Source organism: Pezoporus occidentalis, unplaced genomic scaffold (assembly GCF_034315485.1).
Source record: "Pezoporus occidentalis ecotype Australia unplaced genomic scaffold, CSIRO_AGI_Poc_V1 ctg296, whole genome shotgun sequence".
NCBI classification, from domain to species: Eukaryota; Metazoa; Chordata; class Aves; order Psittaciformes; family Psittacidae; genus Pezoporus; species Pezoporus occidentalis.
In genome coordinates this window covers 9,037-297,394 of record NW_026914896.1, presented here as the reverse complement: position 1 = coordinate 297,394, position 288,358 = coordinate 9,037, and the positions used below count along the sequence as shown (strand labels likewise).

The 288,358-nt window shown below is 42.6% G+C and overlaps 5 protein-coding genes across 11 annotated transcripts in view; 4 read left to right on the top strand and 1 right to left on the bottom strand.

Annotated features, from left to right (window-relative positions):
* The window catches only part of LOC134167729 (phospholipase A2 inhibitor gamma subunit B-like), a 140,241-nt gene extending 71,554 nt beyond the window's left edge, over positions 1–68,687 (top strand). Inside the window, exons 2-6 of the mRNA XM_062626662.1 lie at positions 64,076–64,174; positions 65,112–65,228; positions 66,370–66,519; positions 66,657–66,797; positions 68,315–68,687. Coding sequence (XP_062482646.1) covers positions 64,076–64,174; positions 65,112–65,228; positions 66,370–66,519; positions 66,657–66,797; positions 68,315–68,538 — 731 coding nt within the window. The 3' untranslated portion in view covers positions 68,539–68,687. The remainder of the gene's footprint in view (positions 1–64,075; positions 64,175–65,111; positions 65,229–66,369; positions 66,520–66,656; positions 66,798–68,314) is intronic.
* On the top strand, positions 17,451–30,634 carry AQP3 (aquaporin 3 (Gill blood group)). Its single transcript, XM_062626660.1, has 6 exons — positions 17,451–17,656; positions 25,912–26,038; positions 26,208–26,345; positions 27,345–27,460; positions 28,191–28,408; positions 29,061–30,634. The coding sequence occupies exons 1-6, from the start codon at positions 17,549–17,551 to the stop codon at positions 29,227–29,229; spliced, it is 876 nt and encodes a 291-aa protein (XP_062482644.1). The 5' UTR covers positions 17,451–17,548; the 3' UTR covers positions 29,230–30,634.
* Positions 68,688–89,910: 21,223 nt separating the features above from the next.
* Positions 89,911–103,953, top strand: LOC134167728 (aquaporin-7-like). Its single transcript, XM_062626661.1, has 7 exons — positions 89,911–90,062; positions 94,134–94,260; positions 97,804–97,930; positions 99,894–100,031; positions 100,735–100,853; positions 102,522–102,739; positions 103,610–103,953. Exons 2-7 carry the CDS (start codon positions 94,171–94,173, stop codon positions 103,767–103,769), a joined length of 852 nt encoding a protein of 283 aa, XP_062482645.1. The 5' UTR covers positions 89,911–90,062; positions 94,134–94,170; the 3' UTR covers positions 103,770–103,953.
* Positions 103,954–108,460: 4,507 nt separating this feature from the next.
* TPGS2 (tubulin polyglutamylase complex subunit 2) lies at positions 108,461–129,354 on the bottom strand. Of its 4 annotated transcripts, none has more exons than XM_062626656.1 (7): positions 129,190–129,337; positions 124,709–124,788; positions 115,987–116,074; positions 114,202–114,351; positions 112,461–112,574; positions 110,837–110,997; positions 108,461–108,845 (listed from the first exon to the last, which is right to left on the bottom strand). In XM_062626656.1, exons 1-7 carry the CDS (start codon positions 129,260–129,262, stop codon positions 108,618–108,620), a joined length of 894 nt encoding a protein of 297 aa, XP_062482640.1. In that variant the 5' UTR covers positions 129,263–129,337; the 3' UTR covers positions 108,461–108,617. The 4 variants fall into 4 exon arrangements, with proteins under 4 accessions (XP_062482640.1, XP_062482641.1, XP_062482642.1 ...); XM_062626657.1 differs by having other exon boundaries at positions 114,220–114,351; positions 129,190–129,336; XM_062626658.1 differs by lacking the exons at positions 124,709–124,788; positions 129,190–129,337 and adding an exon at positions 122,849–122,935.
* On the top strand, positions 129,133–277,527 carry KIAA1328 (KIAA1328 ortholog). Of its 4 annotated transcripts, XM_062626652.1 has the most exons (11): positions 129,476–129,602; positions 133,576–133,611; positions 134,801–134,940; positions 139,838–139,932; positions 148,799–148,914; positions 198,956–199,083; positions 243,722–244,407; positions 247,494–247,589; positions 265,738–265,919; positions 272,787–272,874; positions 274,834–277,525. In XM_062626652.1, the coding sequence occupies exons 1-11, from the start codon at positions 129,476–129,478 to the stop codon at positions 274,865–274,867; spliced, it is 1,728 nt and encodes a 575-aa protein (XP_062482636.1). In that variant the 3' UTR covers positions 274,868–277,525. The 4 variants fall into 4 exon arrangements, with proteins under 4 accessions (XP_062482639.1, XP_062482636.1, XP_062482638.1 ...); XM_062626655.1 differs by lacking the exons at positions 129,476–129,602; positions 133,576–133,611 and adding an exon at positions 129,133–129,226 and having other exon boundaries at positions 274,834–277,527; XM_062626654.1 differs by lacking the exon at positions 133,576–133,611 and having other exon boundaries at positions 274,834–277,526.
* The last annotated feature ends 10,831 nt before the right edge of the window (positions 277,528–288,358 follow it).

The following is a 288,358-nucleotide window of genomic DNA, read 5'->3' as shown; positions in this document are numbered from 1 at the left end:
CTGACCTGCACAGAAAGTCACCAAGGCTCAGAGGTACCTGGTGCTCTGCAAGTGGCCCAGCAGGAGCCACAGCCCCAGGCTTCCAGGTTGCTCTTTCAAGCCCTCATAGGGAAGGTAGTTTTCCATGTCAGTATAAATCTTAGGTTGCAGTTTGAGGTGTTTAAGGTCGCTAGAATGCCTAAGGGATTTGGTAGGTCCTCTGAGGTCAAATGGTAATTCGGAGGCACCTGTAAATGCCTGAAAACCTTTGTAATGTAAACCTCTTCATCATCCGTGGCATGCATTTCCCAAAGCCAACCTCTTCTTTCCTCCACGAATCTCTAGGACACAGCCCATCTTTCTCCCAAAACTATGCTCCTACATATTTTCTCCTTCTCCCTTCCCCGGTACCTCTTGCAAATCCCAACTCTTCTTGATCCAGCAGTGTGAGCCCTTCACCCCTACTCTGAGATGGGTGCTGAGTGCCCTTCAGTGCCCCTCATCCCTCTTCAGGTCCTTCCTAAATCGGTCCACTACAGTTTGCCTGGAATCATCTCTTTTCCAGTAGAGTTGATCTGTTTAGCTCAATCAGCATGGGCAGCCCTAAACACCTATCCTATTAATCAGAGGATATCACCCATGTGGTCCTTGTTTGTGGAATACCCACCTTGCTCCAGTTCTCTGATCACCAGCTGGCTCAAAGTCCAACCTAAAACTCATTCCCACCATACTGCAAGAACTTGACAGAATATGACAAAATACTAAGCTCAGGTTCCTCTCAATCTGTCTGCAAAGTAAGTCCTCTAGTCCTGGATGTTCTCCCTGCCTTTTTCTCTCCTGCCCCTCATGTGTCCTTTGTTACTTTTGACAATGAGGTTTTCGCAGACACACTGAAGATGGATGGTGCTTGCAACAACTTTTTAGTCATTCTCAGCCTGGCAAAGATGAGGTTTTGCTCATCTCCATGGACTTCTGTTTACATGACTTTGACATGAGTATGGCCTAATTCGGCCTTGGCCCTACCGTGTCAGGTGCCTTTGCACATGCACATACACACACATACACATACACATACACGTGTATCACTGTACAGGATTAACTGGACTCTACACCTCTATCTTTATCAGCCATCATCCTCCTTCTGAGTCATGGCTGAGGAAGATAAGCAGCTGGTTGTGCTATTGGCTTCATGATAATAAGTAAACAGTAATTAATATTTTGCAATCATATAGCTCCTAGAATTGGATGATCTGAAAGCACTTAATTAACATTAATTAGTCATCACTGCATAGCCCACATGAGGTAGATAAGGTTTTATTGTGCAGAAGGGGAAACTGAGGCAGAAAGGAATACCAGGATTGGGCAGGTTGAACTTTTGTTGGAAGGGTTTGCAGAGCCTTGGTACTTCTTGAAGCTTGCTGTGGCCCCATTTTGAAGACACCAAAGGCAAAATGAGGGCTAAAATCCAGAGGACAAAATCCTGCCTCCTCAGTGTTCAGGACAGACCCTCACAGGGTTAATTGAGACCTCAGTTCCTGCCATGTTGTGCCTGTCCATTGTCATGGTTCTTCCTACTTTTGATGCTCTTTGATACTTTACAAATCACAAAGACTCTAATGCAGCAGGTGAGATGGGCATCTAACAGAGTCAAAACAGTGGGGTGGGTCTAGACCTTGGCTGGATCTGGTCTGATATCTTAAAGACATTCCTTTTATGTAGATATAATGTTTGCCAAACCATCCCAATGACTTAGGAATCAAAGTCCTTGCAGAAGTGTGTAACGGCCAGCTGAACGGCCAGATATAGATCAAAGTGTTTGGGTAAAGGAAGATATGTCTAGACATTGAGTGGGATTTACAAACTCACACCAATGTCTCACATATGGGGCTTGATTCAGTTGCCTAAAAGTAGATGTTCAATGTTCTTTGAGATGACCTGGGTGCCCTTCCTGACCTCTGGCTGCTCTTTGGAAGTACAAGGCTCTCCTGAAGGCCCCAGGTCAAATCTGCCAATCAGTTTAGATACCTCAGGCCACTCAGAGACACATAAGATAACTGAATTGTGCCCCAGATGTCCACCTTAATGGCCTATGTTGTCAGCGCATGTCCAGCATGTGTTTCACAACATCTGAGTCCGTTTCTCTAGGGACATAGCTCTATCTCAAATACTGACTAAAGTGATGTGAGCACCCTCTGGAAAGTCTTTGAAGTTCTCTGGGTTAGAAGTCTAAGTACTTTGTTGGGCCAGTTCCTGTATTTACCTCCCACTTCTGGGACTGGAAAAGATCTCTGCCTGCTGGTACTACAACTGTGCACTAGGAACAGGGTCGCTTCAAGACCTACTGTTCCATCCCGCAGCTCTCAGTCCCCCGGTTGTCATCCCTAGGGCCCACTGCACACTGGGTGTCTCCTCCAGTATCCTTTTCACACCAATGTTGGCTCTGTTGAAACCAGGAGGTTTAAAACCAAGTCAGACACTGGTCCCCCAGGGTTGTCAGTTGTGGTCCTGGTTTCCTCTAACACCAACCGATTGGACTTCATTACTTGCTTGTGTATGTGTCTTGCCCTGTTCTAGAAGGTCTGCATGCCAATGGTATGAGAAGACCAAGGACAGCTGAGTGTCTCCATACTTCATAGCTGAGTGCACACAATAACTGAGTAGATCTGCTTTCTTCTCCATGAACCCTTGAGCACCTTGGCAATCTCAGTCAGAGAGAGGCATACACCAGGGAACCTGCATGCTATGGGTACATCATCTTTTCCAAGAATTAACCTTGCTCACTAATGATTAATGTGACTGACCTCTTCTGAGAGGGTTAAATTGACAACAGTTTGTATTTATGGTCTTACTGTCAGTATACAATGCTGGTTTTCAGTGTGAGCTGGCCTTGATTGTACAGTACTGGGTCTTCTGATTCAATGGACCTGGGGAGCATCAAACTGGGACCTACAAGACTTTATTCTGTGGTCAGCTGAAGAAGGGGTAATGCCTCCTTCCCATGCTCCCATCACAAGGAGTGAAAGGACCTGGATGAACAGCTTCTACTGGAGGGTGATGACTGACCTGAGAAAGCCAAGGTCATGATGGTCCTTTAGAGTGGAGTTGAACTGTTTGAAGACGCGTGAAGGGCAGCAAGAGGAAAAGAGAAGATGCAAGAGATGCTCATTTGTTGAGTACTGCCTGTTGCACACCCCAGAGGAGGGAAATATAGTGGGGACTGTATTGTCATGTGTAAACTCAGAGAGGTTTTTTTAAACCAAGGCTGTGTGGGTGAACTTCAGTCTGGCTTTTTTGGATGGAAACCTGGACTTGAAAGCCTTAACAACCTTCTTTTAATGCATGCATATGGAGCAATTCTCTATGGTTAAAAATCCCACCCAACCAATCAAAACACAGGTCTTACTCAGTCCTTATGATTCATTACACCCCCTCCCCTTCCACTGGAGCAGAAGCCCAGGATAACTGATCAGAGGGAGGTCCTGATCTTTTCATGATGTGGGGCTGAAACGTGTTTTGCCTGAAGGTCTTAATGAGTATTTGCTGACAGCGGGGAACAGGGTGAGACTCATGCCTCTCTTGGGATTCAGTGCCAGAGCCTGTTGTGGTTGATACGTGCTCATTTTCCCAAATCAGTTCCTCTCTGGAGCATCTCCTCCTTCCCACCCCAGTCTTTTTGCCCTCCTCCATGTGCTCCTGTCCAGTCCAGGGCTCCCAGCCCATTAAACCCTGAATTAGTGCCTGCTCCCTGACTCTTTGCTCTTCTGCAAGAACAGTACCCATCTCCCTTTCTTAATGGCAGACCCTTTACCTGCTGAGTCTCACCTCCCAGTTTTAGCTCTTGGTTTAAAATGCCTTCATGCACAGCCTGCTGGTCCCAGGCCCTCTGCTGCTGAGTCCCTTATCAGCAGCACACACGCCTCCTCCCTGGCCCCTGCTGTACATGCTGTGTCACCAAGGCCACCTCTCTCTGCAGCCCTCCCATCTGCCTCCTGTCCCTTCCCATGTCCTCCACAGGCTGGCAGTCCCTGTCAACGGTCCAGCCACCACTGAGTTCTTCCCCATTCTTGTCTGTCTTTGTTTCTTTTTGGGGAACCATGAGGTGGTCTCTCCAAGAAAGGCTTTCCATGGCATCACACTCCAAAACCCATCGTAATCCCTATCCCTTTCCTTTCTGTCTCCTTGCCTTGTCTCTGCTCTAAATCCAAGAGCTTCCCTTGACTTTCCCCATGCCATTGTCAACAGTGTTCATTTCATGGTGTACTTGTCCCTCAACCCCAGTCTGGGTTTGCTGCCTCTCAGATAATCCTCTTTCCTCCTAGACACCATCTCACAGAGAAGAGCATGGTCAGGGAAGGCTGGCTGTCCCTGGTTTTCATTGCTGAAGCCCACCTTCTGCCATGGGGCCGTCAGGAGCCTGGGGGAACAGACCCATTGTTTCTATGGGGATGGTGTGGTGACCGTTCTTGTCCTCTATAGGAGCTTCAGGAATTTTCAATAAAAAGGTGGATGAATTTCATGATCTCAGGGTTGTCTCATGAGCAAAAATCTGCCAAATCTCTGCTGAGGTCACCTGAGCAGCACCTGGATCGCACTGGTGTGGATTTTCAGCAGTGGGCAAAAGCGCTTACCTACATCTCTGCCTCCTGACCATGTCTCAGTCCCAGATCCAAGGCAGGGACACCAGAACTTTAACAATTACAGTTTTAAGACAGGCAAAAGCATAGGTGTGTTAGAAGCCTACATCTGGGAGAGCTTGAAGTTGTCAGAGACAGCATATATATGGTTGAGGTGAACAAACAAGACAGAAAAGGTTCAGCCTCAGCAGTGCTTGTTTGGCAATGCTATGGGCAAGCTTGTGATCTGAACAACAGGCTGTGCTGGCAGCTGTGCTGATAAGGCACTGCAGAAGCACTTGTGAAGGCAGAAGTTTGGGCCACACAGACGAAAACAACCTTGGACTCTTTCCCCAGAAATGCTTGCTCTGTGACAGGTCCCTCTGCTGTCCATGCCAGGTGGGCCCTTGAGCACCTAGTGCATCCCAATCACATCCTTGCAGTGCAGGTATAGCTTGGAAGCCACCTCTCCCTGCCCTGCCCTGGGCATTTCTCCGGCCATACCCCCAATCTAAGTGGGCAGGGGGACCAGTATCCATGCCTCCTAATGTGAGCAGCCTGGGCATGTCCGAGGGAACACATATGGTGCGAAGGGAAGGTGGGTGGAAGATGACTGTAGGAGCCTGCAGTGGAGGGGATAAGGAGAAAAATCAGCCAGACCTGCTGGGTTGGTTGAAATTCTTGTTTGGGGCTTGACGGGGTGTTTAAGCATATTTTTCATCTCCTTTTGGGATCAGAGAAGTGTCTCTCATCTCAGTGCATGACCTTAAAAAGGCATGCTGTCCTTTGCACAGGGGGAAATAGGGTGCCCATGCTCTGTGCTGGGGCAGTGAGTGTCCCTGTCTTGAGGGTTAGCTCAGTGCCATGCAGCTCTGCAGTCAGCAAGAGATGACTCTCCCCCCAGGGACTGCCATTATGTAAGGGAGGGGAGGCAGGTTTCCCAGTCATAAAGGTGTTGCACAATTAATTATTCTGGCTTGGCTCTGGATCCCTGGAGCTCAAGGATGCCACACAACATGAGTAGTGCAGCACAGTCTCAGCCCGGTTGAGCCTCAGGCTAGCAAATCACTTCTGCTAGCGTCTCCCTCTTTCCACTGATGTGTATGCTCTTTTCAAAGGGGGATGTGACGAAGCATGCTCTGGAGCAGCATCATCCACAATCAGTGGGCAGCTAGAAGGATCTTCCAGCTCTTTGCACTGATGTCTTCCCTTTATCCAAAAGACACCCCCCTGCCGAGCCCACCTTGCCCCTGGGTAGCCTGCACTTGTGCTGGGGAAGTGTGAATCCCCAAGCCTGGGCTTCTCATTTGTATTTGTCTGGCTAAAGGCTAAAAGCCATTCGGCCTGCCATGCCTTTCTCCTGGAAATTAAAAAGCTGGTATCTTTCTCTCCACAGTGGTATTTGTACCCTGTAATCGTGCTGCCTCTCCATCTTCCCTCTGAAAGGCTGAACATGATGAACTCTCAGTTTCTCCCTGCAAAGGCTATTTGCTTTACCCTCAGGTGAATTTCCTGGTGCTGTCTTCACTGCCTTTAACTTTTTAACATGCTTTAAAAAGCAAAAAAACCTGAAAGCCCAGAGCCCTGCACTTGTCTTGGCTGGGTGCAGATACTCGTTCATCTGCCATCATGCAAGGTCCCCTTTCCCTCCTCTCCATGCTCTCCAGCAAACCTCCAACTAGTGGATATCTACTACATAAGCAATTTCAGCGAGAAGGTGGGACGTGGCAATGCAGCCTTTTCATTGCCATGGCCTTTCTAAAGCTGGTCCAGGTGGCCAGAGAAGCCTCAGGACAGGAGAGGTCTGTGCTGGCTGTTCAGCTCTTGCAATTACATGCCGATTGCATTCACAGTCCTGCGATGGGGATACAGAACCAAAACATCATTATTATTGGAAATTCCAGCACTAAGAAGTGCATTGCATGTCCACGCAGATTTCTGAGCAGGGCTCTTTGAACTTTATTGCAGCTAAAATTTTTGTAGCCAGCAAAAGTTGGCTTTGGTACATGAGTAGTCTCTGCTTTTCTCCTCCTTCTTTCCCATGAAAGAAGGCAATACCTAAAGTATAATCCTAGGCAGTGACCAGAGCTCTTAGACATGCTAGAGCAGAACCCAGACATGTCTAAACCACTTGCAGTGCTGCTCACAAGCCAATGGTGCAGAGCACAAGCTGGGGAGCATCCCGGAAGCCAGGGCAACGAAGTTTTAGGAGCCCAGTTCTCTACTGCAGAAAGGTGAAGACACACCAGTTTACACACACAGATGATTTAGCCCAGGATTCCTTATTATATAAGTTAACAATAACCTTAAGGTGTTGGTTGGGAGCACATTCGTTGAGTGATGCATTGTCCCAGACACAAGAATGGAAAGTTGCCTGTTTACTAAGTGGCAAAACCGATAGTGATGAAAGAGAAAGTTGAGTTGAACAGCTCCAGCAGCTGGAGGTAATAATGACAGATGTGATCATTTACTGTGGAGGTCCATGAACTGGTTTAGAGTTTCACAGCCCAGAGTCATCCTCAGGGCACTGCACATTCCAGAAACATCTCCAAAGCACCTTACGGTAAATGGTATCACACAGAAGGCAATCAGGGCTGGAGTCAAGGGTGCAGCATTCCCCCCTGGCCTCTGACTAAACTCCATTTCAGTAAGCAAATATTAATTCCTTTCTCGAAATGGGGCCTCAGGAAGAGTTGCTAGCAATCTGCCCTGGCTCCTGGGATGCTGTCAACAGGCCTTTGGTGTGGTCCAACTTGAAGCAGCCCACCAAGATGTTTAACCTGAGTTTAGCTTCCTGGGACACTGGTAGTGTGCAGTCCTGGTGCCACCTCTGGGACATGGGTCTTTATGAAAGATATGTCCAATCTGAGGGGTACCTTGTGTCTCCAGTCTGGTTATCATAGAATCATAGAATAGTTAGGGTTGGAAAGGACCTTAAGATCATCCAGTTCCAACCCCCCTGCCATGGGCAGGAACACCTCACCCTAAACCATGTCACCCAAGGCTTTGTCCAGCCCAGCCTTGAACACTGCCAGGGATGGAGCATTCACAACCTCCCTGGGCAACCCATTCCGGTGCCTCACCACCCTTACAGTAAAGAACTTCTTTCGTATATCCAATCTAAACTTCCCCTGTTTAAGTTTGAACCCGTTACCCCTTGTCCTATCGCTACAGTCCCTAATGAAGAGTCCCTCCCCAGCATCCCTATAGGACTTACCATGGGCTACAATCCATGGGTACACACTGCTGCAGACCTATTGTCTCTTGGCTGGACAGAGTTCAGAGTCTGAACAAATAGTCTTGGCCCATTTCTGAATGGGCTGCTGTGGCCACACTTGGGAACGATGTTAGAAACAGGTCCCAGCACCACCAAGGTGATTCCCTCTGCTACAGCTTTGCCTTCTCACATGTCCTGGGCCTGGATCCCTGTGCTCTGCTCATTGCCTGTGGCCCTTGGCTGAAAATCCAGCAGTTTGCTGGCTCTTCACATGAGCTGGCTCCAGACAGCCAGTGCCTGAAGGCCTGCTGATCTCAGCCACCACCCTTACACCTTGGTGCTGTGTCCACAAGGCATTAGGGATGCACACTGGAAGAGCTGCAGAGTGCCCTGCTTCATGCTGCAAAGCCGCCTGTTCCACTGGGGGACATATAGATGACATAGCTCCTGCCTCTTGGGGATCTCAGAAGCGCTGGAATGGCAGACCCCACCTGAGGAAGACTGCTGCCTCTCCTCCCCCTCACACACATTTGGAGAAACAAGGCAGGAAGTTTGCTATAGAGGTTAATAATAGGCTTGAGTTGTGATTTCCCGTGATTTCTTTGGCAGCAGCACGGGCCAAGTCTTCCTGGCACATTCCTTGTAGAAACCTTCCACAAATGAGTGGCATGTCTTAGTCCTCCACAGTGGTCTGCACTGGAGCATCCATCCCACCAGGTCTTCTCTGCCCCTGCACCCTTCCCTTTTCATTGCTGATGTGCCAGGCAGAGGGATGAATGAATAACACAGCGGCCATGCCAAGCCTCACTCCCTTCCTTCCACTCACCGTCATTTCTGACAGCTGAGTGTATTCATTGTGGGAGGGGTGGGAGAGCATGTGTGGAGGCAAGGCTGGTGCCTCTTCATAAGGGTTTGCAAGGCTAAGTGGATGCCCTAGATGGGTGCCTGCAATACATACTCCCCAAGCCACAAACGGCATGAGTGTAAGTGATGTTATCTTGCCTTTCAATAATAGGCATCCAATTTGCTGACTCCAGTTGCCCAACCCAAGTCTGATTCAGGTCTCCGTGGGCTTCCTGCAGGATGTGGTGGCAGGAGGGGTGGGTGCAACGTCTGAGCGGCTGGCTTGGGAAGCAGGGGTAGACATCAAAGACCCATCACCAGCATTTCCCAGCAGGGGCCAGGGGGGTTTCACAACCCAAGCCTGGAGCAGAAGAATTGGTACATCAGTGGAAGGTTAACAGGCAAAGAAGGAGAAGTAAGGGAGAAGTTCTTTGCTGTGAGGGTGATGAGGCACTGGCACAGGTTGCCGAGAGAAGCTCCATCCCTGGCAGTGTTCAAGGCCAGGTTGGACAGAGAGTTGGATGATGTGGCCTAGTGGAAGGTGTCCCTGCCCATGGCATTGGGGTGGAACTAGGTGATCTTAAAGTCCTTTCCAACCCAAACCATTCTATATTCTATGATTCTGTGAAATGCTCCCTGTCCCCAGAGGATACAGAGCACCTACGTGGGAAGCCCCAGCCACACACAACAGACTTCCATTGACAGATTTTGTTGGGAAATGATTTCCCAAGCAGAGCATGTGGCAAACTACCTTGCTACAGGGTGGGCATTTTTGCACCTTAGCAGCATTATCCTGCTCTTACCACCCCACAGAGCAAGTGGTGCAGTAAAGTGCCTGTGATGGGGAGACTCAAGGATGCTGTCAGCCTCAGGAGGGGCAACCTCTCCTTTCTGTGTTTTTTGACCACCATTGCTGCTCTTGGCACCTTCCTGTTACTCCTTCTTCTCCAGACTGGAAGTGAACAAGAGCTGTGGTGCGCATGGGACTCCACCACTGGGATTTGCTGTGAGGACTGGATGTGGCAGATGTGGGGCTGCAAGAACCATGGGATCCATCGCCTCTGCATCCCAGGAGGAGAGGGATGCAAGCGTTCTCCATGGGTGGAGGGAGAGGACCGCTTGTTCATCCCTTTGGGACACTCCATTCTTCCCTTCACCCTGTGCTGCTCTCAGGTCTTATCCTGCTCTCACTGGCAGGGCTAGGGTTTTCCTTGCCTAAGGGAAAAGGGGTGTCTGACCCCAGGAGGAAGTGATTGGAATTGGGGGATGCTGCCTATGCTATCTAAAAGTGTATTGGCAACTCATAGGAAAGCATCTATTCTTGTCTGCCTGCCTGCCTGATTCCTGGACCTCATCCTGTGCCAGGGAAGGCAGCTCCTGTGGCTTCTTGCCTGGCTGTTCTCAAGATCCATCCCTGCCTTCAGATGTTAGGGGTACAGGATGACTAGAGAGGTCTGAGTGGGGCTGCATGTTGTCAGAGGGATTGTCCCTGCCATGTCCTCCCCTCCCCTTCCACAAAACACTTTTATTCGATAGTGGGTTTCTCAAGATAAAACCCACCCATGTCTTTGGTCATGAAGCAAACTGGGGCTTGGATTTCCTGTGTCCACACATGTGAACTAATAAATATGTTGCTGGGAACAAGATTATCCCCATTTCAGTGGTCCTAGTTTAGGACTGAAATACTGAATATCTCCTACATCCTATTTGGCATCTACTTTGATGACTCTTTCAGTATGGAAATATCTACTATTGTTCCTTCTGGGCAGGCAAAGAAAAGAAGCCAGGTCATTTTTCTAAGGAAGTGTTGGCTCTTTTCCCATGGGACATTCCAGGTCAGCTGCAGGGTCAGTAAACTAATACAGCTCTATTGAAGGGAAGAGAGAAGACAGTGGCTCTCATCGCAACAGCATTCAAGTTCTTTGATTTTCTCCAGTGAGATCAAGCTTTCATTGAAGCCTTCAGAGCAGTATAAATACTGTTCATACAATCATAGAATAGTTAGGGTTGGAAAGGGCCTTAGGATCACACAGTTCCAACCCCCCTGCCATGGGCAAGGACACCTCACACTAAACCATCTCACCCAAGGCCTCGTCCAACCTGGCCTTGAACACTGCCAGGGATGGAGCATTCACACTTCCCTGGGCAACCCATTCCAGTGCCTCACCACCCTCACAGTAAAGAACTTCCTCCTTATATCCAATCTAAACTTCCTCTGTTTAAGTTTTAACCCATTATCCCTTGTCCTGTCACTACAGTCCCTAATGAAGAGTCCCTCTCCAGCATCCCTATAGGCCCCCTTCAGATACTGGAAGGCTGCTATGAGGTCTCCATGCAGCCTTCTCTTCTCCAGGCTGAACAGCCCCAACTTTCTCAGCCTGTCTTCATACAGGAGGTGCTCCAGTCCCCTGATCATCCTCGTGGCCTCCTCTGGACTTGTTCCAACAGTTCCATGTCCTTTTTATGTTGAGGACACCAGAACTGCACACAATACTCCAAGTGAGGTCTCAGGAGAGCAGAGTAGAGGGGCAGGATCACCTCCTTCGACCTGCTGGTCATGCTCCAGGCTAGCTCATGTCCCATGCTTACTGATGTCTCTGCAGGAGCTATCAGGTAAAGGACACTGTCCCTCTCTGGGGAGGGACACTCATGGCGAATTGAGTGGTGGATGCTCATGTCTGTTCAGATGTTGGGTGTTGCATCCACTGCACAGCCCAGCCCTCTTGTTTACAGCTCTGTTATCTTCACAGCCGCTGGCACTTGTCTCAGGTAGCTTGTCCATGCCAAATCCCTGTTGCATTATGGAATCTCAGAAATGCCCATTACTATGCAGTTCCTTAATGCCTGTTTGCTTAGGGATGATGTTTAATACTTAAACTACCCAGGAGAAAAAAATAAAAGTAGGCCAGCATGGAAATTCCCTCAGGATTCAGGTTGGTTTAATATAAGTTGAAGGAACAAATGTCCCAAAGAGGACAGCAGACTCTGTTGTCATTTACAGCAAGTATAGGCAAGCTTATTTTGCATTTGCAGAGGTGGATTTAGGGAGAGTCCAGATGAACTGGTAAAGTCCTTTGGCAGCCCTGAAGTCACAAGAGGTGAAGAGTCTATTTTGGTCTAAAGGTGCTTTTACAGTTCAGGAGCCCAATTCTCCTCTCTGAGGGTGCAGGTTAGTAGGAATCCCCTTACAGAGACCATATGAAGGCATTGCAAGACTTGGGGGTACAGAATTCGGCCAGGGTACAGAAATTGGGGGAAAAGAGTTAACTGCTTCAGGGAACTCTATGCCTCTTTTCAGATTTAAGCTCGTATACTTTCTGCCTTTGCATCTCCTTGGAAAGGAAAGCATCTTCCTGGAAAATATCTACAGGACGTCTATGTTCTTATGGTTTCTACGCTCCATCCTAAACTTGTCCATGTTTGGTTTACCTCTAGTTGCACTTGTGCCAACATAAGCAGTTCTTTTGCTTCCTGCTGTAGTTATTGACAGTGGTGTGTTCAAAATGGGCCTTGGCTTCAATCTATTACCTTATTTGAGCACTTTTGGCCCATACTGGAAGGAAGAGACTCCATTCACCTGCTTGTCCTTCTGATATTTCTTTGCACCTCTTCTTCTTTCAGTTTGTCTTTCTTGAGCATGGATGATCTGAAATTCATGTGGTATTGCAGTGAGAGCCCCTGCTGTAAATTGTGGAACAGTATTGAGACTTCCCTGCTCCTACTGCAAATACCTTACCCCATCTACGGAACAAACACCTTTGCATTTTGCAGGTCTGCACCTCCTTAGAGACTGGGGGCTGGTTACACTGACTATGTGTGTCTCTCTCCACATGGGCTAGTTGTTTTAGGATTCCATTACAGCCAACAAAGAGACACTGCTAAAGTCATCACATGGAGTAGACACCTAAAATGACATCTAAGTGCTTTTTTTCTTAAAGTGATTGTTTCTCTGCCGAGGGACCTCTGTGATGAGACTACCTGTGTTTAGGTGGAGAACAGGCACACTTTCCATTTCTGGACACATCCTCACCTGGTAGGGAAAGTTCTTGTCATTGCTCCTGACTCACACTGTGGGCTGGTGAAGTTTCACCCCATTTCTGTGTCTTTTACCTTCAGGGTCTTTGAACTCTCCTGCTGTAGCGTGCAGCAGCAGCAATATCTCCAAGTCAGGACTGGCTCTGCAGCTCTCAGAAGATCAACTGTCACACAGAGCAGTTTACGGGACAAGCTCCTGCCCAAACTCTATTTCAGGAGAGCTGTTTATAATAGCTTTCCTTTCAGACGTGTTATTAAGAAGCTTTCTTCTGGAGCAATTGGTTCTTTTCCAGTGTACAGTAGTTATTCTGGTATGCAACTGCTTAAACTGGAAAATGGCTTCTCTACAGGAATGGCATGTGATGAACGATGTTTATTCCTGTAAACTGGGAGCAGCTTTAGGTTGAGGAGGAAATCAGACATGACAAGGAACTGCCAGTGGGAACGGGCTGTGGGCCCATGCTCCAGTGTAACACTGGGTTGTGTCCCTATGAAATACTTCTGAATGGTATGAGGTATAGACTCAGCTCAGGGTCACCCTTTCCTCCACTTGGTCCTAACCAGTGGATTTCATGAAGAGCTGTTTTCAGGGATTATACATATCATTCCCATTACTGTATTGTAATTCAAGTCCAAACCCAGTTTGCCAACTTCCAGAATTCTCAGAAGACTTAGATGTCTGAGGAACCTAAATTAGGCTTGCAGTTTTACCTTAAGTTTTTCCAAACACAGATGCCACCAACGACCCTTTGCTGTGTAGACCACCACAGGTCCCTGGAGGAATTTCTCCATTTCTCTAACTCAAGGTGCAGGACTAAGCACGGGACCCAGACATGAAATGACATCTGGCTATGTAAATCTGGAGAATGAAGGCAGGATGTTGAAATCACTACACTCAACCCTCCAGCTAGAATGGTTTAGAAAGCATTTAAACTTCCTACCCACTCACTTCCTACCCTGCCTTGCTAGGCAAGCTATAATTTTTATATTTAATGAAATCCTCTGAACAAGTCATTGTATTTCTCTGTTGAGTAGATCATGGGAAGGGGATGGTCAGAGGTATCTTCCAAAGGGATATTGCACAAGGATGAATCCCATCATGCTTTGACCCAGTGACCTCTCTTGGCATAACGGCTTTCGCACCAGGTGACCCAGCCACCAAGTGCAATGAGTGACTCATTACAGACTGGTGTAATTCACGCTTTTCTCCTTATTGGATTGCACCATCCATCCTGGGATAGGTGACTCAATTTGGCTTGGATAAGATATGGAACCTATCTGTCCAGGTTTATCTATTTGGCTGCTTGAGAAGAAGTCTGGCAGCTTTGTTAAACTTGGTTTTTAATGGGAAAAGTTATGTTGCTGGAGCCTCTTAAACTCCTCCTGCAGAAGCCAAGGAGTTTATGAGCCTGAGTTTATTTTGCTTCACAAGAGCTGTTAGGAAAACAGCTGAAGGGGAGCAGCCAAGGATCAGTTCTTCCTTTAAGGTTTCACCTGTGTCTTTCCGCTGGAGTGGAGTGACAAGGGAGGGAGCCAAGTGGCAAGGCTGAAACGCAAACAGCAAACTTGGAACCTGGGTGTTAGTTTTGGAGCTAGTCTAGAAATAACAGTGTGAGCACAGTGAGGTTCTTGTGGCACGTTGCACGGTTCTGCAGGAGAGAAAGGAAAGGAACAAAAAAGTGAAAAACATTACAGACGAGTGCTCTGTTGGACCAGGGTCAGAGGGTATGGGTTCAAGTCTTGGTTTATTCTAGGTATTTCCATATTTGTTGGTCTCAGAAGATACTGGAAGAAAAGGTAGAGATCTATGGAAGGAGCACAACAGACCAATGTCTCTGACTTCCCTGCTGAGCTGATCTTCCTTTCCAATTTGAGTTTCTTCTGTGTAATCATGAGTTTCCATAAATTAAAGTATTACATTGCCCCCCTCAAAGTCTTGCTTTTTTGGCACTGTATGGACTGAGAACTGTAGTTCACCCTGGGCACTTTTGACACCTGATGTCTGAATCATGCCATGGTTGACAACAGAAGCCCCTTGTTTGAGCTTCAATAGCTTTGGCATGATCACCAAGAGGTGAGGCATGGGTTCTTGGGACAAGAGTTTTGGAAATGTCCTTTCTTTGAGCCTTTGTGCTGTGAAAGAGCATCTTTGAATGTCCATGCAACACTAAGGGCAGGGATGCCTTGCTGTGTCCACCCAGCACTAAGACAGTCCAAAAGCTCTGAGGGCCCACCTTGTTAATTTTACTTGGTTTAATTTTCCTTGTTTGCTTCTACTGACCCGTGCACACCTTCTAACCATCAGGACGGGTACCAGTACTCTGCGCACCAGTTACTGCAGGCCATGGGCTTGCTTGGAAACCTATTGCTGCTGACACACACCTTTAAATGTTTTATGCTTAGATCATGAGCCCTTGGAGTCCAGCTGCATGGTGTGACCAGGCAATCCCTGCCTCAGCACAGAGAAGCTCCAGCACTGGGGGCTTTCAGCCCTCACCCGCACTTTGATTAGTTATTGCTTCTGAAAAAAATCTTCCGCTTCTTCTAGTGTTGCACCACTGTCCCTTCCCCAAGCTCCTTCCTAGATAATAATACGGCTGTCTGTTGGGAAAGCAATTGCATAAGTCTCTATTGCTCATTTTAAATCACTGGATCTTGGGCTGCAGTGATTCACCCTCACAACGCCCCAAGAAGGGAATCCGGTGTCACTCTCTCCAATATTCTGATGGAGAAGCTGAGGTGTGGAAAGGTGAAGGATTTGCTCAGGGTCAGGCAGTGAGTCAGTTGCAAAGCCGGTATCGGAGCACCCACCCCACCCTGGCTCCTTGGGCTTGCGTCTGTCTAGACTTCTCCAAGCACCAGCTTTGATGCTGGCGTTACCACCATCTTCTACCATCAACCTGGGAGCCTAGACATCTCCTCTCCCTTCACCAGTCGAGAGGAAATGTCTGTATCCTCAGCTCGTAGCCAGAGGGGCTCAGATGCTGCAGACAGGAAAAATATACCTACCTGGAGAACATCACACCTCTCCATGCCTCTTGCTCCTCACCTGTCTCTGTCTGGTCTCATGGCCCTTTCCTCACCAGGAGGGGAAGAACAGGATCCAAGAACCCAATCTAAATAAGTCTGAATAAAACTACACCACATAACACAGCATTTGTACACTGGTGGTTCAGCAAGTGGCAAAACAGCCCACAGACCTTAGCTGAGGAGCTGCCAAATGGGATAAAACCAGCACACAGCTTCACTTCTATCTGTGGGGTGAAAAGGATGGAGTAGACTATAAAGGAAAGGTGAATGCATGAGGAGGAGGAGGCTGTGGATCCTACACTGTCTGGGTGATGTACAGCAAGAGGCTGAGGGGAGAGGTATGGAAATAAGACGAAACATCGGTGTCCTGAGTACTGGTTTGCACCAGCCACAGCAAGCACACATGGGGCTGATGGAGTGATTGCTAGTTCAGAAGACCCCACTGATGATGGCTACAGCAGTCTGGATTTGAGCATAAAGAAATGAGGAAAGTTTCCTGTTCCTGTAATTGTGTTTGAACCTGAGTGTTTCCCTGCATTTGATTCCTCACACATTATTGCTTTCTTACTGGCATTCCTGACTCTGCTTCTTGGGCTGGCTGCAGTTTCTGTGTGAAATAAAGGTTCATTCACTGCTGCACCAAAAATCCCTGCCTTTTCAACAGGAAAGTTGATGGTTAAATAAGGGGAAGAAGAAAAGCCAGCCGTCTGTGGCTTTGCAGAGGAGGCAGGGGAGCAAATCCAGGAAAGGGGTCTCCTTCAATGCTCCAAATTCTGCTCTGCTGCTCTGTGTCAAGACCTGGTGAGTCAAGGAGCTCAGGGAATTTTTACTGCTCACTTAACAGAAACCAGATGCCACCAGTGGCACGCATCCTGCTAGCAGCCCTTACCCCAGATGGTACTGACTGGGACAGCTTTCGTTCAGGCCCTCCCATAGAATTGTCCCAGGGTGACATGGGATGTTACTGAGGATGAAAAGGCAGGAAGGTTTCGTTGCTGATGACGCTCAGTGAGCCTGTGGGCTCCTTGTCAAGGTCCTGTGACGGGAACTGGCTCTGCACTGGGGATCTCTCATGGCTTTTCTTCGCAGTTTTCATGGGGACTGGGCTGCAAATGCTCTCTCAAAGCCCTGGGAGATGGAGACAATCTGTCAACACACAAGAGTCTGGATCCAGAGGCAGATTTTCATGGAGGGAGGTCTGGCCTGGCTTCTTGGTAGCAGTTTCAACTGGGTAATTCCTGGAGTTAGGAGGTGCCTTGATGTCAGCTGGCAGGACAAGTATGGGGGATCAAACCCTCCTGCCCCACTCCTGCAAAAGCCCCTGCAGCCTCTGAACCAGCACTAGAGTGCTCTTCACTTTGACGTCCTGCAGCAGCTTAGGAGGGAAAGCATGCCAAAAGCAGGGCACTGTGCTCACACAAGCGGGCTAAGGCACTGCTCAGTCTATGCATTTGGCTTTTATCTCTCCAGCTGAAGTGGTGAGGAGCAGATGTGGCCCCATGCGTTAGGTGTCCAGTGATGAAAACAGCAGGGGCTTGAGCAGGACATCTCTGCCATGTTAAATCTGTCCTTCCTTTGAAACTCCTGCACCTTTTCCTCACCTATGCGAGCAACAAAGAGGAAAACCACCCGCTCTGCCTCATGCTGAAAAGGAGGGGGGGATAAAACAAAGTTGGGTTTGAAGAGAGGTGGAGGGGGTGTGGTTACCCAGGAGGTGTGTCAGGCACCACTCACTTATAAGCAAAGGCGCTGTACTGGGCAAGAAACCTTGCTGAGGCTTCATCAGCTGCTCGCTTTCCTCTGACCCGGCTTGACCGGCACCTCTGCTGCGATGGGGAGGCAAAAGGACATCCTTTCTACTATTGAGGAGCGCCTCAGGATCAGAAACAAGCTAGTGCGGCAAGCGCTGGCTGAATGCCTGGGGACCCTGATCCTGGTGGTGAGTCTGTGCAATGCTCTCCGACCCTGGGTTTAAGGGGAAATTGTCCCGATGAAGGGGATAAAGTACTGCCAGTTTGCACTTAGGGATGAGCCCAGTTCCAGTGCAACCTGTTGTGACAGAGCTACAGGAGAAACCCCTGCCTGTCAGAGAAGTGTCCATGCAAGTGGCTTCAGGGTGAACTTTGGGGTTGCTGGCAAAGGGTGGGCTCTGCAGAGCTTGTTGGGTGTTTGGGGGCTTTGGTGTATCTGTGAAGTGCAGGGAGAAAAATGCCTCTGTGTAAGCAGCAAGTGGTTTGTGAGAGAGTATGCAAAACTTCCTTTCTCTCTGCCCTGGAATAACTTCTTGGCAATGGAATACTGCAAGTGTTATCACCCGGGGAAGTGAAAGCTCTTTCCTCGCCTCACTTTGTTTTTCTTGTGCATCCTATGGAGAAGAAGTAGCCAGAATTTAAACTGCTGCAGTGTGTTTTTTTTTTTGCTGTGGGTTCCTCAGGGTCTTATCAGCAGGGCTGCATGACACCACAGCAGCCTGTGCTGGCCACTGATGGGGACCTTGTGCTCACCATGTATGTGACAGTATGTGACAATGCCAAAGTTGATGTGTTCTTAGGTGGTGAATGGTAGCAAAACTCTCCTGCCTGTTTTACTGCTTGGCTTCCAAAAGAAAGGGATGTAAGGGATAAAGCAGGGTAGGTAAATGTATAGTACCTTAGTCTATGGATGTTTTGAGCTGCCCTGGCTTGCTCTGAAGTCAGAAGCAGACGTGAACAGTTGGGACACTTGTGTGTGAGGCGTGGTGGGGAGAATACCCATGTAGCAAAACTTTGACAAAGATATCTAGTTTTGGGCATCCATATCAAAAAGCACAGGACTGCCCAATGGGCCACAGGTTTTGTGCATTGGTGTTGCAGCAGGAGTGAGCTGGTGTACCTACAGTGAATACCTGCAGGCAAAAGCACCTCTGAAGTGGTGTAGATCCAGACCAATCCTACAGGTTTCAGTAGAGGGAGTGTGGTTTTTACACCTTTTTGTTAATGGATGGCAGGACTGTTTGGGGAGAAATCGAATGGTTGGAGGAGCTGAAAGCTGAGGAAGGCTGAATGAAGCTACACGTGTGCTTGGGGAAGAACGAAGAAAGGCTGACATATGCCTTCATTAATAAGATTGTTTTGGTGAGGAAGTGGGCTATTGACTCTTCTGGGGGAGGACAGGGGACTCTGTGAAGACCCTGTAAAATTTCACCATTCTTAAGAGAGCTGCTTCACACCATGCATTGGCTTTACTGTCAGAGTGACCCAGCTTTGGTGATATGCAAACAAGTCCTGTTGATTTTTCAGAGAAGGGGTATTTGAAATTGAGGTAGATAGAAGATGATAGGAAATCAGTTAAGAGGTATAAAGTTGCTGTCTGTGAATCACTGATGTTGCTGCAGTTAGTCTCAGGACTGAAGTAGGGTAAGACTTGTAAGGTGAAATAATGTCTCCTGCTAGCCAAGTTAATACTTCTGAGAAACGAGGGAACTCTTTAGCTATGTGTATCTGAGCTTTTGGAAGAGCTCATGATTCAGAAGTTCTCCTGACAGTATTAGCTGGCACAACAGAGACTACTTTTCCCTACAGCCTTGCCGCTCCAAGGCAGAGAGGAGTTGAGATGTGCTCTGAGCCTGAGGAAGAGTTTGGTCCAAAATCATAAGGAGCTTCCAAAATGAGGGTGGTAATGGGCACCCATCAGCCAGGCTGGATGCTGCACTGGTAAAAGTGAGCAGCACATGCCTTGTCCTCAGGGGCACCACACCTGATACGTTTTAAAGTGTATGTACAAGCAGATTCCTTGTTCAGGAATTCCTGAGTGTTCCTGGGCAATGAGTATGCTGGATTTAGTGACACACTCAATTCTGTTTCGTAGGTCTTGTAAAAGTCACCTAGGATCTGCTGCAGCAGTTCTGCAGTGGATGGAGGGCTGTGGGCACTCTGAATGTGTGGGAGAAGATGGGGTGGGCTGGTGGGAGAAATGAGAAAGTCCCAAACATGGTGAATGCTCCTAGGTTGTCAGTCAAAAATGGGGTATGCAGAGAGGGAAGTGGGTTCCAGGACAGCAAGCCTGCAATACCCGAGGAAAGACCTGGGATCCACAAAACCATCTTCAAGGGAGATGGAGCTGACGGATCACAAATATGTCTAGAATGGATTTAATGTTTGATATTGTTCACACTGAAATCAACTTCCTGAGCTCCGAGGGAGGGAAGCTGTTGAAAGTTTGCAGCTTACTTTAAATTTCACTGTGGAATGTAAAACTTGTCCCACCGTGGATATTGGCACGGATTCAGCTTCTTCCCTCCTTCCTCTCACTTGTGTAACAACCACAGTGTGCTCAAACCTTTCTACAGCAAAGCCATTTTGGACCCCTGCAAAGTCTCTTTCCCAGCAAGAATTAACCTAGGACCCTTTAATTTTCTAAGGAGGTTGTAAAGTTAGAGAACGTTAACACAGAACAGTGCTCTTTTTCTAAGATAAGATAAGAAAAATAATCCAATTGAGGCAGCCAAGACCCGAGCGGCATGAAGGCAAGGTGCTCTCTACTTGCAAGCTGCTTTGTCTCTGTACAGCACCTTGCACAATGTGGTTTTAGTCTATGGGCAGTGTCCTTACTGTTACTAAAATAGTAATGCTGATTCTACCTTCCCTTTGATAATTAGGATGACTATTTCCAGTGTTCAGAGTTCATGTTCCAAGTGGCTGAAAGCACTGCTTGCTGGCAGTAGTTAAGCAATGCAAATGCTGAAGGCATTTTCCAAGTTGCTTGCTGTTTGTGTTATTACTGTAGCAACTCACCAAAGCCAGGTTTCCAGTAGCATGTCTCTGTGCCTCTCTTAAAGGCTCGATCTGTTAGCCTTGCTCTGCTGGCTATAAATACCAAAGCGCTCTCTGTTCGGTTTTTGCATCTGCAGGACAAGTAATTGCTGTTTGTAATTGATTTCCAAATCGGACTAAATGATTCACTGCTGTTGAGGCACAAAGAAAGAACAAAACAATTCCTAATTGCTTTCCAATGAGGGCTGCCTTGATTTTGTAGTTGGGTGGGAGCTGTTTGGGGTATGAGTGTGCAGCAGACCACAGAAACCAGAATAGCAAAGTGGTTGGGATGATCAAGGCGAAGGGAGCCTCATTTAACTGTTGGCAATGCAGAGCTTGATGTTGCCGCTCATCCCCAGGGAGGCACAGCAGTTCCCACAGCCACTGTTCAGTTTGTGAAGACTTTCCTGCTTGTGGCATTGAGAGATTGTGATTTTTATTATATTTTTAATTTTTGAAATGTATTTTGTCTGTTAATGCTTTTTGAGGCTTTAAAAAGGGCTGGAAGGCTTTGCTGATTCTTCCCTACAAAGGATCTGTAGTGCAGCGCTGTAAGCATGAGATACTATGTGTGGCACAACTTTCCTCAGACACTCTTATCTCTTGAGTCCTGCAGCCCTGCCTGGCTCTGGGACAACGTGTGGTGCAGAAAGAGCTGTAACATGACAGACCATCTGCTGCTGCCCTTCCCCGTAAGACTGCTTCTGTCCAAGCTGGCTTCAGCCATACTGGGCAGAAACATGGACTGTGGAGGTCTAGTGATTTTCCTTGCTTTGCAAATAGTAAATAATGACCACTCTGGTTGCTGGAGACGTGCTCTGGGGAAAGGCAAAAATGACAGAGCTCCTTGCACTGTCTTCGTGGCTGGTCATCCCAGTCACACGGGCCGTGGAGCAGAGGAAGATCTCTGCATGCTGCTTGAGCAGAAACATTAATGGCAATGGATGTGTCTTCAGACCTACCCAGACCTGGGTTCTGCTCCTTGGGGAGGGCAGCAAGAGGCCATACGGAGGCTCACAGTGTTTTTAACCCCCTCTTGCTTTGGGTTGCAGAGGAGGACTTGGGAGGTTGTTTTGAAGTCACTGTGAAGTGATAGCTCTCTGTTCCTTCCCTCTCAGCCTCCCCTTGAGGGGACTGTAGGGTAGTCCTAAGTTTCACCCTGATATGAAGAGCGATGCTCCCTTGTGTGTCTGATGCTTAAAGTCTTCCATCAATATCTTGGAGTCTCTCCCTTCAAGGGCCTGCAACCTTCAGAGCAGACTCAGGGTTTGACTGCCCTTCTGGCATCTTCCCCACTAACTAGAGGGCAACAAGAGCCTTTCCCATTCACCAATGTGATTAGGGTAGATTTACAGCAGGCTTCTTGCCTAATCTCTGCTTTATTTGCTGGCTGAAGAGGAAAGATGTAATTCAGGTAATAACACTCCTCCTGGGCTATGCCAACAAAACTTTTCCAGCTTGATTCACAGATCAGTTTGTCTGAAGTCTGAGAGCAAGTGCACCCAGGCCTTTTGTGTTGCACCCGAAGGTGTGAAAAAGCACTGGCAAAGAAAAGAGAATGCAAGAAAGAGAAGAAACCTGGCTGAGCACTATATTCCTCTTGAGCTGCTTTCTGCAAGGTCTGCCTATAAGTTCAGATGGCCTCTCTTCTTCATTAGCTTTTTTGATTTCTTTGTGCTCCAAGGTCTTTTCCTGACTGGCTCTGGGTCTTTCTCATGTCCAGTCTTTGATTCAGGGTGTTTTTACCTTGGTGACAACTCCAAATGGCAGTTCTCCAAACATGCCCTGGACAAAGGGATTTTAAAGCTTCCCACAGTATGAAGTTTAACCAGCGACCTGCTACCTCTTCCTGGTTTTGCTGCTTCTGGCTGTCCCCTCCCTTGTACTAGGCAGTACTGCACCCCTCTGATGTTTGTCAGCCCCTTCACCTTGACTCAGTTCAGCTCATGGATCCTGCAGAACATGGATTTTGTTGTTTTTTTTGTAGTATGGGAAGTTGGATCAGCTCATGAGGAGTGAGAAGCTTTCCTGTTGGTAGGGAAGGCATTAGATGTGCTAGAGCCAGTAAGATGAAATTAGGGAGCAAGCTTCCATTAACCTGGTTAATGGATGCATTGACCTCAATTCCTATGAGAGTAGTTTTAAGACATCAGAGTGTTTTGTTGCAGTCATTTTCTTAGCACTTTAAAAGTGCTTTTGAACTTGGCTAGTGTATCACAGGAGTATAACAGGTGACTGCCATGAGAGGTGCTAACCTGGGTTTCTCTTGGGGATATTCTTCCAGTAATGTGTTCGGTCTTCTATTTCATTTTCTTTGTAGCAGTGTTGGAGGCAGACTATTAAAATCAAGAGAATGAGAAAACTGAGCAAATGAGTCACCTCCCCTTGGGTGTGCACCACTGTCCCTGAGCATAGTGGTATAATATTGCCTAGGACTTTTCCATCCATTGCATGCACTTAAAAGCCACTGGGATGAACACTGAAGTGCTTTTATATGGCCTTCCTTGCTTTTACCCTCAAGCAGCTCATAAATGCTTCTCTGCAAGCACTGGTGAAGGAAGACTTAAGAAATGCATGCTGAGGGTCTCCTGTCCCTCTCTGCTGAAGGAAAAGGAACTGAAAACTAACAAACAACAGAAGTGGAAATAGTGTGGTTAAAAATTGGAATAATCACTACCACGAAAAAGCTTCGTAATGTCAAGCCACTTGCCACAAAAGCAGGGGTGAGCATGATTTGACATGGTTCTTAAAAGTCAAATACCACGGGTGGATGTCATACATTAGAATATATGTTCATGCTGAGTGGACGTCACTGGTGTAAGATGGAATTGCAGACCTACATGTCAAGGTTCAAACCTGTTCCTAAATATCGCCTTAAACTTTTTATCTGCTGAGGGTCAAGTTTTCTACTGTTACACTGAATTAAGCCAAATAGTGCTCAGGGCTCATCTGATAAATAATTGTAATGCTCCTGTGGAGCAGCTCCGGGGTGTTTTTGCACGGCCCATAGACTCTCTTCTGCAGAAAAGCTGGAGAGCTATTGCTGGGTGCAGAATGGGGGAGAGGAGAATGGAGAATAACCCCTCAAGAAATGGCAGAGCTGGCATCCCTCCAGGTTAAGGGAAGACCTTTGTGGGTGAACAGGGAAGTGAAGGGGGGGAAAAACTCTACTTCATGGTTTCTGCAACCAAAAGGTATGTGGCTAATGAGCCAACCACCATCCACTTGCAGAACTGCCAGTTCTTTTAGAGTGAATAGCACAAATACCTTCATCACTAGGAAGAGCCTGGGGTCAACCCTGTTGAACTCTGATGTCCACTGCAGCTTTTTGTGAACCTGCACCCCTCCATGGTCAGGCTGATGTGTTGTGTGACCTTACAGGGGCAAACACCATGGCCAAATACTCTCTCAAAACCTGTCTAAAGCATGCTGAGGCCCATACGTATTAAGAGAAGGAATGGATGTCATTGGCCAGTATTTATTTGCTCAGTTGGAGCTATTATGCTTCCTTTGGTGGCTGGGTATAGCTGGGAATGATGGCTCCATTTGCTGCACAACAAGACTCATCCTTTCTGCCTTTGGGCTGTCTTCTCTGCCATGGTTTCCCAGCTGGGCAGCTCAGGGTTAGGACACTGAAGAGCCTGTTTTGACTGCACCCTTTATAAGGCAATGCTGGCCATTCTTCTCATTAACTAACAAGTTCTACAGGTTCCTTTGTCCTTTCCATGTCAGGTCCTGTGCTGGGGACCTGGCCTCCTGTCAAGAGGCACCTGTGTACAGTGTCCACCTTGTGAGTCAACCTGCAGCCTACCCGGCTGCTCCTTCCCCTGTAGGCTGTGTGCAGTGTTTGCTTTGTTACTAATTCATCTGTTGTCAAGGGAATGGGAGGGGAATAGTTAGGTGTGCTTTGGCTTTGCCCCTGATCTGGGTTGTGTGTTGCTCAATGGTTATGCTCAGTATTGGCAGGAGAGGTGAAGACAGCTACCCCTGCTGCCTTCGTGCTTATTCGGTGGCTTGTCCCCTAAGAACAGATACTGCCTCTGTGGCAACGGAGTAATTCTGAGATGATGGAGTTCACGGGAGCAGAAAGTCTTGTGGGTGTATAGGTATATTTATGCAGTTAGAAGATTTAAGTTAAGCCTTGACCCCTAGTTTTGAGGATCTCTGGAAAAAGCTGTAATTCCTGTTCTAGTTTAAGGATGCTCTCAGTACCTGCTTATGTGATAATCCCTGGTGAAGTGAACACCACAAATGAGTTCAGGTGGAGTCACTGGAAGACACAAGCATAGAGATTTTTAGGATTAGGGCTCCTTAAATTACAAGATGGGTTTTGGTAAGACTTGACAAGGCAGCAGGCCTTCAGCTGGATGAGTGATGAACTGAGCTGCCAGGGAAAACTGGTTTGGATTCTTAAGATTCTAGTTTGGATTGAAGCATAGGAAGATAGTGTTTGGACGTGGTTGGGAAGAGAAGGTTCACCTGTTTGGAGCAAATGCCTTTCAGCAAGAGCACATGCCTCCATTAGCTACTATAACACCCTTTATCACCCCAAAAAAACAGCTTTTGTTCCCCAGAGTGCTTGGTACACACCAGCTCTTGGACAGAAGGCCAAGCCTCTGATTGTGCTGCTGGTGGTTTCTCTGGAAAATGGACTTTTCTTGATAGTGTCTGTGCCATGTTGGTGCTGCTCAGGCCAGCTGTGTTGCCTTGATCATCTGTTACATGACTTTGCCATAGGAAGGATATGGGTGATGTGGAATGTGCTCATAGGGATGCTGTTGGCTGTGCTCAGAGTGGCCACAGCAGAGTGTACCTCGGGGCTGGGACAAATGTGAGCACCTCAGCTCTAGCAGGCAGCTCCAGTCCCTCACTGTCAGATGGTGCCACCTGAAAGAAGACTCCATGAATATCAGGCTGAATATGTCCTTCCACCATGTCTGTATTTCCAGGCATTAGCAAAATTATCCCCTGCCAATCTGTCTGTGAAACCATTGTTAGCCTTTTTTAACAATAAGGTACCCAGACCCCTCATATGAACACTTGCACTGTAAATACCTCAGTCCAGGATGCTCTCTGGCTCATTCTTCTCACCTACCATCTTAAAATTAGATGGTTGGACAAAGACCTCCAGCTTCGTTGTCCAATCTTGCTTTTGAATTTTGCCCTGGTTTTGGTTCCCCCTGACAGGAGATAGGCTTGTGCTGTGTCCTTTCTCCTTCCCTGCTGTCCCTAGAGGTAACACCTAGATACTCTGACCAAAGATTGAAGCTTTGAAGGCTTTGAGTCATGCGTGGCCTGTAATGGTACTTGCAGGTCTAAGTGGAGCTGTTGCAGCCATTGGTCAGCAACTTGTCCTGATGTGAAACGGAGAGGGTAATTTCAACCCCTTTTTCTCTCCTAGCTGTTTGGCTGTGGCTCCGTGGCGCAGATGTTCCTCAGCAGAGGGTCTCATGGAGGCTTCCTGACTGTCAACCTGGCATTTGGCTTTGCTGTAACGCTCGGCATTCTGATCGCAGGGCAGGTATCAGGTACGTTGTGTTCCATGTGGGCTGGATTTCACTTGTCACAATTGCTGTGTAGACGTAGATGGCTGTACCTTTCCTATTTGGCACTGGTATGGAAAACAGTGTCCCTTGGCTCGTCCCTGGGATCCAAATTCTGCCTGTAAAAGTACACTAATAACCAACCTCTCTGCAGGTGGGCACCTGAACCCAGCTGTCACCTTTGCCATGTGCTTCTTGGCCCGGGAGCCCTGGATCAAGCTACCAATTTATGCCTTAGCTCAAACCCTGGGGGCTTTCCTTGGAGCTGGCATAGTCTTTGGGCTCTACCATGGTAAGTGAAGAAACCTTGTGTGTTTATTGGGGTGAGACTATTGCTCTTCATGACTCATGGCAAAGAGGCTTGTTTGCAGAACAGAGAGAGGTGTTTTCCTGCAGAGCAGATAGGACAAACCTCCTTACCATGTTTCGGGGGGGTGAGGGGTGGGCTGAGGTGTATTGTTCCTATTTTCATGATGCTGGGTTCAAACCTCCTCCAATCAATCTGGAGGCCAACCAGCATTGTCAATGTGGAAGTCTTTGTCCTTGCGTAATGACCAATGGGCCTTTGGATGGCCCTTTTTGTATCTAGTGTATGGACTAGAACAGATCTTTCGGAAAAGCCAATGAAACATTAATAGTGATTGAGACTTTATATCTGTGCACCTTGGAAAGCATAGTAGAAATCCAGTTCCTCATGCATCTGGTCCTCCTGACTGATGTTCCTGAGAAAACTGCCACCCAAGCAATAGCACCAACTGGTTTTCACCTTGGAAACCTAGGTTAGTTAGCCATCTTCCACGTAATGGTAGGCAAGGAGCTGACTGCTCTACAAAACAATCCCAAGAGGTGAACCTAATTGCATATTGGTTTAAAAGAAACTGCATAATTGGCCCCAATTCCTATTTGCTGCAGATCATATTTCCATCAGTACCTCATGTCTTGGTACCAAGACTCATACTACAGGCATTTTGAGTAATTGGAGTAATTTTAGTGTTTACTTTTTGGCCCTAACTCTTCTTTGGTGTATGATAAACAAGAAATATTAGAATCAGGGACTTAAGCCATCTGCACCTGAGCCTGACTGGTAAAATGCTGTGGTGGATCGCATCCTAAATTTTCCAAATGAGTGTTTGCTCTACAGCAGATGATTTTGCAACACAGAATACTTGGGGAATTCTATCTCAATATTCATGGCTCTGTGGAGCTTACACTGTAGTGTTTTCCAAGCAGGGTCCTCTCTCTGAGGCGTGTTGGAAAATGACTGACCTATCTTTCTTCCCATCCATCCCAGATGCCATCTGGGATTTTGATAAGACTGAACTGACTGTAGGAGTGAATGGCACGGCTGGAATCTTTGCTACCTACCCATCTCCACATCTGAACCTTGTGAATGGATTCTTTGACCAGGTAAGAGGGAGATGGGAGGATGCAGGTACATTGGAAGAGAGGTCATTTGGGTTGGCTATGGGCCTCTCCTTTAGTTAGAGAATGAATTGCAATTTAAAGAGAAGATATCCAAAAAGGTTTTTAGAACAGGCACATGTATCTCACTAGCTCACAGGAAGAGCAAAGCCAGAAAGGACCCTTGCAGCCAGAAGGTTTGTGTTAAGGGGATTAAGTGATATTACACTGCCCAGGATACCAGTGAAAAGGATATCACTTGCTCCCAGGCTCTGAAGAGCCATAGTATGAGAAAAAATGGTTCTTTTTCTCTCCCACTATATTGTTGCGGTTGTTGCACAGCCCAGAGGTCAACTGGGTGTGGAGTGATGGTTGGTATTGGAGATGACTGTCTCCTTCTCAAAGTTGCCATCCATCACAAAGAGACAGCAGCCTCCCAGCCATGGCAGGTTGAAAGCAGGTTCAAGAAGAGGCTGCTCAGTTATTCATAGCTCCTCCATGGGTAGGGAAAAAGGTGTGGGCTTGATTGAGCCTGTGGGCTGCCAGGAGAGCACGTTTCACTCTCCAATTCCCATAGGTGCTCTATTTACTGTGGTCTGATAATGCCATGGAATGACTTAGTGAAGATATCCCAGTTTAGAGAGTAAGTCCTAAATGAATGGACTTCAGAGCAGTTAAATAACCTGATTAAAATACTAATGTGGATTGAATTCTTTTTCTTTCCTGCCCTCCTCAGTTTATTGGCACTGCCGCCCTGATTGTTTGTGTCTTGGCTATTGTCGATCCCTACAACAACCCTGTCCCCACTGGGCTGGAGGCTTTCACAGTTGGCTTTGTTGTCCTCGTTATTGGAACCTCCATGGGCTTCAACTCTGGCTATGCTGTCAACCCTGCCAGGGACTTTGGGCCTCGTCTCTTCACAGCCATTGCTGGCTGGGGCACTAAAGTGTTTTGGTAAGTGCTTGGCAGTAAAAACCTTGTGCAGCAAGGGGTCCAAATAGGTGGTAGCTCTGGCAAAATAAAGGGTGTCAGCACTCATGAGGTATCTTTGGTTCATATAAAATCTTTAAAAAGGCAATTGCTTCGCTCCAACTACTTAAGAAATTGCAGAAGCTGGGCAGTTTCCAGTGGTGAGAGTAAATGACTCAACTTTGTTATCAAGTCTGGGAGCATCCCTGAGAAGTGCTGGTACACCTTGAACATAAGCCTATCATCATACTTTAGGTGGTAGGAAATGGAGCGTGCTTCTTATACTTGGATTTTATTGTTGCTGGAGACAGTTGAGAGCAAAACAGTGTGTTATTAAAGGCTGTTTTTCCTGCAAGCAGTAGGAGGGAAATGAATGTGCATAGGTCAAGCACTACAAATGCTTCTCTTTCTTGTGGAGAGACAGTATTAAAAGTCCTGGAAGTAGCTGTTCTGAATAGCTTGTCACCTTGAGAAGCAGAGGGGACAATATCTGCCTTGGAAATTGCTATGCACATGCAGATAGTATTGTCTTTTGCAAGTCAATGGTGATGTTTAGAGATTTTTCATTGTTCCAGAACCAAACATAAATATCCGAAGTCTTAAGCTCTTACCTTATTCACTTTTTCTTGTTTTCCAGGACTGGTCATCAGTGGTGGTGGGTTCCAATTGTTGCTCCTTTCCTTGGGGCTATTGCAGGAGTGACTGTCTACCAGCTGATGATTGGATGTCATGATGAGCCTTCTCCACCTGCCTGTGAGCAGGAAACAGTCAAGCTGTCTAACGTAAAGCACAAGGAAAGGGTCTGAGGAAGCTGCCATCCAGATCTGGCAGACATTCATTACTCAGGACTGCAGCTGGCAAAGAGGAAGGAGTTAAGAAGAGCTTCAAGAACAACAGGAAGACCTATTTTTCCTGTCTTGAGATATTTTAGCCTTTTTTGTGTATATCCCCAGTGCATTTTCTTTAGGCATTTTCCTGTGAGTGTTTCCCCAAATGCAGTACCATGTAATCTTTCCCTAGTAGAAGGGGGTGGAGGACTGTAGGAGTCAGACAAGTGGGCAATACTGCCCAGCACCTGCAACATGGACCAGGTACTCAGGAATCTGGAGCTCTTTTAGTCTGTGTTGCTGACCTTGCCTGTGAACCTGGAAAACTGCTTTTCCCTGTAGAGTAGGGATCACGCAAAACTTAAATTGTTCTGCTAGCATGGAATGGAAACTCCTACATCCTTGAAAAGAATCTGCCTGTAAGTCTATTGTGGATCAAATTCATGCTTGGTGTTGCTCTAAAGTCAATAACTTGGCACCAGGAATGAACTTGTCTGAAGGATTTCTATTGGCCAAACTGTCTATATCTCCCATGAATTCCTAGAACATCATATCAATCAGCTGATCCATAGTATCAGAGCAGAGAGTGAGAATGCTCTGGGTTTTAATTTAATATTAAGATAAAGTGTTTACAAACCACTGCACCCTGGTGTTCTAATCAGAATTGTTAACATTGCCAACTCCTAGAAGATAGCATTGGATATCTGAAATCATTGTTCTAGCCAGAGGCTAACCTGGAAAGAAAGCTTGGCTCCCTGTAGCAGCCTTTCTAATTAATCAGCTTTGTATATAAACTGCAAGCAGCTAATAACCAAGTTCCACTGGAAACATGGTGTTGCTACAGTGGTGTGTGTTCATGTGAATTTTACAGTAGTGTTTTGGTATTTTTTTTAATAGATTTATATAAATACACTCCTTAAAGCTGTTACTAAATATCAGGGTTGGGATGAGCTCATTTAAAGATGCGTGGGAACTGCCTAGTTTCTGACAGCTTTGAGATACTGTTGATTTTCTTGGGGTGGCCTTAGATTGTGGCATTATGTTGCTGGAGAGCCTCTTTTTCTACCTATAGGAGTTACTGGGGTATCCCTGGTACTCATGGCTGAGAGACTGAGGTCAGGCACCTCCTGTACTAGCAGTGCTGGCATCTTAGGGGATTTCTGGCTCTCCCAATACTATATTACTACAGAGTATTTGAAAAAAGCAGCATCGGTTGTGAAAGAATTTATAAGTCCCATGCATTAAGGAAACTCTTCCAAAGCCTGTTTCTTTAATGTGTGAATTCCTTGTAACTTTGTGCACATTTCCGGTCGCTAAAATTATGTATTCTTTTTTGTTTTTTTTCCTTTTTAAAAAATAAAATATCAATACTCACACTGCAAAATTTTAGTGTTGGTTGTATTATTAAGCAGCTGCCAGTAAACTTCACTCTTTCCCTCTTCAGTCCATAGGAGGAAAATGGAATTAACCCTTTCAGGCAATACATATACATGTGGCTGCCCCATCCCTGGCAGTGTTCAAAGCCAGGTTGAACAGGGCTTGGAGCAACCTGGATTAGTGAAAGGGGGTTTGAATCAGATGATCTTTAAGGCCCCTTCTAATCCAAACCTTTGTGTGATTCTATGTTCCATTTGTATTTTATTCATTTCCCTTTTTGGCTTGGCTTTAGAGGCAGGTGGGAGGAGATGGGATGGCTGTGCACAGTATGAAGGTATTTTGCCAGGTGTCTCTTTCTGAAAGGCAGAAGAGCCAAGAGGTCAGTAGTTGTCCCTTGCTTTTTGTACTGTTTATTCTCCTACTACCCTCTCACTTAACACAGTTGTGAGTATGCAGTCCTAATCTTCATTCAGCATCACCCAGCATGTTTCACTTGTCACTTTTATTAGCTGTGCCACGCAAGGAAAGATATTACAGACCTGAACAAGGGCTCACAGAATTACACAAACAGCTTTCTTCTAGCCTGTGTCCTCGTAAACTGTTATTGTTGCTCTTTGGCTGATTTGTGTATTGCTGTATTTTTCCTGTATTAATTGTACTCCCTTAAACTAACTCGTAACTTCCCATATGGTGCCACACTGAACAATTTGGTGATGTCTGGATGAATGTAGTTTCCTGCAATTCACCAACTAGAAATCAGATGGCTTTTTCTGAGAAAATTGTGAAGTTTGATACTCTACCTGCAGCCAGCATGCTGCTTTACTACATCTTTATCTTGAAAGTTTATCCCTCAAAATTTGTGTGTGTAAGTCAAGTCTTGCATAGTACTGTGTTCAACTAACATAGCTGCAGGTCAACTAACAATTCCCATTTCCCTTCAGGACTGTTAGTCCTTTTTCTAATCTTCTACCATGTTACATCTTTAATGACTTGATCAGATATTGAAATTCTTACTACAGACCTTAAGACTTTTTATTTGAGGCGTTTTTTTGTTTGGTTTGGTTTTATCTGTGTGTGTGTGTTGGTGTTTTTTCCTTTGGCACATTACCTACCACATTCCTTCTGTTTCCACCTGGCATGTAGTAATTGCCTTTCTCTATACTTTTGCCTTACTTATGCCTCAATGGTATATGCTATTACCCGTATTAAAACTGCAATGAAATACCATGCCAGTTTCAGCTTACATTTTTGTGTCTTAACCATATCCCCCTTGTGCAAAGCTTTGGCTTTTCTGTGATCTGTTGGAGAAGTGCCAAGCACTGCTGAGTAAATCCATTGCCATTTGGAAAGGACACAGCCTGCTTCATCAAATAGGAAACTGGAGAAGTTAGCCTGACCTCCCAGAAGGGTCTGTCTCATCTGGGGCATGATTTGGGCAGCTCTTTGCTAACTGTGTAAGGAAGGTGATGCAGAGAATAGTTTGATATACACGTTTCAAGAGATCTAAAAGTGTTATTAAAGTGTGGGGAGGAAAAGATGGAGTTAACTGCAGATGGCATTTTCCCTGGCAGCAGGCGCCTTTACATTGCTGCAAGTTGGGGTTCTGTTTGTTTTCAACTTAGCTGCCTTGAGAGAGCTCCTGGGCATTATTCACCTGGCAGGCCCATGCAAACTCAAAGTTATTTTTCCATCATACCTGAATTTCAAAGGCAATGAATCATCTTGTAGTTAATGCCTTGCTTTCAAGTCACTGGAGAGGTAAGACACATCTGGCCAAATATAATCATACGGGTGTTAGGTCAGATTAACTCCAGCTGTCAAGCTATTGAAATATATTTACTTTGTAGGAAGAAATAAATCTACAATTTAAACTATTCACGCTTGGCAGGGAGAGCAATTTGTCACTGGAACAAAATGCTGAAAGTTGTTGCGCATTTTCTGTTGTGTGAAGTTTTTGGATTAAGACTGGCTGTCTTGCAACAAGGTCTCCCAGTTAAACCGCAAAGCCCAATCTTGAGAGCAAGTCCCGCTGGAGGAAATTCCCAGACCTCTGTGTTACAGGAGGTCAAACTGACAGGAATTGTCCCTTCTGACTTTAAAACCTATGAAATTTATAAGGACAGTTGGCCAAATATTCAGTTCCTCTTGGTTCCCAGCTGGCCTAAGTTCTTTGCTGCAAACGCTGTAATGCTGTGTCGTATCAGTTATGGCTGGCAAAACCTACTTTTAGTTCCCCATTCCCTTGAGATGCATGCCTCAGCAGGCTCTTCCAGGTCTGTTTCCTTTGTCTATCCATGAAATGGCAGCAGCAGTGCCTGTCTCTTCCAGACCCTGCTCTGTTTCACCTTGTGGGAGCAAGGGTTGATGGTGCTGGGCACTAAGCTGTGGATGAGAGGGTAACACAGGCTCCCTTTGTGCAGGAGTTCTATCTCAAAGGGATTTTCAGCTCATTATGAGAAACCCTGAAGCTGTTGCAAGGGACTTAACCAAGAACAGGCCAAAGAAATGAAGGACGGGTTTTTGCCTGCCTTCCTAAGAAGAAGATGAGGGATGGGGTCTGTAGAGGAGCAACACTGTCAAAGACTGGGCCATGAAGGCTGTTGTATTCTTTGCTGCCTCCTGTAAGGCTTTGGTAGTTCTGCATGCTCAGGTCATGTTGTAATCCCAGCTCTCCTGTGCAGGCAGGGATTTTGTCCTTACCCAGTATCTTGAGGCAGAAAGAAGTCCTAGCCCACCAGCCAATTCCAGCATGCCTGCAGTCCTGATGTGCACAGGGCCTCTGAGTTTGTGGGCATTTGACTTTTGAGGAGCCTCTGTAGCCTTGTTCCAGCTTCGGACACATGTTTTATTAAACCACTTTGTTTATTATTTACTCTGTAAAGAATAACCAAAACCCATCCTGGCACCACAAGCTCCTTGTTCAGCAAGAGGTTCCTTCTCATTGTTCCCCATTCAAGAGAACAATGTCCCTCAAGAGATTTCTTTGGTGCAGAACCTGCACATGAGTAACTCCAGGCAAAAGTGTCTGCAACCCAGCTGCTGTCAGGAGGCTTGTCACTGGGGCAAAATATTGATCTGAATGGAGAAGTGAGCACAACCACCTCACTCCTGTGGGCTGTAAATGATTATACAGCCAAATGAGCTTATCAGATTAAAAGTATTTTTGTATCTAGCCATATAGTAGTAACAAAAAAGCCACACTGAAAAAAGGGAAGTTCAATACCATAAAGGTGTGAAAGCCACAGAGAGAAAGACTCAGCCATTTTAAGGGGCAACATTTTTATTTGTGAAGCAGCTGAAATATTCTGCCATCAAAGTTTTGTGGTGTGGTTTGTATTTATCATTATCCGAGTGCAAAGGTGGGTTCAAACTGCAGTCAATAAAGTTTTCAAGATATTCTTTTATTTGCAGAACTGGGGTGACTATTTAAGGTTTCACCCCAACCCTCAAATGACAGTCTGAAGAAAGAATGAAAATTAGAGTATCATTGCTGAACTGGGTGTTCAGTTTAAGGCCAAAAGGTTGGTTTTGATCTGTTGCTCCTGAAGTTTCTAAAGAATTAAAAAGGATCAGCTCCCAGTCTCCATTAACCCATCTTGATATCAAATCATCTTATTTGCTGAAAGCAGCACATCTCCACTAACATCAAAGCCCTCCTTGTGCAAGTGAAACAGCATAGGATAGCTCAAACAGCACGGATAGCTCAAAGTCTGCATTCACATTTGGATAGATCTGTGCAGATATGCTACCGAAAGACGTGAGCCAAGAGCTGCTGTTCTGCTGAATGAAACCCTTGATCCCCTATTTACCATAGCTTCAGGCAGCCCTGCAATACCTGTGTCCCTTGAGTATGGGGGTTTATTTTGTTTGTTTGTTTGTTTGTTTGGGTTCTTTTTTACAAGTGGTAGGTGTTCAGAGGGGTCTGGTATTTCGTAGGTAAAACCAGCTTCACAGAGCAGGTATTGAATGAGGTATCCAGACAACCAAAGATATTTACGACGTGGAATTATGCAAATTATGAAATCCAACATAAACAACACTTAATAAAAACTGTTCCACCAACACGAATGAGAAGACAGAGCCAAATTTGGATCATTTCCCTTACCAGGAAGGGTGCCCAGTGGTAAGTTGGCAATACCTGTGGGGAAGTGGAGAACATCACCAGATTTCTGCATCTGTGGACACCATGGGAGTGTGACTGTGTCCATTTGGATGTGCTTGCACATCCCACAGAGTGGGTGCCTGCACTCACACAGGGTACGCTGGTAAACCTGGATGCAAGTGATGGGGGAGTCTAAGTTCTTGTGGGGTTTCCTCTAATTCCCCCATCATTCATTGATCACACTGGGAATTGCAGGTGCCTTCTTAAAAGTGTCCTTCTTGCAGGGGACCCTGCCTTGGAGACCACCCCCTCAACATCCCCATTCCTACATGGGAGGAAGTGTCTGCCCTTCATCTGCTTAGTTTCTCCCCTCTCATGCTCAGTTTTACCCCTTGGTTCCTGAGCTGCCTGTGCTTGCTGGCTGCAGCTCCATCTTGCTAACCTCCTCATCACTGTCTGTGGGTTTGGAGGATGTGGCCAGGACATAAAGTCTGATCCCCATCTCCTGCAGCCTGGTGTATCACAGTGAGCCACTGCTCCCAGGTCCTGCTGCTGAGGTGGAAAAGCCTAGGAGGTAGGACTAGCATGGTGCGATCTCTCCTTTGATTGTACTTCCTCCATCACTGGTGACTGCATGACAGGGACTTTCTTAGCTAAAGGTTGTGTCAAGAACATGGAAATTAGTAACCGCCCTTGAATACCTTTGTCCTGGGGTCTTTTTTTGATCCATTCTTACCTTTTACTCTGGAGACACTCTGTGGCAATAAGCATGAGCATTTTATTAGGGCCCGCTACCTGAACTGCTCCTTTTGGTGAGAGGGGGCAGCCCTCTCTCTGCCTTGCCAGTGCTCTTCTCCATGCTCACTGTGGGGACCCTTCTCAAGATGGGACATTGCTTAATGCCCTGGGAGGAGGACAACAGGGAGAGCAAGTTCTCAGGCTATATATTAAATATTAAATTAAATATTTTATTTAAAGCACCAAGACACAGCTTAACTGTACTTGTCCATGAGTCTAGCCCACGTCATGTATGGCTAAGTAAGTGATGCCAGGCTTTGTAGCTGGTGGCACACGAGGGAACAGGCATCCTTTTAATGCAGCTAACCATAATGACCCAAGGGTAGAGGAGGATAGTTCTTGCCTGGATTCTGGGATGGGACCTTCCTCCTGCCTCCAGGACAGATAAGGGCTCATTACCTGCTGCCCCTGCTTGTCCATGGGTGCCCACATGCAGTTATGTGGGTATTGTGGGGTGATTTGGTGCCCTTCATGTATTACTCTGGTGCATCTGAAAAGCTGTAATCCAGAATAAATAAAAACAAACTATAAGTCATGAGATAAAAGAACGGCCAGTGTGCTCCTACCTACCATCACCAAGAAGGAAAATGTGTCTTTGAGTCCTCTGATCCTCATCATATGCAGTATGGTTGTAATGGAGATGAATGGGGTGGGGTAGCGAGATAGATAGGGGACTGGTGAGGTGTTTTAGTCCTAAAATCCCTTCTGCTCCAGGAGAAGTACTGAATGTAGAGTAGGTATATATTTGTGGACAGGTTTACCCAAGGTATATGTTTGCGGACAGATTTACCCTTTTTTAATGTGGGACGTTCAGCATTTACCTACTTTTCAGTGCCTGGAACACCACTAACTATTTAAATGCATCACTCTCCCTGGTGGAAAGGCAAGATAACTGAGTCTCCTCTATCTCTGAGCAACAGGGACATGAATTGACGTGTTACCAAACATCTCATGCTGTCTCCCAGTGCTAAGCAGACGTCAGGGCAGTGCTGAGCACAGCCCTGTGCCTACCCAGATGGACAACCAAGCTTCAAAAACACACTGAAGTGATGAGTGCTCCTGATACTGGGATGATATTTGTCCCTCCAGACACAAGATGAAGACAATGGTGTCTTAAGCCTCCAGGCTTGAATGCTGAAACACCTAGAAGACCTCTGCCTTCAGGGACTGGAGTGTGGAGGGATGAATGTGTAAAAGTATTTGAAAATCTATCACAGGGGCAAAAGGTGGTCATATCTGAGCCCAGCAGTCCATGAGACAAGGGTAATGCAAGAGGGACAAATAGCAGCTGAGGGAAGTCTGGGATCCCATGACTCTGATCAGAGTAGGAAGAGCTTCCACTGAGTCCATCTTTAAAGGAGAACTAAATTACTTCATTGAATGTACTGACTATGGGTTCAATCCAGATTCTTAAGTAGGGTCTGGAATCATGTGAGATGCCCTGTGGAGTCCTGCCTGGCTCTAGAAGGGCTGAGGTCTCCTGTGGGCCGTAGCTCCAAACCCCATGTAGATACCTCTGAGTGTCCTATGTATGTGCAACTGGGCCTGGACAGAGGCAAAAACTCTACAGATCTCTCTATTTCTACTTCCTTTGTAGTAGGCTGCCCATTTCCACAAAGGCTTAAGAATGGCACAGGGAACAGATGAAATGTCTGCCTGCCCCCGTGCCCTGCCTCCAGCAACAGCCACTTACACCTCCCTACCCTCTTTAGGAATGGTGCAACAAAGGGCAATAAAAAACGTGGATGAGGTGTCTTTTGAGCTCCCAAACACTCTTCTTGGTTTGGCTTGAGTTGTGACAGAGTTGGTTGAAACCAGCTCTCTTGAGGAGCTGGAGTAACACTGCATTTACATGCCAACTGAAAGGAATTCGTTGGTTTATACTGGGAGGGGCAACCACATTCACTGTCCCAGGGAGAAACACTGATGTTGTCTCATAATTAACACTTTTACTTCTTTAATTTTCACACTGGGAGACAACTTCCCTGCCAGGCAGGCTTGGCTTGTCCAAGGAGATCTTCAACTGTTCGAAGTCGTACTTCAGGATATAGCTGCCCCTTTCTGGACAACCTTGCAGGGAAACATAGAACCATAGAACACCCCAGATGCTGGAGTTTCTGGCTCCCATCTCGGAGAAATGGCCCGAGGTGAACGTTCCCTGCCAGAGGCAGCAGCTAAGGCTCGGCCTGGGCTATCAGAGCTGAAAGAGATGTTGTTGGAGTCAAGTAGGCTGGTTTCCCTGTCCTATCTGAACAGAGCACACTCAGGCGTCAGTCTTGCAAACATGTCATTTCACATATCAGGCTTTTATTGCGATCGTGCCCTGTCCCTGGCCAGGAGCCTCAACCCCAGAAGTAACTCAGATGGCTAATATCTGATCAACACTCACCTCTCAGGGATGAGTCACTGAGGCAACTTGTAATAGTTAATTTTGTGCCATTGCTGGCATCAGCTCAGTCCCTGGAACAATTACATTTTCACTTAAACCTCCTGGGCTCACTCACAGCCTCTAAACTCCACCCAGCACAGAACAGCAAAGCTGCTGTTGCCCTTTAACTTTGCTTTCCCTTTCTCACTGCATTGCTTTAGGTAAACTCCAGCCAAATTGTTGCGTGTCTGAGTCCTTTCCTCTCATTTACCTTGTGCGCACTCAGGAAATGTTTACAGCTGTATTGGCCTTTCAGGAGGGAAGAAGCCGATCGTAGAGGAGAAACCATGCTGATAAGCCTCCCCTGAGCCAGCGCAACAGAAGCACTAGCATCTGGTCCATAGGATGCCCACAATTCAATAAATTCCTACTCCTTGACTTGTTGCTGCTTGACTTGTTGCTCCAGCACATCGGGAGTATCTCTAGCTGGAAGAAGCTGGCTTCCATACCAGTCTTGCTGAGATTCATAAGCTAAGTGGTCTTGTGAAAGGCTGTGTGATTCCTACTTGCTTTGTGTGCAAGAGTCTTGTCTGCGTGATGTGGTCTCCCACTTCCCCTCCTTTTGAGGCTGGGCTTACTGGAAGAACAGAAAGTATCAAAGCAAGGAAGACCCTGGGCCTGAGGGTGAGAGGGCAGCAATCATTCTGCTTGATTTTAGCTCACTGGCTTTAAAGCTTTGAGTTAAATAAAATAGAGAAAAACCAGGGTTCTTGGGTCTCTCCTGAACTGCAGAACCAAGGCAAATATTTATGTTTTGTGTCTATAAACAAGGGGAGGATAGCACAAGATGGAAAGTCTCTGGGACCACCCTTGGTTTCAAGAGATGGGAGCTGGTTTTGGGAGGGGTGGATCTCCCTGCTAATGCTACAGGCACAAGTGTCTCTCCTGCGGCGTGCATGCCAGGTGCCTGGAAGTGAGGAGTGGCGACACAGAGCTTTCCCACGCCTGAGACCCTTTGCTGGTCTGGGCACAAGCCTTTGTGTGCCTTTAAAATCAAACGAGCAACAACACCCTGCCCCTGGGCAGGCAGGGAGAAGGTGTACGCTGAAGACAGTGCTGTGCTCCGATGGAGACAGCCTGTACACAGCATTTGCTCTTCAATCATCTTGGTTAAGTGGCTCAGTATTTTCGCTTCCCATGACCTCTTCTCCACTCAGCCCCTTTATGCACCTCTTCCGCGTTTCAGCGTCTCTGAGATTAATTTGTCTTCCAGGTTTTGTCCTGTTCCTCTCTTTCATTAATGCACTCTTCCTCTTCCTCCTCTTCAGTGTTTTCCCCTCTACTCTCCTCCCCCCCTCATCCTAGTAGACCCCATGAGCTGCATTTATACCTGTGGGTCATGGAGGTGGGAAGGGAGGGCCAGCCCCTATAAGACAGGTTGGGAATCCTGGGGCATGGGGGATGTGGGAACTCTTGCTCCTGGCTAATGTCCAGACACGTTTCTCTGAGGAGCTCTCATGAAATATTCCCAGCATTTTATCAAAGAGGTGATGCTGTCATGGGTTTGTTTATTATTTCCCTTCAGGGCTTGGTCTCTTCACGGCTTCTTCCTTTCATTTTTGAGAAGGAAACGCTTGCAGCTCAGTCAGCCCCTGGGAGGAAAGCAAGCTACAAAGGGAACAGGGGTAATGAGAGACCTTTCCTGAGCCAAGGTAACTCAGCTTTATGGTCACCTATGCCCTAAACATGTGGGGAACTGAGCTCAGCCCCCAAGGACGCTGAGGAAACAGCAATGGCAGCAGATCAGTGACAAAGGCTATGTGCTGTCCCATAGACCTTCTGGGCTCTGTTCCTCCACATGTTTCTCTCTCTCCGAGGTCTCTGGCCCTGACCAGGCTTCTCCTCCTACCATGCCCAAACCTCTCTCCCTGCAGGGGTCCTCACGGTCTCCTCATTTCCCACCCAGTGGACCACTTGGCCGTTTCAGCTGAGCTTTGAGCAAATCTGTCTAAATCCTTCCCCTTCCTCTACTGTTGAAGCCTGGCTCAGTGATGATTTCACCAGGTAGACAGCAGGAGGAACTTCTCCATGGTGGAGGCAGATGAAGGGACAGATGCAGGTGAGCTCCTGACTGCTGGTGCCTTTGTCCCATGCACCCATGGCATGGTGTTGCCTGGGGCATCATGTGAGCCTGAGAACAGAGCTTCCTCACCCCATGCCTTCAGGATGGTTTTTCTCCACCCTTGGTGTGCAGTCACTTCGCACCCTCCCAGTGTTTTCAAAGGAGCTGCTGCACTTGTGCTATTGTCTTTATTTCCTAACACATTTCCCACATTCCCTCAAAACCCAGGCCATCTTCTAACTCATTTTTTCCTGCTGAAGATCTGTCTTCCCATCACCATGTCTGCAAGTACTGAATGCGTATAAGCACAGCAGCAGGAGGCTCTCAGGGTCCTTTGAGAGGACTTGCAGGTTGGACAGCCTCTGTTATTTTCTCCTGCGTCATCTCTTTTCCTTTCCTTACTTTCTTTCCCTTGTGTGCATTTGGGAACATCATGAAACACAACACTGAGAAACTCCACTTCAAAGACAGGAGAAAGCCTGAACAAAGAAATGAATGAGAAGAGGGAACAGGGAGGAACTTCTTCCATGATGTATGCCCTTTCTAGTAGTTTTGGTCTCCTATTTTCCTCCTTCCTGGCAGTACAAATGCCCCATGTCAAAGGGAGCAGAGAGGTGTCTCTGGGAGAAGGTATTTGGGTTGCAGATGAGCTCTTGGCTATACCTTGTAGTATCAGCTGCAGACCAGGTAGATAGGCAGACATTTCTCAGCAATTTTTCCTATGAGGTTTGGTTTAGGTTCTTCAAAGGAAACCCAGGAAAATCTTCTAGCGTGATCTGTGTGTGAACAAGCTGGAGGCTTCAAAACAAGCTTCATGTCTACCTTCGGTCTGGAACTCACACAGTACTCCTCATCTCATGTTTTTAGCATATAAGGTCTCTGCAGGTAGGAAAACCTACGCACACAAGAAGGGTTCTCTCCTGCGGGGGATAATTTACTCTTGGAGACATAGAATGAGGAGATGATTATCCGCTTGTCTGGCTTCCCCTGGAGACCAGGCCTATGTGATCATGCAGTTTCAGTGTGCGAGAGGGTGAGTGTATGCAATTTTTGGCTCCGCTGCCACCTCTGAACCACTTGACCCATTATAGGCAAACATGGAGCAGTGGCGGATGCAGTAGGAGTGAAGCATTCCTGGACAGAGGACTGAGATGGCGTTATTGACCCCACTGAGGGAGATATTACTAAGCATTACATTTATTGGATGACAGAGAGTCCACATGCATGCAAGCCATGAGAAAACAGGTCACTGCCATGCACAGGAAAGCTCATTTTCGGTCAGGGACACTGGATCTCCTAAAGTGATGGAGAACTGGCAAGACCAAGTAATCACATCACACTTGTGTAAGTCTCCTAGGATGGTATTGCGAAGCAGTCACCTGTGTTAACAGGATCCTAGAGTTATGAAAGATACATATATTTATTGAATACAAACTTGGATTTCAAAGCTTCCTCTGTTTAAAACTGAATTGGCAAAAAGGTGACTGGGCTTTTCAAAGAGAAAAGCCTGTTTTGGCTAAGCATGATGGTCTTGCATAGAGCTCACACCTGGATAGACATGTCTGGTTAGGCACAATCCTCTCCATATTCAGCAGCTGGGTGCTGAAGCTCAGTTCTCGCTTATTTTACCCTATGTGGAAATACACCTATTTAAAAAGAAAAAAGAAAAAGGAAAAAAGAAAAGAGAGGCGATAGTTATGGGGGTGGGGGAAAGGAAAACAAAATTATGATGACAGCTTCTTAGCAGCTCTGCAAATGAAAACTGCTGGCTGACTTCTATTCATTTTAGTAGTTAAGGACTTTATTTTACTTTTAGCCATGAAAGCAGGGGTCTGTGCTGACTAGCCTGCCCTCTGCTCTGCCCCAGATCAGGGGTCAAACCCCTCTATACCCAGAGCCTTCTGGCTGTTTTGAGGCATTATTTTTCCCTTTGGGCAAACCAGGCCCTAACACCAAACCTTGAATCACTGCTCTAAGTCAGCTCATATAGTGTCTGTCATTCTGTGGTGTTACTCATTCCTGAGTAGGAGAAGGCAATTGTGTTGGTCTTTCTGGTTTTGAAGGAATATGTGCACTGTTCCAGGGTATAGAATTGACTTATGGAAGATGCTGGTGTAAGATGAAGGCATAGCATTGCAGCTGCCTGCCCACTACCCAGTGCTGTTTGATGATGTATCCTTGGCACTTGGTAACCATGGAGCAGACTTGTGTCTGTTTGTCAGTCATCTTCATTATTTTCTCTCTCATGAGAGAACAAAAATGAGCAGTGAGGACAAGGATCAAAGCTTCGAGGCCCTGGAGGCACTGTGGGTGAATCATATGGATCCTCTCCGGATGTTAGCAAACATGATCATGTCATCAGGGTGCTGCAGATATCATGCAGGGAAGGAGCCAGCTCTCTGGTGAGGCTGAAGTGAAACAAAGCCCCAGAATACAGAAGGAAAGTGATTTTCTTGCTGCTGCTTCCTAATCTGAGCCCTGCTGCAATGCTCACCTGAGGCACTTGGAGCTGTGGAGTTGGTGGGGCACTCTTCTGGGCTTGTTGTCCAAAGCTTTTGAGTGCAGCTGGGGTAATGCAAACCTTTAATTTAGTATTTAGGCTAATGCATGGGTAGTTTTAGAGCACTGTAGTCATAGAATCATAGAATGGTTTGTGTTGGAAACGACCTTAAGATCATCTAGTTCTGACCTCCCCCCTGCCATGGGCAGGGACTCCTCACCCTAGACCATGTCTCCAAGGTATAAAAGCCATTAGTATAAACCATATCCATTTCTCAGCTAAATTTATAGCAGAAAAAGACTTTTCTTGGGGAAGTGGTATGTGCTTATTCCACGCTTTTTTCCCATTACTGGATGCCTCAGCCCATGCTCTGCAGAGCTGCAGCTCCAGGGTGTTCAGTCTTTCTGCCCAAGGTACAAAACCTGTGGCCTCCTGCTCCAGGGGTTTGAGCAACACCCTCAGGTGTGTGTCCCCCTCCCGCCACAGCTCAAGGGGTAATTTGGCCAAAAGGCCTTCTTAGGTCTGTAACAAGGAGCATATGTGGGAAAACATAGTGATGCCTATGGTTAGTTACCGGCTGACAGCTGTGGCTGTGGTTCAGTAAGGATGGGGAGCTCTGGTTTTACTGCATTATTTAAAGAATAATGCAGTCATCAGGCACAGTTGACACTGGTTTACAAAGGGAGAGTCCTGTTTAACTAATCTGATATCTTTCTACAATAAGTTCACCTGCATGGTAGATGAAGGGAAGGTGCTGGATGTAGTGTTTTTCTGGACTTTAGTAAGGCTTTTGATACTGTCCCTCAGTTCTGGACACGTTGACCAGCTGTTGGATTAGTGGGTTCATGGTGGGTGAAGAACTAGCTGAAGTGCAGACCTCAAAAGTGTTTTAATGTATAGGGTTACATCTGGCTGGAAACCAGTCACCTGTGGTGTTCCTCACGGCTCAGTTCCAGGACTGTTGATACACTTATCAATGATCTGGGTGTAGGAGTTCAATATTCCATGAGCAAGTTAGCTGATGATACCAAACTGGGAGGTGCTGTTGACTCTCTTGAGGGAAAATAGCCCTTGTAGAGGGATCTTGATAGGTTGGAACATTTGACTATGATTAATGCGATGAAATTTAATAAGTCCAAATGCCAGGTTCTGCATCTAGGACAGGGTAATGATGGGCACAAGTATAAACTAGGACAGGAGTGTCTGGAGAGCAGCCCTGAAGAAGGGGACCTGCGGATGCTGTCTGACAGCAGGCTCAATGTGAGTCAGCAGTGCGCCCTGGCAACTAAACGGCAAACGCCATCCTGGGGTGCCTCAGACACAGCGTGACAGCTGGTCAGAAAAGTTGATTATCCCTCTGTATTCAGCAATTGTGTGTCCTTACCTTGAACACTGTGCAGTTCTGGGCCTCACAATGTAAGAAGGATGGATAGATCCTTGATGGATGGATCCTGCGTCAGGGGGCAACAAAGCTGGTGAAAGGGCTGAAAGACGTGTGCAAGGATGAATGGTTGAGGACTCCGGGTTTGGAGTTTGGAGAAAAGAAGGCTGAAGAGCGACCTCATTGCTCTCCTTAGCTTCCTGAGGAGGGGAAGTGGAGAAGAGGGTGCTGAGCTCTTCTCCCTGGTGTCCAGTGACAGGACACATGGGAATGGTTCAAAGTTGCACCAAGGAAGGTTTAGACTGGACGCCAGGAAGCATTTCTTTGCAGAGAAGTTGTTCACTAAACAGGCTTCCTAGAGAGTCAGTCTCTGCACCAAGCATGTCAGAGTTTAGGTGGCATTTAGATGTGCCTCTTAATGACATGGTTTAACTTGGTCAGCCCTGAATTCATCAAGTACTTGGACTAGATGAACATTGTAGGTCACTTCCAACTGAATAGTCTATTTTATATTTCTGGTGTAAGGTAGCATCTACTACTTTGTGCTCCCCCCTCCTTCCCTTCACTCTCTGTTTTTTCACCTCCTCAGCTGATCACTTTTCTTATTCTTTGTCTTTGGGGCCGCACAGGTCTCCCATTGGAGCAGGTCAATACATTTCTTGAGCAACTTTGATCTATCAGCTGCTACAGTTCTGTGTCTTGCAGAAAATGAATGTGCCTTATAGAGCCTTGACTAGAGACAGCTATGAGATGACCTACATTGTTTCTTCCAGCCTTGTCTGTGTCTGAAGCAGTGCTTCACATGCCCATTTCACAGCGATTATAGCCAATGTCAGACAAGAATCAGGATCTAGGTGAAAACCAGTGGGGTAGAAGAAGGGAGTAAGACCCTAAGGATTAGCCTGACTAATGGTGGTTTGAACACAGAGCAGTGGCAGAAGGTGAGGGGCAGGGGGTGTGAGCCTTTCAGTGGTTGTCTTTGAAGAAATTCCCTCAGGAATTAGGAGCATAGGATAAAAGATAAATTGACATGTTCGAAAACCAGCAGGCAATGACACAGCTACCTGAATTACCCAGGGCTGGGAGCCTTGTGGTGATCACTGGTGGCTTCCCACATGGGATTTGACCAGATGGAGGAAGTGATTGCACATGCTGGTGACTGCAATAGCTCCCCATTGCCACAGTGTCTGATAGATCCTTCCACCTCTGTGTTTAGTGCTTGGAATGATAGTTGTCAAGGTCCTTGAAAGTGCAGCCAGAATGTGAGAAGGTTTTGCTGAACTTCTATGGCACCATTCATTCACCACTGGCTTTTGCTCTTCCAGCCCTTCACACCTTTGCTGCTATGGAATCTAGCTTGGAAAACTCAGGGCAACCTGATCTAGTTGAAAATGTCCCTGCTCATTGCAGGGGGGTTGGACTAGACAACCTTTGATGTCCCTGCCAACCCAAACTATTCTATGGTTCAGTGATTTCTTCAGCAGTTATTAACACCGTATAGTGCATCTCTGTTGACGTTGGCTCGTGCTTTTAGTCTGATAGCGAATGTGGGATGTGATAAGGATCCTGATTTCCTGATTTTTCTTTCCCCTCTTTACTCAGCGGACTATGGGCACGTGAACAGTAGCAACAAAGGTATTACAGCTTAAAAAGTTGTGTGGAGTTGCAGCAACTGTGTGGCCCTAGTCTGTCCCATCTGTCAAGGCATCATTTGTCACCATCTCCTTGGTGATGAACTCTATTGAACTCACAATACCTACAAATGATCCACTATTCCAGGTTAGGCAATGCTCTAATTCAAAAGGAGGAAAAAAGAGGAGCAATTGGTTTAATCTGGGGAATGGTGTGAGACCGGAAACCCACATTTTGTATCTTGATGCTGTTCAGATGGAGCCAGAGCTACTGCAGCTACTATAAGACTCACAGTACAGCCTTCCTGAGGGGCCTCAGAAGCTCTCACCACTGTACTGCAGCACTGCACTGAGCTTTCCTAGCTAACACATCATCTTCAGATCCTCCGCATTATCTACCCCGTCATGTAGTCCATGCAGGTGGGTGAAGTACAGCCTATCACCATTTAGTCTCCTGGGGTATTGTAGTACCAAGGGCAGGAGGGAGTGTTATCACACCCATTGGCATGGTCTTGGAACTGCAATTACTTCAGCAAGAACTGAGATGACAACCAAACTAAAGAAAAGTAAACAGAGAATTTGTCTATGAAAGCAAAACAAACAGAAGAGTTTAATACGCTGGAAGAACAGATGAGTAAGACAAAACCACACTTTGTACTAGTAGTCCTAAGGCTGGCCTGCATAAGCAGTCTTGTTGTATATCATACAGCTAGCCCAAGACCCTTTCCTCTACCTGTCCTGTTGTGCTTTTCTTACGCAAACTCTGCAGCCTTGAATTGTCCTTCATGGGAGCAAATGCACATTTCAATATTTATCTTCCTTTTGTAATCAAACTTAATGTGAAGTTCTGTTCAGATTCAAACCTCACTTCCCACAAACGACCTCTGTCATTACTGGCTTGATTAGGAGGCAGTCTTTTCCCTGCAAAATTACTTACTCTGTATTGTTATTGTGCAGTGAGGTGGGACTCTTGTTCTCCTACATGTACTCACACACATGGCACATTTTGAGCTCTGGATTGAGACTGACAAATAGTAGGTCAAGGACGATTTAGGTGAAGGAGGCTGATCTTTAACCTAAGTTTTAAGGGCTGCTGTCCTTTCATATTCTACATGGACATGAGACTGCTTCAGTTAGGAAGATGCTGAGCTGTGTTAGTCCCAGCTTCTCTGAGATAGATGCTACCTTAGATTACCAATGGTCCCATACACATTTTGTTGGCAATGGTGGCAACTTGGAGACCACTCACCTCTGTTCCTGGGCTCTCATGGGAACTCTTAGAATGGATCTGCCTGAAATAAGCAATCATTTTCTGGCTCCTGTTTCAGCTAAAGCAGTTCATCGACTCCCTGTTTGGCCACACAGGAAGCTGGCAAAGCTGATGGGAGGGCTGTATCACAGGATCTTTGGTCTGAAGAGGTATCTAGAGACCTGCTCTTCTCTGACTAGCTGGGCTATCCCAAATGCTTCATCAGGCTGGATGTGGCTTTATATACCTGGGTCCTGAAAGCTCTAAGGAAGGAGACAATCTGTGACCAGACCTAGGGCAGGTCCTCTCAGCTACAAAGCTTATGTCCAGCCTGAACCTCACAAACTCCAGTTTATTGCCCTTTTTTATATCACCTGCCCTTTGACGAGAAGAGATGGGCTGCACTATCCCTGTAGTTACCCTTCAACTAGTTGTTGTCTGCTATTACGTCTCCTCTTCACCAGACCAAACTTTCCCAGCTCCTTCCATCTCTGTTGCTGGGACACATGCTTTGCCTCCTGATCTTGGTAGACCTCTCCTCTCCTCCAGTTTCGTTGAAAGCCACCTTGAACAGGGACCCCAACAATGAAGGCAGTAACTCCCTCAGCCTGCTTGCCACAACTGTCCTAATGTAGCCCAGCATATGGTTTGCCCAGTTTGCAATGGGAGCGATTCTTTGGCTCGTAATCAGTCTGGCATTAACAATATGGTACGATATCATAGCTGTGCAGGAATATTCTTCACCAGTACCTGCACTGATGGTGGACCCTTCCCCACAGACTCCACAGTGTGGTGTCCTGGGTGCTCAGTTTGCACACACAACATGGCTCATGCCAGAGGGCTGCTTTCCAGCCTCCTGTGAATAAAAAGTCACAGCAGAAGACCTGCACTCAAAGGGATCTCAAAGAAAATCCCAGTTGTTGATGAAGAGGGTGTGATTTAACTCTTCCCTCTGATTTGTTCTGGCGCAGCGTCCCAAAAGCATACTAAGGAACAGTGTGGGAATGATGCCTGTGTTGCTTGTGGTCTGTAAGGATCTCATCAGGTATTGCTGAGGATGTTAGCTCTGATACCCTGGGAAAGTTCCAGCTCAGATAATTGCCTCCTGCCTAATTCAATTCACATCTAATAGAGTGGCAACACTCAAGTGAATGCCCCCAGGGTAGATGAGCAGTGGGAATCAAGAGTACACAGAAAGAAGATTAAGAAGCAGAGATGGAAATCCATTGAGAATCAATGCTTGAGGAAAAGCCCTCCTCCCCTGCCCCAGGAAGTCCTGAGCCAGTTTCCTGCTTCAAGCTGTGCCAGCCTGAATGTGTAGAAAGAAACCTTGGGTTGTGTTTCTTCTAGAAGGGTGGTGTCATGAAGGATTACATTGTGGATGGTGCTGTCAACTATGCCACAATCTGTTCTGCAAAACCCTTCACAAACCTCATGAATGAGATCCCCGTGTTCTCTCCAGATCTTGTTGGCAGGTGTTCTATGGACCATTGACTTTTGTTTCCATGTGCTTGCTGTCCCTTCTAGGGAAAAATGGAGTGCAGCAATAATGTGAGCATACAGATCTTTTGTTATGGGGTTATTGGTGCAGACTGAGTACAGAGCTGACAACATTAACATCCTCTGTCCATCTTAAAGTATCCAAACACGTTATCTGCAAAGGAAAATGGAAATACTGCTTGAATAGCTGGAGACAGGCTTGTCAGAGAGACAAAAAGATCTGCCCTGTCTTAGACATGGCTAAGCTGACACTTCCTCCTGTATTGCATATTCCTGTAGAGTCCTTCCTCCCCGCACATTAAGCGAACTGAAATGGGTTGGTTTTCCTGAAGATTTCCCTTGCACTGCAGAAGGAAAAGTCCCTGCCCTGGCAGGGCCTTGTGCTCTCTGCTCTGCATTCTTTGAGATTACATCTACTATTCTTATTATTTTTCTTAACACATTTGCAGCCTTCCTGGGTTCCAAGTTCCTCTGTGCCAGGAGCTGCACGTGCATTTAATGAAAGACTTGTCAGAGATCCTACAACCCCACATAGGACAAGGCAAGACAAGACGATAATGGTAGCTGCTCCATGCTGGCTTCCCATGTTTGCTTTCAGCCACTTTGGGTGCTGCATGGGGACACAGATAAGTGCATCTTACCTCCCCTAACCGCTGGTGTGAAGAACTGTACCACTACAATTCCTCTCCTGAATAAAAAGCTGGAGATCTCCTCAGCTTTCTTGCAGGGCTGTCACGCTCCTGTTTTGTCCTCTGGGAGCCACCTGTTGGCCATTCCTTTCCCCTATTGACAGGACCCCCTCTCCTTTCCATAACCATGTCTAAGCTGTGCCTTGGAACTATTCCCAACCTTACATCTTACAGTCAAGTACTCCATGTCTGAGCATCATCCCACTGCAAAACAGCCCTTCAGATCAGCTCCCAAGCAGAGCTACTTCCTTTCCACTCGTGCAGCCCTGGGGTTCCCTCTCCCAGGTCTCTGTTACCATCAAGAGAATAGCTGCTTGTGAATATCAGGTAGCGACCCTGAGCCAGAAAACCTCTGCAGGAAAGTTACCACAGAGCCTTCAACTCATCTCTGGGCCCAAGAATGGACCTGCTGCAATCTGTGCAAGTACAGGAGAGAGAAACTAAGAATAGGACCCAACTAGATTTTTCCATTTCAATCCAAATTTAATCAATTACTCATCCAACTGTGCTTGCCTTGTTATACACCTAAGGGATATTCTCACTTAAGACATTTCTGAGCCAGAGTCTTATTTGGAGGGTGTGTTATAATTCAGCTAGCAAGCTACGGCAGCTCTTGCTGGCAAGCTGGAGGTACTGAAAGGATCTTGGCTTCAGTAGATGAAGATAATTGGGGGGATTGAATGAAGGAGAAAGAAGAGAGGGGAGAGAACTGATTTCATCCAGTTATGCATACAGAATGTTAAGTAATCACATAACTGGTAGTAATGATTCATGTTGGTGATGCCTTGTTAAAGTTCTGGGCTAGCTGAGTCTTGCACCCAGGCTCTAGGCTGAAATGGGGACAAAAGCATCTCTAGCTTTGAGGGCTTGTTAAATATTGCATAAGGGACTCAGAGCCCTTCTCTAATGCAAGCAGGGGCTAACTCTGGAGGGGTCAGTGTGCTGAGCTGGTGCTCTCCAAACAGCAGGAACAGCCTGCTGGTGGTGGAAGGTACCTCTGAAATATAAGGAGAGACCTCATCTAGGCTGTGGAAAACAATGGGGCTTTGCCAGCAGGCTGCTCTTGGGAAACTGTACTCTTGTCAACTGTAACCTTGGCAGAGAGCAAGTATGACCAATCCTCATGACTTCCTTCTAGTGACATTAATTAGACAGTCATTTTCTTTGGGACCAAAGGCAGTTTGGATCAGTAGGCAATGGCCTGTTGTCCACAATTTCTCTGTTTTAATTCTGGTTTTGATTTTATGTAGACTTTCTTCATTCTTCCTCTTGGAAACCAGTTCAAGCTCCTGATTCAAACCAGTTTCCAGCTCCTGGAAACAATGTTCTTTGGTATGACACTATGGATTCATAGTGGAGAGCAAAAGGAGAAGGAACAGCCTTTTCCTTCTTGGTGTCAACATCAGCACAGCCAGCCCAGCAGAAGGGGGGATCCTACGTTACAGGCATGTTGTGTTATTGGTGACAAGCTTAAGTATTGTGTACTTAGCTTTGAATCTATAGGAAGCCAAACCCTGGACAGCCTGGGGCATAGGAAGGTCTAGGAAATTGGAATCACCAGTTCATTCCTGGAATGGGGATGTCATAAGAGTTATATAGTGTATTTGAGTTTTCAAATACTGAGTGACTTCAGTGTAGCCCCATGTGATGAAGAATTAATTCCTTAGGTTCACTTGCAGGAGGGCCACTGAGTTGTTCTTTCCATGATGGAGACATGCCCACATCCCAAAGGATGAACCTGGACCCTGCAAGAGGTCCCAGCAAAAAAGCCAGGGACTGCAGAAATGATAGAGATGGGTTGTGCTTCCACAGTCCTCATTTCCAGGTCTGTGCGCTGCTGGGTCATGTCACAACACAGATTTGAAACAAAACAGGTTTGAATCCTGAATAAACTTAAATTCAGTCAGCCAGGATGCATAATACAGACCTGAGGCAGCAGGTGTGCTTTCGTATGTGCCCGACCCAGCACATGCTCTGCCAAAGACGGGGTTAGTATGTCCCTGCCAATGTCAGCCAAGCCAAATGTGCACTGCTGCCACCTTGTCCTCTCTGTCCCTGCCAGCTTGGACACATGGCCTGACCATATTGCCCTCTTCGTTGCTGGGTGAGTGATTGATAGATGGATCTGCTCCCTGAGCTGCCTTGCTAGGGGAGCACAAGAGCATTGGCATGGTGGTGCAAGGGAGAAGAAGGAGAAGGAAGGAGAAGGAAAAGGACAAAGACGTAGGGAGCAGATAATATGGAAGAAGGAAGTGGTGATCCTGGCTTAACTCCCACAATGTGATACCATATGAGCTTAATGCAGTCAGATGACGTCTGATTTGAGCTAAAAACGGCATAGTACAAACCGTGCTGGTTCTGATCGAGAACAAAGCCTGTCAAGTTAGACGTAAGCACTGGAATTAGCTTCTGTTTTCTGGTACTAAGAGCCCTCTTGAATCCTTGGATGCGTATGGAGAGGGCAATAGCTTTATACTTACACACCTCCATCCTCAAGGACAACTCAGCTCTGACAGGCCAGTATGGCAGGAAGTATCTATTCCTTATTACGGACAAAAGGCAGGTCAAGAGCTGTGCTCCCACAGCTATTTTCTGCCTGGTTTATAAATAGCAGGCCTTGATGGAAGCAAACCTGTGCGAAACACAAAAGCTATTCCCTTAGCAACAGTGGTATAACAAGAGATGTGTTTGGAGCAGAGCAGCTGGAACAACCCTAGTGAGATGCTGTGTATCTTGCCTCACCTGTGCATTGATTTCTGAGCAACAGAGGCTTGTTGCTGTCTCTAACCCTGTCACATGGGGTTGTCACTGCAATGGGATTGTCATGGGGGCTGAGAGACGTAAGTACAGGCAGCAGAGCCTTTCCAAGATCACTTTTGGCAGGGCACTTACGCTGTCTGTAAGACCATGGGCAAGTCACTTAGTTTTCTGTGTTCAGATCTCTTTGCTAAAACATTTAAGACCTGTTGTTGCCTCATCCTATGCCTTCATACAGTGCTGGCATAGCTAGATCTTGTACTTATATTTCCCTAGAGATTGTATAAGGCAAAACACTTGTGAATCTGTGGGTTTAATAACTTTGGATCACCTGATATGAGCAATGCTGTAGGGCCTCCAGGGATAATGCAATGCACACGCTCCTCAGATGGGATTCAGCTTGCAGGCTAAGGCTCATGCATTAGATGTCATTGGAAATGCCCTACGGGATCTGGAAAGTCCTCATGTCACTCTCAGACCTGACACAGGAACTACAGCAAGCCCGTATCAGCAGCTTAGCATAGCATCTAGAAAGGAGCGCTCAGCAGATTTGAGCCCTGTCTCAACAGCTCTGCTCAGGTTCCCATCTCTGCTACTGTGCTGCCCCAAAATTAAGCACCTACCTTGATCTTCAGCCACAAAACTGACAGGGAAGTCCAGATCCCACTGCTGGGGTGTGCAGAGTCCATGCTTTATCCCATTTGGTCTTGGGATGTCTGATAGGAAGAGTGTGTAAGTCTTTTCAAAGCCCCAGCTTCATCTTTGCTTTCAAGACTATTTGCATCCTCTTTTGCCTCTGCACATGGAGCTGCATGTGCAGATTTCTCACCACTGATGTCACGCTCTTTTCTAAGGATGCAGCTGTATTCAGACTGCTCCTTAAAGTGCAGATGCGTCCATAATTAACAGATCGTAAAGCAGTGGTGCTTCATGCCAGCGTTTTCTGAGCCTATTGCCCACTTGTTTTACACTGAACTCCTCTGCCTGAGTCAGGCAGGAGAGTAGGAAGGAGGGAAGCAGCATTTCTGTGTTCTCGGTCTCATTGGAGACAACTCCTCAGAAGTTCCTCCCTGGCCACATGGCCTGAGCTGTGCCTCACAGCACAAGCTCAGCTACTGGACTATTGGATGTGCAGTGTTGGACACTCGATGGCCTGCCTTTGGTTGGCTGGTAGGCACGGATCCTGCTCCCGATCTGCCTGGCAAGAGGGTCATGGTGATAATTTCTGACACCCTGTTCACGGCCACAGCTCCTGAAGTGCTATCATCTCATGAGGCCGTGTGCAACTGACCCATTGAGGCCCATTTTTCCCTCCAGTGAACATTTGCTTTTGCTCCCTTTGCCCCATACATGCAATTTGTTTCCCTTGACTGCCTGTGACCACAGGCTGGAGGCAGAAGATGAACCCCCTTCATGATTTTTTTCCTCATTTGCCTTTACTCTACACACTTACAGGGTTGGCTACATGACCTTAGTGAATGGACCTGTATGGGGTCTGTCTTTCCACCAAGGGGGCTCAGGGGCCTTCTTCAGAAGCTATTAAAATACTGATATATTCTGCTTTTCAAAGCACTTGCTCAGAGCTCCCCACTGCTTGCTGCAGACTTCCCAGTACATGAGTTGTCATGGGCATCAGATAAAAGTCCCAGGGGAGAAATGTGTTTTTCATTCATGAAGAAGTGTTAAAACACTTCTTCGAAGTGAAACTGAATCTCTCTCTAGATCCAAAAGACACTGCTTTCTATTTTCATCAGTTTGGTTAATGAAGTGAAAGAGTGGAAAGATCAGTCTTTTCACTAGTTGCACTACTGGCTTGTTCTTAACCAGGCATAACCCAAGAGACATCAGATACCTGCGCATTGTCAACAGGTATTCCTTAGGATCATGACTTTGAGAAGGCCCTGTCATAGAGAGGAGGAATATTGCCTCACCAAGGTCCTTCCTGGCACTACATCCCCTCTTGTAGCCCCCACATCTGCCCTAGTGCCTTTCCAGGAGGCAGCACCAGTGTGACCAAGGTTTTTGTTTTGTATCACCCTCACGCTGAGGTTTTCAATGTAAACAGTGAATGTAATTCTGGCTTTCCTCAAACTGAGATACCTGAAAGACTCATTAAGGAAACACAGAGATACAGATCCCAGTTGTATTCCTCAATCTTTCACCCTATGTTCATGCAATAGTTCAAATATAAAGATGACAAAAACTTTCTTGAAAAAAGTTATGCTATGGAGGACTTTTTGGCCTAACAGGGAGTGACCCTAGTCTTTTAATAATCTTACAATCCCTGTTTTATGTATCTGCCTTTCTTCTTTCACATTTGTTTTTATTTTCATTCTGCACCCACCTAATTATCATTTCCATACATTTCTTACCACTAGCACTGGAATTTCCCATGTCTTATCTGTATGATATTATTTTTTTAATTTACTCATTATACTTCATAATTAAGCTGTTAAGTAAAATTCTTTTAATCTGTTTCCATAAAACCTAATGTTTCTGGGGCAGGCTCATTGAAACCTTGTGGTTTCCCAGATGATCCCTTGAGGTCTAAAAGACATACAAACCCTGCCTATTTATCAGTATATCACTCCTATCAGGTATATTTATAATATCCCAGGTTTGAAGATGTGAGGCAAACCTGTTAGAGACTGTGTTGGGGGGAATTTTGTTTGCATCTATGCCACTGATAGATATGTTAATAAACTTTTTATTGCCACATATTCTTGTTGTAAACCTGGTTTCATATAAACAAACACTTTGCAAAGGACCTCAAGATGTCTGTAGCTTAGTCTCCTGACTTCCTGAAACCAGTCACTTTTTGGTTATAGTAGCAGAGCCTATGTGTGAAAATACATTTATTATCATACATTACCCTGGAGAGAGCTCCGTGCCAGAATGGTTTTATCTCCACAACCAGGGTGTATTTTAGGGAGGGAAAACTCTGGTTCACATCCTTTTTGGGCTGAGTAGGTATCATGCTTTAACCCCAGCTGGCAGCTAATACCACACCGCTGCTCTCTCACTCCAGCCCCCCAGCACTGGTGGGATGTGGAGGGGAATTGGACAAAGGTAAAACTCATGGGTTGAGGTAAGAACAGACTAATAATAGAAATAAATCAAAATGTAATAGTCAAAGTAATACTAATATTAATACTAGTGAAAAGGAGAGGAAGAGTGTGAGGGATAAGGAGAGGGACTGAGGGAGGGAGGTGGAGGAGTAAACCCCAAGAAACACAAGTGATGCACACGCAGTGCTGTTGCTCAACACCCACAAACTGATGCCCAGCTTACCCTGAGCAGCAATTGATGGTTCCTGGCCATCTCCCCCAGTTTATATACTAAGCATGATGTTCTATGAAATACCCTTTGTATAGTTCAGGTAAGCCGACCTGGCTGTGCTCTCTCCTGGCTTCTTGTGCCCCTCCTCACTGTCAGACCATGAGAATGAAAAGTCCTTGATTTAGAATAAGCTCTACTTCACAACAACTGAAACACCACTGTGTTACCAGCATTACTCTCAGACTAAAGTCGAAAACACAGCACTATGCTAGCTTCTGTGAAAAAAACTAACCCTATCCCAGCTGAAACCAGGGCAGTAGGCAGCAGTTTGTCTGTCCCTTGCAAGGCTGTTCATCTTTTTCTGCTCAAAACTTCTGCTGGCTCTTTCCAATCGGCCCAGCTGAGGACAAGCAATGTCAAAGCCATTTATCTCGTTGCATACACAGCCCTGCTTATTGACCAGCAACTCTGCCACTGGTTTCTGACCCCCAGTCACCAGTACAACCAGGTGGGAGGATGCTGTGTGAGCAGCTTCTATTGTTCTAGGTCCTGGATGGTCAGCATGGCACCTCAACACCCAGCTGCTTCCAGGACCTGAGCTGGTGTCTCCACACAGAGTTGTGCTATGAGCTGCACCAGCTCACGCTGAGCTACCACAGATGTCTCCACACTGAGCTCTGTGGAGGTTTGCTTGGGCCTTTTTCCCTGACATGCATTGTTTGCTGTTTCTGGGTATTTGCTGGATGTTTGCTGTAATATTTGCACATCCCACAGTATTACAACTTATCAAGCAGTTGTTCTGCCTCGGGGTTTAACCCTGCATTGGGCAATGGATGCATTTCCTTATCAATGTGTGAGAAAATACAATAAAAACCATGTCTTTTTCAGCTCTTAAAAACAAGGGGTGGAAAGAGGAGGCTGAAGCTGGCATTGATAAGCACACAACACCTGGGCTCATTAGGAATGACGTGTGCTTTGCACACCCAGGAAAATACAACAGAAATCAATGGTATCAATGGAGTGAGGTCACACATCTCAGAGATGGGATGCCAAAAATTGTTATGAGGGCTCAGTGAGTTACAGATCACTAACTTAAGAAAACGTGGTAAATAAGGTTGTCTGGAACTTCTGGTATAAACACAGCCACTGCATCCGTGTGATGGTGCAAAGAAATACCTGCATGCAAATGCTTCCCACCACGAGGAGAGTTTGTAGCCACAGCTTAGCTTTTTGTCTTGGGCCTATTGGTAGAACATTTATTTTTGTTTCGTTTTCAGTTATTTGGCTGCATCTGCCCATTTCCAAGGCGGGTCTTACTCAGCCATGACTTACCATTTTCATGATAAGATCTTGTTTCCTGCCAGTGGGACTTGGTTAGCAATTGACTGGATGGGAAGAGAGGGTGGGAAAGTGATAAAGTCATGTTTTTAAGAATAAAAGCAATCAAGGGCAGAAATTAATCCCTTTACTCATTACACATTTCCTGTTTCCAAGTAGCATGCCATCTGTTTTAGGGAGGCTTCCCATGCCAGAGGTACCCAGATGGGACGAGTGCATAGCCGGAGGAAAGGAGCAGGTGAGTAAAGGACTGAATGAATCCTTGTTCTCCAATATCACCCAGATCAGCCCAGCACCTGCAATCCATGGGTGCCTCATCTACAGGTTGGCTTGGGCTGGCTCCATTTTTGCCCACAAAAAAAAAAAGGCTTTTAAATGTAGTTTATAAATTTCAGTTCTCTTCATTGTTTCTTTCACAAATTCCAGCATGCTGCAAAAGGAATCACTTGTGCTTCCCAGGACTTGGGGCCTTCATCACCAACCCCAAGCTTCAGCTGTATGGAAGGGGAGGGTCTTTTTTTTATAGAAAGCAGCAAGCAAGGAAGCCATTTAGAAGATGCAGAGACTTTCAGGAACATTGAGTCAAGTTGCAGAGATGGGGTCAGGCCAGTTTTCCAAGGCACAAGAGCAGACACAAATTGCCTGAGTGACCACTTAGAAGTGACGCCTGAAATGCTGAATTTCTATTTGATTTTGAGGTTCCTAACTACTGCCAGTAAGTAAAAAGTGTAGGCATTAACATTATATTAAAAGACTTCCCCTCCTCTTATACATTCATTGTCTATTGACACCAGCCCATGGCAGCATTAGCTTTATCTTAATGGACCAGTAAAAGTGGTAAACTGGTCTGCCCCAGCTACCAGCCTGGAACTATCCTAGCAAACAAACTCTGCTGTTGGCAAATGCTAACTGTGTCACATATTGAAGCAACTCACAGAAGAGGAGGTTGGAATATGAATGTCTAATAAGGACTATATGTAATAAGGACTTACTTTTCACATCATCCACTGGTGGGTTAGATAGTTGCTATTGTCTTGATTGCTTGAAGATGACATTGCTGATCACTCATGCCAGAACAGAAACCTCGTTGAACATGCTAATGTGCATGCAAATTTATCTTCATTCCACAGTGCCTGAAAAGCAGCTGGATTCCATGGCAATTATTTCAATTGAAAAGGTAATTACTTGCTAAGGTACAAAAAAATCATCAGAATTAATGCCATTGTTGCCATAAATGGTGTAGGATCAAAGGTAAAATGAAGCGTCCCTTGTACTCCTTTAAGCATCTTGATCTCTTGAAAAACAAAGTTATATGATTTGATGATATTCAGTAATTTGTGTGTATTTTCACAAGCCTGTTGTTGCACATGTGCAACCGAATGTTAAATACCATCTTTTTTAGCCTCAGAAGAGAGCATTTAAGCAGCAGTTTTACATTATTACTTTCATATTATTTCCATCCTTCAACTTCACCTTGGTTCACAAACCCTCTGCCAACAGGAGCTCTTCCCTCAGGGGATTGACCTGGCTGGAAACCAACCCCTTAGGGGTGTTTTCTGGGTGGGGACAGGAGCAAGGACAGAGCAGGCCCCTTGAAGCCAATGGTGGCACCAGGATGTTGAAGACCCCCTTTACCCCATTCCTGATGCAGCTCCCCATAGGTCTCTGCATGAGCTCCATTTTGGAGTGTGATTTCCCCTTGCCATGTTGCTCGTGCTCCATTAGTAACAGCAGCATCACTTTCAAAGTGTGTACATGTCTGTGTATGGAGGAATCCTCATGGGGAAATTAACACCTGCCGATTAGCACCTTGCTGCAGCCACACGGCTCTTCCATGCACACACTGACTTCCTTACTTACAGACCCTTGCGACTGTGAGCACTCATGTAGGCATCATTTGATCCTCTGAACCACAGTCATGAAGCACTGGGGGGAACACAGCAGAGGGGTTGCCTTGTGGGCTGTTGGAAAGATCCTGATCAGGAGTGGAAATCAAATTTATATTGATCTTTCACTGCCTGCCTGGATTATTAATTTGTTCAACCATAGCTGAAACAAATGACTGCCAAAATCTTCTTCAGCCTGCAGCCAGCAAGCAAACAGTGGCACTCTTGCTGTTCTCACCTTCTGGGACAGGCATACTTATCCCTGTATATTTTAGGCTTGCTGTTTTATGTTTCCATGCCTGGTTAACCAGACCAGCAGGTTTTGCCAGTCACTGTTCTAGAGAACAAGGAATTGGCTCAGAAAATGGGTGGGCTTGAGTCTTCTTCCACAGCTCTTTTTATGTGTTGCAGTTGACTTCACTGTTGAAATGTCCCAACAAGTTGTCCTCCTGCGCTGCACGTAAAGGGGGGTAAGATCTTTGCTCTATTGCTCTCATAGAAGCTGTCCATTGGCTTTGGGGACACTGTTAAACTTGTTCTCTCCTGCTGATGGTGTTAGAGCTGTTGGGAGTGTACACTGTGGGTCCTGCAGGCACAGATAGCCCTGTATTAGTGTAGCGTTAGCCTAACTGGGCTTAAGAGTCAGGACTGTCCTCTAGCAGAAGAAGAAGAAGCAGATTATGGTTAAAAGTGGCTACTATGGGCATGATGGCTACTCCATCCTGGTGCTGGAGCTGTGTCCTGGTAATGTGGGGACAGTAGTGCTGGCTACCACCAGCCTGGGTTAGCCTCTGGCCCCAGCTGAGCATCCAAGCCATGCAAGGACCCTGTATACAGGGCTTCAACTTGACATGGTGACATGCATCTGAATATATCATCCATGACCTGGAGCATGCACATGACCATACTCTTCCTCAAGGTCTCTGCTTTGATTTGAGCATCACCTGCTCCCTGTCTCTATTCAGCTACAAACAGTGGCAGCAGGTGCAACGAGAGCTGCTCTGCTCCTCTGCAGCCAGCCCAACCCCATCAAGCTGCTGCTGGTGTGTGGCTGACCCTCATCCAAGAGATGCTCCTCTGGAGAGCTGGATTCAGGGTGCAACACCCATGCTCTGCTGGGGATAGGAGCCTGGCAAATAGAATCATAGAATCATAGAATAGTTAGGGTTGGAAAGGACCTTAAGATCATCCAGTTCCAACCCACCCCGCCATGGGCAGGGACACCTCACACTAAACCATGTCACCCAAGGCCTCGTCCAACCTGGTCTTGAACTCTGCCAGGGATGGAGCATTCACAACTTCCCTGGGCAACCCATTCCAGTGCCTCACCACCCTTACAGTAAAGAACTTCTTCCTTATATCCAATCTAAACTTCCCCTGTTTAAGTTTAAACCCATTACTCCTTGTCCCATTGCTGCAGTTCCTAATGAAGAGTCACTTCCCAGTATCCTTATTGGCCCCCTTCAGATGCTGGAAGGCTGCTATGAGGTCTTCACACTGCCTCCTCTTCTCCAGGCTGAACAGCCCCAACTTTCTCAAGCCTATCTTCATACAGGAGGTGCTCCAGTCCCCTGATCATCCTCGTGGCCTCCTCTGGACTTGTTCCAACAGTTCCATGTCGTTTTTATGTTGAGGACACCAGAACTGCACACAATACTCCAAGTGAGGTCTCATGAGAGCAGAGTACAACGGTAGGAAATCCTCAAAATCAGCAAAAAAAAAACATCCCCAACAACAACAGAACAGTGGATGTAAGCAGAGCTCTAAACAGCAGAGCAAACATCTAAGAAAGTCCTGTCTCTGTACTACTCTGCCAGCCTCAGCTACTGCAGTGCTGGGACTTCCTGAATCAGATGTGAATCCCAGTGAATCCCAAGTACATCTGAGCTGTTCCTCAAACGATTTCTGCAGACCAGGATAGCTGCAAATGAGGTTTTAGATTGCCAGTGTGAGCTGCCCCTCGGAGCTGACCAGTCGCATTGCCAGTGGCTCTGCCTGGGTTCTCGTTTTTGCCTGCTGTTGCAAAAAGTGCTTTGCTGGCTTCCTAGGGGCTGGGAGGAGAAGTTTGGTCATGGTGTTCCCAGCCGTCAGGGCCCCAGCTGCTGTGCGGGATGAGGGCTGCAGCCAGTTGCCTGGTCCAGGGCTGTGTCAGCTTCACCCTCAACCCGGGGACATCCTGTCCTCCTGGGTCGTTCTCAAGTATTTCACCACAGGAGCAGGCTGCTCAGCCCAGCCCCCTCTGATCTGACCATCAGATCAGCCTTAGCTTGGATCTCACTGCTTCTTTCCTAAAACCATCATCGTCATTCTCCTTTTGAGCATCTCCTTCCATTTCAACCCCAGTTAGGTCGGTAAAAGGCTTTTCCCCAGTATAAAATCACAGAATGGTTTGGATTGGAAGGGACCTTAAAGCTCATCCAGTTCCAGCCCCCTGCCATGGGCAGGGACACGTTCCACTGGAGCAGGTTGCTCCAAGCCCTGTCCAACCTGGCCTTGAACACTGCCAGGGATGGGGCAGCCACAGCTTCTCTGGGCAACCTGTGCCAGAGCCTCAGCAGCCTCACAGGGAAGAATTTCTGCCTAAAATCTCATCTTGATCTCTCCTGCATCAGTTCAAAGCCATTCCCCCTTGTGCTGTCACTACATGCCCATGGAAAAAGCCCCTCTACAGATTTCCTGTAGACCCTTCAGATTTCTTGTAGTCCTGCAAAGCTATGCACCCCCATCCCTTTCTGTATTTTCTTTTATTTGTTGCACCTTTGCCACTTCCCTTCCTTTTTCCAGAGCTTTCTGATCCGGGTTTGATGATGTATCTTTACGTTTGTATTCTTATAATGAGAGCAAATGGCCTCAAGGTGTGCAAGGGGAGGTTTAAACTGGACATTAGGAAATATTTCTTCACCAAAAGGGTTGTCAAGCATTGAAACAGGCTGCCTAGATTATCAGTGGAACCACCATCCCTGGAGGTATTTAAAAGACATGTATATGGTGCTTAAGGACATGGTTTAGTGGTGGACTTGTCAGTGTTTAGTTAATGATTGGACTTGATGATCTTTTCCAACATAAATGATTCTATGATTCTTTAAAATCATAGATTTCCACCATCATTTTCTGCCATGAACTTGCATGACAAATTCATGCATGACTTTCATCCAAGCTCTAGCCTAGATGGGCATCTTTCTTTTGCTGGACGTCTTTCTCTTCAACATACCCCTTCTTCTCAGTCAGTGCAGTTTTCAGGACTGGATTTCTGACTTCTCACCTCACAGATTTTTCTGACCTCCCCAGCCTCTGCCTCACTTCCCTGTGCGTGTGATGGTCCTTGTCACCCTTCTCTGCTTCTGGAAACATGGACATGCAGCAGAAGACAGGGGCTTCATGAGCACTGTGAAGTTAAAGAATAAGAACCAATTTAGAAAGGATCTTGAGAGAGAACATCTAGTCCATCTCTGAGCCCTGGAGCAGGATCCTATCAGCTTAAATAATTTCCTAATGCTTATGTCTAGCCTGTTTTTCCAAGCCACCCAGGAAGGAGGATCCACACCTTCCCAGGCAATAAGCTTCACTATTGACACTTAGAAAATTCTCTCAATTCCCAGTGTAAGCCCTCTGTGGTAGTTTTTCTTATCCAGCTCTTGTTTCTACAGATACAAATATGACTGGGTGACACCTTTATTGTCTCTGCCTTCTCTCCTAACTCTTATTTTCCAGGTCTCTTATTGCTGCAGATTGTGGCTCCTCCTTGTTATGCTTGATTTCATCTCTAAAAATGCACATGAAAAGGCTGCAGCTTCACACCCTCCCTCCACGAGAGGTGGGAAACAGGTGAGTTGAATATAATTCATTGGGACTAGTGCAGTCATGTTATTCAGGGAAGATCCCCCAGGCACTTCAGTAATCATCTTAAATGAAAAGGCATGAAAATAAAATCACCAAAGACAGCCACATCTCCCTGTCTGTGTCTGCAGACCCACATGTAGTTAAATGGCGCAATCACCCCCATCTGACTATCCCAGCCTGCCTGTTGATAGGGTTTTATTCAGTTTGAGGTTTAAGACAAAAAAGGAACAAATTTTAACCCCAGACCGGCTGAAGTTTGACTTCATTCTAACATATCGACTGGGGTATGAGACCATTTCTGAGTGGAAAAAGAAATCCAAGGTGATGATATCATTCTCTCTTGTCTTCTTGTGGTACCAGCTTTGTGGACTTTGAGGGACTCAGACTTTTATCCAGTGTGACTGCGCTGATCTCCATTCTCATAGTGCTGTGGGCTTAGCTTAGGCTACTCAATGTATTTGTAAATGTCACAAGATAACTTTTCCCCTGAAGAGGTTAGTCCAAAATGGGAGAAGCAGATAGTAAGGTGGGAGAGAGAAACAGAAAATCAAAGCAAAGGAGTGGAAACAGTGAGATCTGTGATTTTCCTCTATGGCTTTGCAGGAAGTCTTTGGTAGAACCAGAAACAGCAATGAGCTCATTTGCACATCAATAGGAATCTTCAGCAGAGAAAATACCTCTGCTTTTTACATAGCACTTAGCCCTGCCAGGCTCAAGGTGAGACTCCCTTCCCACCAGACTGGATTTCCCTGCTATATGATGTATCCCCACAGGCAGCCTTTGTCCTGGGAAGCAGGATGGACCAGATGAGTCTTGGAAGATCCTTGAACCTTGTATTTGTGATTCATTACCCCTCTGCTTCTGTGGTGCTCATGCCCCTGCTGTGGAGGACTCATTTGTGTTTCTCTTGTATCTGGAGGCCACATGAACCTAGCGCCCTGCTGTGCTACACAGCAAAAAGCAGCATCTTGCACAAAGAGCTCATACTGCAGTTGCAAGAGGGTACAAGGGATTTCAGTTCTTCTTTGCTGTCAGTACAAAAAGTCCCCGAGGACCATAAACTAACTGGCTGTGTCCGATTTGGTACACAAGAGGAGTTTAGAAGATACCTTCAGTATAAGGAATAGTTTCAGTGAGGCAGCACATCCCGATAAAACCTGCACATGGAGCAGGGAACCTTTGGGCCAGCATCAAGTTGGTCACTGCTGCTTGTCATTAGGTCATCATGAGATCTCAGGACTTTGAAAACCTGCTATGACATTACCTAGACTGTGACCAGGCTGTCTCACAGCCACATCGATGCTTTCTCCGTGCTGGCTGGTTTGATTTAGAGCCCAGAGGTACAATAGGAGACTTTCTTATCAACTTCCAAGTAGTTTATATCAAAAACTCCACCCTGGAGGACCCACTTTGCAGCTCTGACGTATTCAACCCTGGGAACCCTTGACTGTGCCTGCTCCAAGGTGTGCATTGGCAGTCATTTTGCAAACAGAAGCTGCACGCCAGCTTGGAGATGAAGCTCACTGCTTTGCCACTGTCTGCTTTGCTGCCGTACTTGGGGTATGAGAGCTCCTGACTGTCTGATGGGAAGGGAGATGGGAAACCAGCCAGAAAAACTCAGCCATGAGGAAGATTCCTGGCTGACTCTTATTGCACTTTGCGTCTTTGGGCCTAACAGTGAGAGCACAACAGGGCTGTTCAAATGGTTTCTTCTCCATCATTCATATGTATGGCAGAGGCTGTATGCTTAAACAAAGAGTGCACCAGAGAAATACCTGATAGACCCCAGACAAGCCAGCCTTTCCCCACAGGCTGCGTACTCTAGACTGGGGAAAGACAAACTGCAACGCTGATGTGGAGGAAAAGGCAGAACTTCCACTTTAAATGAAAAAAAACAAACACTGGTTGTGTTTCTGCAGTGTGTATATTCTTCAGAGCATTTCCTCAATACCACTTCTGCAACACCAACAAAACCCTTTCTCTTTCTGGCACGCTTAGTGGCACACAGTGCGGTGTTCAGCAAGACTTGGCAGCTGCCTTTGCTTACATCCCACCAGCATGAAAGCATCCATTGTCTTCAGCTTCTTCCTGGCTTTCCTGGACCCAGGTGAGTTTTCCACTGGGACCTGTGGGGCTATGAGACATGGAAGGGGTCTGGGAATGGGCGCTCTGTGCATGGATCTGTTCTTCCTTTTGAGCCATGTGAACTCCTCATCTGGGGGGATTTGCACTGCAGAGAGGTGGCCATGGTCTCATTAATCCATGCCTTGGGTTGTGTCACATTTTAGACACTGTATGTCCTTCAGCTCTGCTCCAGAAGAGCACTGATGTCTTGGAAGTCTTGTGTCGTACCTGCCACCCCATGTAGATATCACAGTCACTGCAAGGTACCTGGGTTTATGGAACTGACACATGCCTTTGGGTCCCACTAAGTGTGAGTCAGGGAAGACATGCTGTTGTTTTCTTTGATAAACACTTTATTCCTTTCTAAGTTGTTTTTGCCTGATATTCTGGTCTGCTTAAGATGCTCCAGGAGGCAGATGATAAACTGGTCTCCCCTAACGCCTACAAAACATATGTCATTCCCCACTTTGAAAATATAGAATAAGTACCCCCTGGCAGCCTCTTGATCCCCAGACCTTTGGGTGTCCCTGCTCACAGCAAAGAGAGGATCTGGGGCCCTGGAATCCAGGGACACCTGAATGCCTGCAATGGCAGAGGGTGGGGATGCTCTCCTTAGCAACCCCAGGAAAACCAAGCAAACATCATTGTACAGCAGACAAGGGAGGCTGGATTGGTACTGGTGGTTAATGTAAATAACCCAAAATGGCCTTCTTCACTTGCCTGAATTCAAGTTCATGCTAGAATAAGTGATAATATTAATCATAAAAAGAGAACCTACAAATTGAGCAATGGAACAGAGGAAATAAGGGAAGAGGAATATGAAAAGTGCTGATTAAATGCTGAAGCAAAGCAATCTGATGAAAGGGGGAGTGAGATCCCTCATGACTGCCACCAGAAATGTGTCCTCTTTCTTTCCCCAGGGACTTCCCTTCAGTGTGAGGTTTGTCACAGCATAGGAAAAAGCTGCTTTGGCCCTATGAAAACCTGCAATGGTGGTGAAGATACCTGCGGCATCATTCTGCACGAGGTCATGATAGGTAGGTGGGACATCCACTGTGGCTGTGTGCCAGTGAAGCTTTTGGAGTTGGGATGGGAGATGAGTGTCTCTCCCCACCTCTGTAATTGGCTTTATAGTGAGTCTTTGGATAAGCTGCTCATTTTCCTTTTCAGTGACAGAGGACCCAGGGATTGTGATGGTCTGGGATGGAAAAAGCTCTCTATTCCTCTATCTTAAGCAGCAGTTTCCTACTGGGTTCTTAGTTGTGGAGGGGAGGACCTAGGCAGCATACTGAGAGGAGACATGGGTTTTTAGCTCTGGCGAAGCTAAATGGTTGGGTTGACAGTCTGGACCATGAGGGACATGAGGCTGCTGGCATCTAGCATTGAGGGTGCACTGGCCATGGGTGGAGGAATAAACTGCACTGCATCTGGCTCCCTTCCTTGAACAGGGAAGGGGACACCAGGCAGTTATCTGGCACCACCAGGGCTGAGCTATCATTTTGTCCCCATGGTTGATAAGCCAAGGATGAGTGCTGAGCACTGAGATAACTGCACAATTGGTTATGTTAGTGGCACAGTTCTAGTCATTGCCCATCGTCAGTGATGTGACTGGGTGTTTAGACTAGAAGTTGGCTCCTATCCTACCAGCTTTGGTGCTGGCAGCTTCAGTGCATATCTTCCTTCTGCTTGTGCAAAGCCACCCTTCATCCTTGAACTGTTCTACTGCCCATTACACTTTTTGGGTTTGGTTGGTGGGGAGGACTAGATTTGCCTGTGTCAGGATGCTTGTAGCTATGATGGACTGTGTGCTCCTGTCCATGAAGAAGCACGGGTCAGAGGCATATGTGTCACCCCATAAGCTCTGTGGCTAGGACATCCTGGCTGAGGTGAACATCTGTGACAAGGCCACCTGTGAGGAGTCATGCTCTCCTCCTGACTTTAAGCCCAATGTGGAGAAGGAGAAATTCCTCACTAGCGTCTCAGATGCGATGGCACCCTCGTTCCTCTGAGGGGATCACCAAAGCCACCAGTGCTGGTTTTGGGGGAAGCTCTGCTGTCCACAGACACCTCTCAGGCCCCAGGCCAGCTGCCTAGCAGTTGCTGCTGGAGGAGATAATGGGTGAGGAGGCGAGTTACCTTGTGGTTAATGTCTTATTGCTGCCTGCCTCTTCGTTACAGGGGGGATGGCAATCCCGTCATCCATCAAGTCCTGCCTGCCATCCAGCATGTGCCACCTTGGCCCTATCACCATGAACTATGGGAAGGTAAAAGCAAGGAGCCACTTGGCTTGCTGCACAGGTGATGACTGTCGAACAATCTCTGTCTCATGTAAGCTTTTTCCTTATACTCTGTCCCCTCTCTGTCTGCCCTAGCCTGAGGTGAGGCCTTCCAAGCTAAGCCATCACCGGGTCTGTTCCTCTTGTTGTCTCACTAAAACCAGTTACAGTCCACCTCTTTCCTTCCAGTGCCACCAGAGGACAATGTGCCCAATGGATACCAGTGTCCTGCCTGCTACAGCGTGGACTCCTTTCAGTGTGGTAATGAAATCGTGAACTGCACCGGATCTGAAACCCAGTGTGTTGACCTTGCTGGGTTAATGAATTCTGGTAACTACCTTTTTTTTTTTTGGGGGGGTTGTCCTTTTTGGTTAAATGGGTGAAACCAGCCTACTGGGATGAAGCATCACAGAGAAATAAAAATGGGCAAAAAGTGTGAAGGAAAAAACATAGGACGAGGTACAGAACTGACACAGAACATTCTTAAAGCTGATAGAAGGGCAGGGGTGCTTTTCTCTTCCTCCTTCATCATGCATGGATAGCTGTTGGGATTCCTCATAGCATGGCATAACTGACGTCAAGGGCAGCATTGGACTCTGGAAACAATCTGATATACTGGTATGTGATAAATCTGACCAACACCCTTAACCTGCTGGCCCTAGCTGAGATGCATGAGGATGAATCTGGATCTCAGCCTGCTGCCTACTTAGTGGAGGTTCAGGTGAATCTAATACAGAGGCTTTGGCTTTCTCATGAGGTGACACTGGCCACTGGGGCCAAGACACTGTTATAGTGGTGCCTGTGCTCCTAGAGAGCCCGGGACAAGTGCCTCCCCATGAATGCTGCATGGGGTACCCAAAGATCCTGCAAGGGAGCTCCAGCCTTTGAACAACTGGGGTCAGCAGCAGCACATAACGCTGTCCTTCAGAAATACTTTTCCTGCCTCAGGAGCTGTAATTAGAGAGGAAAGTAGACAGCAAGTTCCAGGTTTAACTCCCCCTTCTACAGATAAAATATTTCATGTCAGTCCCACCATGCTCCAGCAAGCAGGAAAAATAACATGGAAATGAAGAGCAGTGGCAGCTGCTGTAGGAACAGACTGGAAAAAATGATCTTGTGCATGGTTGACAATATTGCTAGGTGATGATATGATGCCTGAAGGTCTTTGCTATGCACTTTATAGATGTGCTGTCCAAACCCTGAATTAGAAGGTGTTTCACCGAGACAACATGAAGGAAAACAATAATTTTCTTAGTCACAGCCATGGAAATAGAGTGGTGTAATTAATTCAGTGTACCACTGAAATAAAACATGCTCCTAACTTGCCTTGACTTGATTGATCGGCCGCTGTGAATAGAGGAGACGTGTGCGGTGTGATTAGCTGTGCAGAGGAAGCAGCAGCATAGGGAAGCAAAGGAAGGTGAGGATCTAATGAAGCACCCTTATACATTAGTTGTATTTGAGATTAAAATGTCCATCAGAATATTCCAAACTTCCATATCCTCTGCAGCAGAGAAACATGAGCAGTGTGAGAAAAAGCTAGCAACGGAAGCAAGGAAATCTGGATGGGAAGTTAAGCAACCACCACCTTCTCAGGTCTTTCTTTCAGGCAGATGTTCCAGTGTTGGTAAAGGATAAGCTGAGGTTTCAGTCACTCCCTCAGAGGACATGTGAGCAGCGCTTCTCCATTGGTTTGGCACAGACAAGAATGGGTTGGTGGGTTTGGAGCCAACTGGACATAAAGAATGGGCAGTTCTTGGAGTGGAAATGGGGACCTCATTGGTCAGGGATGGAATAACTATGGAAACTGGTTCCCCTAATGCATGGTATGTACTTCTCGTGTGCAGGTGGCCTGTCTCTGAAAGCTGCCATGAAGGGCTGCACCACCATTTCTGAATGCAGTATTGTAGGAGATGGAAAAAACAATCTGGGGATGATGGACATAAAGTTAAGGCGGTTCCAATGCAAACAAGCTGCTGTTTTGGCCAGAGTGAGTTCTGGGTTTGCCCCTTCAGGCTGCCTCTTCCTTCCTGTCCTGTCAGGGTTCATCCTGGAGAAGGTACTTTTCTGACTCTTACCGGTACTGGGCTAAGCAAAGCCCGTGACAGACTCCAGCAGCGATGTGCACAGAGTCCTGTTTGTGGCTTCACCTGCGTGGGGTGTTCATTTTCAGATTAGCTCTTCCATAATTTCACAGAATAAAGACAGTGCTTACATTTCTTTTGTTTCCTCATTGATTTAGTCTGAATGAAATCTTCATAGGTTGTGGTTGGCTTCATGTTGCCTTCTCTGGGCGCTTTGTCCACACACTGTATGGGGTGCCCGTACGCTGCACAGGCAATGGGAGCTCTCAAGGCAGCCTTAGAGTCTGCATCCTCTATCTCATGGTAAATGGTAAGTTTCAAAGCCACTTTTCCAAGCTCTGAAAAGGGTTGGAGGCTTCTTCCTGAGAGATTCATTCTGGTTAGAGAGAAAGCTAGCCCCTTTTTTCCTTCCTTGTATCCTATTTGTCCATGGTAGGAGGAGTCCCTCAGGTCAGAGGGATGGCTGTGGCCTCTGAGCAGCCCTTACGTAGTCTCTATTTCAGAGAAGAGTCAGTGACCCTTTGTTACAAGCAGACAGGCTGAGAAAGTTGGGGCTGTTCAGCCTGGAGAAGAGAAGCTGCGTGGAGACCTCATAGCAGCCTTCCAGTATCTGAAGGAGGCCTATAGGGATGCTGGGGAGGAACTTTCATTAGGGACTGTAGTGACAGGACAAGGGGTAATGGGTTAAAACTTAAACAGGGGAAGTTTAGATTGGATATAAGGAGGAAGTTCTTTACTGTAAGGGTGGTGAGGCACTGGAATGGGTTGTCCAGGGAAGTTGTGAACGCTGCAGCCCTGGCAGTGTTCAAAGCCAGGTTGGACAAAGCCTGGGGTAACATGACTTAGTGTGAGGTGTCCCTGCCCATGGCGGGGTGGGTTGGAACTGGGTGATCTTAAGGTCCTTTCCAACCCTGACTATTCTGTGATTCTATGATTCTATGACTGCTCCTGGCAACAACCTTTCTTCTTGTGATTGTTCTTGCCTTACCAGACACTCTTCCATTCTACCTATAGCTTTCATGATTACCTAGAATAAACGCTTACCTTAGGGAGGCTTAATTTCATACAACAAGCAGTTCTGTATGGTTACAGCCTGTTGGGAGTCCAAGTAACAGAAAGCTTTACACCAATGCCTATTTCCCTTCTGTAGGCCAAACTACACCCATGGCTGGTGTAGCCTTTCCTCTTCTACATTCACCACAACCTGGCTATTATGCTTCAGCCATCACTCACCCAAATGGGTCTCCTTAGGTTGGTCCCACACAAAGGTACTGAAGAGAAACACCACATCTCTGTATCTTGGAGGTAGTACGGGCTGTGGGCAAAACAATGAAGCAGTAGGAGCTCTGGGAGATGCTGGGGTGTATGCTGTGGGAGAGGTGTTAGCTAACTTCAGTGTTTCACTATACATCTATCCTCAAATGAGTGGCCCACTTTTGGAGCAGACTAAAGGATTATTAAGTAAATTTCATGATCGTGTCTGTTCTTCACAGACCTGGATCACAGTGCAAGTATGAAGTGCTTTGGACATGGAGGTACAGTGATCAAGCAACACAATTTTACCTCCTAGTTCAATGCTGTGGCAGAAAGCACTATGGAAAGCCTTGTCTGCTTAAAGCAGACCATAAAACCATCATCAGTGGTGAGATGACTACACCTACACATGTATGTGTGAATATATATGTGATCAGATTTTAACTTCCAGCATAGAGACTGAATATTCTTGTAATTTCTGTCTCCCCCAGACATTCTCTTCTTCCCAAACAGACTGAAACTTTTTTTTCACCTCTTATTCCCACCAAATTATTTGGGAAAGGATTTCACATTGTCTGTTATAATAAAGGGGTGTGGGTCTGAGAAAGAAGGTTAATTTTCAGGGTGGGGAGTGAACTGATAATACAGATTTAATGCAGGGAAAAGAGTCTTGTTAGGCTCAGTTAATTATTTGCAAAGGCTGTGCAATTACAGCTAGAGAGGGAATACAGCTCCCCCTTCATGGTGTAGCAATGGACTGATACTGCAGTGACCCACTCATTCAGCATTTTTCCAGATCTGATAACACCCTGGAATTAAAAAAATCCTCTATCTGTGCAAGTACATTATCCCTGAACACATCTCCTGCACGCTCATGCAGAACATTACATTACTGTCAGTGGCACCCCCATGGCAGATCTCGATCCGCTTCGATAGCTCAACCCTTCACTTTCTGTTTGTTCCACTTTGACCTGTGATGTTATCGGGACGGAAAAGCTAAATGGGTTTGTTCAACCTAGTCAAGACTTGGGTGAGACATACCCAGAGAGCCATGCTGCTGGGATGGTGTTTAGGGGAGGACAAGGAGAGCAGACAGCAATGTTTCTGTCAGTTTTGTGGCAAGGAACTCAGTTTTGACCTCTCACTCAACGTTGTGGCAAACAAAGCTGTTTCAATCTGTGTTTGTGTAAATGGAGGAGTGATGAGTGGAAGCAACATTGCATCTTTACTACTGATACACTGCTGCTTGATCCTGTTCCATCATCCATATCTTTAAAGGCTGTTAAAAATGGAAATTGTGAAGTAAAATGCCTTACAGTGAAAGTCTTCAGAGCATAAACCTGTGATCTTACTGAAAGGAAGACAGTGAGGTGGCTTGTTTACAGGCTATAAACACACTTCCATGGAAATTATTAGATCTTAAAGGACTCTTTCATCCATGAGAATGCAGCAGAAAATGACAAATTCAAAGGAGAAGTGACACTATCACTGTGCACAGACTGCAGCCATGAGAGCAAAGTGGTCACCAGCTTTTGATGTCTATGTTAGCATGAAGGGCTCTCAGAAGTGGATAGCTGCAGACAGGTTATAGGCAGTTCAGGCAGAGATGATAGAAACATGATAGACTGGGATATGGAGGAAGGTGAGGAGCTGGTGAGCACTTCTGATCTCAGATCTGCCTGCTGGGGAGGAGAGATGATGCTGGAGTGTGCTGAGATAAAAGCAACACTGAAGATAGAATAAAACCCGGTGGTGCCAATTTACAAACACAAATCAAACAATGGGAACTTGGTGTCTTGAGCAAGGAGTGATGAATGAGCAACACTTGCCTCTAAGTATCTGCAGGGTGTGGACACCACAGGAGGGTCATCTGCAGTGATTCCCTGAGGTGAACATGGGATGTCCCACTGCATGCAGGGTTTAGATGAGGATAAGCCACAGGGAGCAGCCCTTAGGCTGTGGGCATGTTGGGGAGGAGCAAGGAGACATGCGGCCAAAACTCATCACAGTAAGGGGAGGGAATTCTGCTGATTTTAATGAACTGTGAACCAGGCCTTAGACATCAAACTAGGTTGTTTCAATCTGCAGTTTCTCCTTACAATATATACAAACACTACTCCCACACAGACGCACACACACAGACATGTAAATACCAGATCCTCCCTTAGATCTTGCAGATACTTCAGCTACCAGGCATGTGAGATACAGATGCTCGCAGCCCTTGATGGCTGGATGCTGACTTCCTTACCCACAATACCCACCATGTTAGCAGCAGCTTTGATCTCTCCCAATGCATAGCAATGAGGACTCAGACCACTGTCTTCTCTCCCCAGACAGTGGGGAATTAGCCCTTTCCTGCCATCCCCTCTCTCTCCTCTGAAGTTTCGGTTCATTCCCAAAATGCAGGAGGCCAAAATCTGTTGTTGATGCCAGGCAGGGAGATGGACGTGCAGGAATTTTGACCAGCAGGCTGGTGACTTTGTAGGGTGGAGGGAAAGTGAGGATTTGAGCTGTCATTTGGTGGACACAGCCCTTCGGTTGGACTGGGGAGCAGCAGAACAGGAGAAGCTGGGGAGAAGGGGCTGTGTCTTGAGCAGCCACACACCATGCAAGGCAAATCTTATCAGATATTAAGACCCCTTGGCTCCTGAGCTTCCCAGTGTACCTGGTGTGAGGAATGGTTTTCCGTCTACTTCTCAGGAAGCATTGCAGCCCCCACCACTTTCACACCAGGATTTTGGAACACTGGGACACAGTTTATCTGGCCAGAGCATGGCCTGGTCTTGTACTTACAAAGGAATGCAAAGATCTTGCTGTGTTTCTTTTATAGAAACCTCTATAAAAGACCAGGGCTTTTATAAGAAAGTTTATCCAGCACCCTGGGCCACCAGGTCTAGTAGGTATTTTGGGGATTATACTTCTTCAAAGGCAAAACAAAGACAACAGAAGGATTGCAAGAAGCAGTGCTTCTTGCAGACAGGAAGAATATACGTCCTGCTTCATAGCAGACCACTTCTTTCAGGAAAGGACAGCAGGACAGGGGCCATCTGCCTCAATGTGGGATTCTGCAGGGGGTAGGTGTCTCCATCCAAGCATGTCGTCAAACTCCTGGGGTGACTGAGTCAGTATAGTCCCTGGAGGGCTGGTTCTCTGGTTCTAATCACTCTGCAGGTTCCCATTTGTACTGGGAGGCCCACCACTGACAGAGGCATCTCCACTCTCGGCACACAATATTAGGCAGAGAGGATCCCATCCCAGGGTCCTGTCTTTCCCTTTGGAGAAGGAAAAGCTAAGGAGCGCAGTCAGCAAATGCACCACTGCACTAAGGATTAAGCTAACCTTGTGTCAAAAGCTGCATGGTCTCATCTTTAACTCCTTGGATATCTCTACTGGATGAAAGCCTGCTTTCCCCAAATCTGCATGCATATTTGCCCTTCCCTGGACTGCATATTGTGCATTTGGTTCCCATTTCTATTGCCACATGGAACAAACGTTTCTCACCCCCATACATATCCAGGCTGTGGTAGACCATCTTCTTGGGACTCATCAGAGCTGTCATGCAGATGAGTGAATGAAAATAAAAGTCACCTCTGCACCTATTTTGGAATCACCTAACAAGTCACTCCAATCAAACCATACCTTTATCAGTTACTAAGACCAGAGCTGATGTGCAAGTCAGTGCTGGGACTGGCTGATAATTGGTTGCTGCCACTCTGGACAGAGTTTTTCTGTGTATAGGATATTGCAGATCACACGGAGGGAAAGTTTCCTTCCATGGTTCACTGCCTTCCTTCCACAGTCACACCTCATGTGTGAGTCCACCTCCAGGGAGCAAGCTCTAGGGCCTCCTGCCCAGTGCTGTTGCAGTGATGAATTCAGATTTTTCTGCTCCAGAAGAATCAAGTAGGAAATACCAGATCATGGCACACGTTTTCCAAGTAGGTTTACGCTGGAGACCTCTTCGGACGGTGTGGCCTGTGTTATTGCTGCTCCCTATTCCCTCCCCACAAGCCTAAGGCAGAGCTGAGCACAGTATATGATGTATGCCCTGTGGTGCTGCTGCCTGCTGGCAGAAGATCACTTCTATCCTGGCTAACAAAGCAGTGCAAGTACAGTCAGAGAATACATGAAAACAATTGGCAACTGATTTCCAAAGGATTAGGTATTGGGCACTACGCAGGTTGAAAGGAGCTGAGAGGCTACAGCTCTAGGAAACCACAAAGCCTGTTATGGCCCCCAGATGAGGACCCATCTTGTAGGGTTTGTTGGATCCAAATTTTGGAAGTACCTTCTCCCAGCCTATGCAAAATGTCTGTCTGGAAGCTTTGATTCAGTGGGGGAGCTTGCTCAAGTTGTAGGCACTGATTCCCCTCTGGAGAGGTGGGAGCTTTAGCAGGTAGTGTTGCAGAATGCTGAGCTATAGTATCAGTGTGAGGTTCAGGTTATGCTTAGGAAGTCAGGCTTTTAATACGTGCTGAAGTTCCCTTACAATGTGTCTGTAAAATGATGGATTAAAGATGTTTTAATTGATCCATTTACCCCTTCCCTTTTCTTTACTGTGTTGCTGGGTCCATGGCTGAGTACTCACACACAGTGACAGTGGTCTGACGCGCAGTGCTGCTGGCCAGAAGTTTCTGAGAACTGTGACTCAGTTGGTCTCCTTGGTCTAAGACTGTCTCTGTGGTTTGATTTATCTGCCTTGTGGTCTCAAGTCTTTATGGTTCATTCAAGAAATCTGCAGACATGAGAGTGGGAAACTCTTCTTCCCCCGCAATGAGAGCTGAGGTCCTCAATATTCACATGATGGCAAGAGGAATGCTGTAAGAAATTCATTATGGTGTTATGAGATTCATCAGACTGTGGGAACTGACCATATTGGAAATTGCACACCAGGGTAGCTATAAGCTGCCAAAACTACCAACGTGTACCACATGCCATGAATGGTCCCAGGCTGAATGCACATGGTGCTCATGACATTAATGACATGCAGTAAATGCAAAAGATATGTACCGTAGGAGTAGACCTGGCCATTAACCAACATCTTTCCTGATTTCCAGCTTCCCTTCCCTCCAGTTTTGTGTAGAAACTCCTGCCTGTGGGCTCTGTTTACATTGCCTGGTGGGAAAGGTTAAAAGGTAAGCTGTGACAGATAGCTGTGCAAGCTCCTGGCTTGCATCTAGATGGCTGCAGCTCAGTCTCTGTATAAAACCCAGCCAGTCTGGACCAGACACAAATTGTGCATCTTCATACATCTTTCTCACTAATTTTTCATGAAGAATTATTCTGCTGTTTTGTGTCTGGGGAAGCAACAAGTATGGTGACCCGCACTGTCCCTTTCTGTTCAGAATAGTCCCTAGCAGAAAAGGGGAAGGACTGACAGGGGATCAGAAGTTACTGGGCTCTGTGAGGCACATTCCTGGCACATACCCATCCTCTCCCTGGCCTCCACCCATGCTGACACACTGGTTGTGGCAGTTCCTCTCTCCGCAGCCCATCTGGGCCACATGAGGAACTGCTCAGCGCTCCATTGTCTATAGTTTACAAGAAGACGGAGTGTGCCTGGTGGTCTGCGGGGCCTGCTGGAGCACTGTGGCTATTTCTAGCACAGGCTCTTCCTTCCCTTACATCTACAGATCCTGCTGCTTTTCTTTTCTCCCAGCTCTGGAGCAAACCTACTGAGGTTGAGAGGCACTGCTGCAAAACCAGCAAACCCACATCAGCTCAGCTTGTCAGCTCTCTGCTGCCTCACCACAACCCGTGGGAAAGAGCCAGAGCAAGGAAGGATGATTTAAAACCCAGGCAGTTATGCTGGCATAGGGCTTCTAATTGAAACCAACCCCATCTATTCTATGATTCTATGAAATGGGAGCTGACAGGCAGCTCAAGATGGGGAAAAAATGGGCAGAACACCTCTAAGAAAAACAGGGAAAAGTAGATTATTTTCTTTTCTCTCTGAGAAGATGCAATTCTTTTGTTATTGTTGGCAACTCTTTGGGAAGGTTCATCCCTCTGTTTCTCGTCCTGTTTTGTATCAGCACCTCCCTACCTATGTGTTTTTTAGCTGACCGCAACCAGGAGTACAGCTTTCTCAAGGAGAATTCTCTTGGAGGACACCAGTTGGCACCAGATTCACCTTTTCCTTTTGTGCTTTGGCTTTTGGGTTTCAAAAATAGCTGGAGTTCTTCACTGAGACATGAGGCCCACAGGGAATCTCAAAGAAAGAAACTGAACTTAGATGCCTTGAACTGGAGCATCCTCCTCCTAGCTATTATGTAGCTAGGCCTTATTTACGAAGTGAAAATGATTAAAATAACTGAAATGAATTTCACTGTCAGAGGCAAAGGCATGACATAAATCTGGAAAAAAGTCAAAATTTCAAACGAAAAATAAAATCAGCCTGACATCTACAATATTTTCTGATGTGGACTAAGCAGTTGGCAGACCTTGGTGCCGCATGCTAAGGGTGCTAAAGGTCTCACCCCTGTTCTTCTGCTTTTTCTTACTGTGCCCTGGATTAACACAGTAAAAGACTGTAATGGTAGCTGCAGAAGATGCAGAAGGAGTACCTTTCTAACATCAGTTTGGCTATCTCCTCTTCCAGCGGTTCAGAGTTGCTTTTCAAATGACAAGTGTTGAACATCTTCAGAAAAACACATAAAAACAGAGATGGGGGAACCTCACTCATCATCAGAAATCGCAGCCTTTTGCAGTGCTGCAAGCTGCAGTTCCTCTGGATTTACTGTTTTTCTCTGGAGCTTCTCTAGAGAGCCACCAGCCATGGAAAACAGAGTTTCTAGGGAATCAAGTGGGCTCCCAAACAGGGTCACACAGCACCTCCACCTCTCTTGGACCCCCATGAAGACAAATACCCCAGCCCAGCACCAACTCAATTACTCACGAGCAAGGTGTTTGCCATTTCTCTCAGCCACGTCCTTTCCTGCTTAGGAGCACACGCTATTTAGCAGCTTTTCAGCCTATATTTTATTATTGTGCTTCTTTTCTCTTTCTCCCTGTCCCTCTTTGGGTAATTACTCACACTTGGTTAAAGCTAGCTTGAAAGAGACTTTAATGGGCCGAACAGATTTTTTACAGGTTTCAGAAAGCATGACATCGCACATCCACTGTATCCTGAATGGATTCCTATTGAATCTGCTCACTACACTGTGATAAATTAGTGTGTGAAATACATTGTAGTGCTATTTGCCAGTATTTCAAAACCTAATTACCCAGGGAAACAAAGCTTTGCATTTACTCTTTCTCCTCTGGTTGTCTCCCATTTCCCCCCCTGTGTCAACAGAAAGCTTTTGAACCCATAGTTTTCATCTGGTAAGACAACTCAAGATTTGAATTTGCTCACAGTTTTGTGCAAACTGGCAGCTGGATAGAGCAGGAAGATCCACATTAATGCTGCTCCCTGCTCCCTCCCCACAAGCCAAAGGCAGAGCTCAGCACAATATATGATGTATATACCCTGTGGAGCTGCTGCCTGTTGGCCAAGGAGCACTTAAATCCTGGCTAACAAAGCAATGTAAACATAGCTCCAAGCAAGCCAACCATAGCACAGGACCTAGATCTCCAGCTGTACTGGTAGCTGAGACTATCATGGTGGAGGAGACTGGAAAGGGAACTGTAAGAAAACTTCATCAGTTACAGAATAACTATTTTTAATAGTGTCTTTTTCCCCACAAGGCCGGGAGTATTTTCCTTTTTTTCTCCATTTCTAGATGTAATTCTCATGTTTTTAATAGCTCCATCAGCTCTGAATTCTTGGACACTGCATTCGATGCGTGCATCATGGTGCCAGAAGCAATCATAGGCTGCAGAGAAAAGCTGTGAAAGTGGAGAAGCTGCTGCTTGACATGAGCTGTAATTAATATATATATGAGGAGTGGAGGCAGGGGGAGAAGCTGGCTTCTACAGAGGTGCTATAAATGTCCCCTCCGTTACTGGAGCTTATCCCCGCTTCCTTTTGCTGTTGTTTCTGGCTCCCATTGGAATCACTGCTTATCCACAGCAAAGCGGGAGATGGGCAGAAAACCAGAGGATTAGCAAGAGGACAGTGGAAATGAAAGGATAACATTGTGACCCTCCTTGGCATTGGATGCTGAGCTACTTCGAATAACTGCTTGCCAAACTGAATGGCAATCGATCAGTTCGGGAAATCTGCTCCAGCCCCTCATGCTTGGGCAGCTGGGAAATGATTTTCCTTTATTTGGGAAGGAAATAATTACTTGCACACCTCTGGGAGATTACACTTATTTCCTGTTGAGGGCATGCTACCTAGGTCTAAACTGATAGCCAGAGAAGTGATGGGGTAGGAGTGTGTGTGTGGGCACAAGCTGGGAACAGGTGATACATTTGTTTAGGGTGAGCCTCGAAAAGGGCCTGCAGGAACATCTTGAATAGCTGCAGCTCTGCATCTCTTTATAGGTTGTGCACTGGAAGTTTGGCTCCTGATTAGCAACAGGTATCTGGAGGCTGGTAGCTGTTGTGGGGTAACAGTTGTTCTATTCATCCTCAAACAGGTAAACCAAGCAGGATCATAAAATCACAGAACAGTTAGGGTTGGAAAGGACCTTGAGATCATCCAGTTCCAACCCCCATGCCATGGGCAGGGACACCTCATGCTAAACCATGCCACCCAAGGCTCTGTCCAACCTTGCCTTGAACACTGCCAGGGATGGAGCATTCACAACCTCCCTGGGCAACCCATTCCAGTGCCTCACCACCCTTACAGTAAAGAACTTCTTCCTCATATTCAAGCTAAACTTCCCCTGTTTCAGTTTTAACCCATTACCCCTTGTCCTGTCACTACAGTCTCTAATGAAGAGTCCCTCTCCAGCATCCCTATAGGCCCCCTTCAGATACTGGAAGGCTGCTCTGAGGTCTCCACGCAGCCTTCTCTTCTCCAGGCTGAACAGCCCCAACTCCCTCAGCCTGTCTTCATACGGGAGGTGCTCCAGTCCCCTGATCATCCTCGTGGCCTCCTCTGGACTTGTTCCAACAGTTCCATGTCCAGATGAGGTCTCACGAGAGCAGAGTGGAGGGGCAGGATCACCTCCTTTGACCTCTTGATCACACTCCTTTTGCTGCAGTCCAGGATATGGTTGGCTTTGTGGGCTGCGAGCGCACACTGAAGCCGGCTCATGTTCATTTTCTCATCCGCCAACACCCCAAAGTCCCTCTCCGCAGGACTGCTCTGAATCTCTTCTCTGCCCAACCTGTAGCTGTGCCTGGGATTGCTCCGACCCAGCTGTAGGACCTTGCACTTGGCATGGTTAAACTTCATGAGGTTGGCATCAGCCCACCTCACAAGCGTGTCAAGGTCCCTCTGGATGGCATTCCTTCCCTCCAGGGTATCAACCGAACCACACAAATTGGTGTCATCGGCAAACTTGCTGAGGGCGCACTCAATCCCACTGTCCATGTCAGCGATGAAGATGTTGAACAAGACCGGTCCCAACACCGATCCCTGAGGGACACCACTCGTTACTGATCTCCAGCCGGACACTGAGCCATTGACCACAACTCTGTGTGCAGCCATCCAGCCAGTTCTTGTGTAGGGCTCACCCAGGTCTTTGAAGTCACTGTCTGGAGAGGTTTTCTCAGCTATGAGAGGGCCTGAAAATGAATCTTGGATTTCTGACAGCTTCTCTTGTGCTACACTTGAAACTCTGTTTTAAGTGCTCCCCCGTCCAGCGGCGCAATGGGGTCATGTCACTCATGACTTGCACATCATTGCTAATTTTCTCAGGTGAAAGTCTCACCACTGCAGGGTTGTACTGGGAACTGGTGGGATTTCTTTTACCAGGATATAAGGGGTTTTTGCCTATTCCTGGTTCTCTTCATTATCTTTTCCCCCCATCCCTTGTTTGGTCTGTTGAGGTTGTACTGTCTTTGGGACAGGGACTATATTCTTTATTCCTTCTTCTTTCTCTGACACACATTTCTGGCTTTGTCTGTGACACTTAGTCTCAGAGATGTCTGGGGAAAGTCAATGTAACTGATATTGCTGCAAGGGTTTTTATAATGATCAATGCTTGCAGGCTTCCCCTTGGGAATGATGGGCATAGACTCAGGGGTCTTCTCAGTCCCAGAAAGAGTTTTCCCTCTCTGTTAACATGGAAAAATAAGCCAGATGCAATTTAATTTTTTTCTAAATGCACTTTTCCTGTGCTTGTGTACAGTACTAGGCCTACTGCAACTGGTGGCTCAGCTTGGAGGCGCTGAGGATCTCTGAGTGGGTCAGTGTGTACAAGCATTTCCCCATGGTGTCAGTCCTGTTCCAAGGGCAGCAGAGGATGCCAGTCCCACACTGAGGTGGTTTCCCGAAGGCAGGAGTGCTGCTGCCACCTCTTGGAGCTTGGAGCAAGGGATGAGCCCAGCCTGAGGGGCATCATGGTGCACTGGAAGAGGCCAGTGTGCGGGAAGCACAGCATGGTCACCCCTTCATTTTGCTCATGCTTTTCCCCTTGGTAAACTGTGCTGTGGTAAAAGCCAAGGATCTGAAATAAGTGTGATTTATCCAGTCTCATTCAGACCCTCAACCAGCACAGGATCCATAGCAACATTTGGTTTCCAAAGGGTACTTTTTCAAGTCAATTTTTAAAGGGTGTGTGTGCTGTGTCTCTCTCCAGTTTCTGGAGGTGGCTGTACTGCAGTGCCATGAATGTCGCCTTTCTGAAGCTTTTACTGCCTCTAAAATGCTATTAAAATGCTTCACTACTATATGCATTACTGTAAATGCTGTGATAAATGGAGGGATGGAAGCCAGGTTGTTTTAAAGTCACTCTGAGTTCTGACCTGTTCTCCGCACAATTAACATCATTACTTCTCTTCCTCCCTTTTGCTATCTCAGTTCTTAAGTGGTGCTTATCAGCATAATATCAATGTGCTATCTAGGAATGCATTAAGCAACAGCTGTTACATGTTTAGTTCTCAGCCTGTTCATGGGTGAGAATATGTATAATTAAATAGTTTTATTTGAAATCTTCATTGCACCGAATAAGTCCCTCCCTTGGTTTTTCACAGAAACACACACGTAGAGCTATCCTGCACTCATGGAGGAACATCAAGAGGTAGAGAGGCTGACAATGGCTTTTAGCTCTGGGGAAATTTTGCTCCACAATGTGCCGCTGGCCCCACACAGACTCTTCCTCTGAAACAGAAGGACAGAGGGAGGGTACCATGGTCAAACTTGTCCCTGCAGGCGTAGAGTATCTGAAGGGGACCTACAAGGGTGCCAGAGAGGGACTCTTCATCGGGGACTGTAGTGATAGGACAAGGGATAATGAGTTTAAACTTAAACAAGGTAAGTTCAGGTTAGATATAACAAGGAAGTTCTTTACTGTGAGGGTGGTGAGGCACTGGAATGGGTTGCCCAAGGAAGTTGTGAATGCTCCATCCCTGGTGGTGTTCAAGGCCAGATTGGATAGAGTCTTGAGCAACATGGTCTAGTGTGAGATGTCCCTGCCCATGGCAGGGGGTTAGAACTACATGATCTTAAGGTCTTTTCCAACCCAAATCAATCTTTGATTTTATGAACTATGCCTCTACTCATTTAGTCATTTTGAGAGTAATGGCTCAGACTGGGGAAGGGAAGACTCCTTCCCTCACCAGCGCATAGCCTGGCCCAATTGGGAGCAGCAGCAAATGTTAGTTGCAGTTTCTGAATTGGGAAGAGCAAAGGTTGGATTTGGAGGTGTTGGGCTCATACCCTACAAGGAGTGCAGTGACCTTCTAGCTGCTCAAGTTAATCCTTGATTCTTTGTGATCTGTTCAGCAACAGGAGTTGATGCTTCGCTGCAATATGTAGCTGTTGGTGGTAGTCTGACAACAGCCGAACTGACAAAAGCAGCAGACCACCCTGAAGAGCTGCTGAAGACAGCTCGGGGTGCACAGCAGCAAGTACAATAGGCAAGAGGAGCTCTCCAGGGTGATCCGCTCTCCTGGTCATCAAGAGGGGTGTCTGACTGACTCAGACCAGAGCCAGGAGTTGGTGTCCAAATCTCTCTCCAGTACCCTTTGTACTGTGTGTCTCTCCTTGGCCAGCTAGGGGAGGCTCTTTATAGTTCCTGTTTGGTCACCACCATCTGTGAAGTTCATGGAGTTTTCATATGTCTTTAAGTCCACACTCGAACGAGATATTTCATTCCATCCTAAACAGATTATTCACATGAGCTCAGGAACATCTCATGATACTCAGGAATGGCCTGTAAACATACATACCTGTGATACTCATTTAGAGGAAATGCTGGTGAATAAGGTATACGTGATCTGACTTTCACTGCAACAAAATAGGACTGAAATTTAGCAACATGGGTCCTGGCTCAGTTTGTGAGTCATGTCTACATGCACTCAACTGGGCTGGACAGGTAGAGAAGGTCCTGGTACATCTGAGTCTCCAACTGCTCTAAGGGTTAAAGCAGGGGCGGCAGGACAGAGTGCTGCAGGACCCCAGCATGGATTCATTTCTTGGACAATCCCACATGTGGTGTTGTTCTGCCTTTCCTAATCATAAACAGGCTAGTGCAAACACAAAGTGTGGTGAGTGGCACTGCTCATCAGCTGTGCAAGGCTTGGAGCTGGCAGTGCATGTGGCATGCTTAGATTCACGAGTGCCCAAAGCTGATTTCAGCTGGGCTTAGTGAGAACTAAGCTGGCACTTGACTAGAGCCTGAAGACCACACTTGGTGGGAATCATCTGGTGGGATCTTGCAGCAGCACTTGGAGGGGAAATAACATGCCAGTAGGATGAGGCACATGTGGGTCTTCCTCCAGCATCCAAAGCCACAGCAGCAAAACATGTTTCCTAGGGTGTACTGTGGCTCTTCTAGCGTGCTAAACACAGAACCTATGGATTGCATACTCACCCATTTATAACAGATGCAAAAATCTCTTTGTACATCCTCCCCGCTACAATTCACATTGGCACAGATGGCTATTGCAGCAGTACCTCCAGGCCGTGCCTGAGTGTGCCAGACCTACACACATGCATTAAGAGAACTGGTCCTTGTTCCAGAGAGCTTATTAATACCAATTTGTGATACAGAGATAGAAGGCGGATCCTCTGACAAGACATAAATTCTCCATCAACTGAATTTACAATAGTAAAGAATGAAGGACGTGTTTATTAATCAGGCAGGTAAAGGTATCCCAGTCATGAAAATTGCTCCTTCACTGCCCTGTGTTTTTGTGTGTAAACACGTAAGCTTTGCATATTTCTTTTTGTGGCTCAGGCTCAAATGCAAAATATGCAGGAAATCTGTGCAAATAACATCAAGGTGCTTTCCAGCCAAACTTGTCTAAATGTTTCCTAGCGCCAGCAGACCAGTTCTGCCTTGCAAACAGTGAGGCAGCCTTTGCAGCTGACTTGTGTATGTGAAATCTTGCTCCCATCTCTGCCTCTGGGCATGGTCTGGTTTCCCAGTCCATGTCAGATGAACGTGATGCAGATCCTGGCTGGGAGGCTGCCTTGACACAGGGCTACCACAGTGTGATCTGGGCTGATTAGCAGTAAGGTATGGATGGTCAGGGTGACTGAGTGAGTGGCCAAGTTGACACGGTGCAAGAGCTAGGGCTAGACAGGTTGGCATTTAGAACGCCCATGTCCACATTTGCATGGGAAACTTGTTGCCACACAGTCATTTAAAGCCATCTGAGCAGCTGCCTGATAAAAAATCAGAGTGCGAAGGCATGCTGACTCCAAATACTCCTCTCTGGAGTCATGAAGAGGGTCCTGGAGCCAGGAGATTGGCCAGAAGCTGGTCTTCACAGCTACATTGGCCAGAAGACCTTGTGGAGGAGTGCACCTCCACTTTTGTGAGACATTGCTGCATGCAGAATGGAGAACAGACCTTGCCCTTCTGCCTCTCCCACCGTGGGACACAGGCATGGAAGGACTGTATGGGCCTGCGGGAGGGCGATCTTTCTCCTGGACCCCCTCCAGAGTCAAGCTGTAATGGTGGGAACAGTAATTCTGGGCTCTGAGGGGCAGCATAAGAGGTATCACCTGACCTATGCCACCCAAAGTGGTGGCAGACTCAGGCAGCATCTCACCCTGTTGATCCCCCCACCCATCCTCCTGTGGGACTCAAAGCAAAAGCATTCTGGTGCAACTTAGAGCTCCCAGCACAGAGCACTGGGTCTGGAAGCCACCGTCTGTGGCCATGTTCTTCTGCCTCCCATCGTGCTGCTGCACAAGTGGTACCAAATTGAGCCTGGGCATGAGGATCTCCTGCTTTCCAGCCTTTCCTCAGACAGACCCTCTTGGATCACCTTTTGTTTTCATCACAGTCTCATTTTATTGACCTGTGCTTATCTGGGGTGGCTGACACAGGAGCTGGGCCAGAAGCTGCCCTTCTGTGAAGGTCCTTGCCTATCTGAGGACACCCCAGGGCAGAGCTCAGAGGAGGGACCAATCCTGCAGCAGAAAGGCAGCCGAGACCTGTGTGTTGGGCTGCTGCATGCACAGTGGATGATACCAGTGCTGTGGGATCTCTGCAATCTCGCTGTCTGCTTCTAGCTGGCGCTGAAAGCACCATCTCTGATGTACAAGCTCTTTGTGCCCCAGGACCTGTTGGTGGCAGCAGGACTCCAGACTTGATCTGCTGCGCTTTGAAGCTGAGCAGGTCCTAAATGCTGGGGAGCTGAGTGACTCTGCTCCGGCTCCTGAAGGAACAGGGCACCTATAAACTTGCTGGGTCAGTCACATTTGGTGTCCCTGCTTGGATGCTCCATGACCTGGCAGGTTGGTTGGAGAGCAGGTGAGGAAGGAACATGCAAGATATTTTCCAAAGGGCCTTCATTTGCTCCCCAATGCTGAGAAATACGTTTCATTAAAACACATTTTATTAAAAGAAAGGAGGGTGTGAGAAGGGATTGGGCCGGAGCAGGGCAGTGGGACAGATAACCACAGTGCAATGAAGGAGCCCATGGCACATTATAGTAAATCATTTATGGAAACCATAAAATGATACTGTATGAACGCTGGAGAGGGAATAAAACAGCCAGCTTTGTGGCATTTTCTGTACACGGCCACTGACTGATGCTCCAGTGACTCACTGACATGGCGTTTTTCCAGATCTGATAACAGATCTGAGCAGCTCTCCTAGCTATACAGATTAATACTTTTTTTCTTCTCAGGCATATTTCACGCACCTTTGTGCATAACATAGCATTGCTGTGTGTGTAATTCCTATTCTAGATCTCTATCCGCTGTTTCTATCCTTTGCTTACGTTTGCCTTGTCTTATGATCCTATCAGGTGCTGAAAGCTGAGCAGGACTGATCCGGCAGGACGGGTCAGTGCCTGAAAGGGAAACCTGTGATTAAAACTGAGAGCTACAGCAAGTGGTGACAGCATCTGGGGAGGGATGCACTGGTTTTAGACAGAGCTGGTTGGCTGGGATGCTGGGCACGGGTGAACCATTTTCATTACGCATTTGTGGCTATCGAAGTCAATCACAAGGTGACATTGTAGGACTCTTCCATGGGATTTGCAGTTTTCTTCCGGGTTGTGCGTTGTCAGCAGGCAGGGAGAATTCATGGGCAGCAGGACTGCTTTCACCAAAGGATATATCCTCATTTGAAGAGTTAGATGAGTACAGAGTTAGCTAGTACGGACATATAGACAGAATACTCGGACCCTGGGTTACAGACTAAGGTCAGCCTGTTGAGAACTTAGGTGGTTATGATTTACGAACCTTGCTTTCTCTGTGTTGATCAATCTTGTTGTCTTGTTAGCAACAAATGCAAATTACGGGCATGTTTTTTTCCTCAGTGCCAACAATCTAGAGCAAAACATGTTTTTGTCACTGCTGGCTCATATCTTGCTCTGTGCACATGCCCATCAGGGTAGAATGTATTCCATCAGGCTGTTGCCTACTTGTACTATTTGTAATGGATTATTTTGGCAGTGCTTCCAAACAAGTCAGAGTCCAAAAACACACGGGGTAATTGTATTGAAGAAATAACAAACAAGCAGAACTAAAGCTCCTGAAGAAACAGATGCTTTGCAGTCCAAGAAGATTGTTATGAAGCTAGGCATCTCTTCCCCCATAGCACCCTGTGACGACATACAACAAACATGCTGCATCCCACAAAATCACTGTGATTAGCGTCACATAAGATTTCCCCTTTGCTGCTTCTAAGGTGGTTGCTGATGCGGGCTTAAAAGAGATCTTGAAAGTTCAGAGGATTTTGTTCATGTCCTGAATTTAGAGACACCACCAGCATAAGGGAATGGGTGGCTGGATGGGACATGGTAAACCCCACAGCACGTGCAAGGGAGTGGAGACCCTGCTCCGAGGCTCCTTTTTCACAGACCACAGCTCCCACATGGACCAGGAGGAAGACTAAGCAGGAGGAAGGTGTGAGCCCTCACCCTGAGGAGGGTGCCTGTTGGGGGTCCTGCAGTGCTCCCATGGCTCTGGCACTGCTTTTTCTCCCCCAGGCCCTTGCTGATAGAGATGTGTGACTGCGTGTGTTGGTGCCACATCCAAAGCTGCTGTCTCATGGTGCTGTGCAGAACAGAAAGCACCAGAGGAGAGATGGTGCTTGCGCTGGGGTGGGGGCAGGCTCCACTATCTCCTATATCCACATATCTCCTTCTTTGAAAGCTTTTATTCTATCTAAAATGCCGTTGAATTGCGGCACAGCTGCAGGCACTACAGTGAGTGATCTGCGAAGCTGAGGGGGCTGTTCTTCTGGCTCGACCTGCTGTGTGTGTGTGAAGGATGCCCCTACCTGCTCTTCTGACCGCTGGCCTCACCAGTGAAGTGGAAGCCCTTGGCTGTCCTGGGACTGGAAAAGGTCACTACCTGCACTGCACAGAGGAGAGAGCAATGGGGAGGTGGATAACTTAGCATGGCCCAGGATCTGATGGCACCTCCAGCACTAAGCAGGGGCAGGAGTTTCAGCAAAGATCGCACAGCACACTGAGCAGTTGCAAATGTCTCCTCTGCCTACCCCAAGCTGTTGCTGAACAAGGTGTCTTTATCACCCCCTGGAGATGGGAAATGTGCAGGGAGGAGGAATGGATGCTGGGGACTCACACTGGTGAGCAGTAGACTGGTAATATGTTTTGAGTATTGTCATGTCATCTCAGGACAACTGAGCAGTGCAAGAACATGCGAGTCTTCTGTTCCTGTAGCTGAAGTGGTGGACATCCACTGGACATCACAGTGGTCATTGAGATGGGTTGGACCCATGGAGTTGATCCTAGGTCTGATGGGAGACTAGTGTGTGAACAAAACAAATTAGGGGTTTGGAACAGAACAATTTGGTCTGAAGAGAACAATTGGGATATTGGGGGCTGGAACTAGATGATCTTCAAGGTCCCTTCTAACCCAAACCATTCTGTGACTCTATGATTCTACTCTACAAGCTCCAACAAGTCACAGCTTGGGGGTCATTTGTGATAGTGTCCATGTTTAACAGCTATTGGTGGATTTTCGCCTGCATGAATTTGTCTAACTATTTTTAGATCCCTTTTTAGCACCCACAGCATCTTGTGTCAAAAACCTCTACATACCCTAGTATGAAGAATGAAAAGCAGTTTGAGCTTATTGTGAGGGTGAGCAGCGAAAGCCACCTCAAAACAACGTATTTTCAAGTAGACTTTGTGAATCGGAACTGCTGTTCCTGTAAGGGAGAGCTCCAGCCAGGCACTTGATTTGCCTAATGCTGCAGTTTAACGTATGAATGAACATTTCAGATGCACAAATCAGTGTCTGTAGCTTCACAGACCTGCTGTGTTTTGTGTATATGTTGATTTTGTGGCAAGAGAGGGGACACTGTGTTGTGATCAGAGGCCCATTTCATCAGGTCCTGTGCAAACAGATCCTGAGGTGGTTCTGGAGAGCTCTAACTGGTTCACATCAGGAGTAACAGACCTTCTGCCAGTCTCATGAGCTTATAAACTGATATTTTGACCCAAGGATGTTCCTGTGAAGTCCAAATTGAGAAGGTGGGTTACAACAGTTACTTCTTCACTAGGAAATGGCTGATATGGATGTGTGGGGGGCCAATAAAGACCAGTGACAATATTTAGTATTTGCCATGGGTTAGAAACATCTTCACTGCAGATAATGATTGATATGTGCTGCCCTGTGCTTGGGGAAATGCATGTTGGTGCTCTGCTTAATGTGGGCCCATTTGAATGTCATCTTCGCAAATGACCTTCACTTCTGTCATGCAGGACTTGTGCTGGAAACTATGTGAGCAATGGAAACGGACTGTTGTTCAGGTGACACCAACAGATGGGTTTTCAGCTTCTGTGGGTCTTTCTGTGTCAATGACTTTTCACATAGGAACTGACAGGCTGGGAATGACCAGGGAGCCACCCAGATAAACCCAGCCCCTCAAGAGGCCAAAGGGGCTTGGGAGGAAGGATGAGGGTGATGGGGTCTGGCAGATGCTGGAGCAAACCTCCACCCCCACTCAAATGCCTGTGGAGCTCCTGGGCAGTGTCCGAGGGGATCTGTGCTGGTATCTGCAAGGAATCTGCGGCATCTCCTCCCTGCCATGATAGTGGGAGCTTATCAGGGGTTTCCTTTGGATGCCTTCACGTCCGCAACAGCAGCAGCCCTCTGGGCTAAAGTGGGTAGTCCCTGAGAAAGCCAACCCCATTGCCTGCATCCTGGTCTTTCTCTACCCTGTTAGCAATGACTAATCTCATGTGGCAGACATTGCTCACCGTTCACTGCTGGTCTTTGGACACCCCATGGCAGGTATGGCATGGGAGAACACGGCTGAGTGATTGGAACTGGTTATATATATGGGCAGTGATTAGTGTCACCAGTTGGCTCCTCACTCCACAAAATACCTGTATCGGAGCTATCAGTGAAGAAGGTCTGCCTATGGGTTTAGCATCATCTCTTGAAGGGTTTAAGGCAAGTGGCATGTATGGATGCAGCCCACCCTTAAACAGCTCCTGGCTGTGAAAGGACTGTGTTGACCATTGTCTCAGCCTCACTCAAGCAGTGCAGAGGAAACAGGGATGGCTATGTTCCTGTCATCAGCCCCTGCCCTGGTTTTGCTCTTCGGGAGAGTTAACACAGCTTGTACCTTTTTGGGGCTCCTTAAAGAGATTGGGTCCTGGTCTGGAGCACCCTGGGGAGGGATGAGGCAGAGGAAACATCATGAGATGAAGCACAAGAGGTTTTCTGAGTGGCACCATTTAGTAAGACCTAATTCATTGCATTCTGAGGGGAGGACAAAGCCATGTTGTGCTGTCTCTGGGGTACACTCAGAGGCAGGGAAACATGCAGATCAGCATACTGACTCTACCAGGGTCTGCAGCATCAGGGCCTCATCCAGCTCATGCAGTGTCTCCCACCCAGCCTGCATCTTTTCCCTTTTAATCTCTTCTTTCAGAGCATGGGTGCTCACACTCCTCCAAGACAAAGCCTGGCTGACTCCCCTTATCTCCAGGGTGACGATGTCTTGTGAGCCCTGTGGGTTTCCTGGATTTTGCCTTATCTGTGGACTGAAAGCAGACCTAAGAAGGCATCTCAAAGCTTGGTGGGAGTATTTACACCCACAGAGCCTGCTGCTCTCTATCAGGGTCTGGGGGAGCCCACCAGGATGGGCAAAGGGGATGCTCCCACACACAGGGCTGTGGTAGGAGCATGTCAGAACAAGATGCTCACAGGGCAGGCAGTGGGGTATGACAGCAGGTGAGGAGCTGGCAGCACCTTAGTGGAAACCTCACAGGTACACCAAGTTTCCTGTGGGACCTGAGGTGCTTCTGTGACTCTGTTTCTCTGTTATGTGCTCTGTATCCACGCATAGAGGAGACTCCTCAGGGCTTTGCCCATGCCAAAGCTTTTGGGGTGCCTCAAAACCTGTCACATATAAAACAGACCAATTCTGCTTGGTAAGCAGGTTAGGGCTGGACAGGCGGATGTGTCTCAGCCAGGGAGCCCAGGCTGTGTTATCCAGCAATGGAGCCAGAGCTGCCCAGGGGGGCACCCCTACTTGGGCAGCGCTTCTCTCCCCATAATGACCAATCAAAGCCATGTAATTCCCCTCCTGCTGAAACCATCACCTCGAAGATTACCTCAGCTGAGTGAGCTTTAGCAGTCTTGTGGGGCGGGGGGAGGCATCATTACACAGAGAAGGAAAGCAGAGGGCTGCAAACGGGAGTAGGATCCTGCCATCGCTGCTTACACATCCCTTTGCTGGTCCCACCAGTTCCTGCTTCCATCTGGCACTGAGAAAGCTACCCCAGATTCACTGGAAAAGAACACATACAGGTGATGCACCTTGGGCCGGCTTCAGGGCAAGGGGTGATGGTGTGCTGGGTGAGAGATGGTGTGCTGGGAATGGGGAGCTGGGTAACAGTATGGGGAGCAAAGCCATGTGGGGTGTCTGTGACTAACTCTGTGCCTACCATCCATAGGAAAGAAGGAGATAGACCATAAGCATTAAATGCAAGACCACAAGGTGCAGGTGCTCTAGGGTATGTCGAGTGGAGTCTGTTTTGGACAGCTAGGGTCATAGCACTGTATTGGTCTTTCTGACCTGGCCTTGTTTCCTAAAGGGGATTGGAGCTGTCTTGGTGCCACATTCATTTGGCCTGATGGAGGAGCAAGCTGTCCTCATCCATGGTGAGGAGGTCCTTTGCTGTGCTGTCTGCTCATGTTCCTCTCAGCCTCTGGGAAGAAGTTAATGATCCACCAGCAGGGCTGAAGCTAATGGAGTGGTGATGTTCCAGCTGCTGATTAGCACAATTAAGAGATAAATGAGGTTGTGGGTGCAGACGAAACGTGTGCACAGTCAGTTGAGTCAGAGAAGCTATTCCTTGCAGAAGCGCGACTGCCCTGAAGTCCCTGGGTGCTCATCCTTTGCAGGTTGCTCCCCCAGCTCTTCACTACCATGGGTATCAACACCAGCACAGTAAGTGGGCCTTGACTGTGCCAAAATATTCTTCTCCAACCAGAGGCATTTATTACTGGTGCTGAAGGCACACCTGCCTTAGGGAAGAAAACGGCTTTGGTTTAGCAGGTGGTTGCTTAATGTGCAGTGGAAAACATGGTAAAATAATTGCAGGGTCAATGTTGAGTGAAGTTTCAATCTGTGAGCAAGTCCAGGTAAACATCAGGAGGTGGTGCGAGCTAAGCACGAGCAACTCATGCTCTTCTACCAAACCTCATAGGAAAACTTAATGGGATATCACCTGTAGGAGACATTAACTCATGACAGTGATTGGCTATGGCTAACACTGGCTTTGAGAATTCTGCTGAAAATTAGAAGAAAGTCTCTAATTTTGAGAGCAGCAAGTTCTGGTAACAGGCTTTCAGCAGGAGGAATTAAGATAAAAAGCACTTATCCCTAGAATGGAGTCATGAAAGGGAAGGTGCGGTGTGGCTGCCCATGTTAATAGGGGACTGTATTTGGTGACCCAGAGATCCTGGTCAGCCCTGCAGGTAAATGAAACCATGCAGGTACAAACATGTCGTGTTGAGCAACTGTTAGATCTGTGCTTCAGCCCTTGGCTGGCTCACATGATTGGTTGTGCTCAGGATCTTGATCCTTGCTCCAGGATCACCACTTCTGGATGCAGGGAGGATGGGCAGTCCAGCTCGCCCAGCAGTAGATGCCTCCACACGGGTGTTCACGTTGGAGCTCCAACCCCATTGCAGACACTGGAGGGAAAGTGCCAGCATCCAGCGTGACTCATAAATCTGGCCTCAGAGGCTTATTTCAGGTGGGGATGAACTGCCCTTTGGAGCTGCTCCACTTTACAAGGAGCAGTTTTCTCTGCCAATTATAAAGAGGAGGGTGACAGGCGCAGGCTTACACACTTCCGTTGTGTGTGCTGCCAGGCTGGAGGTGTGCTGCCCTACAGGACCTATAGAAACAAAGGTGTTGTTGTTGTTCAACGTCTTGAACAGCGGCAGATCACTTTGATGTCTAAAAACGCCCAGAGGAACCCTAAAACTAGTGTGTGTACTCACTTTAAGCAGCCGACAGAGGAACTCTTCTGAACACTTTTCAGAGAGAAATCAGTGTCTCAGTGCCACCTTGTGGAACGATCTGTGTAAAAGAACAAGCAGTGGCAAGAGACGTGTCCATTACGCCATCCTAGAAGCATGCTGGAGTTTCAGGGAAATTAGTGGTAATATTGGGGATTATGCTGCAAATACTATAACCAAACCAAAGGTTTCTATTGCAAACTGGGATTGCCTTTTTCCCTGAGAAAACTGCAAGTCCATGGGAGCCGTTTCCATTTATCAACCCAAATGAGAATATGGACATGCCTATAGATAATGTTTGAATGCAGGAGACAAAACGTTTTAGAAACACAGCAGCTTGTGTGCCCACAAGGGAGGAATCCACTTGTAAGGCTCCCTGAGATCTAGGAGTGAGAAACAAAGTTGTAGGTCCAGCTGTGGGGAATATTGACCCACTCACACCTCATCCATGTGAGGAAGGCTGTGAGATCTCCAATACGAGCTGATGCCAGGACCAGAGCTTTACATGTCAGCTGGAAATTACCATGTGCAGAAGAAACTTGAGGCTCTTGTCACCACCCCAGTCTGGTTCTCCAGGGACCATGTTTCTGTAATAACCAACCAATAAACACTAATATGGCAGAGAAAGAAAAGACGTGGAAAGATTCACTGGACACTTTTTCTGTGCCACAGCATGCTCACGGACTCAAAGCACAGAAAACCCTTCCCACCTTGAAACATGCTGTAGGAACACCCTTTAGAGGGTGAGATTATCACCCGTCATGATTAAATGGACCTTAGTGGGAGAGACAGACTGAGTAAATTACTGCATGTTTAGCCTAGTGTTCATTAAGGTCAAGAGCTGATCTGTCACTGGAAGAGGGCTTACCCCAGTCCATAAAACCCTCCCCTGCCATAAAATAGACAGTCATCTATCTGAAAGGGGCCTACAAGGATGCTGGAGAGGGACTCTTCATCAGGGACTACAGCAATAGGACAAGGGGTAATGGGTTTAAACTTAAACAGGGGAAGTTTAGATTGGGTATAAGGAAGAAGTTCTTTACTGTGAGGGTGGTGAGGCACTGGAATGGGTTGCCCAAGGAAGTTGTGAATGCTCCATCCCTGGTGGTGTTCAAGGCAAGGTTGGACAGAGCCTTGGGTGACATGGTTTAGTGTGAGGTGTCCCTGCCCATGGCAGGGGGTTGGAACTAGATAATCTTAAGGTCCTTTGCAACCCAAACCATTCTATGATTGTATGACTCTATGGGGCGGAGAGGAGAATCAGCTTCCCAGGTTCTTCCATACATCTGCTCAGTGTCCTGTGGGGGGAAGGAAAGTTCATGAACATTTGCAATGTGTTAATGCAGAGGGAGACAACCCCAGGGGCAGAAGGAGCAGAGCACTGCATTCCCATCGGGGAAGCTGCTTCTAACTCCTCCAGAGCTGTGCATCGTGTCCTCTCCAGGGCCACACTGAGAAGCTGCAGTGGGTTGAGAGGAAGGTGAATAAAAGCAGCAAGGAACCAGACAAGGCTTGCAGGAAGAGGTCTTGAGTGTTCATGGGTTTAACTTTTCAGTGATTAAGCAAAGGTATTAAAACCTCTTCACAGTGGAGGGGTAAGAGCACATGGTGAGCAGGGAGATAAGCAGAGGGAATCAGGAGATGGAGGATTAATCAGGGCAATGAGGGCTCTGCTCTGGCAGACAGACGTAATTGAAGGTCGCTGGGACAATTGCTGAGAAGGGTGTTTCCTTGCCCCAGATGAAAGGACAGACCGGGGAGGGGCAGCAGGGAGGCTCTGCACTAGTGTGACTGGACACAGGTACATTTAGCAAAATGCTCAACCTGGAGCAACACTCAAGGCATTATGCTCTTCCCAACTGTGGATAGTGGTGCACATCAGCTCCAGGGAGAGCATCCTTCCCGAAGGCTGGGCATCCAAATATCCTGCAAAGCACAAGCAAATACTCCTAATCTCACCTGTTATAACAAAAAATGGTACCAAACCACCAGCCAGGGGGTTACAATGCAGAGCAGAGCCAAAATTCCTGCTCAGTACCTGTGGGAAAGGCTACAGAGAAAGACAGGCTTTAGGAACACACCAAGGCTATTTACAGCTCCACTGCCCTGGAGATAGGCTGCTCCTGGGCAGGGGCCCAGTGTTTGCAAAGTCTGGTAGCAGAAGTATTGCATCCTCACCATATAGATTTAGAAGGATGGCATTTGTGTGTGGGAAGACTTTGAAGCTATCTGCTTGTTTATTGGCTTGTTCATCGTTAACTAAATGAACGAAGGTGTCTGGGGGTGAAGGGAGGGTGCCAAGTTTCAAAGGGTACTTGGCTCAGAGCAGTAAGTGTACTGTCACAACAGGAGCTGCTGTGGCTGCAGGCTGGAGCCAGAGAGCAAGATGATGGAGAAGATTCAGAAGGCGCTCACGATTCGAAGTGTCACCATCAGGGAGATGCTGGCAGAAGCACTGGGGATGTACATCCTCATGGTAAGGAAAGGATGGGCCCAGATATGCACGTGCATGCATGTGTGTGTGCAGGGAGGGTGAGAGGGTAAGTGTTTAGCAGCTGTAAGGTCAATGGTGTCCTATCACATCATCAGCCTCTGGTTGCTAATGCTCACCCTTCTGCTCTGGTGGGGTGCAGCTTCCTACCAGGAAGACGTGCCTAAACCTTATGGAGGAAGAAAGCAGTGTGGAGGCTGGGAGGTTGTCACTGGGAGTCTGTGAAGTAACTGGGGATAGAATCATAGAATTGCTTGGAAATAGATTGGAAAAGACCTTTAAGATCATTGAGCCCAACTATTAACTCGGCACTACCAAGACTACCACTAAACCGTATCACCAAGGGCATCTGCACATCTTGTAAATGGGATGGTGATTCCAACACTTCCCTGGGCAGCCTGCTCCAATGCTTGACAACCCTTTCAGTGAAGAAATTTTCCTTAATATCCAGTCCAAACCTCCCCTGGCACAGCTTGAGGCCATTTCCTGTTATCCTACCACTTGTTACCTGAGAGAAGAACCCCACCTCAGTCCATCCTCCTTTCAGGCAGTTGTAGATAGCGATAAGGTCCCCCCTGAGCCTTCTCTTCTCCACACCACCACCACCCCCCCCCCCCCCCAGGTCCCTCAGCCATTCCCCATCACACTTGTGCTCCAGACCCTTCACCAGCTCTGTTGCCCTTCTCTGGCCACTCCATTGTTTCAGTTCTCTGAAAACAGTTCTCTGAATAAAAGGAGGGAAAGTCTGGGAATGAGACCAAAGAGCAGAGCCTGGTCAGATGGGGCAACACAATGCTTGTGCCAGCCCCCTGAGAGATCCCATGCAGTGAACTGAGGCTTTTCTACCTGCTGTGCCATAGGCGATGGTGTGGTTGGGGGGTCCTGCACAGGTCTGGGGAGCAGACCCCAACTCCTCTACCACTGACAGCCTCTGTGAAATGAGAGCAGCATTCATCTGTCTTCCTCTTGGGGTTGCCAAGGTAATGAATACCTGTGATACTCTCTGGAGCCACAACCCACCATTACAGCATGCTTTACAGCTGTAATTACCAGCTTTAAAGCATGCTAGGATTTCACTTTTGGTTTTCGTATGGGGCAGATGGATAGTGTTTATCCATATCGTACAGAAACTCATCCCTTGCCTGAAGGATCTATTTCATGCAGAGAAAGAGACATGGTTTCGAGCTCTTGAGCTGCTTTGTAGGTGTTTGGGGAGTAGGTGAGGAAAGCTTTGCAGTCAGAATTGACCCCTGGCTGAGGTTCAGTGCCCACCACGACCAGAGCCTTCATGTGTTGGACCAACACATACAGATGGCATCCTCCCTCTGAAAAGCTCCAGAAGCTGTCTGTGCTAATTTACTATACCTGGGCTTAGCCTGGGCTGAGACACTTAGGACTGGACAGAGGCAGCAAGAAAGGGCTGGGGATAGCCCCAAAAACTTGTACTTGGAGATTTGCACAGGTGGAAGATAAGGTTTCTGTGACCATGGGCACCTTCTGACACTGCTGACAGTTAAAGGTGCTTGTTTTCACGGGCAACGACTGCACATGCAAAGGATACTTGCATTTTATCACATATTATTGCACATCCAGCTACCTGAAGTTCAGCCCTACTACACAGGTAGCTTTGCACCCATTGGAACTCAGAGCACAGATGTCTGTGGCTTCTCAGGAGGAGCTGAGCAAATCATTTTCCTTTCCATCCCCTTTTGCTTTTTGGTGGTGGAAGTTCCAGGTGACAAGGAACTAGTTCAGAGGTGTCCTGCTTGAGCTGCCTTGAGAAAGAAGCATGAGGAGGAGTCTTTCCCCTGTACTCTTGACAACCAAAGGCAGATTTTGTAGCCTTGTTCACTGATCCCTGCAAGGGAATAAAGTAGGAGGAGGAACACTACACATGGACCCTTATCATGGGCTGGCAACAAATAGCATCCAGCATTCAGGTGTAGCATCCAGCAGCCCCAGGGCCCTCAGGGCAGCCAGGAATGTGCTGGATGCATCTCCATGATGCCTGGATGTGTGTTATTTGGAGAACAGTGCCCAGCCCAGGCTTCTTACTTTAATGGACAGGCAGTGATCACAAAGGAGGGAACCAGGCAGCAGTAAACAGCAGCAGAAGTAGGGAGATAGGGAAATAAACAGGGTATTTTGGAAATGTGAGAATAGAGAAAGAGATCAGAGGCTTGGATCTGTGCTGAAATACACTTATTTCAGGATACTGGTGTTCAGCCATGTCTCCTGCCCCAAGTCCCTCTCTCTGCACCTCCGTGCTGTCCTACAAAACCTACAAATGCATTATGCATTTGGCTTCTCTTGGATGTGGCTTTGGAAAGTCAGAGATGAGTAGGCAGAGTTTTTGTAAGGCTTTTGCAGATCCCAAACAGTGTTTTTTTGGGGCTTTGGTGCTTTTTGCTGAGGCAGACTGACAGAGGCTCACACAGAGAGTGGGCTTCATGTATATGAGAGAATTAAGAATAGCGTCTCTGGGGAGCAGGGGTGATGTCTGAAAGGGAAGAGGGAGAGTGGATTATGAGATGAACTCGATCCAGGCAGAGTAGACAGGAAAGATCACAGTCAGAACGGACAGAGCACAAGTTTAGATGCTGGAGAACATGTTGACATTTTTGTCTCGGAGGGACATGCCACCCTGGATAAACAGGAGTGTAGTCCGAGAAGCAGGATACATTCTTCAATTGCCAAGTGGTTTGTGAGGCAGAGACCTCAAGAGAATCTTTGTCCTTCTCTGGATTTCAGTGTAAGAGCTGTGCAAAGAACTGATTTTTCCACCCTCTGACCACATTTAAAAAGTGAAATAGAATTTAATTTCAGGCCAGAGCAATTTCTTGAATATGCCTTTTCCTGCTGGAAAGTGTTTACTTTGCTGCTTATTTTTTTTTTTTTCCTGGTTCCCCTTTAGTCACTAAAAAAAATATTGAAACTTTGGCTGTTTTCAAACTGAATGTGTATGCATTGAAAGGAAAAGTCAAAACGGAATTTCCTTCCTTGTTTTTTTTTCTGGGGTAAGTTACAAAATTAGAGTTGGGTTTGGCGAATAGCTGTGCGCTGCCCAAACCACGTTCTTAGTGAACAAATTGCACACCAGGGAAAGAAAGACAAAAAGAATTTGCCCACTGTCCTTCCACCCATCATGGGTACTGTCTCCTGATGGTCAATGGTGATGCTCCCCTGGCTCATGTCCCTGGTTTCAGGCACAGGCGCAATACCGTGGCTGTATGAGTGACCCCTTTTGAGCCCTGGATCTCGATGTGTGGGTTTGGGGTTTGTCTCCCCACAGCCAATGATGACTAGAGTGCCTGTTTCAGTGTGATGGGCACCAGTGAGGAATAACCCATCTACTGCTTCAGTCTGTGCAGGGGAGGCGCATTCTTCATCTCCTGACAATGGGCACCTTAGAGTCTTCCTGTCTTGAGTTTATTAAAATTGCAGAAAAAGTAGCAAAGAAGCTCAGTCCACCACAGCAATGAAGGTACTTTTAACACTCCTTTCTCTCTTTCTTTTTCCATGCTCTAGGTCTTTGGCTTGTCTTCTGTGGCACAAGTGGTATTAGGGAGACAAAACTTCGGGCAGTATCTGAACATCAATTTGGCATTTGGCATTGGTGTTACCTTGGGCATCCATGCAGCTGGAGGAATCTCTGGTGAGCAGGACACTCGAGCTTGGGACATCTCTGTGTCCCATAAAGGCCACGTGCATCAGGGGCAGCAGGAGTGGGACGTGGAAGGGTGGGTAATGGCATGGTCAGTTGACACAGTGCCCTCACCTGAAGGAAGGTCAGTCCTAGGGTCCCCAAGCAAGAAGAGCAGAGCAAGTTTGGTGACCATAACCAGGGTCAGCCTCACGACCCAGTGACCACAGCCAAGTCCGCAGTGGGGAGACAGGTCCAAGCTCAAGCCAAGGTGTCCCAGTGGTGCAGCAAGGTTAGAAGCAGGGAACAAGGCAGGCACAGCATAGCGACAGAATGCTGTCCCCAAACCTGTGTCCTGAGCTGATTAGACCAGGGCAAGTAGGACAGGGATAGTGGTGGGTGTTCAGCCATTCCCTCCTGCTGTAGTCAGCAGAGCCTGGTTTCAGCAGTGCCCCCGTTAGTCACATTGGGATATAGCATCACAGCCCAAGAAGACAAGGAGGTCTGAAAGCACGCTGGCGGTGTGACCCATGGGGAAGTAAATAATTTATTGCAAAGGAGAGCTTACTGCTGATGTTGCAACAAGGAATGGCATGCAAATTTTCTCCTTATCATACACATCCACGTGCACACACCCTTCAAGAGCTCAGGAGGTGGTGTTTTGGGGCCATGGGGTGGTAACTCTCACATGACAAGAGCATTACCTTTGCCTTGTGGAATTTCTGCATTTATTTGCACCAAGAGAAGAGATTAAAGGCTCTAGAGGCCAGATGATTAAAGCAAGTCCTTGCTCTTGAACTGTTGGAGCAGACAGATGTCCAAGGCTGGGGCTTGGTGGAGAGAATTGGTCCATGCAGTCAGCCCATGGTCTCCCTGTCCTTTTGGAGCAGGTGGTGACATCCTGGGGAAAGGGGACTGAGGAAAGCAGGTCCCTACAGTTCCAGCTGACATTTGAAATGGAAGGATTGGAGGTGGAAGAAAGGGTCTCGGATCAGCCAGCAAGTCTGGTTCCAAAGCCAGCTTCAGGGCTTCCTGTCACTGTAATATGGCATCATTTATGTCACCAGATGCTTCTTGTGATCTCTGAAATAGCTGGTCATGCTGGCAAAGGATCAAAGAAAAAGGGACCTCCCCCCATGTCAGTGGTGGCAGTACATGCACTTTTACTTCACTCTGTTGAGGTGCTGTGTGTCTGGATGTTACCCCTTTCTGAGTCTAGAGTTGGAGATGGCCACTAAGACTGGAACATCTATTGACCCACAGAGTTTACACCTACCAGGTAGGAAAAGCAAATACTTCCTTTGGACTCATGGAGAGATGAGGCCCAGAGAACAAACGTAGCTTGCACTGAGGGCACCACTGAATACCAACCTGCTGCGTAGAAAGTGCCCTCTCTAAACACGGATGCAAAGAAATACAGTCAAAGATTACAAACTCTGCAAGGGAAGGACAGGGTCTGCTTCACATTAGTGGGAGCAACCATGGTCTGGGCAGGGTTGACTATCCTTGTAACCCTCTTCTCAACGCAGTGATATCTAACAGCTAACCTGAGTCCCTCCAGCTCCCATCAGCTGGAGTGCTCAGCTTTGCCAGGATGAGGCCCTCTCTTGCAATTGTTTGGAATAAGATTTATCTTATCTACCTGCAGCTGTATAAAAGATGGGTGATGAGTCTAAGTTTTGGGCTCCCCTTAAGCTGAACAGGGTGAAACCTATATAGAGAGGTGTCTCTGAGGTGAGATGAGCCACTCTGAAAGCAGCCTGTGGTCTACAGAGCTTTTAGAAGACTAAAGCTAATAGCTCTCCGTCCTGCATCATTCAGTTGCCCAGGGAAGACAGGTCAGTTTTGAGGGACCCTGCCCTGACAGTCTTGGTGTCCTGGATCAACATCTGAGTGCTTGCTGTGGGGTTCTGGGACATGCTCCAAAACGGCTGCATCAGGGTTGAAGCCAGTTTCTTTTGCTGTGACTTTGCAGGAGCTCATCTGAATGCTGCCATCACCATCACACACTGCATTCTAGGAAACCTGCCTTGGATAAAGCTCCCAGTTTATGTGATCGGCCAGTTTCTGGGCTCCTTTACAGCAGCAGCCACTGTCTTTGGCATCTACTATGGTACGGTTGTGTGTTTTATCTCAGGCTTTGCTGTGGGCACCATTTCAGTCTTCCTTTTGCAGTACCCAGCATGATGTCTGAGTGAGAAGGGTCTGCTCCTGGCATGTGGGACAGACCTTCACAGCTCCAGGCCAGAGCAGGGCCCAGATATCTGTGGGAAGGATGAGAAGTTCTTGGACAGCACAGCTCCTTTTTGCTCACGGTATTCCCAGTACCAAAACCTGTCCTCAGCTCAAGGCCAGGAGCTGCATTTTGTTTCCAAGAGTCTGCAAGGGCTGAAGTTAAATGGAACTACCATGTATTAGGCACAGATGGAGCTCTGGGGGACTCTGCTGGTCCGTGTATAACAGTACAGCAGACATCTGTGATTTTGAGTTGAGAGGGACACACCACTCACTGGCTCCAGCATGTCCCATCCTCTAAGAGGCAGGGGATGGAGGCATCCAGTGCATCCAGAGCATCCAGCCTACCTCAGGCTCCCAGCGCAGGGGCATGGAGCCGGTAGGTTTAAGGAAGCAATTGCAGACCAAAGGCTGCAGGTGACAGGTGTCAGTGAGATCATGCCCTGCTTGGGGTGTGTCACCTCCACTGTATCTCCCATTGCCTCTGTTCCTCTTGGTGTCCACGCTGGCTGCAATGCATGGACTCACGTATGTGCCGTGATGAATTCTGCTAACTCCTCTAACTCCCATTTCTCCTTAAGATGCTCTGTACGACTACTCCAAGGGGAACTTCACAGTGACAGGACCAACTGCCACAGCGTCCATCTTCTCCACTTACCCTGCTCCCTATATGTCCTTGCCTGGGAGTTTCTTCACAGAGGTCAGTGGGGACTGCTGGGATGTGCTGGGCAAGGCAGGTGGTAACACTGTGAGTGCCAGAGAGAGTGTGCAGAGACAATCACAACCTCTTCTCCAAGGAGCCCACCATTCAGAGCAGGTGCCTGGCAGGTAGGATGAAAGGCATCTTGGTGGCTGAGCAAGCCTAAAAGGTAATGCCTGCAGGCTTGGTCACAGTGCCCTCCAAACACCTTTCCTGCATGCAGCCCAGGCAATGGGAAGCTGAGCTGTATCAGGAAGCATCTCCTTCAGGCTCTGTGCAATTCTCTGAACTGCTCTTCCCCTTTCTGGATCCTACACATGCCCTGTTCTCCTGGGCAGCTCTGCCCGCTGCCCCTCACCAGTACAGAGCACCCAGGGCTGCCTTCACATAGAATCACAGAATGGCTACGGTTGCACAGGACCTTAAGATCATACAGTTCCAACCCCCTGCCCTGGGCAGGGATGTCTCACACTAGGCCATGTTGCCCAAGGCTCTGCCCAACCTGGCCTTGAACACTGCAGGGGGTGGAGCATTTACCACTTCTTTGGGCAACCCATTCCAGTGCCTCACCACCCTCACAACAATGAACTTCTCCCTTATATTTAACCTGAACTTCCCCTGTTTTAGTTTAAACCCATCACTCCTTGCCCTATCACTATAGTCCCTGACAAAGAGTCCCTCTCCAGCAACCTTGTAGGTCCCCTTCAGACCACAGGCTGTCTGGATTGTTCTCTGGGGTTTGAACAGTCCAATTCAGGCCACGAACAGTTGATTCCCAGCGCACAACACAATGTCCAGATGCCCAGAAATAGGAAGGGGATGCTTCAGTGGACATGGAGCACTGGAGCACTGGAGAAGGAAGATTCAGTCCCAATTCAAATCTAAGGAAGCCTGTGCTTGTCTCTGACAAAATTCTTCCCTGGGTATGATGAGGATGGCAGTGAGAGTCGGATAGCTTACAGGTGGGGACCTGATGACTCAGCCTCCCATAGAGCATGCAGTGTCCTTGCTACACAAGAAAGCAAATGACAGTGACAGCGTATTGCCAAGAGCTGCAGAGTTTCTACTTTTGCTGGCAACTCTGCAAGCAGTCCCAGGCTCTCCAGCTGCACGTTCTGAAGCAGAAAAAGACAGGAATCACCTGCATTCAAACAACAGTTCCTGACATCTTGGGCATCACAGATCTACAACTTCTCGCTATGTACTGTCACAAAAGGGAGATTCAGTGTCCCAGAGGAGAATCTAGTATCTGCTTTTAGTCCTGAAAAGGCTGATGCAACAGGCTATATAAAACATCACTCCCTCTAGGGAGGAACAGATTTGTCTTCTTAGCAGTCTGTTATGGGTCTGCCTCTGTCAGATGAAATGTACTTACAATAACATATGTCTCTAACTTGAAAGGTGGAGGGAGAGGACAGTGCTGAGAAGTTTCTGTCAGTCCTAGGGCATTTCTGGTGATGACATGGAGTTATTGCTGCTGGGAAATCAGTCCAGAATTTTCTCCCATCCACCTGTGAGGCGGGAATAAGAACAAGGTCCTCCCTGCCTTGATCAGAGCATGAATGTTACCTGCTCTTCCAATCTGTGAAATCTCTTCCTCTCTGCCGAGGATGATCCTGCATTCCCCCTTCTCCCTCCTGACCTGCTGTCCCTTTTGTGCTCCTGCAGTTTCTAGCAACAGTGATGCTTCACCTGGGCATTCTGATCATCCACGATGAGAAAAACAACAGGGCCCTGAGAGGCACAGAGGCCCTGCTCACGGGTATCCTTGTCCTGGGCATTGGCATGGGGATGGGGATGAACACAGGTTATGCCATAAACCCCTCCCGAGACCTGCCCCCCAGGATCTTCACGGCAATTGCTGGCTGGGGAACCGATGTCTTCACGTGAGTGACCCTCTTTGCTTTTACACTGCTCAGCTTGCAATGAGAGCAGATAAACCCAAGATAGAATAGCCACAAAGACTTTTTCTCTGGGTCAAGTGATGATGGTATCAGTGCAGAGCGCATCCTACATTCTCAGACAGCAAAAGTTGTGCATAGAGGAGGCTGGTGCATTATGCGCACAAAAATTGGGGCACACTAATTCTCCAGCATGGGATTCATCTTGAAATTTGGACACCTCAATTTGGGCAGCAAACTGGCCACCTCTTAGCTGGAGGTCTAGGTGGTTATATCACAGTGAATGGAAAGCCAAAGACTGATTCAGCTCACATGAAAGCAGGTACTTATAGATGGATTACTGAATAGCTCTCTTAAATTTAGATGTCTGAATCTGGAGATGAAACCCTGCCTTCCCCTGCTTAGCAATGGTGCCACACTATGGCCTTTCCCATGGTTGAGGGCATTAGCAGAATCTCCTGCCCATTAGTTTAATTAAATTTCCAGAAAATAAGTGAGAGCTTGGTAAAGGAGGTGCCGATGTTACTGGAAACGGGGAGTGAAAAGAGGTGTGTGTGTCTTTCTGTCTGATAGTCATGCTCATCAGGATCACACAGACCATTTCTGTAGGTAGGACAGCAAGAAACCTGCAGACAGTGCAGCAACACCTTCTGAGGTTGATGGGGAAAATGACCCTCCCTCCAGCAGTTATGCTGGTGGGTAGGGAATGTGTCTAAGCCAGCTGTAGGGCCCAGTATGTGAAGTGTGACTAGACACCCCTTCTCACACAGCTCACTCCTGCCCTTGCAGCCACTCAGTGGCAGGGCAGTGGTTCCAATGTGGCTCACTGGCTGCCTCTCCTCTGTTTCATTTTAGGGCTGGACACCACTGGTGGTGGGTCCCAGTCACAGCACCAATTCTGGGAAGCCTGACTGGTGTCTTCATCCACAAAATCTTCATTGATTTTCACAACCCACCTGTCACGGGATGTGGGAATGAGAAAGGACAGAGAGCAGTGGAGGTTTCTACACTGTGATGGCCACGTGCTCCAAGGAAAGGACTTCACATCAAAGCCTATGTGGACATACGGACTGACAGTCAAAGGGTAAACAAGTGGGTAAGGGCATGTGCAATAATGCTGCCGGAGCACACCAGTTCTTTACCCTGCTGGTGGAGAAATGTGGGACTGGTCTTCAATAAACTCTGCCTGAGCAGACAAACTGGGTCTCTAATACACTGGGCAGACCTGGGCAGGGCTAGACCTGTCTGTGACCTGAGGGAATTATTCAGTCTCCCTGTGTAAACATCTACCAAAGATAAAATCATCACATTCTGGAGAAAAGCAAAGCAGAGCTGCAAGACTCCAGATACCTATGCATTCATAGAATCATAGAATGGTTTGGGTTAGAAGGGACCTTAAAGATCATCTAGTTTCAACCCCCGGACATGGGCAGGGACACTTTCCACTAGATCAAAATACATTATATAAAATCAGCAGAAAAAGCTTAATTAACTTAAAGAAATTTTCATCTGGAATATTCTTTGGTAAGAAGTAAATACTGATGGATCAGGGACTTAAGCTTGCTTCCATTTGATAAACCCTAACAAACACCTGTTTTGGCAGAGCACAAAGAGCAAGGATAGTCTGAAATACAGACCTGAACTTGATTTTTTTTTGCTTGTTTTTGGTTTTTCCTTTTTGATCTGAACATTCAGGAAGCACCAAAAAATCAGTAAACTAAACCACAAAGTTTCCTGATTTCTGGCACCACTCTACTGGAACATGTTGGTGTCATGGAATTATGTGTGCTACCAATAGGCTGGAGTTTTAACTACCACCATAAAAGGATTGAGACTCAAATGCTCAATTAAACAAAAACCAAAATTGAAGCCCTTTTCCCCACTGTGAATGCATAAGAAATGTGGGAAGAGGCTGCCCTGTTCCTGAAGGAATTCTGCCACCTCCGTCTGAATAAGGAAGTGGACCTGCAAGAGCCTTCCACGACTGAGGTATCAGAATAAAAGTTAAATAGTATCAGAAGCTTACTGTCACCAGTGGGGTAACAAGAGTCTTAACTTTCCTAGGCAATGCTTAAGCAAGTATGGTATATATGTCAAGCACATGACTGCGGTCCTAGGGTGCCATGAACACAAAATACGGGGATCTCCATAAGTAGGAAGTGACAGAACATCACTACTGCACAGAATTCCAGAAAACGGCATTTACTGGCTTTAATGATCATTCACATCTCGCTACTAATATAGTAGGACCAGACAGGTCTATAATAAGATAGACTATAATAGGTTGGACCAGATGATCCTTGAGGTCCTTTCCAACCTGGTATTGTATAATTCTATTAAAAGGACCACTAATGTGGCGTGGGGTGGGGTGATAGGTACTGACATCTCTGCTTTCTTTTTGAGCTGACCTTATGTTAGTAGAGCAGCTACAACAGATCTTTACCTAGCACAAGATGCATGTCAGCTTCAGAGGGCTGAGGAGCATTAGAAAATTTCCTCTCACATGGGGGTGGCAGAGGGCAGCCCTCAGCAAGGCAATGCAGAAACTGCACTTGGACAGTGCTGGAAACCAAGCAAAGCGTGCAAGAGCTGGGGCTGATGGCATCAGAGACTTTGAACACTGAGTGCAGGACAGAGGTGTGCTGAACAGCTGTCAAACAGCTGAGTCTTTTGGTCTATGTGAACTAAACTGGGAACTTCAGAGTAGCTCACAATGCGATTAGCTAAAAAGACACTGTAATCCAACCCTTCTCAGTGAGATTGTCCACTCCATTAGAAAAAACCCAACAAACCAATCCAGCCTGTGCCCTGCTTTTACCATACATCCTGGTACATGTGCTCCCCAAAGCAACTTTAAATACCCAGTCACTCTGGAGGAAAATATTAAATTCTTTATTAAAATACTACTAAGCACTTACAGGCTTCCTCTTTTTGAAGGCCATACAAATACTTGTCCTCACGTCCCTGTGAGGTAGGTTTGTATTATGTAATTATATGACTGTTTCACAAATAAAAGATGATACTGTTTAAGTAATTGATGCTTACTTAGAGATGGTGACTTTGGATTTCCCTGCTTAGGCACAAAATGTGTGGGTGGCTACCATGTGTTTCCAGCACACCTAAGAAGACAGAATAGCACAGAAAAGTAATGGAAACCTTCAGGTATAAATAAAAACCAGCACTGGATGGGTTAAAGTGCGGTTCTAACCTGACAACTTAGACTATTAAAACAGCATCAGGAGCTTCTAAGGCTGTAGGATCTCAGTGTGCCCAGGTCAGATCCTGCCCAGTTGAAAAGTGACAAAGGCTGTTTGAATGGTCAACTTTGCAAATGAATGCATGACAAACCAAGGGGTCCTCCTGGCTTATGGGACTCTCAACATCACTGACCCAGTGTTTCAGCAATTCCTACAGGAGGAGAAATCAGAGGCAGTGAGGGATCTTGCAGCTTCTGGCTACCTTTGGGTGTATTGGGAAGGACATCACACAGACTTGACTATCTGAAAAGACAAGGCACAAAGGCCAAAAAGGAAAAGCATTTCCAAAAAGGAAATGCTGCCTTTGCCTCAGTCTTTAGTAGTCACACCAGCCACTCTCAGGGTACTCAGATCCCCGAGCTGCATGTCAGAGATGAGAAGCTGATTGAAGTCCCCATAATTCAGGAAGAAATGGCTAGCAACCTCCTGTTCCACTTATATGTACACATCAATGGGGCTGGACGGGTGACACCCAAGAATGACGAAGCAGCTGGCAGAGGAGTTTGCCAAGCCACTCTCCATCATGTATCAGCAGTCCTGGTCTAGTCTAGCAATCTGGTCTCTAGCAGTCCTCTGGGCAGGTCCCAGAGGATTGGAGGCTGGCCAACATGACACCTCTCTACAAAAAGAGCAGGATGGAAGACCCTGGAAATTCCAGCTATGTCAGCCTGAGCTCAGTACCGGGGAAGGTCACAGAGCAGGCGATCCTAAGTGAGACCATAAAGCACGTGCAGCAAAATGGAGCAACCAGGCCCAGTCAGCATGGGCTAACGAAGGGCAGGTCCTGCTTTACCAACCTGATCTCCTTCCACAATAAGGTGACCAGCCTGGCTGATGAGGGAAAGGCTGTGAACATTGTCAATTTGGATTTAGTAAAGCATTCAACACTGTCCGCCACAGCATTCTCCTGGAGAAACTATCGGCTCATGGCCTGGATAGGTGAATTCTTTGCTGGGTTGGAAACTGGCTGGATGGCTGAGCCCAAAAGAACGGTGGTAAATGGTGTCACATCTAGTTGGTAACTGCTCACTAGTGGTGTCCCTCAGGGCTCGGTGTTAGGGCCAGTGTTAATATCTTCATTGATGATCTGGATGAGGGGATTGAGTGCACCCTCAGTAAATTTGCAGATGACACCTATTTGGGTGAGAGTGTTGATCTGCTGGAGGATAAGATGCTCTGCACAGGGATCTGGACAGGCTGGATCCATGGGCTGTGGTCAATAGTATGAGGTTCAACAAGGCAAAGTGCTGGCCCATGCACTTGGGCCACAACAACCCCATGTACTGCCCCAGGCTTGCGGCAGAGTGACTGGAAAGCTGCTCAGTGGAAAAGAACCTCAGGCTGCTGATTGATGGAACTGAAGATGAGCAGCTTGTGCTCAGACAGCCAAGAAGACAAACAGCATCCTGGCCTGTATCAGCAATAGTGTGGTAGCAGGGCCAGGGCAGTGATCATCCCCCTGCACTGGGAACTGATGAGGATGCACCTCGAATCCTGTGTTCAGTGCTGGGACCCTCACTACAGCAGAGACATTGAGGTGCTGGAGCGGGGCCGGAGAAGGGCAATGGAGCTGGTGAAGGGTCTGGAGCACAAGTGTGATGGGGAACGGCTGAGGGACCTGGGGGGTTTAGTCTGGAGAAGAGAAGGCTCAGGGGGGACCTTATCGCTATCTACAACTGCCTGAAAGGAGGATGGACTGAGGTGGACATCAATCTCTTCTCCCAGGTAACAAGTGATAGGACAAGATGAAACAGCCTCAAGCTGTGCCAGGGAAGGTTTAGGTTGGATATTAGGAACAATATCTTCACCGAGAGGGTGCTCAGGCAGTGGAACAGGCTGCGCAGGGCAGTGGTGGAGTCACCATTCCTGAAAGCGTTCAAAAACCATGTAGATGAGACCCTCAGTGACACGGTTTAGAGGTGGTCTTAGCAGTCCTGAGGTTAACGGTTGGACTTGATTTTAAAAGTCTTTTCCAACCTAGTTGAGTCTATGATTCTAAGTGGTCTGGGCTGTAGAGCAAGCAACTAGGCCAGTGCAGAGACATGGAAGCCCAAGGTCTCTTTGAACCATGACTCTGAGGGCAGAAACTGGAAGGAGCATGGGGAAGTGCAGAGTTTGATTCTATTAGAAGCAGAAGATATTTCTTTGTTCAGTGGGTTCCAGCCTAATCCATAGCATGCAAGGTCAGGACAAGTTTCTTTCAAAGGAGATGGCAGAAAATATCTTCATACACTGTGTTTCAGCATAGGTCTATTAAAGTAATGGTGACTTACATCTGCTTTCATTTCACTGCTGTAGTTGTACAAGAACAAAAGCTTCCCAATACAGCAGTGACATCAACGGCTTCTTCATGCCCTCTGGAAAGTACATACTGCAAGTAGCAGAAGGAAATTAAATCAGTGTCTCAAGTTTTTTTCTCCCAGTCTCAAGGAACTACATCCCTCCCATGTCAAAGTACATTGTGGCTTTATTTCATGCAAATGCTGCAACGTGTTTTCCATGGGCACATCTATTAATGCACAAGGAACTCCATCTGAACCATTGGCTCTGCATCAGAGAACATCAAAGCTTGTTGAAAATACTGTTCAGGGTCAGATCTGGGGGTCTCACTTCCTTGAAGAATTCCCAGCTAGCGAGGATGTCTTGGAGGAGGTCATGCTCGTGTGACTCTTTTGGGAGCCTGACGGCTGGGAAGGTTGTTTCTTTTTGATCACTGGTGTTTTGTTCTTGCTTTTAAATACTTTATTGGGGTCCAACTTGTTCACGAAGGAATCAGCTTCTTCAGAGAGGAGAGATGTGTTGATGGTTATGGGTTTATACATGTTAAACCATTGCTGAAAGGCAGGATGGTGGGGAAGGAAGAGGTTAAAATCAAACTGCACTTAGACATTTACACCCTCTTCGCCCTCCCTCCTGAGACTTGATTTTGATCACACACCACTTATCAGTTTGCAATTTACAGGACTGCAAAGAGTGCCTTTTGATAAGGATACATAAGGCACAGCTACAGTCCTGGAACTGCCCCACATTCCAGACATGGAAGAGGAGAACCAGACATAAACCTAAAACTAACTTTCCTGCAGTGTAACTCCTATCAGGAGCAACTCTTGATTTAAACAACAGGAAGAAAAGCAAAAGGATGGGTTGAAACTAAACCACACTTACTTAGATTCACACAAGAAGAAAAGATTTAAAATCCTTGGAATTTAAATGTACTTATAAATTGGAACCAAACTAGTTGAACTCTCAAGATACAGTCTCCCTCCCTCTCTTCACACATTCAATAATGCAGGATTTTTAACTCTTTACACAAAGAATTTTGTGTTTGTTTCTCTTCAGTTAGATTTCACATCTAGAAGTGACCACAATAAGTCATATTTTTCTTTTTGGTTCCCAGACGCCACCACAGTGCATTCCTCATCTTTGATGTTTTTCCTATCAGTTTTCCATTGACAAAGTCAGGAAATGAAACTGTGGGCATTATGGTATTACAAATCCCACTGAAACCGTGAGCAAAATGTTGAACAAGATGAACAAAAGATCAATATGAAAATGTAGATGGCAATCTCTTCATGTACGGCTTAATGGAAAACAGCTTTAATACGCCACCCTTGCAGACCTTTAAAAATGATAATGGTTAACACACTAGGAGGATTTTAACTAGCAGAGGCTGCAAATGATTAGGGAATACATGAATGATTTCACTAAGGTTTGTGAATATACTGAACATAACAAAATATTCTAGTAGGAAAATTAGAGAAAGGCAGAGCACAGACATATGTTAAGGGGACCACGCACACAGCCTCCACCGACAAAGAGCACAGTGTAACAGGGAAGACACTAGAAATACAAAGAACAAAATTCTACAGCCACTCATAGATGGAAAGTTGGCAGTGATCTTAGTGAGTAGTTCTGATGCACACAGAGATCAAGGCAGGACCAAGGAACGTCATGCTGGTGAGACAGCTGGCATGTCTGGATGAAGTGCAGGACACTCACCAAGACCTGCCTGGGCTTGCCAGCATGCAGAGACATTGTATTCGCTTATGTGCTGTGTTCAGAAGTATTATCAGTTCCATTCCTCAACCTCTCACAAGGTTGAATCAGGGTTTGACAGGCTTAGGGCCCAGTCAGACACTGCGGAATGGCAGGTGCTTCCAATAGCAGGGTCCTGGCAGACCAGAATAGCAATTTTAATAATAATGAAGGGCTGGAATGGTCACAAGGCTGTACCTGAAGCTCTCCTACAACTACTTCTAGGACTGCTGGCATTTAAATTACCCTTTTTTTTGGCATCATTTTTATCAAGGCATCCCTTCATGACTGAGGAGGATGCAAAGGAATTGGTATTCTTGGCAAGGCTCAAGCCCATAGTCTTCTCTGGGTTCCTATCTAATTTGTACCTGGGCTTTCCTCTTCACCCAGAGAGCAGCAGGCTCTTCCTCAGTGCTACGCCCAGAGACAATCTTACGTAGCTGTGGGGATGAATGGCTTTGCATCTCCTCATTTGCCAGCGGTCACGGAAGTGAAGGCTTGCTTCAAAGTCAACAGAGCAAAGAAATAATTGGAGCTTCACTACCTGCTATTAAAGGTCAAAGGTAGAGTCCAACTCAGGTGAAGAAAGCAGGGTTAACACAAAATGTTATTGAATTTACTAACAAAAATGAATGACTGCTAACATGCTACAGGATATGAAAGACTCATGGCCTGATCCACAGCTCCTTAAGGAGGCCCACTCAAGCCTACAGACTGCTTGTCAAAAGGTGAGATGTTTTTACATCTATGCTTATGCAAAATACTGATGAGCTGGATCCTGCTGTCCTACCTTGGCCTGGGGGCTGACCCCATAGCTGGTGAAGGCGTACTGCCACTGTGGAAGACCCAGGTGGGTAATGAGCAGGCGGTAGTAGGCTGTGAAGGTTTTGGTGAGGAAGTGCCAATACAGAGCTCTGTCCAGGAACCATATCTCTGTGTCTGGGGAGACAACTAGAACAACACAAACACAAATTACACTGTTGTTTTGCAGTGGTAAGATCAATTGCTGGCCATTGTCAGGTGGGAGACACAACATACTTATCAGAAAGGCTGCAGCTTCTAAAATGCAGCATCCCTGACTAACACAGATGGTTATCCAGAGGAATGTGGCTTACTGGTTAGAGCATGGGGACTGAAAAAGATGTAGTTCTGCTCCTGGCTTTACCAAAAATTCTTGTGCAACAGCCATTACACTGACTTTCCCCACCATACAATGGATGCAGCGCTGTTCCTGCCCAACCTGGCGCTGGTACACTGCATGGAACATGCTTGGACATCAGCAACTTTCTGGTGTTAAGTTCAAAGTACAATTATGGCAAACATTTATCTGCTCCACAAAGTAAAAACAACTAACTCAATTGTCAGTCATCTGGATTACTAAATAGAGTTCAGAGTCTGGAAGTCTTAGAACCGTGTGCTGCCAACAAAAACACATTTTGCAAAATCTTTCCACAGTGATCAAGTATTTCTCTGGTGGCTACATCCTTTGTAACATAAAAAGACGTGATTTTACTTGTGAAATTGAAACGCTGAACACTGCTAATTAAACACACTGCCCCCTGCATTGACAGCAACACTGGGAAACAGCACTCCCTTCCCTTGCCCAGGTTAGCCACTGCATGTGCTGAAATCACTAATGCTGCAAGGCAAGAGGTCAGGTAAGTTTCTGCCTTGGGAGCTGCAGTCATGCCCAATGAACACAAGAGATAACAACCACAGAGTTTTGTTAAGGACAGGTATATAACAATTGCACACCCCTACACAGTAAACACACATGTATGCATGTACACCTAGTGACCTGTGCATTGTGTCTGATGAGAACTGCTTTACCAGTGCCTCAGGTGTTTCAGTAATTGTTGCTAACGGTTTTCTCTGTATCTGTCAGAAGAAACAGCCCAGCTCACATCTTTCACCCTGCTGTCCAACCCTTACTACCAAATTTTGGTCTAGTTAGCATCTGGAGGCTCTGCATCCATGCACAGGGTGGAAGAACTAGTCTAAGGCTGTCTCTATCAAGACCTTCTTTAGCATCTACCCATTGCTTCTAAGAACAGCTCCAGGCTTTCTCATCAAAATAGAAGGGAACTGTTTCCAGACATGTAAGTAACCAGAGATATGTTAGTGGCGCTCTGTATTATTTCAACATGGCTGTCTGTAGGTCATATGTGAATGCTTTCTTGTTTGTATGCATGCAGAAATCATAATGCAGAGTCCCAACATTAAAAGGGGGGAAAACATTAGCTCTAGTAAAGTCTCTATGAGGTTTAGCCCCTGACTTCAATGGAGACAGAACACCCCAGTAAATGTTCATCTACAAATTGCAAAGATGATCAGAAATACAAGATGATTCTACACGTGGCCTGCAGATACAATCCACAATGAAAGATGGCTAACTTTGCTCTTTTCAGTCTTACCTGGTTTAGCATGCTTATAAACAAGGCAAACTTTCCCATTCCCATTGCATGGGTCTAATTCAAAGATGAGACTACGAGAATCAAAGTGTGGCTTCTCTGGTTTGTCTCCATGGCCTGAAAACAGGAAAAAACTTGATGAAACATATTTGGAAAACTGACTGTGACTCAGCTGCCAAAAGGCAATTTATTTGATACTTATTAATAAATCAGCCAAGGAACAACTAAATCTATATTTATACTTCTTGACTAAGTTCCCTGTGTTGAAAAAATAAAAGAACTAAACCAAAAAGTGAGAAAAATGTTAACCTCTGTTATGAAAACAAACCAGAGTCAAAATCAGTTGACTGAAAAAAGATATCAAGACGCTCTCTAGTCCTTCCCTGGCATAAAGCAAGATCAGCTTTACAGATGTCACTCCTGAGAGGTGTTTGCTTACTCTTTTCTTACAGTTCTCCAGTGTTGGAGATGCCACAATCTCCCAACAGTCAACTCAAATCCATTGTTATCAATTAGAAGTGTTTCTCAGGTGGATCCTAAATCTTCCTTGCTCCAGCTGAAGTCCATTATTTCCGTCCTATCCACCCTCCCTTTCTTGCCGCACTTTATTCTTTTCTAAGGAGGACAGGGAGAACAGTTTATTCTTTTTCTCTGACAGAAGTCTTTGATGACCTTGGAAACAAATATATTTCTTCATACATTCCAGTGTGACATCAGTGTCCTCAAAAGCCACACTGACTCATATTCAACTCGCGGCCCACAAGCACCACAAAGCATTTCTACAGGACCATTCTGGGATGTGTAGCTGCAAGTTTTTGCAGGACATCAGTTTGAATTTCAAAGCTCCTCAAGACATAAGAGCTGTACTCTTCAGACGAATTTCCTGTGGGAGTCAGCATACGATCTCTTGTGGGGATGTAACTTTTTCTCAGTGTACCTTGTAAGTGCATCAGTGGAAGTTTGAGTGGCTAAATGGAAGCAGAATTTGGCCCATTTCATTACAATGGCTAGAAGATCAAGACTGCAGCCAAGCTGGAATGTGCAAAAGGAATCTTCCAGCCATATTTAGCAGTTACAAGAGCTATAGAGATTCAGAGACAAAACTTAAATCAAATAGCTATTTGTTAAGGAGTCAGCATGACACCTGGCTCTGTTCTCACCTTCTTTATTCTTCCAGTCTTGTTAGACTGTAAGAGGTCTAAGAAAAGGAGTGGGCTTTTCTTTTTCTTTTTCTCTCTAAACTGCAGCATGCCCAGCATTTTTAGGTGGTCTGGAAACACACATTTTCCAGTGTCACCTCACACTGACATGTATTCACCAGAGTTATTTTTCCAATTCCAAAGAGCACATCCTGCTGCCTTTTTATTACCAAGACATAAACTGTTATCTTTTGTTCGTGTGACACTACAAGGACACAAAGACTTTAGAAGGTGAATCACTGGAGGAAGCCTCAGTTAAAAAAATAAATAGGGAAAAGGCAGAATAGGAGCCTGCCACGCTGTCAAAAAGAAGATGCAAGTAATACTGGCAACTGGCAGCATTAACAATCCTCATGAGATTCTCAGCATACAGACCTACCTCTAAAGGCCATAGGGGACTAACAGGAATATATAGTAGATCCAGCTCAGGAGACAAAGAAAACCCCATCTACTTGGGAATGACCTTTGCTGTTGCAATATCCATGTGCTATATCCTAACATCATCCTAACAGAGCAAAAGCGATGAGACAGAGAACATTTTCTACCTGTTAATAGGATGTTACCTTCCTCGCCTGTGTCATCTTCCAGGTCAGCAAGAGTTGGTGCATTAGGCAGAGTGTACATAGAAGAATCTCCAAGCCGACATAGCTTCGAGACACTATTAATCACCATGGAGCCCAGGGGCATTGGTGTATCTGCAATAAGAGTGACCATTAATCACATATAGTGTCAGGAGGTATTTCTTTTCCTCCACGCATCAACTCAACCTCTTTGAAAACAAAGATGGGGAGAAGAGGTGTGAATACCCAGCAGGGCTGGACGCTTAACCAAGTCAGGCTCCAGAGGAACAAATATTAGGCTTTTTCATACATAGAATCGCACTCACAGGTGATGTGACACCAGTGCAGGTATGAGAATTACACTGCTGGCTAAGCCTCTGCTGCAGCTGTTAGCCTAGTCCTGTGAAATCGTCTATTAAAAATCCTGCGAGCTAAAACCACCTCCTCAAAACTCTTTCTTGCTGCTGTCCTTCCTACCAGAAACCACTCCACCCATTCAGACCGTATTGGGTAGCTCACCCTCTTCCACCCCATATACCTGTTCAGGGTGCATTCCCTTGTTTCCCACTCCAACTGTGTTGTCAACATGTGGGTGCTGCTGAATGAATGCTTATCACTTGTCTCTATTGAGGACTAGTACTGTTACCAGACATTGATCACCCTGTTCCACCACGTGCCAGTGTGAAAGGCCTCTGTAGGCGGTACTGGATGCTTGCTCAAACAAGGCAGTAATGTGAGCTGCACTGGTCTCTTTGTAGTTGTGTGCCCTGAAAACAAGAGTCTTCAGAGTCACAACACACTAAATCCCACTTGAAACATGATGGGACTCAGTGCAGGTGCTAGAGCCCTGATTTCAGCTTGTTTCTTGAAATGAAATTTCACTTCCTGAGGAAAACCCCTGTATTTCACACCCATTTGTGGAAGTAAGCAGTGTCCACAGCCCAATTTGACAACCTCACTTGAAGGCAACAAGAGGTAGGATAATAGTTGCAGGCCTCCAGAGAAGGAACTGCCTAATTCTTGCCAAACAAGGACAATAAAGCTTGATCCTGTACTTAGTTCCACCACAGACTCCAGAAATTGCTCCAGTGAATGGACTTGAGCTGGTGGAAAGCAGAATCGTGCTCTAGCATATACATATACGTTTTAATGAGAAAGAGGCATTATCAGAGGGTAACTCTTCCTATTGCTTTTTGATAGGATAATATGCTAGAGCTGCTTCTCTCTCCAAGAACTATAGAGGCAGTGTAGGTACAAGATTTAAACTAGATACCTAAATCTGAGTGTCAATAGCTGGCCAGTGTATTAAAGAATGGTATTTATTTGTTTGGTTTCTAGCCAGTGTTCAGGATACATGTCTCTTTTGTGCAAGTCCAGCACATGTAAGCAACATGCTTCCTTTTGCACCAGGAAGGGATCCTTGATGTGCAGGCATAATCTTTTCTTCACATCTTTAATATAGTCTACTATCCCACACAGGACTACACTCACTTACTAATTCAGAGGTCAGTTTTCTGTAGTCACTGATGAAGCTGCCTAGCAGAAACAAACTACTTCTTGTTTGGCTTTTTTCTTGTTTTTGAAAGTTAAGGAATGGTGCTATTTTTCATTCAAAATTACTTGCCGCATGTGCTTTTGCTCAGACTAAGGCAGGATGCTGACAGATGTGTACTGACTGTGCAGAAAGTAAGGTTGAAATTAAAGAGATCCTGAAAAGCAAAGACTGGCTGCAGGGAAATGAGGGTATTCGTGCATGATACATTGACTTGCCATCGGTCTTCACACTCCAGGTCATCTGAAAGCCATCGGTCATTAGATAGAAGTTCTTTAAATCCTCTGGCAATATGCAGGAATTTTTCTGCAAACAACAATCAGAATGTTATGGGAAAATGCAGAATGTGCCCCAAACCCAAAGTACAACTGAATATTGAATCACATAATAGAACCATGGAACCATAGTATAGCAGGTTGGAAAGGACCTCAAGGATCATCTGGTCCAACCTTTCTTGGCAAAAACACAAGAAAGACACGATACAAGCCCAGCACCCTGTCCAGCTGAATCTTAAAAGCGTCCAACATTAGGGAATCCACCACTTCCCTTGAGAGATTATTCCAATGGATGAATGTTCTCATTGTGAACAATTTTTCTTGTGTCCAGCCAAAATCTCCCCAGCAGTAACTCGTGCCCGTTACCCCTTGTCTTTTCATATGACTCCTTGTAAAATGGGAGTCTCCATTTTCTTTGTAGCCATGCTATAAGTACCGGAACATGGTGAGAAGGTCTCCCCTGAGCCTTCTTTTCTCATGGCTGAACAAACCCAACTGTCTTAGCCTTTCCTTACATGGAAGGCTGCCCAGTCCTTTGATCACTGGAGGTTGGACTAGATGATCTCCAGAGGTCCCTTCCAACCCTAATGATTCTGTGGTTCTGAGATCAGCTTTGTGTTCCTTCTCTGCACCCTTTGCAGCCTGTCCACATCTTTTTTCTATAGTGGGAACCAAAATTAGTGACAGGTCTCAGCTGTAAAAGGGGCTGCTCATCACCACCCTCTGGGTGCAGCCAGTCAGCCAGTTCCCCACCCACCACACAGACCACTTGTCTGGGCTGTGACGTGTCAGTTTTTCTATGAGGAGGCTGTGGGAAAACATACTGAAAACCTTTGAGAAATCCAGGACAATGTCCACCACTCGCCCCACATCAAACAAGCAGGTTACTTTTTGTAGAGGTGATCAGGTTTGTCAAACACAATTTGCCCTTGGTGAATCTGTGCTTAACTTGACTTGTGATAGGCCCCAGGAAGATTTGTTAAGTTTCCTGGGGACTGAAGTAACACACATGTGTGGGTCCTTTAAGACGTTCTGGTAGATGGAGATGATATTTTCCTTTTTCCAGTCTTCTGGGACATGTCATATATCCAAGACTTCTCATAAGATTATGGAGAGTGGCCTTGCAATGACGTCAGCCAGCTCTCTTAATACCCTTGAGTGGATATTGTCAGGGCCCATTGATTAGCAGGGGTCAAGCCTCTGTAACAGTTCACGTACCAACTCTTCCTTCACTGATGGTTGGTCTGTGTTTGCATCAACCTGGATTTTTGTTCCCAAGGCCTGCAGCCTAAAAGTGCTGATAAAGACAGGGAAAGAAAGTGAAGAGAACCTCTGCCTTTTCAGTGTTATTGGTGACTTATTCCCCTATGCTGCTTATCAGTGGGCCCATATTTTTCTTCTGTTTCTGCTTGTTGTTCACATACCTGAAGAACTCTCTTGTACTTTTGACATCTCTGGCCAATTGAAATTCGAGCTGAGCTTTTGCTTTTCCATGTCTCTGCACACCCTGGCAATGCCCTTGAAGTCCTCAACAGGTATTCATCTGCTTTTCCATCTCTGGTATGTTTATCTTCTGTGTTTGAGCAGACTCAGAAGTTCACAGTTAAGACAAGGGGGTCCCTTGCTCTGTCTACTTCCCTTATCTTTAAATGCAATGAATTGGTTTTGTGCTTCCAAGGGAGTGCTCTTGAGAATCTCACAGCACTCGTTAGCTCCTTTATCCTTCATGGAAGCTTCCCTGGAATCCCTCCCAACAGAACTCTGAGCAAGCTGAAGTTTGCTGCTGTAAAATCTAAAAGCTTTGTCTTAGTGCTAAACTTCAGTATGCTCAACTGATCACAAACTCTGCAATATAGTGATCCCTGCAGCCAAGGCCATCACTGAGATATTACAAAGCAGGTCTTCTTGGTTTGTGAGTAGCACACAGTTCAGCAGTGCCTCATTCCTGGTTTGACCAATGTCATCTAACATCTGTATGAAGAAGCAGTCCTCTACGCAGTCCAGGAACTTGATGAATGTGAGTTGCATTATTTCCAGCAAATGTCTGAGTAGCTGAACTCCCCCACAAGAACCAGGCTCTGTTGACCTGAAGCTTGCTTAAGTAACCCAAATACAGCTTTGCTGGCCTTACTGTCTTGGTTTGGAGGTAGGCAGCAGATGCCTATTATAAGGTACCCCTTGGAGACAATATATTTCCAATATTGTGCCTCTGCTGGGACAACTTCCCCACAGCTACTATAAAATGTAACATTCAAAGTCTCATAAAATAAATGAAGAATATTCTGGTAACCAGTAGCTAAGGAAAAGAAACATGCACATGCTGCTCATGTAGATTTATTTAGGGACACGAATTTGTAATATCTCAGGAGATGTTGATCAGATTCTTCTCCATGTCTGCCGCTTATACACGTCCAGTTATCTGCCCTAATGTTGCCTCAATGCATCTATCAGTGGGACCTACGTGCCAGCTGTGCATCCAAATGCAGTGCTGGCCTTCAGTCACCAGTGACTGGCACAAGCAAAGAAAGGTGCTGGCCTCCTCCTGTCTACATCCCTTACTACCTCCTAGGACCAGGGCAGCCCTTCTGCCTGTTAAATCTTTATCCTCAGTCACTTTCTTTGAGTTGCTACAGTCCCTGTCCCCCAAGCTGTGGTGTATCCGCTGTGCAGAACCCTCTAACACACCCACAACCTCTACTCCTGCATGTTTACTCTCTAAGCAAATCCATTTATGCCAGTAGACTGCTACTGACAAGTCCCAGATACTAATGGCTTTGCAGCTTGCAGTAGGCCAGGTCACTTGAGTTAACCCATCAGCAGCCTGGTTGCTAGTACAGTGCTTTTCTAAGCCAGGCAGGGAAAATCTGCAGATACAACAGCTATTAAAGCAGGGAATCTGATACTGTAGAAACTTTGTATTAAGGAGAATTTACTGTCTTTTGATAACAGTCTGCTGATGCCTGAGGCCCTGGTGGTAAGTTTCAGGAGATTACTAAGCCACATGTACATATCTGAAGTTCTTCAGATGCCTTCAACAAACACGCCTTCTTCTGTGGGTTCTTCTCAGTCCTAAATATTTACAATTTCATGCTGCGCTTTCACCACTTCCAATTTCAAGATGCTGTTGTAAGCACAGTGACTAGGTTTAAAACTATGAAGAAAGAAAATAAGACAGACCTCAGAGGGCCTGTCAAAGCCTCAGAAGAGTACACATGTTTACGCAACACTTTCAGTCCATTTCAAGCCCTGCAGTTTTAACTAATCTATCCCACCAGTAAAAATATACATGCAAACAGCTCTCTTGACTTCAGTAGCTGTTCTCAATCCCCTGGGATGACAAAATCTAAGTTTTTAAAACTTCCACTGAGGTATCCAGTTAAATACTACTACAAACCAGGCACAGGTCAATTTAACAAACATAGCTGATTAGGACATGGAAAAATCATATCTGAACAGGTCTTCTGCTCTGAACCTCCCTTTCTGGATGGAAAGATTAATATGTGCATGTTTCTTCAAATGGCTGTGTTCCCCACTTTGTTTTAGGATTCTCCTAACCATGTCACTTTGCCTGACTCCCCAAATTATGGTGCAAAATACATGGGTGGAAAACGCTGTACCAGAGCACATCTGGGGTCTATAGCAAAAGAACTCTCGACAGAAAGCTTCACTAATAGCCATCTCTCAGAAAGGTTTCATTGATCTGTTATGTTACGCTCAGCCACATGACCCTATGGCGTCAAAACAGTGATCTTGTGACAGCAGAGAAACAAGCTACTACTAGATACTAAAAATGGCTTCTCAAGCTTAAAAATGGCTCCTAAAGCTCTGTGCTCCTCCAGCTCCATAAAATACAATATTCCTAATAACGTGCCAGAAGTGGCTTAACCACAGACCTGGCAAGCAGCTGTTTTCACTACAGTCATCTGGTTACACTCATCAGCTCATAAAATGAAATATCCCAAGTGTCCAATATGGTGTGTGAGGTCTACTGCTTTTGTTTATTGTCTGTAACATCCCCAAATATTATGTCTCCCAAGACTCCCAAGAAAGCACAGTCCACTGAGGATAAAGAAGAGTATTGGAACCAGATTATTTTTGCTGCCAAGACCTCATCAACACTGGATCCACAGCTAAAACACTGACATATGGCAATTCACTTAAAGCACTGCTGAAACAAGGCTTCCCAAGCTAATATCCTAAAGGAATGAACAACAGTCAAAGCTTATAGCTTGAGAGAGACTTCTTTTAAAAGCTTAATGAGTTTTATCCAACTTCTGGGGAGAGAAGGAAGGGATTTATGTCACTTCTCGGGCCTTATAAGTACTACAGTACATCAGCAGCCTCCTTTCTCTCTCCCTTATGTTTAATGTCTGGTCTGCCCTAGCTGCCAGTGAATGCAGTACTGAGATGTTCTTGCTGCACTTTTTATAAATCTGACTGGGGAGGCTCCCAGGAGAACACGGTGCTTGGATTTCCTGCCCTGAAAGGCAAGGGGTTGGGGTAGACCTATCTCTAATCAGAATATTATGAAGCCTCACAGGAGAGGAACACTGCATCAGAAATATTATCTACCTCCCAACAGTTCTCCAGAATCTCCTCAGTTATGGGGCTTGAAGAAATATACCTTTCCTCTTGCACTGGTTCTGCTGGGTTCACTTCCCCACCTCTCTCATGGTCAGGGCCACAAGGCAGGCTCAAGATGGGCAGATCCTGTGCTTCTGGAAATCAAGGATGGAAGGCCTCCTAATGCTGAGGGAGAACATTACAAGGAGGGCAGCAAGAAGGACCCTTATGGATGTGCATACTTTTGGGTCAAAAAGCGATATGGTAGAAGCAACAAGGAAGACTTCTAGAACAGCCAGGGACAACCACCACAATTTCCACTGAGATCTGCATGCAGAGAGAGTTTTCAAATTGTCTGGCAGCCTAAGACAGTTGACAACAGGAAAGCACCAGGCTGCTTGAGAGCTTTTTAATGGTTTTATTACAGAAAAATACATCTTTGTCCACAAAGTGCCTAAGGAGAAACAACATATTTCCCTTGTAGAGTTGTAGAACATCAAAGCTCCAGCAACATGATGGGCAGGGATTGCTTACAGCCAGCCAGGGGCAGTTCAGACCCTGCTAATAAGCTAATAAGAGTACAATGACCCCCTTCATTTTCCTTGGCCTGCTGTGGTGCTGAGCACTGTGGTGCTCCAGCTACTCCTAACAGAATGCAATTTTCTGATTTTGAAAATCAAAACAAGGATGTGAGTGACTTACTTGTCTTCTGGTTGAAGCAGAAAAGAAAATGCGGTTCAGACACAGACACAGCTGATACCAGAATGCCTCCTTATCACTATTCTAGTGTAACACTGACTTTTAAAAACTGCACATGGAAGGGAGCAGGGCAGTTGCCAGCCTAATTTTAGGAGTAGGAATGGGTTCATAGGACAATGTAGTTATTAGCACTGGCATTCCAGTGACCTGGAAACTCTGTCTTTATCCCCCTTCTGTTGCATGTCTTACTTTCCTGAGGAAAAGATATCATCTTGCTAGGCCTAAATTTTTATTTAAATATTTTGAACTGCTTTAAAGTTTTGGGGAAATGATGTATATATGTAACAATTATATACTTTACGTATCTTAGTGAGTGTGCTGATTTCCAATAAAATATTGATGATTGATTTCAAATTCCATTTCCTGAGCAGCTCTTTCTGCCTCTACACAAAGCCTGAGAAAAAAAACTCTTCAGCTCTCTTACTGTCATACTGCTTTGTCTCCTGTCATGAAGCCCACCTTCCTCTGCAAAGCCTCAGAGCAGCTAACAGACATTCAACAAGCTGATCTAGGATTTTAGAACTTCCATCACAGCATTCACTTAAATACTAGCACAAATCAAGCACAGCCCAATTTAACAAGCACAGCTGACAGAGGCAAAAAATTTGCACACTGCAAGCACTATCAGAACATGATTTTAATCATAGAATGGTTAGGGTTGGAAAGATTAAGATTCATAATTTAAAGAAATGTTGACTTTCTTTTAAGAATTCCTGAATACCATGTATTTTCTCTTAGCAGCAATACTGCTCCATTTCAAAACTGAAGTAGGACTGGAAAAACTGCTTCTAGAAAAAAAAAAAAAAAGTGGAGCTTTTATTCGCTGTCAATGAAACCACTTTCCCCTACATCATACAAAAACCCCTTCAAATACTTGCATAACCAAAACCGTAGAGGTGAGTTACAAATACAGGCTGTGGCAAGTGTGTGCATAAGTATTGCCACCTAGTGGCTATGAAAAAAAACAGTGATAAAAGTGAAAACTAGATACACTCAAACTTGTATTCACATTCAAGCAGGATGAATTTGAGGAAAAGTGGGGTACAAGTTTATCCTAGAAGGACCTTGGGAGGTGCTGAATGCTTTGCCCTTAATCATCACTGCAGGACGTACTGCAATTGCATGGACTGTGTTAGATATCAGACTTCATGTCCAAAGCTCAAGAAAAAAATATGAAAAAAAAAAGTTACCTGTTAATTCAAGAAGTACATTTGAGGTTTTGTCAAAGCAAATGGGAGCAAACGCAAAGAAACAGATTCCAAAGTCCTTCACCATTAGCAGTCTACTCAACTGATCTACTTAATCTTCACCATTTACTTTCACAATGAATTTAGTCCATCACTGGTGGGTTGGGGATGGAGCTGAAGTTTTGTTTTGACATCTCTGGAGCCAAGTGATTTGGCTACAGCATTTCAGAGTTTGGCTTTACAAGAACAGCTCAATTTTGAAACAAGCCCAGTTTAGTTCAGAGGAGTAGAAGCACCTGATATGAGAGCAGTACTGTGCTCAGGAGAAGCAGTCCCCTCCACTCAACAGAAGAACGAACAAACATCATTCTTGTTGCCACCAGGCCTGACCTGGCTCACAGTCAGAGGCCTCAGACTTTCCAGACCAGTTAATCTGACACTTGAACAACAGTTACAGGAGGAGATCAGGAAACAATTCACATGAACCTGAAAAACCGGACACTTCTGCCTGAGCACAGTTGCTGGCTACTGTACAAGTTTCAGTAAATACCATAGGTTTATATCATATACATTCTGACCGGTTTATAAAATCTTGATATATATCACTAATGGGATAGGGCTTTACCAAAACTAGTGCAAGATTCTTTGCTACTGTTTAAGAAAAACTGTAAAGGGCAAGGTGTCATCAAAGGGGAAGTTATTTTAAGCAGTGGTAACATGTGCAGTCCATGAGAGCATGTGCACTAGTGCATAGCCAGGGCTGGAGGAGGAGGAGGATGTTTTGCTTATCTCCATCCTCTGCCACGCAAAGGCCAGCGAGCTTCTCAGCTGTACCTTCACTACATCTGAGTAACACCATGAAAGTATTTATTCCACCGTACTGGTTATCCCAGCTGAAATTTTATTCCTAATAGCTTGTACAGTGCTGTATTTGGCTTTTGCCTTAAAACAATGTTAACAAAACACCCGTGTTTTAGTTGTTGCTAAGTAGCACTTACTCTGATCAAAGACTTTTCAGTCTCTCATGCTCTGCCAGTGAGAAGGAGCACAAGACGCCCGGAGGGCGCAGACCTGAATTAGCCAAAGGGATATTCTATCCCATAGCTTGCATTGTGCATTACTTGGTTGTTGTATTTTGTTGTTTGTTGTTTTTTTTTGGGGGGTGGGGGGTTAGAAAGAGGGTGTAGAGGGAACAGCGTTTATTCGTTCCTCTATTTCCTTAAGGAAAAATATTATTACTACTATTATTGTTGTTGTATTATTATATTGTACTTTTATTTCAATTATTAAACTATTCTTACCTCAACCCACAGGTTTTTACCTTTTTTTCTGATTCTCCTCCCAGTCCCACTGCAGAGGAAGGGGAGTGAGTGAGCAGCTGCATGGTACTTAGTTGATGGCTGGAGTTAAACCACGACATCCACCATGGTCATGGGATTGATAAGCATACGTATATTTTAAAAAAGGACCAAAAATGCCATCGCTGCCCAGCAGAGTCACAGAACAGTATTCAGGAGCCCTCTGGTCACACCTTTGGATGCAGGGAAGTCAGCTAATGTGAAGGTAGCATGTGTCTTTCACAGTCTTCTAGAACAGGCAATGGGACATGCTTTGGACAAAAGATAGGGTTGGTTAGATGGAGAGGAGCTGGAAGAAAGGGCTGTGAGAAATGGAGGTGAACAGTTGAGACTGAAAAGAGAAAAGATAACTGGAATGAACTGAGTGGCTCAGTCGTATTTTCCAACTTGAGGACTTTACCTTTAATGGCCATGAATAATGAAAAGCTGCTCCATTTTGTTTGAAAGGGAGTAAGAAAATGGTTTCAGACCTGAGTCAGAACAATGTTTGTGCTTCACTGAGTCACCACTGTTGCTGCCTACTACAGCTATGTCATTTCTTTTTAGAGTTGCCATTCTGAATATACCCACACTGCAGAAGTTTTTCTAACAGATTCTGCATATGCAATAGCCTAAAAGACTATTGGTAATACCTCATGAAAACAAACAAACAATATCTCTTTAGGTTCCTCTGTTCCTCAAATTTGGTAGCAGGCTGTATCACAATAAAAGAAAGGGCAGCCATTGCATTTGATATTCTCCATGGGCTGCTGTACATTCAGACAGACCTCACGGCAATATTACCACAAAAATACTCACTTGCTCCCATGAAATGATTGTGTGGCGTTCAGCTGGCTCCTTTTCCACAAACTTCACCTCAGCAACTCCTGGAGAAGTCTCTAAAAGGAAAAGAAGAGCATGTTTGCAGCTGGCACTGTGAGCCAGACAATTTCGCAAGTTATTGTGACTGACAGCTGAGGAAAAGGCATTAATGACTGCAAGCATTGTGCTAGTGACTGAGCAGTCACTTTCTTTTGTCTGTAACTGTACTTGGCAAGTCTTGGCATAAGGATGCCTAGGGCTGCACAAGGTGTCATCCTTTGATGTTTTTTATAGACATATATATACACACACATACACATAGTTCATATTCAAGGCGTAATCTTTTGCAGAGGGTTCATGGGAAAATAAACCATGGGCTCCTAGCAAACTGCAACTCTTTCTTTGTAAGCGTGCCCTGCAGTTTCAGTTGGGTCCGATATTCTTAGTTTCACACAAGATGTAGAAGCGTTGCTGTGAATTGCTAACAACCGTATTCCACAAAGATGGCGCGCTTCAGCACTGGATTCAGTGGGCTTGAACAGATGCAGAGTCTGATCCTGCTGAGGGGATCTGCATGAGCAAACATCAGCTTACGCAGATCCCAGCTGGACATGCGTGAATTTGTTACAAGCACCAAGCTCAATTTATAAAAGTCATCTGAATATTTTATGGGAAAGAATGATATGTAAATGTAGATACTAACCTACATGGTGCTAGCCTTGCGTGTGTGTGTGGCAGTACAGTCTCCCTTGCACTTATTATTTTATGATGTTTTACTTCATCTACAGCCAACTGACAGAGTTCCCACTGACTTTATTCACTTTGGATCAGGTCCAGAAAGACTACTAACTTCTTGTTGTGGGAAGTGCAAGCCCAGCACACAGGGCCGCCGTGAAACAGAAGTGATCCCTATGCAGGGCTTTCAAGACCAGCTCTGCTGTGAAAGTATTAGCTTCCCAAAGCAGTCACATGTATTATAATTGCTTTCTGGTAAAACATACACAGCGCACTAGACAGGAAAGGCAGGCACTAGAGAGCTTTGGTTTGTTTTTTATCTCTAGTGCTGGGCTTTTAATTCTAGCAGTAGTGTTGTCCTTCTGTGTTGTCTGTTCTGTTGGTGGAGGAGCAGCACTTTTCAGGAAATCTAAACTTCACTTAATTGGAAGTATTGATGGGTATGTTGTCAGACAATTTAGAAGACAAAACATGGTACTAGAAAACAAACTCCAAGTTGAAGACAGAAAAAAAAGAAAAAGAAGAAAAATCACAGTGAGTCACCTAGGTAATCTGTCTGTCCAAGGGTTGTCTCAACATACAGAAGATTCTGATGTTTGGCCAAGTGTGACTTCCAATAGGTGGGTGCAATGCGGGGGAATCTGTCTCTTGCTCAAGTATAAGCCACCCATGTGTATTCTGCTTCTAAAGAAGTATTCTGCTTCTGAAGAACCCTAACTGGTCTCTCCCATTTAAGGTATGCAAGCTAATTACTGTAATAGAGCAATTGTTATTTCTGTGATCAAAGAAAACAGTAAGGATGTTTAATTCATCATGCACAACAGCTTGGCTGGGATGATGGAAAATTATGTATCATATCAGTCAAAGAAGATGTCTAGGAATGCGAAAACTGTGACTTCTGAAGAGGCCTGATCCAAATCCAAGATCAAAAGAAAGATAAATTCAGTCTTAAAAGCCTGAATGTTATATTAAAAATATCCATCCTGTGGGTAAACTGATGACCATGTTTAACAGATATGTGTAGGTATGGATGAGAGCTCCGTTAAACATTAATAATGAGGAAAATAAGCCTGCCATGAGCTTCTTTTTCTTTCAGACGGAAGAAATAAAGAAGTCACTTAGGTTAGACAAAAGGATGAAGCTTAAGTAGTTCAGGTGACTCCTCCCTGTAACTATCCTGAATCAAGATCACAGTAAACTCTGTGCTACTTTTAGGACATTTCCTATGGAAGCTCTCAAAAATGCTCTGCAGTGCTAATTACAAAGAGTTGATGTAATGGTATGACACAAAGCTGAAGGGCAAATCATCATAGTATTATTAGTCCTTAACAGTACTGCTAATACTGTCTGTAAGTTGGATAAACTCTCAGCATCTTTTAAAAAATGTGTAAATAGTTGCATTTTTATTTAATAAAGACTTTAAATAGTGAAGCATGGTCCTGCTCTGGGCAGCCCAGAACAGCTAAGACCTACTGTTCAGATTTAGTTGTGAGCAATCAATGTTTCTGAAGTTTGCTGTTACTCACAGAACATCAGGAACATTAATCCTACTGGCAACAGGAAAGATGCCTCTCTTTTCTCCTCAAATTAGAACCTCCATAATGCTTGTGAGAAAACAGTCACTTTGTAGGGCCTTTCACAGGGACTAGAAGTTAAAAAGAACAAAACAACCTCCTTCCCCCACAACCTCATATATGGAATTTGCTTAAAGGAGGGTTTTTGAAATGGTGCCATGAACATTTGTTTATAAAGGTACTGGAAAATGGGGCTTCAAGCTCCCATATACCACACATGCAAAATTTTCTTGCTTAAGAGGAGTATATTGAGTTTCATTACATACTTAATTCTATTTCCTGATAAAAAAGTTCCACAACAGAGTTAAAAGCTTATTACTGCTTTTATGCTGTATCAGGTAGAAAAGTATCTACTGGCTTCATGAGAGTTCCCAAAAGAAGATTTAAAATAAGATAGTTTCTAGTGCCACAAACTACCAAGTAAGGCATCTTTCTGAATGAAACACCCTTTGTAATTTGAAAGAAGCAAACACTGAACAGATGGGTAATGCTTCCCAATTAGCTCAGTAATTCTAATTAATAGGGTGGTACAATTTACATGCTTTGGACTACTTCACTGGGAAAAAATGTGCAAAATTCCCTGAGGGAGTGAACAGACAGAGAAAAGAAGCAGAGTAAAACATCACTGCAACGGACTGGGGTGTGCATTGCTATATTGCACAATACAAGCAATCAGAGATATAGACAGAAAGTCGAAGAAAAAACAAACACAAACCAGGAAACACCTTCCATGTGAAAGGAATGTTACAGGAGTTTCAGAGTCCAGCTGGCACTGCCAAGCCTTGCTGGTGTAAATAACACACCTACCCAAAACAGTTTATATGGCGACATTACATTTGAACATAGATAACATCACGTAGACTGCATACTTCTGAGCCTGGGTGGTGAAAATGTGGGCAGGGCTAGTAAGTTTTCAAAAAGAGATACTTCAAAGAAAAATGTGCTATGATGGCTCATCAGAAGTAGTTTCACCTTTTTAATGCTCACACAGAGTAGATTGACACTGTGAGCTCCCAATTGGAAAACAAGAAAAAACAAACAAGGACCCCCAAGATGTCCAATAGTAAGTCAGTAAGAGAACGCTTAACAGATACTGAGGATGAAATCCTGTTCTCATTGAAGCCCACAGGAAGAATTTTCCTTTAATCTTTTAATCTTGTCTGTTTTAGCAGCTATCTATATGCAAATAGCAATACTCTTCGGTTACCAAATGAAACTCACTGTCCTGCAATACAGCAGATGGGTGAGGGCATTACAGCAGTCACTTCTGGCTTTAAAATTCATAGGAAGAAGTTCTGGAACTGCAATCTGTAATGCTGTCATACCCTACAACACTAGGATTGGCAGAGATGTATAGCTTTCCAGCCATACAAACATGACAGCTCTGTGCCTCGAGCTGCTGATAGATGAAAGGTCTGATGCTAAAATCCTTTACACATGCAAATCCTTTCACCAGCTCTTGTGATTCTACTGCCACGAGCAAAGTTTTGCCTGAGCAGCTTTCCGTTAGGTGTTGAACGCCTTGTAGTCCAGCTGAACTTCAAAGCGAACCGCAGGGATGCAAGAAGCCTCGAGATCTGAGCAAAACCCGGAGACAGCAAGCAGGGCATGCTCTGGAGAAAGTGCCATGGTACGGGAATAGCTACAGAGTGACTATTTATGGGGAGTTGGTCCTGAGCAGATCCACAGATTAACCTACCAGAGCTGTGCACTAGGCTGAACTCCCTTCCATTCGGCGCGCTACCTGCTCACCACACACTGCAACAGAAACTAAGAATTATGCATGATTTTGAACAAAACACCACTTTCTGTGCTTTCTCTGACACTGCGGGGCTCTCTTTAAGTACCAGGACTTCTGCTGCTGATTCAAATAATAGAAACAGGAAGGATGCGTGTGCATGTGGTCCCAGAGGAGGGCCCCAGCCATCCCTGTGCCCGGGGTCCCACCAACAGCCGCCCAGCGCTCACACCCCGCGGTTCTCGGGGCTCGGGCACACACGGCCCGGGACGGGGCGTGGACCGCGGGCCCATGGCGGGGCGGCGCTGAGGGAGGCGCCCTTCCCGCCCGCGGGCGGTTTCTGTGGCAACCAAGTGACCACCACACCACACCACACCCCGCCCCGCCCGCCCCTGGCCTACCTCAGGCCGCTCCCGCCCGCCGCCACTCACCTAGTATCCGTGTGACCCCCAGGGTGAGCTTGTCCAGGTAGGGCTTAACGCTGGCGGACGGCTTCTCCTCCATCCTCCCGGATGGACCTGGCTGCCTTCACCGCCAGCAGCCCGGCACACAGCGGACACCGATGGGGGCGTGTGCGACCAGGAACCTTTTTGTCCTTCCTCGCACCCCTTAGCCACGGCGGCGCTGCGCGGTGCACCGGAAGCTGTAGTCCTGTCAGCTGAAGCTCGCCCGCCCTAATGGCAGACCAAACCTGCCACTAGGACTACAACTCCCGGCATGCTCCGCTACACCGGCACGGGCAGCCAATGGGGGGGTGACGGGGGGCACTCTGGGAGTGGCGGTTGTTTCAAGATGGCGGAGGCGGGCGGTGGGCTCGGCGGTGCTGTTTACTGGAGTCAGGGCAGTATCCTTCTGCGGGCCGGGGAGGGCGCGACGGGGCTGTGACTTGCTGGGAGGCTGGCTGGGGGCGGGGGCTGCGTGGAGGGGAGCGGGAAGGACTGTGGTTGTGGGGAGCCCTGTAAGCTGTGTGGGGCAGGCGATGGGGGTGTCTGCGTTGGGGCTTTGGTGTGGGAAGGGCTGTGACTGTGGGGCGGCTAGGGTATGGTGGCTGTGGTACAGGGCGTCTGGGGGACCCGCCTGTGAGCGTGGGGAGGTCGGCCCGTGGAGAGGGGCTGGGTGTGAACCTGTGTGAAGGGAGGGTTACGTAGGATTTGAAAGCAAAAGTGGCCTCCAAGAGCAGGGAAGATTGCGTGTCCACTGCCTCTGTGGCCTAGCTGTAAGGTCCTGGGGGAGGTACATACGTAGGAAATGAGGAAACTGGGTTCAGCTTATGGAAACTTGCAAGGGAGTTGAGAGAAACTGAGGCTGGAGACTGAACAGGCAGCAAGAAAAAAATTTGTCTTTTGTGACGGGTGTCAAAAGTTGACTGAAAGCATGACATTGGGTATAAGGAAGAAGTTCTTTACTGTGAGGGTGGTGAGGCAGTGGAATGAGTTGCCCAAGGAAGTCACGAATGCTCCATCCCTGGCGGTGTTCAAGGCCAGATTGGACAGAGCCTTGAGTTACATGGTTTAGTCGTAGGTGTCCATGTCCATGGCAGGGGGTTGGAACTGGATGATCTTAAGGTCCTTTCCAACCCTAACTATTCTGTGATTCTATGATTTAGGGTGACTCTGGGGGGAACATGAAGGCTGGGGAGTTCTGTCTCATCTAGTTGAAGATGTCCCTGCTCATTACAGCGTGGCTGGGCTAGGTGCTCTGTGAAGGTCCCTTCTAACCCAAACTATTTTATGAATCTGTGATTCTGTCTGTGAGGGGCAAGTGAGAAGTTGCGGTGGCTTCGTCTGCAGATGTGCAAGCTCCAGTTGTGAGACACGATGTGGGGCTGGACACGTAAATTGAGTAGGTGGTGGTTTGGTGGTGGTGGGGATTCAGCCTGTAAAAGCCTTGCTATAGAGATGTGTTTGCATTGTTCAGAGAACCAGGAGGAGTTGGCATTGATGTTTAGGATCATGTGGCTGAGTTAGAGGCTCAGCTACTTGAAGACATTAGGGTGGTAGTCCAGCCATTGGCCAGGCTAATGGTTGGACTTGATGATCTTAAAGGTCTTTTCCAGTCTAGAGGAGTCTAATGGGTGGAACTGGCAGGCTTATAAATCAATATAAGGACAGGGAGAGATCACTCACCAGTTACCATCACAGGCAAAACAGATTCAACTCGGGGAATTCAGTTTAATTTATTACCAACTGAGTCAGAATAGGAAAATGAGAAGTAAACTCAAACCTTAAAAAAAACTTCCCCTCACCCACCCCTTCTTCCCAGGCTTAACTTTACTCCAGATTTCTCTACCTCCTCCACCAGTGTGGCACAGGGGGATGAGGAATGTGTGTCCCGCTCAGTTCATCACATGTTTCTGCTGCTCCTTCCTTCTCAGGAGAGAACTCCTAACACTTCCCCTGCTTCAGTGTGGGGTCACTCCCATGGGAGACAGTCCTCCATGAACTTCTCCAGTGTGAGTTCTTCTCACAGACTGCAGTTTTTCATGAACTGCTCCCTTCCATGGGTGCAGTCCTTCAGGAACAGACTGCTCCAGCTTGGGTGCCTTCCATGGGGTACATCCTTCCGGAACAGACTGCTCCAGTGTGGGTCCCTTCCACAGGGTGCATCCTTCAGGAACAGGCTGCTCCAGCGTGGGTCCCTTCTGTGGGGTCACAGCTCCTTCAGCAAACCCGCTCCAGTATGGGCTCCTCTCTCCATGAGCCACAGATCCTGCCAGGAGCCTGTTCCTGGGGGAAGTATGGGCTTCCCATGGGGTCACAGCCTCCTTCAGGCATCCCCCTGCTCCAGTGTAGGCTCCTCCATGAGCTGCAGGTACATATCTGCTCTACCATGGACCTCCATGGGCTGCAGAGGCACAGCCTGCCTCACCCTGGTCTGCATCACAGGCTGCAGAGGAATCTCTGCTCCAGTGCCTGGAGCCTCTCTTCTGTTCCTTCATCACTGATCTTGGTGTATGAAGGGATGTTGCTCTCACATATTCTCACTCTGTTCAGCTGCAGTTGCTGTTGCACAGCAACTTTTTAGCTGTCTTAGACCATGTTATCCAGAGGTGCCACCACCATTGCTGATAGGCTTGGCTTTAGCCAGTATTGTGTCTGTCTTGGAGCTGGCTGACCTTGGTTCCACTGGACAAAAGGGAAGCTTCTAGCAGCTTCTCACAGAAACCACCCCTATGGCTCCCCTGCTATCAAAACATTGGCATGCAAACTTAATACAGTTATTTAGGCAAATCTGTTTTATTTCCTACATAACATTGTGTTGGCACACAGGTTAACCGTACGTCAGTTGACAATGCAATCGCGTGTGCTGAAGTTTGTTATCTGTAGGATGAGTTGAAGATAGTCTCCTCAGTGTCCTGGAGATTGCTGTTGCAGTTGTGCTCTTAACAGCTGTTTGGACTGGGCTGTGATCCAGACTTGGACTTTTGATTTACCTTGGTATTTTTGGAAAGAGGGAAAGTAGTGCTTTACTTTCAAAATTTATTTAGCTCTTCACCTGGTTCATCGCATGATAAAAACAAAAGTGCTTTCAGCATTTGTAGAGAGAGAGAGAGATGACTGCCAGTGGTACTAAGTGAACATATTCTCAAACTGGTGTGAGACTGATGAGTGATAATTGTTTACAAGTGATAAAGTGGATCAACAAGATCACAAGGGAGCCTGTGATCAGTGCCAAGACAGTGGCTATTGATTTCGAAGTTGCTGTCCACAGAAGGAAATATCTAGGCTGTTGCTAATTTTCTGCACCATGCGGTAATTTATTAAATCAAGTTTTTGAAATTGTACTATCAAAATCAAATTTTAGTTATGGTTATAATTTGTTTAGGTTAATTAAAATATTTCCACAATTTGACTTTCTTGTATGAAGACAGCTGCAACTTAAATACATTTAAGGGTAAATGTACTGGAATCAGGTAATTGAGTTAACTTGCCAATCTTAGCAGGTTGAGGAAAGTGAAGGGGTTTAAAGATATTTTGTGCCCTGTCTTTTTGTTTTCCACTTTAGTATAATGTTAATTACTTATGTGGGAATAAAAATCTTTATGTTCAGCTAAATGAAACTGTTGCTTGAAGGAAAATGCTGTAGTTTACACTCTTCCCTGAATTGTGTCAAGTCCTACTTTTAGTGACTTCTAGGAGGCGAGGATTCAAGTTCAGTAACTGTTAACAGCACAAATAATATGGTGCCCAGTCCTTTGTGATTTATTTATTATTTTTTTTTTTAGTGCTTTCTGCAGTCAAGTAATGTAACAGTTAAAGCTCTGGGTTATTTGAAAGTTCCTGAAACTTCATAAAGACAAACAGTCCTAAAGCTTTCATCTGTTACTCACCATGTGATGGTCAGATGAGAATGACCAACTTCCTTTGAAACCTTTTGTATTTTTCCTTGTTTATGTTTCTTAGTATATATAGTACAAAGTGTATTTCATTGCAGTATGAATATACACTATTTCAGAATTTGTCTTCCCTACATATCAAGAAGTTCCTGCTTAATTTAAATAAATAGTATTACTTCATTATCTTATTAGTTGCACTTGTAACTGGGCCTGGTCCCTGGGATCTTTTGTGAAGGTGACCTCTAAGATTACAGACTGAAAGTTAATGCACAGTGAAGAAAGAATAATGCTTTTTGTTTTAGCCATCTCTGTTGTTTTCTCCTGTCAAGTTTTGTTTGCTTTTGGTGCTCCCAGTGTGTTGCCAGTTTGTTTTCTTATCAACAGCCTTTTAAAATTAAGACAAAATACTTACTTTTGTAGTTCCCTTTTATGGGCCAAGCTTGCTGTCTTTGTTTATTACCTTTAACAAAGCCACATGCAGTTTCTGATGGAAAACAGCCAATGGTGTCTGTTTCAGGTATGACCTGCTAATCATAAACAAAAGGTTTTTCCTGTGAATGCTAAACTTTGCAAAGTCTTTTCAGGTACCTGGTTTGTGTACCTAAGTATTTAAAGTACAGAGAGTACCTTAGAGTCATCACAACTTGTAACGGGACATACAGGACTACAGTAGAAGATTTATACTCTGCTGCTTAGATAAGCATACAGTATAAGATGAACAGTTTCAGGGGAGTTGTTTCTATTGCAGGTACAGCATAGTTTTATCCAGTCTACAAGGTAAGCTGAATTTTTAATGTGGTCTCTAAAGAATGTTGAAGCATTGTAGATGTTCAGGTCTTTTGGAGATTTTTGAAGAGGTCAATTAAAATGAAGATTTATTGTATAAAGAAAGAATTTTATTTTTTTTAATTCGTTCTCTTGACCTTGATTTACTGAGTGCATGCTTACGCACATCTCTGGGGAAAAGATGGGTGTTACTAGTCCCCTTTAAGAATTTCCTAATTGTTTTCAAACACAGCTTTTGCAGTGATACCAGGTCCTGAAACATAATGTGGGATGATTAGTAAAATGGTGTATGTGTCCTCACTATGTCTAGCAATTATAATTTTAAGGAATTCAGCGCTCTAGGTTTGGAGTAGCATGTTTACTCTTCAAAATTACTGGCCAAACAGTTCTATTAAAAAAATCTCTGCCTGTGTTTTGTAGGTAGCATAGTTCAAGCCAGGCAATGTCAGATCGTTATGCTGTGTCCTGTAAAGAAAGCAGTGATACTAAATGATGGAAATGAAAATTCATTCTGGGAGATATTCTTCCACTTTCATGGAAGAGGCTTTCAGAAATGTTATTCTCCCTTGTGTATGAACATGGGGATGTTAAAGCCTATAAGCAGAAGCTCAAATTTATGCTTTTGCATCTTAAACACAGGTTTTAGCACTGAAGGTCAGTCAGAGACAACATGTGTGTTTCAGAATTTACTTTGCTATTCATGTGGCTGAGTGCACTTCAGTGCTGTGCTCATATATTCATCTTAATGAAATTTTGTGTGGAGTGAAGGGCTGGGGAGTATTGCAAACATACACCTGAAATGCTTATTCTTTTGAAAAAATGCTGCTAAAAGCACAGATGCCTTTGTGGAAGTCCTGTTGTTAGAGGCAAGACCCTTTTGACTTTCTAATTTCTGTGTTCTGCTTGTCTTTCATCTTCAGGAGCGGCTACGGAAGGAAATTTAAGAACAAGGTGTTTGCCAAAAAATCAGAAAAGTGAAACTGAACTAAAGGTGCCTGCAGCTCCTGCTTCCATTCCCATGGATCCTGTTAGAAGCACAGGAGATCTGACAGGGCAGCAGGTCAGTAAAGGCAAATTTTTCTGCCTCTTAAGAGTGTGCATAGTAGAAAAATGGCAGAAAATCTTTAGATTGAAAAACAGTTTTCATGTGCTATTATTTTTAGAATCTCTCACACTTTTCGCCTACCTACATGGTGGCTTGCTGGCAAAAATTACTTTTCCACTGAAATCGCTTGCCCACCTAAAGAGAACAAAAGCTGAATGCGCAAATTTATGTAAGTGGTACATAACTGGGGCTATGTAAGGCAGATAATATATATCTCTCTATGTGTGCATATGTACAGAGAGTGTAGCTTTGAGTAGCCCCATATCTATCTATATGTTACTGGCCAAACAAACGAGGTTGTTTCAGTCTATTCAGTTTCATTGCACTAATCATATTGCTTAGAAACAAGACTTGCAAGATTCCTTTTAGAGACCATTTTGGTGTGTCTGCTCATGTTAGGCGTATAAAATCACTTTCTGTTTTTGATAGTAAAATTTAAAAATAACTCTGAGTAGTAGAAATAGCTTTGAATTTTCTGGTATACTCCTGCAGTAGGTGATGCTTTTTCTACTGTTTATTGCATTAGAAGTTTCAGAGCAGTGGGTTTCCTTTGGAAGGCTGTTCTGTATTGTGATACTCATAAATCTGTGGAGAGGTGCCATTTTTCTAACCTGATTTGTATAGTACAGGGCCTATGTAAGTCATTTGAGCACTGTTAATTCCCTTGCATTGTAGTCATCTTGGGCAAGTCTGTTACTCACTAGGGTTTGGTATGCTTTCACTTAACAGGCTGGATGTAAAACTTCTGACTGCTTCTGAATCACTGTTGTATTATCATGCAGTTAAATCTTGATTTTTGGGCTAAGATGTCCTTGTTTGTGTCCTATGTGTGCTTGAGTAAATGCTATGTGCCTTACATGTGCGTTCAAAACTCTGATGTGAAGACAGATCATTCAGCTGTCATTGCTTTGACAGTGTCACTGCCCTTCGCATCCTTTAGCATGACATCCTTATAACTGTTACTCATTTTTAGGGTCATTCTTGGACTTACCTGTTTTCATTTCTGTGTTTATCAGTACTTGCTTTTAGTAGACTGGTATATAGACCCACTTTGCAAATTAGGCTGTTAAGTAACATGCAGAGGAATTTCACAAATAGCCCCCATTATGCAGTATCTTTCTGTAGAAGTATCTCTTCCTACTAGGTATCTACAAGTCAGATGCCTTCATATGTCACGTTAAAATCTGTTTTGTTGTATGGTGTGTTGATTGCATTGTTTAGAGAATTTTACTCCCCTTTCTCTGAGAGCTGTTAGGACAGAAATGGTCTTTGTGTTTTCTTTCTTTTTTATTAATTTTTTTTTTTAATAGAATGCCTCATATGTGAAATCTTGATTGGAGATTCAAACATGTTTTTATATTTTTGATAATAAAATGTGTTTGAAGCTTTCTCTTTTCCATTTCTTTTAACCTTCTGTTGTTTTTTTTTTTTTTTTGTTTATCTTGCCAAATCCTCCAGGAACCTTTGTGTTCTGACTTTGAAGATAAGCTCTGAATTACTTGAAACAAACAAAGCAAGTACATTTTACCTATTGTGGAAGAAGAATGTTTCACAAAATTCTTTTTGCAAGGAGTTCTCATTAGCACAGAACTAATTCTCTTAAAGGTGTTGTGTGTTTGTGTCTAGGGAGAGCTGATTGCTTTACTTTTAACACACTTTACACTGTTGTACTGGTAGGTAGCTCAGTGTTAATGGTTTACCAGAATCCTCTTTTGAAGAGAATGGATTGAGTTTTACTTTAGTATGAATCTTGGCAGAACTGATTTACCGTTTCTTCATTCAGGTGGACTTGAGTACCAGAAAGGTGAATTAGAATTTTGGAGAAGATTTCAAAAAAGTCTTGTTAGCTATGGAGCTTCTCTGGTGATTTTAATGAATTAGTGGCTTGCTGTACTGGTCTTGACCAAAATTTCCCATCTTTCTACTTCCTTTTGACAGAAGTTGTCTGCTTCTTTCATGCAAATTGTGATCTTCCAAGGCATGGTTTATAAAGTGAGAGAATCTCCCATTTATGAAACTAAGTTCTACCCTGAGCTGTGTAGAAAGGACAGAAATCCGGAAGGAGACAATAGTCTTGGTCTCTATCATTTTTCATCTTATTTTGATGGTGGAGTTGTTGCTGTGTGTAATTCCACAGCTTCATTTTGACATGTGTTATGGTACAAGCCTGCCTTTTTAGATTTTAATTTTCATACCACTGATGTTTGTCTGACAGTATGTACATAGGTTTGAGTAATAGCTTTGAGTACCTTCTGTTTAAAACTCCTTCACTAATGTGATCAAGCTTGTGCCTATTTTGTGAGTGAAAAATGTCCTGTTACTTCTGATTTTTCTTAAAGAAGTTCCATTATCAGGCTGCTAAAAATAAAAATAAATCAGATATTTTTAGCATGGGAAATGCAGATTCTTCAACCTTATGTTTAGTTGAATTCAGTTAACTTTAAAATATTATCTCTTCATTTGTATGACTGTAAATAGCATGTGTTTTGGAAGGAAACTGTGAAATCAAATGTCCTCAAGAAAAGCCCTGAAATATAATTTGACTTAATAAAATCCAGTCTTTTACTTTACCACTCCCCATCCCTTTGGGAAATCCACTTAAGTTAAAATAAGAGTGTACTGAAGAGTCAGGTGGGTGTAACATGAATCTGTATAAAATCAAAATCTCTTTCAGAAGTGATGTGGTTCTTCCATTATTTCAAACTATTGTTCAGGAAGCAATTAGCAAAGAATGGAAGGGGGTACTTCCTTCCTGATGTGTGTAGATCAGCTGCCATTACTGCTAATGAGGGGAGAGCAACCCAGTGTTTGCTTTGTATGCTCAGAGGTGGTTCAGTGGTGTATTGTGTTAACTTGTGTTAGCTATTCTCTTCTCTTGTTATTTCCCATATCATTATTATTATTGGTGGTAGCAGTGGTGGGTTTGTGTTATACCTTAGTTACTGGACTGTGTCTTTGGAAGTAAAGAGAAGGGAACATCATGCCAGAGCTTGAAAACCACTCACTGAAAATGGCAGGGTGTTACCAGCCTCAAAAACTTGCAAAGATGGTAAAAGATGAGCAGAATGTAATCACCTTGGATTTAAAGGAGCTGAATCCACATGGACCTTTGCAGCACCTATCTCCAGGTTCCCAAGACTCCCAGTGCGTGTGGCCAGCGCATTGGTGAGATCTTGTTTTTGGAGCCTGGACATCTCTGTTTTGCTTTGCTTAGTTGCGCACGTACTCGGCCTATGGCCACACCACCCTGAAAACGCCCGATCTCGTCTGATCTGGGAAGCTGTGCAGGGTCAGGCGCGGTGGCCAAGTGGTAAAGCATCTGTCTCGTAAAGCAAAGATCGCGGGTTTGAATCCTGTCCATGCCTGCAGAGGCAGAGCGCTATGCTGGCAGCCCCACCGCGAGGAGGGTGTGAAGGAATGTCTTCTTCATAGGCTGACCACTTGAGGAGGGAAGAAAAGATATGTAATTGCTAAACACTTCCATTATATACCTCCCAAAGTATAGAGGTGATGACCACACTGGGAACAAATACTAGCCCAGATTCATGATCAGTGAGTCTATTGTATTACAAGTCATTGCTATGAAGTACAGTGAAACAAGATCCTTAGCCCAGGTCCGACCCCCAGCCGATAAACACTAAACCAGCAAATACTGCCTGTAAGTAAGGTAGGACATGCTGAAACTGTGAGATCAAGAGCAACAACTTTGAGAGCCAATAAATCAGCATTTTGATGACTGACTATTAAAGAAATTGTGGGCCAGGTGACTGAGTAGACACCGAAGAATACCAGCCAGAGCAGTATGCTTCCCTAATTGCAGCATGTTTCACAGTCGTGAATAACCTGGGCAATAACCTACAAGGCATTTGGTAGCATTCTTGGATCTCATGTTAAGTGCAGTATGCCTTCGGGAAGGTTTGTACTATTTGAAGATTTGTAAAAATCTAAACTGAGAATAAGTAAATCAGATTAAGTGGAAATACTTTTGGACAGAATAGCAGTTTTTACTGCAGCTTTCACGTTGGGATTTTTGTTAGCACTAGCGCTGGAGAACCGTGTCACTGATGTCTAAAGTGTTTGATAAAGAAAAACAGTTTAGAGTTTAGAACTGTTTCTGTTTGGAAACGCGAAGTAGATAACGTCGGTAACCTCGGTAATGCGAGGAGCTGCTGCAAACACGAACAGTAGTTTGCCCTCTGGTGGACATTGATAGCAAATACCAGTGTGATAAAGGAATGTATTAAAAGAGCTGAAGTACTGGAATCTGTTAAAGGTTCTGTTTGAGAAGTAGTGGGTACGAAGGTAGCAAATAAGTGATTAAAAAAAAAAAAGGATGTAAAAAAGCATGTATTAAAAAATCTTTCCAAATAAGGACTTATACAATCTACTAATGATACATTGTATATCTTTTTTGCTGTTTTTAATGTTTTGGTTGTAAATGCTAAGGCAGATTTTTTTTTTTTAATTAAAAAAAAAACTTTTTAAATTTTTTTAGGCTCCTAATAAAGTGTGAACTCAGATCTGGATATCGCTGCACTAGATTTCCAAGTCATGAGAACTTACTGCCCTTTTTCTAGTATGAACCAGTGGGTAGTGTATGTCTTAAAACTTTACCCAAATGTTTAATAGTAAAGTTAGCAGCTTGCATTTGAATTACAAGTTTATTAAAAGAAGTCTTCACAATTTGGTTATTTGTTTTACTGAACTGTACTTACATTTAAAAAAATCATGGTTTATTTCCAGTTGGAATTTGTCTGCTTCTAGTTACTAGGTTTTGAAATGCTTTAATATCTTATGAAATATTTGTTCTCTTTTAAAGAATACTTTCTAAAATGTCACTTTAAATTTTCAGGTCACTAATGAAGGAGGAATGAAGAGTGCTTCTTTAAAGGATTTGTGTCCTGAGGACAAGAGGCGCATTGCGAACTTAATTAGAGAACTTGCCAGGTAAGAATAAGCATCACCTGAAAATGCATTATGTTTAAGGAGAGTCATTCCTCTAATTAACATCAAGCAATGTAGAACTGCTTTATGGAACTGAATATTTGCATAAGGTAATTTTTCTCGCTGGAAGAGATATGAGTAATGAAGCAGCCTGATCCGTTTTTCTTTGCTTCTTGACTCAGCCCCCCTCTAAATGCATGGAGTACAAAAGCCAAAGTTTTATGACCTGCAGTAGTTCATCCATAAAAAACATGTCACAGGGCTAGGGTTTTGTTTGCTGCTGTATCATGTGCTTTAAATAAACACATATTGTCTTTTGGAAATGACAGGCTTTGTTGATATGAAAATTTGTAGTGCTTATTTATCAGGGTAACCTCTTACATGGCATGCCATGTTAAAGGTGGATTGGTGATCTTGTGGGTGAGACATGTTGATCAGTATTTGAAGTGCTTGCACGTGTAGAGCAATAAAGAGTGAAGTATAATTTTAATTCATCTAGCCAAATTTTCTTTTGCTTTGATTAATTTATTAAAGTTCTCTGTATAACGTGAGAGTCTGAAACAGTGCAAATTTCACGGCTTTAGCAAACATTTTTTTGACGTTTTATTCCAGTGCTAGTTGCATTCATGAAAATAAATGATGTGAAAGACAGATTGAATTTGAGAGAGGAGATTTTTGCCTCTCCTTCTGTGCCCCTAACACTTAAGAATTTGTGGAAATCTGCTTTTTACGTAGGGGCCGTAAGGAGCGCTTCTCAGTTTTTAGCAGGGACTTTAGCAGGCCCTCACACATTAGGGGGCAGTGTCTTGTGAGATGATCTTGGGTCCTTTGGTCTTAAAGTTAGTGTCCATACTAAGAATTTATAAAGAATGCTGCAAACTTATAAAGGCACAGTTTTTCTAGAACAAAATGTAGGTTCTCAGATATTAATGAAATGCATTTTGCCATAGATTTCATGTCTGCAATAATTGGCAAGCATTACTGTCCTTTTTATATTGGAAAATTTGGGCAGTGAAATTAAGTTACTTGCTCAAGGTCATGCAATAAGTCTTGGGTGCAGCTAGGAATATTTTCTCTCTGATTATCCTCATCCAGTGGACCATTTTGCCTGCTAATAATTTTTACCAATATAGGATTTCTTGCTATACAGTATTTTAGTAATTTCTGAAGTTCTTCATGCTTGCAACGCTATTTTATCCTACCTTATGTGTTAGAAAATGTCTAGTTAAGGCTGTCATAAAGAGTAGATTGCTGGGAAGGCTGGTTACAAATTGTCAGATGTTGGAGCTATTCGGACACTGTTGCCACTGTTGATATATAGAGGTATATTCTAATATTAAAAAAAGCCTTTTATTACATTGTTCCTCATAATACACTGCTCCCTGGTGAATAGTAGTACACTAACTCATTTGAGCATGGGATTCTTCTTAAATCTCAGATGCTGTGATTTTTCCCCGAGGACAGTTTGATATTTCTGCCTGACATTTCTTCGAAGAAAAATAGAAAGTGCAGCAACATTAATTTTGAAAAGTAAAATTAGTGGAACACTATTATTTTATACTTAGTTCTCTTTTATTTTTAAACTTAATCTTATTTTTATTGGATGTTATTAAAAGTCCTTTGCAGAGTAATAGGGAAGTTGAACTTTAATTCCGCTCACCTCGTCACTTTTTTAAAACTCTCCATAATTTTCATCCCTAGTTGTGCAATGATGGAGGGTTTTTACATGCAGTAAAACATTCTTTGCTGTTTTGGAGAAGAAAAGGAACCAGCAGGCTGCTGAAAGTTTTCCAGGAAGACTGTCCTGCAGTAAATACTTGGAATAATAAAGACCTCTCTTGACCAGAGCTATACTTCACTCTTCCTGAAGTTGTTAACTTTTATGATGAAAATGAGGGTAGTTCTGACTAATTCCAGCATGTTTGTTGTGGGATGCTGGACAGAAATAGATTGGTCAGTAACTGCCTGCTTGAAGACAGTTGTAAAATTCTGTGGAAACCAGTAGCAAAATACGATTAACCCCTTGCTTGAGCAGCTCAGGATATTGGTCTTCCTTCTGCCTTCTGTGACTGCTGAAGGAGACCTAATGTAATTTCTCTCCCTTTTTCTTCTTCTCTTCTTCCAACTCTCATTCCTGTTATACTTTTGAACATTGGGAAGGTGTGTGCCTGTGCATTACCTAATATGCTGCTGTGTTAGATTTTGTCTTGATGTGAGTGAATTACAATACTGGCTATATTATTAACCTTTCCCTTGGGAAAAAAAAATCCGTTAATGCTCCGTAATGCTCTGGTGTGGCTTCTGGTAGCTGACATCAATGTTAGCCGTTAGGGACTTCATGAAATTCAGTTTTGAGACAGGGTTGAAAGAATGAACTCAACTGATCCTTTCTAATCCTCCTGTCTAGGCTAAATAATCTTAGTTTTTGCTCTATGCTGCCACCTGTAAATGTAACTATTATTTTGCCTTTCTTTGAACAGGAGGAGGGGTGGTGGTTTTACACTAGAAGAGGGGAGATTCAGGCTGCATGTGTGGAAGAGATTTTTTACAATGAGGGTGGTAAAATCCTGGCACAGGCTGCCCAGAGAGGTAGTGGATGCTCCATCCCTGAAGACATTCAAGCCAAGTTGGATGTGGTTCTGGGTAACCTGATCTAATTGAAGGTGTCACTGCTGATTGCAGGGGGGTTGGACTAGATGACCTGTGGTGGTCCCTTACAACCCAAAGTATTCTATGATTCTATATACAGTTTATCTTCCTTTATGTGAAAAGAGAGACAGACTGGGTCCGAACTGTAAAAGACTTGAATGTTGTAAATTTGAACTTTGTGTTAGCAGATTCCTTCTGAATTGTTTTTTTAGATGAATTTCTGAGTAGAACGAGCCAGGCCTATGAGTGCCAAAGTGCTTTGTGGTAAATGGGAAATTCTCTAGTGTGATAAGCTGTTACTGTCAAAAACAACTGGCATGGCACCTTTGTGTTTTCAGCAAGGTGCTGCTGGCATGGTGGTGAAAGTGGCAGGCATGGTAAGGCCAAATTTTAGCTCTTCCTACAAGCAGAATCCTTTTAAGAGGCAAAAAAATACTTTCTCTGAGCTTTTATTACTGCAGGCTACTCCTGAAGCAGTCATTAGCTTATTTAATGAAATGAGCAGTGACATGGTGAAGACGCTGAAGGAATTCTGCCCTTGTAGTCTGCACCAGTGTCAGCACACATTAGCCTCTTCCAAGAGGGAGCGGCACAAGGTCCTCTGAGACCCAGCCATTTGGCTCTTAAGCATTAAGGACTTGCTAGACACCATACCAGGAATGGGTACGAAGTATTGTGGAATGAAATATTTGAAGTGATATGCAGATGTTGAGAGCGCTCTCTATCATAGCATTTGGCTGAATGGAGAGGGTCATAACTTCCTTTGCAGAGAGAGTGAATGTGTGCATGCTTGCAAGCATTCACTTCACTCCTGACTGATATACAGCCATAGTACTCTGATTTTCTAGCTCCCACTATGACATGTACATCATAAATACTTCTTCCCTGCTGCACAGTTCACATGTGCCTGTACTGCTCACATCTTCAGTTTGCTTTTGAATGAACAGAGGCATTGACTAGGTGAGGTAGAATGGTTCATGAAATTTTAATTTTTGTTTTTAGTGGTGAGGATTGGTATCTATCTACTTTGTATTCTTTCTTTCTTCAGATAAGATAAACACAGAGAAAGCTGGCTCCCTGTTGTCTTTGCAAACAAATCTTTGAAAGCAGTTTAGGTAGAAAGGTATCATAATGCCCTTATCCACCCAAGGGAGGGAGTGATTGCCCTTTTCAAATGAGATACAAGGTGGTTTTTGCTGTCAGATTAGTGTCTTTCTGGCAAAGACCACTGGCATGCCCAGAATGACTTGCACCCCCAGCAGTTGTTAAACAGCCTTCAGATAGCCCTGTGTCCCTTGCAGAGAAAATGCTTCCTCCTTCCCAAGTCCTTGGATTCCTAAACCCTTTGTAGGGTGCTGGCAGTCTGGGATGCTAGCCTTTTTTTACCAGCATTGCTTTTCTTCCTGATATGAAGATGAAATTGACCAACTGCAATTGAATTTTTTTCAGCAAAAGGTGAAAATAGGAATCAAAACAGAAGGTTAATTTGGTTACAGAACTGGAAAGCATTACAAAGGAGGACAGTAAAACTACTGTAGCGTATATCTGCTGTTTAAGTGTTTTTCTTTCAGCAGTTAGGATCTTTGAAGGACAACTTGCCTCTGGAAGCCCGTATTACAGATCTGCTGTGTGTAGCCTCTTGAGTTACCTTCTCTCCTGGGTTACACTACCTTGTATTTAACCTGGCTTTAACTTCAATGTCAAGATCTTTTATTCTTTTTTGCTTTGTCTGTGCTACTTTAGGAGCAATATTGTGCAATAATTGGTCAGGCAGTGAGACTGCAAATGAGATATCCCTAAGCTTGTCTGGAAATTGCTTCTTGTTGGTAGGGAAAGCATGCCTTGGATTATTGTATCACCAATCACACTTACCTTTTGTGCTTAAAAAGTCATTTGTGGCTATAAATTCATGCTGTGAGATCTAGTTTTGTATTTTGCAAGTTGCATATCCTAAGATTTATCCATTCTGTAGCAATTTTAATTATGTCTTTGAATCGTTAGGGGTTTTGTTATTTTATTTTTTTAATTTATACAAAGTGCCCATGATACTTGGGTGAAATATATCAGATTTGTGAAGTGTCCTTAGAGAAAAGTTCTGCCATTATTTCTTCCTGCAGTGCTTGTATTAAAAGTCACTTGGTGCTCACTTCTCCCAGAGGCACGTTGTGATCAACTCTGGCATGAAACTTCTTGTTTCATCTTTCTGGAGTGCATCTTCCCCTTGGAATACCTGATTTCATTCCATGATTTCCGTGTGTGCTGGGCTTTGGATGATGCTCTTATCTTAGTCCTTGCTCCATCTTTCCTTCCCCTGTGGCCTTGCCTGTTCCAGTTGCCATTCTTTGCTTGGAATTTAAAATTTCTGTTTTTTGAGAATGGTCACCAAAAGTTTTCCATCTTTGCTAGCTAGTTGGCAGACTAATACCAGGTGAATATTGCCTAAAAAGTAAATGTTCCCAACAACTCTAGGACTGATAGTGAACTTCCCAGTGTAGTGTGTCTGCTTTTTATTTATACTGTCTTCTCTCTTGATTTGCTCTTTTGCAGCTCTTAATGCATTTAGACTTCTCTTTGTAGAAGCTCAATTTTTTCTAACACTTTTAAAAAATAGGAAACACTATTTTTAATTTGTCTTTTCAGCTCCTTTTGTAAAGATTGTAAGAGCCTTCAGTCAGGAAGAGTTCTCTTGAGTTTTGTCCCTAGCGTAGTGTTGATGTGTTATGGCTCTTTCTTGTGCATGCCAGTTATTCAATAGACAAGTGAAACTTTAATCGTTGTTGACCTGTGCAGTACTTAAAAATTCCACCCTGATAGCATCAATCCTGCCTTACTCAGTGGAATGAATCAGTGTCATCAGCAAGGTTGTTGATCAATTCCTTCTTCAGATAACACAGAACTACTAGTATCAGGAGTGGACTTGGGAGCACACCGTAATAGTTGGAACTGGTGAATTAGGAATTAATTTGAAACCTAAAGCTGATGCCCTAGCAGGATTTTTTTTTGTCAAAATCCCTGCATTATGATTTTTTATTTCCTACAGAGGAGTTTTTTTTTCTGTAAAATAAAAATAATATCTTTATTTTAATGTCTAGAATTATGTAAGCTTTGAAGTGTTGAGTTTAGAACAAATCTCAAACAAATTTGGTGTGTATCCTATGACATAAGATAGGTGCATGTAAATTGCAAGTAAGAAAATGGTGCTAGAATAATTCTGAACAGCTGGAATAATTCTACTGATTTGTCATCTTTGCTTCTGCTATTGGTCCTCTATTTGTTCCTGCAAACAACGGTAATGGAGCTAGACACCAGTGTGTTGCCCAGGGGAGCAGCTGTGCCCTTTGTAATTGTAGTGTCTTTATTCTTTCACTGCTGTTTGCTGACCACGGGCAGATGAAAAGCAAGTAAAAATCCTTTTAAGGAGCCTTGTAATATTTCTGTTTGGCATCAGTGAAGTTTTTCCTAATTCTGCTAAAAATCTTTTTTTTTTTTTCTGCCAGAAGGCAAAGAAATAAGTATATAAAAAAAGTCTCACTGAGCTATGTATAGGATGTGTCATAAATCCAACATAATCTGATGACATTCTTGTATTCCTTTTCTCTAACTTCCTTTTGCCACCTCCTGTGAGTAACTGTCTTCTGTATCTTGCCTGCCCTTTATGGGCTGTCTCCTGCTTTGTGATACATAAACACATACTGCCACATTTCTCCTAAGATCACTTACTGTTCTCAGTCATTTACTGCATAAGATATGTGGCACAATATATTCATGTGTCTGGGAGTATGACAGCTTGCTGTGATCTGTGTTAAATACAAACACAGCACGTGCATGTGATGCAGACTGATACAAGGCGCATCGGAGAATGTGGAGATGGGTAAAATCTGCTAGGTTTAGTCTAATTTCTCTAGTGCTCTGTTCTTTCTTACCTTATTTTAGACCAGGCTAGATGGGGCTTTGAGCAAACTGGTCTAGTGGAAGGTGTCGCTGCCCATGGCAGGGGTATTGGAACTATATGAGCTTTAAGGTCCCTTCACATTCAAACTATTCTGTGATTTTCTTGTACTGTTGTTGGATTTTAATATTCTTTGATGCCTGGTGTTTCAGTTGTCTCTTTTTATAGTGCAGCATCACTCCAGCAGTTAGGAAGCGAGTTTCCTTCCTTATGTAGTGTCCTCGAGGTGGTGCTTGTTCTGCCTTTCCTTTCTGATTTTATTTTCCACTGTTCTTGTTTCCTTCCTGTCTCATCTTACATGGTCATTGCTGTCTTCATTGTCTTCTCCAATTGGTGTGGTTTATTCTCTGTTCTCTACTTTTTTTCTTTATTTTTTTATTTTTTTTATTTTTTTTTTACCCTAAGAAACAGAAGACATTCTTTCATCTTTCACTGGTTACATGAAAGAAAGTCATATATGCTATAGCCACTTATATGATTGCTGTAGATTCAGAGAAAACAAACTGGTTGTGGTTAGATGCAAAAGCCTGAGCCTGCAGCATGTGGCATATGTACTGTTGTAAATGCATCAGGGAGCACGGATGGATAATAGATAGTCTTCAGAAGTTTATTGCCTGCTTAACTAAGGAGTACATAGGTGTTAGGATGGATCCAGAGTTAATACATCTGGTTCCCTTTTTGTTGTTTTTCTGGTGTGTCCACATCACTTTTGACAACCTTTGAGTAAAGGGAAAGGGGCTTAAGAATGAGTTGATTTATACTTCCAGGGGCAGGATTGTAAATGAGACCACGGGCACATGAACAGTGTAATGTTTTTATGTTAAATCCGTGTCTCTTTTTATGTAATTTAGAAACTTTCCAATTAATAGTTTGTTCCAAACTTTCAAACTGCCCTAATTTACAGAATTTGATTATATGCTCTATGTTACTTTTCTGCCTCCAGGGTTGTAGAGAAAAGGTGTGAGTTTTAGCATTATTAATTATTTGCAACTTCATGCAGTCTGCTTCAACTGTTGTGGGAAGGGCTGTGAGTTGATCTTAGAGCTGGGGAATACTGCCTGTCTGTAGTTCACCCCCAGAGGGGTGACTCAATCGTGGTATTTATGGCTTTTCTACTGGATTATCAAAACAAATCTGTGCCCTCCTAAGGGAAATGTCATGATGTCAAATGGATGGCTCACTCTTTGAATGGAAGTTCTCTGTTAAGAATGTTAATGAATCTAATGAGTGAGTGGAAGGCTTAGTATATATGTATTATATAGATATGTATTATACTTCCCCTCCCTTACTCTTCCTATAGGATTATTCCACTTAAAGTTAAAGTTGAAGTTTGCTAAAAGTTGTACTAGTTTGGTCTCATGTCACCTGTGTTGTAGCAAGCTGTTTCATCATCATAAGAGACTGAACTTTAAGAGCCTTCAGCAACAGAAATTGGCTAAGTGCAGAGCAATAATATTTATTAGTCTAAGCTCATTACTTAATGTTTTTGTAGAGGTTTTATAGAACCGTGATTTCTAAGCCTTGTTTTTTAGCATAGTTACAGGATCATTTGTGCATAATGGTCGTTGCCTATGTGATACCAGAATAATTATTTTTGCAGCCTGCTCTTGAGGTGCAGAATAAATGATCATTGTAAACCTTTCTCACATTGTCATCTTTTAATCTTGATCCAATTACTTACACTGAGCAGCAAGATACAGGGTGCCATGGCCCAGAGAGAAGGAAAAATTTACTCTTGCAGCCTGATATTTTAAAATTCTCAGAAGAGGACAGACTTTTTCTTTTGTAGAAAGCTAAAAAAAATAATTATTCTTTTTCTGGACTTATATTTGACCAGTAAATATGAAAGAATTAGTTTATGCACTAAGAAATGGAAGAGTTTTCCAGTTTTCTTCCTGTCTTGGTAGCTGAACTCTCCCATTTGGCTTGCCTACCTACGTGCCCTAGGCTTGCAAAGATCCCAGTGTTTATTCATTATGCTGCAGCGAACCAAATTGCACAAATCTTATTGTGGGTTTAGGTCCTTACTTTGCTGTTCCATGCAGCCCATTAATGTGCATGTACTCTAGTGAGACCAGTGTCTTTGGGAAAATAATGCATTGTATAAAGTCATATGCATCTTCCAATGTCATACAATAAAATAAACATTATGAGGAGCTCACCTGTTTAAAGGTGGAGAGGGTGATATCCATTTACCTGGGAAGCAGAGGAGTTGTAACTCAGGCACTGTGGTTATGGGCATATATTTTATTTTTCTCATATTCTTTTCAGGGTAAGTGAAGAAAAGGAGGTGACAGAAGAACGGCTGAAAGCTGAACAGGAGTCATTCGAGAAGAAGATCAGACAGCTAGAGGAACAGAATGAACTTATCATCAAGGAAAGGGAAGATATCCTTTAAAAATATGTGCGGGGGCTCACTGTCTGAAATAAAAAGTGAACTGCAGAGAAATAATTGTTCTAATTTACGGCAGAGAATAAATCTGCATGTGCTGCCATTCAAAAGCAATCAGAGAGATGACTTGTCAGCCTGTGATGCTGGTTCATTTGAGCTTAAAACTGCCATCCAGCTGTTCCTGTGATGTTGTTTTGCTATGAAATAGATATTTTTCAACTAAAACTGACAATAAGTAATTTGTGCATTAAAATGTGGTTATAGATTTATTTATTAATTAATCCTGTTAAGTTGTTGTGATTGAGTTCTAAAACTTGCATGGTATTCTAGTGTTCTCCATGTCCACAGAAAGATAACTTACATGAAAACTTATAAACTGTATACATATACTAAGGAATTTAGCCAGTTCAGACTTTTTTTGGTGTAGTTTTTGTTTGGTGTTTTTTTTTTTTATATAAAGTTAGGCAAGTATAGTTTCTTGCAGGCTGTGACTTCCATTTTTATTAAGCTGCATACGCTTAGTCCCAATCCTGGAATATCACATGAAGTCAGTGTGGCAGGAACTGCAATTTTCCCTCAGTGTGGTGTGATAGACCTTTGGAAAATCCTCCTGTTCACTTTTCTTCTACATCTTTGATGTTGATGCTTCTTTGCTTAATCCCTCATAAGGCTAATGGTTGACTACAGTGCGATGTGGAAGAGCCAGTGCTGCAAATAGTATGTGGTTCATCAGTAATTGTGTTTCAAGTAAGGAAGATACTAATGCCATTTTAAAAAGCATTGATGAAACCTAGTGTTAATAACATTTTCAGTCCTGAGTAATTCCTTGTTCAAGTAAAAAATGAAGTTAGTGAGAACAGTTGTGGAGAAGGGTACATAAGATGGTGAAAGCCTGGCGAAGCTATTTTATGAGAAGACACTTAAGTGTGTTTGTATGTGTGCTTATGAGTAGTGACTGGCCATATAGAAGTAAGTTGAGATTGTGGCAAGGTGAATAGGGGGAGAGACAACACTGAGACAAACAGGGACTGTTCAAGGTATAGGCCTGGCTTAAAACAGAAATATATATGGAGATAAATGGTCCACAAACCATGAAGTTAGAGGAGGGTTCTTGAAAATTTGGGCAATCATATTTCACAGTCAACACATGAAGACTTAACACAGAAACAGCTTTTATGATGGAACTTGGTTGGCTTATGAAAGGAATTCAGTGATATTTTGTCTTGCCCTTGATGACCCAGAAGATCTCTTATAGCACAGTGGCACTTACATTGATGGAAAGAATTTGGTCTGTTTGTACTAAATAATATACACATCAGCAAGCTTAGCCAGCCATGGAACAGTTCCTGGAAAATACTAAATCTGATGTATTTAAGAGCCATTAAATGTGGCTACAGCTCTTTTACACTGATTTCACTAAAGCCAGTGTTTTGTCGTATATTACATCTTGTGCATTCGGTCAGCTCATGAATGTGGGTGGGATGTATGTTCCAGATTAATATTTTTTAATATATGCACATAAAGCTTTCAGTAATTCATCTGAGGTTTATTTGGCTAGTGGAAAGTAGGCATGCTTGCTTGGTTTTTTGCATGTTTTTTTTTGTCGTCCCCCCCCCCCTTTTTCCCCATTTTACTAGAAATAGATTGCATAAGCATGAGTACTTTTTCAGAAGTCTCGTAGACATGGCAGAAGGTTAATGCATGCAATTTTACACTTCATAAAACTGCAAACCTAGAAATATAAAACAAGGTTATAATTTTAAACAATATAATTTTAACTACTGCAATACTTGCCTATCATACATGGGTGATTCAAGATCCTCAGTGGACCTCCGATCAGTTAATTTTTTATCTTAGAGCTTGTTGCAGAGATAAGAAATGGTAAAAATGACTTGCCAAAGTTGAATACAGATTCTGGTTATTTTCAAGTACAGCAACTTGAAGTTCTTCAAGTTCTTCTGAAATGTAGAGTTCACTTACAAATAAGATAGCAGGAATATAATGCCACAAGAATGGTAAAATTGATTTTACCTACTTCCTCCCCTCCCCCCGCCCCTTTCCCAAAGCTAATTTATTCTCTGTAAAATTACTTTATCTAGACCCGTGTTTAAAATTATCCTACAATAATAAATTGGTGCTTCTGATATAACAGCAGCTATCTGGTGAAGTGTAGTTTCAGCTTGGCAAAGGTTTAAATTGAATAGCACAGGGAATGGGGGTTGTTTTTTTTCCCTCAGCAACGTGAGTTTTGTTGTTTGATTTTCTTTGTATTGAGAATCTTGCAGTGAAGATACGCTTCGTGTACTTGAATTCCCTGCTTTAACGACAGATTTCCTTCATTTTGTTGTGTTTGGTGGTTTTTGGTTTTTTTTTTTTTTTTCCTTTTAAGAAGCTATGTGGACCCATCTATTTGAATTAATTGCTGATGGACTATGACAAAAGCACTGGGGAGTAAGGGGGTTGGTAAGGTGATCTCACTGTAATAACTTAATAATATTGATAAAACTGTCTGCAGCCTAAGCTTGCATTTGCTTTGGGATTGATCAGTGCTGTCTGGATATAGAAAAACTCAAATTTCATGCAAACTTGAAAATCAGTTCTATCTTTCCATTGCATTTGAGTAGTTCTTACTAGGGTGTGCAGTTAATGGAAGACAACCCTGATGAGCACACTGCGACTCATAAATAGGCCAGCTTGTTGTCAGGGTTGCCCAATATTTGGTATCAGAGAATTAAAGAAAATTAGGGATTTAAAGGAGTTGTCTGGCCTTTTCCTTGACTCAGTTACATCTGTCATTCTCTTATAATTTGGCCAGAGGTAAATATTTTGATGGAGCTTGGTTGGCTTATGAAAGCCAGCCTTAGTTGGCTTAGCTTTTTATAGGGCCTTCCTGTTTGAAGCCTGTTTGAACTTCTTTCAAAAGAAACATGATCTGAAGTGTTTCAAACAGTTCCAAACCCAAAGAAGATCAAATCTTTATTTTGCTTATATAAAACTCTTGTAGCCTTTTCTCCAAAAAAATTCTAGTGCTGCTGTTTGTTGGAGATGTGATGCTTAGTGGTTTAAGGTGTGCATGCTGTGATGACATCCTTGGCTGTTCTTATTAAAATTTACCCAATTGGTCAGAACAGGAAAATCCAGTAACAGGTGCTCCCATTCTTTTGGTACTCTCCACAATGAAAGCATCTTAGCTGTAAGTATGAGAATATGGGGGGTAGATTTAATCTTCTGAAAGGGAAGATTAAACATGAAGTAGAGGGGAAAACATATGGAAGCTATACTGGGGAAGTGAGAACTAGAACCTGGCCAGAAGGAGAGACTTGGAAAAGGAGGTTGGGCTGGGCATGGCTGATGTCAGTCACAGGCTTTACTCCTTTCACGAGTTAAGCAGACAAGGTTAAGGAAGATCCAGGATAAAGGCAGGTGGACTGTGATCAGTCAGATGATTGTGAGACACCTGATGAAAGCAGGGATGTGTCTGCTCAGTGTATTCAAGCACCCTCCAAACCTTGAAGCAGAATGTGGAGCTATGCTCAGTGTCTCCAGAGAAGGCTCGCTATATGTAACCTACCTCTGTGTCTTCCTCAGCATCCACTCTTAGTATTTGCCTTCTCTTTGCTTCTGTATTCCCAGATCATGATGGATACACACTGGGTGATGGAGCTATGCTTCTAGCAGCAATCTGAATTCTGGCAGTGCCTTTGGAGTGTTTGACTTGCAACTTCAATGTTCTTAGTTTTGTTGTTCCATTTGCGTTTTCAGAATAAGGAATGAGCAGCGTGTACCACATTATGCTCATAGGCTGCATGCGCTGCCCCTTCCTCCACTTCTGCTGGGAGCTGTTAAGAGAAAAGCTTCTGGCTTTCCTTTTTCCCTGGCATAGTTTCAACCACCTATTATTAATTTAGGTCCCAAATATGATTTAATTTAAGAAACAGGAAAATAGCTTTTGTAAGATGCCCCAGTACTGTTATGATAAATGTCTTAGGAAAAAAAAATGATAATAATGAGATTATTAAGAAACAAATACTACTGTTATTTCAGAGCCCAAAGAAACTATGTTATGGTCTTTAGCTTTTCTTGTTATCACCATTAGGGATTTTTTTTTAATGTAAGTTTGATGATGTTGCGTAAATGAAGAGGCAAAAGCAGCCTTAACATTTCTGTGAAGATTTATTAAGTGAGGGAGAGGAAATTTCTTGTGAAAAAAATTATAAAAGGTGGTTACTGAATTCTAAGCTATGCTGAAATTGTAATTTTGAACACGGAGAATGGGGAGGTAAAGGGAAGAAGAGATTCTGTTCATTGCAAACTTTTTTGTCTTTAAATTTAAACTCATCAGCCCTACTAAAGAGCTGTTTTTGTTTGTGTTAACAATGTACCTGCATTACTTATTTTTTTGTTGGAATTATTTTCTGACTGTACGCAATCTGTTGATTTGAAGACCCTGTCATGTTCATACAACAAATCCCATCTGATTTACTTGGCTAGTCTTAAAATTGATCACAGACTCTGTTTACATATGCTTCTAATATTGTAACTTAGGACTAGTCAATTAGTTGATTTTGCATGCAGTTAACATGAATATTAATTTAACTAAAACAGTTCATTTGCTGATAGTAAGAGTATTAATTTGCTGGAAGAATAATGGGCTTTTTATAAGCAGTATCTAGAGTCTTTAATAAAATGCTTTTAGTTTTGCCATAGTACTGTTCATTACATTACACTTGCATATACTCATAAATTAGTGCTATTTATGTATTTTCTCCTTTTCCTATCTTTCTGTGTTGGTAGAATGTAGAATTAGTATTTTTCAGAAGTAAAATAGTTGTTGACTTGCTTAATACTAAAGAACAAACTGATACAAAGCAGGTATTGGAGTACAGAATATACCTTTTTGTTCTGTCATACTTTTCTCTATAGTGTTGAATTTTCTTTTCTGAAACTGGGGAGAGAAATAGGCACTTCATCCATTTCCTCTCTTTTTTTAATCTGACTCACCCCCGAGTTGTTGATATACGTGAAGACACAAACCAAAAGGCTGCATAGAAAGCCTTTGGCAATGTACTTAGTTCAATGTGTGGTCTTTGTGTCCTGCTTAAGATAGGGGTGTGTGTGTACCCCCCAGGGCTGCCCTTTGCAAAAGGGCAGTTAGCCTGAACTCAGAATGACAACATGGAGTGTCTTAGGAAAATGGAGTATGGAAATTAACAGTATAGATAATCATGTATGTATGAAAGTTGGATCCCTGCCTTGTTGTCCCTGTCCCTGAAATTAATAAAAGGCAAGAAAAAAATTCCTGTAGAGGGACAGAAATTGCCATTTGCAGCAAACTCATGCCTAGTACTTTTGAAGATCAGGCTATTTATTTAAAACTCAGTATCAATTTTAGGTCTAACTTGGGCTAAGTCTGAGGGTGATTTCTGCTTTTCTTTCGGTTTCTGAAGTGTGGTTCCTGGTAGTATAGTTTCTGAGAAGTTACAAACTGAGGGACTGGAATGACCATAATTGTTTTTCTTTTTCTTTCTCAACTTGGCTCCCTCAGCTTATTGTTTTAATATTTTCCCTTCCCCTTTTTCGTATGTAAATGCATACTATATATCTTTCTCTGCATCATAATTTGCTTGAATGCATGTGAGGAGAATAAAAAATGAGTATTTGGCTCTTTTTTTTTCCAATTTATCCAACTGCTTTACTCTTTGAAGGTGTTTCCCTTACTGTTTTTATAGGTATCCTACTGGTAAATGTTTCTAAGCAACCATTATGGCTGATTGAATAAAAGCTGAACTTATTAAAAAGTCTCTGAATATTTATATGCTATTCTGTAATGGCAGTATTGGCTAAATAATGTATGTATTTAAGAACTTCTTAAATGTAGAAGAATCAGTCAAGGACTATTGGTTAAATAAGATATTTTGAATTTTTTATGAACTTTTAAACTAAAACAAGGTGAAACATATCGTAGTGTTGAGTGTTCAAATGGATCAATGACTGGAGATTCATTTAAAGCTCAGCTTTCTGTGTTTTTTCCTAGCTTGTGCCTTTAGAGCACAAGCTAGCATTTTTGTCCATGTTATGAAATTATCCAGAATCAACAGGCAGCATCTGAACAGTCAACCAGCCTCTATAGAATGTGATCTAGGTAGGCTTTTTGCCCTACAGGTTCACATTAAGTGGTGCAGGATTGTCTATGAGATGGTACTGTCAATACAGAAGTATAGCTGTGGGGTCAGAGAAGCAGAGCTGCTTTGTAATTTATACTGTAAAGTGTAGAATGAAGTTGTTCTGCATGTGGCTGACTGAAGAGGAGAAGGCTTTCCCACCCAGCATCTCTGGTGTAGAATTTTGGAGGCTCATTGAGTTGCATGTTGAGGGCTAGTAGAATTCTCCTCTCTGTTTCATGAAATTGTTGTGCTGCAGTCATCTCTTCATGGTACTAATGACTTCATGTTTCTGAGCTGCAGTCTAGCTAAAGAGCTATGATTTGCCAGGTTATTGATAGCTGTTGATAGGTATGTGCTTTACAGACAGCCTCTCTTCTGTCTCTGGAGGAGGAATGGTATCTTAATCACAGACATGATATTCTCTATACTAACTGGTGTTGATCTCAGAACCAGATATGATGATGAGCTGCCCCTCTCTGAATCTAATGGGAGAGACCTATCATTAGAAACGCAGCTTCAGCCATGACAATCTTATATATTGACACTGGGGGGGGAAAAACTGAAGCAGGTCAGGTGAAAGGTATTTCTCTGTAGAAATCAGGCTGGTGAAAAGGAAATGTCTCACATGTGAAAGGCAGATCTTTTTTCAGGCACTTAGACTGACCAGGCTAGGTACCTGACTGAATCTAGCCTGTGGTTTTCTGGCAATTGCTGAAGCATTTGGCTTTAGACATGTGAGCTTTCAAAGTGATGTTTTGAGTTAAATTTTCCTTTATGACATTTGGCTCATTTGGAAACAAAGACTGAGGTCTCTTAAAAGGAGGCACAAATGGGAAAATGAGATCATTAATTGTTGAAGCTGGTACTGTAACAAATTGACTAGAAATGTGGATTCAGAGAAATTGATGTACTTTATCCTTCCAAAATAAATGAATTCTCCATCTGCTTCAGCTTCTCAACTGTAATGAGGACGTTGGGCTGACTATGCTATTGGTTTTTCTGTCTTCCTGAACTATTTTGGAAAGTTTAAACATTTCTCGTATGATTAAATACACTTTCAATAAATCAATCTCATAATAATTGTTGTTCAGGAGAGTTCATTATTCAGTTTAGTCTTTTAAATTACTGTTCTTCTTTAAAGGATTCTTCTGACGTAATGGCTTCTGCTAAATCCATTTGCCATGCTCTGGCTTGTAATTACTTTAGATTTGAGGAATAAAATGAATGGCTTTATTATTAATCAGTAGCAAATTTGTCTTACTGTTTTTAACCTTAGAGTGGCCTTCGCTCATGAAATAATTTTAATGGTTTAGATAGCAAAACACTTCATACCTCTCTTTCAGCAGAGATTAGTGAAAGCAATCAGATAGTTTTGTGTTCTTCCTCTTCTACCACCCCTCTCTCCATCAAACGTTTGTCATGGTGACTGCCATCATGTGTTTGCTGTTGTATGCTGTCAGCCACTGGCCCTCTGAAAGGCTAGCTTTACTACCTGCTTTTAGACTGTAATTTTTTTTCACATTGGGATAGCCTTTATTTTTGCATTATGCTGTGGAAAGTACATGGTGCTTAAACATAGCATTAATTTAATACTGGCTATTACGCTGGTAATTGGTCTATTTGAACTATGTCACTGTTCATGCATGTTGAAAATTTTAAACTATTTATTCCTTTCTATTGTTACAAGGTTTCATAGTTTTTATTGACAATGCTTTTGTTGCCAGATGAGTTCCAAGTCTATGCTGTGACTTCTAGTAGCAGAATACCATCCTGAACTGAAGTTTTACAGCAGCTGAGGCTGAACAGATAACTATCCTATGTGAATCTTCTCCATTTGGCATCAGTTCTTTGTCTGTAGTTTCTCGTAAGGCAGTTCAAACCTACCCTTAATTTTAAACTGCCAGTCAAACACAAACTAATAAAAAAGTATTTTCAGCCTTGCTAAACTTCCTAGGATCTAGTAGATGTTACATATCTTATTTCAGAGACTTCTTAGAAAATGAAAGTGGGTAACTTGTAGAGCTATAGACATTCAATAAATCTCATCTTTTAATTTCTTAAGGGATTCATTGCTATAACAGTGCTGTGTTGGTTTTGCTTCTTCTATCAATTGTGATGTTTAACCGGGGCTAAGAATTTTTCAAGTAATGCTTAGGAATTGGAGAAAACATCCAAAGGGGAATGAATAGCATCCTTGAAGTCTTAATTCTACGGCTTTCTAGGAGGTCATTAAAAATGTAAGCGTGAGATTGGATGGAATTTATCCAGATACAACATCATCATAGAAGACTTCCACCTGTACCTTTTATCCTTAGTTCTATGTGCATTACACCTCCCTGCTCTAGTTTCAGGAATTGTAGCTTTTCATTTCACATCTGTATTATTCAGTTCATGTCCTAATATGTTTATTTAAATGCATTTTTAATTGTGAAAAAGCGAAGTTTTTATTGATGGCACTTTATTATGGTCACTTCCGTCAAGTATGTGTCAAGAGCTTTATGTACAGGCTAGCCCCTTCTTTGGACAAAAAATATCCTGGGGTTATAGCACAGGGAGTGCAGTTGTAGTAATAAAGATTATGTTGCTGATAAGTTCCCCTCAAGGCCCCATGATGGTAATACCCCTATATTTTGTCTTTAAAGAAAACTGCTGAGAGGCAATAATTTTTTTTTTTTTTGTATGTGTCCCATTTTCATTAATGCATGGTAATTGATGGAGTTGCAGTGACTTGTAACAGTAATGAGTTCTAAACATAAGAATGCACTCCTTTCTAATAAGTGAGCACTGCTGGGGTTTAAAAGCGTACTAAATCAGTTGCTTTAGTATGAATTTATTAGTTTTTTTCAGCATTAGCTTTAATAGTAGTTATTTACATAAGCGTACATCCCATTAACCGCCATCAGGGCTGGAAAACATGCTGAACTGTTCATATTTTCATATAATTATTGAACATAATGGTTTCATTTGCATTTCTAAACAGTGATGTTTCTGTCAGGCTTGGAAATAGTGTCTTTACGCAGTCCCTATTTCACATCCACTTATTTGACATCGTTAAATTTTATGCTAATGTGCTTCCCTAGAATGTCATCAGTAGGACAGATGCTTGCACTTTAATATACAAATCAGAGATGCTTTTCCCTCCCCCCCTCCTCTGAACTGCAAAAGAAATAAAAAAGCATATCTGCACTTTTTAGATATAGTTTCTTTCATTCTGAAGAATCTGTAAGAAATGAAACTTGGCTTTCACCCCTATTAGTTGCTTCCAAATGTCGTAACAGATACCTTCTTTATGAAGGGTGGGGGACTATCCTTGGCATGGAATAGAAAGTGTCTTCTAAAGTTCAAGGTAATTATGTGTTAAAATAAAGATTGTAACCTTGAGTTTGCCTCATATGTGAGGCATGGTGCCTTATACAGCAAGTTGCAGATCTAGTGAGTGGTTCATGGGCTGGCTTTCCTGGCAGCGGATCATTGCTGTGGAGAAGGCTCAGGACGGGAGCAGTTTCAGCTGCTAGACTCACTGCTTGTCAGCAGAAGTGCATTTGGAATTGTACGTTGTCAGGTTTTAAGTTTCACGTTTAAAGTGGAATTTTTTTGTTTTGTAGTTCTGCAAGCAGAAGTATGTGAGCTCTTGCTAAGTGGGGATGGTGGTTGTTGTTATGATCAGTGTTGCTTTGATTCTTTATGTGTATGTAAGAGCTTTGATACTTGTACTGAAGTTAACAGTGGAAGCAGAGCATCAAAAACCTGAGAGATAGTGCCAGTAATTGCAGTTTCGAGTGTGGAAATAACAAAATAAATAAGTAAAACCAGCGCCGCGACCAAAACCACACTGCTTTTCTTTTATTTCAAAATGAGTATGTCACATCTTGTTCTGTATGAACTTTATCTTAGGATGACTTGCTTACAGGTGTAAGCGGAGTGCCAAAGGCAGAGCTGAGGGGTGCAATCTGTGGTATACAGTGGTGGCCACAGGAACAAGTCAATATCAAGGCATATAATATGTTGTTTACTAGCCACACATCACCCACGTGAATGAGCGTGGAAGCCCAGAGAATCTCCAGCTCAGTTCTGTGATTTTACTGACTTAATGTATGTGGCATAGGACAACTGCTGTCTTCTCTCCAACTTGCCTATATAAAATTTTGGGGTACTGCTTGTGGGCCTTTGTGTGACATGAAAGGTTAAATGTATGCATTTTGCTTAGTTATGGCATTTCACAGGCACCCTCATCCTCGAGCATTGCAAACATGGTATATCCTGAAAGTCTTAAATAAAACCAAAAATGTTAGGGTCAAGCAAAAGGCTGAAAGAAGTATGTCACACAGATTTGTCATTTTCATTGTGTTTTATACATAAAAATAAATGTTTAAAAATGCCTCTCTTCTTGGGCATGTCTTTGAAGAAGGTTTGAAGGAGGCACCCAAATGGAAAAGGGTACTTGGTCTGAAATGAAAAAGCATATTTTATGCATAAAGGGCCATGTGAGCAAACTGGAGATATACTCTGATGGGTTCTGGGCTTATGGTGTCTTTAATTATAGATGATTAACAATTTGCTGGTTGGTTTGCAGACAAGTATAGAGACAAAAATCCCTGCTGGGAAATGCTTGCAGTCTAAGACCTCATTCTGGTGGTGTGTGTGGAGCTATATTTTAAGTCATGAGGAGTAGCAATATTAAAACAACAACAAAAAAATTGCTTTCGTTATCTCGGAGAGAACCATTGGCTTTTTAAAGTGTTTCTATTATAGTTTTGAGGTTACAATAGTGCATGCAATTGCTTTATAGGAAACAATTTGGAGCAAGGTGCTTTTTGGTAAACGTTTTACTCAGGATTAAAATAGGATGCACCGAAGTGGGGTAGCAATTAGTGGTAGTGCTAATTTCATCAGTGAAGAACTGGGAAATTTAAAGAGCACCTCTGGTGTACAGATCAGACTGTTGTACTGAAGAGATTCTGAGCTGACCTCTTGTCAAATTCTCATTTAACTCCTGAAAAGAAGGCTCTAGGTAATGGGCAAGTATCCCTATTTTAATATGCAGCCATAAAAGGGTAAAGTATGATGATTTTCAACATCAGAAGATTAACATTTTACCTTTAAATAAAATATGATTAACTGGTACAGAATTAAAAGTAATAGAACTGAAATATTCAAACTATGACTCTGCAGTGTCAGATTATGCATCAAGTGTGACAGTTTAAGTACTGAAGTGATTTAAAAATGAGCCAGCTGAAGGATGTATATCCCAAATATCGAGAATAAAATGGAATAAAACAATCCTGTCTGTCAAAACTTTCTCAAAGTATCCTGGCTGAAGGCACCAGGAAATCAAAAAGTAACGTTGTTTACAGTGGCTGCATCTTGCCTGGTGCCAGTGCAGGTGCAGCAAGGGAGTAGTCATCATGCTGTGGTGGCATCCTAAACTATGATTTTAAGCCTGCCAGATAATGATTATGTTTAAATTTAGTTTCCAGGCCAAATGCATTGCTTGTGGATTCATCAACCTCCAGCAAAGGTTCAAGTATGATTGATATAGCAATGTGTCTTTCAGCAGTTTGGAGTCAGCCAGGCTTCTTAATATCCCTGTACAGTTTCATTTCTGGTAGATTGGCACGTTTTGATACATGAAACCACATATTTACCATCTGAACTACTTAGTGTTACATTTTGGAAATCTGCAAATGCCATTGTGAAAGGTTTGTCATTTAACTTCTGCATATTTTAAGTCCTTTTGAGTAAAAATTATTTTTTTTCCCCCCCACCTTTTATTTCTATAAACTCTGCTTGGAATTTGACAGTAAAATGGCACCTTGCTGTCTTCTGAAGTCCTGTAAATGAACTTTTTGAGTGCAATTTGGGCATTTAATAATCCTCGTAAAACATTGTTTTAAGCAGCTTTGTGCACATTAAGCTATGACACCCTGAAATTGTTTATGAAGCATCAAGAGGAGGAGTGGAATATGGCTGATGTTCCAAAATGCAAAAATAAAAGAAGTGGTAAATAAAATGTACTGTAGTCATAATAATTGGCAGGTCTAATTTTGTTTACATCCAGGAACAGGATACTGAAGTAAGAGGGTGTTGCTTTCATGTAGTTTCTTCAGAGAGTAGAACTTTAGTAATTATGTCAAAATGCGAGCAAAGCACTCAACAGCCTTTGTAGTCCATGAACTCTTCCAGTTATGCTCCTCACATGCTTGTGTGGATTTCTTTGTATTTCATTATCTTCAGGGGGGAGTTTTTGGTTTATGAATAGTTAGCCACATTGATGAAAGATCCTTAGATGCTTTTCAAGATGTTACTCATCATCAGTGCAAAATAAGGCTAAAGTGAGTACAGCTCTTAACATCCAACTATCTCTTCAGGTAACTGGACAAGTCCTTTGAGGCCTTACTCCTTTGTTTTAATGCAAATAACCATATTTAACTTTCTAATGCTTTAACCTCTTAATAGATCTTCTGAATAAAAATTGTCCTATGAATAGAGCAAAATTAAAAATCTTAAATACTTCTGATTTTCATCAGAGAGAAGTTATGGAAGCAAGTAATTTAAGCTTCATGGCAGAGTTTGATTGTGGAAGGGGTTGCACGTTCTGGTAGTGTCAGACTAGATGTAGTTACCCTGAAAAACATCTTGGTTTCCCTAGAAAGCCACCGTGGTGCACTTTTAGGTACATATGTTGTGATGTCTGGGAATCTGCGCACAGCTCATGAACCCTAGCTGATTTTAATGAACTGTTTATATTGAACTTCTCATGTTGGCAAAGTTCATGTTGTATATTACACTCCTCTTTCTGGAAACTGCCAAAGATAGTCCAAAGAATTTAACAACACTATAATTGTATTGTTCTGACTGAATGGTGAATGCATCAGAGATTCTCCTGGCCTAGCTGCAGGAGGCAGATGCCCATCAAGAATGTTGTGTCTGTCTCAAACAATCCTCATAACATATTTCTGTTCATGAAGCTTTAACTCTGCCTTGGTTCACTTATTATTTCTGTTCACTGTGACATTTTTTGAAGGATTGGTGTTTTACAAGATCGTCTAATGTTTTTTTGACACCTTTTAATTTTCAAGCTAGGCACAGTCACAGCTAGCTTAAACATGCTTGTTCTTGTGCCAGCATTTTGCTTAAATAGATCTTCCTTCTACTTAATGTTTACACGGAAAGGATTAGAGCAATAGACGTTCCCCATCTCAAAGGGAGAAGAGAGGACCAGGTGAGAGAAATTTCTCTTTTTGCTTGGATGCATGTTGTATGAATGATGGGAGCTACTTGACTTCTAGATTAGAACAGGCTAGAAATCCTGGTGAAGTGGTACAAAATTGAAAGGAATTGTATGACTGAAAGGTCAGAACAATAACGTGTACTAATTGCATTTTGTTTATTTCTTGCATATGGAAGTTGTCTCAATCAAGTTCATCTTTGCAAAGCTACATAGGAAAACTTCGTGTTGATATTATGAGAAGTTGCCAAAGGTCAAGCATAAATGCGTGTATATGTTACAATTCTAGAGATTGGTCCATTTAAGTTACTGAGCATGCAAATTGTGGCGTGACTTCAGATGGGCCTCTCAACTTCTACCATAACAAAGGTGTCTAGTCAGTTCTTCCTGTTAGGAATCATGTTCAGTCCTTCTTTCTCATCCAGGGAGGATATGGGGCACCACTGCAGGCTTTCTTTTCATAGTTGTTCAAGGACATCAAGCTGTTGTGAAGGGTTTGAATTTGGAGAGAAAAAGCAGCATGTAGCTGGATCTGCATTAGCTATGTAGCTACTGGCTTCTCAAATCTATTAATGGTGCTGCCTACAGCAAAATCAGGATTTATTACCCATCATCATGTTTTTTTGCTTTTAAATACTAATAATAAAGTAGTCGAAAGTCTGGGATCTTGATCTGCAACAGATTTGTATTTCATCTAAAACATCAAGTGAGTCATATATTTGCTTTTCATATTTTGAGTTTTCTGCAGTGTGCATGAGGAAATGAATGTGGCTGAAACCATTCTGAAAGAAAATACAGGAAAATTGGCTATTAATTCAAAGTTGGTAAATGCTCTCCTTGGGTGTTGGACTCTGTCTACATCTGTCTCTCTTGGGGATGATTTGCAATCCTTTTCCATTGGCATGCTTTTTTCTCTTTGTAGCCACTGAAATAGATTCTTAGCTAATATTTAATTAAAAACATATGAAAGTTCTGCAATTTATATCTCATTGAAAGAGTCACTATTTGCTGCTGCTGCGTGAAAATAGATGAGCTATGAGTAACTCTTGTATTGCGGGAGCTTTGCTTTATAGTGTACAATTTTGACATAAAATTATTGCAGGCATGCTGAATCAGTGATATTTTGTTTCTAGTAAATGTTTTGCCCTCGAGAGCAACCCAGAATGGGTTTGTGAGCTGTTATAAAGGATAGTTAAGTCTCTCCTCCTCTTTTTATAATATTGCATTGCTTAAGGTATTCTACTTTCTTTCAATGTCAAGAATTTTGTTTTAATAGGACTTGTGGATTTTGGAGACTTATGGAAGATTAGTAAATCTGGCAGAAGTTTATAAGACTCATGAAGAATATATGAGATTATGCATAAAGTTAAACTCTTAACTCTTTGGATATGTTTGCTATGTAATATGAAATTTTATTCTCTAGGAAAGGGGTATTCTGTTCAGGAAGATGACATGGTAGGCATATTCTGTGATTTTTCCTGGAAGATAGTCTAACCATCTTAGAACTGTATTGCCTAATGTGACTCTATATTTCCATACTAGATGTTTGTTTGTGTATTTGCTATAGGTTGTTTCAGCAAGGTGAATGTGTAAATCCCTATAGTTGTGTCACCTGTATTTTGGAACTTATTATCTGGTTTATTAAAGTTGAGTGCTTGTCATTGGGGTGAAGAAGTTTTTTAGTCAGAAGAAATATGGGTGTAGGAGGGTGTACAAGGTTTCAAGACACTTTTTTGAAGCCACTTAATGGCTTTTCCTGTCATCTCTGAAGCCTGCAGGAGGAGTTCTTTGCAAGACTTCCTAGAGTTTCTTTGAGTAACTGCATGGATGAGGATAAGATGTCCTCTCCTTTGCAGGCTGCAATTATGCTGTTATGTCACAGGAAGAGAACTAGAGGTGACCTCTTAAGAGTTTCTACTTTAGACATTCTGTCAACATTATTTCTCTGGACATACATCTTTGGGACTTTCTGCTATCCCTGTTTAATAGTACAGAGAAGCCATGATCTGTCTACTGTCTCTGCTGTCTAAGCTGTGCTGAAGTCATTGGAGAGATGAGATGGGGCCTCATTCACTCATTCTTCCCCTTTGCGCTGCTTGCCTTGGCCAGCTTGATCCCAGCCATGTCTGTGATGCTGTGCTATGGAGGGACTGTCTTTGCTGATGTGTTCAGAGAATGCCTTCTGTGCCTCTAATGTAGAGATGTCCAGAAAGCAGTGCAGTAACCAATCACAGTACAAATCATGAATGCAGCACATGGAATCATTCTTCTTTATTGAGGAGACTCATCTATGAATCAATGTGAATATACACGATATTACTTCTTTCCTGATTATTTCCCACTTTTTGTCAATTACATAGTGTTGAATATGCAAAGAATTGAGAAACTAGGACTAGTGTAGAGAATAGTTGTATGTCCCACAGAATTTATTAAAGTTTTTGTTCCCCTTTAGGATTTGGGTTTTTGCATCTCAGTTTTATCCGAAGCAGAGTGAGGCTTCTAAAGTTTTTCTTCCATCACTAAAGTAGTTCATCACCAAAACAGACCAGTCAGTCTCACCTCCGTGCCTGGCAAAATCTTGGAGCAGATTGTCCTGGAAATCATGGTATGGCACATGAAAAACAACAAGGTGCTTGGTGACAGCCAGCATGGCTTCACTAAGGGGAAATCCTGCCTGACCAATTTGGTGGCCTTCTGTGATGGGGCTACAGAACTGATGGACAGGGGTAAAGCAGTTGATGTCATCTACCTGGACTTGTGCAAAGTGTTCGACACTGTCCCACATGACATCCTTGTCTCTAAATTGGAGAGACATCAATTTGATAGGTGGAGCATTCAGTGGATAAAGGACTGGCTGGATGGCTGCACACAAAGAGTTGTGGTCAATGGCTCAATGTCTGGCTGGAGATCAGTAACGAGTGGTGTCCCTCAGGGATCGGTGTTGGGACCGGTCTTGTTCAACACCTTTGTCACTGACATGGACAGTGGGATTGAGTGCGCCCTCAGCAAGTTTGCCGATGACACCAAGCTGTGTGCTTCAGTTGATACCCTGGAGGGAAGGAATGCCATCCAGAGGGACCTTGACATGCTTGCGAGGTGGGCTGATGCCAACCTTATGGAGTTTAACCATGCCAAGTGCAAGGTCCTACACCTGAGTCAGAGCAATCCCAGGCACAGCTACAGGTTGGGCAGAGAAGAGATTCAGAGCAGTCCTGCGGAGAAGGATCTGGGGGTGTTGGTTGATGAGAAAATGAACATGAGCCGGCTTCAGTGTGCGCTTGCAGCCCAGAAAGCCAACCGTATCCTGGGCTGCATCAAAAGGAGCGTGACCAGCAGGTTGAAGGAGGTGATCCTGCCCCTCTACTCTGCTCTCGTGAGGCCTCACCTGGAGTATTGTGTGCAGTTCTGGTGTCCTCAACATAAAAAGGACATGAAACTGTTGGAACAAATCCAGAGGAGGGCCACGAGGATGATCAGGGGACTGGAGCACCTCCTGTATGAAGACAGGCTGAGGGAGTTGGGGCTGTTCATCCTGGAGAAGAGAAGGCTGCGTGGAGACCTCATAGCAGCCTTCCAGTATCTGAAGGGGGCCTATAAGGATGCTGGGGATGGACTATTCATTAGGGACTGTAGGGACAGGACAAGGGGTAGTTGGTTAAAACTTAGACAAGGGAAGTTTAGATTGGATATAAGAAAGAAGTTCTTTACTGTAAGGGTGGTGAGGCACTGGAATGGGTTGCCCGAGGAAGTTATGAATGTTCCATCGCTGGCAGTGTTCAAGGCCAGGTTGGACAGAGCCTTGGGTGACATGGTTTAGTGTGAGGTGTCCCTGCCCATGGCAGGGGGGTTGGAACTAGATGATCTTAAGGTCCTTTACAACCCTAACTATTCTGTGATTCTGAGTCTAAAACTTTCTTTTTTTTTTTTTTTAAAGAGTACGTGAGTTTCATGTGTACGAAGCCAATTTGAGAATCAATTACAATATCAAGACTAGTGTGCAGATAAGTCTATTATAACAGCAGAGTAATTCAATCTAACATTTTCATACATTAAGCTGCACTAGATGTACATTATTAACACAGAGAGGGTGGCGTTACACTGGAAGATGTTTGTCTGGGTGTTTTCATTGGCCTGACAGAGCTGCAGTATGAAAGGTACAGAGTTTGGACAGGCTCTGTAATGAACTTGCATACCAAATCATCTGTCAGAACCCTGGTCAGCTGGGAACAGGCTTGCTGACAGACATGAGACTCCTAGTATAACCATGTGGTGCTTTATCTTTTATTTAAAACTCAGTTGGCTTCTTGTTCTGTAAGTTTAATAGAGATGTAGTCTCCATTGCCACAATGTCAGTTCTGCTAGAGTTTTATCATGAGTGCTCTGCAGTGCTCTCCTTCTGTGAAAAGGATGCAGTAGAAGTCTTGGAAAACTCAGCAATGCTAAACCCCCAAATTTTGATTGAGGTTCATTTACAGTAGGAGTTTCCTACAGTTTTTATGGTCTTTAACCAACAATGTTTTGGTGAAATAAACTAATATGTAGAAATTACAACAAAATTTATAATGGTTAGGCAGTTCTGGTACAGTGCTAGGAAATTGCTGTTAATTGATTCTGACATTGTGTTATGATGCATCTTGAGCAGTCAAAGAAAGGAACTTCTTATAGATTGTATTCTTTGACTTTCAGTTATTTCATAGATCAGGACTAGAAATCTGTAGCCTTTTTGATTATGTGGTGCTTCTTGAGCAGCCAATGAAAATCAAATCAAGGCAAGCAACTATTTTTTCATTTAGAGCTGATCAAAAGTTTTAAGTTTCTATTTTTCGGGGATTGTTAATACTTTAAAATTCATTTTTGTTTGACTAAAATGTATTTCAAACAAATTCAAAGACTGTGATGCCATGTTTTGGTTTTATGTTCTTTCATGACAGTGAGAGATGTGTGTTGTGATCCTGCTATCCTGATAATCGTGCTTTAACATAATGGAAGTGATCTATTTATGTTTATAAAAAGTGTGTCAGTCTTTCATTACAACATACATGGTATATCAATACTGAACGTCAGTCATCCTTTTAGTCTTCCAGCTACTGCCATATCATTATGACTTTTTTATAATGAGCAAAACATGACAATTTTTATATGTGGTGATACAAAATCTCAGCAAGCAACTGAACATCTGATGCAAAGTGAAAATAACCTCTTCTTTAAAATAGGGAGGATTTTCTTACATTTCAGCAGTGTTTTTCTGCTTTGTTTTGTTTCCGCCCACCTTTTTCTGGTGGAAAAGTAGTTTTGGCAAAAGGTCAGTATCATGTTAGAAGCAGAAGTGTTGAAAAACAGACCTGAAAGAGATCCTAGGCAATCTTTTCTTTCCTAACAGAGAATGAATCACAGCCTGCCTTTCTCTCTGGCTTCTAGTTCTTTGCCCAGATAACATGAATTTGAAGTTTAGATTTTCACTCCAATTTGGAGGCTTTGCCATAGCTGTAAGCCTTTCACAAGCCTAGGAGTTTAAATTCTTTCTCACTCAACAGATTAAGCTCTGCAGTGTCCACTGCTGATAAGCCTTCCAACCTGTCACTGATTTGCTCTGTCCTCACTCGCGCTTTGTGAAAGGTGTGGCAGTTTGGGTATCCATCCCACAGATTCCTGGCAGAGTTCTCAGAAATGGTGAAGTTGGTCAGATTTCAAAGGGCCATGAGTATATTATGGGAAAAGTGGTGTGTAGGCTGTTTGATCAGCTTGAGCTACAATGCCAGTAAACCTTTAGCTTAGCTGGCATTAATGCAGCCTGACTGAAATATCATTTAGAGTTAATGAAACTACTTTTAACAGTATCTGCAATGCTTTCTGTGTGTGAACGTGTGACATTTTACAAGTGCATTGTAAAGACTAAATTGATTCTTAGTAGAATACATTTCTCTAGTCTAGACAAGACCTAATAGATCTTTTTCCTAGATAGCAGACTTAACTTTTTCTTAATTTTCTCTCTTGATTAAAATCCTGAATGGGGTGAGGTTTCTACTAAATGTCTACTCAAAACAAGCTTAGAGAAAATGGAATGTCAGCCTTAAAAATGTCACTTTAATATGGTTTGACGTGATAAGGTCCTAAAAGTCTCCTAATGATGTATGTGCAAGTATGGAGTATGTCTGCTTGCTGTATTTGGAATCAGTGTGTGATGAATGTATATTCACAAAATATTGATGACACTATGCTGGATGGTGGATGAAAGGTGACTGAATATTCAATACGGAAGGTTAAAAACAAGTACCGTAATGCTGGGACAAATTTAGATATTATAGGGAGTAGTGCAATTCCAAAGTATATTTATGCTTTTAGGTGTGAAATGGAAACAGTTTCCTTTGTGCTTCTGTGTATTTGCACAAGCACTTAACATTGTTCAAATATTTTTTTCATAGTGCTGATGATGTTTTTAATACAGAAGATATTCTAGTTTTGGTAACTTCATTTTTGACTTTCCATAAAATTCTGCTGACTTCTCTTTTGTGTCTAAATACTTGACTGATTATTGAATTCTATTCATTTATGAGTATATCAGAAGTCTTATTTAACATTAGCTGCTGGAACATCAAGGAAAGGCGAATGTCATGCATGTGCCACGTATTTAAATCGCACTTTATAAAAGCCATCTGTTAAGCACTTCGTTTTAGGGCATTCTTTATTCTACAGAGAATGTACCCATTAATAAGGAGGGTTCAAAACCAACCTGTTTATTGTACCTATTAGGCAAGGTGTTAATTTCCTATATGTGTGTATGTGTGTGTCTGTGTCTGTGTATTACCAGCTGCCTGGATTTTCAAAATACGGGCAATTTAACGTAAGGTCCTAAGGGTGACATTTTGCAGAAGCAGAGTCTAGACAAAGACAATAGAGCTTCATATTGAGCTGTGGACAGTAACCACTCATAAAACTTACAATTTTTATTTGTGATTGTTTTTCTGCTCTTATATAACTTGAAATTGGTAAAAGTTCTTTGGGATAACCTATAACCTGTTATGTGCTTTAATAATACAAGGTTTTTCAGTATTGTCTTAAAGTTTTTGAAATTTTTTATTTTTTTTTTTGTTCAGAGCAGGCACATTACAATTGTACTTTGCTTATCTGAAACAGTTATCTAAACCAAGGTTATGGCAACCACTTATTCTGTGTTTAAGTGGGTAAATTCCCCAGACCATATAAACTTGTTTAATATCCCCTTGTAGTGTTTGGACAATGGACTGATGTTATTACAAACTATGAATCAAAGTTAAATTGAGGGTATAAATCATGTTTAAAGCACAGAACAAACTCATGTTGATGTGAAAGTGCAATGAAGTAGAGGAAACCGTGGAATAAAAGAATTGCTGATTCTTAAAGTAGGTTAGACTAGTTAAATCTTTCATGATGAATGTAAGGCTTGTGCAGATGATGACTACCATATGTTAAAGGTACCTATTTTGTATTTGACTGCATTGATCAAGTGAAGCTAGGCTTGGTGACTCCATGTTCTGGTTGACAGCTTGGCAGGTAGCTGAACCAGCATTGTTAGGGTCTTTTGCTCTTGCTTCAGACCTGAAAGAGAAGTAGAGGTCTTGCAAATAGTCAAATTATTTCTACCAGGAGATGAACTCTCTAGATGCAGTTTAGTGCTGCTGAAACCAGGACACCCCTTCTGGTAGTGTATGGTCTCCTTTGCTGCTGTCTGTACCAGAAGACACTTGAGAAGATGTTACAGATAGGTTTAGGGGTTTGCACAAGAAGCAGTGACTTCTGTTTGTTACGTCAAAACACAAAAAGGGTTTAATGAAATTGAATTTATGTTACTAAGACTTCTGTGAATTTGGTAAGTGGAGCTCGGGTTAGAACAGAAAAAATTCTACCTTAAACCTTAGAAATGTCTGTGTTTGCTTTCCTTCCAGGATAGAGTAGATGATGTAGAAGCATTTCTGAATGAGCCCCGTTGCTTTTCCTGGAACACGCTTACTGTGTTTTCTGCAGCTGTGGAATATTTTTGTGTTCTGTTGGCTACTAATAAGAAATGTCTGGGTTCCTGCTCGTACTAGACTCTCTTTATTTTTAGCGTTCTACCGCCTTGCTTGTTTTAATCAGTCCGAGCCTAGCTAAACTTGAAAATGTGCACATATCTGAATATGCACAAGAACACATTAAAATACTTAGCTAGCAGTCCCAGAGCAGTGGGATATATATATTTCTGCATCCTCTTGGATAAATCTGTATCTGCATGCAGTTATGGATGCCCAAAGTAGATGCATATTGGTGTAATGAGATGTTTCTGGACAGCACAGTCCAGGTCCAAACTTACCAATTTCTTCTATCTGACTGCCACTAAACAGTGTGGGAAATGTTTAATGCAAAAGCATGGGATTCTGCCTGGTAAAATATTAAATCCAAGAAGTGCAAGGAAGAGTAATGAGAAATTTTAAGATAAGGATGCTGAGTGTAATTCAAAGCCACATATCTCTTAAAACAATAAAACTTCCCTTGCACAACCTGTGTGTTACTGGATTTTGTGATTTCCAGTTGAACTCTTGATGCATGTGTGCTGACCTCTATGCAGAATCTTCTTAGTAATCCATATTGTTATCACTGCATTGATTTAAAAATCTTAACTCTCTGCACACTCTTTTCTGCACCCTGAGCAACTGGAGGGTAAACAAGCCTTGTTACTTATCTTTACCTTAGACTTTATGTGCAAACTTTAATACCTTATTCATATAAGGCGTGACCTTTTCTACAGTTGCAAGCAAGCCTGCAAATAAACCTTGAATTATTAAACTACCCTTTATGTGAATGTAATACAGTTCTTACACTATTTTATATTTCTCTAGCTTCCATTCCTGTCTTACAGAAATTTATCCAAATGGCAAACCTATCCTTCAAAGCAAAGTAGCTTTATCTTTTACTAATTAGGCAAAAAAGGAAAATCAGAGCCTAAGGCCTTTGTTTGAACAGAACCGAGATCCTGTAATAAACATTGTGGGCACAGAAAAAACTTCCATTCGCTTGTGAATAGGCATACAAGGATCTGTTTTAAGTCATGTTGCAGGACTACCACTGTAATAAAAATTGGGGATTGTCTTCTAAAATAGTAACATCAGTCTTACGACAGAAGCTCATGCTGTAGTAACTGCTGTTTCTGTTTAATTGTGTGCATGTGTGAACCAAATACAGTCGGGTTGCAGCAGTGTGAGTATTGTTATTTGCATTGTATTAGCAATTTGTGATAGCAAGGTGAAGCCAACAGTCTTGGGTTGAGGATCTCTTATGCCAAGCATAACTTTATCTTTCTTGAAAGGCTCTAGGCTGGTACTCAGCCTCATGAATTCCAAGCCTGAACTTCTCCTGATCACAAATGTGAGGTTGAGTTTTCAGGGAGAAGGAGAGGAACTGTGGATGTTAGTTAAGTGGTAGCAAATATGTGAGGATAGGCACACATGTTCTGTCTTAAAAGATAAACTTGCTAGAATTTTTCTCAGAAAACTGGTTGGGGAAAAAGCAAAGCCACATTTCAACTTGTCGTTTTAAATTTGCCCTTAAATGCTGGTCTGAAACATATTTGCAACTGTTTCTGTTGAATAGTGCAAGGGTTTGACTTATATTGCTTTCAATGGCATTCGAAAGATTTCATTCTGAAAGTGTGCTGCATTTGTTTGTGGCTGTGGCATATGTACAGCAATGGAGAATGCCTTCATCTATACTGCTTCGCTGCATGTGTCTCCTTGCTTGAGTCAAGGTACCCAATTTAAGAATTCAGCCAATCTCCTGAATATAAACGCACACAGGGTGGCAGAAAAAATTGTGGCTAAGGTTTCCCAGATTGCCATGACTTTTGTTGGAAGCCATAGGAGTTGGGATGCTCAGTTCCTTTTCAGGGAACTTTTGAAAGCTTGGGACAGGGTACATGACTTAGGGAGATGTTAGCTACAGCTAATAATAGATGTGCAGTGGAGCATGAGTAGTTGGTTGTGTATCTCATTCTGGAGTAACATGAAGTGAAATGCCCCAAGTGCGTGTGTGTGTGTGAATGTTAGTGGAACCATTCCAGGAATTTTATGCCTGTTTATGGCCAACTTTTTTTTTGCTAGTAGTGTTAATACATTTATTGTATTTTTTTGGATGTGTTTCCTTTTTCAGTTATACATTAATCTATTGTTTTTAGTGAATTATATGTTGTAAAACATACAGAATATATGGCATGACTGGAGTAATATTTGCCCTGAAATCTGTATTTTTGTGTTCCCCACTCCTTGTTACTTTCTAATAGTTAATCTTAACTGCAATTTTTTTTTTTTTTGCATTTATTTTGCCTTAGGTTTTTATGTATTTCAGTGAAGTTGACAACCTTTACATTATTGCCGTAAGAGCCACAGAAAAAGTATTCAGTGTCTTGAAAGAGACCACTTTAGTGTATCTCACTGAAATGCTTGAGAATATCCAAGAATTTATATTCTAAAACTATAATTCTAAGCTTGTCATTATTGCTTGTCTAGGCAATAATTCTAGGCTTGTCATCATAGAAAGGCACCTTCACACATCTTTAATTTCTGTAACTAGTTTTAATAATTTCCCTGGGACCATCCTGAAAATAGACCTTTTCTCAGTTATATCCTGGTTATGCAGGTCAAATTGATTTATTTTTTGCTATCCCTTTTTTTGTGATCTGGATAAGCATACATAAACATGAAATTGTGGATATTAAACCGTACCTAGCATTTTATGTTCTTTCCCATGCAACTTCCTCCTTTTTTAGAGGACGAACCATAAAATCAACCTGATGCGTAATTTTACTTTCTGGACATAGTCAGCACTATGCAATTTAGCTTGTGAGTACAGAAACTTTGGTAATTCTCAGAATTGTTCAGCTTGTAATAGTGTTCTGTAGAACTTTCCATGAACTGGGAAATTACCGTGTGTGTTGTAAAGTGCAAAATTACACCTAGTTTTCTGTGGAAGAGGGGTAGTGTTGTTAAGGAGATGGGAAATCTCTGTTTTTTTTTTTTTTTGTAGTCTGCAGTTGATGAAAAAAGTATGAAATTTTGTGCACATTGTGGTTTTTCCTCTCAGTGATTATAAAATCAGAGTGGTGATGTGTGTATCTCTATATAAATGCTTCATGCTTTATAACAACATACAGGATTACTGAATTAAAATAATGTAGTTGAATCTTCATTGGATGGTAAGCTTCTTTTGGAATACAATTAGGAATGCAGTAATTTCTGTCTTCTGTGTGCCAACAGAAAATGTGTGTATGGAGCCAATGGGTCTGTATCTGTACAAAACTTTGTATACTGCTTTATTCAACCTTTTGACTTTATTTGAATCATCTCCTAATTTCTACTTTCTTATAACTAGTTTACGTAATGCTGCTGCTCACTTAAAATCAGATCATTCTAAGGGCTAATATAATGTGTTGTGCTAATTTAGGTCCTTCCGTTCAAGGAGATCAGAGTGGTTTGCAAATGCTCATGATTCTGTCCTCATTCTGTAGGTTAAAATGTATTGCTGTCATCTCATCTTCATTAAAAATGAAGAAAATGAAGTAGAAATTAAAGAATTTGTTCAACATAAAGGAAGGCCATAGCAGAGCTGTGTTTAAAACTCTGATATCTTTGTTCTGGCACTTGTGTTTTCATTTGCTTTTTGCCTATTTTCTAAGCTTGCTCAATAAGGACTGTGGGTGAAAACTGCCTTTACCGAAGGCGAAAGGACCAAGACTTAATTGAAAAACATCGGAAGATGAGTTTTATTGCCAATTAGGGCAACCTGCAGTAGACACACAAAAAAAAATGTTTTGTTCACAGAAAGAGTGAACTTCAGATTCCCCAGTATTTTTTTTTTTTTTTCCAAGTCCCTAAGATCTAAAAATGCTTTGGTTGTATTAAACCTGCTTGTGTCAAACCATATCTTTTTGCTACTTGCAAGAACCTATCTGAGAAAGGTTCTTGCAAGTTGCTACTGTTTTTGTCTTCCTATATTTTCATTTCAGGCTTGGCCTTAATCTCCTTGTGGAACATTTAGGCATTTCTGTTTGTCTGCACATAGGCATTAATTCTTTAGACAGCTTTAGGGTTCCTACAAAATCAAATGGTGAAAAGTGAAGCAGTGTCTTTTGCCATTTCCATGTTAAGTATCTGTTTGGATGTGTGGATGTTGATAATTTATCTTGTTCTTGAACAACTTTATATTGCAAACTTGATTTGTTATCTAGCTGAGATACAGTAAGTGCAATATGCTATCTGTCACCTTTGGCAACATGGCCTGTCTGAGTAGGTGTAGGAATTTACATCAGAGAAAATGTCTTCATACCTGTATGTTGAAACTTTCCTTTCCCAGGAAGAGAGTTATTTTAAATTGTGGAGGAAGCTGAGGGACGTCTTTTCTGGTTTCTGTCTAGCCATCCTTTGTAACTTTCCTTAAAGGAAGTTACTTCAGAGTGTTCAGGACCATGTTTACAAGAATCAGCCTTCGTTTTGCTTTAATAATTACACTTTTTTGTTCCCTTTGGTAAGGTGTTGTTTTTTTGTTTTTGACTGCTTGCACTCTGTATTATGAAGCTTACATGCAAGCTGTGCCCAGGACTCTTGTGAAACGGTGTATCTGTTCTTAAAATTCCTGTCAATTCAGAAAACCCCTACTTTTGCTGTTGGGAGAATGGTTGGCGTGTTACCAGTGATGACAGCTGCTCTGTTGAGTAGCCCCTCTACCTTCCGTCTTCCAAATATTTTCACTATGTTTTTGTAATTTTTCCTTGTATCCTTGCAGTGATTAAGAAGCATTACTTCCTTCCCTTGGCAGAAGGGAAGGAAGCAAAGACTTGAGTGCCAGCAGAGCTCTTTATGACCCCAACCTACTAGTTTGGTGAGAGGTGCATGATTTTCTGTTGGAGCTGTAATTATGTAGTGGGAAAATTGACCAAGTGGATAATGCTAGGGCACTTTTCCTTACTGGTGTCTCAGAGGGGAGCTACCACTGGCAGGCAGATTTGGGTGAGATCCAGACCTAACAGAAGACCTGAATTGTAGGGGTCTAATGGAGCACTTCTAAAATGCAAAAGTCCCAGTTTGTTAGGTGGAGAGATATATTTTGGGGTACGTAGGCAGTGAAAGGTATGGAAAATGTGAATTCTCTTTTAAAATTGGAAAAAACCCTCTCAGCAGCATTTCTTCACAATATCAAAACTTAGGAATTATTAAGTTGGCCTGGCCCTCATGTGAGCAAGGTGCCAGTTGTGGATAAAAAGTAATCTGAAAAGTAGTCCTCTTTCCTAGACATCAGGGAAGGGCTTTCTTTTCTTCTGGTTATTAAAGCTTGTTTATGTGGAGAATGCAAATAAATTCCTCTTTGTGTTTGCTTAAATCCATGAGGGTGAAATTTCTGGCACAGAATTGGAGCTTTTGGGGATGTTTCAAATGAAAACATGCTTTAATTCTTTTTCTAGCAGTTCATCTGTTCAAATGCTGAGGACAGTGACATCCAACAGACTCCTTTCATGTAAAGGCATCCCTCTGTTTTTTAATGCTGTATCTAGCTACTGAAGACTTTGGAGTTGCTAAAGTCCCAACCTCCTGTTTTGGAAGGGGGAGAGACCCATAAATATGCACAGGGTGATAATGATGAGAATGAAAGGGAACAGTGAGAGATGCAGCAGAGTAGGTAGTCACTGTGTCCTCAGCCTTTCCTATAGAAACCATAAAACGCCAGAAGTAAGAGATTTCTGCAGGGGGAGGAGGGGAGGAGAAGAATGTCATATTATATTCTAGGGCCTGGATGTTCTGTTCAAAGGGGCTGGTTTTGTTTTCTTTAAAGTAGTTATGCTGAAATACTAGTTTTGAGGCTAATACAGAAGATGTAAGCTGTCTTGTGGTACATACTGAGAATAAGCATCAAATGAATACTGGAGGTGAAATCTAGGGGCTGAAATGTGACAAAAAAGCCCAAGCTGGGTAATAAGTTTTATGATAGATCTTGTTAATTCTGTGTTTGAATGAATACTTTTGGTGATGTTTATCTTCCTGGCTAACATAAGTGTTGCAGAACTCTCAGGGGAAATCTGTATTTTAAGAGCAACTTGAAATGGGATGGCTGTCCTTTAAAAAAAGGGAGATGTGCTTAACAAAGTGCATGAAGATACTCATTTGAAATGGACTGCAAGCTATAAAGGAGTAATGCTGGAGTATGTGGGATACATTAGTCATTAATCTTGGTAATTGACTAAGCTGAGAATGTGTTACTGCAAGTAAGAGCAGATTTTTGGGGCTTCAAGGAAGTACTCTGTTTATGGTTTGAGAACGTGGTCCTGTCTGTTGGTTTATGGCAAAATCTGGAAAAGATTACATTATTTTTAGCCCCAAAGTTTGCGCTTGTTGGTAGCAAACATATAAAACAAGCAAGGAACAGGATAGAGAGGAGATGGACTGACAAACACAGCAGGACAAGTAGGCGTTTTTATCCTGTCAGGATAGCAATTACAGCTCTATGGGCTGTTGTTGGTTTGCAATTTACTGTATGCATTGAGGGAGAAGAGAATTTCTGATCTTTATAATTTAGAATCATGATGGTGATTAGCCACAGAAGAAATCAATACGTTTCATGTTCAAATTGAGTTTACCAACTTGATTATTACACCCCCTACTTGAGATTTATTTTGAAAGCCAATTGGAATATTCTGCTAGAGCACTGCTTGCTGCTTATTGTAGCAATGTGAGCTATATTGAGCATGGCACACTGGAGATCTCTGATCTACTGCCTTTTTTCATCTGAAATACAGTTCGAAGTACTGGTGCTTTACTTTTGCAGCTTTATATTTTCTGGTTCAAATGTGACTTGCTTGGAATTATATTCCTGTTTTTGTGTTGTGCGTGCTTACAGTGTTTTACAAGTACATTTGCTGTCCAAAGATCTTGCAAATCAAGATAATTAAAAATGGCAACTTAATAGATGAGATAGTAGAGTAAGCATTAATGAAGAGGGCAAGCTGATGTTAATCCCTATGCAGAATGTCTTTGACAGCAGATGTAGGTTCTCTTTAAGGTCCAAAGATCAATGGCAGTAAAGGCTGGAAACAATGTGGGTAGCAAAGCACTGAAGGAATAGGAAGGGGTGGAGAAGCCAAGAAGTGACAGCCGAGACAGACACAATCAAGGTTGAACATCAGACTGAACTAAGAGAGTGGATTCATTTACATGACTTAATTTGGGATACGATTGAATCTTCTTCAGAAAAAATACAAACTTGAGTAGTTGTCTTCATGATGAGAGGAACAAGGTGGAGAGTTTACGGCAAAGCTTACATTCAACTGTAGGTTATTTGCTGCAAGTATGATCTTTCCATTTAGTGTCTGAATTTCTAAGGTGCTTAGGCAGTGGTACATGCAGTGAACAGTGATGAAAGTTTACTTGAGTCTGACTGTAGTAGAAGAGTGGATAGGATGGTAGAAATATGAGCTTAGTGATTGTGACAAAAAAACCCCACAGGGTTGAAAACAGTTGCGTCAAGCTGGCAGACCCTATGGAGTAAAGCGCTCAATAACAAGACTGTAGTGGTACAGGGTCTCCAAGAGTTACAGAAATGGGAGAACAATTGCTTGTCTTGCGGTTCCAATTAAAAACTTACAAATTGAAGAGGACATTACAGATTTAAAACAATGGAAAACACAGCAAGCTCAATGTGCTACAGAGACCTGCTGAGGGAGAAGTGATTTGATTTTGATTGTCCTCCTGACTTGTGACATTTTTGGAAACAAATGGGCATCAGGAGGAGGGTACAGGGACTGTGTGCTGTGTTGAAGGATGCAGTGAGTTCGTGAGGAAAAAGTGTTCTGTTTCACTTAACTGAAGCAAGGATTTTGGTGACCAAGGTCAGCCTATTTTTGGAGACTTAGAAAAAGAAATAACTGAATCTGCTCAGTGATATTTACTAGTCATAAGAAACAGAAATCAAAATTAGAAAGGCCTGTATTGCACCAGTATGGCCTTTCATATCTGTGGTATTTAAATTACATAGAAAAATCTTCATGTGCTTTACAAAGTCATTCCCTTTATACAGTTATAGAAGTAAGCCTGGAGTAAGTGATCTTGTATTTTTTGAAGCTGGAGCTAAATCACACGGTCTCCATTTTTATTATTTTTTATTTATTTTTTTATTTAAAGTGCTTCAGGCTTGCTAGGCCTTTTCACTTAAAATTGCAATACAGAGGAGTAGAAACTTAAAAGCGATAGTTGCTTGGAGCCAAGCTTCGAAGAGGATTTTGTGGCTTCAAAGCTTTGTCATTCCTGACAATCTTTGTGGCTGTGAAACTGACTGCACCAGTAATTTTTTTAATTTGATACTTCAGGTATGGTATTGTTATTACTACTTTCTTCTTCTGACTTTTGTTCTAAAGTGTTACGCTGTTGGCCAAAAGGATTTTTAAGCAACAGGCTTTATAACTGTTATATTTGACATGAAAAGGTGTTGTGTGGTAAGTGGGAAGCTGGATCTAAGCATCGTCTAGAGAATAGGCCCGGGATGCTACTTGGCTGTCTTTTAGATAAGTCCTTATTTCACAGCAAGCCTGTAGTACACTTTCCTAAAAGTTAACAAGCTGTGGGTTTTGTGGGCCTTTTGTTTTTCATTTCTGTGAGCAGGAGTATGGATGCTGTGAATCTGGGAGGGTAGCATGCCAGAGCTGTGGAATCAAGAGGAGTGCTCCAGCTTTTCAGAAATGCCTCTGCTTGGGGAAGGGGATCCTACTGGTGTTTGGGGAGATGTGGTGAAGAGCGAGTATGTTATTCAGGTTAGGAGCACAGGAGCATGAGGTAGGAAAGCACATTGATGTGGCTAGTGAAATTCCTTTGGGAGGCTGATGAAATGCAAAATAGTGTAATGTTCAGTTAAGTGTGATGTGGCTAATACCTCTGAGCCTGCACTTAAGCTAAGACTTCCAGGTAGGAGCTGGGCTATAGGGCTGACCAGTCAACAGAATGGCTATATCTAACCTTTCTTACAGGTCGGTTGAGTGTTGCTATTCTTAGATTTACAGATTAAAGGTTGGAACCTGGCTCCTGGCTTCTCTTTGTTCTGAGGTGGCACTCAGATGTACACAGCTCTCTGTTCTCAATGTACAATTCTTCTTGGGTACGATCTGTCCTATCCCCAAAGAAGTATCTATTTCCCCTGCTTATTTTACACAGAAGAATTTCTTAAGGTATGAAGCCCTTTCTGTTAATTTGAATGGTTGTTTCATCTTGTTAAATTTCATGTGACTTGGTAGGTAAAGGCTTGTGTGTTTGTGTATGTTCTCCTTAAATAGCTAGAAATTATACCAAAATTCCTTGGTAGGTACTTGGATAAGCTTCTCTTTGTTCAGTGGTATTGCCTGTGACTTGGAGGCATTTCTGTTAATTGGTCTTGAAGCAGGCTCAGTGGCTTTAGTTTGAATTAATTTTAAAATCGCTTTCTATCTACTCCCTAAAAATCACGTGTGCAGCCTTTTATTCTGTTGAACGTGGCTTGGTTGGTTTGTTTATTTGTTGGTTCGTTTTTTTTTTCCTTAGTAGAAACAGTTCATTTAAAACACTCTGGTACATCTATTTGTAGGGATTGTGGAAAGCCATAAATATAAATTGAAAAGGAACCGGAGAGGTTTTGTTTTGTTTTTTTCAAAACGTGATCCAGGAGATACTGGTTGTGGAAGGGAACAGCTTGGATAATACTCCTGAAAATTGTTTTTTACAGCTAGAGCTGCATTGCTAGTCTGTGTAGACAGCAGATGGCAGCATTGGACAACGTGTGCTTTGTCCAGGTACCAGAAATCGAATGGTTGCTTTTGGGGTTTCTTTTGTTCTCCCCTTTTCCCTTTTTTCTTTTATTTCTTTGTTATACAAAGTAACTGGGAGCTCCAAATTTCTACAAACTACCGGTTTCATCCTTCTCTTAAAAAATTAATTTGTGAGAGGATCTGTAATTCATGCATGGTGTGGTGTGCTATGAAATCATTCTCTAGAGTGAAAATGAAATTACTTTGCAGAAGGGTGCAGAGTGAGGGGAGACGCTGCTATTTCACTTGACTCAGGCGGTTCTGGCTTATCCCAAATCACATATATCTGTCCTTCCTCTACCTACTTACAGTACAAAATGTCATCTGGAAAAAAAAAAAGAATTAGTCATAATGTAGCGGCAAAACTGTTGCCTGGAGAGTGTGCCTGCTGAGAGCCAGACGCAATTTGGAAACAGTAATAAGTTTCCCTTGATAGGATTATTTTCACTCTGCTTTAAGGGGGAGAGAGGATGGAGAAGTGTTTGTTCCTAATGGGAATGCCCTTGAAAGAACAAGTAGGCGCAATCAAGAGAGAAATATACATATTGTGCAGTTAAGATTGCAGTTCTTCTACAGACTAGAATAGATTCTAGTTAAATTAGAAGAGGTGGATTATGCGCCTAAGTTCAGTGCGGCCGTACTACCCCTGCAGCAAATGTCAGCGTCTCGGCTGTGATGAGCGGTGTGTGGTGTTTGTGGCATGAGATTATTTTAGGATGGTTAGTCAGTGTTGTCATTAATGTAGCAAGAAATGCAGGACACTTTTACCAAACGTAAACTACCCTCAGTGCAAGGAATGCATTAAGCACCTTTTTTTTTTCTTCCAGTACTGCTTCTTACGAGTAAGACCCATCATTATTTTTTGAGAGCAAGATGAAAAATGAACCTATGTAGCATTACCCTCACTGGATGTTGAAAGCTGTCTTTTAGTTTTGCAGCCTTCCCTGGCACTAACCCATCCCTCCTGCCTTACGGAAGCTGAATAAAATGCTATTGTCCATTTGTGGCAATCTAAATAAGGTTGCTGCGAAGTATGAGAAAAATCTGTTGATGTCCTAAATTGTGTAGTTAATGCTATTTTTTTTAGAGTGGTTGGCATAGTTCCTTTTGTACTTTGGATATGTATATCAGGACCAAACTGGTAGGCTTTAAAAATGGCTTAGAAGATGTGAAAGATCAATTTCTCCCTTCAAAAAAGTACAGGTAGATTTGAAGGGGGGTTAATACTGCAAGTGTGAGTGATCCTGCCCCAAGCCAGTGGAAGAAAACAAGAAATTGGAGCTAAACAGAGTGATTTTTAAATGTTTAGTACTTGTTCACAATATAAATTCCCAATGCTGTAGCTGTGACACTGTCAGTATTCTACTGGGCCTGGTGCTAATGAATGTTGTAACATCTTTGCTTTTTTTTTTTGTCATTTTATATCTTTTTTACTTTAAATAATTTCTGATGATAGCATCCTTGGTAAATCAGGGCTGCGTGTTCCAAGTTGCCTATTTCATTAGTTCAAGTCTGATGTATTATTCAAGCAAATCAGTAATAAAAGATTTAAGCCTTTGTCGGTTAGCTGTAATGACTTCCAGCCAAATTTCGAACTGCAGTTCACCCAGTGATGTGCTGAATCTGTCTTGTCCCTTCCTCTAATTTATGGAAGGGTTTTCCCATGAAAAAGAAAATGAGAGGAATGTGTTCTCTGAACTGTTAGGAAGGTGGCAGCAGTAATCTGGAGGGGTTTGTACTGGTTGTTATTGTCCAAAAGAAAAGGAAGTTGTGGTTTTCAAACTTTGAATTTGTGGTATGAGGCACTAGGTGGCAATTTGTGATGCATTCTAGTCTTCATTAGCTGATGTATGGAGGATGGCACTTTTTTACTTTCGTTTTCTGTGGTGCAGTAGTGTGCAGTCGCCCCAGACTTTCCTGTCAAAAGCCAGATGAAGATGTGCTCTAAATAGCTAGTTTGGATCACTCCCTTTTTGGGGCCAAGGTTGAGAAATCTGCCCTGAAAAGCACTTATTTTGTGTCTGCAATGCATTTTCTTTTAGTTGCAGGTTGCCCAGCTCTTACTTGTTGGATAGGACCACTCTTAGCTCTGTCATTGCCTGTCTGTGTTTCTGCACACAAGGTTTTTAGCATTTGCACATTAAAAACAGTATGAGAGAGAGAACTATCCGATATCAGTGTCTGGTTGAGCAAATTGGCACAGGTTAAATTGTATATTGCTGGTATACACTGGATTTTAAGAATAGCATATTTTTTTGGTGGCATTTTCTTTCTGTTTTATTACAGGCTACAAGAAGCAAAGAATAATCTTTAAAAAACTTTCTCAACCAAGGTCAATCTTTGGTCAGTCAGGATATTCTTTTATGGGTTTTGTTCTGTGTTTATGGCTTTATTGTTTGTGAATCTGTTATCTTGACTCCTGCTAGGAAAGAAAATATTATTACTAGTTCTTGACTCTGGCTAGGGAAGAAAAGATTATTGCTAGGTCTGTGTTTGGGCTCTGACTTTCAAAAAATGGGATCATCTTTTTATGAGGATGGGGGATTTATGGAGAACTGTAAGGAGAATTACTTCAGATATCCAGAAAAGCATTTCTCGTTTAAATAAGAACATACAGATTTCTTGGATTTGAGTGTGATTTGATGAATTTGGCTTCTGGGTTGCATGTTACACGAGAAAAGCTGCAAGGACTGACATACTATTGACATCAGAAAAGCTGGGCAAACATGTTAAAAAAAACCCTAAAACCCTAAATACTAATACTTTCCCAGTGCAGTGGTATACAGACTTACCAGTGTCAATGAATATTGTTCTGCTAGTATATTTCTTATTTCATGCTTCATTTTCTCTTCTCCCAGAGCTAGAAGTGTCATAAAGTGTTTTGCATTATAAGTACTAGGGATATTGTGTAGAGACAGTATTTGCCATGTTCTAAGAAATAGAAGGTGCACAGAAATCTAAGAAATTGAATAGACAGTTCCACCTCTACCATTTTCCAGAAGAAATTGGCAAGAAGTAAACACATGGAAGAAACTGTGTCTGTATGCCTATGTCTTCCCTCTGACTCTTCTGTTTCCTTTCTGTTTTTCTTTTTTTTTCCCCTATGCAGCAAAACTGATAGATGCTCTTGCTATGGAAAGGTCTGAACACAGGCTTTGCGTATTAGTGTTCACAGCAGTTAATGATACTTAGGTTCAGAGGCAGGGAAAGGAAAAAAACATACATGAAGTAGTGGCTCAGCTTCTCTCAAATGGGTTTTAATTGAGCTTTTCATGATGAAAAGCTAACGCTATCTGTTTCCTAGAGATGACTAATTCTGTGTTCCAGTTGTAAACTGAGGAGATAGGACTGTAGTCGGAGGAACCTTGTAACAAAATACGGTAGCAGGCATTTGGTTGTTGACTAAATGTTTTAAATACATTAATTTATGCTGGGAGGGAGGAAAAAGCTACCTATTTTTGTTACAAGTTGTACACTTAAGGGTAACAAATAGGAACTATGTGGCTGGTGCCAGACAAATATTTTTAACAGGGCTGTTTCCTGCTGCAGTTCTTGGAACAGGAAGTAAACATCTGTATCAGACAAGATTTGCTGTTGCCACTGATAATTGCAATGATTCTCTTCTATGAAAGCTACTTAACTCCAACAGCATATTTAACTACATATTTTAACATATTTGTATGGCGTGCATACAAATAAGTTCTATTTTCAGTAGCATTCCATACCTCTTTTCTGCATTGATCAGCTGTAATACATTCTGAGTACTTCTGTATATCATTGAAATGAAAGACTGTACTGCATTTTAAGAATGAATGTTTATGCTTCCAGCTTCTTACGTATTTTTTTTCTTTCCCAAGGTTTCCTTGATGTAGATATGGTGAGGTGGAGAAACAAGATAGTCCCAGAGACAAATGGTATTCAAAATACCCCTGTCTGAAAATGTTGCCTCAGATTGGTAAATTTATTCAAGCAGAACAAATGAGAACCGAAAATGCAGATTCTATCAGTAAGTCTGCACTTCATGTCTCACTGAAGCAGGGAACATTAATAGATCTCCTCATGTTGCTCTGTCTGATTAGCTGTATCTGGGAAAAATGAGTCTTTTCTGCTGATGTGTTAGAGGTATGTGCTTTGACAGTGACAAAGGAAATGTGAAGAAGTTGGGAAGTGCTTTCTAGCCATTCCAGTTGTTTATATCCTTATCTGAGTACATTTAAAAACGGTTGTAATGTTTATTTGTGAGTACCTTGTTTTTAGAGCTGGGGATTTCTCTTCTCACAAGGGTTCAAGGGTAGGAAGTGGTAATACTGGCAGTAGAGCTACATTTGTTCTTATGCTTCGAGCTGGAAAACACTTACTTCCTAGAACACTACTTAAACTTGATTGTGTTTCTCCTGCTTCAGTTTACAGCCTTGGAAACTCTGTCAGACTGATGGGCTCAAAACAGTTGCACCTTATTCAGTGTAGTGTAAACAGTAGTGACTCTGGTAGTGAAAAAGAAAACACAAGAAAATCTTTGTATTGGTTCCTATGTGGCTGAGTCTGTAGTGAGCTTCAAAGGTCTTGCACCTGAGGAACGTGATGACATGAGGAAAGTATTCAGTGTGGAAGATCATGTAGAGATCAAGAGAATTGAAAACGAACTCAGCAAAGTAACGTTTCTAAGGAAAAACTTGTATAAGAGAAAATAGAAGATAAGTTGGAAGCTATGTCTAATATTAAGGTTTTAGAAACAGAAGGCATGAAGGTGAAAGCTCAAGGAGGAACCAAAAGGAGCAGTTAAGACCATAAATATGTGATGATGACAGTAGCAGGATATGAAGTAAAAAAAGAAGCTGAATTTTGTAGGACTGAGTGAGGAGTGGATCGTGAATTTCTGTGTAAGGTACTGGGATGAGAAGCATTACATCAGTGACTAGATGAGGCACTTATGAAATCTGAGGGCATGTGTTTACACTGGGGGCAGTTCTGCTTTTACATTTAACATTTCTTATAGGGGTGTGTGTGTGATTTGCTGCTGATTTCAGTCAAAGCTGCTTTTCTAAGAGAAAGTCGGCATCATCAGTCTTGCTGTAAGAACCAAGCCTCTCTAATACATCTATTTCTGGCTCTTCTAGTCGTGAAGAAGGTGGCCCTTCCTCTCTCAATCAGTATGCTGCTAAGCTGCATGGCCTATGGCTGTGCAGACTGCAAAAATATTGAAGAAGTCTAAACTTCAGCCTTCATCTTTAAGAGGCGACTAGACTTCCTTGCCTCTGTCCATCCATTTCAACATCAGAACTTCCACTGAAAATGAAATTTTAAACATAATTCAGGGCCTCATAATAAAACATGTCATGTGGTTAACCTTTAATACAACGTAACATTTAAAGAATAGTTTGCATCTTTTGCTGGTAAATTACTACATAAATATTTAGATTAGGTGGGAATAAGAATGTGGCATTATTTATGGATCCATATTTCTCTGGCATTTCGGATGCATAGTTGTTTTGCTTTTTAATAAATGCAGACATTAAAAGAACAAGCACACACAAAGTGCTAATTTTAAAGCTTTGAGCTCAGGGGAGAAAAATCTCCACATTTTTGCTAGAACTGCTTGTCGTATCCTGTAGCATGATAGAAATCATTTAAAACACTTGCAGTTGCATTAAGCTCCTTTACTTCTGATACTTGTCATGGAGTGACATGTCTCACCTGCTAGTGCAGATTGGTAGCAGAGCAACCTGTCAGATCTGAAGATGTTTTGGTGTTGTCTGTTCCTTTTCACTTCAGAAGCAGATGTGTTATGGTACAGTTACTGCTTTAATTTTTGCCCCTATCTTGCTTCAGTTCTCTCTCACCTTAATCCTTGGAAGGGAAAGGCAAGAATATATGAAATGTCTTACTGGTGAAAACTGTCAAAAAAAAAGAGGAGAGTACAGGTTCCTTTTTTTCTGGTTTAGCTGGAGATCAGACTGTTAAGGAGACTGACCACAAAGCTGCATTGCCAATACAGGGCACAGCAATTCAGAAAATGGTCCTGAAATAACAGCATTGCAAGCTGTTGTGGAAGCAATCTGAGATCGAAGACCGCATGAATTCTGTTACTTGTGCTGCCCAGACTTCTGTGAAGTTATGTAAATCACATACCTTCTCTGTAGCTCGCCTCCCCCTTTATGAAATGTGACCTTCTCTGTAGATTGAACATACAAGGGTGATGACAATAAAGTCCATTGATGCCTGTAAGCTGTTGAGATACTGCAGTGATGAAGCCTCCTAGCTGTTAGCACAGGAGTAAGTTTCCATTTGAATTAGAAGAAATATGTGTGTTACCTTAATCTGTTGAAATTAAGCAGAGGTGCAGAGCAGCTGTGCTCCAGTCTCTGCTTCTAAATTAATCCTGCACTTCAAAAGTTAATTCTTTGAGGACTATAACTCCTCCATGGTCTCCACAATGTTTAGCAGTGAGAACACCTCACTGAACGTTCATGCTTTTGTGCCTTGGGCTTGGCAGAAGTATCACTTGAGACCTGTAGGATTTTGTATTCCGGTTCACTGAACTGTTCACTGAACAGTCTCCTGTCTTGTGTTTTGAACTTCTGTAAGGAAAGTAGCTCTCTAGATTCCTTTCTCTATTTTTGTATGTAGTCCTTTTTTTGAAAGCCAGTCACTTCTAGCTTAGGGTCTTTGCAAGGGGTTCACATACACTAATTTTACTTTCCTGCACCTTGGCATGAAACAGGCATTCCCATATAGCCTGGTGTGCAGGTTACCTTCATGTTGTGTCGGTCTGGAAAATAACCCTAATTTCCATGATTTTTGTAGGTCCCTGTTGTTGAAAAGCTTTTAGGGTTGAATATTTTCTCCTTATTTCCTTTGAGGGTCTTTGGTTTGATGGCTTGAAAATTTATTATAATCACAGGAATGTATTTTACAAGACGGCCTTTTCAGTACCTGACTTGGCTAAGCTCTTCTAAGCATGCGTGGTAAGCCCTGCATTATCTGCATACCCCCTGGATCACAGATTTTTCTGGTTCTGTTTTTACAGAGTGGCTGTATGCATGGAGGCGTCTGACTGCAGTTCTGACTGTATTGCTATAAGTAAAGAATTTGCTGAAGAACTGTTTACTTACTCAAATATTAATCCTGTGAGAGAAGGATATCCGAAAGTATCATTTTCTTGCTGCCAGTAACTGTCTTTCTGCAAACTCTTTTCTGCTGTTTTTTTCTTCTGATGAGCACTTCTGAGATTAGATTTTGGAATTCCTGTCTTCTGGAGTAACGGCCCTCCAGTGCTGATATCCTCAAGGCTAACACCTACCAGTTTTTCTCTGAAAGGAATATAGAACTATAAAGGGGAAAAAAGCATCATAGCTATGGAGAAGAGATTCCCTTTCTTCTTCACCAATGCATTACACTTCCTTAGATTTTGTATATCCAGCCAGATGTCTTGGTATGCTCCATGTAGGAAGCTAAGAAGACCTCCAGAATGCTGTCTATTCTTCTTTGGTAATAAATGTGAGAATGTAGGGATGAGTGTTTTTCTTGCAGCAGATAGCACTTCCAGTCTCATGAAACTTGTTTTTACCTGAAGGCATGAAAACTTCCAAAAAGACAAAAGTGTGAGTCATTGTCACTTTGGGAATAGGCCTGTCCTGATGAGACCCTTTTTCTAAAAACTAAGTGACCAAAGTGAGCACCTTTATCTTCAAAAACAGTAAAAAAAATCCCAGGAGCTGTATGTTTGGCTCCTGGAATTCAAGTCTTTGCTATCAGTACTCCTCATTAGAATCATTCCAGGTCATTTGTTTTCCTCCTCTTTGTTAAATATTAGCGATTTGATTAGGAATTTTTTCTGTTTGCTAAATCCTGTATTTACCTGGCTCATAACAGTTCTCCTGTTTGAGAAAGAATAAGGGCTGTCCTGGTCATTTTGGTTTACTGAGACTCTAAAAATGTGTATTTTTCCTTATCTGATATCCTCCCCTTCATATGATATTAAGGTACATTGTTCTGGTCAGTCCTGATATGCCTATGGACACAAAAGTATATCATCTGGGACGCTGTTGTACTGTTTGTCCCATACGGCTTCCTTTTCTTCTCTAGTGATCCAGATCTGAAGAATTTTAAAGTCCCTGTTAATTCCAGGAGCTGTGGTTCTCTTACCTGCTTCTACACCTCAAATTGTCAGGAGGAAAGCATATAATGACTCATTAGTTTCAAAAGGTAGACGTTTCCTGTCTTACAATCTGTGGATGTTTCACCTTTCGGTCTGGGTATGAGGGAACCGAAGTCAAGAAATGAAATCCAGATGGAAATCCAATGAAACCATCCATTTGGTTGCAAACCAATGATTTTTATTTGTAATTTGTCTCAGTTTTAAGTAGTCCTGTTAATTTTGCCTGTTTTGAGCTGTGCGGTTTATTTTTGACTACTGTTACTGCAAAAAGAGGCTACCACTGGGAAGAGCAGCAGGACACACCCTGTTTTATGTAATGCTATGTGAGACCTTAGTGCTGTAAACGATGTAGAAATGTGCATGTATTAATGAGGGGTATAATAGTTTTCAGTGAAAGTGGGAGATAAGATGTGTTAATCTTTTATATTAGGTAGTCTTACAACAATGAACCTTATAATGAGGCTGTTAGTAAATCTTTTCTTCAGTGGCTTCAGTGAAACCAGTGCCTCACAGTTTGGCACGTTTAAGACCAGTTTTGTACAAGGACTAACTTTCTGGGCCTTTGAAGTCATTCTGAAATACTTATCTAATTAGATCTGTGTTCAGCACGTGATGGAAACGAAAATCTTTGAGCACTCTGACATGGAATACTTTCCTTTTTGGGTTTGGGGACGCCGCCTTTAAAATTAGTATTGGTGTGCTTGTATGGAGTTTGGTTTGACCTCAGCTGCCTTTTAGGAAAAGGAGTGTTGCTTTTCTCTCATCAGCAGCGTGCAAACAGATTGTGTTCTAACAAGGTTAGAAAGACTGTCAAAATAGCAATAGTTTTAAAAGAAAAAAATAAATTATCTAGAATGATCTGCAATTTATACATTCTGTGCTGTTCCAACTATAACACTGAAGGCAGTTCCTTAAGAAGGGCAAGATTTCTTGGCTCACTGCTGTTTATTTTTTTTACTATTTTGGTCCAGCAGCATTTACAGATTTTCATCTTGCCACTTGCACCATTTGCCAATAGATTAAAATCTTTGTGCTCCTTTCTGAGTATGTTCTCGTGTAAAGGAGGGGAGAAAAGTAAGTTGAAATGCCCAAGCCTGATGCTGACTGTGCAAAATACAGAGAGGCACCCACGTGAGGAAGCAGCAAACAAAAGAATTCCCTGTAATGGCCAGGTTTCCTTTCCAGTATGGACCCAAGCAAGGATTCTTTCTTTCCAAGAGTGGTGGAAGCTTAGCTGAAGGAGAGTTTGCTTTTCTCTGGCAGCATTATTCCCATTTGAGGGCTGTAAGAAAAAGGTTCAGTTTGAGACATCAAGTATATAAAATTAAAAATGATGATTGATTGTTTCCTGCGAGGAAACAACAAGGCAGACACCACTGTGTATTCTCAGGTGATCCGCATTCTGATACTAATGTAGACCAAACCTGATTAGCTTTGTTACAAAATGAGTTGATGTTTTGTGATCTTACATTCTCATTCCCTGCAAAGCAGGCACCTTTCTGATTTACTATGTACGTTCTTTAATTGAGATGGAGGTGCTGTAGCTCTGCTCTCAGTACATTCAGGTTTTGCATTCTATTTCTCTTTTGCTTCTTCATCCCCTTTCCTCCTTGCATCTGACTCTGAGGTCACATTTATCCTGTTAAGTAACTCCTCTTACTGTGCCTAAACATAACAGGCTGATCATCCTTTCTCAGATACCTCAATTCCCATATAGGCTAAAAGCACTTTATCTCTCCTCGGGCTTCTGCCAGGAGCACCATTGTCAAATTAAAGAACACGACTGTTTTAATATCGAGTAGTACTGATATGACAAATGGCTTTGTGTAAACAGTAATGGTGACTACTATGAAAGATGTTTTAATTTCTCACAAAGGTCTGCAACTGATACGGCAAGTACTTCCAGTGATGTGTATTTTATGTAAAGCTGTGACTACCTGTGTGGATGGAGGGGAGTGTAATTTGAGGAAGAACGGTAGCAGGAGGATCGCACGGCGGGTTTTCGTGTCTCAAAGTGATGCGTTATATCCCCCTCTCTAACAAAATTAACCTCAGAATGTGACAAGCGCTCCGTGCAAGTTAGGAGAGGTGTAATATCCATCACGGTCACTAGGTGGAGCAACAGGTCCATTTTTCGTGCCGCAGGGGCTGACCAGTGCTTTTGTCGGCTTTGCAGATGCACATATGGTAGAATATTATCATTTTATGGTTACAATTATGAGCAATTTGATAGAAAATGAAAGCTAAATTATGCAGTGTTCCTTTTATTTGTTTAATTTTGCACTCTAAATATGTAAAAGGAAAAAAATAGCACTCTTTTTTTGTGTGGATGGTGATAGGTGCAATACCTTTTTTTGGCTTCATATTTTCACACAGCACAGGTTGAGATCATTTTCTTTTGTATGTGATGAAATGTGTTGTGGTGTTCTTTGATGCTGGGACTGTTTTGCACAGAAATTGTAGATGGTTGAATCTCCAGGCTCCCTTTTTCCATAAAAAAAGGATCGTACATTTGGTGTCTGATAGACAAATAAATAAGTAACAAGTTCCTTAACAGTTTCCAGTGGAAGAGGCTGGGTAGCTGTGCCATCTAAACAAATGCCAAAGGAAATCTTTAAATCTTAAAAGTTGCTACAGACGTTGGCAGAGCTCCCCCGAAGGGAGCGGGTGTGTTCTGAACAAACTCTTTCTTGCCAGGGAGGAAAATCTCTTGCGACTGAAGTTCTTAAGCCAAAAGTAAGAATTTTTATGGCCCAGCAGGACGGGTAGCTTGTTACAATGATCAGGGGACTGTGTTTTGTTTATTCAGGTTCGCAGTTTCTCTGTCATCAGATTTCTTATGTTCATTATTATGAAAACACATGGGTTTGGCAGTGTGTGTAGCAGCATAACTTTCCTTTTGTGTGTTAAATTCTTCCTTCCTTTTCACTAGAAGAAAGTTGTTAGCCCATCCAAGCTGCAGAATAAACCTTAATTTTCTTTTTTAATTTGCTTGTAAGTATCCTTTTGTTTGTATTAATGAAGATAAGGCTGGAGATGTGTTTTCCATTTGGAATGGAAAATGCAAGCTCTGAGATGGTATTTGCATTTATTGATCCAGGCACATCTGCTGGCACATGATGGTGTGTGGTATTTTTGTCCTTACCCACCTTTGAACTGGAGCACATGGCAGATAAGCTGCCCAGTTTGATTGGCATATCCTGTGGAAAAGATGTTCAATATATAGGATCAAATCTGGTACCCTAAACTGCCTGGGCATTTTGGAAGTATGATAGAGGCTTCTCTGAGTTCACGTCATGAGTTTATGAGTTGAGAATTGGTTTTAGCTTTAAATGCTTTCCTTGCTCTCTTCAAATCATACTGGCTATCTTTTTGTTTGGCCAATTTTAGATGCACTATATTTATATTGTGCATCCCAATGTTTTTCAGTATCTTTAAAGCAAACTTGGGAATTTCATCCTCTGAGTGGAACAGAACATGTTGGTAGATGTTATAAAACTCAGGCTGTCTATAAAAGAAATAAAAGAGAAATTACAAGTACTAGGAATAAATCATACTGGTGCATTTAAACAGGGTAGGAAATCTCACATCTTTTATTGCTGTTTTTAGGATCAATTTTAACAATTGCCCTACAGGTGGTATGGGTGGAGATGGAAAGATTGTTTTTTGAAAACAACCCATCCAGCTGTTTAGGAAACTGCGGTTTTTATTTCTGCTCCCACCTGACATCAGTGAGTCCAGAGACTTGGATTTGAATTTGATGTTTTACATATGCTTCCTGAAAGCTCTGAAGGGCTGCCCTGGCTTTGTCCGTAACTTTCTTTTTTAACTCGGTAGCTTTTCTTCAGGTAGGCAACCGTAACTTAACTAATTTATATGCACCGTATGCAGTCCTCGCTCACTTCAAAGTGTAATCAAGTCATGAACTAATTACAATACCATATTCCCAAAGAATGTAAATTTAATTTCCCTTCAAACAGAATGGGAATGTATTAAGCCATTCCTTTATATGAGAGCTGTGGCATTCAACAACAAATGCTGATGCTTCAAACAGAAGTGAAGTTCTTAACTTCTGTGGACCTTGTGACCTTTTCCCCTATGCATCTCCCCTTCTTATTCCTGCATCTTGAGTTAATTTACTGACTGGATAACAACATTAAAATATTCAAGTGTAAATTGAAATGTAACTGTTGGGCTTCAGATTGGAGATCACTCTATCTTACTGTATGTTACTTGCTTCTTTATGGTGTTTTCAGAAATGTGCTTCCCGAGGATTTTGGATCATAAGGAGATTGTGTTTTGAATTGAAGGCTCATAAGGTACAGGCCCACACCAGATGATTTATTTAATACATTGAAAAGTGGATGTGCAGAAAGTTCCCTACAGGTTCTTAGCATCACTGTGCCAAGGAGCCCACATAAACTCAGTTATATAAGAACGAGCAAAGTGAAGTTGTTCATAAAACATTTTATTACCTTCAGTCTTTGCAGCATCTTCAGAGTTTAGATAATAAACCTTCATAGAAGTTACTAGTCTTTACCCTTTCACAGAACAATGATTCACATAGGTTCAAGCCACTTATTTTATTTCTCTTAATTTTAAAGGCAGAAGAAAGTGTTGGCTTTGTGATCTGTGCTTGGAGAGTCTGATTTCCTAAATGCAGTCCTGTTGTTGCTCATCTCTGAGATGAGATTGTCAAAGTGCAGGACTGTATAGGTATTAAACACAAGTTGTAGTATAAAAGTAAATGTGGGTCAGCTTCCAGTGGAGTATGTAATTGTTAAATGCTAAAGGAAAGAGCTTAGAATATCTTAGTTTATATTTTAAAGTGTTCCTTTTAGATGTTAATTCATTAATGCCAGCAGTTTATTTTTATTCATATGACTTTTCATATGTAAGTAGTTGAAGCTGCATTATTTTAATCCTTTCTTTGGTTAGGAAGAAAAGAGCCTGCAGGTGGAAATCAGAATGACATACATATTGCTTCTTTCCCAAAAGACATGGTATCTTTCTGCTGTGGATATGCTAAATATTAAGGTAGAAAATAAGCCTCATTGCCTCATGCGTCAAAATACTGAGAAATATATGCTGGGTGATGCATGGAAAAATATGGTCCCTCTTAAAACTGAGCGCACTTGAAGTGGAATTTGCCATGAGGCTGTTGCGGGCCTTTGGGGCCCTGCAGACTCTGCAAATTCTGTTCACTTGTATTATGAGCATTTAAATATAGCTGGAGTCTTAGTTGTAGGTACAGGGATAGCAGTCCTCGGAGACCCAGCTATGTTGGTCTTAGGCTTTTCTTGAGTTTAGTGAAATGCTTTCTTACTCTTCCAGCATTTTAAGGCATTTTTAGGCTACTGAGTAACACTGCAGTGCCAAAGTTATAGATGCAGTATGTCTGTTAAACAGATGCGAGCTTGCTTTGACATCACTCAAGCTGCCAGACACAATCCAGCCACATACTGGAAATGGTGGTGTGCTGGTGTTAGATCAGGCTTGATGCTGTGCTACTGTGGCTGTGCATGGCTCCTTGAATAGGTCTGGTTCATATATACCTGGTTGGAGAGCAGACAGGCAAGCTCAGGTCTGCCTGCAACTTATCCGAGTAGATTTCTCTTTAGAGATGAAAGACCTCTCTTTCAGTGCTCAGCCTAGCTTAATCAGCCTAGTGTGAGTGGCACCTCCTCAGCATCTTCGTGTCAGTCTATCTTTTTCACAGCCTTTGTCTTGAAGGAACTACCTGAAGCAGTGAAGGGAGTTTGGTCTTTGATGAAATTGCAAATATGATTATAACTAGTCGTCTTTCTAGATGCTTGTCCTTAAGCAGGGATTAAAAGGTAGTGTTTTGTGGTTAATAGATCATGATTGCAGATGTCAAAAAGCCCTCTTCATTAGGCGCTGAAATAATATCACTGGAGGTTTCTCGTATCTCTACCATGAAGAGTAAGTTATTGCTATCTTAATTTTAAATCTGACTTCTGCCTGTTTGACTTTTTACTTCCTTTGCTTGCTCTATTCATTTTTGCATATTTCTGTAACAGCTGTGATTCTCTAGTGAATCCTCCATTGGACATAGGGGCTGATGGGACTGGAGAATCTTGCTGCTGAAGATGGAGATTTAGCTCTTGTGTTCCCTTCTGGGTATGGATCGGGGTATGCAGCCTTGAATGAAAGGAGAGTTCAAGTTGGACTTACAGTCAGGGACTGTAGTAATCAGTCATCCTTGGGCATCTTGTGTGGTGCTTGAGAAGTCTATTAGGGCTTGTCTGCATGGATGTGAATACAGGCAAGCTTGCACTCTGAGTGCATTGGGAGTAAGGTGAATCTGATCTGTTAGTGCTGTGTTTGAGCTGTGATAACTTACCCTACAGCTGCAAGGCTTGTGTCCTGGAGCTGGCTTGTGGAGCATAGGGTTGCTGGGTTGCACCAGACTGCACAGACATGCGTGAAGACTCCCTGTGCTGCAGTTTTTCCATGTGTAAAAACAAAACATTAGAGCTTATGCCTGTCCCCACAAATGCTTGTGATGAGCCGTGGAGGAAGGGCATCTCTAGGTGAGGGGTTCTTACAAACACTCTGAAAATTTGGAAGGGCCTTTGTTATTAGGTTGATTGCAAAAAATCTCATTAGTAGAGTTCTTTTTCTGTACTGATAGGTTCTAGAAAACTTTTTTCCAGCCCCAGATATCCATGATTGGAGGGTGCTCTAATTTTCTTTAAAATAAAGTGAAGTAAAACTAAACATTTATCTTGAATGACACAGGCTAAAACTCCCTTTTTCTAAAGATAAGGTCCTCTGCCTTATTTATTTTCTTTTCCTCTTAGAAAAAGTGATTTAAGAAAGGCAGAATTTCAGTAAATAACCCTCATGGGTTATTTGCTGAAACCTGGTATTGGCTTAATTTGAAAACCTTGACTATAGTTGAAGAGACCGGTGGTGTTTGAACCGCTTTAGCATGAGCATTGCTCACAGAAGGATGTGGAAAAGCTTTCTAGGAAGTTGCTGAATGCTCTAAACCAAAACACTTCAGATTTTAAGCTTATAGTCAAGAGACAATGGGAACAATGCAGGAGGTCAGTGGGTGTGCTAGAGATTGGCACTTGGCTTCACCCCCCTTGTTTCTGGAGAAGCAAGGAACTGTAGTTGTTTGTGAGAGGGTTAAAACCATTTCAGCAAGGAGTAAGCTGTGAGTAGTTGCTGTAGTCATAGAGCAGACCTGATAGCCTAAGGCTGAAGAGTGGAACTGGAGAAAGAGACTTTGCTAAGGTGGATGGACACTACCAGGCAGGTTGCTGCTGTTCAGGAGGTGTCCTCCTCTCCCAGCTGCGTGTTCCCTCTGCTTGCTTTTTACCAGGGCTTGTGCTTGGTGGACCCTTTGCCTTGCTGGGCCAGTTTGCTGAGCCCTTGGAGTGAGGAGTCTGGGAGAGCTGGTGCAGCTGGAGTGAGTGAGACTGAGGGGCTGAGCAGGGGTATGTTTTTAGCAGCAGCTGAACATTAGGTTGACTGTGCCTTCTCATGAAGCTTCACCCTTAAGAACAAGCTTTGTTCCCTGCTTAACGTCCTTCTTCCTGGAAATCTGTTCCTGGTTTCCATAAGCATGCCACTGCTACATGCTAGCAGTCCCTCTTCTCAAAGCCAACTCTATCTCCGCTGAGGTTATTATCTCTTAAGAGCCATAAATGAACTCTTAATTCTTTGACTTTCATTCAGTGATGAAATTAACTAATTTATTCTATAAAGTATATAGTACTTGTAAGTATGACATGTAAATGTAGCTGTTGAAATCTTAACATTTGCATTTCTGAATTTATTTTTTTTGTCCCCCCTCTTAATGCTTTACTAATAAATGACATGAAATGCATTACTTGGATACATTCAAATGCATATTTCTTGGACATAAAACTACCGTTCAGTGAAATGCCAAGTACCACTTCTCTCAGGTAACTAACATCTTGTAAATCCATTATTTGTGCTCCTGAGCACATGAAGAAATATCTGATGTGAGCATTTAGGCACATTACTTTTTCTGTGGAACGCGATTCTGCAGGACTTGTTGTCATGTAGGTTTGTGGTTTTTTTTTTTTTTCATCTTTACCTTATTTTTTTTTTAAGCAGATTATAAAAATATTTAGCATTACCCATGTATTTGTCTAGAGAATGTAGTGCCACAGTATGTGTGCACCCTTGTTATATCTGAGTGACATAAATATTTTTGTGGCAGTGTTGTATATTGCCTGGCTAATTTGTAGGGGGAAAAAAAGAAATCATCTTGCTGCTTTTAGCAAAAATTCAATAGAATGGAAGAGTAAGATCTAATATTAAGCACTTTTTTTTTTTTTCCTAAGAACATATTCAGCAGTAAATGTACCAGCACATTATGGAGAATTGCCATACTTACAGCTATTCTGCATGTATCTTAAACAAATGAACATTTCTTTTCCCTCTCCTATTTGAAGCTTCATGTTTACTGACTTGGTAAGCAAAGCAGGGCTTTGGACTCTCAGACTATGGTGGTTGTAACAATCCTTTGCTTAATGTAGTGTGATTGCGTGAATGAACAAGGTTTTAATCTTCTAATACAGGAAGCTTTAACAGCTACAGTGCTGACCGAATCTTACAACTTCAGGGACAGCTCAGCTGCCGTTTAGGCTCATGTTAACTATTGCCCTTCCCACTCATGATCACGTAACTGACCCTTGGACAACCAGGATTTGCTTCCATGCTTTCCTTATGTTAATTTTGCATGTCAAGTTTTAAGCTGTATTTCAAATCTGGCAGCTGCAAGCAAGAGGTGGTGACCTCAGGTGCACAGCAAGGGTTCTGCAGTCTGTAAAACACAATTTGGGCATCTTTTTTATGGTACATTTGCACCATGTATGTGCTAAGCTTGGGAGCGAGGGCAGTCTTGCCTAGCTTTCCAGCGGGACTTACACTAACACTGTGCAGGAGTGAGGGTAGGTGCATGGCCATCTGTAATGTGCCATAAGGCTGTTTAGGGTACTCGTTCCTTGTGCCAGCAGTGCTAGCTGGTGGGAGAAGAGGGTAAAATCTGTTTTGTGGGGAAGGGGCTGCTGGAAGCAGAGTGAAATAAGAGAGCTGTAAAAAATTGATAAAGATAGGGCTGTCTGTTTTTATATTCTGCCACATAACATGGGTTTAAATGAATTTCCCTATAATTTGTCTTCAAATACCGACATTTAACTCTTAGACTGTATAAATGAACTGGCTTTTTCTAGAGTAAAATTCATGCCCTGCGTCCAGGCTAATATGTTCACCTACTATCAACATTACTGCCTATGGTTACAACCGGAATAAAAAATTCTTTTTATATACATCATAGCTGGCAGAGACTCCTGAGACCACCACAAATCACTTCAGCCTTTTGGTGTGCTCTCTGACGAAATGAACTGAAATGTAAAACAGCTCAGGCTTCAGGCAGGCTGGCTCTGGAAAGCAATTAGCTTGTTTAGACCATTGTTTGTGCCATCCTGTGTTTCCAGGTGCTGAGCAAAAGTGTTCTAGGAGCTCTCCTGATCGATTTAAACATTGGGGCTTAATAACCTCCCATTCTGTCCTGAAATGTTTGCTTATTCTCTGTGTAGCCTTTTTTTATTTTTTTTTCATGGAAAAAAAAACAAACAAGAAAACCTGGCAAGCCCCCCCCCCCCCCCAAAGAACAAGAAATAGAAGGAAAAGAAAAAAAATCAGGGTCATAATGGGGAATAACAAAGCAGTAAGTTATTTATGCAGCCATGATTGGCAAAAAGGATTGCAACATTATTTTGCCCAGAAGCAATGATTAGATCATAAAAATGTTAAGGAAATCTGTAACTCAACACCATTTTATAGATTGAAGAAGTTTTTGTTCCCTACCTTAATTGCAGTGACTTGTTATTAAAGTATTTATTCAGAGTAATCTCTTTGGACAGCGAGCCCTTATCCCATCTGCATGCATAATTAAAAGTGAGGGGGGAGAGAGGGGAGCATAAATGGTTTACCATGCTACATGAGCAAGGGAGGGAATTACACAATGACAGGTGAAGAGCAGATTTGTCTCCTATTGGAATTTCAATGCTGCAAGCAAGGCAGGACACTGTTGCTTGTTAATATCCTTGCAAACACCACAGTTACTGCTTCTCCACATCACTGTCCAAAAATCACTGCTAGTCTCTAAAAGGCCTGTAGCACTGTGTCTTGGCTGTGGGGTTTGGAGCCGTTGGTGCTCAAGCAAAGAGATTGGATTTGGGTATATGGGCCTGTGAATCCATTTCTGTGCTTAAAAATGGACAATTTACTTATTTGGCTGGCTTTTTATTTATTTATAAATAAACATTGGTAGTAGCTGGCTTTGCTGAATACGAATCAGAGGCTGTAATTGTTCCAACTGAAACAGTGTCATCACCTGCCTCCTGCCTGTCCCTTTTCCAATGATAAAAGAATTTGGTGTAATTCTTCTTTTTCCACTGTCTGAGTAGAAAGAAAGTTGTGCTTGAACATTCATCTCTAGGCAGATTTATCATCATTAGGCAGTACTCAAACACACACTATCTGTTTTTAAATTGAGCTGTTATGGATCCAAATCGGATTTACACAGAGTAAGTTGGTATATATTTGATTCTAACTGTTCGCTAAAGAGTATTTTTCCCTTAACTTCTGATGTCTTACCTCTGCAGCAGCAGTACAGAGAATGCCAGGAACTTCTGAGCCTTTATCAGAAGTACCTAGCTGAGCAGCAGGAAAAACTATCCCTCTCCCTTTCTGAACTCAGTGCTGCCAAGGAAAAGGAGCAGAAGGTAAGCTCTTTTTTCCCCATCTCCTTTTTTAACAACATCTTTTAAACATCTTTTGTCCTTTGCTAGAACTTTGGGTGCGTTGTCTTGCATTATGCAGCAGTGAGCACTGTTTTGTGATTGGCTTCCCAGGGCTCCTTCCCTTAATACATGGATTTCAGGGAAATGAACAAAAAGACCCCTCACGTTTTGGGTCAATAAAGTGTATGAAGTTAACTGTCCATGTGGTAGTGCAGTAGGAATCATAGGAACCCATGCCTTTCCTAAGGAAAAAGTTGAGATGCTGTTCTGTTTTCTGTCCTGTTTCTTAAATGGTAAAATAATTGCAGTCACTATAGATACAGCCTTTCAGAGTTTCACTGTGGCTTTTGATGATTGAAAAGGACATTACAGATGATGTATGTGGTCAGTAAGAGCTTTCTCAAGTCTGTAAGGCAGCCCATCTGATTCGAGCTGTTTATAGAAGACCTATAATTATATATGCAGTTTAAAAACAGAAAATGTTGACTAGAGCTACAGTATGTTAAATTAAGTGGTAAAATGTTTCTCAGATGAATGCGCCCCAAGCCTTGAAAACATGGTTGCCTGAGATTGATTTTTGTTTTTTTTTTTTCCTGATAGCTAGGTACTTGATTTGCATCCCTGCTGATAACAGATTATACCCTGGAAATGAAGGCTACTTATGCAAGTGCTGTACCTGATGTTCTTACTTGCTGTTCTCTTCCAGTAATTTCCATCTGCAGATCTCCAGAATCTATCCTACTTAAGGCTATGCGTTTTCTCATAGGCTGGGTCCTTGATCCTTTGTTTTGCTGGAAGAGTCTTAAAGGCTTGTAAATGGCTAGAAGCGCAGTGTCCAAAAGGTGGCCTCATTTAGGCCTCCCTACTGACAGAATTACACACACAGATCCTACTTCTCAGGAGTCCTGTGAAGGAATGAGTAATCTTTAATTCTGTTCAGGAAGCAGGTTACAATACTTATGACTTCATCAGCATCAGGAAGTGCTTTTTATTCTGCTGATGGTATTTTTTGGTAAAATATGTTGTTGGACATTGAGCTGTTTGTCAGGCCTTTAGCCTTTATAAACATTTCATTTCCACTCTATTGTATTTTTGTCTGCCATCCATTTTGTGATGATGTTGAGTTCAAAACAAGAACCTCTTTCTCTGAGAATGGATGATTCCTGTGTTCTTGTCTGTGATATGCAACTTGCAGGCTATCTCCATAGGAAACAGTCCAGAAGAGACCATGCAGTCCAGCAGCACCACAGGAGCTGTGTTTTCCCTCAGGTTTTGCTGCGCTTACCTGCACTGTTAGCCTTTCAGCTTTAAATACACCTATCTTGTACTAGGTTAGCGCCTAGTGTAAAGTTATCTGGTGTAATCACATCTACAATGCAAAAGTATAGAAGCAGATAATAGGAAACCTTCAGCACATTAACTGTCAAATCAGCAGCTGACAGTACAGCAATCCACATTCATCTCCTCTTGTTCTTCTGTTTTCTGAATTACTCCATCAATATATGTATTCTCTGAACTTGTTTTCTGATTTCATGGGCAAACTTCTATGAAGCTTGTCTTTGATCCATCCCATTATTTCTTTTTTTCTACTTTTGTCCACAAACACAAATTCATATTGTATTGAGGTTTGCCTTGACATTTCAGTTATGGTTACCTAGTCTACAGCTCCAGCCTACCAGGTCTGAAATTACCCTAGCCCTCTTGCCCTGTGCAGAGCTTTCTAGCTGTAGACAAAGAGATGTCAAAGCATGTTTCAATTGTTTTTTTTCCTTAGACCTTGCAAAGTATTTCTATTTCTGAAGTATTTTTAGTCTTCCTCTTCAATTTTCTTTCAGTGCAGTCCTGGTATTTATGAGCTCTTTATATCTTGAATGCTTTTGGCTTTATAAGTTGTTACCTTTTTTTTCCCAAACAAGCAGTTCTTGCTATGTTTTTCCTCACAGCTCAGAAACTATGGAAAGATTTACAGGACTGTCTCATTGTGTTGGTTCTTTCCCTAACATGCTCCTTCACGTGATAGCTATCAAGAGTCACTGGGCTGCTTCTTGTTGGGCTATTGTGTTATTTTAACACACTTTTTTTGTTGTTGTCTTTTTGTCTCTTGTCTTAATAACTGAACTGTGAGCTCTTAGGGTCGTGATCAGTCTCTTTTTGTTCTGTTTTCGTGTTGTCTTAACACAGTAGTTGAGGCAGGCATAGGGCTTGCATTCTGGTGTCTGCCTTGATGGGGGAATGCCACTGGGGAATGCAGCAGGGAAGGTTTTTTGGGAGGTAATAACTGTGTGGGGGGACAGATCCAGAAGACTTTCCTCCTGCTCTAATACTGCCCGCACCAGGTCTTTCTGCCCTGCGGAAGTTCTGGTATTCTCCCACCTTTTGTTTTAACCCATGTTTTAAGCCACCTTGCTGAAATACTAGGCTAAAGGAAGTCTTCGTGAGTTTTGTTTGAATCCCAGTCCTTTGGGAGTCTTTTTCCTATTGTTTGTTTTGGCTGGGTTAAGAAAATCCTGGGTAGGCTTTAAATCAATAGATGCTAGCTTGCTACCTGGTTTTCGCTTCTTTGAACTGTCTAGGAGTGGTAATCAGTGTTTCCTATTTCAAGTAACTGCCGATGTTACCAGGGCATCTGTGCTTCAGTGTACGATGTCAGTCTGATTTTCCTGTGTCTTGCAGAAACGTGGGGCTATACAGTTATACACTGTACTGAAATGCCTCTTTGTTCTGTCTGTTAGGAGATGGGTTTGGTTTTTTTTGCTTGTTTTTTTTCACTTTCCCCTCATTTCCTTACTTGATTGTTTTGATTTATTTCTATTGCTACACCTATATCCTAACATCCCCTGCTTTTCACCTGTCTGGCTTCCCATTGTTACTGTACAATAATGCTGACCATGAGCTGCCACTTTCCTTTGGGCTTCAATAAGTATTTGAAAGCATCTCCTTTCAGTGGTTAAATGTTGGGCTTTGTGTTAGAATATGACAATTAACAGGTCAAGAGAACTGCAGCAAACATCTCTGGCATTGTTGCAAAAAGAGGTGGAGTTGTATGAGAGGCGAAAGACTGCAGTAGCTGTATGCATGTGGCTGAAAGGTAGGTATATTGCAGCTAAATTGAACAATGCGAACACTGGTCCGGTATTAACTTTTTGGGGGGCCTGTTTTATCATCCCCTAAAGGTAGCAATATTCTGAAACCATGCTTTCTTCTTACCTAATATTGCTTCTTTAAAACAAAAGTCAGCCCTCAAAATTTAAAGAAGCATTCTGGTAGCAGTGAAATAAAATTGCTGGAAAATGGTGCTGAGATGATTTAAGACTGAGCTCTCATGGAGTCAATAATCAGTAACTGGAACATGGAGCTTCCTTTTTTTGTGAGATAAAGTTAATTCCATTTGAAAAGATACTTAAGGTGACATGAATTGAATTATTCAAACTGGCCTTCTCAGCATTAACTCTAGGTTAATATCTCATGATGCTTCTAGTTTCATTATAGGAGTTTTAAGTACATAACTTTTTATAATAAATTCAATACCTAGAAGCCGAACTGAAATTGGTTTACCTTCTACCAACCCATAAAAAGAAGCATTAATTGTAAAGTGAATATTAAAGTGGTCACTAAAGTTGACTCAGACAGATTCAGAGAGATAGCTCGTGTGTAAAGGAAGTGGAGAGCTCTGCTGAACAATAGGCTCCTGCCCTGATAGTAATAGAAAATACCATCTGTATTAAAATGTAGTTAAACCTCTTCTATCAGAAATGATTCTTGGATGTTCTGTCTGCAGCTCCCAGATTTTCAGTCTTTGCCATTTTGACGCTTTATGCAGAGATATAAAGAAAATTGCCCTTGTTTTAGGTGATCAGGTCCGACCTAGTTACAGAGTCAGTACTTCACTGCCATCTCTAATAGCGGCAAGAATCCAGTTTATGCTGGCAAGTCTCTGGCTGATGAATCCATAGATGTTCTGCAGCGTAAGGTGGGACTTGAGTCACAGAAGTTGGATGGGTGGCTGAGTTTCTTCAGGACTGGGATTCCTGAGCTACTTCACCTAAAGAACAATGATACCTGTAGTCTCAGCATTGCCTATTTACGTTAATCTTTGAATTTACAAGTACATATGGTAGCTTTTGCTTCTTATTTGTGGAAGATGACCAATGCATCTGCTAATTCCCTTGATTTACATAGATTCTTGTTTGTCTCTGTGTGTGTGTGTGTGTGTGTGTGTGTTTTAAGCTTTGGTTCTCCCTCCCTGTGTAAAAATGGCACAGGTATGGGGTGGGATTTTAGACATAAAGAAATACCAAGAATTTATTTCCAGCAGGATATCTGATTTGTCCTCTTCTTGAGTATTATGTTGTCTGCCTCCTGTTTGGTGTTTTATATTTCAGTAACGCCAGAGGCCCTCATCAGGAACAAGGTACTGTTGTGTACTGAACACCGTGCAAGCATACCAAGAGACATGGTCTGCTTTGGGAAGATTGTAAAATCTTAAGAAGATTAACATTTGGGAGAGGCTATTTTTATTTTTTATTTTTGTTTACTTTTTCTTCTACTATTTCTCTTGAATCTCTTGTTTGTCTTAAAAATCATTGACACAGTTGTGGTGTCATTTCACAAGAAAAGTCCAAAGGAAGCCTTCTCCTGCAAGGACTATCAAGCCTTGCTTTCTTTCCATGTCCGTGACTAAAATTCTTGTCCATATCATTGTAATTTTTTTGTTGCTGTAAGGGTGATTACATGCTAAGTCTTCAAACATTGGTCATTTGTTTTGTTTTTTCTTGTTTCTTTGATGAGGATATTGAAACAAGTCAATATTCAGAAATATTTCTCTTCTGATTGTCCCCAACCTTTCCTAGTCCTCTTTTGTTTTTTTTTTCTGCACAGATCACCTTTAAATACATTCTTATTTGCTTAAAGAAGAAAGAGAAAATCCCATGTATGCAAAGGGTTTTGAATGCTGTAAGGTAAACCTGCATGATAGAATTGACTATGTCTGTTTACCCAGCTGTAGGGGAACAATGGATGAGCCCATCTGAAAGATACTTGAGAAGTGGGATAATAAATAACTAATTTGGCTGGGGACCCAAGGGTATTGGAATAATTTTACAAGGCCAGACAGAGACAGAGTTTTAGCATGCGTAAATACCGGGAATAGCCTTTCCTTACCAGTGTTGCATTCAGCAAATCCTCTGATCTCTCTCTGTGCTTCTCTTATCTGTAAAAAGAAGATAATGTTTTTGTCCTTATTCTTCCTGTTTTCTGCTGAGAATGTCAAGTTTTGGGTGCTGATTAGCAATAATATTTCAAACTTAGGGTTGACTGAAGTAGACTATCTTGTAATAGGATAAAAAAAAATATTGTTTTTTCCTTTCACCTCAAGGTTACTAAGTCATAGTTAATTTACCTGTCTTTTCTAAAAAATGCTAACACCAAACATCAGTGCAGATGATCATAAATATTTAAACGAAAAGGAAACATCAGTACTGAAATATCTGCGTATTGCTAGCATTCACAGCAGAATTCCACCTGCACTCACTCCCCTGGAAGTGTGTGACATAGTAGACCCGAATAGAAGCCCCTCTACTTTCACGCTGTGGATGATGCTGTGTATTCGTGGTGACAAGCACTTCACTCTCAGCTCACTGCTTAAGCGAGGTCTGAGCAGTTCACTGCTTAACTGAGATCTGTGCCGGTTCACCGTCTCTTTGTTCTGTTGTTTTTAATCAGCCTTGTCTCTAGTCTCTTTAGGATCTTTTGATTTTCTTTTTCTTTTCTCTGAAGATGCCTCTTTTGGTTTATTCCACTTAGTTTTGAAAACTTTCCCTCCTGTGGAAATCTTTTCTTTAGATGGACACTCATCTCTGGTATATAATTTCCTTTGGAGGATAAATCTGGAGAGGCAGTGCCTCATTTCCTGCAAAACATTGTCGTGGCTTTGTAGACTTGATGATACTGTTACTATTGTGAAATGGGTTTTTATGAGAATTTAAGAAATTCGTAGCAGGACTGCCTGTCCTTGAGAAGCACTTTACAAACTCAGATCAGATATTGCAATTTCTTCAGTATAACCCTTGTAGTGGCCCTTGAAACGCAGAGCATTGTGACCACTCACTAGCATTCTCTCAGTCTCCCTTTGAAGGGAGAGTAAGGCTTCTTCAGTGAATGCAAGGCTTCATAAGACTGCAATTGCAGTCAAAGGTTTTATATTATGCTTGAGAAAGAAAAGTTCAGTCTTACCCTTTGCTTTGTCGCATTACCTGTTTACCTGACAGCCGTTAAGAGTGCAAACATCCCAGCTGCCTACCCATACACTGGCGCTTTTGCTTGTATAGTCCATTTGACTTGTGCATATGCCCTTTGCTTCTGCTGTCTTTGGCCTTTTTCAAAAGCTGAGACTCTGGAAAATGAGTTTCTTATGAACTTCTAGCCTCCGTAATTCACCACTTCCTGGTAATGGACCTCTTAAATTCCTTTAAGTGGGACAGGTCCTGTATGTTGGGATCACGATTACATTCCTCAAGTTCCTGACTTGTTGAAAACCAGTGTTTTAAAGCTTAACTGAACAAGTGACCCAGTGTAACTTGGAAGGTGGCCTTGGCTTGGTGAGTTTTGGACCAGATAACTAGCAGAGTCCCTTTTCAACCTAAATTTTTCTGTGACTGTGTTTTGTATTCTTTCGCCAACCCCTTTAAGAGAGTGGTCATCTTGTGACAACCTGTTTTGGTAAAAAGTGAAAACGCTTCTCAGTCAGTAGCAATAGTCCATTTATTTAAATGGAAATGATTAGCGTTGCTATTTCTTGCTATTGAAACTAATAGGGGATGTAGACTAATCTAGGACTTCAGAACCTGCATATCTTATCTATCAGTTTAAATTCCATGTAGTGTGATATTCGTGATTATTATTTTGAAAGATTAATTGGTTACCATCTCTTGCCTACAAAGCATACATTTTTGTGTTGATTAGGTTGTTTAATTAGAAGTATTTTTATTTATGAAAGCCAGGTGATTATCAGTTCAGGGCACTATAGGTTGGTCTTTGTATGGCAGAAAGATTTTTCATGAGAGCCAGGGCTGTAATTTTCTTTCAGCTGTGAAGGTGGGAATTTGTTATCTGTCTGTACCAGGATGATTGCCTGCAGAAATATCTCTTCCAGTTAGTTCTGAATACCCTAATATTTAGCTTGAGTTTTTCATTCTGATCTGCAAGAAGTTAAAAGTTAAAGTTTTTCTGATGCACAGTTTGCCATTTGAAGTTTATAAGGGCTCTCCTCCTGGGTTTTTTATCCACCATAGGACAGACACAGCTGGACTAATTTCCCTGTATAAGCAGATTATATCTTGTGGGGTGGCGTAAGCACAGACTGTGTACCTATGGCAATTATTGCAAGACTGCATACATGTTGCGTGTAATTATAGTTTAGAACAGCCTGGTTACTTCTCTCTGATCCACTGAATGCATTAAATGTCATTGCCTAACAATTTTTGATTGCCATGTATTCACAGAAGCTGCTAGAAAATGTTTGTAATGTCCCACTTTCACATGTATAGTAATACATATGTCACTTCATTTTTGAAATACACTCTTCTGATTGGGTAGAAACAGGCCATGCAGACAGTCAGGACCCTTATGTGCCAACAATGATTCATAATACCATCAACGCAAACAGGGGTACCTGAGTTTTTCTTGTCTATGCAAGAAAACTGTCCATCTGAAGCCAAAGTAGTCAAAGCTAACCATGCAGTTACATGGTTTCTCAGGCTGGCTGAACTACTTCCCAAGATCTAGAGCAGGGGAAAGCAAGTGATGTCTCCTGACCTGTTTTGGAAGTCTGGATTACCTTGAGGTTGGTCTCTGCTTTGAAATAAAGTAATTTCTAGTGACAGAAATGTAATAGTTGCATTTGGTTCCTTGTGACATCTTTCCCCATCTGTTCTATTCTCTATAAGTGACAGCAGTCCTGCAGACTGGAACAGGCCAAACAAATTTCTTCTGTTGTCCAGAGTGTAACTTCAAAAACTCTTATTTTCTGGAGCTAGGTCATGAACATAAGTACTTTAGTTGAAGACTCAGTTTACAGTGCATCTGATGAATACCTCAGCTGTAGAATTTCAGACAGAGGACTTCTCACAAAGAAGTAAAGGTTTTGGCACCTTCTATGGCTAGGTCAAGGACCCACTCTTGCAGGCTGATACCACTTTTAAGCCTCAGCAGGAAAGCTTTTGCTCACAGTCATATCAATAATGGCATTTGAGTCAGGAGCCATTTAAGTTCATGGTTACAGAAAACAAGAGTGAAAATTTTAATAGAGAACTTGTCTCATTAAATGAGCACATAAGGCTGCAAAGACTGAACAACCTGAGAGCAACTGAGGTCGCTCTTCTGGATTTCAAGTGACAGCTGTGGAGATGACTTCTTTTCCTGAGATGCGTACATTCATCACATAAAGCACAGCATTTCACTGTTAATGCAGCTTCTTGGCACAAAGTCTTCCTTTTGGACTCTTATCCTTCAGTGCTCATTCAGTTAGGCATTCCTGGACTCCTGGTGATTCATGATTGTGGGGTATTTAAGTGTCCCTTGTAATGAGTGTATACGTTTAGGCATGGGATTGAAGGAGACAGAACAGGAACCTTTGGTTGAGGTGTGGGTACGCTGCCTTGGAGTCCTGAGAGATTTTGAGACCAAGAAGGGCAGAGGATCCAGGATGCTCCGGTAGCAGCATGCATGTCCATGTATGTGGAGGGTCTTGCTTCTGAGCAGCCCTGCTAATGCAAAAGTCTTTCTGTTCTGTGTGACTGGATGCATGTGCAACCATCCTGTGGATATATAAACAGATTGACTTGTCAGTAACTTCTTGTTTTTCATACCAATATGTTGCACCTGGTGAAGATGCAAACCAATGGCTGGAGTAGCAGCTCAAGTTCAGGATTCTCACTCAACCTGATACACTTGTAAACAAGCTTTCAATATAATGCTGTCTCTTGTTGTGAAGCTGTTTTCTCCTTTTTCTAAATCTGAACACAGAAATAAGAGCCAGTTGTTTTTTGTTTTGGTTTTGTTATAAATTGTTTTATTTTTTAACTTGAACATACTAGTTAGTCAACAGATGTCAGGCTCTTGAAACATTATCTTAGGTCCTTTGTGTGGGTTCTTGAGGTAAAATTAGAGTATGTCTGGAGGAAGTCCTGTTTACTTGAGGAAACAAGAGTTCAGACACATATGCAGAAAGGTCTTTAAATATTTAGGCCTTAGTCTTTCATTTTATCCATGGGAATATTGTTAAAGGGACATGAGACGTTTTGGTTAATATTTGTCATTACTTGTGCTGACCCTGAGAATTCTGCATACAAGTGTGCTACTGGGACTATTGCTGTGGTTTACCAGGTAGGTGAGGGCTGGCTAGCAGATTAATTGGGATCTAATTCTGTTCTGTTACTGTCTTGCATCAAATTATCTTATTGCTTTCTGGCTTAGTTTTTTGCTCTTTAAATAGCGGATGATACCCACTGTTTATTAGAGCATGTAAAGTCAGTGAATTTGAAACTCTGTATAAACGTAAAGATTAATTGTTCATCTAGTTAAGAGTATAAGATACTCTAAGGAGAGCTCAGTTGGTCTGAGACTTCTCCATACATGAGTTAATTCATGTAAAAAGGTAGTCTTTTTGTCTGTTTTGGGTTAAAAGAAGTCCTCAACGTGGCAAAAAACCTTTTGATGTTGTGTGACATAAGTCAGATACACAAGTTATTTGATTCAGTTCATGGCTGTGTTTATGCATCAGAGGTGAAACGGATCACATTGTCTGAAATGAAGAGCCTGCACTTCTGTGAGTAAAACACAGGAAGAAAACACTAGAGTCCTCTGTTAGCTGCAAACACCCCTATGCATTCTTATTGTCTTTTTCTTTAAGCATTAATTCTAAAAGTTTTTCAAAATACTGTAATTGTAACATACTTTAAGAAAAGTAAATGTAGATGATTACATATTTGCGTTTAAAAAAGTATTTCAAAACTTGTAGATTTTTTTTTTAGCACGTTGTCAGTGAGGCTGTGTAGCTCAGTGATTGCTAGCATATTAGAAAGTTACTCCCTAATTGTTTCTTCCTAACAACGTGTGTGACAGGAGCCTCAGTCACTCTTGGGTCTCTCTGTAGAAAGTAGCAGTGAAAAGTACAAGGCACCTTCAGCAGATGACTCAGTTTAGAAGAACCTGGGCATCTTCTTTCTGAAATCCTTATTATGTCATTGAATAGCAAGATGCTCCTTTTACTTTTTTTTGTTAGTGATTAGATGGCATCATCACGAAGATGATTAATGCTCAACACAAAGTGTACAATCCTAAGTAATAAGACCATGATTTTTTTTGTGTGGCTTGTTGATTTTCATACATATTGTTAATGCTGCATACATGCTGAACTAATCCCTTGTGCTAAAATTACTAAATATTGTAAGTATTCCTTTTAACTTGTTGTCAGACCTTTGGACCTATGAGTCTAAACTTGTGTGTGGGAGCATATTCCATGTGGCAGGCTGCCAGACAGACCTGGCAAAACTAGGGATGTTCATTATGCCCTTTTAACTTTTTTTTTCCCTAATAGGAGAAAGTAGGTAGATTGAAGTAAGAGACAAATACTTCTGTTATAATAAATTAGTAGGAAAGAGTTTTAAGGATATTATAAAAATGTTTTGAAAATCTCAGAAATACTGTAAAATGTGGGGCTGGCTGTTTTTAAACCAACAAAAGCCCAGGAGAAAAATCTCTCCTTGTCTAATGAAGGTGGTAGTGAAATCACCAGGGTTTTTTTTTTCTCTGTGTTAGTGAAGGTATCTTTCAATATCATGGTTTGACTTGAGACACAAGTGAGAGCTAAAGTGGGACTATACAGCCATCATGATAGATGAGTGGTTTCACGCTGGTAAGGGGAGAAAAAACTGCGTTTTACTGTCTTCTGTCAGCAAATGTTATTTGGGTGGCAGATGCTGCCTAAAGTAGGAAGCATCTCACTATTTGTGCTAGCAAATGTGAGCCAGTGTAATACTAGAAAGTTGCTGGTACATTTGATAACCCCTTTAGGGCCAGAGACCACTGTGCTCTTGGTGCCTGCAGGAAACCTGCCACAGAGTTGTGTTGGGAGCTGCTGCCACCAACACTACTGTCACCTCTGTGGGATGACAAAATTCCCCTTCTGTGATGGCCATATTCAAGTAATGAAGATGTAGACACCCCTAAAAGAAAGATGTTCCTCCCAGAAACTGGTCTTCACAGTTACAGTTTTTACATGTAGTTATCTTTTTTCACAAAGGAGCAATTAAACTCCCATGTCTGCCAAATTTAATACATTCTGTCTACCTAAGTATTTCCTGTCATTTCAGTTGAATGTGGCATTTTCCGGTTCTTTTTATCTTGCTACTGCTTAACTGTCACACGTTCTCTCTGAGCTGCCTAAATGTCGAGGGTGGAATAAATCATTACTCAGATACTGTTATTTGTACAACTGGAGTGTTTGGGTTAGGGACCAATACCATCCTGTGCTACGTAGGCATCTGAATCTAAATCTGAACGATGGCCACTGATCCAGAGAAGTCATGATGTTGAAGTGTTGAAGCGTTTTTTTTCCAAGACCAGCTGGAGATGAAAGCTGCTTTAAAGATAGATGTAGGATGATTATATTAAATGCTGCTTACTGATATATTTCTTGCATGAATTTGATTTTCTATTTACATTGCTTCCTGAAAATGCCATTGTTAAAAAAGAGTTCTGACATCCTATTTCCCTTATTGCTGTCTCAGTAGCATTTTATTTCTGATGCTTTAATAACTCAGTGTAGACTGAAAAGATAAAACTGAGGGAATTGACTGAACTAATTAGACCCTGGTTTGTCTGGCTGTCCACTGTCTGACAAACATGTCTTTGACATTAACAGAATAAAACATTTTTACCATTAGCCACTTACAAATAGCTATTTTGGCAGAGCTTTGAAACTATTGAATTCTCGGGGTATGTTGTGCTGGGTGAGGCACCAATTCAGGGTTTTTCTTTTGCCATTGTGACTCCTCCTTCCTGTCTGCGTTGATGTAGAGACATATTTAGTCGCTTCACAAAAACTTTAAGGCAGTTAGCGCAGTTATCACCCTAACAAACTGGGTATTTCTGAGAAAGTGGAAATGTTCCCATTTCAATTTCTGGTTAATGACACACTGGAGTATGGGATCTGAAATGTCAGTCTTTGTATTTTCAAACCTGTAGAAACTTGAATAAAGCTTATACATAAGAGCAATCAACTCTGATAGCAGTAGGCTAAAGACCAGTTTCTGAAAATAAATTTTATATGAATCTATTCTCCAGACAATTTGACTTTTAAATGTTTTAAAATGTGGTGTCTTTATATAAGTGAATACAGATTGAGGCAGGAGCTATAAAAACTTGAGATTTCCGTGCATCACCTGCTTTTCACTATCACCTGTTAAACAGCACTACTAGATACACTGCAGGCTTTACTACTTTCCATTGCAATAATTTACTGCCCTTCTGACCTATAAACAGATAACCATTAGCATGACTTGATACTGTTAGAAGTTTGGATACATTCTGGAAGGTAATTCATGGTTTTAAATATTGTATGTGTGAAAGGTTTTACAACCCGGCATTTGGGAAACGGCAGCGTTGAATATCCTTGAGCAGTGTTCTGGGAATAATGATTTGTCACTGCAGCCCTGTTGCAGGACTTCCTGAGCAAGTGTCCTCTCCTTTCACCTCCTTCTGAAATGCCGTGTCCTTATGTAAGGACCACTGAAAAATTCATGAAGTGCCTTCCTTTTTGTCAGTGCTTTCCTGGAGAATGACTTCACTATGATCTGCATGCAGAAAGTTTTCAGTTACCTCAATTATTGATTTACACTTAAAACTTCGTTGCAGTATGGCAAGGGGGATGCTCCATTAGAGAATTTGGGACTGAATGTGAGTTCTTGTCCTGCATCTGCTACCGACTCACTCTGTGACCTTTGGAGAATTACTTCATCCTTCTGTGCCTAAGTTCTCTATTTGTACAGTGAGGTTAACAGTGCTTCCCACCAATGCTTGTAAAGCTTTTCAAGTTCAGTGCATGAAAACCACAAGTACAAAGCATTGTCATGATTCATAATGGCATTACTCCTTTACTCCCAAGCCCTCTATTGAAATAAGCACAGTTGTGCTGGAGTAGTGAATCAAATCTGTTAATATTTTTTTTTCTACTTTTGAGATATAAAATAGCCATATGAAGGGCTCACGCAAAATGGCAAACCATTTAAATGCCAACAGGGTCGTTAGTCTCATCACACTGCTGCTTTTGAATGCTGCTTTTCCTTTTGGTCAGAAAAAAGCCCAAGAACCTCAGGTGAGAACCCAAGTTTTCACATCACAGAAAATTCATTGTGCAGTAATGTGCCTAAATTGTGCCTGTTCATGGAAGTCAAAGTATTAGGCACCACGTAGTGGTGGTGGCGGCTAGGTAGTGGGCTAATGACCAGTGAGTGCTTAGCAAGGTCCACTCCATCATTGCCAGTCGCTTTTTCAGAGAGGGTAGGAGCTGAGGAAGTAATCCTGGAGAATGCTGGCTGGAAAGAGTGCTTCCCTTAAAGAAGAGTGCATGGAATAATCTTGAGTGACTTGCTAAAGAAACCTGATTTAGAAAAGAAACTAAATACTCATTTATTTTATTAACTTAATTTTCAAAGCTTGTTTTAGTACACAGTGAGAAGAGGGCTAACAGTAGTTGACAAATAATTTACTCGGTAAGCCAATATAGATAGAGAATGATTGAAGATAAGCAGGAGACCTCTGATATTTACATAATGTTTACCAAGAGCACTCGTTGTAACTTGTTTGTTACCGAACTTATTACCTGGAGATTAACAGTAAATGGGAATGTAAGACTAGAATGAGAAAAAGAAAAGGGTTTGAAACAGGTAGATGTGTTCAAGCAAAGGAATGGGGAGATGACATAGCCATGCTCTGTTGATGATATTTATAGACTATGATAATGCTATCTCAGTAGATACTCCCAGGAGAAGAATTCATCCTGGTTATTGTTTCCTGAGAGGGTAATCTTCTCTGATAAGCATTGTGAAAATTATCTGTAAGTGCATGTAATGTTGGTAAGAGGGCTTTTTGGATATCTAGAGTTAGTATTTCTCTTAAACTTGAAGAAACTCTGACATTTGCTTTGTAAGTCAGGGTAAGTATGCGCTTTTCCTACACAATAGGTGTCATGAAGTTTGCCAAGTTCAGCTTCACATCAAAGATGAGAGCATTTAAAAAAAAAAGCTTTTATGCTTTTGTGGTATGCTTGAGAGGGGATGTGGGTGGGGAGTAAAATGGTTGGAAGAACACTAGAAAGTTTTCAGCACAGGTCAATGAGAGCTCCTCTGTAATGACAGTAATTATTAGGAAGGTTTTAAAATACACTTAATCAGTATTGGGATTATAAAGATTTAATATCTTGACAGGCAGAGATTTCCACATAGCTGTAATTAGAGAATTTGTTTGGGCAGAGGAATATCTCTGCTGAAGTAGCGAAGGTTGGGTTAGAGTTTGACCATGGCCCAGTTTTATGTCTTTAAGATTTTGAAGGCATGCTGGGATTTGAGGATGTAGTTATGCTGGATTACTGAGTTGAAATTAGTTTTTCCGACATCAGAAGCAAGTACTACACACTCATAGTTTTACTAAAATATTAATAAAAAGTCCTTTCATTCCTCAAACACTCTTAAAATGCTCTTTCTAACAGGATAATAACTGTAACCTAACAATTTTATATGCATAACCTTTAGTAGGCCGTGCAGCATGTGCAAGCAGAAATGGCATGCTGTAAAAAATCATTGTCGCTGTTTGTATTGTGATAGCGCTTAGAAGCCCAAGCTCCATTCTTTCAGGTTTAGCATGAATATTAAAGGAAGATAGGGGCTTCTGGCCCACGCTGCGATTTTGCAGAAGCACAGCTTGATGCTTGCACCAGCACATCGGCTCTGTGCTAGGCAGTCAGGCAGTGACATCTAGCACTTTGGCAAAGGAGCCGCTGGTGTTCTGCTGCTAAGCATGGTGCCGTTCTGGGTGACAGCATCCTGAGCCTGGAAATACGTGCAAACTACCGAGAGAGCTGCCAGGCTTCATGAACTGCTGTAGTAAACTAGAAACTGAATTCTGAGATTTTTTAGTTTATTTGTGTCACTACAGAGAAGCTGGGAGATGGAGGGACAGCAACCGTTAATCTTGGAGTCATTTAGGCAGATGCTGCACATGTAAATGAAACACAGTTCCTGTCCTGTAAAGCTGACAGTCTGGGGTACAGGCAACAGAGAAAGGAAAGAAAATATGTAGTGATGATAGCAGGGATGGAAAGGCAGGGTGACCATGGACGCATATTGCCATACGAGCTTGCTGAGCGCACAGCGGTGCTCTGTGCCTGCCTCGCTGTTATCTTCTAGCAGTAGTAACCAGCAGTTGTTGTTAGCCCTAGCAGGGCTTGCTATTCTGATTACAATCTTGCTTTTTCCCCTCAGCTTGGATTCCCATGTAATTTTAGCAGTATTCTTATGGAGAACTGTTAGAGCAAGATAGGAAGTGAATGTTTTATGGCAGCTCGAATCCGTGCTGGAAAATGGCTTAAAGCATTCTCTTTTAACCTGAGCACTTAGTGCGATATTTGTGGCAATCAAAAATGTAGAAAATGAGGATGCTTTGTTGCGGAGTTAATGAAGAAGATTTCAGTGTGTGCAAACCCTCGGTCGCAGTTACACTAGTGATCAGAAGGTGCTTATTTTTCTGTCTTTCAATAAGTCCTTCCCTGCTCATCCACTCTTGCAAGAGCGTTTTCCGTATGTGGCAGATGAAGCAGGGAGGAGGGGGCCTGTGGGAGATCACAGGCTGGGTCACTGCTGAAGAAACAGTCTTTATTTGTTGTTTGATATCAGAAGCGAATTACTTAAGGGCATGCTTGTGCCCTGTTTTGGTCAGGTACCTGAGCCTGCTCCAAATGGGCTGATATGTTGTACCGCATAGTGGTATTAGCTCAGCTCCCAGAAGCAGTGGAGCTGCATCAGTAATTAGTTCTTCTCAGTAAGCTTAATTAGCAGGCTCAAGCAGATACTGCGCTGACATGGATACTTAGCTCCTGGTTCCCGAGCCAGCTTAAGTATGCGTGCAAGAGCCAAGCGCTGTGTAGTGTGGACTTAGAGTTTTGCTGTCTCTGCTTTATTTCATTTACAAAACTGAGCTTGAGTCTCCTTTTAAACCTCTTTCCTCAAACTGTTGCTACAGCCAGTGCTTTCAGGGGTCCTTTTTGCCTGTGGGAATAACCGCTGCTTTAAACAAGGCCAAATGTGTCTGATTAGACAATACGTTTTCTGATTAAAACCCATCGGTTAATTTTTCAAACGAGTTTCCACTGCATTTGTTACTTTTTTAAAAAAATCAAAACCCATTTTAGTCATCTTTTTAGGCAGGAGATGATTTATAGAAAATTATCTTAGTGTTTATTTGAACTTCCAAATGCAATAAATCTGCTCGGTATTTCAATAGCATGCTTATTAATAGAACACATTATTCTGTTCAATATTGCATTGTCTTTAAAATTTAGCAGAGCATTAGTAGTAATGAAACTAGTTTAAATCAATATATGCCTGTTATGAAACCATCTACTTGAGGAAGAAAATTCAAAAATTTGCCTGTAGCACAATAGCTGGATGATAATTGCATAAAAAGATCTGAAAGGGAGACTTTCAGGGAAGTTTTAGTTTCTAATTTAGGATGTGTGCAGATCACAGTGTATTAGCATTACTTTTAATAGAAATATTTTCAGGACTAAAAAAATTTACCAGCAAGTACTTTGATTGCTGAGAATGAGATTTTAGTCTCGCTGGCAATACTGAAAAAGCTCCAATTCATTGAAGTAGGCTTTATAACTACACAAAGTGCAACGGCTGAAATGAGTATTGTGAATACAGTCCAGAAAATACCACAGATATTTTTCTATTCAGTTGCAGAAATGGTGTGAAAAAAAACAAGTATGCAAAGAAAAACTAAAATTAGATTTAACATTCTCAGCTTGGCAATCGTGCGCTTCCATTAAATGTATGGGCCAGAATTTTTATACTTGGATGTCTAAAATTAAACGCCTGAATAAAAGACCTGATTGTAGAAAGTGCTTAAGCACAATGTTTGTTGAGAGATGCATGTCCTAGTTCTGATAGTTTCAGTTTTCTTGGGTTACTGTCAGTTCGTTTAACTCACTTTTGCCATAAAACACCTAATTCTGTTGACTTAAGTGCACTGAGTGCTGCTGCAGTGTGGGGATGTGCATTGTGCCCTTGCAGCAGAGCCAGTGAGGTAGATGGAATTCCATGGCATACATGTGGAGCTTTGTCTCACCACTGAGTATTTAGGGGTAGTAAGGAAGCAGAGAGAAGACTGTTCACAGTTAGACCTCTCTTGCCATCTAAAAACCTCCTAAAATGTGAAAGCGTGTGAGGTCTGGTTTCTACTTTTGAGAACTGGGCTATGCTTCTACACAACTTGGCTCTTGAGTTTCAAAAAGACAGCTCCAGTTTACATCTCAGTAGCTCTCAGACTGAACACCCAGTGTTCTTAATGTGTATTTTGTGGTGTATTGACCACATTTTCCTGCCCTGGTTTCAGCTTGCTTAAATCTTGCAAAAATATCCACTGTGTGCCCAAAAAACTCATACCAAAACAAAAAAAAGCCCCATCAAAAACCCCAACCCCAAGACTCCAAACCCCCTCACTTGAAACTGTGAAGCAGAGGAAGTAATTTGCACCTCTGTTCTGTATTACATTCCATCCATGGAGCTGAAGGTCTTCAGAAAACATTGTCTCCCAGTGCTTTCAAAAGATGGGTAAGTAGTAAACTGTTGCCAGTGGGTATCTTGAGTCATAGACAAGGTTGAGTGATTTATAGTTGAGATATCAGTGGAAAAGACAGATGAGTGACAGCATTCCTGCTCATGAGCTTGCGGGCTCTTTCCCCTTCTTAAGATGTTGAAATGTAATGAAACTTAAACATTTTTAAACAACTTCCAGATTAAATTTTAATAGGAATGAAAAATGAACAATATTCTTACAAGTAAGAAATGGTCTTCATTATTTTTTAAAGTCCGTATCATAAGGAACAGCACCATTAATAAGAACCCTGAGTTTTTTTTATATTATGTACACTGTTCAGATAGAAATTTAACAGGGAATTTTAATGAAATGATGGCAGAAATCACATTTTTATTACATCCCTTTGCACAATATTTCCTGTGAGACCAAGATAGAGAGAGGCCAAAATTAATGGCTTTTCATGGGAACTGAGTGATAAGTTATGGAAAGCTTACAGAGATAATAATTTTAGGCTGCTGTTTGGATAGCTAAACAGCCTTATGGAGAATTGCTGCTTAATAGACATATCATGGGAATTAAAGACATTTGGGTGTTAATTTGTATACATATTTTTGGTACAGGACCATATAGAGAAATTAATTTTACAGATACTTTGTTTGCTGCTTTACACAGAGAGGGAAAGAATTCACTTACTGGATAGTTCCTGTCATTCAGCCACTTAAGAGAACATGGAGAGTTGTCAGGGGCCTGCTTCCTTTTTTCCTTTTTTTCCCCTCTTGTGGTTTTTAATCTGAAAGTAAGAGAGTATGATAAGATCTTACCATGGTTTTGTTCTCATTAAAAATTAAAGAAATTGTTATTTTGGGAAATGAGAGTTATGTTTAGGGAAAATAAGCACCAAAAATATTTATGAAAATCTAAGCAATCTAGCATATTATGTTGACTTAGAGTTAAGCTTGTATTGCCCACTTGGCAAATATATTTTACCATATTGCCGTACAACTATAATAATAAATGAACATATACTAAAGCCCCCTGTCTACTATGGCAACTGGCGTTTTAAAAGCACTTCACGTGCTTGGTTTCCTGTATTTTAAATGCAGATGTTCATCCAACTTTTAATACCGATGGGAGGCCCTGTTCAAAACCTGCATTAGAGTGAAGCACAAGGTGGCAATAAACTTAATTTGGGCTTTTATCTTTCTTGGTTCCACCTCAAAGCTTTTAAATATTGCAGTTCTGAAGTGCGAATTTCTTTTGTGTTAGTCATTTCTGTGAGCACCTGTGAGCGGCTGGGTTTAATTGGCCTACAGCTGGTGCTGATTGTATGTGCAGGGGCTGCCTTCGCGGCGGGCATCATTATCTTCTCTCCTTCCTTTTCAGCTCCTTCTCCTTTTTTTTGGTGTTATATGCAGGTTAGAAAGGTTTTGGGATTAGGGACTGAAAATAGAAGGGGCTCCGGTGAGACTCGGTGCCTCTCGGATGAAGTCATTTCGGCAAATATATCTGCATGCATCAACACTTTACTGAACAAGTGAAGCGCAGATTTGCTAATCTTGTTAGTCAATTTGCAATACTTCTGGAGCTTTCACAGAGGTGACTGTGCCAAGAGACAGGGAGGCTGATGTGCGTGGTGGTGACAGCAACGTAGGAGAAGGGAGTACAGATTTTAAGTCTCCTCTCCATGTCAGCCGTTGGCAGTTTAATGGAAGGTGTCACCCTACCTATGGTCGAAATGAAACGAGTACAGGTTTGTATGCCGACGTTTTTGATGGGATGACTTCACTTTAGTCATCGATGGTCTCATTTGCATCTAGACTTGCTCAATCTCAATAGCTGAGTTTAAATTAGCAGTAGTCTTGTTTCTTTGAGTGTCTTGTGCACATCTGTCTGCGTTGGAATAACTGTTACTCTGTTTAGTTTTTACTCTGTTTTGTCTTTGTTTCTTAAAGTTGACTTCAGAATTAGGTACTGGCATTGCGGACCCCCTTACTTCTTAGAAGAAAACTACTGCAGACCACTTGTTTAGGAATTACGTATTTAAGAGGATATAAATAGTTCTTTACCTGTCATTGCTTTGTAAAAGATTAGTACACCATTATCTACCTGTAGGCTTCCCTACGCTTTGCAGGTGAAGATGAATTATATAAGTTTCAATTGAGAAGGAATGAGGAAAGGGAGGAATGCTGCCAGATCACTTGAACAAAGACAGAATGTCCTAAAGGTCACACTTTCCATGCTAAGGAGAAGAAAATAGTCTGTAATAGGGAATATTTTATTCACAATGGGATCAAACCTGAAATTTTCTTAATCTAAATTGAAAGCTGTGAACAGCCACAAGCCTATAAATGCGTCTTCTGAGTTATAGCAGGCCTTGTAGTCTTAATGTGTCCCTTACAAATGGACTGTAATTTGGAGAATTGCATCATTTGTGAATCCAGTGAGTTGGCTGTATCCTCTGTTGCCAGGTGTATTTCCATTAGGTGTTCATTGTGTGTGGCCTGTTAGAGGCCCTTCATGCCGCTGCATTGTGAATTCTCCGTGCTTTGGGGCTTAATGATCTTCTGCCAGGTGAGACTCTCAAACAAAAAAGGCCGCTTAAGATGCCATGAAAAGTAAGGAAATGCTTCTTCACTGTCGTATCAAAGCAGCTCAGGTCTGACTCTGACTGAATTTCTCCTTTTACATGGGCCACAATCCTGTTGATGACTGACTTTGTTCCAGCAAGCAGCATGCAAGACTTTACCTTTGAACAAGTGGAATTTCACAAATAAATGCATGCTGGGTGCAAAGTGAATACTGGAGAAGGTAATTTAATAACCTCTCCCAGCTTTAATCGTCATTTTTATCCTTGCCGCTGTTTATCTGGCATCTCACTTGTACTGTTTATGTCAAGCTTGTTGCTTCCCTTTGAAGTGCTTTTCTGTGCAGTTTTAGTAAACCATCATGCTACAGAAAGTGGCATTCCTAAGCAGAAAAATGATGCGCAGTGGAAGAAAGAGATGGCAGCTAACTTGGGACTGAGTCTGTATCAGGTACTCAAAGTACATGGACAGTATGGGTGAGATAACATAGATTGGAGAGAGCTCACTTTTCAATCTGGCATCTGCGTAATGTCTTCTGTCCTCCAAGTTTTCTGTGAAACAGTCAGTGTGACTGACTGCATTCCCAAGAAGGTGTAGTAGCAACCCCTAACTTCAGCACAACTCGTTCAAGTTTCCTGTTTGTGTTACCCAGTTTTGTTTAATTGGAATACATTAATATAGCAGACACCTTGCCTTCCTCTAACCAGATTTCAGGCTGAGAATGAGTGGAAAGGTCTTATCTTAATGAAAATGAATTTTCTCCTGTCTGAACAATAATGCAATGAAATGATCAACCTTTTTTTAAGCCGTTAATTGTCTGCATGTGTAATGCCACCCAGTAATATCTCTAGCAGTGCTGCGCAAGCACCCTGCTGTTGGTCAGAGACTTTTGGAGAGCACTGAAAGATAACATTATTAGTAACAATTAAGACAAATGTTTCTCCTGTGGCTTGAAGAAGGCTCGTTTAGCAAAGTCTCTCAAAGGCAAGGTACTGACCATTTACATTGTTTTATTTATTTTGTAAGAAAATAAATTGTTTGAGGGAGAGGAAGAACTGGAGTGTAGAACAGACTCTGTGTAGCAGCAGTCAAAGACATTCCAGTAATGGTACCGGTTCAGGCTTGAGCGCGGAGTGGGAAGATATACATTTTATATGCTGTTAAAGGGTGAGAAACAGCTACCTCAAATATTCTTTTTACAGTAACTGAAAGCTTTAGTTCCTGAATTAATTAATCAAAGGCCCTAGACTACAATGTCATTATGAATAGTCAGAACATTTTCAGCTTGCTGCTTGGCTCATCAGTCTGGCAGGCACTGAACTCTGTCAATCCCCATTGAAGTTGTGCCAGTCTTCTTAGATGAAGCTGATTGATGTGAGCCCTTTCCTCACCATTCATTTGGACAGCCAGACTGTGTGTGACTAAATTTTTGGCCATCACAGACATTCAGATGAATTCATTTTGATTAGTTCTAGTTGAGACTTTGGGGAAACATGAAAACTGAATTGCTGTTCTCCTCCCTTCCCCCATGCCGTTCTCCAGCTCTTCCCTTGTCCATCCACAACCACTGTGCTCATGCATGCATGCATGTGAATACACATGCAGACATTTCTGTTGCTAGGCATTAATCCATGGGTCCCGGCAGAGTTCAGGAGCTTTTTTTAATACTAATTGTCTTTTACCAAACTATTTCTTTTCTTTTTGCAACACAATATTGGAAAGTCATGCCGTTTTTTCAGTCACAGCATTTTAATGCTTGCTCTGTCTTCAGTGGGCTGCTTTGCTTTTTTCTGCTATCTGGTACAAATTTAGTGCAAATTAAATGAACAGTTCATTTTTTGCGCTCCATAGGCTGCAGCAAGTAATAAACAGCTTATGTAATCTCCTAATCATGAACTCAGCCAAAAAATGTCATAAAACTCTGCAGTATACAGCACCTCACAATGATTTCTGTAGCCTGCAGAAACCGTATATTACGAATATTGTTTGCTATGGTGAATATTTTTTTTCCCCATTTGAATTGTCATCATCTTCCATTTGCAGGAAAGAGAGAGACTTTATTTTCTTATTAGATGTTCCACTTTGAATCCATATTTATTACCTCTGTGTGGGGTTATTAATTCTACTTGGAGATTGTTGATTGCTTTCATCAAATTGGAAAGATGGTATAAAAATCAGAAACATCAGAGGCAAAGTACTTCTCTATCCCTTTTTTCTCTTCCCTTCCTCTCTTCAGTTTTTCTCATTTCTCCCAAATTTCTAGTTTTACTTTGGTAATTCACCCAATCCTTGCATTCTTGGTTTATGTGTCTGACCAAACTTTATATCTTCCTCTTCTTGCTCCCGCTGCAGGATGTTTTTCCTTACAATTCTTTTTTAAAATAGTTTTGTCCAGCCTATATACCATGAAAGTTGACTTCCGTTGTTTCCCGTGGAAGACTTCTTTCGTGTTTTGCTATCAGAAAGTGTTTTTGTAGTCCTTATTTCCTGTTTCATCATATTACACTCATTTTTTAGTATCCTCTGTAACTGCTGCCTATGAGTAGGTGTTAACCTGTTAGCTCATACTATGATGGTTTTGCTTCTTAAGTGTTTGTCTTTTAACTGGCTCACTGGTGTTGTAAATTATCGTTTATCATTAATACATCTGGATTTTTTTTTAATGGTAGTACTTTGAAAAAGCATTATAGAGCAGCATGCTCTGTTTCAGGCTCAGTGATATGAAATACAGTGTTGAGCATTTTCTTCTCAAACCCTTTTAGAGGTAATTTTTCAGTTTTTCGTGGTGCTGTCATTGATGCCAGCCATATCTCAGCCAGTCTTCCTAGTGCAATGCATTGTAGAGAATTCATTTGAACAGCATGATGGATGTAGTCTAAAAGTTACTTTGGGGAAACTTCTGAGCATGATCTTGCAGTATCAGAAGAGTCTGTGTACCTTCATGTGTACAGGAATACTGTCTTGGGATTCTTCTGAAGGACTTCTTGGTTAGCCCTTGGAAGGGTAATCTGCTACTCCCTTGCAGGTGATCATCTCCCTTGGGAAGCTGTCCTCTTAATTTTGCTGTATGCATGTCTTCAGGTGTATTTGCAGCTTGCTTTACACGTTCAAATATATATTCAGATAAAGTGATTTGACATGGGCTTGAACTATTACTGCTGATGCTGAGTGTTCTTGACTCTGAAACTGGTGAAAGCTGAAAGCACTCAGCTCCTCAGTACCTTTCAAAAGTACTGAGTTGCTTTAGTGTTAGATGTGTATTTTATATGGCCTGCAGAAAATGCCTCTTGGTGAACCTTCTTATTTCTTTATAATTTTAGCTAAGCAATTGCTCAGTGCCATTTGATCAAATTGCAGTGAATTATGTATTTTCTGGCACAATCATTTTAGGAAGGAAAACAAGCTTTTAAAATGAGCTGATAGGAGACTTAGATGCAGTACAACATAGCTGGGATTCATCCAAGAGAAGTAATGAAACATGCATTTGAGGAGGAAGTGTAATGGGAGTAGTTTCTGTACAGGAATTGCAAATTCCTGCCTAGTGCAAGGAGGAAGGAGGGAATCCTGGGCTCTTTTCTTGTGGTGCTGTAGATACTAGCAGAGAAATACATACACTAGTTTCTGGGTCATAATTTCCTATGGTGCATTTGCTAAGTACCTTAATAGAACAGTGTTTGTAAAAGGATACAATTTTAAATGCTTTGGTAATCTAGAAAGAAGGATTGAAAAGGGGTAAAATGTAGGTGTTCTAGGTCAGTTTTGGCACCCTGTCTGCTTATTTAATTACTGTAACACATTTGACAGAGCTGAAGACTTTTGAGTTAAAATCATCATATGTAGTTTGTACGGGATGATGTCTTTTATATTTTCTCCTCTGGATTGATCAGTCATTTTTATTTAGGCTTGATTTCTATAATATAGCTGTTGGTTATTTTTCCTTTTAATGCTTAGCCCTTGCCCAAGGTGCTTTAAAGGGAGGCAAAATAGATCAAAATAATAATTTTTCTTCTCCTAACATTAAGATAGAAGTTTTTAAATGATTCAAGCCAATTTATTGCAGGGTTGATTCATTGTGGATACACTGAAAATCTATTGGATTGATTGACGATGCTGTTCTATTGACACGTCTGTTCCAAAAGAAGACGTGGGCTAATAGTCTGAAGATTTCATGAATAACATTTTATTTAGAGAAAATTATGTTTTGGTGCATTTAATGTATTTGTAATATAGGAAAGACTTCGAAAGTTACCTTCAGAAAGTGATAAGGCTTCCATTCCTGCAATCAAGCCGTGTGGGAATGGAGCATTTTGGCACTGCTGCAGTTCCAGGGAGATATCACTGCTGCAAAAACACAAACAAAATGTCTTTTGGTGGACCTTCTTATTTCTTTATCAGTTTAGCTAAGCTAAATGGAAATGTTAATCCAACCTGGTCTTGAGATTTTGAGCAATCAGGTGTAGTGGGGAGGTATCCTTGTCCATGGCAGGGGGTTGGAACTAGATGATCTTTAAGGTCCCTTCCAATCCAGACCATCCTGTCATTCTATTCTGTGGCCTGGCATCACAGCTAGCAAGGTTAAATCGGCTCTAGGCGCTCCTTCTTTATCAGAGAAGGGGGCTGTATGGAATGCCTAAGGGGATGGGAGAGGAGGAGGAACCAACAGTTGTATCAAAGCTCTTTCTTGGCCATCTGTTGGGCCAATTCCACTGTAGCCTTAAAGTTAAGGGGTCCCTAAGCTCTGTCTTAGTGCAGCATTCAGACCTTTGTAACTGATCAGTCTGGGGTGGGAAAGCTGCAGAAGCTGGGGGTTATGTTAGCAAGCAGAGAGCAAAACTCTTGCCCTATTTCTCATGCACCTTCAGTAATAGACATAGTTCTGTCTAAAAAAAAATAAAATTGAAAAGATGAGATTAAATTATTTGCATAAGATGCCATGTGCAGGCTGTTACCTGGACAGGAAATATAGTACCAATGAATTTGCTTTTTTGTGTGGTTTGGGTTTTTTCTCTTCCATTACAGGTGATATTTGCAAAGCCTCATGGCTTACAACAGCAGCACTTGTCTGGGTGGCAAGCAGGCAATGCTGGAACCAAAGGCATGGTGGTATCTCTACACCAAGAGTGGTTGGTTCCTCCTTGTTGTTATCACTGGGGTGCTGAGAGGTACTAGGCTGGAAAGGAGCTACTTGGCTGGACAAGTGCTTGCCCTGTTCTGATACAGCAGTTTCATGTTCCTAAACAAACTGTTGAACCGTAGTATCATTGTCTTGTCCAAATGTTCAGGTCACACACATCTATAGAGCTGCACTTGTTTTGAAGGGATTCGTGGTAGGTGTGGACTTAAACAGTGCTAGGTGTAGCAACTCCAGACAAGATAATGCATTTAAGAGGCTTCTAAACAGGAGCAATAATGTTGAGTAGTACTGGGTGATGCTGAAAGACTAATGAAAAAAGGCCTTTCATTCAGTGAAGGCAGGCAGGATTAATTGTGAAATATAAACAAAATGCCTAGAACAAATGTCACTTGTGAGATGGAATAGCTTCAGACAATGACAGGAATCCATGTGTAAAGATTAGGGGATTGATAGATGTGCACTGTAGGTAGCTGGATAGTAAATATGTAGCCCAGTCTATCAGAACATACACTGGATAAAAGGCAGGTGAGTAAATGCTAAAATCTAGCTGCTAAACAGTCCCTGTGGTTGACACTTAGACAAAACTTGTCCGTTTTCTGCTATTTTGCTGCTTATCGCAGCTGGGGTAAAAGTAACTGGAGGGACAATACTGGTAGCGGGCTGTGGTGAGCCAAGAGCAGCCAAGGGGCCTGAAAAGTCAACTTTTGAAGGAAAAGCTCAATTACAGTTGTCTGTTCCAAGTTTCTCTTCATGTGGCCTGAGAAGATCCTGCGTGCCCCCTTAGTCTTATGTTGCATGGAGCAGGCAGTGACAAGAGAGAAGTGTTTCCATTCATGTACGTGTGAGAATGCTGATTTGGGGATGGAATAGAGCTCTCCCAAGAGGGAACAGCTTCAAAGGATAATTTAGACTTTGTGCCCCCCTTCCATCAATTATCATAACTCCATTTTCCACCCAACTCTGGTATGGGAACTGTAGTTTTCTGTGCTGAAAGAAATGATGACTCTTAACTTTGATTATTCTACTTGGGTGCTGCCATCAATGCAGTACTTGCAGGTGCCAATTTTTTTTCAGTCAGAAAATTGAATTCAGAGGTTGATACTGATGCAGTTGAACACATACAAATTTCAGTACAAAATACAGGACTCCTAGAGTTCTAGTTAGTTGCTTTTGATGAATTGAAATAAATTCATATTCTCTTATTAAAAGCCCAGAGAAGAAACTGAAATGCAACTCTGTATGCATGATTCCTTTTTAAAATGAAGGCTAAGAAAATCCCAATTGATACATATAAAACATAGCTTTTTAATTTATTGCTCAAGCATATGCAAAAAAGGCATTAATTTTCAGTAATATAAAATTCTCAATATGTAGTGCCTGGAGCTATGGTTTTGAACCTAAATTGCATGTATTTACTAAGCCATATAGCTTTGCAACGTGGAAAATGGAAGTGCATTTCAAATGTGTGCAGGGATTGCTATTACTAAAACCAGTTGTAATTTATAAGTGAAGAAAAATAAAGCTTCGGATGGCAGATGAAGAGACACCTTTACTGACTCTGTATGCTTGGCTGCATGAGGTGCGTTCCTGAAAATGGGAAGCAAGTGCCATATTTTAAGGAATTTCTGAAGTCAAGCATCGAGAGGTAATAGAGTTGACCTCTAATTTCAGAAATCACAGGCTAACATTTGAGAGCATTTCACTTCCAAACTTTATTTAAAGCTCTGCTTAGCAATCAGTTTTATAACAGTAAGGACTTTTGGCTGGGAGACATCGGTTATACTGTTACCTAGCCGACTTTTTCCTCTTTAACAACAGACTTCAATGGCCTCTTAGAATGAGATGCTCCTACGTCAGACTAGGTACAGATGTGGTTGGAGTGGCCTTCTGTCCTTGGAGTGGCCTTCCTCTGTTCTTTTTTTACCTTGAACAAAGTCCAGTGTAGTTGGTCACTTATGTTTCTAACAGATTTTTTTCATTATTAAACGTTTGCTGTCTCCTTGTTGAAATGTTTTAGTTGACATTTTTCTATCGGCCTCTTCCTACAGTATCCATTAACCGTCACTGTAGTATGTTATGTAGAGGCTGTGTCTTGGAATCCTCCATGGGTAGTTCTCAGCATGGGTGCTGCTCACCTTACAAAGGTGTTAAGTAAATACAGGTTTTGGGTGTATATTTAGTGTACAATTGATACCACCCAGCGGTCCCTTCACATAAAAGTTAAGATTCAATATGAACACAGCGTTGCTTTTTGCAAAATGATAGAACTTTTGCTTTCAGTACAGAATTGTAAATTCTTAGAAAAGTGAAAGTTAAAAAAGATAAGCGTTTTCCTATTAGAGGTGAAGCTTCGGCACGGGTGAGATGAAACTATGGCTTGCACACTGCTTGCTACCTTTTCTTGACTTGACCATATTCTTGTATGTCTGTCACTTTTGGTATGAACAGAAGTTTTGCGAGTGTGGTAACTGCCACCAATAAGACACATGAACACAATTAAACATCACTTTGCATGTTCAGAGTGATTACTAGCATAACAAACTGCCTGTCATCCTTAAAAAAAAAAAAGTGGAAGGAGGAATTTAAATGTATTTTCTCTGAAGCAATTTTCTTTAGATTATTAGTAAATATCCATACCTGCTTTCTGAATATAGAATTTGAGCCTTATTAATACATAATACATAAATTTGTACAAGAGCAAAGCATTTTTTTACCAGCTGGACTGTAAAAGAGAAAGGTTTTAAGAAGATGCTCAGTAACACATAGTGGATGAATAAGGCCTCTATTTACAGGAAATACAACACAGGTATAAAGCAAATGTGGGACAAGATTTCTAGGTAGGCATTTTGTCTTTTAAACTGGACTGGTATGCCCGGGAAAATTAATAAGGTTCTGGGCAGCCAAACTTTTTTTGTGGTCTGAAATGGAAATAAGAGATTTCAAAGTTAAATACAACTTGACAGCAATTACAGTTTGGTTAATATCTAGTTAGGATATTTAGGTATTTTTCTGCAAAGTGTAAAATCCTAGGTTAGCCTCAAGTTATTCAGCAACTCATATACCTGAAGTCATGAATAAATGCCACACATAGTACTTAGGTTTGGGGTTGTTTTTTTGATTATTTTGGGGTTTTTGTGAGTTTTTTTTAAGCACAATTGTGTTGTACAGTTATCCGGACTATTATGTATTGTTAGCAGCCTGCTCTCATGCCTGTTAGTGTTTAAAAGCTAGAATGCTGTTTATAAGTCTGCTTGTGTTTCTTTCATGTTTGGAGGAAAGGGCAGGGGTTTGCTTCCACAATACAAGGTGATTATTGGCAAAGCCAAGAAATTCTTTCTACTGAATTAACTCCTTTGTCAAATGGTACACTTATTATACAGGGAGGCTATTTGGACCATTCAAATGAACTTGAAATAGCCCTATTACTTCAGCACTGCAAATAGGAAAAGGGAAAATAGCAGGACAGAAGGCACAATTTTCATGCTAAGGTTCCTCCTCTACTTTACTGATGAGGAAATGAGCTGCCACATCTGCTGTGCTGTGACAAGATGTGGACAGGGTATGTCCGGAAGACTGTATAGGAACTGGAATACAGGCAGATGATGGAATTGTTTGAGCTGTAGGCTGTCTGTGCTGTCACATTTAATGGCATACACTCAGCATCATCACAGGCAATAGTGAGGCAGAACACAAGTAGGGGAACTACCATGGCTTTTTGCTCTTTCCAGAAATGAATTTCTTAGATTTATTAGACTGGTGCAGAAACACTGATTTTTGCTGATATGGGTGTAGCAGCAGTGCCAAGAACATGGCAATTTAACCAATTTACAATTTAGCACTGCTTACCCAAAGCTGAATAAAAGAAGTAATTAGAAATGGAAGTAGAAGAATTTCTGGTAGATGTTTTTTTGCAGCAGCATTACAGTGTGAGCAATATCAGTGTAGCTGATTGGATTTCTCTTTACATGTAAAGATTCTGTTGGTTTGGGTCTGGATTGCAGTTTTGATTTTGTTTTTTTTTAATTTTTTTTCAGTGGCTGATTATTGGCATTCAGATTGATAGGTACAATCAATTTCAGACAGATTAATTTATGAATGATTTTTAAAATATAAAAATTGTTCGTAATACTCTTAACTCTTTGGAACTGCTAACCCAGTGTAGCCCTTCTGTAATAGCCTCCATAGGACTGTAACCAGAGCTACTGGTTTTCTGTTTTTCCAGAATTTGAGCCACTTCAGCTTTGAGTTTTTTAATGCTTATGTTTTGAGCAATCTGATTGTGACTAAGATTCAGAGAGGTCCCTTTTGTTCCTTGACCTTAGTTTCTTTATCCATAGAACAAGGATAACAGTGCTTCGTTACTGCCAGGAATATTCAGGCATAATGTATATAAATACCTCTAAAGGTTAGAGGTTCTCTTAAAGTGCCTTGTATTTCTGTTGATTTTATGTTAAGTAGAAGACTGTGTGTATCTGTGGTAGTGGTGGTGCGGCGAGGGGGGAATGGGGGGTGTTCAATCATCCAATGTCAAGTTTTGTTTTATTTTTATAATGATTTATGCAGTTGTTAATCAGCAGCTGACTCCTCAGAGGAAACTTTGGGGAGATCACGTATTTAGAAACAATCTGGCTTCTAGTATTTTCTCTCCATTGTGTTTTTTTTTCCTTTGTTCTTTTGTTCCATATTATGAAGGACATTTGCATGAAAACAAGATTTTTGTTTCTTAAGAGTTCATCTGCTCCTGCTGTTTATTCCCCACCTAGCCATAATCCTCCATTTGTGACATCTCAATTGGTGGCTGTGCAAATGATTATGATGTCAAAGACAGGATTATGACTTCAGGTGAGAAACAAACCGCAGGAACTGGTGAACTTACGAGAAATGCTCATCTAGATTTTTCTCTAACCATTTTTATGTTAAAAAGCACAAGAGAAATGCAGACAGTAGGTTATATATGCTTATACAGAATAACTGATGCATAAGCAAATTGTGTTGTACTAGTGAGTAACATGACAAATCTGTTCTTTAAGTTGTGTTCAACTGTTCTTACTCTCTAGTTTCATCCACAGAAAAATAAATAGTGGGATAATATCCAGGGACAGTGCGATTAGGTCACAGCTACTTGGGTTTTGCCGTATTATCAATCTTGTAATGAACGTTTTCTGTATTCCTCAGTTGTAACACCGTGTCCTTAGTGTGATTATAAGGTTTGATTAAAAACAAAGTCAGACCCAAACTGTAATTAAAAACATAGAGCCAAACTGTGGACTACCAATGAGTTAAGTGGGGTCCCTGGCGAGGGTGTGGTTTTGGACTAGATCAAGCTCTAGTTTGTGATACAATGGGTGGTTCTTGAAATTGCCCAAATTCTCGTATTTGTTTGGGTTTTTTTCTCCTATTTAACATTGCACTTCTTTTTTGTTCCTGAGGTACCCCACCCCACACTGCCACTGAAAACAATTTCTCTGAAGGGTTTTTGCGTGATACCTCCTTTTGAGATTTGCTGTCTGCAGTTGGAGTCCTGTGACAGTAATTAGCTTGCATAGCTGCAGGTGTTTGCTACTGTCCATTGACTAGTGGGAGAATGACATTTCCTAAAAAAACCTTTACAGGTATGAGAATTATAATGCAAGGTGTGTGTGATAACACCAGCTGATGTAACTAATACCTGAGATTATCTCTTTGGCAAAGTGAATGGTGGGCTCTGAGGAGATTGCTCAACCAAAACCTCATACAGGGAGTTGGCTTGTTGGCTTCTGCTGCTGAAGGTGTTAGTGGTGGTTGCCATTTCTGCTAGCTAATACTAAGGTTATTACATTAGCAATTTTCAGTTAGAAAATAGTTTTTCCCTTTCTGTGTTATTTCAAGAATGGCTGCTTACAGATGCATTGTGTATTTCTTTTGAGGCATTTGGCAATTTTTGGGTGTAGTTTGTGAAATTAAATGCAAGAAATTGTGTTATGCTGTATGCATGTAATACTGTCCTGTGTGTCATACTGTGAACTAGGTGAAAATAGGAGGGAAGAGAGGAGTTAATAATCACAGAATTAAAGAATACTGAAAGTCATCCAATCCACAAGTTTGATATTTGAAGTACTCCCAGCTTCAGAGAAACCATGGGGAGTGGGGTTTTTTAAACAGATTTGAAGTAGTTATCTTCAGGAACCCAGTAATTAAAATCACAAGTTGGTAACATTTTTATTGCAAGCAATTCTAGTGGTGAGATTAACATTAGATAATCTTATCATGAAATAACCAGGCACCCCATGATGATCTGACAGATGAGAGGCTGCACAGAGCTTCTGGTTCCCCAAGGGCTGTGATTGTTTTACGGTTTAATCTTATGATAACTGTGCTTTGGTTTTGCCCTTTTCTAAGGGTTTCATACAGTACACATTCCCCCCACCCTCTCGTAAATTTGTAATTTAACACCACTCTAGGAAATGGCAAATCAGCATGAAACTATTAATCTTATCTTGTATCATGAAACAGACACTGATCCAAGAGATGTGATTATTTTGCTTCTGGTCATTATCCAGACAGAAAGCTGGGCTTGGGCATTTGTATCATCAACACTTCTGTCATCAGAAAGCAAAAGATTTAAAAAACAATGAGAAATTCTAGAATCAATCTTGTTTAACATTTCATGCCAAAAATACTGTGTGGCACCAAACTCCTTTTACTGGTCACTTAGTGATCAGCTGCGGTATTAAAGCCCTCATTTCTGCTCTATGTCTACAGCTTCATTTCCGAGGCATTTAAAGCATAATAAAGGACCTGAATGTCAGGCATGAGGGCTTTAAATAATCTGTAGTGATTTTAATGAGTTCAGTCACAATTGCCACAGGTTTGTCGTGCTTCATAAGTATTTCTGAGATGGAGCTTGCAGTCAGACTCTCTGCTGCCAAGTTGCTTTTCGGTCTTTTGAGGAGGATGGAAACTGGCTCCTGTTCAGTCCTGCAGAACTGAATCTGCTTTAGCTTGAACTGCTCTGGAAATAGCCAGCTGCATTCCCTCCCCTCCAATGAAATATGTTGTGAACAAGAAATTCAGTTTTAATTTGTATTATGGTTCAGCTAATTAAAGGAAACCCATTTCAAATACCTTACTGAACCAATGTGATTTGGCTTTCTTCTTTTCTTTACTCTTGGCCATCGCTTTTTTTCTCTCCACTCAGTTCTGAATACTTTCAGTTTCATATCTTCTCTCTCATCAAGTTTGTGGCACTTGAAAAGATGCATTTAATATGTAAATGTTACAATCCCTTTTTTACTTCTCCATTAACATAGACCTTCCTGCTCTACAGCAATATTTGGGAAGAAGTATTTTATTTTTCTTTTACTGTTTATAAATCCCAAATGTCTTTACAAATATGGAAACACGTGGTGAGAATTTCTTCTCTGCTCAACTGGATGGTTCAACTCTGTTCCTGGAGGGAGTGAATTTTACTGCTGACCTAATTCTGCTCCCGTTAGAGTTGGCACTGAGTGGTTTTAGAGATTTTCAGCCTCAAAGCATTACTATTCTTTCTTGAATCCCGAGTTTAAGCAGGAGAGCTGAAGTGCAGCTCTTTCAGATGGAATAAAGAAGGCTTAAGCCTGGTACTTGGAATACATTTATTAACTAACTCTATCCAAAGAAGTGGCCTGGGAACCCAGATAGAGGAACCTTCACTCTGTGACAGAGTTTTGTCAGAATTTCCAAAATTGATACTTTTTTGCATCATGCAGTGTCTCTGCTTTCTGCATCACTGGCTGTTTCTGCTTTCTTCATTTGTGCAGGCTTATTGTACAGATGGAGTTAACAAATTGGGGAATGGTAAATATATATATATAAATTTATATATTAAATATATATAAATGCAAACTTCTTCAGTTTTCTGGGGGGGGGGGACACCTTTCAAAAATTGGATCCCTATTTAAGAATAATTAATGTCAAATTTTGGTGGTTGTATCTGCCACACTAATTTCAGTCAAGTGGGGAACTGATTTTTGTTTGTTTTAAATGCATAACAGGGTACAGGTTGGAAAGACCACAGGAGGTATGAAACACTTGGTCATAGCTGTAGAGCCAGTGCTCTTAGATTGGCACAGAACAATAAAATAATGGTCCTTTATTAAAAGGAAGGTGTATATCTCCATTCAAACTTGGACTGTACCACAGGGGTTCATAGTTGGAAACTGTCCCACCATGTCCCCTGTCCTTCAGCTTCTAAGCAGGGCATATTGGTGACTATTAATGTAACACTATAAACACATACTTCATTATTTTTCATATTTTTTTTGTGCTTATGACAAAGGCCTGGGTTTGTGCAAGGGTTTCTTTTCAGGCTGTTGCAAATGCTTTTAGACTTGTGAGCTTTTCTAAAGTAAATTCACTTAAATAAACCTGTGGGTGGGGTTTTTTCTTGGTCTGTCTCTCCAGACTGCAGTGTCTCGGAGTGAAAGCGATAGCCTCACAAGGTCACCGCTGCCCTGGAGTAGTGGAGGGCCTTTCAATTTATGCTTGGTCATGCCCTTTTAACTTAATGTTCTCCTTCACACAAGCTGGTAGTGATGGATGTCCATTCAGACAACCTAATGGCCTATGGTAACTATAGAAGAGCCTTTATATCAATATTCTGCAGCTGAGACCCATCAGGATGGACTGTCAAACTTCTACACCACATCCAGGACCATTTTATGCAAATAATAGCTGTGATACCATTGCTATACTTTATGGTGCCAAGCAGGACTGTAAAAAATCATTTCCGTGGGGCAAGAGGAAGTTGATCTTTGTAGCTTGATATATCAGAGGTCATTTCCCTCTCTCAGCTGTTGCTACCTTGAACAGTACTAAACCCACTGCAGAGTGACCTCGGCTCTGAAGGAATCTCAGCCATAGATAGAAAGCCTGCTGGGAGATCCTCAGTGGCATTTCAAGTGTGGCAAGAGTATTCTGAAGTCAGCAACTTAATGATGAGCTTCAAAAGATAACAGCTGGCTTACCCCCGGTGAATGAGAAATTGGTATTTGCTTCATGCTTGCTCCTACTACTCAATTCAACTTCTCCTGCAATCTTTCATTAGTTAATTTATGTACCTGTTTGAGGTACTGCAGGCCTACCAAATAGAAAACATTTCATTTTGCACTGAAATCCAAGCCTGTATGCCAAAACGACCTGAATTTTTATGTTCAGACTCTGAGCCTTCCAGGCTCAAGTGAGATAGTTTGCCTGTGTTGCTTACAGGTCTCAGGGGATACCTGTCCAATGCGGAGACTGTCACATTAGGTAACAGTTTGAGATACCTTGCTGTGAATCTGTTTAAGTGAAACTTCTCCAGGGCTTACTGTGTTTTCCACGAAACTTCCAGCTACATGTGTTCTTAGTCAAAAAATGGTCATGTCTTTTTCATTTGTGGAGTGCCATTTGCACTTTCATGGACTTCCTATGTAACTGTAAACTAAGATGCTGACTTCTGATAAGAAATGGAGCGCTCGCTAATGCAAATCTTATTAAACTCATTAAAGGTATGTGAACTAACAGTGGATGAAAAGACTGAAGCAGGAACTGGAAACATAATATATATGTAACGTCTGCCCATCATGAAGTTGTGCCATCGTTCAGAGAATACTCAGCATTTCAAGCTCCTTGGTAGCAACTTCAGTGTTACTTATCTATGTTGCATTGTACCCTTTAATGTGTAAGGAGCATATGTGTTTTCTTCAGTATTACCGTAAAACAGAAATAGTTTGTGTTCCCATTTTTATGTAGTCTAAACAGGTTAATTTGTTATTTCCTCACATCTAAAGACGTTGTTCCTGGTAGTTTAGTCACCTTGGTATGACATCAAGTTTTGGCATGACATCAAGTTTTGGCATGACAGCAAGTTCCTACGTGTTAGGTGCTGTGGACTGGCCGGTTAAGCTTCATTTCTAGTGACAGAGACATAAGTCACCCCAGGTATACTACTCTTGTGTTTACTGTGGGTTATTGGGGTAAAAGCATGCAAGTTGTGATCTCAAAGCTGATGAGACCATGAGCAGTTGGTGTCTAAGCCTTTACTAAATGGCATATGTACTGGTTTTTCAAAATGTGAAAAGGTCAAGTACCATGGCTCTGACTTGATTCTTCTAGAAGATTTTCTTAATTTTCTGCTGCTGAGGCTGTTTAACACAATTGTGGGGCTGTCTGTTGTTCTGTCTTGCAGAGGCATTTGTCCATTACAAGCCAGATGTTGGTGCTTTGGTCTTGTTCTGAAGAGCAGCTTCAGAAATAAAGCAGCTTTACAAAATAAAAGAGTCCTCCTAAAAAGCTTTTATTTCTTACGTGAAACTTCTTCTTTGGCAAGCTGAAGAGAATCAGCCTGTCTTTAATGGGATTGCATTGAAATGTCTGCAACTGTTGTTGTCATTCCTTGGCATGATCGTTACTTGAGGGGCAGATTAGAGGTCAATCAGCCACAGCCACTGGGGCGCCCACAGCTAGCCTCAGGATACTCCCTACAAATGTAAGATCAAAAGGGCAGGCACATGAAAATTACTGTTTACTTTTTATGAATTATTTCCCAGAGATGGGATCATTAGCAGAATCTAAATGCCAGCTGCCTCCTAGTGCAAGGACACTCCTGACAGAGTGCGCTTGCTTGGGTACACCTTTCCACACTCTTAAAGTCAAAAGATTATCTGTTTCTGCTTTTGTGTGATTTCTGTATTATTTATAAATAAGTTTCTGGTTGTTTTTCCCCAAAACACTGTCACTACTTCTGAACATGCTTATAATTCTTAGATGTCTTCCATTTCTATTGTTTGTGCAGCAAAGGTATTTCAAAGCCTGTGTTCATACCCCAGGGACTCAGCAAGAGATGCTTCCCTTCTGAAGGAAGTAAAACTTTCTGGTAATTTTCCTGAGTGAATAGTGGCTATGACTTAAAATTCATAGCTGGCCAGTGGGTACCACAGTTACCCCTAGTGTAAATATGGGGGACAGGTGAATATCGGCTGTCATGGTGAAGTACATGTTGGCAAATGCTGATTCAATGTCTACTCCTGTGGTAATCTTCACATATCAAACTCTATGCATTCTTGTCCGCATAAGTATCTGGCTTCTGTTTGATCACAGTAATCAGGGCTATTTAGAAAGGCTGCAGTGTGTTTGCCCTTTTGTCTTGTGTCTGGAGCTATGAAAGTGTGGCTTTGGAGCAAATGTTGATTGGATTCGAAAAAGACTGGCAGTAGCTGGGAACATGTGTAGCCCCTGATATGGTAAACTTGTGATTCCAAGTAGAAAACTGTTTGCTTTTTAAACTAACTTTGAAAAAGTTACCTTCAAGGACCCAATACATGGTGGCTATTACTCTTTAATGAAAACCAATATGAACTTTCCTCTTATCATCCAACATGTTACTACCCTTAATGTGAAATAATCAAATGCTGCCCAGCATAGGAATGAAACTAAATCTGGCTGGTAACCAAAATAAAATCCCTTATAGCTATTTTCGTATGTTCTTAAAATGTGTGCTGTGAGATTAGGCAGTTGTCTTTTTTTTTTCCCTTTTCTGCTATTTTTTTTTTTTTAAAGTTAAAAAAAAATCTGTCTTGCAGTCCCCTCCTATGATAAAGTGAAGAAAATCCAATGTTATATTCCTTTATCTAAATCCTCATCCTTCCTAATCTGCCTAGACATTTTGGAAAGGTATGCTTTTACTTATTTGGCATGATGTTTTCTCAATGTCATTGGTTTTTTTGGCTTTCATCTTGACAGCAGTAGATAGAGAACTTCTTGCTAGCATTTAAAAGGATAAACTGAACATCTCCTTTCCATCTTTTCCTCTTGCTGTTGGATAGAGCTCAGAAAACTTTTTAATCCTTGCAAAGCAGTGAAAGTGAAAAGGAAATGTCTCTGCAGATGAGTGGGATTGCTGGGTCCTCCATAGGGGTCTGCAAGTGACCCCTCTGCAGGAGTGTGTCTGGGGTTTATTATGGCAGCATTCAGAAGGTTGAGGCACAGATACTATAAAAATAAGCCTGTAGAGGCACAGTTTAGGCTTGTACTGAGCTGCGCTGAGTCTCCAAAGTTTTCTGCCATAGTCTTGGACTTCTAAGGTTAGATCAGCCCTAAATGGAGAGGTCTGTACACCTCCCTTCAGTCATGCAGCCATGCTTTCAGGTTCATGAGATGTCAGAGGGCAACTGATTCAGAGCCAGGATGGGGCATGCTTGCTGCATGTTTCTTGCAGACTTTACACTGAGGTGTTATCAGATACCTAAGTGTGCTCACCATCTCAGGTATCTTTGCTGTTGATATCTTCTTGTTCTCATAGTCATCATAGAAAAGAATGGTTTTAAGATACCTTTTATTGCATCTGTGCTTTGGAGGCTATTACATTCCCTCTCTTTTTCTTATAATGTGCCACAGAGGTCCTTAAACCTCCAAACTGAAGTAGTACATCTTGAAGCCAATACCCAAATCCAGATGGGTCTCCCCAGTGCTGTTAGGATGGGAGGATGGTGGAGGTCCCTTCTCCACCCAAGTGCTAATAAATGCAAGGTATACCTGTCAACTGATAGCTGTTAAATTAACATTTCCATTTCCCTGTGTGTAGCCTTATCTTTACACACAGGTGTATATGTGTTGGGAGAGGGGCTATTTTTGGCTGTACTGTAGGAAAGCCTGAAGGTAATGAGCTGTGCATAGTAAATCTTGCTTAGTCCATAATTTCCACTACATTTCAAGTTAAGGGCCTAAATTAGGGTTAGTGTCAGACTTGCTCTTTTGCTATGTCCTAATTTTGTTTTAAAAGCACATAGCTAAGGACTTTAATATGTTTTAGATTCAGTGCTTGTAAGTTATACTAAAATCCCTCGGGGAGCCAAAATAACTTATTAAAACCTTGCAAATGTTTTTGACTGCTGCATTCTATTATTTTCCATTCCAGTGGTAGCATACAGCCTCTGCTGCTGACGGGTGGAGGAACGCAAACCTCCAGGGCCCATTAGACTTAACTTGTTTACTGCATTGATATCTATATGTTAAATGACAAGAGAGTTCAGGTTATTGAATAATTTAAAATTCAGCTCTAATTGGTGTCATATGACCTGGAAAAGGCCATGGATGACGCCAGGAGCATGCTGTGAAACTCTTATAAATAATTCATAAATTAGATCATTCATTTGCCTGGATGTCTTGTTAAATGCAGAAGTTTGTAAGTAATAACTGATGATATAACACCTGTAAGTATTTAGTTCATATGCTGGAAGGTAATCTACCTTGATGATCTTCTAGCAAAACCTGCCAGAGTACGAGAGTTAATTGCACTAGGGAGAATGCACTACATTTATTTGGGATGGGCTTTGGCAAGGCATACCGTGCAGATGTTGCATTACGCATTCTCTATCAGCTAGACAACTATTCTGTGTATGCCCATGTTAAAAATGCAGCTCATCACTCTTCTGCCCTTATTTCACATGAACTCCAAATGCACTGGGAAATGGTAGTGACCTGCTCTGCTCACATATAGTATAGTTTCTGAAATATTTATCTAGGTCTTGAACTACTGATTCTTCAGTAAAATAAAGGGCAGAAGTAAAAAATTGAAGTCAGAAAATTGTGATTTTTTCGTTTTTATAATGTTGGCAGCACATTGAATGTTAATAGTTAGACCTGGTGCTGTCAACATTAGTATACTGGCATTTTTCTATAGTGCAAACAGGAATGATAGTTTTGTTTCGGAAAGCAAACATATTTGCTTAATTTTAGTGGTCATGTATTGCATTGCCATATGTAGGTACTGTTTGGGCTTAATGGGCATTCTGCTCACAGTGACTTCAGGGCTCAACGTAGAGGCTCCTCGCTTTAGTTTTCTTGGAGCACTGTATTATTAATGACTGCCTTATCAGCCAGCGTAAAACCAGGTTGCTGATCTGAAATGGAAGCATTTGTTAGAGATTAGCTACAATATTTGTGTAGCTGCAGAAGAAGGGTGGCATGTTTATTAATGCAAAACATACACTTAAAGCTGAGTGCCAGCAAATGCTCACATGCCACTTTGACTGCAGGTTTTTTGTGCACCTGGCATTCCAGCTCAGACCCTCTTAACAAAGAGGAGGGAAAAAACTGAAGGCAACACAAACATAGGAGGTGTTCCTCTGCTGTCAGCTCATAGCTACAGATTCACTTTTTTGTGATGTGAGCCTATTCTATTATTTCTTTTTCTGTTATTTGCTACACCTGTTCACTATATTGAGTTCAGTTGATTTTTACAGGAAAAATACAGGCTTGTGACTGTCATTCATGTACTGATTCTTTGAACTGAGACCACTTGTTTTATTCAGTGAATATGGCAATCATAGCCATACATAATTTCTACAGAAAATGGTGCTTTATTTCTTGCTTGAAAAATGGTCAGTTTACCTTCCAAGTTATCTACTGTATTTATCTTAGATACTGACAGAGACAGTTGCTGAACTGTTATGTGGGCACTTTGTAATGATATTAGGTTACTTATGGTAGAGATTTTAATAAAGGATTATGTGATTTAAAAAAATATAATTGATAGACTCCAGTGGGTCTTACTAATTTACTTCAAAATCTTTACCTTTTATATTCTCCTTGAAAAATTCTTACATACTCTTGGAAAGAATAGCTCCTTAATCACTCGTAATGCACTTCAAATAGTCGTATCATTTGAAATAATTGTCCTTAAAATGGCATTTCTGTTGCCCCGATATTCTACCTGAGCTTATTTATAATATATACTTCTCATTCTACTGACAAGAGCAAGTGCTTATACTGTCGATAGACCTGCAAACCGAAAGCCAAGCTTTATTCATGCGAGACCCATACATCAGCAGTGCATAGTGGAGACTGAGTTCCGGGTTTAAGATGTATACCCTAGTGAATGAGTCAGCTAGATCACTAACAGAATCATAGAATTATTTAGGTTTGAAAAGACCTTTAAGATCATTGAGACCAACTGTTAACCCAACACTGCCAAGTCTACCACTAAACCGTGTCAGTCCTGCATCTATGCATCTTTTAAATACCTCCAGGGATGGTGACTCCACCACTTCCCTGTGCAGCCTGTTCCAATGCTTGACAGCCCTTTTGGTGAAGACATTTTTCCTAATAAATTTTGCTGGAGCCTGTCCAAAGCAAAGCAATGAAGCTGGTGAAGAGTGTAGAGATACATGCCCTTGGTGCTCTTAAAGGTGCCCCTGTATATGCTAGCCTCTCATTTGTCCATTTTGAAATTTTTGCATCATCTTTAAATACCTTTAATTCTCTGGATTTCTTTGGTTTTTGCTTCTATTCATTCTTGGCTTTGTCCAGGGTCCATGCTCAGACCAGCACAGTAGACTGAACCTTCATATTCCTCCCTCTGTTTCTACCCCACTAAAGAAATCCTAGAGCTGAAAACCCACGTTAGAGAGATGTTCCGAAGATACAGCTGAGTACAGTTTTAGTTCATATTCTTTTTTTTTTTTTTTTTTTTTAATTCAAATATATTTTAGCTACAAACTGCAAACCCAGGTGCTGTGGGTTAACCGCTAACACTGTTAACACCTGTAGGAATTCTGTTGTTCACAGTATTTTACTAGAAGCCTAGCTTTTGTCCTCAGAGAGCAAGACTTTTCAAGGTAATGGTTTTGGGCTGTTTCCTAAACATGTTTTGTACATGCAGAGCTACCAGTGAAGTCTGTCAGGACCTTGCCTGTGTTAAGATTGTAAGATCTGATCAGTTACTAGTTCACCTCTTGCAGTACAAAGCCCTGTGTGCTGGAGTCAGTCTGTAAATGCATCTCCTCTGCTAGTGCTGTGAATTAACACTGCAGAGCACACAAGTTGCATTTAAGACGAATTTGCACAGATTACAATGCTGTGTGCATAAAACTGGTGCGCTGTTTGTCTGTTTGTAGGAAGTTTTAAGGGCTGGATGTTTGTTTAAGCTCTGCTCTGAATCCCTGAGCAAAAATTACTGGGATTGCAGTAAAGATTTCTTAGCGCTCCCCACTTGTCTTTCTCTTTAAACCCCCCTGAAGATTATTTGAACTATTTTTTAATATCTCCTTGTTTCCATGCAAGGCTTTCACATCTGATCAAGTCTTATTAACTCCATATGTTGCAAGGAACACTCTGAGTTTGTTTGTTTGTTTAAGCCTCAGTTAAAAGAAGTTGGGTCTTTAAATACCGTACAACAAGCCTGGAAGAGCTCCATGGAGGGGAGAGCACAGCTGTTCCATCATGGTCCGTCATGGTTTCCATGTGTCCCATAGGCATTATCTTTCTTAAACTCATCTTGCAAAATTACCTGATTCCTTATGCTTGTGTGTGTTTAGACTCACGGTAATAGGTGGGTGTTTGGATTTTATTTTTTCCTTTTTTTTTGTCTTTTTTTCCCCCTTCACCTGGACTGCATCTTACATTGTACAGGTCTGTCATGGCATGCTCCTGTCCCATCTGATCCCTCGTAAGTGTAAAAGTCCCTTTTCTCTGCCACCTCTACCATCCAACTGTAGTTTTCAGTTAAAGCATTTGCAGAAAAACACGAATTGCTGAAAAATTTGATGACTGGCTTCTGACTCCTAATAGTTATTTTTCCTGTGGGGTTAGACCCTGCAAAGTACTGAGTAGCTGTCAGAGGCATGCTGGAACTTAGTCTTCTGCCTAACATGACCGCCTTCGAAAGAATACAAAAGCCCCACTTGCCTTCAAAGACATTAATGAGAATTTTTCCCCCCTGCAAACATATTGTAACTGTGAAATAACATTAAAGTTTCTCTGCCTTGTTATGAAGTCTTTAAATGTCAATGCCATTTCTGAGACCATCAGGGCAGATTTAATGGTGGCCAAGGTCAACAAATGCTAACTGGTACCTCTCTTTTAGGGCCTTCAGGGACTCTTAATAGAGTCTCAGCCATGAAGTTAATTTGCGATGTGGACCTTTATTCTTAAACCTGCTACTGATGATTATTTTGTACCATCTTCATTTGTGTGCTTAGCTTTCTTAACATTCTCTTGTCTCTTCAGTCAATAAACCAGACTGCTAAAATACAGAATTTCTCAGTTATTTCATCTTTCGAGTCTTCTCTTTTTTGCTCTTTTTTACTTCTTTTTATGGGCTGCAGAAGGATAGGTGTATGCTTTCTGTAGGCCACCCTAAGCTGCCAGCTCTGGTAGGATCCTATAAGAATACCTCCAGGTCTGCCACCTTCTGCTGTCCTGGAGGCTGGGAAACTGGCCGTTTTGAAAGCCTTTCTTTGTTGGTGCCCTAAATGCTTCATTAACAGAAGCAGGTGAGGTATGAAATGAGAGACAACACATAACCGTGCAATTCTCTTACTTTCCTTTTTTTTTGTAATATTTCTTCCTGTTTCTGATCATCCCTTTATGCATTATCTAATTTAGATTAAAAGGGCTTTGTAGCCTTTATTTGTCTACAAAATACTGCAGACAAGGATGGCATGCTAGAAATAATAAATAACCAAACTCCGTCTTTTTCTGCTCAGTTGCCCTGCCAGCCCCTCTGACTTTAAAATATTTTAATGTCCTGCACTTTTCACCCAGTCCAAGCACCAGACTTTGCTCAGACATTTAGCACTGACATTAATGCAAATGCCTCCAACTCACTGGGCTCTTTAAGCAAACTGTGACATCCTTGGCTTTCAATCACATGGCAGAGAGGATGTATTTGTAGCTACAAACCTGGAAATAATAAAATATCAGTATTCAGGTGCTAATCCATGTTAATTTACATTCTGTGAAGTCTACAAGAAACTTGTAATTGGTTGTCTTGAAGGGCAGCAGAGTATATTTGGTATTTTGTTTGTTTATAAAAATAATTTAAATTATACGTATAAACACTGCATAGATGTAGATTATATCTCTCTTCTAATCATCGCTGGACGCTCGCTTGCATTCCTGAATTCTAGTGTTTAAAAGCTTGCTGACTGTCTTCCACTCTATGTGGTAATACCTATCTATTGTAAGTGTGAACAGAGTGCAAATAAGACCTTTCTTTCCATCAGTGGTTACCAAATTTCCCTGCTAAACCACTTTCACTGCAGCGGTTTTGTTATCTTTAACAAACCTGTCTTCTGTAATTAAAAGAATTAGATCTTTGTGGAAGGTCCCAAAGGTTGTAGGAGTTTAAATTCAGCACGTTATTGAAATTAATGCGCAGGTCTAGCAAAATAAATGAGAGTACCTGATTCACTGCTGTTCTGATGTGCATGAAAACTCAAATGTTTAACTGCCTACATGAACCATAGTGCAAAGATACTCCGGGATGTAAGTAGGATTTTGATGTCTCTTACATAATATCTATTAGTATAACAAAACCACTAGAATTTGCTTGCACTGGGTTGACAAATGTGAATTACAGTTGCTTCCTTTCTTCAGAGTTTTATCAGAGTATAATCACTTGCCCAGCTTAATTGAAAAATCACTTACGTTTATAGCTGAACTTAAACATGTTTTGTATTTAAATGACAGCTTTTGATGTACAACCATTTTTTACAGAAAGTAGTTGGTTTTTATCTGTGTTTCTGTAAAGATATTTCAGAAACTCTCATCAAATTTCCAGTGGTAAGTAATATCCTATTCAGTGCAAGGTGAAATGTTTTACATCAAATCTCCTGCTGTGTAATGGCCAATCAAAGAGTATTTATAGTGGCTGAATGGATTTTTTGGCTCAGTATTCAAAATTAAACATTTTCAAACCTTAACATTTAATGTTTTTTGCCACTCTTCAAGTTGATTTTATGTAACCCTAGATGCTCACAACTACTTGATACTCTGAAGTGACTCATTTTATGCTGAAGATCCTGCAAGCAGTAGTTTTACATTTATTACAATTGCGTAGATGGAATGAAATGTAGATTTGATAGCAGATTCATATCTGTCTTCTGATAAACATTTTCTCGGGTTTGGCTGTATGTCCATCTGCATGATGCAGCAAGTTATTTCTGAGAGAACACATGTACAAAGTGAAATTAATGAGCAAAGCTAAATTTTGGTAATTCACAGGAAATTGTTTTTCTTATTGCAGGCATCCAGTAAGAAGAGCTTATGCCAGCAACCGTCTTTGGAGCTGGATGGTTCCTACTTGGGTATTGGGGGATCTCAAACATTGCATAAGAACAGTAAAGCATCAAAGGCTGGAAGCCCAGCCCGTGTTGCATTGCCTCAGCCTTGCAGAAATAATTATGATTATGGGGCTGAAATTCACTACAACCATCAGGAATCTCTGAAGGAATATCCAGTAGAAAATGGCTTTCACAGGAAGTGGAACAACATGATTTCCCCAGCCAAACAGAGGAGCCCTCGCCATGTAAAACCACCTCAGGAGATTGACCAGAAAGCAAATGAATTTCACAGCATGTGCCCTCTACAAGTCTGTCATGGTTGTGCCTGCAAGCAAGGAGGATGCTCAGGGAGCATGCAGGAGAGCCACCAGGTCAGCCAGGTACTTAGAAAACACTCTGCACCAGTTCAGAAAACCTGTGATGATTCTAGGCTCTCTCAGGTTTCTGGGCTGAATGACAGTGTGAACTCTAGGAAAAAAGAAACAGAGAATGCTAAAAGGTTATATGAAGAAAGAAGGCAGAAGCTGCTTCTGCAGAAAATGGAGCTGGAAATTGAAAAGGAACGAGTCCAACGTTTACTGGCTGAGCAAGAAGCAAAACTGCTCCTGAAACAACAGCGGCCACACCAATCCTGTATGGATTATAACAGGTGATTTTGAGATTCCTAATTTGTAGCAGATTTCTAAAATTCCTAATGAAACATGGGCCACAGTTAATTAAAGTGGGAGAATGGAACTGATAAAATAATTAAGACCTATAGCACAAATTTTCTCTAACTGTGATTTAGAGGAGAGTAGACTTACTAGTATGTTAGCATATAGTGTTGGGAAACAGCATGACAGCTGTGGAAAGCAGCAGAGGAAAACAGTCGGGGGTAGAAAGAAAGGCGCAAGAAAAGCAGTGCTAAAAGACTAGGTAGGGAAAGAGACGCAGCAGAAGAAAATGAGAGGTTGATCTTACTGCAGGTATTGAAGGAATACAGACATTTGCCAAGAGAGCAGTGTGAGCATAGAAGACATATATGGCATTCCCCCTTCTTTCCTTGAAGAGGTCAGTTTTGAAGCATTGCATCTTCCTAGGTAGGGACTGGACAAAGTGTATTTTACAGGAAAGGAGATAATTTTATGTATATGTGGAATATATATGTATGGAAACACAATGAAGCTCTGTGTAGCAAGGACGTTTTTTTTTCCCCGTGGTGTCTGTGGAAGGCAGAATGTGAAGGCTGAGGCACAATACATGACTGAAACTGTAAGAATAGAAATATGGGATGTGGCTTTAAAGGCCTATGAGTTAGTTGCAGAGATAAGGTAACATCTTGGTGACAATGTAAATGGGGTCTCTGGGAAAGAGGGAGAAACTAGTTTATTGGTTATCACATTACTAGAGTGGAGAGGATGCGTTAAAGGGAGCAGGTTAAAGCAAGTTGAATTAGCCAGTGTAACTCAGTTGAGTACTAGCATTTCAGCATTAGGAAGGGAAAGAAATGGGGAAAACTAGCAGTCTTTTGGAAGAAGCTATAGGAGGGTTTCACGGGGATGCATATTTTGATACCGTTTTAATATGGCAACTGCTGACAGCATCCCGTGAGAGTATGCATTGCATGACCCACTTCATACATTCAGATAATATAACCACCATGTAGGAATTTATCACTTTTTCTTCTTAATCACAGCCACCTGGTTACTTTGCAAACTGTGACAGAGAATATGGAAAATTAGGTGTTTTGGGGGTTTTTGTTGTTGTTGTCTTGGTTTGTGGCTTGCATTGAAAATAAGGTGTTTATATGGCTTTAAAAATACTTGTCTTAAAGGCAATCACAAACTTGTGTGTTGAAAATGAGGTTACAAACAAAGGATTATGACTTCAGGTGAGAATTAAGTAGGAACAGATGGATTTTTAATCATCAAATACCTTAATTCTGCACATGCATCTCTAATGAAAAACAAGTGGAATATGAAGGACATACAGATCGAGTTTTTTGGTGGTTTTGTTTCTGATGGATTTTTTTCAGCATTTGAGCCCAGAAAAAAGTGAACTTACGATAGATATCTGTGATAATGTGCTTGTTAATGCCATTATGCCTGTTTTAGCTTCTGGTTTTTCTGTTTGTTTTTGTTTTCCCTGAAAAAGCATCAGGATTTACAGAACTCTAGTTACCTGAAAGAATTCTGTGAAACAAAATCAGATGATCAATCTGAGGATTCAATATTTTTGTGATCTCTTTTCAGAGGTGCAGGTAAAAGCACATTTGCCATATTCAGTCTAAGTAAAGCATCTAGAATATAGCACACTTGTTCTTGAAAATATTCAGTGTCTTTAGAATTAAGCACCTCCTGTAGGAAGAGAGGCTGAGGAAATTGGGGCTGTTCAGCCTGGAGAAGAGAAGGCTGCGTGGAGACCTCATAGCAGCCTTCCAGTATCTGAAGGGGGCCTATAGGGATGCTGGGGAGGGACTCTTCATTAGAGACTGTAGTGATAAAACAAGGGGTAATGGGTTAAAACTTAAACAGGGGAAGTTTAGGTTGGATATAAGGAGGAAGTTCTTTCCTGTTAGGGTGGTGAGGCACTGGAATGGGTTGCCCAGGGAGGTTGTGAATGCTCCATCCCTGGCAGTGTTCAAGACCAGGTTGGATGAGGCCTTGGGTGATATGATTTAGCATAAGGTGTCCCTGCCTATGGCAGGGGGGTTGGAACTTGATGATCTTAAGGTCCTTTCCAACCCTAATTATTCTATGATTTACAGGTACATCTCTTGGGCATCACAGTTCTGTTTCAGTTCTAGGTGTATAACTCGATAACAGGGTAATTTTATATACTACAAACAATAAAAATTTGTTTAGCTAAGCTCAAATACCTTTTGCTTCATTGTCAGGAGGCTCTAACCTAGTTCATGCCTTAATATCATGACAGTTTAAAAAAATATTATAACAAAAATCCATTTCCATATAGTGTTTATTTTTGTCTGTCCTTCTGCATGGGTGGAGTGCTGGTTAAGGTCCATTCTGAGCTGCTGAAAGTATTGTCATTGAACGACAAGTAAAGGTCTGACCATTTGTAATTATTAGCTATTAAGTCTTCTGCTTTTTTAGCAGAAGTACAAACTGATCCTTTTTTTTTGGCCACACTGCATCATAACTGCATTTTAATTTCCCACATTTCCCTATTTAGCCTCAAGTAAGCATAGTGCTTTGAGTTTGCAGTTTCTACTGCAATAGTTGTTCAGCTGTCAAAAATGGTGCGTTTGCTGGGAAAGGGGCAGTTCAGTGACTCCTTGTGATGCCAGCAACACCAGAGTAGACAATTATGGGTAAACATATGGGTAAACAGGTATGTTATTCAAGTAAAAAGTACCTCTACTGTTGATTTTTCTATCTTCATTGGAGGGAAAGAAAAAGGTGGGGCTATAAGAAAAAGGCTCAGCTGTAAGCTAAGCCCAACAGGGATGTTTGTTACTGGATACTATGGCCATTTTCTTAAGGGAGCTGGTCCTTGGAAATCAGTAAATGAAATTTTGCTTATCTTTTTCCCAATGGTAACCCTTAGAAGCAAAGGCACTGGACATAAGTCAGCCTTCCAATACAAAAATGTATTTGAAACTGTGCAAACAGTCACGAGAGCTACATTTAATGTGATGAAGTGCTCTGTTTGTAGGCACACAACTCACCTTACTGTGGTGAGTTTCTGGTGTGATGATTTGACCAGCTACAAAAACAGCTAATTCTGCTTTTTCAGGTTTAGAGGCCACATGCCTATTTCAGAAGATGTGCCCATTGATGAAGCACTGGGAGAACTTGCTGTGATGATGAACAGCAAGAGCATGGGGCTAAGGTAATTTCTCTTTTCACTTCTAAGTACTTCACAGTGTCAGTATATCTTCTTGACAGTGGTGCTGTTGGCTGCCAAGTCTATTTGTTCAGGTGTTTGTTTCAGATTAGGAGCTTTTTTCTGCAGGAAAGGTAAAATTCATTGGCTGTTGCATTTTAAGTGTCAACTCAGTAGTTATGCTGACCTGTTTTTACTCAGGGTTTAGGGATTGACTCTCTGTAGGGGTCTGTAGAGGTTTTGTGTGTCATCTCTTAAAGACACTAACCTAGCCCAGTTCAAAATTCACAAAATCTTAGCTTTTGTTCTTTGTTTTAGGTACTGCCTGTTATTTTTTTTTTCAATTACGATCAGAACATCTCTTTAGTTTGGATTTGGACCTGATGTAAAAAATACATTACCCTTTAACTCACTGATAGAAATGATCCTTTACACTTGGTGACAGTTCCTTGTTTCTCAAACAGTGCCGAGTTGCCCCTCTGCTTCAGTGTGATCGGAGCAAACTGACACTGCAATAACTGGAATTAGAGTTAAGCCAGTTTCCAGCTCTTTATCTCAATTTTACATGCTATTTAAAACTTTAATCAATACGCGATTGTGTTTTCTTTCTGTCCCATCCATTTCCTGTTAGCACTGGGAGAATATTCAGGCTCATTAGAAAAGCAACAAATAAAAACTGAATTTGATAGGGTTTTTCTCCCTTTCTCAAGAAATAACATCTCTTTGTTCTGTGCTTTAACTATAGATGTTCATTTGAACAAAATGTCTTCAGGTGGACAAGATGAACAGCTGTCCTTTGAATGGCCTCGTCTTTAGGGACTTCAAAATAATAACCTTTTGTGTCCATTAGGAGAATACTGGAAGAACTGTTAATTTATTTATAAAATAAGCATCCAATTTTTTTTTTCTTTTCTTTTTTTTAAATCATTATGATACTGATTTTATTTTATTTTTTGAGATTCCTCTTCACTGAAAAGGGATAAGACTCTTTCTCCATAACAACAGGAGTTGTTAGTTTCCTTGGAATACTTCACTGCTTAACCAGGTGTTTGGCTGCTGTGAGTTACTGGCATATCCTCATTACATTCGATGCATTTTTGTTTTCACACTGACTGAAGTGATCGAAATGTGATCACTGGTATGTTTAAAATGCAGTAGCATTAAGTGCCTTGGAGGAAAAATGTAACCTAGAACATCTGTAAGGCTTCTTGGCAACAGTTTACCAAAAACCTGCAGAAATCTACACAGCCTAAGCAGGGAAGATGAGGAACTTGTGCCATTAATAAAACAAGAGTTCCAGATTTCAGAAGGTTCCCCTCCGTCTCTTCATTCCCCTCATTTAATTTACTGTAATTTTTCAAAGTGAGTATGTGTTCATGCAGTCTTAAGCCATGCCAGCTGGTTCTGAAGTTTGGCAGCAAAACACTTGGAAGTTTTTCTTCCTGTATGCCATCTTCAGTTTTGCAAAGGTTACCAGATGAATGCTCCCTAAATAATTTACTCTAATGTAAGGCTGAAAGAGGCTATGGAAGACAAGTCCATTTGTCTCTTTTATGCATTTGAATATGTAAGTGTTTTCTTCAGTATCAAGGGAGAGTTTGCAAGTGTGTGGCTTGAGCTTAGAAGGAGGAAGAACTGGTAGGAGTGCATCTTTTAACAGTGCCTTTTGGAGGGTTTATTATTATTATTATTATAGTTGTTATTTGTTTTTTAATTGACCTGCCAAATGGTTCTTGTTACAGCAAATACTATCAGAACCCTAATAGAAAAACAGCCTTCTCTGACTTCCAGTTCATGCATAAGAGCCCCTCTAGCAAACCTCACAGCATGTAACTTGATTTCAGTCTTCAAATAAGCTGATCTTAGCTTAAAATTATCCTGGTGTTTTAAAGGAAATGGTGAAAGTCCTTTAAAATACTAAACTTGCTGAAGTGAGATACTGGAGTTTAGAAGTAAAATAAATAATATAATCAAGAACTGAAAAACATAGGGTTTTTTATAATTAACAGCTCATTTTGAGTTAATTATCTACAATTACGAAAATCTAATTGCAATTTATTCTCTACTATCTGTGGGAAGAATTGTAGGCAAGGGAATGTGCATCACTGCCAGGCATAAATGCTATAGGATGGGTAGAAATAATAGAGGAGCCCTTAATGAAAAACAAAAAGCAAATAGGAATGTGCAGCTGTGCCAGGGTATTGAAAGGTAATTGTAGTCAGAAATGAGATACATACTTTAAAAGGCATCTTGTCATCTCCTGTAGGGATTAATTTTTTCCCTCCTTGAAAAAGGGGGAAAAAGATTCCACAAACAAATACAATACGGAGGTTGATTTCTGGTACAGAATTTGGTTATTGTCTGTGAAAAAGGGAACTTTTATCTCAGAGATTACTACAAAGCGTAGCCAAATTTTATAACAGATGCTTGTTTCATTTTCTCTTCTGAATTATGATCATTATGATCTTTTAATTAGCAAAGTCAGCTAGCATTGTCCATCTCAGCGTCTTTGGATGGTCTCGATACGAATTTGCAGTATTTGCAAGTGTTGAATTTGTCACTTTCCTGCTGGGTATGTTGAGGAGCTGTTGGGAAGAAATGTGTCCGTCCCTTTTCCTGCTGCAGCTGGCCCGGCATATGGGGCCTGAAGAGTCTTCAGATGCAGGATCTCCAGTTCTCTAAGGTGCAGCAGTCAGACCAGGTTTTATTGAGGATGGTTTTCAGTAGCTTGTAGTGCTCCTAACTGAGCCCACAGCCAATTTTCAGCTATAGAGATAGTAACTTGTACAGTTAATGGCAAGTTGTCTGCCTGTATAATTTCTTTTCAAATCTGCCCCAGTGTGCAAGACGCTTTAAAATATTCAAAATAAAAACATAACCTGATGCATTTGTTTAGCATAAAACAGCCTTTTACAAAGCGCTTTCCATCTCCCAAACGCAGATGCTTGGTACATGCTCAAGTACCCACTCCATGCGTATTCAGTAGGATCAATACACCCAGCACCTGCTTTTGTGTGTGCTCCTGATGTCTGCATCTGGGAGAGGAATTTCAAAACAATCCACTCTGTTCACCTTTATTTCATCTCAACGATGGATCTGAATGTCATGGAAATCAGCCCTTTTTAATAGCACCAACTAGAGAAGATGCAGTTTGCTACTTTGCAAACCCCCCCTTCCTAGAGTTGTGCTTTGTGCCTAAATCTTAACGTACAAGATGCCCTGCTTTTTGCCCTGCTGTACGGCTCTGCCAATACAGCTTTCTACTGGCCTTCTCTCTAACCTGCGTCTTTTCCTGAGATTTCACACAACAGTGCCACGGCACCTTGACACTGACCTGTGCAAAACATTATGAATAGGAATACAGCAGCTATCGGATGACTTTAGTTATCTGCAGGCGCTCTTTCAATGTGTGCTACCTGGTTAAAGCATTTCTTTCCTGGAGTATTAAAGATTTGCAAGCGGAATTTGCCACCTTTAATTCTGTTGAAGGCTTTTTTATGTTCATGTGCTTCATTCTGTATCACCCGCATGTATTTTCTTTCCAGTTTGTATTTTTAGTTAGTTGAAAATATCAAATGCAGAATTCAGCAGTACTTTCCCCCACTATCTGAATGCACATTGCTATGGTGATAGTTCCAGGAGGGAATGCTGTCAGGGGTCTTTTAAAAGATTTTTATGTTTATGGTGTAACTATTTTTATTATCTTGTGATAGAAGGTGACAATTATCTCTTGCTCCTTGTTTAATGCTTTGTTATGAACTCGATTTTTTCTGAGGCTTGTTAGACATGCAGGCATCTTTCTATGGTGATGTGAAAGCGTACTTCAGTGTTTTTGTCCAAATATCCAATGCAATTAAATAGACAGAGGAACGCAGACTAGCAGCTCCCCCTGCTGTTCTAGGCATATCCAGGTTTGTTCACACAATACCCCCCTCCAACTAATTTAAGAAATGAAATAAAAATCACATGCAGTCACATGGCTTTGTCGCCTCCGACCTGACTTGCACCATCCCCATTACTCCTGTGTTTGAAGGGAGTTGATAATTAACAACCAGTGGCAGTGGTAGCACCCATTCGGTTTCCTATTTGGAATGTTATTGTCAGTTCTTCATGGCAGGATGTGTCACCTCCTGTTACTCTTGTCCTGAGTCGCTGGAGGGGAAACCATCACCAGTGCCATAAGTGGTCTCCCAGGCTTCTGTTCATCTGTAAAATGTCCTTGGTCTGCTTAGTACTTGGCCAACTTTTAGGAATGTGTTGAATACAGTTTGCTGGGATTTTTATTTTTCATCTCTTTGCTGTTTTGGCAGACTGGCACATTAAATCGGTCTGAAATCAACTGTGCTTACAAATGGCCCATAAAATCTGTGTAGCTGGAAGCCACTTACCCACTTGTTAGTGCTCCTTTTAACACCCAAGTTACTTTCTTGTTCCAGATAATTTTACATTGAAGTTTGCATCATTTTTAGATAGGATATTTGTGGAGCGAACACTTCTTTGGCCAGTAAAAAAAGTGCTTGCAGAACTGCCAGTAGCGCAAATGCTGAATTAGGTGCAGATAATGAGTTTTTCTTTCTCTCGTGGTGTTGTCTGGCTATATATAGGCACCGCATCCCTCCAACAGATGGCTGCCAGGGTCTGTCGTGACGTTAACAGGAGAGTGTAGTTGGAGTGAGGTGTGCATTTTTGCTTCTTTAGTGCCACGTGCAGGCTCTGAAGGTAGTAGGTTCTCATGATCACATATGCTGCACACAGCAGTATTACACGATTCCCATTACGGTCCAAAGTAACCTTCAGCAGGAAGCCTACTGATAGACGAGGTATACGGTGTAAGCAGGAGATACCGTAAGTAACCTCCATAGGCAGATGGAGCCAACCTGTAGGTGAGGTCTTCAGAAAGCACGGGAACTTTGGTGTTAGAACACTTCTAAGCGTAGGATAGTAGTCAGTGAATAAAACTCAAGTGCTTTGGTATTTTCAGGGAAAGTTGCATTTTTTGCCAGTTTTGCGCATAGGTAAGGTTCTGCAAAATCACATATCAGAACTGAAAATGCTCAGAGATTCTCTTTCTTTGGGTTGAAATATTTAAAATTCATGCATCTCCTGAAGGAGTTTGTTCCTTGCCAACACTTGCAGACAGTGAGAGACATTTTTGCAAGTCATTTGCAGATGCCTCCTTTACAGGAAAATGTAGACACTGTTAGTTTACTGCCTGAATTGAATTTTGAAAACCTGAACTCTATTTTTGTAAATTGGAGTGGATTACTTTTTTCAGACAGATCGTTTTGTTACTTTTTATTTTGATATGTAATCCTGGATGAAGAGAAATTGATGTTTAATCTAGATATTCGTATGTCCCAGAAATCTGTCAGTTGGAAAAGTTAAGAAAAGTCTGATAAAACAAAATGTTCTGGAAGGTAGTTTTAAATTAAGAGATTTTAAACCCACCCGCTCAACTTTCACACCGTTTAAAAGCTTATATCAGAACTGATGACTCAAGACTAAGAACAAAAGCTATTGGCATTACAAAGTTAAGCAAGAAATCCTCTGTACCCTGCTGTTCTGGCCATGATCACAGCTGCACTAAGCTAAAACCCACTTCCCCACCCTGTGGTGACCTTGGCTGCACTTCAGCACACAGAGAATTGAAGCAAAAGGCAAACTCCAGTAAGTATTAGATTCTTCCACTTGCAGATGTACAGGCTACATATAAAGATAAGGGCATGCGTGCTCTCGCACGCTCTCCAGCTCTCGCTTTCTCAGAAGTGGACTTTGGTATTTGCCACTGAATTATTCTGACATAAAACTTCCCAGACCATGCTGGTGTGCTGATCTGAACTCTGTGGCTTTGCATGGGTGCTGAGGCTTTGCAGAACTACCCATTATCTTTATAACAGTGCTAATTTTTGAGAGCCATGCAGAGAAAATTTCAGATTCAGCCCAGCTGATTTGTTCTTCACACTGCTCCTGCGGTGAAGAGGATTGATTTTTGTGTTTCTTTTGATATTTGGCTTCCTTTCCTCTGGTACTCAATGTTTCAGGCCTTAATCCCTTAACCTTGAATCTGAGCATCAAGGCTTCAGGAGGGATCAGGCCTTTTGATGGAGAGAGAATGTCTTTTGTTGTACCAAATGGTAGGGAGTGTTATACGGCAAGAAAGCTCTCCAGACGGTATATATTTTGCTGTTGTGTTGAAAGACTGTAAACAGAGGGTGGGTTTAGTGGGGATTATAAATAATCTAGAGGAAGGTGGGGTATTAGATGCAATGGAAAAGAGTTAATGACTTTTTCTTTAACATTTCACCAATAACCAGTCTATCATGACAGATGTGTACTGGGTTGCCAAATGCTATAGTCTGATTTGGGTAACGGTTCAAAGCTCAGCGTGTCATGGAAATGGCAGTGTGGTCCCTGATGGAGCAGGGGAAAAAAAGCTTTTCAGCTTCTCAAAGGGCAGTATTTGTGGAAGCAGATGCTTGCTTGCCCTACCCAGCATAAAGAACAGTTCTGCGGGCAGTCGGGAGAGTTCATACTGCTGGATTTTTATAGGATCATTAATTATATGTTATAAGGCAGCTAAGCATGGCATTCCTAACTCGATGAATTCCATTATGAATGGCCTTTTCATATTCTTCATCTCATTATATTAAATGCATGTGACCTGAAGTTTAGCTAAAGTTATTGTTCGGGTTAACTTTCATTTAGTGGTTGCCCTAATTTTAGAAACAGTATGATCTTTAGATTTTTATAGAGAGACAGGTTTTTTTTCATGCATGTTTTTGCAGCACTATTTTAGATAATTTCTTTTGGAACTAGGTAGAAACCTCTGCGAGGTGGCAGGGAAAGGATTTAGTCACTCCTTGATTTGCCTGGAGATTTCTGTACCCATGTCCCTGGGTGACAACATCCAGTTACACGAATTTGGCTATCGTCTTCCTGCCAATAACTCTTAAAGCCTCTGCTCTGTTCCGTCTAGTCTTGCATATCTGAGTGCCTCCCTGACACATAATCCTGGTTGTTTTGCCTTCAGATCATTCCTAATCTGGCCAAAACAGAACTTCTTACTTCTGCTGCTGAATCTCTCTTCACTTCTGATTTTGATAACGCCACATCCTCCCTGTCACTCAGACTCATAACCTGGGGATCACTCTCTTCTGTACGCATCTCATCTACAGACAGCTATTGCAGCTTCCTTCTCTTTTGCAGCAAAGACATGCCTTCAGTGTGTCAACAGTTAAAACAGGACCCTTTGATCTAATCCTTCATCTTGCACCTTAACTAATGTATTCTTTGACTGCTTAATGTTCATTCTCCTCCTTCAAAATAATTTTTTCAAGTGGGTATCCTGGCTACTTATTCAGATCTTGCCACTGTTGCTTCTCCAAGACCCTCCTTGGAGGCTTGTCTACAGTATCAATCTGTAGGGCTCTGCAGAAAGTCACAAAGTTGTTCTTATTTTGTTTCTTGTTTTGTTTTCTCTAGCACCTTTACTCCTCCAGTTACCTGGGACTCAATGCTATGCTGGGCTCTGCATGAACTTTCAGCCCTGTGCTCCTACCACATAACCTAGTTCTTTCTGGCTTTTGCAACCACTGAGTCATATCATGGTGACTTCTGCCTCTGTTCTGTCCTGATCGTGTCTTTCTTGTTTCACCTCTTACCTCCTTAGGCCTTTTTTTAAACTATTTTTCCAAGATTTTTTTCGAGTTTGAGTGCTGTTTTTCCTCACCACCCTCAATCCTAATTTGATGAGTTTCAACCTAATGCATCTCTTCTGACTGACCACAGGGATGTTCTCTGCCTGGTAAAAGCCTACCTAAAACACAAATCATGCTCAAAAAATATTACCAGTGATCTAGGGAGAGATCTCAACTGCGCTGCAAACTGCAACAACTCAACTGCAGTGACAAATCAGCTCTTCCATGTTGAGAAGTTTACGTATGCCTTCTAGCACACAAGAGTTTGAAATAAGACAATAAGCAAGTATGTAACTATGTCAGTAGTGCCAGGCTTCATCTCTTTGTGTAACTACAAAACTTCTGTTTGATTGATGCGTAGTTAATCCCTTTTTCTTTTTAACTTTGTGCTACCTTAACCTCCATCTACATCCTGCATACTTTTTTGAGAAAACCATACCTCTGAGAGGTGGGCTGAATTTACATGCTGGCTGTACTCAGTAGGACTGAGGTGGTTTGGCAGCGCAAATAATGCAAGCCTCTAAACCCATGTCACAGTGTCAAAGTGGCACTGGTGACACCAGCGTTGGACAGACATTTCCAAACAGGTTGTAACAGACTGGTGCAAAAGTAGATTCCCAGGGCCTAATCGGTAGCAGTAGATCCAAGATGGGAAGAATTGCTTATATCTGGACTAACAAAAGTACATGGAGTATTTGTCACATTCAGTGTCTGGGGCAGGTAACTGATAGGACAGGATCTGGACAGAGCCCACACCTTCCCTGCATACAGCCTCATGCCAGGATTTCTTCCCTTTGTAGCTTCCCTTGATGCTGGATATCAGAGCATCTCAAAATGTATCTCACTGATACGTGCTCCTTAGTGAGGCAGTTTTCTGTCTGGTTTCAGTTCTATCTCTTTATTTCCTGAATATAAGAGTACAAAAACGTGTTAGAACTGTTCCATAAACATCCTGGTTGAGTCAATAGTTATTGGTGCTGCACATTCATGTAAAATCCAAGCAATGAAAGGAAATCTTTAGTGTGTTGTGTTTTGTGGGGCCCAGGCCCTGGTTTTCAGAGTTGTATGCCATCAGTTAGGCATCTAAATCTGTATTGCACTTGCCATAAATACCTGTTTTTTCAGTCACTAGCCATCAAACATGCTCTGTGAAATATGTACTTTCACTGGATTTAAGGCAGTTGAAGTGGCCAGAAGTGATATTTTAAGTCTTTATCAAGAGCTACTTTGTCAAATCTACATCTGGGTATGGTAATCCACCAAGTTGAATAAAGTCCAAAGTCTAACTTCTTTATTTACTTCTTTTTGGGCTATAAGTTTTTAATTTTTATTTTTATTTTAAGCAGATCAATAAACAATCTCAGTGTTTTCATTTTACTAAGCAATATAATAAACATGAGTACTAGTGTAGTAGTAAATCATTAATACACTCCTTAATCATAGATTGACCATGTCCTACAGGTATGATTTAATCATGGAAAAAAAGCTGAGGAAGTCTGAAGATGCATCTGGAGGGGTGTTTCCAACAGGGGTAGTGCATGACACTACTACATAGGAGTAGTGTATGACACCATTTTAAAAGACAAGGCCCTAGTAGGTGAGCATTTGGATGCCATGTGTATTTATAGTTGCAGACCTGGCTATATTCTAGTATGTCATTGGTTTAGATCACTATAAAACAAGAATCACTATAAAATTCCACTTCAGGTTTGTGGTGTGAGGAGCCAGTGTGGTGTGAGGAGGCCTGTTGGTATCATGTGCCTTGTACCTGGACTTAGCCTGTGCCAACACACTAAGCCTTTGATGTCTTTTTTTGGAATAAGAAAAGCATTAGTCTCCAGATTCACTAGTCCCAGGATTTGTAAGACTTTGATGGAAACATACCTATGTAACCCTAAAAGCGAATAGTAATCTGTGCTTAAAATAAGAGGACAGCATTTTCATGGGAAAAGATGGGTCCTGTAAGCGTGCTCCCATATTGGTTTCAGTAATCATTACACAAATCAGACTCAGGAGCAGCAGCCTCAGAAAAACAGAACAGAAAAAAACCTGTAATTGTGTTTATTATGAATCATAGAATAGTTAGGGTTGGAAAGGACCTTAAGATCATCTAGTTCCAACCCCCCCTGCCATGGGCAGGGACACCTCACCTAAACCATGCCACCCAAGGCTCTGTCCAACCTGGCCTTGAACACCACGAGCATTCACAGCTTCCCTGGGCAACCCATTCCAGTGCCTCACCACCCTTACAGTAAAGAAATTCTTCCTTATATCCAGTCTAAACTTCCCCTGTTTCAGTTTTAACCCATTACCCCTTGTCCTATCACTACAGTCTCTAATGAAGAGTCCCTCTCCAGCATCCCTATAGGCCCCCTTCAGATACTGGAAGGCTGCTATGAGGTCTCCACGCAGCTTCTCTTCTCCAAGCTGAACAGCCCCAACTTTCTCAGCCTGTCTTCATACAGGAGGTGCTCCAGTCCCCTGATCATCCTCGTGGCCCTCCTCTGGATTTGTTCCAGCAGTTCCATGTCCTTTTTATGTTGAGGACACCAGAACTGCACACAATACTCCAGGTGAGGTCTCACGAGAGCAGAGTAGAGGGGCAGGATCACCTCCTTCGACCTGCTGGTCACGCTCCTTTTGATGCAGCTCAGGATACAGTTGGCTTTGTGGGCTGCAAGTGCACACTGAAGCCGGCTCGTGTTCATTTTCTCATCGACCAAAACCCCAAGTCCTTCTCTGCAGGGCTGCTCTGAATCTCCTGGAATTTGATGTGTGTATGAAAATTGTTCCCTGATACCAGGGGAGCTGCCAGTGACCTAGAAGGTCATTTCACGATCCTTGTGTGTATTTGCCAAGGTTAGTGGTTGCTAATTTTCATTGCTATCAGTGTGAGACGTTTGTAACTTTATGTTCCTGTGTTTCCCCACTTAGAAACCAGGGATGATAATATATCCTGAGTATTGAAAGTTAGCACCTATCAGGTGCAACTTTGTCAGTGAACAGAAGCAGCTGTAGATGGTATGTCTTTTATAACTCTTCTGTCCGCATATAGGCACTACAGGATCCTCCAAAACTCTTTAATTGTCCATGCATATGTAACTCTTCATAATACCTGCACACAAGAGTGCAATCTTAAATATCTTTTGCTCCAATTAGGCATCTCTTCAGAATGCCTTGTTAGTAGGGCACACTGGAAACCCTGAGAGTACCTACTTTCCAACTCTTACTGTGTCCCTCCTTTGCTACATTGCCATTTATCTTAGCAAATGACTGCTCCATGATGTGATCCATGATCAGAAAAAGCAATTGCTGCTCATTTACTGAAAGCTTCTGTTATCAACACCTATCATCCTGTCTGAAAACACCTATGGAGGAGAGAGTACTTCTGTACCAGCAGTCTCAGTGAAGGAAAACATAAGGACTCCTGCACCAACCAGGTTACCTGCAGGCTCAGACTGATCCCTGCAGCAGCAGTGCATCTACAGCCTTTTTTTGCAGTGCAGCCCAGTGCTGTGAAGTGTTTTGTCCTGGCTGAGTCAAGTTGAGAAGGGATGATGCATTGTTCTTCTATGCCTTTATCACAACCAAATTGGAATCTAATTTGGGGGATGTTTGTTCAGGAGATAGCTTGCATATGGCATTTCGATGGGCACCTTTGAATGTGGTTGGCTCTCAGCCAGACAGTAGTGATGCTGGATAAGGCACTGAGACAGGCATTCACTTGCTGATGAGCATGTGATTCTCCTTCTGAAGGAGAGGGTGATGCAGCTTGATCTACTGGGGAAGTTTGGATTTAGTTCAAAAACTTTGCCCTAAACAGGATTTTGCATCATTCCTTATGGTACTTTCACTGGTGACAGCTAGGCAGGCTTTTCAGATATACAGACGCTGTTTTGAAGGATTGTTTTTATACCTATGACTTGACATTTACATGACTTTCTTTTGTGAAGGCTGACAGCACTGCTTGCTGGAACGACAGCTGCTCTGCTCTGCTCTATAAGAAAGGCCAAACACACAATCACAGCATTTTGTCCTCCTGTAGCTTTGCCAGTCTGTTTTCTGTGGCCATTTTCCTATGACTGTCTGAAAACCTTTATGTTAGAATTTTCTTCAGATTCAGAAAAGAGGGGAGAAAAATAATCAAAGCTCATTTTACTGTTTATTAGGAAAACTAAGATATGTGAGAAAGATTCTGGTGGGGAGCTGAAATATAGCTAACTTGAAGCAGAATGAGGACAGGGCTTCAAAGGCAAGAATATAATTTTAGGTGGAATTTAGCTTAGTACTTGCTACAAATGGACCTCTAACTGTGTATATTAAGTGAAGTCCTGACTTCATTGAAGATAAAGGCAGTATTCTGATTGATTCAATGAGGCCAAGGTTTCACCTCTGGCTGGTATGATCTAATAGGTCATTGCTAATTAAGAGCATATGTGGCCTCAGTTCTTGCTGGTGGAATGAAATGTCTAAGCACCAGTCACTGAGGGAATGGGGAAGGAACTGGTCTCTGAAAGAATGGTCTAGAGAAGCCATGCTATGGATTACTGACCCTCGTGCAGCTTGATATATGGAAAACTTTTTTACCAATGTAACTCCTTCAAGATAAGAGAAAAGTAAACCTAATGCAGCAGGTCCAGGAGAGACAGTTCCAACAGGGAAAAAAAAGCCAATAAAACCTGATACAGGCACAGGTATTGCTGGATTTGAGGTCGCTGAGCCTGAAAAGGACTGTGAGAGAGGAAAGCTCTGTATCACTCCCCAGCAATATACTGTGTGCATAATAACATGTAGATTGTAGGTAATCACTGTCTATTTTCTGTGATGAAAAGTCTTTTTGTTACAAGCAGATTTGATAATACTTATATTTCAGTTCCAGGATGCTCACTGGCTGCTGAGGTGCTCTCACACCTGTCCCTGCCCTCCTGCCTTTTGCCTAGAAAATGCATGAGAAAGGAGATGGACTCAGTCCTGAAGATTATGGACCTGGAGTGAGTCCAGAGGCGGGCCACAAACATGACCTCAGAGCTGAAACACGTCTCCTATCAGGAAAGGCTGAGAGGGTTGGGGTTGTTCAGGTCAGGCTGCTCGGGGCTCAGAACAGCCTGATCTAATGGAAGGTGTCCCTGCTCAGGGCTGGGCAGCTGGATTAGATGACCTTTAAAGGTGCCCTCCAACCCAAACTATTCTGGAGTCTATGTTCGTGAAACTATAAGTGATCATTTGGTCTAGCAAGGAAAGCATCTGTTTCTTATTATCATGCACTGGATCCCAGCAGCGTCATTAACATGCTGATGCATCTAACATAAGTCTCAAAATGCCAGGTTTCATAATTGGCCCATGAAATCTCACTTTAGGCTTGTATCTGGCCTTCAAGGTCTGTATTAGAATAAGTTTTTTTTTTTTTCCTGCGTTTTAAAGGAGGAGAAAAATGTTGAGCTCAGAATTTTTTCATTCAAGCACTGTATGTTGCAGTGTGATAGGCTTTAGATTTTTAACAATATGTTTTAAGGTGATTAATCTGCTGATGTGAGCAGACTGGTTATGCTGCAGGGAGCGGAAGGGCAATGGCATTCAGGGATGAGAGACTGCCCAGAAGTTCATGGTGTGCTTCTCCTCCTCACTTGCAATTCTTGCCTCCCTTCCAGCTCTACTCAGCCATCCTGTATATTTGCATAGCCTACATAAAGCAGTAGTGAGTGGAGCAATCTCCCTCTTCTGTCCCAGAGCTGCTCTGCTGGCTTGTACATCTGGATGTGTTTTTCCCCAGCTCCATTGGAAAGAAAGGGCAAGCTGTGTCCCCTGTGAGGAGGACTCCAGGTTGGAGGTCGAGATCTGCTAACAAGGGCTGTGAGCTCTACCTCTTGTCAGGGATTTCCTCATAATTAGCTCTCAGCAGACACACATGGTGTATGCACCAATTTCAGGTGTCTCTCAGTGAGTTGAGTGTTTGGGGTAGGTTCTGGTTGTCTTCTGCTTCTGCTGACCTGCTTGCTGTCCAGGGGTCCTGCACGTTTACTGCATCAGTTTCTTATGATCTTTGCTTTGTGGATTAGGATAATAACACTGCCCTACGTGACACATTGTTGGAAAAAACCCACCTGAAATATCTGAGGCCCTTGGAAGTGGGAGCTTATGTGGAGTAACAGTACATTTGAGTGGACTGAAAAAGTTGCGGTTGTGCAGGAGACCACTGTTGTTGCTTTTTAGATCCACACATCCAGAGTCTATAGTCCTTCTTTTCCACTCACAAATATTTTTCTATTTGCCGTGCAGGCAGCCAACTTCACAAACAGTCCCAGTTTGGAACTGGTGGTTTTCAATAGTGTGCTTTGGTAACTTGATTTAAACTGATCCAAATTTGAACCCCTGCTGAAAAGAAGATCCCATGATATACTGACACCTTCTTCCTTGTCCCAGCATTTGTGAAACTGCTGCTTTATACTGAGCTGACTCTGGAAATTGATCTGGCTGAACATTCTCCCAGCCAAAGTGTGGGGCGGGAGGAGAAGCAATTTTCAGCCTGTTTGTCAGACTGCATCTGAAATGGCAATTCATGTTCCACCTACAAAAACGTATTGCTTGGGTTGTCTACTTATCACCAGTTTTGCATCATTAAGTGTTATGCATTCTTGGCCTGATATAATTGCAGCAGATTGCACACATGAACTGTTAATTATTTTATTTTTAAAACAGAAATTGCAGAACAGGAAAATAACATTCCAACATGTTTGCTTTTGGAGTTAACCCACCATGGCAATCTGTTAGTTTGATAATGGTTAAACTCTTAAACCCTTGCCTCAACAGGGTGCAGTAGGGTACCATTAAGGCAGCCATCTGTTGAACATACATACTGGAGGCATGAATTGCCTTGTGGTTTGGGTTTCTGACTAGTTATAATATATTCATGTTTTGTGGATGCCACTGATCTAACACTGGAAAATGCATGGAAAAGATCAGAGTTCAGTGAAAGGTGAGTATCCAAATTTGGGATCGATGCCTGAGATCCCACGGAGCAGGGAAGAGATGAAACCTCGTGGGTGTACACATGCTGATAGTAAATGCTGCTCTCTGGCAAGAGTCTCAGCTGCTTGAGTTGCTTAGCGATTCAATAGATCTGTAAAACTCCATTTGCAGACCAGGGCTACCATTATGTTGGATTGATTCATCAGGATGAGCAGCTAAAACAAGTTAAATTCTATCAGAGTTTTCCTGCATGAATTTAAAAATGAATTTAGTTGGTTCTAAATGGACATTTGTTTTAGTATCTTGAAGAACTGACTTTCCTCTATTAAAGCAGAATAATGTATCTATATGGTGCCCTAACTTGAACAGTACATAAAGATTAGTAAATAAGACCCCATTAAAAATACTTATAATGTAAGTAACATGGGTCCCAGTAGCCTTTCTAATGTCCATTAATGCTTATTCTGAGGATCAGAGCTCATTTTACTGAGCCATTTAGTCAAACCGTGTGATTATTTAGAAAGTTAATTCATGCATACTAAAATCTAGCTTAAGTAATGCAGAGGGTAGGAGGTAAAACTCTATGGAGACGATAGTCCTTTTTGTTATTTAATGATCAGCCATAATTAACTTGCAAATTTGAAATAATTAGAACAAATTAAAGGTATTTAACTTTGCCTCCCTAAAGAAAAATTCAAATTGCACCAAATGCAGCTTTAAATTATTCAAGTCTCAGAGGTCTGTGCTGGGTTTTTTTACAATGCCTTTTCTATGATGAGAATACCAATCTGCTTTTTGTCAGAAAGCATCCTATCAAGTAATTGTTCTTTGTGTCTAATAAATGACAGCTATTCTTCTTTGTAAAAGTATTTCAGTCTCTGAAGACTACATCAGCATTTCCATGGCATTTTAATTCAATAAAACAAAAGGTTAATGTTTTTCTACTTTTTAAGGAATGCAAATACTAGCAGTATTCAATGGGTCCTGAATGACATTTAAAATTTGCCATTCATGCTCAGCGGGGATATCGCGATAAGAGGCGCAGACAAAATGGAAAAAAAGCATTCAAGGTGTGTTTTGCTTTGTTGGTGATGTACTTGGATATTCATAAGGAAGCAGCAGTGATGAGACTGTCCATGCCACTCTGCAACTTCTGCCTTAGTATGTAGGCTAGGTAGGTTAATAAGGTCTTTATTTAGACAGTCTTCTCTGTTGTGTAGTTCCAGGGAATAGCACGAAGATTAATCGGATATCATGGTGCCTTGCAGGAAGTCCAACAAACCACACTGCATTTGAGTGATACAATGGATTGCTGAATTTGAAAATAGAGAAGGAACTGTTTTGTCACTTAATCTGTCTAGCTATGCGTAACTGATCCCTTTGGACCATATGTTAGTTTAAATTTTCAAGATGGCAGGAGTCACATCACTTATCTTACTGATTATTCCACAGGTGAATGAGTAACTATGTTCTGAAATAGACATACAAAACCCCCCCTTATGTTTTCTTTGTTTAATTTTGGTACATCGTTAATTACTGTTTTTTTTGTATCTCTCCTCATGATCCCTCTCTCTTCTTGGTATGCACATTTCTCAGGTGTTTGTTGAGGTTGTTATTAATTGTTTAGTGATCTATAAGAGCAAATACACTTGTTTTTGTTATTTCTTCATAAATTACCTTCTGTAACTTCTTAGTGTGTGTTCCTCTTTGAATTGTCTCTGCCTTAGCATCATTTAAACCAGAACTCAGTATTCTAGAAGTAACTGCACCGTGTAAAAGGTATCACAGCGAAAAAGTGGAATAATTGCTTCCTCATCCACAAGCCAAAGGTCACTGTGTTCACAGAAGATCTGAAGGTTGTAATTAAACGTACTTTAAAAACTCAGAAAGCATCTAAATAATGACAACCTTATTGTGTTTTAAATGCTGCTAATCATCCAAGTACAGGCAAATGCAATGTCAAGTCCTGTATTATCAGAGAAATCTGGTCAAGTATTGCACCTTTAAGCCTCTTCAAACATTTACTAGGGTCTAACCCCACTTCTGGCTGGGTTGCAGGAATTAGTAGGTTAATAATTTCATATAATTCAAATAAGATACTAATTTAGTCGCCATAAATTTTAATAACACTTTGCAACATTATTAGTGGCCACAGTTTGAAGCCCTGAAGTAAACGGAGGTTATTCAGAGAAGTTTTATCCAACACTTCAGCCAGTTATTACAGGTCATAAACCATTAGATACTGTTCTGCATTAATAATACAGGAGTAATACTAATTGTCCAACAGGCGCAGTGGGCCCTATTAAACAATGGCTTATACAGCACATTGATTTGAAACTTAATTTAGCTATCATTTTCTGAGGGGAACATCAAATACCTGCGTTTTCCTTCACATGTACAGTAACTTCATAGTGTAAGCTTTCAGATAAAAGTTTCTTGTGAATGAGCCTCCACAAAGCTGTACCCCAGATAACACAAACTCAGTGGCAGTCTTTGGGTTGCCCATGTAAAATTGGTGCTTAAACAGGAAAATGATTTGTTTAATCTTCTGTTAACATAGGAAAGCTGTATGTCACTTCCATGTTTGCAAGTAGAGCAGTATTATCTTGGGTTGAATTGTATTTTTTCATGGGGATAATCCAAAGTTTTCTTTTTGTATGTGTTTTTAATTGCTTTTTTTATGACGGTGTGGGGGCTAATGACATATGTTGGGAGTCCTCATTTAAAGCGGTAGTTGTTTTCAAGATGGCAGAATTTGAAAGCAGGTTGTCTTCACTGAGGGAAAGATGGGTCTCCACAGGCTCCCGTCTTCCACAACTGCTTGCTCCACACCACCAGATTTGCCTCCTGGTGCTGTCTGTGCTGTGTTTATGATCTTGTGCTGAAGATCATCTTGAGCCATACTGGTTTTGGTTAGCCTTCTTTCCTTAAACTGCTGCACTTGCTTCACCAAATACTCTTGCACCAGTTTGTTCATACATTCTCTCTCCTGCTTACAGGTAGCTCTGTTCATTCATCTCATCTTCTTTTGTATCTCATTTATTTTCTTCTTGAATGGAGGTATTGCCATCCTGGTGATATTTAAAAAGCATGTAGATGTGGTGCTTAGGGACATAGTTTAGTGGTGGACTCGGCAGTGTTGTCTTCCTGGTTGGCCCTAGTGATCTTAAAGGTCTTCTCTAACCTAAACAATTCTATCATTTTATGATCTGCTTCCCTGTTGCAAACCATGGCTCCATGGCTTCTCTTCACTTAATCTTCTCTATTTCCTCTTCGCAAAGTGAGCATTTTTTTAGTTACTGTTTCTTCCAACCTTGCTCCGCTGTGCTGGACAAAGCCCTTTCTGTATCTTCATCCCACTTGCCCTGTCCAAACAATTCAGGAAATACAGGACCTAATGCTTCCAGGGAGTGAAAATGTGGGAGAGGGCTGTGTGCAGCATTGAAAGGTCTGAATGCATCATGTAACTCCATGATCTTTCTTTCCCCCAGTGTGCCAGTGTCGAAACGTGAAGATTACTTTCCAAGGACACCTCCAGTGAACAAAGCCTCCAGAACACCAGGAAGTGGTGGGAGTAGTTTGGGGAAGAAAATGATTGGGTTTGGTGCAAACATGCAAGATGAGAGAACCCTTCTTGTGCAAACCAAGAGGGAAGGCACCAAGTCAAGGAAAGGTAAGGGGAAGCACACTGTATTGCGGGGCCATGAGTGTGCTGATGGCATTTTAGAAATTTCAGATATAGGATTCAAGAGCTTATCAGTAAAATGCACAATCAGAAGGAAAGGATTGCAAGTGGCTTGAAACAACCCGAGAGAAGGGAGCTACATTTAAAATAATAAAGCGCATAGAAAGCCTTGTAAGTAACAAGTGATCTTCCTGGCTGGTGTTCCTGATGGAAAGGAGAAAAATAGCCCTTTAATCTCAAAAAGCTACTTCAACAATTCTTTTTCTTTCCCAGCAAGCAGAGAGAATAAGTGCAGTGGGGCTTGCTCATGAAATGTAATCTTCTTCGTATTCTTTTCCTCCCCAAGTAATGGGTCCACCATCACAACCTCATATTTTGCCTCACAGGGTTGTCTGTACAGCTAGAATCTATCCTGCCCTTAGCTTAGTACCTCCACTTAAGGAGCAGAGAAGCAGTCTTTCTTAGAAAGGGTTGGGAACAAAAGCAGCTTGGATGTTTCGCTGCTGAGCCTTGAACATAATCCTTGGTTCAATTATGAGCTACCTTTTTTTTTTTTATTTTAACTTGTCAGCCAGTTTGCTGTATATGTCAGCATAAAAATAAAGAAAATGGCAAAATGAGAAGAAATGTGGTGCAGTTCTCAAAGGAACAAATAACTTGTGTTATTGGTTAAGACTGTACCAACATTAAAAAGCAGTCCCTGTGAAGAAACTTTCAAAAGGGTATCATCAGCCTGGACCCAAACAGTGGCTGAGGTTAATCTCTTCCAAGGCACAGCTACAAAAGTTGGAAGCCTGTAAAGGGCTTGTGTCCAAAAAAATCAATTTCTAATTTGAAACAAAATCATTTTTGACTAACAGGGGTTCAGGACCCATTACTTTTGCTGTATAGTCTGCTGACATTTCACACTTTCTGTTGTGCACAATGAATCCTAATAGTCATTTTATAACATTGCTACACCAATCAATTTAAGCAAGAGAAAGCCGTTACAATTCTGCAAAGTTTCAGGGGCAATTTTCACTGATGGTTTTCTTTTATGGTTTTTTTTTAGCTATCATTATTTTTTTCTTCTCTTTCCCTCTTCCTTCTCCCCCTCCTTCTCAATAGTGTAGTGATGAAATTGAGATTTTTCACAGTTGGATGATGGGTTTTGTTCCTTGGATAGGGGTAGTCTCCAAAAAGGTAATTTATTTGCCATAGATTTGGGGAAAAAAATCCAAGCTGGCCTCTTCTTCATTCATTTCATTTTGTAGTACTTAGGAGAAGTTACAAGCTGCACCATGCTATTGCACATAACAATTGAGCTGCACATATGCTGATTTAGTGATTGTAGTGGTCAGCATATTGTCTGAAGATGGTGGGTGTCTTTCGCAAACACTTACTGGGATTTCTGGCTTTGAAGATGTAGAGCTGTGTGGCAAAATTTAACTTACAAACATTGGCACTTGCTGTGATACCAGATAAATTTCAGAGAAATGCTTTCAAGCTGTGGAACAACCTGAGGTCTATTACTGATTTGAATGGCTTGTTTATCACAAGGCAAATTACCTAGCACTAATCACTGAAGTTGAGTCTTCTGTATTTAGTATCTTTTTAATTGGCTTCCTTCTGTTATATGTTTGGACTTCTTTAACAAGCATACACATATACTTCTAAAGTATTTTTTCCATCTTTGGATATCACCAGGGCACAATGTTAAGTTTCTTAATTCCAGTTAGCTCTGGACATAGCTGCCTCTGTCCTTGTTTCTTCTGGATCTTCCCATCTGTTGCTGACCTGGGATTTCTGCATCAGAATTTATTGTTTTATTGGGAAGCAATTATAAAGCATCTAGCAAAAACAAAATAAGGGATGCTAACACTGTTTACTGTGGTGTAATTTATAACAGTATGGTGTTTGCCTTACTGTGTCAGAGTGCTGAACCAGCAAGCCTGGGTATCTTGGATCCCACTACTGCAGTGCGTTTACCTCAGCTCTCTAGCTAAGCCATGTGATGTGGGAAAGGGGAATGAAGTCAACAAGACAACATCTTGAGGAATGAAACTCAATATTATTTAACCCCATACCTTAAGGTGGCCTTTTGGTCAGAAAACAGCAGTGCTGGACACTGTATACGGAAACATGTCCACTGAAAGCTTCTTGAGAGTCAAATGCTAACCTATTGCTACAGAGGTTTATTTTTCTCATGCCTTGATCTTTCTTTTCTATTCTATTTAAACTGTATATTCTTCAGGATGGGCACTCTCTCCAGGCACACCTTAGTGCAGTGCCAGTAGTGATGTGGGTCTTTGGGCTCACTATGTAATCTCTTTGTACCACTGGAAACGGTGGTTGTATCCGGGCTATGGTGCAGCTTATGATAGTGTCCCTCCACAGCGACATACGCAGTTGTACCAGGTTTTTGTGTTCAACTACCTCTGACTTCTTAGATTTTTTTTGAGAAGATAAAAGGAAAACATTCCCATACTGGAATGGTGGAAGGCTTTACTGTTCGAAGGACTGTTTGCTTACTTTGAGTGCGGTGTTTGGAAGGCTCACGTTCCAAACCCACTTGTTTCTCCCTGCAGATGTTTAGTAATGGGGAGAAGAGCAAGAAGAACATTGTTAACCTGTTTCCATCACCTCACGGAGTGGAAGGGGCACTTTTGCCCTCTTTTCAGGGTAGAAGCTTAGTGGATCAACTTAGGCAACCAGCTTTTATTCTCACTGTTGCTTTTTGTCTCCTGTTTCTATTTGCTCCTTAAATTTTATTCCTGTGCTTTAGGAGGTGCTTTTGTCTTTTAGACAAACTTTTTTAGTTTTACCAACAAAACTTTAAATAGATGAAAAAATCCTGAAGTCTTAGATCTTTCCAGCAGTAAATTGTTTTTGTTGGTGTCACCACCAGCTATGTCAATTTGTACTAAAATCTAACAACTCTGGTTAAAAAGCACTGGAGCACAGAAAGAAGTGTTTCTCTTCCTTTCTGCCCTGGAAAATTTTACTTCTAGGCTGTGAAACTAAACTATATTCTATCCATTGTGTTCTGCAATTTTGGGCACTTCTTTACATTTTTGTTTAAAGTCTTCCTCTTCACAACACTTCCTGAAATACCTTTACATTGAAACAAAGAAAGAACTAATTTTCCCCTTTCTTTTAGGGGGATATAGCATCTGCATGGTATTGAATAGCATGCATAGCTTTCCTTTCCATATGTAAAAGAAAAAGGCCAGGGAGGGAAAGTTATTTTGGCTCACAGAATCTGTACTTTTCCAGGGGCTGTTTTTTCAGTAGGTTTTCTAAGAGAGCTTCTTTGGGATTTAGAATCTGGAACTTCTTCCCTAGAGGGAAGACTCTTCCCTACAATTGAACAGAGCAATTAGTTAATATTAGTGAAGCACTTTGAAGATGTGAAGTACTATATAAATGTTAAGTATTATGAATATTAGTATTATTCAATTCATAAAGATTTATTTTATGATTATGAACCTAGATTTCCCTTTGCTTACTTGCATCCCATTACTGCTGGAACCAGCCTTAAATGTATTTCTTCATTCTTAGTGTTTACACTTCCAAAATGTGGACTGCTGTATTTCTCCATGTTCTTCATGCTTTAGTTGTCTGTTCCTCAAGTAGAAATAGACAGCTATTTGAATTTTCTTGAATGAGTCTTTAATCTATTTTAAATCATTCCCATACCAAGTTAACCAAATTGAAAATAGTATTTTTAACATTACCATTTAGAAGACATCTATAATTGCTTTGGGATAGCTTGCCTTGCAAGCTTATATCTAGTTTGTTTTTTGCTAATCTTTGCTACCCCAGGTTCTCTCCATTGCTGTCAGATTATCACACCATATATGAGCCTTTTTTTTTTTACCAAGGGTGAATGTGTCTGTTCTTTTTCCATGTTTCTTGCTTCTCTAGATCATCTGCAAGGTCTCCAGTCTCATACCGTCTTCCAACACCTGCAAATCTAATTAATTTGCTGTCATTTGTATCACCTTGGTTCTCTATGACTTTTCATAAATAATTACCAGTCACTTCATAAATTCATTAACTAATTCCCTTTAGCCCTGAAATATATATCCTTCAGACTAAAGAATTTGTATCTCTTTTTTCCCTGATAATGTCTTTTAATCAGCTTTATATAGGCAGGTATTATACATCAACACGGTCTTCATTATCTCCTACTTGCCAATATTCCTTTTTGTTATTTTTTTTTCTCATAGCATATTTTAAAATTATTAGTAGCTTGGTCACTTTGGAATCGTTATTGATTTAATCTTCATATGTTCATAGACCTGCTTGCTCTTTGGTGTTTCTTTTGCCTCAGTTGACTTGCATGCCTTTGTCAAGATGTATTTTTAAACATTTTTTTGTTTAGGTATGCACTTATTCAGGATTTTTTGCCAGCCCTGTTTTATATCTGCGCAGCATAACAGCCTCAGTATATTCCTACTTAGTTCCTTTTCTTGTACTCCATTTCCAGACCTGGTAATATTTGCAGACTTGGGTCTCTGAACAGTCCCCTTGAGGCTGTATTGGCCACTTCCGAGTTCATATATTTTGTTTTTCAGAGAAATACATCTACTTCGCTATGAAGGTAGTGTGTTGACAGTGTGCCAGCCTTTTCTCTTAGTAGGAATTGAATATATTCTCCTACTCACCAGGTTTTTATTACTTTGGTCTTATTTTCTTAAAATCCAGCTGCCTCATTCCACTGTCATGTGAAATGATTTCTAAATATCTCTTATTCGATCTTAAAGCCAAGAGTCTAAGCAAGAGGCTTCCAGTCTTTATAAGCATACCCACTCTTCTCATCCTGGATTGGCATACTATCAAGTTACCAGGGACACACAATCAACACATATCCCCATGATATTTCTAAGAGTTCCTTCGCTGATAATTAACTCTTTGTAAGGCGAGATCTTTTCACTGCATGGTACTGAAGCACAATGCATGACAGGAGGGCAATAAGAACCCATTGTATTTTTTTGTTAGTCTCCCTGGAACACACCTTTAAACGTGGGTTTACAATATTGTATGTATTTACATACATCTTAATGCAGTATTTAATCTTAATGCAGTATGTAATCTCTTGAACATCTGTAAATTTTGCACTGACGCTGGAATTACAACCTTGTTGCTTCATGTTTCAGCATGGATGGTAGATAATGTTTCTGTTCACAGAGCTGGGAAATATTTAGGCATGACAGAATTACTTAAAGAGCTAAATACTGATTTGACTTTAATTTTTGCTGAGACTTGGAGATTTCCCTATAGTTACTATTTAGTTAAGTGAAGTTGATTGGACAGAACTAATAAGGCTAGAATATAAAAGCCCACACTCACAGGCTTTTGCATAGTAGCTCACATTACTTCTAATTTGCGTATTCCACTTACCTTTGACTACCTGTAAGCAAGTTGTCTGAACTAAATCCTATCTATAAAACCCAATTCTCAGCTGGGTGGGTGAAAGGTGGAAAGATAGGTGGAAAATTGGCTGTACCACCAGCCTCAAAGGGTGGTCATCGGTCCAGCTGGCAGACACTTGCTAGTGGTTAATTGCTTAACATTAACAACCTGGACAGTGGGACAGGATGAACCTTCAGCAAGTTTGCAGATAACACCAACTGTGGAAGTGGTCACTATGCTGCAGGGTAGGGCACAGTGTTCAAGGGACCTTACAGGTTAGGAAAATGGTTTGACGGAAACCTGCTTAGGTTAAACAATGGGAAATGCCAGTTTCTGCAACAAGGTTGGACCAGTCTCGTGTAACAGGGCCAACAGGGCAACTTACAAAGCAGTTTTGCCAGAAAAGGGCTGAGCATCCTGCTGAACATTAAGTTGACCACGAGTCAGCAGTGTGCCTGTGTGCTGGAGTAGCCAAACCTCATACTAGGCCATAAGAGAAACATTCTGGTCATCAGTTTGATGAAGTGACACGTGCCCTCTGATCAGCTCTGGTGAGACTGTATCTCGAAAGTGCTGCGCCCAGTTTGGGGCTTCACAGTGCAAGAACATTGACAAGCTGTAGGAAGTCTAGCAGAGGCAACCAGGACAGTCAGGGCGTTGGAGCATATGACTGCTGGGGGAGGGTGAGGAAGCTGGGTGCAGAGATGATGCAGCACATGTGTTCTGAGTTCTTCAGGTACCTAACGAGAGAGTGTTAGAGAAGAGGGAATCAGACTGTTGTTGGGAGAGATGGTGAAGGTTACAACTCCAGAAATTCTGATCAGCTATACAGCAAACATTTTTTTGCTGTGAGGATGGTCAAACACTGGAACCAGAGAAGCTGTCCAGAGAGGTTGGTTTGCTATCAATGGAGACATTCAAAATCTAACTGGACAAGTGCCTTAAACCTGGTCTAGTTGGCCCTGCTTTGAATGGAGGATTCGGCTATATGACCTCCAGGTTTCACCTTTCAATGTAGAATACTTTGTAATTCAGGAGTTATTGGGGTAGAGGAAAGAAGGAGTGGACGAACAGTTTTATTTTATTGGAAGAAAATACTGTTACAGGGATATTTACACTTGGAAAGTTAGCATCTTGTAGCATGTCATGAGAACTGCATTTGTGAAACAAGCTGAATCCTGTGAACCACTGTACGAAATGATAACAAGTCTCTCAAACTTTGGGCAGCAAGATGGAGACTGTATAGTGTGACTTACTCTGTAGATTTGATTCTCTGCGATCCTGAAGTGCATGCTATGGACATTACTGTCAGCTGATTGCCATTTCACTGTATATATGGCAATCCAAAAGTGTTGCAACTTTTAGTCCCAGTGTTCTGTAATAATGCAGAATCACAAAACATCTGTCCAAAAATTCCTAGCTTCTGATAATGTGGCTTGTCTTCACTTCATTCCACAGGGACAACTTCAGGACCTAGGAAGGATGCAGCTACATCTCCCATACTGATAGGCAGCAGCACATCCCCAATCCAGCATGACATTTCACAGTAAGTCACTAGGTAATCTCTGGTTTAAAATTCTGCAAACACAACCATCAAATTCTCCTAGATGCACGGAAGTAACCGAATTTCTATGATATTTCATATTAGCACGAGCTGGATAATACAAACTAAAAACTAAAATATCCTTTTGACATTTATAGTATGCCTTAAATTACTTGTTAGAATAAGAAGAGCAGGAATATGCCAAGTTCTAACATTTTAATTTTGCTTAGATTTTGAACAGAAAGTATGTTATGTTCCAAGTCCTGACACATTAAATACATTTGTAAATAATTTGAATGGATGGTGTTAACCCCCTGTTAGATTTTTAAATCCACTTGAAGTTCTTAATCCCCCTGTACTTAACCCCCTCATATTTAATCAAATGGCATTTCTTTTAAAATGTTTTGTACAAGAGTTGTTTTATGTTTAATGACAAGCAACAAAATCACATTAAGTCAGCAATTCCTGATTATACTATATATCTGCACTAAACGCACTGGAAAAGCAGCATTATCGCTTCTGCTCCAATGAAGAAACAGAAAGCAGCATTGTTGTTACACTTACGACATGAAAAACAACTTGCCTTCTTTAGGTAGGATTACAATTCTAGCAGTAAGTGCCTAGAAAAACAGCGTACAATCCTTGTTTTTCGTTATCATATCCCACATTTTCTTATAATAATATCTTAATTAAGCAACAAAGTAAACGGAGGCAAAAGTATGAATTTGCTGTGTTTTACACTGCTGGGTGGATGATTTTGTGCAGTGGGATGGCAAGAATGTATGACCATTCTTAGGAAGAGTTAAATGTTTCTTGGAGAATGAGAGGGCTTGAGTCAGATTTAATATTCTCTTGGCCCAGTGGGCTAGGAAAATGTATGCCTGATATCATCCCTGTATTCTTGGCAGAAGCTGGCAGTTTATTTCTATCTTCTGAGAGAACTTGCAATATATAATAGGTGGTAAACTACTACCAATATTGACAAATTTGTACTTACTTGCTATAGAAACACTTCTTTTTTCCTTCTGAATGAAGGGATGGTAATTCTGGAAGGATTTAAGAACTGGGATAGATTGTGCTCTGTTTCCCACATGTAACAGTATGTTTAAACCCATAGAAACTACAGGATTGCCTAAGCATTTCTCTTAAAAGCAAGGGTTACCTTTGCAGGGTGGTAATATCAGATAAAGAGTGTGTAAAGGCATAGCTTGATACCGTCTAATAGTGATAAGTTGAAATTCCATTCAAGCACTGAGGAGTAGATATAATTATTCACATCATACACAACTGTTCAGAAAAAGGAATTTTATTCAAGAGGATTGATGGTCCATTCTTTTCCACAGAGGGGAGTAAAACATTTGTTGAAATATGCAGTTAGAAATCATATCAGATAAAGTGATCAGTAAAAGGAGTCTGATTAGCTGTCATCCTTAAAGGTTTATTGTACCAGTTGATGACAAATTGTGAAAAATCCTGTATTTCTGGGTGCTGTCTTGCATGCTTCCTTGCCTTCTTTCTCTCTGCTGGTGCTGTAAGTATAATTGACCAGTTTAAGCAGCCATGTTGTGCTTTCCCTTACTCATGGCCTTCTCTAATTGAAAATGGTAAATGGACAAGTATTTCTGTGGAGACCTAAAGCTGATCCTATCCTTCATCAAAAAACCTGCTTGGGCAGCAGGTCAGTCTCAATTTATCATGCAATGGTAATAAGCTTAGACTGCAGGTTTAACTAACTAAATTAATCAATATTGAGAATTATTGCTGCTTTTGTGCCACTAAAGTTAGGTTTGTCAGCATGTTAGTTATAATCTGTGATTCTGGGGAGGGAGAGGGAGTTAACAGCTTAACCACAACAGTTGACCCAAGCCTGAAACTTACAGCACAAAGCCCTAGCCCGAGAGCGAATTTATTTATTCAGCAGTATGTGTAAACCTAATTACTTCTGACTATTTAAATTTATAGGACTAGATTCAACTCATGTTTGTGCCAGCTTTAACTAGCACGAACCCTGGCACCCGGCAGTAGCAGCAATGGAAAGCCTGCCAGGGAGAAGGTGTTGGAAAGCGACAGAAGCTCCCTGCCAGCACAAGGCATCAGGGTGCTTGCGTAGCTTCTGGGGAGGGCTGGCTGGATAAGCAGGCATGGCAGGTAGAAGATGCGATGGCTTGATAGCCTGTCTTGGCAGTGCTTGACTGGAGGCTTCAGTGTGTTACAGCTACCTCATGCTTGAGGAAGAATCACTGCAGTCCTGCTTTATTCTCTGTCATGGAATGAATCATGTCTGGGACAAGAAATATGTGTCCCTAGAAGGTAAAAAGGTGTGTGCTTCGAGAGCCTTAGTGCTAGACCTGTAGAAGGACCAGACTTGCAGAATGAGTGTGCACAAGGTAGTTTCAGTGATATCTCTGAAAGAAAAATAGCATTTCTTTATCTGGCATCCTTAGTTGGGCTAATAGTGGACTTGTTTGCCCATCGTGCTTCTACATATAACAGAGTAGGTATGTTATGCTGAGTGATAGGAAATACGACACTGCTTTTCATAATAAAGCCAAGCATTGCATGTTTGATTATCCAGTGTTCTTAAGCCAATGTCTACACCTGCATGAGCCCCTTGAAAATATGTTCACAGCAGGTCTGGAAAGCATTTCCACTCATGTACTTATTTATCCAGACCAGAGCCCATATACTGGGGATAAAAAAACTCCCACAGGCAAGGTTGGGGTTGTGCAAATCTGGAAGAATAAGTTTGTTCCTAAAAGCGTAATTCCTCTTGACTATTTAAACATTACCTTTTTGTTGATTTGGGATGTCTTTGTCATAACTGTTGTTTGCCTAGAAGGAAGACTCGTTTTGGCTGTGAGTTGGAAAGGAGCTGGAAAGTAGGGGGTAGTGGCATTTGTATGGTTTCATTTAGTAATGAAGTAGTTTTTACATAAACTAGATCTTACCTTGGGTATAATCAGGTACTGATTTCAGCTAAACAAGTGTTGTGCTGCAAAACAGAAATGAGACTGCTCTAAATCAAAGTATTAAGCTATTTTTTTTTTCTACAAAAATGTTATAAATTGTGCCTTGTGAAAGACCATTTAATTTGATTACAGCTCTGGTGCAATTGTCAGGCTCTCCCCACGCAGAAACAGTTGTAGTGTTGAGTTTGGCACAATAAGTCCTATAACACTGCAGATAATCAAGCACTTAAAAAGATACCAGCAAAGGTTGTTCTGCTCACCATGGAAACAGATAATTCTCCTGTAGCATTTTTCACTTCAGGCATCTAAGAAGTGAATTTAAGAAGAGTTAGGTAAATTAAGGGATTGAGTGATAGTCTGGGATTTAAGCATTAAGCCTGTGTTTTCTTGTTGCAGTTTTAAATCAAGAGCTTTAATGCTAGCTGAATCCATTGTCTTGGAGTGAAGTTTCTTGTAGCCATTAAAATAAGTGATTTAGAAGTTCCTGCAATATGAATACTATATTCGAGCTATATTATTATCTGTTAGACTACAGTGGCCTGTTGGAGTTTTTATAAACAGATTGTAATGTGTAAATTTCTGTTCAGGGACATTTTAAAAACAAAACTATTTACCCAATTGCCCAGCATATCTCAGGTGAATGTGTATTCAGGGACTTTTAAGCAAATTAATATCTGATGTAAAAATATAACGTGCAGAGTTGTATACTTAATAATGCACACTGGAATAGTCTAGAGTAGATCTGTTAGGCTGAGTGTTAGGAAATACGATAGTGATAAGATTTAAGCTTTTGCCTTACATATGTGGTGGTTGTCTTTCAGATCTGTGCATGCTGGATGCTTAAATATGGTTCTGCTCTTAAGATGATACAATGAAGTTTCTTCTAGTGTAGAGTCCAAGCGAGCACTGCAAAGAAATAGATACTTTTTTCCCCCCTTAGGATCAGACGCCATTCAAGATTCAAAAGGAGAATGAGGAAGATGATGATGAGAAAACTTTCATTCCAAATCAAACTTAAGACCATTTAAAGGCATTAAAAGTTTTGAGTGGAGTGGTGAGTTAGGTGGTGAATGTGTTAGGGGACGTGAGTTTTGCCTTCTCCCTGAGAAAGCCAGCAGCATGAAAAGTCCAATATAGTTCCATATTCAAGTGATAAAACCAGACGTTGGCAAATTAATCTCTCTTATTCACAGTGTAGGTTGTTAATTGTTCTCTCTGCTGGCTGTCGATATAATGTGAAATTTTCATTCCCCATTCAAGATGGAAAAAGTTGTGGCTGAAAATGTTAACATTTGCATTTTTATTTGTTGATTTATTTAAAGGACAGCCTCTCTTACAGCAATCCATCACTCAGTGACACCCCAAATATGAATAATGTATTGTAGACTTGTGGTTACAATATGTAATAAGTGCCAGAGACGGCAGAAGAATGTTAACTATGTTGCAAATGTAATATTTATCGACTCATAGTTTATTGCTTTTGAGGTTCAATAATACTGACCATAGGACATTAATATCACTTATCTTGATTTTAGTTGGGCACCTCTGTATGTAGAAATAAACCATCTATCTCATACTTACAAAATAAATGTGAATTTTACAGTGCTTTGTAAGAAGTGCATTGTAGATTTCTTTGCTTAGTGCTCACAATTCTCCTTTTCTGCCTTCTCATTTGCTTGTGTCTGACATTGATCCCACTCCAGTTGCCTGAGCACCTCAGCATTCTTCTCGAGGCTTTATTTGCTGGCTGCATTATGATCTTGTGCCTCTGATGGTGTTTCCGCCAGTTCTCTCTTCCTGTTAAAGACCAGTATGGAAAAAGACTGATAGTTTTCTAATGCTTCTATCTGAAAAGACACTGCCTGAGAGGCTAAAACAGAGATAGCTTCTCTTTTGGAATGGCATGCATAGGAAATCTAATTCATCTCTCTTTTGGAGGATCATGGGTATCAGAAATAGAAGTGTTTAATTAGGTCAACAGTTGTTATTGCAGTCATGGCATTTATTTTCAGAGAAATTTTTAATCAATGAATAGAAATACATGAGAGCAATTTTGGAAGATTAGTATTTAAAAATCAGTGGATTTAAGAACGAAAATTTTCTTAATAGTCTGTGTAAGAAAAAAATTGCAATGAGGCAAACAGAGTAGCAAGTCAATCAGTAGTAATCATTTCTATCTTCAGTACTTGCTTCAGAGTTCTGCTTCAGAAACTGATACAGGCTGGGCAAACACTACTCCTTATCTATGCTGTTCAGTTACGACCACTCAAAGCTTTGAAGTCTCAGGGGTGAAATGCAGATGTGAACCCAGGATTGGGATCAAAACCAAATTTAACAATGGGAGATTTCAAGCTTGTGTTAAAATCAGATTTCACCTGTGAAGCCTGGCTCTTGGGAAACTTGGAATTGGGTTCAGCCATGAAAATGATAAGCCTTGATTATATTTTGTGTTGTAGACATCATGTAAATTTCAAAATGACATTCTGTATTTACATCTGGGGTTATCAAATTTAACACATCATCAGCTTCTTTTTCTTTACTGTGTGTAACAGGAACACCTATTTGTGTCAAAGCAGCCTACCTAATAGCTGCTTTGCGATAATAGTTTTGGTGTGTCCATTGCTGACAATGAAAAAAATCATATTGGGAAATTTTGTCTTGGAATGCAAAAGGATTAATGTTAATTAGCAACTGTTGGCTGTAATTGTCACCCTCATTAAAATGCAGAATTATGTATTTCTTAGTTATAAATAACCTTTCTAATTGTACTTGATGTATGCCAGTTTAATCAAAAAGTACACTTGCAAACAGGCAGATATTTGCATTAATCTAGGGCTGGATCTCTGAGTCTTTTTTGATCGTCTTTCATTCCAAACTTGACTAGCTGGGGGAGGTCTATTACAGCTACATATCCTTTGCACATTTATTTTTTTTTCAGCTCTGTGGATCTGACAGGATTTTGTATTAAAATGAGGGGAAATGTCTTCTGGGAATGTTCAGTGCAACAGAAAACGTGTCAGTTTTGAAGTAGTTGGCAAGGTTTCCATCATTCAGTGGTATGACAATAACTTGATTGTAGTTTGAAAGCAATAATAAGCAAAGGAAAATAGAGAACAAATCATATTATGAAGCTGACTTAACTCTTTATGTCATTTTCATTGTTATCTTAATTACTTTTTTTTACATTCCTCCCCCCCCCCTTTTGCAGGTTCTCAAATACTATGTTAAATCTTAAGTGAATTTTGGTTCACTGGATGTAATTCCTGTTTGCACTTACAATCACATCAATGAAAGCTTAGTCTCAAAATATTTTCTTTTAATATATTTCAAATTTTCAGGTTATTTCTGTGCTTTCCTTCTTTGTCAAAAAAAAAAAAAGTGATTTGACTGTCTTCCTGCATTGATACTCTGAATGCTCTGCATTGTAGCGTGGAATTACTGTGATGGCAATTCCTACAGAACCTGGCAAATTAAGACTAATCTTGGTTCCCCTCTTCATGGTACTCTAAGGAACTGTTCTGTGTGGTTCTCTTTATAGCAGTGTGGTCACTTCTTTGCTCCTTCTCTTTCACAGGAATCTCCTCTTGGGTTTTGGGGGATGTTTTGTGAGATGGAAGGACTTGATTAGTACATACAGAATAATCGCATCTTAAAGAAGCCATTCTCACAGAAGAGTGTTGGAATAGGATGAGGGATGATGGTTATAAACTAACAGAGGAGAGATTCAGGCTGCATGTGAAGAAGAGATGTTTTACAATGAGGGTGGTAAAATCCTGGCAGAGGTTGCCCAGAGAGGTGGTGGATGTGCCATCCCTGGAGACATTCAAGGCCAGGGTGGATATGGTTCTCTTGGCAGTCTGATCAATTTGAAGATGTCCCTGGTCATTGCAGGGGGGTTGGACCTGATGACCTTTGAGGGTTACTTATAACCCGAACTGATTCTGTCATACTTACATATTAACAAACAAGCCTTCTTCTCTCTTCTTCACCTACACAGGATTTTCAGGCTGAAAGCTCCTTAGGGCAGGATCCTGGCTCAGTACAGCCCCGTGCTTAGTTGCTCCATGTAATAATGATGATTAACGGTGATGCTAAACTATAGTTAGGGTGGAATTCATCTTGTTTATCGTGAGACAACTGAGCTAGTTACCCTCAGCTCCTCTTATGGTCGATGACTTATTCTAGGATCAGCTAAATCACCTTTTGGTGATACCTGTTGTACCGTGGGCTGTAAAATAAGCCTCGAGTAATGCACAATGACATCTTGTTTCTCTTGTAGCTGAGTATGTGGAACCAAAAATAAGTTGTTTGTCATTCATACCTTGATTATGGATTGGAGGCAAATGCAAGCCTAACCTCTGAGCTGCACGGTCAGTGCCTTGATTATTAACACAGTTTTAATGCTTGTGTGATAAATCAAAGGGGAGATACTGAATGCTCTGGGAGAGGGAGTGGATATTTATTGTTGACGCGGGAGTTGTGGACAGCGCAGAGACGATCAATGTGATCAAGCGATTGCCGTTTATTGAGCATCAGACATGATCTTTTATACACAAATCCACACATTGATTATAGGCTGATTGGTTAACATGCCTTGCCAACAAGCTTCTGATTGGGCTTTACACAAAGTTGCTTAATACAAGTTACAACAGCTACTTATGTTTAGCACTAACCTCAACATTCGTACACTGCACTTTCACATCCTGTTTTTTGTTCTTAACGTCGCTAATGTTGCAATTTCATTTCCCCCCACTGCTATCCCTGGCTAACCTCCCCTCTGGCCTAGTGTTTTTCCACTTACAGAGAAGCTCTACTTATGCTGAGAAGCCCGACTCATGCTAACTAAATCCATACAACAATTCCCCCTTTTTTTTTTTTTTTTTGAGGCGGGTGCATTAGTCAATATCTTTATATAACACAGTGATCTCTTCATATTCGGTGCCGAGTCCCAATTCCATGTGTGATTGTTGAACGAGCCAAGCCTTTGGAATGAACCTCATACACAAAGCCTTCCCACATGCAAAAATTCCACAACCAATAATCAGTAACACCAACAACGTGATTAACAATTCTGCTGGGCTATACAGTAAAGGTCGCAGCCAGCTGCTAAACCCCAACTGAGCTAGCCAATTGTCTAAACCTTGTTCCACTTTAATCATATTTACATGTTCTTGCATTTGCTGCAACCGCTTCTGAATAGATTGTGAATGATCGGTTAGATTAAAACAACACATGCCTTCAAAATCATTACAGCCATGCCCATGAGCTAATAATAAAAAATCAATAGCCGCGCGATTCTGCAAAATAGCCGTGCGACTACTATCTGTATCTTTCATGAGGTCTGTTAAAACTGCAGATGTAAGATTGGCTTGTTTCACAATCCAACAAGCAAGCTTTTGCAAATTAGCATTAGCAATAGTTGCTGCACACCCAGGACAAAAAAATACTTGTTAAGGCATTTTCGACTTTACCCAAAAGCGTTACAGAGTCCTTACAGGTGCTCTCTAGCTTAGTAAGAAATCTACGAGATCAAACCAAAGTAGTTTTGTTTAACAGAGATACCGATGGAGCTACAAGACTAAGACGTCCCAAATAACATGGTCCACCAAGGGGATGTTTTGGGATACCTTGCCAGGCGCGATTACCACAAATCAAAAAAACTCCCTTAGGCAAAGCTAATGACATGTTTGGAAAAAGTTCATACCGGCCAAACTTTTCTAGACCTACAGCTCCCCCACACCATGCTCGGGCCTCAGAAGCATCCCGTATCCCATAAATACCTGATCCAGACACATCTGTCCACACATCAAGTAGATAACACTGTATGCCAATACGAGAACTTACACACCTTGCTTTAGCGGGGTCATCAATTATATTAGCGCTAAAGCCAGAGCACAAGCCATCTTTAGTTCCATTTATGGATCCTGCCAGCTGCACTTCCTGTGGATCCCACGGTAAAGCTTTATTCAAATGCTGAATCAAAAAAACGGACATCCAAGCTAGTGTCCGGTTTGCGATATAACCATTGATACAACCTCCACACCAAATCTGTTTGTTGGCCTGGGGCTGTTGGCAGGCCGTCTGATTTCCATTACACCAGTTATCAGACACACTAGCCTTGTCTCCTTCCTGTTGCAATGGTTCGGTTAGCTAACGAAATGTTACTTGTATATTCCACAAATCTTTCTGGCTCCAAAGAGGGTATACCAATTAAACAAGTGCGGAATGGGTCAGACACGGCTGTTAAAGACACACAAAAACTAGAAGTGTTGGTTCTGTTCGCCCGTGTTACCCATATGTTGTCTCGAGGCAAAGCCATGCTTAAGAGTGGGTCTTCCAGACCTTTTGCTACAGCATTCACCCAGGCAATTAAAATGAGCAGCCTCGCCGATCTGGTTTGACCCATCGGCTGGGTACCCATAGTGGTCCAGAATCTTGGAAATCCGCATTAATTAATCCTGGGACTACAAAGATACCCTGACAGGAGACAGAGGATCACCCAATCAATAAGGCACTAAGTCCATGCCCCAGCAGTCCCCATAATTGTGACTCTATCAAATGCACTTGAGAGTCACTCAACGTAACAGTTACTGTGGTTGCCATGTCCACTCCTGCACTGCCGATGGTTGCTGAGGCAATGCAGTCCAGGCACTCTTCATTTGTGTCGGAGCGTGAGGGTAAGCGCTCGTCTTGCCGTTTCCCACCCTTTTATACTCCTGTGTGTTGTGAGTTGGTTTATTACAGGGCACGCACCATTTAGTACTACACTGATCAACTGGCTGTTGATCTAGACCGTTTCCGGATTGATTCCTATTTTGTGCCTTACATTGAAAACGAAGATGCCCTGATTTCCCACAGTTATAGCATTTTCGTTCTCTCTTTCCTTTTCATTTTCCTTGTACGATCAGACGAACTGCAGCCCCTACAGCCTCCGCCATATAGGCTGCCTTTTGTTTATGACCCATTCGCTCAACAGCTTCCAGCATCTGAGCTACTGAAGTACCTCTAGGCAATGTATTCAAAAGTTATTTCACCTGATCATTAGCCCCATCAAATGCAAGCATATCCAGTAATTTTGCCTTCATATCATCAGTCATATCCGGGTTGCCTTGCAATGCACCAAATAACCGATCAATAAACTGTGGATAAGATTCTCCAGGTCCCTGTTTTAGAGACCAAAAACCAGGAGTTGCCTTGTCATTTGGAAGCGAAAGCCAGGCTCTCAGACCCAATTCTTGGGAGCGGGTCAAGACCCAAGCAGGAAGCCTCGCTTGATTTTGTGGATCGGTAAATTGGCCTCGACCCAAATACGCATCTACTGGCGCCCCAAACAGTGGGTCTCCTTGTTGGCGGGGCTGATTCGCTTCTTCCATACAAGCCAACTCCCATTTATTCAAAAACAAAAGTTGCAAGTTAGGGGGAAGCAATGTTTGAACAATCATTTTGATATCATACGGCGTTAAGATATATGCAGAAAAAATATGAGCAATAATCGATTGAGTATACGGCGCTTTTAACCCGTAAGCTGTTACTGCTTGACAGGCCTCCTTTACTGTTTTTAAATCGAACGCTTCCCAGTCCTTTCTCCCCTGTACGTTATCAAAAACAGGGAAAAGAGAAGGACCTTCAGAAAACCCTCCAGTTACCACTGCGTTCTCAATCATCCCTCGCCACTTTTGGGCTGGATTAACACCCCCCGTGCTCCCATCACCCCCCTTTTCCAAACCCGCTTCCCAGCGTGGAGGAGGAAAAGAAAAAGGTGGCGCAGTGGGTACAGCCGTCTCTTGTGTCTCAAGAGCTTTGAGATTTTTCAAAAGCTGCTGCAACTGGGCGTCTTCCAGACCCGCAGACACCTGTCGATGGAGTGAACAAATGGATTCATCCTCTGAACCGTCATCAGAGTCGGGAAGAGGAGGATACAGGTCTGGCTCTGCCTCAGGTGATTCTGGATCTAGTTCCAATTCAGACTCCGGGTTGTTCTCGTTTCCTGCACCGGCAACTTTCCACATATCTTTGGCATTCTGCACGTTCTCATCGGATTTTGGAGGTTTTCGGGCTTGTTCGTTCTTTTTAGAAAAATCAGTCACAGTCCTTTTTGGGACACCCTGCGGTACGACAGGACGTGCAAAGGCCATTGCAGAGGCATTTTGTCCTGCAGTTTTCCCCTTGCTACCCTCTGGGGCCGTAGCCATCAGCACGGACGCAACTGCAGTCCTTTCTGACTTTATGTCCCTAAGAGTCTCTATAACTAACCTCCACAATGTGGAGTGCTTCTGAGCCTCTTTGGACCCTTTACTGATTTTGTCCCACAGCGCTTGACCAATCTGGTCCCATTCTGGAACCCCAAATACATCTTGTACCGAGGGCAAAAAGCCACGATCGCAGGACCATTTTAACAGCCTCTGAAGGGCGGCACTATCATATTGCAAACCTCCCTTAGAGAGAATGTGTTGGAGGAGCTTCACCACTGCCTGTTCCTCTTTGGACAGCAAGTGCCCCATCTCTTCCCCGGTGTCGTGGTTTAAACCCAGTCAGGTAGCTTGTTCACTCACTCCCAGTGAGTGGTGCCGAGCTGACAACAATCGAGGTCCGTGTCCGTCTCCCCCCCCTGCCTCCCCGCACCGGGGCTCTCCCCTTCCCCGCTCCCGGAGGAACGGGGAGGAGGATCGAGAGAGTGCAACTCCTACGGGTTGAGACAAAAACAGTCCAGCAACAAATCACCACCGCTACTATCAGCTACAACAATGATAAGGGAAAATAACAAGGGAAGAGAATACGATACCACCGGCCAAGAGAAACGAGCTCCACCCGGAAACCCCTGTCCTTCCGGGTCACTCCCAGTTACCCCTCACCCCGGGCATGACGTGCTGTGGTATGGAATACCTCCCCGGCTAGCCCGGGTCAGGCGCCCCGTCTCTGCTTCCTCACAGCCTCCCCTCCTCCCTGGCAGAGCATGAGCCTCACAGAGTCCTTGGTCAGGGTAAACATCACTTAGCAACAACCGAGAACATCGGCTTCACCAACACTGTTCTCAAACTGGAAGTCAAAACACAGCACTGTACCAGTTAACACAAAGGAAAAACATGACTGCTACTGCGGAACCCAGGACATTATCCACCCCTTATTCCATACCATTCACGTCGTGCTCAGATCCCACATTTTTCAATACACCATCGCTCTCCCACATATATACATCCATATACATACAGACCAAGAGGAAAAATCATTTTCTTAGTGCATGGACCAATCCCTATAATGCTGCCGAGTCCATTCGGTCCATGATGTTCAAAGTTCATTCTCTGTTGGGATGATGGCTGGAGGGAAGTCAGGGCCAGTCGCTGGTGACCTGGAGACATCTAGTTGATGGGCTATAAAAGCATTACACAGCAGGCAACAGCATACAATTGAGTTCACTGGCTGTTTTCCCCTAAAATCAAATCCCCTTGAGGTATACATCGGACTTCCCCATCTTCCCGCATTACCCACCAAGTATATCCAGGTCCCTGAGCAAAAGCAATCCCACGAGTGGGTTTGCCTTTACCTGAAGCAGGAATTACCCAGACTGTCTTTCCCAGCAAATTCTTCATATGCACCACGGGAACTTTGTCCCCCTCTACAATATGTAACAGTTCTGACTGGGCTGGGCCAGCCCTGTTGGCAGATCCTCTGGTGTTGACCAACCAGGTGGCCTTTGGTAAGTGTGTATCCCAATGCTTGAAAGTTCCCCCACCCATCGCTCTCAGTGTAGTTTTTAACAGTCCATTGTACCGTTCGATTTTCCCAGAGGCTGGTGCATGGTAGGGGATGTGATATACCCACTCAATGCCATGCTCTTTGGCCCAAATATCTATAAGGTTATTCCGGAAATGAGTCCCATTGTCTGACTCAATTCTCTCTGGGGTGCCGTGTCGCCACAAAATTTGTTTCTCAAGGCCCAGGATGGTGTTCCGGGCAGTGGCATGGGGCACGGCGTATGTTTCCAGCCACCCGGTGGTTGCTTCCACCATGGTAAGCACATGGCGCTTGCCTTGGCGGGTTGGTGGCAGTGTGATATAGTCAATCTGCCAGGCCTCCCCATATTTATACTTCAACCATCGTCCTCCATACCAAAGAGGCTTTAACCGCTTGGCTTGTTTAATTGCAGCACATGTTTCACACTCATGAATAACCTGGGCAATAGTGTCCATTGTTAAGTCCACCCCTCGGTCACGGGCCCATCTATATGTTGCATCTCTGCCCTGATGGCCTGAAGTGTCATGGGCCCACCGGGCCAAAAATAATTCACCTTTACGTTGCCAATCTAAGTCCATCTGAGCCACTTCAATCTTAGCCGCTTTATCCACTTGTTGGTTGTTCTGGTGTTCCTCAGTGGCCCGACTCTTGGGTACATGGGCATCTACATGACGTACCTTCACCACCAGGTTCTGCACCCTGGCAGCAATCTTTCCACAGTGCAGCAGCCCAGATGGGTTTACCTCTGCGTTGCCAGTTGCTCTGCTTCCACTGCTTCAACCACCCCCACAGGGCATTTGCCACCATCCATGAGTCAGTATAGAGATAAAGTACTGGCCACTTTTCTCGTTCAGCAATGTCCAGGGCCAGCTGGATGGCTTTCACCTCGGCAAACTGACTCGATTCACCCTCTCCGTCAGCAGTTTCTGCAACTTGTCGTCCAGGACTCCATACAGCTGCCTTCCATCTCCGATGTTTTCCCACAATACGGCAAGAGCCATCAGTAAACAAGGCATACTGCTTTTCACTTTCTGACAGTTTATTATATGGTGGGGCCTCTTCAGCGCGCATCACCTCCTCCTCTGGTGACATTCCGAAATCTTTGCCCTCTGGCCAGTCCATGATGACTTCTAGAATGCCTGGACGACTGGGATTTCCTATTCGAGTTCGTTGTGTAATTAGTGCAGCCCATTTACTCCATGTAGCATCGGTTGCATGATGTGTAGAGGAGACCCTGCCTTTGAACATCCAGCCCAGCACGGGCAGCCGGGGTGCCAGAAGGAGCTGTGCTTCAGTGCCAATCACTTCCGAAGCAGCTCGAACCCCTTCATAGGCTGCCAGTATTTCTTTCTCAGTTGGGGTATAGCTGGCCTCAGATCCTTTATATCCCCGACTCCAAAAGCCGAGGGGTCGACCTCGAGTCTCCCCTGGAGCTTTCTGCCAGAGGCTCCAGGTAGGACCGTTCTCCCCAGCTGCAGTGTACAGTACATTTTTTACATCTGGTCCGGTCCGGACTGGTCCAAGGGCTACTGCATGAACTATCTCGCGTTTAATTTGCTCAAAGGCTTGTTGCTGCTCAGGGCCCCATTTAAAATCATTCTTCTTCCGGGTCACATGATAGAGAGGGCTTACAATCGAACTGTAATTTGGGATGTGCATTCTCCAGAACCCCACTGCACCCAAGAAAGCTTGCGTTTCTTTCTTATTAGTTGGCGGAGACATTGCTGTTATCTTGTTGATCACATCTGTGGGGATCTGTCTACGTCCATCTTGCCATTTTATTCCCAAAAATTGAATCTCCTGTGCAGGTCCCTTGACCTTACTCCGTTTTATGGCAAAACCGGCTTTCAGCAGGATTTGGATTATTTTCCTCCCTTTCTCAAAGACTTCTTCCGCTGTATCGCCCCACACAATAATGTCATCAATGTATTGCAGGTGTTCTGGAGCTTGCCCCTGTTCCAGTGCAGTCTGGATCAGTCCATGGCAGATGGTAGGGCTGTGTTTCCACCCCTGGGGCAGTCGGTTCCAAGTGAACTGGACACCCCTCCAAGTAAAAGCAAACTGTGGCCTGCACTCTGCTGCCAAAGGGATTGAGAAAAATGCATTGGCAATATCAATCGTGGCATACCACTTGGCTGCCTTTGACTCTAGTTCATACTGAAGTTCTAGCATGTCCGGTACGGCAGCACTCAATGGTGGTGTGACTTCATTCAGGCCACGATAGTCTACTGTTAGTCTCCATTCTCCATTAGACTTTCGCACTGGCCATATGGGGCTATTGAAGGGTGAGCGGGTCCTGCTGATCACCCCCTGACTCTCCAGTCTACGGATCAGCTGATGGATGGGAATCAGGGAGTCTCGGTTGGTGCGATATTGCCGCCGGTGCACTGTTGTGGTCGCAATTGGCACTTGTTGTTCTTCAACTTTCAGCAACCCCACAGCAGAGGGATCTTCTGAGAGACCAGGCAAGGTGGACAGCTGCTCAATTTCCTCAGTCTCCAAAGCAGCAATACCAAAAGCCCACCGGTACCCTTTTGGGTCTTTGAAGTACCCTCTCTTGAGGTAGTCTATGCCGAGAATGCATGGAGCCTCTGGACCAGTCACAATAGGGTGCTTTTGCCATTCCCTCCCAGTCAGGCTGATTTCAGCCTCCAGCACAGTCAACTCTTGGGATCCTCCTGTTACTCCAGAAATATAGATGGGTTCCACCCCTTGACAGCTTGATGGCATCAGGGTACACTGTGCACCGGTATCTACTAGAGCCTTATACTTCTGTGGGACTGATG

What these genes read in the sequence shown, in the direction of transcription:
- AQP3 (XM_062626660.1), top strand. Translation starts at nt 17,549, where the DNA reads ATGGGGAGGCAAAAGGACATCCTTTCTACTATTGAGGAGCGCCTCAGG. An exon ending in TGAATGGATTCTTTGACCAG is followed by an intron (nt 27,461 to 28,190) that starts GTAAGAGGGAGA and finishes TGCCCTCCTCAG; the next exon opens with TTTATTGGCACTGCCGCCCT. An exon ending in TGGGGCACTAAAGTGTTTTG is followed by an intron (nt 28,409 to 29,060) that starts GTAAGTGCTTGG and finishes CTTGTTTTCCAG; the next exon opens with GACTGGTCATCAGTGGTGGT.
- LOC134167728 (XM_062626661.1), top strand. Translation starts at nt 94,171, where the DNA reads ATGATGGAGAAGATTCAGAAGGCGCTCACGATTCGAAGTGTCACCATC. An exon ending in TGGGGATGTACATCCTCATG is followed by an intron (nt 94,261 to 97,803) that starts GTAAGGAAAGGA and finishes TCCATGCTCTAG; the next exon opens with GTCTTTGGCTTGTCTTCTGT. An exon ending in TGCAGCTGGAGGAATCTCTG is followed by an intron (nt 97,931 to 99,893) that starts GTGAGCAGGACA and finishes GTGACTTTGCAG; the next exon opens with GAGCTCATCTGAATGCTGCC.
- TPGS2 (XM_062626656.1), bottom strand. Translation starts at nt 129,262, where the DNA reads ATGGAGGAGAAGCCGTCCGCCAGCGTTAAGCCCTACCTGGACAAGCTC. An exon ending in CTGGAGTGTGAAGACCGATG is followed by an intron (nt 114,352 to 115,986) that starts GCAAGTCAATGT and finishes CTCTTATTGCAG; the next exon opens with ATACACCAATGCCCCTGGGC. An exon ending in TTATAAGCATGCTAAACCAG is followed by an intron (nt 110,998 to 112,460) that starts GTAAGACTGAAA and finishes GTGTTGTTCTAG; the next exon opens with TTGTCTCCCCAGACACAGAG.
- KIAA1328 (XM_062626652.1), top strand. Translation starts at nt 129,476, where the DNA reads ATGCTCCGCTACACCGGCACGGGCAGCCAATGGGGGGGTGACGGGGGG. An exon ending in GAGATCTGACAGGGCAGCAG is followed by an intron (nt 134,941 to 139,837) that starts GTCAGTAAAGGC and finishes TTAAATTTTCAG; the next exon opens with GTCACTAATGAAGGAGGAAT. An exon ending in CCAAGGAAAAGGAGCAGAAG is followed by an intron (nt 199,084 to 243,721) that starts GTAAGCTCTTTT and finishes TTCTTATTGCAG; the next exon opens with GCATCCAGTAAGAAGAGCTT.